The sequence below is a fragment of the Temnothorax nylanderi genome, unplaced genomic scaffold (genome assembly GCF_030848795.1).
Source record: "Temnothorax nylanderi isolate EJ_2023f unplaced genomic scaffold, tnyl_v1.0 TNYL_tig0282_pilon, whole genome shotgun sequence".
Taxonomy (NCBI): domain Eukaryota; kingdom Metazoa; phylum Arthropoda; class Insecta; order Hymenoptera; family Formicidae; genus Temnothorax; species Temnothorax nylanderi.
This window is the reverse complement of record NW_027249344.1, coordinates 1-246,556: the sequence shown is the minus strand read 5'-3', so window position 1 is coordinate 246,556 and position 246,556 is coordinate 1. Positions and strand designations below refer to the sequence as shown.

At 41.0% G+C, this 246,556-nt stretch overlaps 8 protein-coding genes, 4 long non-coding RNA genes and 1 pseudogene across 16 annotated transcripts; 7 read left to right on the top strand and 6 right to left on the bottom strand.

Annotated features, from left to right (window-relative positions):
• Positions 1 to 2,212: 2,212 nt before the first annotated feature.
• Positions 2,213 to 5,058, top strand: LOC139780516 (uncharacterized). Its single transcript, XM_071719176.1, has 7 exons — positions 2,213 to 2,563; positions 2,656 to 2,751; positions 3,115 to 3,286; positions 3,372 to 3,596; positions 3,676 to 3,935; positions 4,057 to 4,174; positions 4,253 to 5,058. Exons 3-7 carry the CDS (start codon positions 3,154 to 3,156, stop codon positions 4,399 to 4,401), a joined length of 885 nt encoding a protein of 294 aa, XP_071575277.1. The 5' UTR covers positions 2,213 to 2,563; positions 2,656 to 2,751; positions 3,115 to 3,153; the 3' UTR covers positions 4,402 to 5,058.
• A 261-nt stretch (positions 5,059 to 5,319) lies between these two features.
• On the bottom strand, positions 5,320 to 7,517 carry LOC139780515 (uncharacterized; the record flags this gene model as incomplete). The annotated part of the gene is made up of 6 exons (XM_071719175.1): positions 5,320 to 6,150; positions 6,294 to 6,453; positions 6,777 to 6,935; positions 7,030 to 7,073; positions 7,222 to 7,317; positions 7,410 to 7,517. Coding segments are annotated over 6 exons (1,095 nt in total), but the record flags the coding sequence as incomplete, so codon positions are not given.
• Positions 7,518 to 14,540: 7,023 nt separating this feature from the next.
• Positions 14,541 to 16,042, bottom strand: LOC139780513 (putative ATP-dependent RNA helicase rha-2). Of its 2 annotated transcripts, none has more exons than XM_071719173.1 (4): positions 15,872 to 16,042; positions 15,565 to 15,776; positions 15,226 to 15,326; positions 14,541 to 14,690 (listed from the first exon to the last, which is right to left on the bottom strand). In XM_071719173.1, exons 2-4 carry the CDS (start codon positions 15,714 to 15,716, stop codon positions 14,614 to 14,616), a joined length of 330 nt encoding a protein of 109 aa, XP_071575274.1. In that variant the 5' UTR covers positions 15,717 to 15,776; positions 15,872 to 16,042; the 3' UTR covers positions 14,541 to 14,613. The 2 variants fall into 2 exon arrangements, with proteins under 2 accessions (XP_071575274.1, XP_071575275.1); XM_071719174.1 differs by having other exon boundaries at positions 14,541 to 14,678.
• Positions 14,615 to 15,239, top strand: LOC139780514 (uncharacterized). The gene is made up of 2 exons (XR_011720265.1): positions 14,615 to 14,673; positions 14,735 to 15,239. It is a non-coding gene; the product is annotated as an uncharacterized lncRNA (long non-coding RNA).
• A 21,354-nt stretch (positions 16,043 to 37,396) lies between the features above and the next one.
• LOC139780508 (uncharacterized) lies at positions 37,397 to 38,771 on the top strand. The gene is made up of 2 exons (XR_011720263.1): positions 37,397 to 37,837; positions 38,189 to 38,771. It is a non-coding gene; the product is annotated as an uncharacterized lncRNA (long non-coding RNA).
• On the bottom strand, positions 38,687 to 43,096 carry LOC139780507 (uncharacterized). The gene is made up of 3 exons (XR_011720262.1): positions 41,893 to 43,096; positions 41,454 to 41,807; positions 38,687 to 41,368 (listed from the first exon to the last, which is right to left on the bottom strand). It is a non-coding gene; the product is annotated as an uncharacterized lncRNA (long non-coding RNA).
• An 8,023-nt stretch (positions 43,097 to 51,119) lies between these two features.
• On the bottom strand, positions 51,120 to 51,932 carry LOC139780512 (craniofacial development protein 2-like). Its single transcript, XM_071719171.1, has one exon. The coding sequence runs from the start codon at positions 51,930 to 51,932 to the stop codon at positions 51,120 to 51,122; it is 813 nt and encodes a 270-aa protein (XP_071575272.1).
• Positions 51,933 to 67,786: 15,854 nt separating this feature from the next.
• On the bottom strand, positions 67,787 to 69,598 carry LOC139780517 (uncharacterized). The gene is made up of 2 exons (XR_011720266.1): positions 68,601 to 69,598; positions 67,787 to 68,486 (listed from the first exon to the last, which is right to left on the bottom strand). It is a non-coding gene; the product is annotated as an uncharacterized lncRNA (long non-coding RNA).
• A 5,631-nt stretch (positions 69,599 to 75,229) lies between these two features.
• On the top strand, positions 75,230 to 79,483 carry LOC139780510 (uncharacterized). The gene is made up of 3 exons (XM_071719170.1): positions 75,230 to 75,701; positions 75,785 to 76,808; positions 76,894 to 79,483. Exons 1-3 carry the CDS (start codon positions 75,230 to 75,232, stop codon positions 79,481 to 79,483), a joined length of 4,086 nt encoding a protein of 1,361 aa, XP_071575271.1.
• Positions 79,484 to 84,375: 4,892 nt separating this feature from the next.
• On the top strand, positions 84,376 to 86,052 carry LOC139780509 (collagenase 3-like). The gene is made up of 2 exons (XM_071719169.1): positions 84,376 to 85,168; positions 85,475 to 86,052. The coding sequence occupies exons 1-2, from the start codon at positions 84,376 to 84,378 to the stop codon at positions 86,050 to 86,052; spliced, it is 1,371 nt and encodes a 456-aa protein (XP_071575270.1).
• A 25,484-nt stretch (positions 86,053 to 111,536) lies between these two features.
• LOC139780518 (neprilysin-1-like) lies at positions 111,537 to 239,228 on the bottom strand. Of its 4 annotated transcripts, XM_071719181.1 has the most exons (5): positions 238,679 to 239,228; positions 238,417 to 238,599; positions 184,608 to 184,770; positions 112,837 to 113,153; positions 111,537 to 112,640 (listed from the first exon to the last, which is right to left on the bottom strand). In XM_071719181.1, exons 1-5 carry the CDS (start codon positions 238,859 to 238,861, stop codon positions 112,368 to 112,370), a joined length of 1,119 nt encoding a protein of 372 aa, XP_071575282.1. In that variant the 5' UTR covers positions 238,862 to 239,228; the 3' UTR covers positions 111,537 to 112,367. The 4 variants fall into 4 exon arrangements, with proteins under 4 accessions (XP_071575282.1, XP_071575281.1, XP_071575280.1 ...); XM_071719180.1 differs by lacking the exons at positions 111,537 to 112,640; positions 112,837 to 113,153; positions 184,608 to 184,770; positions 238,679 to 239,228 and adding exons at positions 175,959 to 177,651; positions 177,735 to 177,960 and having other exon boundaries at positions 238,417 to 238,486; XM_071719179.1 differs by lacking the exons at positions 111,537 to 112,640; positions 112,837 to 113,153; positions 184,608 to 184,770; positions 238,679 to 239,228 and adding exons at positions 175,959 to 177,651; positions 177,744 to 177,960 and having other exon boundaries at positions 238,417 to 238,486.
• LOC139780519 (uncharacterized) lies at positions 118,463 to 119,719 on the top strand (annotated as a pseudogene).
• On the top strand, positions 214,105 to 216,797 carry LOC139780520 (uncharacterized). The gene has a single exon (XM_071719182.1). The coding sequence runs from the start codon at positions 215,896 to 215,898 to the stop codon at positions 216,523 to 216,525; it is 630 nt and encodes a 209-aa protein (XP_071575283.1). The 5' UTR covers positions 214,105 to 215,895; the 3' UTR covers positions 216,526 to 216,797.
• Positions 239,229 to 246,556: the final 7,328 nt, after the last annotated feature.

The window sequence follows — 246,556 nt, the reverse complement described above, 5'->3', positions numbered from 1 at the left end:
TGTGCTTGCGGCACAGTTGTTACTGTGCTTGTTTTTTTTTAATAAGAAATTAATGTTTTGTGTTTTCAAAATTTGAAAAAATACCGCCGGCATTAGCGTTACCCAAAGCGTACCACGAGGAGGTTGCCCGGTCGGATTTACGCTTCGTTATGCGCGCGTGCGCGCGCGTGTGTGTATGTGTGTTATTCAGCTGAGACCCCGCGACTCGTCACTTTCGCAGTATTTTATGACTCCAAACTCATTCATGACTGTGTGTGTGCGTGCGCGCGCGCGCGCGCGCGTGTGTGTGTGTGTGTGTGTGTGTGTGTGTGTGTGTGCGTGTGCGTGCGTTTGTGGGTGAGTGGATAGGTGGTCGTAGGTTGTAAAATAAATTTAATAATGCGTGTTCCCGCCTCTATTCAATATGACCTCTCGTAATCGGTTTCGCATATTGATACAACGCCGTATCGCTATTTGAGGGATTTGCTGCCAAGTTTCCCGAAGGGCTCTGGCAAGCGAAGCCAAATCGGGAATATTACGATAATTTTCGCGCAATCTTCGCTCTAACATGTCCCAAATATGCTCGATTGGATTCAAATCGGGACTCACTGGCGGATGCAATAGAGTCTCGATTTGAAGATCCCTCAGAAACTGCTGGGTATAAAAAACCATGTGCGGTCGTGCGTTGTCGTGTAATAGACGAAACCTCTGACCGATTCGATTTCTCATAGATAGAACGTAAGGTTGCAGTATCTCATGGACATATCGTTTAGAAGTCAATCCTGGTGAGGGATGATTATTAAAGGTGTCCGTGAAAATCGAGATATTCCTGCCCACACCATTACAGAACCACCATGAAAAGCTCGAATTGGCCTGCTACAATCATTCAAATAGCGCTCCCCTCGACGCCGCCAAACACGGATTCGTCTGTCATTTCCAAATAGGCAAAATCTAGACTCGTCCGTAAACAGTACAGAGTTCCATTGCCTTTGTCGTCTATTAATTAACGAATATGCATAATTTAATCGTAGGCGACGATGACGGCGGGTAAGGTACGGAACCTGCACTGGTCGACGAGCGTGAAATCCCGCTCTTCTTAAACGATTCCTTACTGTTGAAGTGGAAATCGGACGTTGTCGGCCTTGATTAATACGACTAGCATTTACACGTGCGGATGCAGAACGGTCCTGTAAAGCATGTCGGACGATCGCTCGATCTTCACGACTGCTTGTAGCATGAGGACGGCCCTGACCTGGTCGTCTTCGGTATGTGCCAGCCTGTCGAAACCGGGAATAAATCCGATTAATAACTGACGGGCTCACTTCGAAACAATTGGCGACGTACCTTTGACTGTAATTCTCCTCAAGGAGAGTCACAATGCAGGCACAATCCACCTCAGATAAATGACGACGAGGCATCTCAAAAAAGCAACCAAAAAGGATGTAAAAAGATTTGCTCTTATGTTCCGAACTGCTCTGACGGAGCAGTCAGTTCATATAGGGGGATTGAAAAGAGTCGTCCAAATTCTGATCGCAAATTTTCGTTGTCTGCAGTCGCTCTACGCGAGCAGTAAGATGCTTTTTGAATAGTGTAGGCGCAAGCGTTTTTGCGGGTAGTCAGGCGAGTGCACCGACGGAACGCGCAGATGTCGCTGCAGCGCCTCTGTGTGCGTTAGCCCCACCACTATGCGTTATCCCTGCCACTACTTGGGTTGTCGCGTTTCCGCTGCAGCGACATCTGCGCGTTTCGTCGGTGCACTCACCTGACTACCCGCAAAAACGCTTGCGTCTACACTATTCAAAGGGCATCTTACTGCTCGCGTAGAGCGACTGCAGACAACGAAAATTTGCGATCAGAATTTGGACGACTCTTTTCAATCCCCCTATAAGAACTGACTGCTCCGTCAGAGCAGTTCGGAACATAAGAGCAAATCTTTTTACATCCTTTTTGGTTGCTTTTTTGAGGTGCCTCGTCGTCATTTATCTGAGGTGGATTGTGCCCGCATTGTGACTCTCCTTGAGGAGAATCACAGTCAAAGGTACGTCGCCAATTGTTTCGAAGTGAGCCCGTCAGTTATTAATCGAATTTATTCCCGGTTTCGACAGACTGGCACATACCGAAGACGACCAGTAGTGCGTTCAAAAATAGGTTCGGCTGGTGTTGGGAAAAATAATAAAGTTGGCAGTATTGAGAATTCCCAACACTGCGTTCGTTTTCTCCCAACTGGGAAACATTGGAGATTGATAGAATGGGGGCAACTAGTGCAGATATTTATTTGTATCGGTCTCAACGCCTTTTGTGAAACATAACCTATTGCTAGTACTGAGGCCCGATTCTGAAACGCATACGAAAAATTTTCGTATACGAAAATAACGCTGTGTGAACATTGATTAGTGTATACTGCTTAGATCGTAAATTATATACCAATCAGTGGACCGTGCAACGTTATTTACATATACGAAAATTTTTCGTATGACTGAAAGAATCGAGTCCCTGGTCAGTATCGGTCTTTTTCTTGTCATATAATTTTGTACGTTGTTTGATTGCGTCTCCGGCTATCTCAACCACATCGATTAAATCTAAGGTAATCCTTCCTTTTCTTTCCTTATTTATAAAATAAAGTTTAACACATTACTTTTGTATATATTTTTAAATCACATTCTCTTTATTTTGCAGGATACAAAAGAGGTTCACCGTAACTTAAATTATTCTGCTGCTGCAGATAATTCACTGCACTCTGCGTATGTATTAACGCTGGTGGCAAAGCACAAAGTAAGTATTACGGTACTCATATTTATGTTTCTATTATTTATACCTAATTGAAATTGATTACAATAGAACACGTCTATTTTAATCTTTAATTTCTCTCTCTCTCTCTCTCTCTCTCTCTCTCTCTCTCTCTCTCTCTCTCTCTCTCTCTCTCTCTCTCTCTCTCTCTCTCTCTCTCTCTGGATTTTACATAGGATGAAAGAAAAATTGAATTTTATATCTGTTCCGTTGTAATACATGTATGGCGTTTATATACAAAATATAATAAATTATGTAAAATAAAAATTTGTCAATACAAGTCCATAAATTATTGCTATTATTTATTATATTGAACTATATTGAACTATAATATAAATGTATTTACAGAGTATCTTCTTTTGTATTATTACTTCATCAAATATAAAAATGAAGAAATTTGTGCAATCCAATGTTAACTGTAATCGTCAACAAATGTTAAAGTTGAAATTGCTTGATGAATCAACAAATATTATGTATGCAATAGAAGTAGGAAAAGAAGATTACAATCGTGCTCATAAAGGTACAAAAAAGAATTTTAGTATTAAATATTTAACTGCAATATGTGACAAAATATTTTCAAAATAATTTATGTGTTATTTTTATAGATAATGATTTTGCCAACGCGCTTCTGGAGAAAGCAAAAACATTACGTTCAAATAACGAAAACTCTACACCTAGCAACTGTAGTACCTCTCCAGTACCTTTAACAGTTGATAACAATAAGCCAAGTTGTTCGAAGAGTAGTGATGTTCAATACGACAATACTTCAGATATTGAAAACTATAATGAAGACAATTATAATCAAGCTGAACGAGACAAGCTAAATATAGGTGTGTTTAAATCGCAAGTACAAAAATAGAGAGTACAATAACATAAGTAAGAGTTAATAAATATTTGTTCTTTTTTTAGATTCAAATGAAGGGCGATGGACACACGAAGCCACGCTTTTGCTAATCTCATTGTATAAAGAAAACGCGTATATGCTAGGAAAACTTCCTCAAAAAAAAATGTGGACGCAAATTTGCCAACGTATGAAACATGAAAAAAAATATAACTTTACGGTTAATCAATGTTATAATAAAATGGATACTTTAAAAAGACGATACCGTCAGATTATTGATCATAACGCTCAAAGTGGAAATGACAGGAAAGAATGGATATATTTAGAGGTAATAAATAAATTATAACAAAATTAATATTGAATATTACGAATAATTTTAAATTTAGTTACCATTACATTTTATAATTTAGAAATAGGAATTTTTAAATATAATAATGAACATGTTTCAGCCATTAGATGAGATCTTTTGCGACAAACCTTGGATAAAACCATTATCTGTAGCAGGATCGCATACACGAGATCCTGAAAAATCTTTATTTGATGATAATGAACAGGAGCCATCAACTAGTAAGTAATCAATAAGTAACTAAAAATGTACAACATTTCTTGTTGTTATTTAAGTTTGTAATTCACAATATTTTTTAGAACAAAGGAAGATCTCATTAAATGAAGAAAAAGCTAATTATTTACGGGCATCACTCGAAGAAAAAAGAATAAAAAAAGAAGAAACTGCTAATTATAGAGCAGAAAAATTAAAAATATTAAAAGAATTTAAAGAAGTTTTTAAAAAATGAAGTAAACATTTATATTACACTAAAAGTACAAACTATGAATACATATATAGTTTTTAAGTATAAGTAGTAAATATTTTCATTGAGTATACATTTTTATTAAGTATGAATGAATTTCTTTTATTTTTATTTTTTTAAATATCGATTATTAAGTAGAATTATTAAGTATAAGTTTAAGTTTAAATTAAATATAAGTAAGAACTACGTAAAAAAAGAAGTGCATCAAATATTAACAATAATATTAATATATATAACATATTCATTAACGAAGTTAAAGTTTTAAAAAATGATATTAAGGCCCGATTCCACAACTTTAACCGAAGTTTAACTAATATCTAATATAATAATTCGTTTTATATAAAGCACTTCTATTGGATATTGTTAGCTAAAGTTCAGTTAAAGTAAGTTGTGTAATTGAGCCTAAGTGATAAAAAGTGATTTAATGAATATACAAAAAATAAAAGTGCAAAATATAAGTTCTATTAAATATAAGTTTTTACTGCGATTAAGACTATGCAAAAAAGAATGCTTTAAATATTAACAGTTTATTTACTAATGAATGTATAGTATGACATATACTTATGACTTATTAGCGATGTTAAAATGTTAATAAAGTTATGTAAACATTTGAGTATACAAAAATAAAAGTTCAAACTATAAGTTTTGATTAAGTATAAATTTTTATTAAGATATTTCTGCGAAATTACATAAAAAAAGAAATACTATAAATATTGACGGTTATTAATACATATATATATATATATATATATATATATATATATATATATGTATATATATATATATAGTTTAACATATTTAATTATTAAAGGTGATAAAGTTTTAGAAAAATATAAACATTTATGAGTATACAGGAAAAGTACAAAGTATACGAGTATACAGTAAACGTACAAAGTATGAATATACAGTAAAAGTATAAGTTCTTATTAAGTCTTAAGTTTCTGTAATTAACACTATAATATATAAGTACTAAATTAATATACTATGTTTTTAAATGAATATTATATCTATATGTATGAATATATCAAGAGACACGGTAGTGTCTCGCGCGAAGTATACGCGGAGCGAGACCGACCGTGACTCTTTTACGCGACGCGATTAATATTTACACACACATGCACACGCACACAGGTACGCATGCACGCACACACATACACGAACACACACGCACACACTTTCATGCATAAAAACAGATTAATTTTTTCTTTAAAAATTATTATTTGTAATTATTTCCATTAATCTGTTTCTTTTTAAATTTCCTTCCTCTTTTAATTCATTACTAACAGCAAGCGGTTCTATTTCGTGTAGCATATCAGGTATAATGACAGGGATTTCGATAGCATCATTGTTTAATAAACAAAAGTTGTGTAATACACAACAACTAACTATATAATATGGAATTAAATCCGTTCGTGTCATTGGCAATTTATCCAATAAATAACGCCATCGTCCCTTTAGTAATCCAATTGCCCTTTCTACAGTTATTCGAGCAGATGACAAATAGTTATTAAATTCTTTTTGTCTTCTGGTTAAATGACCATTATCATAAAATGGTACTATGACATTTTTTTGTATAGTATACGCTGCGTCACCTAATAAATGACTGTCTTCAGGGAAATATTCTGGAGTGCAATATCGTTGTACACCAGAATAAAGAAACACTCGCATGTCGTGAACACATCTTGGCATTCCAGCAAATACATGAATGAAGGACAAATCATCTTTACAGATAACCTAGAAAAATATATAAAAAGAAAATGTAATTATTTTTAACAGTTTGCTGTTTTTCTATTATTCATTCAACATATTAGAATTCATAGTAATTGCAATATCTTCAATTAAAATAATAAGGGAGTAAAAATGTTTTTATTCCTTACTTGTAACTGCATAGAGAATCTGCCCTTTCTGTTAATGTAACTATTAGCATCTTTCTTTGGTCGAGCAATGTTTATGTGCGTCCCATCAACAATACCTAAAACTTTTGGAAATCTTTGAATGTTTGTCCATGTTGTTTGAGCTTCTTCATTAGTAGGCCATCTAATAAATTGATTTCGAATGCTATATATTATTCGAACTACTCTCTTGACACATAACCATGCAGTTGATCTTGCAACATCAAATCTTTCACATATGGAACGATAAGAATTTGGTGTTGCCAAAACATAAATGGCTATTAATAACTGTTTCTCTGCAATAATTTTTTCTCTTCCTCTAAATGAAAGATTATGTAATTTTGGCCCAATAAAATATAATAAGAAGTGGAAAGTATTTCGCTCCATTTTGTAATAAATAATATCATAGTATTATTAAAATGAATAATTTATATTAATAACAGTATAATTACAATTAATATGACCAACCTGAAATGTGATTTAAATTCAATATTTGTATATCTTACAACAACATTTTCCAAGTAATTTTTTATTTTTGGTGTTACCCTTCTTTCATTTATATCATTATTTAATAATATATTTTGTAATTGCTCATCATCATCATCGCTATCACTAGAAGACAAACTACTAGAAGATTCAAACATAATATTTTCGACTACAAAATATTCTTCCATAATAATAATAATACTGATTAAATTTGTAAGCTATTCCTGGCACTGACTTTTTCGTTTTTTGTTTAGTAGCAATGATACAAAGGGAAGAAATCTGTAAATACATTTACATTATATATAGATAAATATAGTTTGATGTAATAAATAGTAGAAACAATTTATGGACTTGTATTGACAAATAATAATCAATTACAATTAGGTATAAATAACAGAAACATAAATATGAGTACCGTAATACTTACTCTGTGCTTTGCCACCAGCGTTAATACATACGCAGAGTGCAGTGAATTATCTGCAGCAGCAGAATAATTTAAGTTGCGGTAAACCTCTTTTGTATCCTGCAAAATAAAGAGAATGTGACTCAAAAATATATACAAAAGTAATGTGTTAAATTTTATTTTATAAATAAGGAAAGAAAAGGAAGGATTACCTTAGATTTAATCGATGTGGTTGAGATAGCCGAAGACGCAATAAAACAACGTACAAAATTATATGACAAGAAAAAGACCGATACTGACCAGGGACTCGATTCTTTCAGTCATATGAAAAATTTTCGTATATGTAAATAACGTTGCACGGTCCACTGATTGGTGTATAATTTACGATCTAAGCAGTATACACTAATCAATGTTCACACGGCGTTATTTTCGTATACGAAAATTTTTCGTATGCGTTTCAGAATCGGGTCTCAGTACTAGCAATAGGTTATGTTTCACAAAAGGCGTTGAGACCGATACAAATAAATATCTGCACTAGTTGCCCCCATTCTATCAATCTCCAACGTTTCCCAGTTGGGAGAAAACGAACGCAGTGTTGGGAATTCTCAATACTGCCAACTTTATTATTTTTCCCAACACCAGCCGAACCTATTTTCGAACGCACTACAGGTCAGGGCCGTCCTCATGCTACAAGCAGTCGTGAAGATCGAGCGATCGTCCGACATGCTTTACAGGACCGCTCTGCATCCGCACGTGTAAATGCTAGTCGTATTAATCAAGGCCGACAACGTCCGATTTCCACTTCAACAGTAAGGAATCGTTTAAGAAGAGCGGGATTTCACGCTCGTCGACCAGTGCAGGTTCCGTACCTTACCCGCCGTCATCGTCGCCTACGATTAAATTATGCATATTCGTTAATTAATAGACGACAAAGGCAATGGAACTCTGTACTGTTTACGGACGAGTCTAGATTTTGCCTATTTGGAAAAGACAGACGAATCCGTGTTTGGCGGCGTCGAGGGGAGCGCTATTTGAATGATTGTAGCAGGCCAATTCGAGCTTTTCATGGTGGTTCTGTAATGGTGTGGGCAGGAATATCTCGATTTTCACGGACACCTTTAATAACACAGGACCACAAAAATTTTTTTTTGAAAAGCAACTGAGATCAGAGTAGATGTTTCTTATAGATTTTGGGTCACTGAATCCGAATTCGTAAACCGTTTTGCTCCATCACGTCTAGATTTTTAGATAATCGAGAAAAATAGCGGAAAATCTGTGAAAATTGAAATAAACATTTAAAGAAAGAGCAAAAGTGTAACATCAAAGAAAGAGAAAAAGTATAACATCAAAATGCGGTCGCAGAACTGATTTAAATATATTTTGGTAAGTTAAATAAAGTGCAAAAAAGAAGGATGTTAAAAAAAGGACGAATTTCGCCCAAAAAGGTGTAAGTAAAAGAAATAGTGTTTTTTGTAGATCTTGATCTCCTGAATACGATAAAGCTAATAAAAAGTCCGTGGTGCTTGGGGAACACCTTGAAAATTGAGCATAAACGTGGTGTATTTACAGAAATTCGGATGATATATGCTATATCATAAAATGTACTGGTGAAAGATTTGTTGGGGAGAGAAAAAGGGGAAGAAAAAGTGTTGTGTGTGTGTGTTTGTTGTGCGCGTGCGTGCGCGCGCGCGCGGGTGCGGGTGTGCACGTGTGTGCGCGGGTGCGGGTGTATGTGTGCGCGTATGTGTGCGTGTGTGCGTGCGCGGGTGCGGGTGCGTGTGCGTGTGTGTGTGTATGTGCGCGGGTGCGGGTGCGGGTGCGGGTGTGCGCGTGCGCGTGCATGTGTGTGTGCGTGCGTGCGTGTGTGCGTGCGCGGGTGCAGGTGCGGGTGCGGGTGCGGGTGCGGGTGCGGGTGCGGGTGCGGGTGCGGGTGCGGGTGCGGGTGCGAGTGCGGGTGCGGGTGCGGGTGCGGGTGCGGGTGCGGGTGCGGGTGCGGGTGCGGGTGCGGGTGCGGGTGCGGGTGCGGGTGCGGGTGCGGGTGCGGGTGCGGGTGCGGGTGCGGGTGCGGGTGCGGGTGCGGGTGCGGGTGCGGGTGCGGGTGCGGGTGCGGGTGCGGGTGCGGGTGCGGGTGCGGATGCGGGTGAGGGTGCGTGTGCGGGTACGGGTGTGTGCGCGCGTGCGCGTGTGTGCGAGTGTGCACACACCCGCACACACCCGTACCCGCACACGCACCCGCACTCGCTCACGCACACATGCACACACACACGCACACAAAACACTCTTTCTTCCCCCTTTTCCCTCTCCCCAACAAATCTTTCACCAGTACATTTTATGATATAGCATATATCTCATCCGAATTTCTGTAAATACACCACGTTTATGCAATTTTCAAGGTGTTCCCCAAGCACCACGAACTTTTTATTAGCTTTATCGTATTTAGGAGATCAAGATCTACAAAAAACACTATTTTTTTTACTTACACCTTTTTGGGCGAAATTCGTCCCTTTTTTAACATCCTCCTTTTTTGCACTTTATTTAACTTACCAAAATATATTTAAATCAGGTCTGCGACCGCATTTTGATGTTATACTTTTTCTCTTTCTTTGATGTTATACTTTTGCTCTTTCTTTAAATGTTTATTTCAATTTTCACAGATTTTCCGCTATTTTTCTCGATTATCTAAAAATCTAGACGTGATGGAGCAAAACGGTTTACGAATTCGGATTCAGTGACCCAAAATCTATAAGAAACACCTACTCTGATCCCAGTTGCTTTTCAAAAAAAAATTTTTGTGGTCCTGTGTAATCATCCTCACCAGGATTGACTACTAGACGATATGTCCATGAGATACTGCAACCTTACGTTCTATCTATGAGAAATCGAATCGGTCAGAGGTTTCGTCTATTACACGACAACGCACGACCGCACACGGCTTTTTATACCCAGCAGTTTCTGAGGGATCATCAAATCGAGACTCTATTGCATCCGCCAGTGAGTCCCGATTTGAATCCAATCGAGCATATTTGGGACATGTTAGAGCGAAGATTGCGCGAAAATTATCGTAATATTCCCGATTTGGCTTCGCTTGCCAGAGCCCTTCGGGAAACTTGGCAGCAAATCCCTCAAATAGCGATACGGCGTTGTATCAATATGCGAAACCGATTACGAGAGGTCATATTGAATAGAGGCGGGAACACGCATTATTAAATTCATTTTACAACCTACGACCACCCATCCACTCACCCACAAACGCACGCACACGCACACACACATACACACACACACACACACACACACACACGCGCGCGCGCGCGCGCGCACGCACACACACAGTCATGAATGAATTTGGAGTCATAAAATACTGCGAAAGTGACGAGTCGCGGGGTCTCAGCTGAATGACACACATACACACACGCGCGCGCACGCGCGCATAACGGAGCGTAAATCCGACCGGGCAACCTCCTCGTGGTACGCTTTGGGTAACGCTAATGCCGGCGGTATTTTTTCAAATTTCGAAAACACAAAATATTAATTTCTTATAAAAAAAAGTCTTTCTAACTTATGCTGACACTTACTCATTTTCAATGTATTGTCAGCGTAATTGAAAACAGTTTTTTAACGTCCGCCAAACGTTATTTTTCATTTTTTTCCTTGATTTTCACTGAAATTAAGCAATTTTACAATTTTTTGTACGTTTTGCCCTGTAAAACCATAGTGGCCACCATGAAGAAAATCTCATAGCTATTCGGCAAATTTTTTTTAAATGTAGGGTACTTAAAAGTACAAAAAAGCGTAAAGAATAAATTTTTGTTGTTTTGCACAATTGTTTTTTGCATCTAAATAAGAAAGTAAAAAATTGCAAATTTTTACGATATTTTTACTCACTTGTAATGTATCCAAAAATCTTTATGAAAAAATTGGCGATTATACCACTTGATAGAGCAAAGTTTTAACTTTAAGAATTCATTTTGCGAATTGCGGGACGATGATTTTTAACGGAGTTATGAGCAATCAAAGTCAAAATGCTCATTTCTTATTCAATCCGCGATAACTCAGTAACAAAAAATCGTAGAAACATTTTCAAAAAAAGATTTTGTAGGGAAAACTTCGAGCTTTCACATTGGAAAGTCAAAAAATTTCACAGGATTTTTTTGGGCACGTGACAGGCCCACAAAGTGAGAAGAAAATTTCCCATTTTGTCCAGCTCGTGGTTTTCTATATGTAAAAATTACCAAACTCACAGAAACTAAAAGAAAATAATGATTTTCTGAAAGTAGAGATTTCAAGCTTTAAAACCCTTTTTTAAAACTTAAATTTCGTTCATTTTTAACGAAGATACAACTGCTCAAATTTTGCCTAGTTTTTAAAAAAATTTAAGTGTTCCTTTAATTCTTGTGAAGAGTTTATATCGTTCATATATACTATCGTTCGTCATATTTTAAATACTAGAAACAGATCCTAACGGATGCCATCTATCGGATCCGACATTTGCACATTCTTTAGAAACGTATGACAATTTCATATTGTCAACACTATGTTAGCAACGACTTACAATTAAAAAACTTCATAGCTTGAAGACATATACGCAATAACGGATAGAAATCATTATATATGTGTTGTTGCCATCATGTTTGCATCATGATGCTCAAGATGGAACGACAATGTATGAACATTGCTGTCATGTTGCAGACAAGTCATGTTGCAGTTTGCTCTCGAAATTGCGGCAACTGATTGCATGTATAAGCAGTCATGTACCTGTATTTGTAACGTGTTATATTTCGATGTCAGCAAATTTACAGCAAATATGTAATAACACATGCAATGCATTAGTTTGCTCAGTATGCTATATCACGCTTGACTATCTGGGCGTATTGCAGAAGACTAAACTTGGTTGGATTATTGGAGGTAGAATATACGATTGTGGTCGAGAAAATAATAGAACGATTTGTAATATAGCTACTGATAAGATTTCCTCGCAATTGTCTAAATTTTGGGAGTTAGAGGAAATGCCCGAAATAAAACATTTTTCGGATGAAGAGAGAGACTGCGAAGCGCACTTTAGAAGGTTTACTGTTAGAGACGAGAACGGTCGATATTGTGTTAGGCTACCGTTCAATAAAAACAAGGATAAGTTAGGCGACTTGTATCGTTTGGCTGAAAAAAGATTGTATTCGACAGAGCGACGGCTGAATTCGGATGAATCGCTGCGGGCGGAGTATTCGCATTTTCTTCAGTAGTATTTGAGATTGGGACATATGATTGAGATAACGAATTCTGATGATGCGAGGGAAGGTTATTTCATGCCGCATCATGCTGTAATTAAGGGCGAGAGTCACTACAAAGCTAAGAGTTGTATTTGATGCATCAGCTAAGACTGATACTGGCGTTTCATTAAATGATGCTCTCATGACAGGCCCAGTGTTACAGGATGATGTATTTTCTATAGTTACACGATTCCGTTCACATTCATACGTGGTGTCTGCAGATATTGAAAAGATGTTCAGACAGGTCCGAGTGCATCGTGAAGACACTAAGTATCAGAAGATATTGTGGCGTCGAAATCCGGGGGAATTGGTCAAAATATATAGCCTCCAAACTGTAACATACGGCACAGCAGCCGGGACCCATCTCGCGACTCGATCTCTGGAGGAGTTGGCTACTGATGAAAAACGTACCTTTCCAGTGGCATCAAGAATATTAAAAAAGGATTTTTTTTAATGATAATGTTCTCACCGGAGCCGATAATTATGAGGAGACCTACTAGCTTCGTAACGATTTAATCGAGCTTCTCCGCAGAGGTGGATTCCACTTACGACAATGGGCCTCGAACGACAGTAGGTTGATTGATGATCTTGCCGAACAATCTAATATGGAACATCTTTGTCTAGACGGCAAAGATACTGTAAGGACTTTAGGAATTCATTGGAGATGCAAGGACGATACCATCATTTATATTATAAATAAGTACGTGAGCGGAGAGAAGCGGCTTACCAAACAAACGCTGCTATCGCAGATTGCAACAATTTTTGATCCACTCGGTTTGTTAGGACCAATCATAGTGAAGACTAAGATCATCATGCAGCGTCTTTGGGAGCTCAGGCTTGAGTGGGATGTAACGGTTCCGATGGATATAGTCACGTTATGGAGTGAGTATAGAATGCAACTTAATGAAATGGGCTGTTTTAGCGTTCCGAGAAGGATAATCCTCGATAGGCATTGCAATCTGTAATTGCATGGATTTTGTGATGCAAGCGAGAAGGCCTTTGGCGCATGCATATATTTGCGCTCTATGGATGGGGCAGGTCATTGCATGGTGAGACTAGTATGCGCCAAATCACGAGTGGCTCCACTGAAGAAGGTGTCTCTAGCCAGGCTGGAGTTATGCGCGGCTCTGCTACTAGCAGATTTATATGTGGTCGTGGACACCCTTATGAAAATGTGCCCTTCATTGCCATTAAAAAATGCCATTGAATTCCCATTGTTCCAGACGCAATGGAAATAAAGGCATTTTTGCCAAAGATAAAAAATTCCACACAAAATCCCATTGGTATTGCCACTGGTTTTGCCGTTGGTATTGCCATTGGTATTGCCATTGGTATTGCCATTGGTATTGCCATTAGTATTGCCATTAGTATTAACACTGGCAATACCAATGAGATTTTGTGTGGAAATTTTTATCTTTGGCAAAAATGCCTTCATTTCCATTGCGTCTGGAACAATGGGAATTCAATGGCATTTTAATAAATGGTACTATTTGTCTTTAATATTACCATTACCGCCATTACCGCCTTTACCGCCTAACTGACTCGTCACCATAACCTCATCCTACCACGTTCTCTAAACACTTCTATACTACTTTTCTCTACTTGCATCCTACTATCTCCCTTCATTCTCATCGCATTCCCTACTTACACCCCTAAGAGCAAAAAGTCGACTTTAAGTCGACTTGAAGTCGACTTCTACCGAAACTGACTTGGCAGAGAAGTCGACTTTTTTAAGGACGAAAGTCGACTTGAAGTCGACTTGAAGTCGGCGAATGTCGCAAAAACCACCGACTTAAAGTCGACTTCCCGTCATGATGAAAAGTCGACTTCCCGTCATGACGAAAAGTCGACTTCCCGCCAACTTTTAAAGTCAATAAAATAAGCCGCCGCGTACGTCTGGAGGTCGGTTGTGTACCTTGAAACGAGGTGAAAATGACAAAAGTTAACAGATTTTATTAGATTTTGATAAATAAAATCGTAGTTACGCTAATGAATTTTTTCACTTTTGTAATTTTTACCTCATTATTTTAAGATACACAATCGACCCCTTGCTGGAGGGCTAAAACTGATGCATTTCGATTTTTTTTCATATATAAAATAATTTAATTATCTAAAAAACTATATAATTACAATCCTAATGTTTTATTTTTAATTACAAAGGCGGCCATATCTGTGCCACTTCTGCGTGCGCGGATTCCGGCAGCCACTTCTGGTAAGCTGACAACAGAACTAAAATTATAAATATATAATATCCACAGACTCTTTTATACTAGACCACTAACATCTATGGACGCACTGCCGAAAAGCTGATGCGAGTGCGAGGTGCAAGTGTTAGTGAAGGGTGCGGCCATATTGAATTAACAATAAGTCACTATCGGATGTTCAGTTGCTCATGATGTGCGTTTATCTGCATTCGTTATTACAGTACATAACGAAGCAGGCGAATGTTTTTGTGTTAAATATTGGTACATGTTATCAATAAGTTTGTAAGTCATGTCTTCGACGAGTAGCGTACTTGGATGCCGAAATCAAACCACTACTCCTGTAGTATTAAACCCTTTCTTTTGGACATTCTGTATATGCCAGACTATTGTATAGAAATCTTGTATAAAACCACTTGTATAGAATCTGTAGTACCTATAGCATATCTTGACTAAAATCAACATGGCGGCAAGCATCACGGCCGAGATGCCTGTCAGCGGTCTAGTATTGTATAGAAGTCTATGATAATATCTAAATATTATTTTATAAATTAAAATCTCACATTTTTTATCCGAACCCCAGATTTCTGGCAGTTTGTCTTTGGACACGACTCCCTGCGACTGCAGCGTTTGTACTACTATTGCTTGAGTGCGTGGTATCAACCTGAAAAAATCGTATTGAATTGATGTAATCTATTCGATGAATCAACGTGAAATCGAAGATAGAATAAAGGCTCAGTCACAATGAGTGGAATAAGGAATAAGATAAAGGAATAAGGAATAAGGCATGTTGCATCTCACTTTAATGTACGTGTACTGAGTGAGATGCGACATTCCCTTATTCCTTATTCCTTTATCTTATTCCTTATTTTTGTCATTGTGTCTGAGCCTTAACGATTTACCTGCCCCATGACTTGGTGATGCTCCCAGGTGTCGTCAGCAGCGACGGGACAAATCGTTTCAGCTTAGGGCACACTTGACCCTCCAAGAAGAAATACGCGAACCACTTGACACCGTCCACGGATGCTCTATATCCATCGATGGTAGTGCCCATCCGGCCTTTCCGAATGTACCAGACACGCGGCAAATAATCTTCCCGGTTCCTTGATTATATCTATAAATGAGAATAATATTCGATTATAATAAAGATTAATATCTTTATAAATAAGTAGGAAAAACATTATAAAGCAACAATTGTGATAAAAATACCTTGGCGGTGGATCAACCAATGGTTCACTAACAAGGGAACGGTCGGGGGTGTCCGAGACCGATTTGGATGCGCTTTGGATATGTTGTTGAGCATCAAAAAATATTAGACTCGTATTTTTTTTTTGCGGCTTATCTCGACGTTTATTGGTCGAAAAAACCCGATTTAGAACCTACCCGATTTGGATGCGCTTTGAATATGTTGTTGAGCATCAAAAAACATTACACACATGTTTTTTTTTGCGGCGTATCTCGACGTTTAGGGGTTGAAACAACCCCTCGAAAATAACGGATTTTATAGTTTTTAGCGAATATCTTCGAAAATATAAGGCGTATGAAAAAAAGTTTGGTACAAAAGGTTTATGGCTTTTTGTGCTCTTTACAATGGCGTAATCAGATTTTTCAAATTTGTCACATTTTTTAATTTAACCCCACCCCCACCTATTATTTTTGCCAAATATAACAATTTTTCCAACGCAAATTTAAGAGCGTCAAATGCCAAATACATCCATGTGTATTTTTATTATGATACCATTATTAGATTTTTGGCAAGACGAGATGATATGTGGTATAGGCGTCGCGCTGTAGGTAGGTGTTGCGTTATTTCTGTTCAAGTTGCGCCGTACGCTTAAAAATTTCCATTTCAACTCCGGGATGACCGAAAGCGCTGATGCGAAGGCCAGCGCAAGGCTATTTCGAGAGTCCTGGACTAGCAACGGAATGTAGACTCCGATATTATAAATACCACCGCCGAATTGTAAGATCGAGCGGGCAGTCGCAAATTTGAACGTGCGTCACATTAACCGCTACAATAATACACTATCCCAATTATAACTCCGGGACAACCGACCGATTCTACTACCACCTTCACTAATTTGGCTCTCCCATCGTGCTAGTTGTCGTATTGATGTAACTTTTTTGTACCTTCGTTTAACTCCTTCAAGCGATCTTCCCCTTGTTTTACCACTCCTCCAGTATTCCACAGCTTGCCTTTTATAATCACTTGATATTGTTGCCTCAACAGAGCTGCAAGTAACTTCTTCCGGAAGATATACTTTACCATCATCTTCCTCAAATAAATCAACTCTTTCCGGTTCTGGAATCTCATATATATCATAAAAACCTAAAGTTTCTTCCTCTTCTACGTCAAATTCTTGGTTTTGTATGTCAAGCAGTATACGTTCAATGTTTTCTTTTACTTCTTCTTCCTCCGAAGTTGTCGGACTTGGTGAATAGTTGAAAGCAGTGAAAGTTGCAGAAAGTAGCATTATTACATTGTATGGATTAAACTTCATTCTGAAAGATATTAAAATTAAATATTTGTCTCGAACTTTAATTATATAAATAAATACGCACTTTATAATTAATGGAGTGGTCTTTGTTAGGTTTGATACCGTCTCTTTCCAATTTGCGACTGCCCGCCCGATACAATTCGGCGGTATTTATAATGTCGGAGTCAACATTCCGTTGCTAGTCCAGGACTCTCGAAATAGCCTTGCGCTGGCCTTCGCATCAGCGCTTTCGGTCATCCCGGAGTTGAAATGGAAATTTTTAAGCGTACGGCGCAACTTGAACAGAAATAACGCAACACCTACCTACAGCGCGACGCCTATACCACATATCATCTCGTCTTGCCAAAAATCTAATAATGGTATCATAATAAAAATACACATGGATGTATTTGGCATTTGACGCTCTTAAATTTGCGTTGGAAAAATTGTTATATTTGGCAAAAATAATAGGTGGGGGTGGGGTTAAATTAAAAAATGTGACAAATTTGAAAAATCTGATTACGCCATTGTAAAGAGCACAAAAAGCCATAAACCTTTTGTACCAAACTTTTTTTCATACGCCTTATATTTTCGAAGATATTCGCTAAAAACTATAAAATCCGTTATTTTCGAGGGGTTGTTTCAACCCCTAAACGTCGAGATACGCCGCAAAAAAAAACACGTGTCTAATGTTTTTTGATGCTCAACAACATATTCAAAGCGCATCCAAATCGGGTAGGTTCTAAATCGGGTTTTTTCGACCAATAAACGTCGAGATAAGCCGCAAAAAAAAAAATACGAATCTAATATTTTTTGATGCTCAACAACATATCCAAAGCGCATCCAAATCGGTCTCGGACACCCCCGACCGTTCCCTTGTTAGTCTAAAAGAGAACAAATATTTCGAAATTTTATGTACTGTTCGAGACTGTAAAAGCAATATAATGAAGCACTCTAATGAGAGGACGGCTTGAGGTTAAAAAATATGTCAATCGACTTCATACTTGAAGTATACGACATTAGAGTATAATACGTATCCTTATATAGATTTTTAACCTGCCTACCGCTTAATGTGCTATCTGTAAATAATTAATATAAATACATAATACGATCACAGATTTTTTAACCTCGCGTAATGCTACAGTTTTTTAATTTATTATTGTTTTACAATCTCAAACATATATATATAAATTTTCGTATTTTATTTCCAAACGGGACCGTGTCCGATCGTTACCGTGTCCGATCGACACCGTGTGCAATCATTACCGTGTGCAATCGACACCGTGTCCGATCGACACCGTGTGCAATCGTTACCGTGTGCAATCGTTACCGTGTGCAATCGTTACCGTGTCCGATCGACACCGTGTGCAATCGTTACCGTGTGCAATCGTTACCGTGTGCAATCGTTACCGTGTCCGATCGACACCGTGTGCAATCGTTACCGTGTCCGATCGACACCGTGTGCAATCGTTACCGTGTGCAATCGACACCGTGTCCGATCGACACCGTGTGCAATCGTTACCGTGTGCAATCGACACCGTGTCCGATCGACACCGTGTGCAATCGTTACCGTGTGCAATCGTTACCGTGTGCAATCGTTACCGTGTCCGATCGACACCGTGTGCAATCGTTACCGTGTGCAATCGTTACCGTGTCCGATCGACACCGTGTGCAATCGTTACCGTGTGCAATCGACACCGTGTGCAATCGTTACCGTGTGCAATCGTTACCGTGTGCAATCGTTACCGTGTGCAATCGACACCGTGTCCGATCGACACCGTGTGCAATCGTTACCGTGTCCGATCGGCACCGTGTGCAATCGACACCGTGTGCAATCGACACCGTGTCCGATCGACACCGTGTGCAATCGTTACCGTGTGCAATCGGCACCGTGTGCAATCGTTACCGTGTCCGATCGGCACCGTGTGCAATCGACACCGTGTCCGAATGCAACTAAATGTGTCCGATCGGCACCGTGTCCGATCGGCACCGTGTCCGATCGGCACCGTGTCCGATCGTTACAGTGTCCGATCGGGAATGTGTCCAATCGGGAATGTGTCCAATCGGGAATGTGTCCGATCGGGAAATATTGTCGTGTCCGCTTTGTAATGTGCGCAATCGGGACAATCCCTTTTGAAATCCGCTTGGAGTCCGGCTGACCAGGCCGCGACTCTAGGTCCGGTTATTCGACGGCCCGGCTGGTCGGGCCGCGGCTCGGCGACCGGTGGCAACATTCCGGGGGTGGTTTTATCCCTCAACGGGGACCTTCTCCAGGGCGTCCCCTGTTCCTGATCCTCCGTGCTCGGGCTGTTATGCTGCGTTACGGGCTGAGCGTTCGCCTTGCGAGGCGCTTCGCTTTACCGGCTAAGGGCGTCAGCGTGACCCGGCTGCCGGCCGTCCTTCCGTAGCACGCCTCCACCTGCAACTCCCACGGTGCGACTCCAGTCGTTACAAATATCCGTGGCCGCCTGCTCAGCACCGCCACGCAATCTGTAAGTCTCGCAGAAAATGTATTAGACCTAACCTTAACGCTAACGCCTCGCCCCTCTCGGGTGGAGGCACCACCCTTGACGCCTCCCTCGGCCGAGCTACCATCCGGGCCGGGGACGCGACTTTGTCACGTCACAAAGGAAAGCGCTCTTCGACTTTAATGTCCTCTTACAAAAGTGTAAAGACCACCGTCAAGATGTATTTGCATGCTTCGTGGACTACGAGAAGGCATTCGATCGTGTGCATACCAGGCTCATTGAGCTTCTCCGTGAGGTCGGGGTGGACGATAAAGACGCTAGAATAATAAAGAACCTATTGTTAAGGACTCGTGTTGGTGGGTATGTCGAAAGGTAGACGTGAATACAGTTAAGCTATTTATTAGAACGTTACACAACTCAAAAACGGATATTTATTCACAGCTCGCCATATTGACTTGAACCTTGAACTGGTCACACGACCGACCTCCTCATAGACTATATAAAACCTAGAGAGTTGCAATAACTAAGAAGTTTACTATGTCCCTAGAGAAAAGATTCATGTGGCTCACTCTATCGAAAGAAAAAGTCAAATACAGAACAGGAAAATCCTCAACATCCTCCCACCTTGAGTTGACAACTTGGAGCAACTCAAAATACAAATAAAATTAATCGGAGTAAAACAAAAGGAACATTACACTCATTTTTATAAGTCCAGTCTGTTTGGCGCGTTTACTCGTCGTCCACTTCTGGTACGCGCTTCTAACTTTGCTTGACCTTTCTTTAATGACGTATCTTCCCCATCGGATTCATCGGTTTCTTGAATCTTCGAAGGAGAAGGATGATCTTCAGGAAGAGAATTCTCCTCTGACGATCCTTTAGTTTCGTTCGTTGGTTTACTCAATGCCTCTATTTCGTCTGGAGACAAAATCTCTAAAGGATATAATCGTTGAATAAGACGAACGAGTTCTCCATTTGCAGTTTTAACTCGCTACTCATACCTTGCCATCCCTACCTGGAATAATCTTGATGACCCGTCTCAAGGGCCAATCTAGACACTTCTGATTTTTGTTTCCTATAAGAACGACATCTCCTATTTTTATCTTGAGTTCATTGTTTTTAGAATAGCTCGACCGGAATCGACAGCGTAAGTCAGCTCGAAGCTTCTGACGATAGCGTAGTCTCACTTTCAAGTCGCTTTCTTCAACCTGATCCAGATCCGGCAATCCACTTTCTTGTACATCTTGAATAAACATCGAAGGAGTTAACGGAGCTAGCTGACCAGAATCTTCAGACAGGTAAGTGATAGAGCGCGAGTTTACATAAGCCTCGCAGTCACATAGCGTTGTGTACAGCTCTTCTGACGTAAGGCAGGCTCGCCCCAAAACCTTTCGCAGTATCTCCTTGACTGAGCGTACTAGTCTCTCCCACCATCCGCCCCACCATGCAGCGGAAGGTGGATTAAAATGCCATTCTATTTTCTTCACGGCGCTATATTCAGTGATCTTCTTCCAATTAATTCCACGTAACAGATTGCCTGTCCCCGTGAAGTTAGTGCCGTTATCGCTAAACATAATTGAAGGTCTTCCTCTGCGTGCGACAAATCGTCGAAAAGCCTCCAGAAACGCCTCCGTCGAGAGTGATGTGATCAGCTCGAGGTGGACCGCTCGATAAACCGCACACGTGAACAGACAGATCCACGCTTTCTGTCCGCCTTTTAAATACAATGGGCCAGCACAATCGACTCCCGACACTTCGAATGCAGCAGCGTCTCTTGTTCGCTCCTCTGGAAGGGTTGACGGTGATGTCTCAATTCTTTTGGCATTGTATCGCTTGCATATTATACACTTGGAGAGGACTTCACTAATTAATTGCTTAAACCACAGAGCAAGGTTGGCATTTTGTCCACTTTTTTCGGGGCACTGGAAGAAAATGGACAAAATGGACAAAATGGACGAAATGGACGAAATAAAGTCGGTAAAATAGAAATCGATGAATGAGACATATCGATCGACACCAATGTTGCAACTTCGTCCTTTTTCTAGCCACACGACAGTCACGACACATGTGCTGTATTTTAGGTTACATTTCTTATTTCTGTTTCTTCTTCTTCTTAAGTGCCATGCCCTCTTCGGACGTTGGCGATCATAAGGGCAACTCGTATCTTGTTGACAGCGGCTCGGAACAATTCCTCGGATGTGAGTCCGTACCACTGTCGCAGGTTCTTGAGCCAGGAGGTGCGTCTCCGACCCGGTCCCCTTCTTCCATTAAACCGGCCTTGCATTATTAAATGGAGAAGCTCGTACTTGTCGGGGCTGCGCATCACGTGGCCAAAATAAGCAAGCTTCCTTACTTTTACCGTCTCGACAACCTCAGCTCCCTTGCCCATGCGCCTGAGAACTTCTTCGTTTGTAATTCTTTGTGTCCAGCTAATCCGCAGCATGCGCCTGTATAGCCAGAACTCAAAGGCCTGCAGTCTTGACAGAGCCTCGGCCGTGAGCGTCCATGCCTCCATACCATACAGAAGCACAGAACACACATAGCACCGCAGCATTCTGATCCTGAGTTCAAGGCTGAGGTCACGGCTCCTCAACATTCGCTCCATCCTGGTGTATGTCGCCCTCGCTCTCTCAATCCGCACCCTGATCTCCCTAGTATGGTCCCAGTCCTCGTTCACCAGTGTTCCGAGGTAGGTGATCTGATTGACTCGCTGGAGAGGGCAGCCGCAGGCGGTAACCCCGATGTCCCGTACTCGATCCGGGTATCTCGTCACTACCATGTACTTGGTCTTGTTCACGTTCAGTCGCAGTCCATATCCCTAACAAGCGGTCGTCACACGGTCCATGAGGCGCTGCAATCCCTCGATACTGTCGGCCAGAATAAACGTATCGTCAGCGTAACGGATGTTGTTGACTAACACTCCGTTTATTCTCACTCCGTCCTCCGTGCCCTCCAGAGCTTCCCTGAAGATGTGTTCGGAGTACAGGTTGAACAAGATCGGCGAAAGAATGCAACCTTGGCGCACCCCGCGACGGATGTCCACCTCCTCATTCAGCTGTTACCCATTCTCACGCACGCTTTCTGCTTCCAATATAGGTTGGCAATGAATCGGCAGTCCCTCTCGTCAATTCCAGCCCTCTGCAACACTTCCACCATTCTCTCGTGTCGCACCCGATCGAAAACTTTCTCAAAATCTATGAAGCATAGATACACGTCTACCCCCATGTCGCGCGCTCTCTGACCCAACACCTGCAAACTGAACAGCGCCTCTCTGGTGCCAAGACCCTTGCGGAACCCGAATTGTGTGTTTCCGACTTGTTCTTCAAATTTACGGTAGACTCGACTGTGGATGACCCGAAGAAACACCTTGAGGACGTGGCTCATCAGGCTTATTGTGCGGTAATCACTGCACCCTTTCGGAGAGTGCTTCTTGGGGAGGGCAACAAAGACTGAACGCAGCCAGTCTTCTGGGATCTCCCCGCTATCGTATATTGCGTTGAAGAGCCTCGTCAGCGCGTCCACTCCTTTCTCTCCAAATAGTTTGAGTACTTCAGCATGTGTCCCATCCGGCCCTGGAGCCTTTCCATTCTTAGCGTTTTTGATAGCCTTCTCTACTTCATTTCTTGTGATGGGTGGGCCTATGCCTCCACCACGTGCCTGATGATTTGCAGGCCTGTCATCCGCAAATAGAGTTTCTACATAAATTTTCCATCTCTCCAGCTTCAGTTCCAGGTCAAGAATTACACCTCCGTTCTCGTCCACTAGTCTGCATTCCATGGCTGTATCCCTCCGAACTCCAGCAACTTCTTTGACCTTTTTATGTAAGTTGAAAAAGTCATGCCGTTTTTCCAATACCTCCATTTTTGCGCACTTCCCTGCATGCCATACCTCTTTCGCCCGCCGCACTTCTCTTCTTATTTCCATGTTCACCGCCTTATATTGCCTCTTATCCCGATTCTTCCAGTGTCTCCTTTGGTCCATAAGAGACAAGATTTCCGCCGTCATCCAAGGTTGTTTTGCTCCGGATTATTTTTGTTTACCAAGGTGAAAAGTATTATTTTACTTATTATTTTGTGCTTAAAATTATTTTAAAATGAAAAATGAGCCAGGGTTAGGCAATTCATCGTCTATTTCTTCTGTTTCTATGATTTCTGTTGATTCAAAAGTAAGTACATTCTTCGGAACCTTAAGAGCCTCTAGGATCAGGAGACAGGAGTTCAGGTTCAGGACCTGAACACCTCCAACACAGGTATTGCTGCAGCTGTAACGTAAGAATTGACCAATTAAAATCATATCTACTCGAAAATGCAGCGTTACGGTTCTTAATGTGATTGGTCAATTCTTACGTTACGTCTACGTATGGACGGTACGTACTACGTCTTATGTTACGGCTACGGCAATTCGTGTTTGGAGGCCTTTTTATTTTTGTTAGGGTCATTTTTATTTAAAGAAACTTTAATATCTTTGTTTTTAAACAGAAATCAAGAACTAGCGGCACCGGCTTCAGTAGAATTGGTAGAAAAAAAGATTCAATCAGAAAACATTTTTATGAAATAACTAAAGGAACAAAAAAAAATTTGAAGTACCAGGTGTGCGAAAATGAAGTAAGTAATAAGGCTTGCCGATTAAGGAAGCACTTTGAAAAATGTATGCCTATACATCTCTTAGCTGTGCCAAGATCTTTCATCTCGAAGTGCTTCTGTAAATTTTTCTTGATGTTCTCTCGTAATCCTTTCTGATTCGTGAATATCAACAGATCATCGACGTATACTGCTACTATTAATATCTGGCTTGCATTGTTCTTCAATGAATATATGCATGGGTCGCTTTTAGATTGTGTCAGTCCCAAAGCCGTCAGAACGTCATGGAGTTTTTCGTTCCAGCACCTTCCACTCTGTTTTAAACCATATATCGCTTTTTTCAAGCGCCATACTATTCCGGTGTCTTCTTTACTAGTCCAAGGAGGTTGTACATAGATTTCTTCATTTAGATCGCTTTGTAAGTATGCTGTGGTTACGTCCATGTGATCTATTCTCAGATTTTCTTTAGCCACTAATGAGAAAAAATACCTTAGCGATGCATACTTTACAACCGGAGAAAATGTTTCCTGATAATTGATGCCCTGCTTCTGACTACAACCTTTTATTACTAAACGGGCTTTGAACTTCTTCTTTCCCGCTTTGTTGTCTCTCTTCTCAGTAAGTACCCATTTGCCATTTGGTTTTTAGTACTTCTTTGCCCGGTGGTAACTTTACTACTTCGTAAGGCTTATTTTTTACTAGAGAATTTATTTCGCTTTTTATAGCCTCTCTCCAGTTTTGAGAATCGGGTCCTCGTAAAGCCTCTTCCACCGTTATTGGTTCTGTTCTTCCTTCAATGTTGGAAGCATAGTGAGTTACGTAGTCTGGCATTTTTACCGGTTCTCTCTCTCTCTCTCTCTCTCTCTCTCTCTCTCTCTCTCTCTCTCTCTCTCTCTCTCTCTCTCTCTCTCTCTCTCTCTCTCTCTCTCTCTCTTTCTCTCTCTCTCTTTCTCTCTCTCTCTTTCTCTCTCTCTTGGAACGTCTTGGCTCTTCTATTATTTCTTCTTTCTCTTCACTTATGCTTATGTAATTTTCTGAATCCTCACTTTCTTCGCCTCCATCTTCGCTTGCTACTTCCTCTGCTTTTTTTTCTTCTTCAGCTTCGCAATCTTCAATGGATGCTTCATCTGTTTTGCTTGCTACTTCCTCTGCTTCGCAATTTTCAATAGATGTGGCGTTTACTACCTCAGTTTCGCTTTTCGGACGATCTCTCTTCTTCTCAAGGAATTTTACATCTTGACTGAAAACAATCTTCTCATTTACTGGGTTAATCAATCTATATCCTTTTTTATTTTCGCAGTAACCCATAAATAATAACTTTTGCGATTTGGGGTCCCACTTCTTCCTTAATTCTTTTGGTATTTGCACCATGGCCTCACACCCAAATATACGTAGATGTGATAAATCCGGTTTATCATCTGTCCAAACTTCATATGGAGTTTTATTCCATAACCTCTTCGTTGGTGAACGGTTCAATAGATAGACGGAAGTTGATACAGCTTCTCCCCAATATTCTTTGCCTAATCTTGCGTCTGATAGTAGCGTACGAGCCTTTTCTACTATTGAGTGATTCACACGCTCCGCAAGACCATTTTGCTGCGGAGTATACCTCATCGTCTGTTGATGAACAATGCCACTGTCCTTCAGGATTGTCTTCAGCCTCTGATTTACGTATTCCTTTCCATTATCAGTCCTGAGAACCTTTATCTTCTCGCCAGTTTGCCTCTCTACTATGTCCTTAAATTCTTTGAACGTCTCTGGCACCTGATCTTTGTGTTCGAGTATATAAATATATAAATATCTACTATAATCGTCGATAAACGTTAGAAAATATCTGCTACCGCCAATTGATTTCTGCTTCATAGGGCCGCATAGGTCTGAATGGATTAGCTCTGAACGATGATTAGAATGTCTTTTACTCACGTTAAACGGGTCCCTCGCATGTTTACCCGTAATGCAATCCTCACAGGGAACATCGTTAGTCAAGTCTTCATCTAATCCGACAGACATATTTTTCAATAGCGACATGCTTTTTCTATTTAAATGGCCTAAACGCCTGTGCCATAATATGTCCGTTTTATCCTTAGCCAAATAAGACTGAATTGTAGTTTTTAACGGTTGATCAATTTTATAAATACCGTTTACCTCGGATGCAATAGCAATGATCTCATCATCTTCGTTCTTAATTTTTCCACTGTGCAAATCAAAGATAACGACATGTTTCTTTTTCATTATCTTGCTCACGGCTAGTAGGTTTGTGGCGGCCTCAGGTACGTATAGTGCTTCTTTTACCTTAACAGTCGATACCTCCTGCCCGTTTGTGACTTGTATCTCTGCGGTGCCTATTGATCTGGAAGCAAAGTTTATATTATTTGCTGCAGTGATTAAAACGTCAGTCTTTGGCGTCACATTTGTTAGATTATCATTGTTCTTTGTGATATGTGAAGATGATCCTGAGTCTAAAAACCATTCTTGAGCATGACTGTCTTCTTTTTTCATCTGTGCCATAAACGCTTTTCTTTCTTCTCTTCTTTCTTATTTTCTGTGTTACCATTGGACTTCTTCTCTTCGCACTTGTTCCTCTTGCAATTCTTTGCAAAATGGCCTGGCTTATTACACACGAAGCATCTGGGCGGCCCTCCGCCTTTCTTGTTCTTCTTTGCGTACATTGCTGTCTCGCTGCTGCTATTCTTCACTTTTTCATGTACCCGGACATCTTGTAGAAGTTTTACCTTGATTGCGTCTCCTGTGATTGGTACGCCCGAGCTCTCTAACTCCATTATCATGGGCCTATACTCATCTGGGAGCCTTGCAAGTAATAGGGTCCCCACCCACTCGTCGGCAACCTTAAAGCCAATCTCATTTAATTTATGTGCGGTACTAGTAATCTGGTCTACATACTCATCGACCGATGTGCAATTGCTTAATTGAGTGGTAACTAGTTTTCGAAGTAAACCTACTCGCCTTGTTAATTCAGAATCTTCAAAGGCAGCTTCTAGGGCGTTCCATGCTTCTCGCGCTGTTGTTGCGTTCTGCATATGGCAGTAATTTGTTGAGATTCCACTGTTAATATTATCTTCGAGAGTGTCTTTCTATCTTTCTTAGCATCTTCCTTGTCACCTGATACGATTTCCCATAGCTCATCGAGTTGAAGATACTCTTGCATTGCGAACTTCCAGGTCGTATAATTGTCGCGACCACGTAATTTGTCCATGATCGAAACTGCTGATGACGATACCATCCTCGTAAGATATGTACTGGATCGTAGATAATACCTCTTTACGCACATGTGTAATGTTTTTCGATTTTTTGCTTGGACGTTAGCCGAAATCTTGCGATCTCTTAACTCGCACGACAAGTTAGGTTAACCGCACGTAAAACAACGTCCAGACCGCTTACTGTCGTTTCTCTGCTATATATTATTGTCGAATAGGCTGTCTCATGGCCTGGGCCCATAACCTGTAGGTTTACGCAGGGATAACACCGTTATACTTGACAAAACTGTTTAATATACGCAGGAAAGAAATTATACACGTGTATGCTTAGCTTAGCGGATATCTCCAGTACGAACATAGCGCCGCGGTCGGTAACCACCATAGACCTTATAGAACAAAAAATAACATAGATTCACTCAATCAATGACGTAGTCATATTCACGATCTCCAACAGATACCAATAATCTTCTCGTTCTGTAACTGCCTTACAAGTGTTATTCATTGCGAGTTCGTGCTGAATAGATGCCTCGGACTTCTTTATCTTGATCGCGGACTTTTTAATCTCTCTATCGACTTCTGTGTCGTCTACGATATATTCAGCTGAGGGCCATTGATCTCGAGAGTTCCTGAGCCATTCCGGGCCCTCCCACCATCGGGACTCGAGGAGCTGCTTCGCACTAACTCCTCGGGAAGGTAGGTCGGCAGGATTCATCCTTCCGGGTACGTGATACCATTGCTCAGGTTCCGTGAGCTGACGAATTTCTCTTATTCTGTTTCATACAAAGGTGGCCCACTGTTTATCTTGTATAATCCAGGACAAAACCGTAGTGGAATCACTCCAATAATATTTCTCCGACTGCTCTCTTTCCAGAGCGTTCAAGGAGAAAGTCATTAGTCTGACACCAATTGTGGCTGCAAGAGGCCAGTCGATTTATAGTCAATTTTCCCAATAGAGCTACCCTCGCTTTAGCCTCGATGAGTTGCACTTTGACTTTTTCTGAAGTTTCGGTCCCGGAAAAGAGGACTGCTGCATAGGCATCTTGGCTGGCGTCGACGAAAACCTGGAAGGACGTCGAGTATCCTCTCTGTTCATCTCCAAAAATCCATCGAGGTATATGTAATTCTTTTAGGAGCTTTAATTGTTGGTGCCACTCTCAGAAAATGTCCTTGATCTCCTTATACACCTCCGTATCCCAATCCAAGTCCGTAGACCATAATTTCTGCAACATTAATTTTGGGCGCAGCAGTACCGGACACGCTAGAACGATCGGATCGAATATTTTTTGCGTGGCTGACAAAATACTTCTTTTCGTTACCTTTTCAGGCAGGGGTTTCTCCAACGCAGCCTTTGTCAGCGATAAGGTGTCCTGGCCTCTATTCCACGTAAGCCCGAGTACTGACGAGCTGTTCTGGATCAGCGTCGGATCGGAGTATTCCCAACCTCTCAGAAGAAAACCACCAGCAGACATTGCAACGGTAGCCCCCTCTATGAACAGCTGCAATTCCTCGTTGGAGTCGACGCTCGTCACACAATTGTCCACGTAGAACGATTTCTGTAGTTTTCTGATAATGGCACGCTGTTCATCTGTAGTCGCTTGTTGTAGTTCTCGCTCCAGAAGCAGTTCAATGGTAGCACCCAACAAAAAAGGACTGCTAGACACTCCGAAGAGTGGCCTGCACTTGAACACGGTACATTTGGACACCGTTCATTTGGACACGGTCATTTGGACACGATCAATTGGACACCGTTTATTTGGACACGGTGCATTTGGACACCGTTTATTTGGACACGGTGCATTTGGACACCGTTCATTTGGACACGATCAATTAGACACCGTTTATTTGGACACGGTTCATTTGGACACCGTAAAAAATACGGCCTATGCAGTTGGACCCCGTAAAAAATGCGGCCTGTACAGTTGGACACCAAAATGCGCAATCTGTGCAGATGGACACGAAAATGCGCGACTTGTGCAGTTGGACAACGAAATGCGCGACCTGTGCAGATGGACACGAAAACGATAGACAAATTAATCATAAATTATGTTAATATTATTGCATCCCTACTCGTCAATATATCCTATATAATATATCAAAGTACATGCGTGGGCGGGGGGGGGCTTTGCCCCCCTGCACCCCCCCATGGTCGGTGTGAGTGAACCTAGGAGTGTGGGCGGGGGGGCTTCGCCCCCCGCACCCCCTTACTGCACAGGCCGCGCATTCTGGTGTCCAACTGCACAGGCCACGCATTTTCGTGTCCATCTGCACAGGCCGCGCATTCTGGTGTCCAATTGCACAGGTCGCACTTTTCGGTGTCCAACTGCACAAGTACCGCATTTTCGTGTCCATCTGCACAGGTCGCGTATTTTCGTCTCCATCTGCACAGGCCGCGCATTTTCGTGTCCATCTGCACAGGTCGCGCATTTCGGTGTCCAACTGCACAAGTCGCGCATTTTCGTGTCCATCTGCACAGATCGCGCATTTTGGTGTCCAACTGCACAGGCCGTATTTTTTACGGTGTCCAGATGATCCGTGTCCAAATAAACCGTGTCCAAATACACGGTGTCCAAACGAACCGTGTCCAAATGAACGGTGTCCAAATGTACCGTGTCCAAGTGCACCTCTCCCGAAGAATACCAGGGTACTGAATAAGGGAGGAGTTGCAAAGGGAAAAGCTAAGAGGAAGGGCGGGGATGAGGGCTTGGAAGTTCGAGAAGAAGCTAGGAGAAGGAAAAGGAAGTGAGCTAGCGAGGTTATGTTGGAAGGAGATGAGGGGAAGAGAGAGGGAAGGGAGGGTAAAATCAAGTTGGGAACGGGAGAGGAAAAGGTTCTTCGAGGAAAGAGGGATAGGGTTAGAAGGGGTGGAAAGGCTGAGAGGAGAAGGTGAGGAGTGGTTTTACAGCCTTTTTCAAAGGGACAAGGAATTTCAAAGGAAAGAGAGATGGTAGAAGATTGAAAAGTCGGAGTACAACAAGTGGTACAAGTTAGTAAAAGAAGTAGGTATTCCAGGGTATCTAAAGATGGGGTGGGGCCTATATATTTAATTAAAATAAAATAAATAAATTTTTCTTGTAAAAAAACTTGGCGCTGCTTTTTTACTTCTGTCGCATTCTTCCCTAAATTATGTTTATTGTTTTTTTATTCAATCAAAAATCTTAGTACTAATGTTTAAATTTTAATGTTTAAATTTCGAAGTTTAGCAGCGCCAAGTTTTAAAAAATATATATATTTATTTCATTTTAATTAAATATTTTTATTTTGTACTATTACTTCTTAAATTCTTTGTGATTAAATTGATTCTTAGTAATATTATAATTTTGTTAAGGAAAATTAAGAAGCTATTACCACTTGGGTTGGACCCAGCGAGAAATGACCCATCGAATCGACGTCTAATTGACGTCGAAAACGTATATCGAAAAGTAATTGAAATATTCATCGATTTCGATTGATTTATGGCACAACTTTCGATGACTTTTCGACTCAGAATAAATCGATTTTGACTTGATATTGATTATTATTTCCTCACTGCAGATATGGGCCGATTCACCGCCTCCAATTAACATGATCTTCCGATTAAACTCTTCGGCTCTTTCTAAGGGGGGGAGATCCATAGGCTTGCAAGTTGCGAGGAGAAGACGGATGAATTGATGAGGGGGATTATTTAAAAATGGGAGAATATATATCTCTTAAAGATTGAGGAAAAGTTTCTGTAGAATACGCGACTTGAGAACACTGTATAATACGCGACTTGAGAACACGGCATAATACGCGACTTTGAGAACACGCCGATTCTAGTAACACCGCCTAGTAACGCGGGGCTGTTGTGAGCGCACAACGTATTCGCGATAAAGTATGGCACCTGGCAACACCGAGGGCCGGATTACTTGGTAATCCGACCCTAGCGACGAGGACCGATGACGCGAAAGCCAGCACGCGTCGCGGTAATGACCATATATGGTCATTCGGGATATCACCAGCCCGCTAGGACGTTGATCGCGAAGTCAAAATCGCTGACTGCTAAGTCAGCAATGCCGAGGCGATAAAAAGCCCGCCCTTCCAAGGAACGGCGGGCAGTCTAATAACCGAGCGCGTATCGCGAGACCACGTATCGTTACAGCGTGTATTAACCTTGAGCCCGCAAGCCAGGGCGTTAGAATAAGTGAACAAGTGTAACTGTGAATAAGCCTTTTAATTATACTCCACGCTACAACCAATCAAATCTGTGAGTGTTCTTTCATCCTCCCGCGGATCCTACGAACCCGGTGCCCTGAGACCAATATCAAGGTGCGGCACGACAAATTGGTGGCAGCGGTGGGATCTGCCACCCGGACGGAAGGACATCCTGCCAGAAGTTACGCCTGCAACAGGGAACGGGTCATAAGACGGCAGCAATACATCCCGGAGAGGAACTGCCAGCAGATCCCGAGTGAGCGAGTGAAACGACGGTAGCAGCCGCCGAGTGTTACATATCAGCGACACCGGAGAAGGCCCCGACCTACCGCACGGACTCGCCAGCCCGAGCAGTGGAGCAGCGAAGCAGCGTGGCACAAAGCACCGAGGCAGCAAAGCGGCCCAGCGGGACAGCCTAGCAGAGGAAAGCAGACTCAGCAGAAAGCGGACAACATGCGTAGCGCACCGATACTGTAAGTCCGAACCAAATTGTAAGCCGTTAACGGCACGCGCCGAGAATAGGAATTGTGAGCGCCCCCGCAACCGCGACCGCCGGAAAGAAACTTTGCGATTACAGGAAGTACAACCGCGACCGCCGAAAGAAACTTTGCGATTACAGGGAATACCAGCGTAAGCGCCGATAGATGTCGGACGACTTATCCCGGCACTCCCCTGTCAACAACGCGTCCTTCGTGCTGAGCGAGCGCGCTCAGAGAGCGATCGAAAATAGCGTCCGAAACCGCTTTCGCGCCGCACGACGTACGGACAACGAATCCTTAGACCGCGTGCGACGAGATTTGGACGCGCAACTTGCCAGCGAAGGTACGCCGGAGCTCGAGCTGCACCCCAACGTCATCGTAGAACGCGAATTCGAGTTTTTAGACGCTAGCCTTTGTGACGCGAACGAAAATCCGCGAGATAATATAGATAACCAAAGCGGTGACGAAAATAGCGACAATCACGACAGTGACGCACACAGATTGCCCCCGACCGACGGTGACGCACGATCGGACACCTCGGCCGATACGCAGAGCGAGAACGCAGGGAGAGGAGAATTCTCCCTGACCTCATACGACAGCGAATTATTTGACCCCGCGGAAGAGGATTATACCCCCCGGGCCAACACGATGAGCCAGCCACGAGCTGCCGCGACCATCGCACCGCGTGAGGACATATCACCCGCGCAGATTAACGCAGAAATAGAGCGGCTCAGACCCGCGACAAACGGGCGACCGTCCGGGTTTGATCAAAGTCGAGCCCCCGAGCCGACGCAGATAAGCCCAGGAGCGTTGGACTCTGTGCTCAGCGACATGCAACGCATTATGCGCGAGATGCAGGAACGCATGGAACGCACAGAGGCCGCAGAGTTTGAGCGCTCTGTAGAAGTCCTCCGCGCAATCCGCGAGATGCAGGGACGCGTGACTCGGCTAGAATCCACCACGTACGATTGCTCCGACGCACGAGAGCGATGCATACGCAGCCAGGGCCCGCTGGACGTCACCTACGGACGAACACGTAGCGACGTCCGTAGTCAGCCAGGGCACCACGTCGGATTCCTTAGCCTAAAGGAAGCCCGTAACATGATTCCCGAAATAAACGGAGAATCTAGAGAGCGCGTTCGCGAATTTATAATCGCAAGCACGTACGCAATGAAGAATATTCAGCCCGTAGATGAAGCGATGCTGTTAGAAGCAATATTATGCACCAAATTCAAGGGCAAAGCAATGACGGATTTCGACACGCGCGACATCCGCGATTTCGAACAGTTAAAACGCGAGCTAGAGTCAGAATACCTAGGCAAGCGCGGCATGACCCACCTGCAATTAGACTTTAACTCCCTAAGACAAAAACCGGGAGAAAGCGCGCAGGAATTCGGGAGACGCGTGGAAAAATTAGCACGCGAGCTATACGAGGCCATGGAAGAAGGCCAAGGGCACTCCCAAGAACAGCAGAAGGCAATTCTTGACAGCATCAAGATGCAAGCACTGCACAATTTCCAACTAGGACTGCACGACGACATAAAAATGATAGTCAGAGCGCAGCGATACCGAACTTTGCAGGAAGCAATAACCGGCGCCAGTGCGGAGGAAAAGGTAAAGGGCCCCTCCCCGCGGAACGGACAGACGACAAACAAAACTAACTGTAACGCGAAAAACGCGCGATATCCGGGGAATGAGGCAATACAGTGCCACAAATGTGGAGAAACAAGCCATTACGGGCGAGATTGCCGTACGAGCCGACATGCAAATAGATTCTCCTTGCCGAAAGCGGACAAGCCCGGCGGGATAAATACAATCGAGTGCACCTATTGCAGAAAGACCGGACATAAGCGAGAAGAGTGTTGGTCGCTGAACGGACGACCCAACACGGAACGATCAAGCCGATCGAAAACGGACGCCTCCAAAAAGGCGCCAGTAAATGGTTTAAAGGTAAGAAAAAAGAAATCGCGAGAAACGAGCGATGAATCTTCCTCCAGTAGCGGCAGCGAAGAAGACGAGAGACCAAAGAAGAATAAGGCACGAGCCGCCGAGGAGTATCAAGTGTCGCAGATAACGGGGAAATGTAACATACATACCTTAAACCTGATAACACTGCCTATTCAAGAGGCCAAGAAAGGCAAGACAAATTTCTTATTAGACTCTGGAGCGATCCTGACGCTAATCAAAATAGGAAATTTAAAAGGCGACACTATGGTGCGAGAAAAACGCCTGACTTTGACCGGAGTGACGGGACACAAGATCCACACTCTCGGAAAAATAAAAGCAACCGTAGACCTCGGAAGCCAGAAAATACGCCATACCATGTACGTGGTAGAGGATAATTTCCCGATCGATCATGAGGGAATACTGGGGAATGATTTCCTCACAAAGCGCAAAGCCGTTATCTCACACGCCACAAAGCAGGTACACATCAGAAGAGTTACATTTAAACTCCGACCATATAAGAAGGTGAACTCACCACCCCGCAGCAGAGTAGGTATCGTAAAAGGTAAAAAACCTACACCAAGAGTATTCATCGGACACTGTTTGATGGAGCCGACAGATTTCGAATGCCCGATAAGCATGTCCAACGGCGTGAAAAAATTAGTAGAGACACCCATACCGCGCGTAACTCTAAAAGAGAAGCCGGTAAGTGACACAACTAACGTACTCACGTTACACGCGACCGAAAAACGCGAATCCATTTCAGCGCAATTCAAAAAATTATACGCGCAATTGCAAACTGATCATTTAAATAGCAAAGAGCGAAAAGCATTAGGAAAAATTTGCAATGTATTTTATTTAAAAGAAGATAAGCTGAGCGCGGCGACGGACGCATCAGATTTCGCCACCGGAGCCGTGCGTTCTCAGGGGCCAGTAGGCCAAGTTCGACCGAACATCTACGCCAGCAGAAAATTAAGCAAGGCAAAACCACCATTCGACAAGAAGAGTAACAAGGACACGTTTAAAGTAGGCGACAAGGTACTATTACATGACGAGACAGTACGACGCGGACGATCGAAAAAACTCGAGTCCCAATGGATCGGACCGTACGTGATCCTCGAAAAGCATAGCGACGTGAACTATACTATTAAAACAAAACGAAAGACGTTACGCGTCCACGCCAACCGTTTAAAAGCAGTTATAAAGGAGTAAAAGCAAAATATAGATACATATTAATAAATAAAACAAGGAAAAAGCCTATTTTAAACGCGAATATTACAATATTAATAGGATAATCAGTAATAGCGAACGTCACGAGACGAGTACAACAACGAGTAGCAAAAATAGTACGCCGCGAAGAATTAGACGAACACCTTCTAGTAATAAGCGCAATAACAGCTAAATTAGTAAGCGACGTAGAAGACACGTTAGAATACCTGGCCTATGCGAAACACGGCATAATTCCCGTGCGACTATTGCCACTCGAAACCTTAGTATCGGAATTAAGAGAAGCGACGACCCACCTATACCGGGGCGCACACTTCCCTTTCAAGATACAAATAGAAAATTGGAACATCATCGAAAAGTTTGTAAAAATAAATGCCTATTATGACAACCCCAACGTCTACACAATCCTGACATTCCCAATTGTTACATACCCCAAGTATGAAATCGTGCGAGTAACACCCCTGCCAGTGTACGACAACAATAATATATTTATAATTCCTAAAACCACACACGCTGTGTTGGCGATAAATAAAGAAAACCGAAACTATATAACACTGAACGAAAACGATCTAGACAGATGTATGCAGGCCGACACGACGTTTATATGCGACATAAGCTACCCCGTATATTTCATAACAACGCACGCACCATGCGAGGTGCAAATCTATATACGAGCACAAAAAGATAGTTGCGAGCGACGTCACATCCTTTCGAATGTGACACTCTGGATAACGTTAGCAGAACCGCAGACATGGTTGTTTTCTACCCCGTATAAAAATCAAGTAATCATACAATGCAATGATCAGGCAGAAAACAAAATTGAAATAAATAGAACGGGAAAAATTAAGTTAAACGAAAACTGTAGACTGACGACGACAGACTTAACGATACGAACGAAAAAACAAGAGTACACCAAGTACATACAAAATCATCTATCACAATTTAACCTGACTTTCAGAACAATAACACAAAATTTCGAAAAAAAAAAAAAATCAGGAACAGAACTACGGCCAGAACCGGTGGTCAATGATCCCGCAGAACTAACTAAACTAAGCCTTAATCTCGAGGAAATAAACAAGGAGCTAGACAACAACCAAGTCAGCTTTCTATCTAATAAGAATGTAATATATCCCGTGGGCTCCGTGTCCATAGTTGTAATCATAATAGGAATAGGAATTACGATAACATGGATAATAAAAAAGAAAGCGAAGAAGAACACGCGACGCGACTTCCGCACACAACTGGAAAAATAGAATAATGTAACTTCCATGGAAAAAGAAAACAACACAAATATTAACGAAAAACCTCATATATCAGTTTTTCTTTTTCCGTGGGGGAAGGGATGTTGTGAGCGCACAACGTATTCGCGATAAAGTATGGCACCTGGCAACACCGAGGGCCGGATTATTTGGTAATCCGACCCTAGCGACGAGGACCGATGACGCGAAAGCCAGCACGCGTCGCGGTAATGACCATATATGGTCATTCGGGATATCACCAGCCCGCTAGGACGTTGATCGCGAAGTCAAAATCGCTGACTGCTAAGTCAGCAATGCCGAGGCGATAAAAAGCCCGCCCTTCCAAGGAACGGCGGGCAGTCTAATAACCGAGCGCGTATCGCGAGACCACGTATCGTTACAGCGTGTATTAACCTTGAGCCCGCAAGCCAGGGCGTTAGAATAAGTGAACAAGTGTAACTGTGAATAAGCCTTTTAATTATACTCCACGCTACAACCAATCAAATCTGTGAGTGTTCTTTCATCCTCCCGCGGATCCTACGAACCCGGTGCCGGCCCTAAGACCAATATCAAGGTGCGGCACGACAGGGCGCTGTAGTCTTCCGCTTCGGTCGACTTCCCGGCCGCACACAGTCTTCCGTTGTATATCGCCAACTAACGACGTGTTTACGAATAAAGAGTCGATCGTGATTAAACACGCGTGTAATTCCTTGTCTCCCGCAATCCCGATATTCCCAGGGTATTATCACAAATCCAACAGTGGTGTCAGAAGTGGGATTAGCGGGATTAAAGCAAGTGAAGTGATTAGCGGAAGCAAGTGTAAGCGCAGCAAGAGGAGATGGCTCAGCCGCCGACAAATATCTCGCCAGAACTGCTGCAGGCGATATCCGCTATGATGGCTAACGCGATCCAAGCATCGGTCGCGAATATGGGCGCCGAACCGTTTGGTAACGGACCCGCGGCGACGATCCAACAACGACCACCGTCGTTCGCGATATCTGAATACCGTTCGTCTCACGATGTAATAAAACAAGGTGTGTTCCTATCCTGGTCTATTTTTCGTCACAATCTGCGCAGGTCTCAACTTTCGGCCATATTTGATTTATATGTGTATGAGTAGTGTCTGTATATGTAGAGCGAAGTAGTGTGTGACGAGGTTAGGTCCCGGGTGTTTACATTAGTTTCAGTTTGTGATTCAGTGTTTAGAAGTAAAATTTTAAACAAATTTAGTGACAATGCCGCTGTGTGCCATGAAAGGGTGCACAAACCGTTCTGGAAAAGAGAACTACCGATTTTTTTCTTTTCCAAAAAAAAGGGAGCTCTGTGAAAAGTGGATAATGGCGTGTGGAAGGAGAATAGGGGAAATTAAGGAGAAAAATGGTATGTACACTAATGTTAATGCAATTTACTTACAAGATCATTTTATTGTTCTTAAGGTGGCTCATCCGTGTAGGGCCGGAAATTCATGTGTTTATATTTGTATATTTTTCGACATAAATTTACTTGAAATACATCTCAAACATAAGTAAAATTACTATCAGCAAAATTAAAAAAATTTTAACTACTGAAACATTAATTTAATAACAATAATATCGAGGCACTTTTTTATGATTCGTATAGTTGATCACTTTGGCGTTCAACAGCTCCTCAGAATTGTCGATAATGTCATGTTTTTAATGCACGTTTCGATTAATAATTAATAATAATTAATTATGGAATTTATTGATGCAGCTCGTGTGTGCTCAGCTCATTTTAATGAGTCATGCTACAGGAAGGTGTCCTTCGTAGACGAGTTAGCAGGAACACCAAGGAATTCTAGGCCCCTCAACCCAGATGCTGTACCCTTTGCATTTCCAGGGAATGATGGTAATATGTATTTTATTTAAGATATTCATAATCTGTAACAGCATGTCCATATATTTTATTTATTTATAGTTTTTGAAAGTCTGTACAGTAAACACCCATACAGCACAAGTAGATACTGAGAATGTTCGAAGGATATCTCAGCAGTAGATTGCGTATATTCTCACAACATTCGAGATACGTACCACGATTTTCTGAGAACATACTCAGAACATTCCTATTTCCGCCCCACCTAGTTTATTAGTATCTACTGAGAATATCCCGCAGTAAATACCAAGAATATCTCAGGTATCAATATAGAACCAAGGATAGAATATGCACGGTATATACTTATTACGTTCGATTAGGGTTAAATAATTGGTACTCTTTTATATTTTATAAATTTATATTTATTTATATGTGCATTGTAAATTATTGTCAATGTGTGTACATTATACACTACAAATATTAATACTGACAATTAATACCGCAATAACGCCGAGTTTAATGCTTATGTTACTTCGAGTGTCATACGTGATGAGAGAATTGCTATAGAATAATAGATTACTGCCTGTTTTATGTCACATACGATTTCCTTATAGAATATTGCAGTGCTGTCGAACTTTAAATCACATAGTGATTTGAGTACATATGAAGTACATATTTAAAACTAGCGAAAATAATTGTTTTCTTAAAAAGGATTGCACATAAGTAAACCAAAAGGAAATAGGAAAGTATGCATTTTTTACATGTGTCGTGTATCTAATGACGCTTATTTAGAACAAAAGGATAGGAAAATGTATTATAGTCACACAACTTGTTGGAAAGATTTAAAAATCTGAGTCCTCACTCGTAAGTTATCGTTTGTACAGAAAAATGTACTTACAAATTAAGCGTGATTTAAAATTCGAGAACACTGCAATCGTTCAAATATCTCGTGAATACATTTTCAATTGAATAATACATTAATCATTTACATAGTCGCGTAAGTAATTATTATTTAGTTTATCCTATACTAGAGATGGGCGATACAGCCTGAAAGTCGTGGATGAATAATAGATTACTGCCTGTTTTATGTGACATACGATTTCCTTATATTGCAGTGTTCTCGAACTTTAAATCACATAGTGATTTGAGTACATATAAAGTACATATTTAAAACTAGCGAAAATAATCGTTTTCTTAAAAAAAGGATTGCACATAAGTAAACCAAAAGGAAATAGGAAAGTATGCATTTTTTACATGTGTCGTGTATCTAATGACGCTTATTTAGAACAAAAGGATAGGAAAATGTATTATAGTCACACAACTTGTTGGAAAGATTTAAAAATCTGAGTCCTCACTCGTAAGTTATCGTTTGTACAGAAAAATGTACTTACAAATTAAGCGTGATTTAAAATTCGAGAACACTGCAATCGTTCAAATATCTCGTGAATACATTTTCAATTGAATAATACATTAATCATTTACATAGTCGCGTAAGTAATTATTATTTAGTTTATCCTATACTAGAGATGGGCGATACAGCCTGAAAGTCGTGGATGAATAATAGATTACTGCCTGTTTTATGTGACATACGATTTCCTTATATTGCAGTGTTCTCGAACTTTAAATCACATAGTGATTTGAGTACATATAAAGTACATATTTAAAACTAGCGAAAATAATCGTTTTCTTAAAAAAAGGATTGCACATAAGTAAACAAAAAAGAAATAGGAAAATATTTAAAGTTCGAGAACACTGCAATATCGTTCAAATATCTCGTGAATACATTTTCAATTGAATAATACATTAATCATTTACATAGTCGCGTAAGTAATTATTATTTTGTTTATCCTATACTAGAGATGGGCGATACAGCCTGAAAGTCGTGGATGAATAATAGATTACTGCCTGTTTTATGTGACATACGATTTCCTTATATTGCAGTGTTCTCGAACTTTAAATCACATAGTGATTTGAGTACATATGAAGAACATATTTAAAACTAGCGAAAATAATCGTTTTCTTAAAAAAAGGATTGCACATAAGTAAACAAAAAAGAAATAGGAAAATATTTAAAGTTCGAGAACACTGCAATCGTTCAATTATCTCATAAATACATTTTCAATTGAATAATACATTAAGACAAACAATTCTTACAGTGCGAACATTTATCTTGTAAGTTATGTCAGACGGTAATCTCGATATTTCGAATAGAAAATAATTAGAATGGACTTTATAACGTAATTGCAGCGCATTTACAGTAAGCGGCAAGTTATAATTGTACGAATGATACATATATATGGCAAGGGAAGGCATCATATTGTCCGTGGATGTTTTAATACGTGTTGTATTATGTTACAAAATTCTTTCCATATACGGACCATCCTTCAGTAACATAGATGTACACACACATATATACATAAGTATACATATATCATGTTACATACGTATGTGCACATGTCTGTACATAATATATTTTTTAAGAAAAAAAAACATATATTATGGGATATTCTGTATATATGGAGAACCAATAGAGACGTAATATCGGTGAGCATAGCATTGAAACATCCTCCTCTATAGACAATATGACACTTATTCGCACGACAGCGCATATTATATATAATCCTTTCCGCCGTCACTATTAAAAACCTGACTACATGTCATCCTCTAGACGAAACATACCTATTACAAAACGAGAAGACGAAGCAAAATTCGTTGAGCTGTTGGTATGTATTGCACAAATACACAATTGGTATCACAAATTGACTCCAACGTATGCGAGCCAAACACTTCGTCGTCGCACGCAATCTGTTTTATGGGAACGAGAACCAGCACGCGAAACAGGAGCGATAAATGGAATGCATCTCGCGTTTAGAAAAGTAAACAAATAAGCTGCTCCTCCAGACACAACGTTTTAAATGTTCCGATAATCTAAATGTGAATAATTCTAAATGTAAATATTTTCCGTTCTTTACGAATGTAGAAGTGAACGAAAGGCAAAAGCGAGAGGCTGACGCAACGTTTCAGTACGACACACGAGATACGTCCGTGTAAGATAAACGGAGGAAACACCGGTCGTCGAGTCTGAAAAATATAATAACAACAGTGACATTAATTTGTGCCGATTCTCGCTCGATTCACTATTTACGAATTATGATAATAAACTTACCAATATTTTCCGTTCTTTACGAATGTAGAAGTGAACGAAAGGCAAAAGCGAGAGGCTGACGCAACGTTTCAGCACGATACACGAGATACGTCCGTGTAAGATAAACAAAGGAAACACCGGTCGTCGAGTCTGAAAAATATAATAACAACAGTGACATTAATTTGTGCCGATTCTCGCTCGATTCACTATTTACGAATTATGATAATAAACTTATCAATATTTTCCGTTCTTTACGAATGTAGAAGTGAACGAAAGGCAAAAGCGAGAGGCTGACGCAACGTTTGAGCAACGTTTTAGGACGACACACGAGATACGTCCGTGTAAGATAAACGGAGGAAACACCGGTCGTCGAGTCTGAAAAATATAATAACAACAGTGACATTAATTTGTGCCGATTCTCATTCGATTCACTATTTACGAATTATGATAATAAACTTACCAATATTTTCCGTTCTTTACGAATGTAGAAGTGAACGAAAGGCAAAAGCGAGAGGCTGACGCAACGTTTGAGCAACGTTTTAAGACGACACACGAGACACGTATCCGTATACGTGCTGTCGTACGTTGCTGTCGAACGGAGACAGCCGTTTCTCGCACTCGCTGATCGTTTCCTCGCTCGCGTGCACATACGCGAATAATGACCGAATTAATAAAGACGGGGCCAAAGAAGCCGCGGAAGGTTATGTCGACGAGACCGTCGCGCACATGAACAGCCGTTTCTCGCACTCGCGGATCGTTTCCTCGCTCGCGTGCACATACGCGAATAATGACCGAATTAATAAAGACGGGGCCAAAGAAGCCGCGGAAGGTTATGTCGACGAGACCGTCGCGCACATGAACAGCCGTTTCTTGCACGCGCGGATCGTTTCCTCGTTCGCGTGCAGATACGCGAATAATGACCGAATTAATAAAGACGGGGCCAAAGAAGCCGCGGAAGGTTATGTCGACGAGACCGTCGCGCACATGGACACTATGGACAGCCGTTTCTCGCACTCACGGATCGTTTCTTGTCCTTGCGCGCTTCTTGCTTGCGTGCACGACACAACTTCGACAAGATGTCCGACCGCCGACGTCCGACTTCGTGTTCGTGGCTTCGTGCCCGATCGACTCTCATCGGGGCGACTTCGGCTCGCCTAGCGCGCGCATCAACACGCCGCCTTCGGACTTAGCCGATTCGGCGTCGTCGGTGAAAGCACCACACCGCGAGCGGACACTTTATCTTCTGATCCGTATTAATTTATATATTCTGAGTAGTATACGAGAATTTACGAAAAATAATGTACTACTGTGAGATATTACAAGTACATCCTGAGAATTTACGAAAAATAATGTACTACTTTGAGATATTACAAGTACATCCTGAGAATTTACGAAAAATAATGTACTATTAGAGATGTTATAGAAATGTTCCAGGTATATTATATACGGTACGTATATGTACAGTACGAGTACAGAACATTCGAAAGATATCATGTGCTGTATGGGCAAGGAAAATTTGTAATACAGATGTGTCGTATATTATGACTAATAGATTGAATCAGGACGTCTTGGAAAATCTATTTGGATATATTCGAGCGATGGGAGCCGCTCATGATAATCCGGCAGCTATAGATATGAGGTACAGGCTGCGGTGGTACATTTTGGGGAAGCATTCCTCAGATGTATTCACCGAAGGTAGCAATACCAAAATCCAAGACACTACTGATAAAACTTGCCTTACATCCATGGAATTACCTGTTGAGGAAATTGACAAATGTTTTGAAAATGACGATGTTGTGTCCTTGGGGTAGGACACTGTGCCGCGTGGGCGTAGTAGTAAAACACACTGGGTACAGTATAATAAAAGTGTTTATTCTCTCAAGTATGACCGCGTGCTAACTCGTACAAGGCTGAACCAGGAGTGTCCTCCTGGCATGAAGGTGGGCGCACGCAAGCGCCCGCGCAGTCACGTGGTCTCCTTTCGTAAGACCTATTCGCATGAGCCAATCAGAAGCTCCTCGCAAATGCATGTCCGAGGCTGGCATGCAGCGCAGTGGCGCGTTTATATGAAACGCCACACAACACTCCCCTCACTTAGAAATTCGAGGCTTACTAGTCTCATAATCTTGTAAGTACTTTGGAGCGCGAATTTGTCGTTGCGGACGTGACACTCCCTTTTTCGAGGGTGTTGTCTCTTTCGCTTCTGAGGTTCCAGAAAGGCTGGTGGGTGAAGACAGTTTAGAAGTAGAAGCACACCAGGATCCTTGAGGCGTAGAGAAAATTGAGGAATCGTTTTCAGGAGCTGTGAGAGTAGAGTAGGAAGGACCTGGCGATGTAGGAGTAGTGTTGCCGCTTGCATTGACTAACGTTTGACTAGAACTATTAGTAGAAGTAGACGCTTGGGACGGACTCGCATTTACAATTGTCCCTTCGCTCGCATTTCTGCTTATATTATTATTTGTACTACTAGTATTATTGTTCGCGTTATCACAATTATTCGGCGGATTAGTATCGTAAGAATCACAGAAATCTTTATCACTACTCCTTGGCGTGTCGTCGCCTATCGGACGCATTTGGTTGATGTGCCTTTTCCAGACACGACCGTCGTCTAAACGTATTTTAAAATGTAAGTCGCCTAACTGTTCAATTATCGTACCGAACAGCCATTTAATTTTATCAGTGTAATTGCGACAACTGACTCTCTTTCCCACCGTGAATTTAAAAGGACGTTCATACTGAATCGTGCGTTTTGTACTTGACGGACGTAGCAAATCAAATTTAGTACGTATTTTCCTTGAAAATAATAACTCTGCTGGGGCTATTCCCGTTGCTGTGTGAGGAGTATTCCGGTACTGAAAGAGTAATTTTTGTAAATTGATATACGCATTCGCATGTGTAGATTGCATCTTTTTCAAAGAATTTTTAAGAATCTGGACATAGCGCTCGGCTTGTCCATTTGTCGCAGGATGATGCGGTGCGGTGTATTTTGAAATAATACCGTGTGAATCTAAAAAGTTTCTAAATTCTTTCGACGTAAACGCAGTGCCGTTATCAGATACAATGTATTTCGGTAACCCGTACGTGTAAAATATTTGTCTGCATACATTAATGGTAGTTTTCGCTGTAATGTCCTTGACAATATGAATTTCCGGCCATTTTGTGTATGAATCAACCAGAATGAAAAAATTGTGTCCTAAAAATGGACCTGCAAAATCGACGTGTACCCTTTCAAAGGGTAATTGAGCTGGTTCCCACACGTGATTTGAAACTTTAGGTGGATTGTTCCTGTGCGAATTACATTCATGACAATTCTGCGTTAATTTCTCTATGTCATTGTCAATCTTGTTCCACCAGACGTACCCTCTCGCGAGATGCTTCATTTTGACTGTGCCAAAATGACCTAGATGTAACTCGTGAAGTATTTTTTTCTGTAACCCGACCGGAATGACAACTCTGTGCCCTCGAAAAATAACTCCGTGCAATAAGGAAAATTCCTCGTAAGGAACCGTGTAATATTTATTGCTTTTAGAATTCGCGTTAGAATTAGAGCCTGTTATTAAGGATTTTAGCAAGTTAGATAATTCTTTATCCTCTCTTGTAGCTGCAGCAACTTGTGCCGCTGTAATAGGCAGCGTATCGAAAGTAGCTTCTCGGAACTCGTCCACAGCTTCACATTCTATTTCGTCTGTATTTCGCGGTATCGGAAGTCTCGATAAGCAGTCTGCATTTGAGTGTAATTCCGATTTCCTATATTTAATCTTATAACGAAATCCTTGTAATATTAACGCGTAGTGCTGCATACGCATAGCAGTGTAAATTGGCAAACCTTTTGTCGGCGAAAAGATCTGTGTGAGCGGACGATGGTCCGTGATAAGAGTAAATTCTGTACCCTGTATGTACTGATGGAACTTCCTAACACCGAAGATTATTGCCAACGCTTCTTTATCGATTTGAGAATATGAACGTTGTGTTTTCGAAAGCGTTTGAGACGCGTATTGAATGGCTCTTTCCGAACCGTCTGGATAAATATGAGAGAGCACTGCTCCTATTCCGTAAGGACTCGCGTCAGTGGCTAAGGTTATAGGCAGTCTGGGATCAAAATGAGCTAAGCATTTCGGGCTTGTAAATGCTCGTTTTGCTGCCTGGAAACTTTTCTCACAGTTTTCCGACCAATAGAATTTAACGTTCTTTTGTAAAAGATTGTTCAGCGGTTGCAAAATGGCACTTAGATTTGGAACGAACCTATCGTAGTAACGTATCATGCCCAAGAAGCTTCTAAGTTCGGTTAGATTTGTAGGTTGGGGCATGTTGTAAATTGCATCTATTTTATCCGGAGCTTTATTGATACCATTTTTGTCTATTACGTAGCCGCAATACTGGATTTGATCCGTAAGAAATTCGCTTTTCTTTACATTAATTCGTATGTTGTATTTCTGTAATCGCGTAAAAACCTGGCGTAATTTACTTAAATGGTCTTGTACGTCTTTGCCTGAGACTCTAATATCGTCTAAAAATACGACGACTCCCGGGATATCTTTAAGGATATTTTCAATGATGCGTTGCCATATGGCTGGAGCGGACGCGACTCCGTACATCAAACGCGTTGGTCTGTAAAGACCCTTATGTGTATTCAAAGTAAGCAGTTCGCGATCCTGCTGTCTAATCTCGAGTTGCAAGTAGGCCTGTAAAAGGTCGATTTTGGAAAAGACTTTTCCCCCCGCCATCTGCGTGAGAAGCTCGTCTGGTGTTGGTAAAGGGTGCGAATCTATATTTAAATTGGGGTTAAGCGTGACACTGTAGTCCCCGCAAACGCGAATCGCTCCATTCTTTTTAATAACGGGAACGATGGGCGTGGCCCATTCGGAGAAGTCCACTTTCTCGAGAATCCCGTTTTGTGTAAGTGTCTCTAGCTCTTCTTCAATCTGGTTGCGTAAACGAAAAGGCACGGGCCGCGGCTTATGGAATACCGGATTTGTATTTCGCTTAACATTTAATCTCGCTTGTATATCTGTAATTTTCGCAATGGACGGACTTGTAATGCTATTAAATTCGTTTAACAGCGTTTGTAGTTGCGTTTTGTCATTTACGGTAACTTGTTTAATCGACTGGAGTCGGTCCGTAATATTTTTCAACTCCTCGATTTGATTAAGTTGTGATATCCACTCGCGACCTAATAGTGGTTCTTTTTCTATTTCTACAATATATAAATGTAATTTTCGAATACGATTACCGTTCTTGACTCGAACTTCTATGTAACCGCGTAATGGAATAGGCGTGCGTGTGTAGGACATGAGGTTCAAATCGGTTGTAAATACGCGTTCGCCTTTGAATAACCTTTTCGCGTCGGTTAACGACATTAAAGTGACGGCCGATCCACTATCGACCTCGAAGCGCACGTCTTTATTATTAACGTTTAATGTGGCAAAGAATTTTTTTCTGAAACGCGATTGTTCGATCGCGAGCACCTCAATATTCTTAGTATTGTTTTCACGAGACGATTTGCACACTTTTTTTAAATGTCCCGCCTTTCCACACGAAAGACACTTTATACTTCTATCGAGCGTGCATGCTGACGCATAATGGCTGCCACCGCAACGATAACACGTAACCGATTTCCCGCGCGCGCCATTTTTCGCAACACTATTTTTCGCATTCGCGTTCCCGCGCTTTTTAAACTTATCTGTAGATGCCGATGTCTTCCTCGTGCTGATGGCCAAGGTAGTTTCCCCCTCGCCTTGTAATTGTTGTGTCCCCTTCTCCGACAATTCTATTGTCGTGGCAACTTGTATCGCCTTCTCCAGCGTGAGGTCCGTTGTCTCCAGTAGACGATTGAGTGTTCGTTTATTTCTAAGCCCGAACACGAAGTAGTTCCTGAGCGTCTTTTCTGTATGCTCACCCAGTTTGCAGTTCGTCGATAGCTTCTTCAATGCTGTAGCGTATTCCAAAATGGACTCGCCCTCTTGCTGTTTCCGGCTCGCGAGTTTGAAATTCTCAGCGATTTCGAGAGGTTTCGGCTCGTAGAATTTTTCTAACGTTTCCGTTAGGTCTTTGTAAGTCATCTCGCTGGGTTTCTGAGGCATGACTTCGTTTTTAAGGACGCTGTAAGCACTGGCGCCCAAATGATGCAATAGATATGCCGTTTGTTTTTCGGCCGATACATTGTATATCTGTATCGCCGCTTCCAGTCTTTCCCGCCATTCGGTCCATGGACCGTTTTGAGGATTGAAGGCCTCGATATTGCTGGCGGTATTGGCCATTCGGAATTGAGTAATCTCGCCACTGACTGTGTGGCAAGAACCCGAAAGTTATGCAAAAGAAATCTGCTTACTTGCAGTTGAAACACGGTCACTACTTGTTGTGTTGTGGCGTAATGGCGGCCCCTTACACGCAACGTGCTTTTTTTAATTGCACGATACTTAACCGCCCTCCTCGGCGCGGAAATCTTGATCCTCGTCGCCAGTTTGTTGTGTCCTTGGGGTAGGACACTGTGCCGCGTGGGCGTAGTAGTAAAACACACTGGGTACAGTATAATAAAAGTGTTTATTCTCTCAAGTATGACCGCGTGCTAACTCGTACAAGGCTGAACCAGGAGTGTCCTCCTGGCATGAAGGTGGGCGCACGCAAGCGCCCGCGCAGTCACGTGGTCTCCTTTCGTAAGACCTATTCGCATGAGCCAATCAGAAGCTCCTCGCAAATGCATGTCCGAGGCTGGCATGCAGCGCAGTGGCGCGTTTATATGAAACGCCACACAACAGACGATATGGAATTCCCTTTAGGCAACGTTAATGATGTACGCAAAGGTTTGTTCCTTTAAATTTTGCATCGTATGAGTTTTTGAACATTTCAGACCTTCCAAAAAATATTTCATTTTGTTTTTTCAATGTTTACGTTTATTTTCTTTAGAATGTAACACTGTAAATTACAGTCCAAGTTCAGCTGAATTAGATCTCGGATTCGCGCGCTGGCCGTGAACGTGTTCGGACGTGTCGCGTGCATCTTAGCTATCGAAGCTTGCTTTTCTTGCTGGTTTTTCGCGGCGTGTGTGTGTTCCGCGAGTGACGGACGATTATCGCCGTCCTTTGGCGTGCGTTGCTGGCGTATTCGCTCGCCAGCGTCCCGTATAGTGTTAAATACGTGCGAATCTATATCGGAAGCCGGACATCGCGCACGTGTTCAACATGCAAGAGGCTAAAGCCTCTTGCGTATGCGAGCGGGGGGAGGAGGTGCTGGGATTAATTCCCCGCACCACCTCTCCGTACGGTCGCACCGCCGATCATACATTCCATCGTTCTCGTGACCGGCCGTCGTCGCGCGGTCGTTCGCGTTCGTTATCGAGCACGCGCTCGCGTTCGGGCTCGCGTTCGCGCTCGTGTTCGCGCTCGCGCGTCACCAGACTCTCGATCTTTTTTCCTTTCCATGAACACTTCGAAAAACTCACTAGCCAAAATCCTATTATCCCTCCTCCTCAATCCTTTTTGCCCTTGACAGGGCGTGGTGGCGCTTCATGGTGACGCTACAGTAATCACACTTTTAACTTGTCTCTCCAAGCCCCCCGATCCAGCGCCAAGTGAGTCGCCCCGTGAATAGAACTCCCCACCAGGGGCCGCAGCTGGTCTATCCATCTGTTCGGTGATCTTCTTCTTGGTCTCTTTCCATTAACTTTTCCCTCCACCACAAGCTTCTCCATTGTGTCTCCTCGTCTGGCGATGTGTCCAAAGTAGCGGAGGTAAGCCTGATTAATTCGCTTGAGAAGTCTTGTTCTGATGCCCAGTTCTTCTAGCACCGATATATTGGTCCGGTGTACAGTCCAAGGGATCCGGAGGATGCGCCGGAACACCCACATCTCAAACCCCTCTATCCTCCTCCTGTCCGCCTGCTTGATGGTCCATGTCTCGGCTGCATAGGTTGCGATGGGAAAGATGAGGGAGTGCACTAGTTGCAGTTTGGTATTCTTTGTGATGGTTCTATCTTTCCATATTTTACTCAGTTTTATGGTGGCTGCCCTGGCCATGGCCGTTCTCCTCCTGATCTCCTCTGAGCATCCTCCTTTGTTAGTTATCATGGAGCCCAAATAGACCATTTTCTCAACGACTTCAAATCCAGCCACTTCCTTCACATTGGGCTGGTTATTCATCTGTCTGTCGATGATCATGATCTTCGTCTTATCTCGGTTAATTTCTAGGCCATACTCCCTGCTGATCAACGCGAGTCTTTCCATGATAGCTTCCATCTCTTGCGCGGTCGTAGCCAGAATTGTCGTGTCGTCGGCATACCTCAGGTTGCTGACTCTCCTCCCCCCGACGGAAACTCCTCCTTTCCAATCCTCAAGCACCTGCCGCATTATGTACTCTGTGTAAATGTTGAAGAGTATGGGTGATAGAACACAGCCCTGCCTTGTGCCCGCCTTTGTTTGGAAGTTGCTGGATGTCGTTCGGTTGACCCGAACAGCCGCTGTGTTGTTCTCATAGAGGCTCCGCACAAGTGCCACCAGGTGCCGCGGTACTCCCATTTCCATCAGAATGGTCCAGAGGGGTGTCCATTTCACTGAGTCGAACGCCTTGGTGTAGTCGACAAAGCATATAAAGACCCTGACGTTGAATTCCCTGGCCTTTTCTACTATTTGGCGAACATTCAGAATTTGCTCCCTCGTGCCCTTCCCCGGAATGAAACCACACTGTTCTTCGGCAATTTCCGGAAGCAGGAAGCACTTTAGTCTGTTATGAAGGACATGGAGAAGGATCTTGCTCGCGTGGGGAATAAGAGCCACTGTTCTGTAATTGGAGCATTCAGTGGGGGAACCCTTCTTGTAGATCGGGATGAAGGTCGAGTGGCGCCAGTCGTCAGGCTATTTTCCGGTCCTCCAGATGACGTTACATAACTCCAGCATTGTGTCCATTCCCGCTTGGCCCATGGCTTTGATCACTTCTGCGGTTATGCCATCTGCCCCGGGTGACTTCCCCTTTTTCAGCTGCCCAATTGCTTTCTCTACCTCTGAGCGCAAGATGGGAGGTTCCAGATGCTCATAGGGCCCACATGGGGGGCCCACTTGACTATGTTCGTCCCTGTACAGGTTGGTGCAGTACTGTCGCCATGTTTCTGCAATGCCTTTTGGGTCCGTGATTTTCGTGCCCTGCTCATCCTTGATTACTTGGGTTTGAGGCTTGAATTTCTTGGTCAGGTACTTGACAGTTTTGAAAAGTTCATGGGACTCGTGTCGTTCGGCGTGTCGTTCAATGTCAGAGCATATGTTTTTTAGGAAGTTGTTTTTATCCTGATTACATGCTTGTTTGATCTGTTGGCTGATCCGGCGCAATCGGTCCGCGTTGTCTGCGTTGCCTGTGTTACCCAAACTGCCTCTGATGCGTCGCCTCTCTTCCACCAATTGCAGCGTTGCATCGGTCATCCAGTGCTTCTTCTTCCGGATTTCGATTGCTCCGCTCTCCCTGACTGCCCCTCCGATCCATTCCTTGATGTTTTCCCAGCATTTGTTTGGATCATCGCTCCTTCTCCAGTTAGCGTTATCCATGAGATTTTGTTGGAAGGCCTCCATGTTTCCAATTCGTGTCATCTCCTGTTTTTTTCCCTCTTCAGGAAGTGGAGTTTTATGCTGAAGGCTCCTAGTAGCAGTTTGTGATCAGAGTCACAGTCCGCTCAAGGCTTAGCCTTGACATTTTTTATCGATGTCCTCTATCTCTTTTTGATTATCATGTAGTCAATTTGATTTCGGTATTCCTTATTGGGACTGATCCAGGTCGACAGTCTTCGAGGATGGTGTTGAAACATGGTATTCATGATGGCCAGGTCGTTCTCCACCGCAAACTGGATGAAGCGTTCTCCTCTCTCGTTCCTCACACCCAGTCCAAATGCTCCTCCTGTGACTCTCAGGTGAGCCTCCTCGACCTTCCCCACCTTGGCATTGAAGTCCCCAATGATTACTACTGGTTCCTTTGAGGGTATATTTCTCAGGAGATCCTCCACCTCGCCATAGATTGACTCGATTTCTTCGTCAGGGGCGTCGCCTGTAGGCATATACACCTGTATCAGATGAAGGTTTCTCGGTCTAGCTGCAAGGGTGATCTTGATTATTCTGTCATTGATGGGTTCATACGAGTGCACCGTCTGTGCAATCCTCCTGCTAACCAAGAACGCGACTCCATTCCGTCCTCTGTTCGCACCTCCTGACATGTATATGTTATGGTGTTCCGTGTGGAAGTGTCCTTGATCCTTCCAGTGGGTTTCAGAGATGCCACATATGTCAACCTTCTCCCTCATCAGTTCTCGTTCAAGGAGATTTAGTTTTCCTGTGTGAAGTAGACCTCTGACATTCCATGTGCCAATGGATAAGTTGTTCCTCAGCTGTAGCTTGTTATTGGGTCCAGTCGTCCATTTTGCATGTGAGGCCCGTCCCTTCACCTCCACATGCCCAGTAGCCCATTTCACACTGCCTGACCCGGAATCAGTGCAGCGCCGGTCGCTAGCCGAATCGCTCGGCACAGCCATTTCCTTTGTATCGTACATTCATGAAGCGTTCTCTTGGGACAATAATCAGGTGGTTTCCCCTTGCCTGCCTGATCCTACGCCGTTGATTACCTTAAGTGATAGTTCATCCGTCTTCGGGGGCGATTTCTCACTCCCAGGACAAGAGGGTGCCCTGACCAGTTCCCTGGGTTGGTTGCTTATACCGGCAATCCACTCGGTGAATAGCGCCGATAACTCCTCTTTCCCCACCATACCCGTCATATCGGGGCAGGTGAGGGCGAGTCCCCCATTAGGAGGGAGAAATCGACTTGATGGCGTCCCCCGAAAATTCCGAAGAGGCGCGCATCCTGTAGCCCCCGCCGCCTTCTACTAGACCCACCACGAATCACCGGGAAAAAAACCCCACCAGGATTTTGTGTACCTGGCTGGGATCGAACCCGGATCTCCGGAGCGTGAATCCAGCGTCTAGCATAGGAGACCACTGACTCGCTACCTATTATCCTACCGGCCTATTATCCCTACCGGCGCGGAAACCGGGAAGTCGTCCTCAGAATCCTTAAATAATGCGGATTACGTTCCGCCCTCGCCCGAATCTGAGAAGAGGTCTAACGCTCGTAACCGCAACAACATTGTGCCCCCTACGCAGTCTCAAACGCCGATGGACATCACTTTTGATATAAAAAGGAAGCGTGCTGCAAGTGATGTTAATGAAGTTCCGGCTTCAAAAAATAGCAAAACCTCAGTACAAGGTAATCGCGTAGATAAAGTTCCTGACAGCGAACCGAAATCCAGTTCGACGGCATTGACATCTCTGCGTAAGCTTACTCACTCGAGGTACGTCCCATCCGACGGGAAACTCTTTATCGTGCATATTCGCGCAATAGATAGCGAACCGAGCACGACTTCCAACGCGCTTAGACCCGTAAATACCCACCCCCTGCTAATCGGTCGCATAGTAACGCGGATCGTCAAATCAGGGCTGCAAGAAGTAAAAAAAATTAGCAAAGGTCATGTACAGGCAGTCTTCACGAGCGCTACCGCGGCCAATAAACTAATAGACGATCAAACTTTAGCTTCTTACAATCTCAAAGCGTTTATACCGTCATATAAAGCGATGAGAACGGGCATAATCAAAGATATTCCTCAATCCCTGCCAATAGAAGATTTGTTAGAGGAAATAGAGTCTCTACCCAAGCCAATTGAAGTCCACAGACTCAACCGTCAAGGTTGGCGATACATATAAGTACGAGCCGTCGCGCACGGTCTGCGTTAAATTCGTCGGTCCGCAACTTCCGGGATCGGTATCCATATTCAAGGTTAGACATGCGGTATACCCTTTCGTGCAGAAGGTAAAAATTTGTTTTGCATGCTTCCGTGCGGGTCACATAAGCAAGACTTGCAAAAGTCAACCCAGATGCGTTTATTGCGGTAATAATAGGCATGATACTGACGCGGAATGCCCCGACAAGCCTCCGCAAAATAAGTGTATCAACTGTGGCGGACCGCACCTCGCCAAATCTTTCGACTGTCCTATAGTAGTTAATCTTAAAAAGGCGTATGCCATCGCAGCGGCGGAAAATCTCCCTCTCTTCGAAGCTAAAAAGAGGATCAATAACCCCTCTAATTCTTCTAATACTTCGGACACTAGATTTGATTATATTAACTTCCCCAACCTCCCTCTCTCCAGACGTAACGCGCAGCCACTTTTTCCTTTTTTCTCTTCTCGCTCGTCTCCACCAGACTCCTCATCCTACGAATCGCATAACAGCTTCTCGGCGCTGCAAAATCTGCGGGACAGCAACAGCTCTGGCTCATATTTCAACGCACTGCGGAAACCCTCCAATCCACTCCCTCAATCACGATTCTCCCCCCTGCCGATCCCTCGTGCCATCGCGTGAGCTCCTCCCCCAACCCCGCTAAAATAACAAAACCCCGTAGCAAACCCAGTTTTGCATTCCCCGCAGCCCATAGGAACGAATTATTCTATCCCAATGGTAGAACCGATGAAGAATCTCCTTACTCCCCCTCGATACAAGAAGCGAACAGCCTCCCTAATAACCCCTCTCTCGCTGACGAGGATTACTCTCAAGGATCCAATTTGTCTCCTTCTGAAATACACCCCCCGATCCATGATCAGCGAGAAATGTTTCTCCACCTTCATAGCGTTGTTAGTGAGCTTAGCTACGCGTTATCGCTTTTTAGTCCTTTTTACTCGAATTTCTCCTTTGGTGACCCTCACCCCCCAGGGTCTCTCCCCGCCCCAAATAATATTTTGACTTCCCCCAGCTACAATGTGAATTCGACTGGTAACCTTTGCAGGCAATAGGCGAGACCTTCACGCGGCGGGACCCACAAGTATCCTACAATGGAACTGTAGAGGAATGAACGGTAAACTCCCTGAAATTAGAGCAATTGCCCAGAATTACGACATCGTTTGCCTCCAAGAATCCCTTTTAACCTCTGACAAATACATAAACATCAAAGGTTTCAACAGCGTCCGCCTCGATGCGGACGTTGTTGGTTCCAGAGGCATCTGCACCCTCATTAGGAATTGTTACTTTTTTAAAATTTGCGATTTGTCAAGCTTTGACCACCCTTTTGTTGAACTAAATGCAATCACAGTTCCTTTTCTGGATGAGGAGTTGTTTGTCTGCAACCTATATCGACACACGGGTCAAGATACCCCGGAATCCTTCTTTAATAATCTGTTTGAGTTTGCTCGACGTTACAAATATGCCATACTTGTGGGTGATTTTAATGCCCATCACCCTGACTGGCACAATAGAAGGACTGACTCAACCGGGGAAACAATCGCCACAGCCATCGAAGACCACGACATGGTCATATTAAATGATGGAACCCCCACTTATTATAACATATATAATAATGGTGAGTCTCTGCTGATCTTGCCACTATATGCATCTACGACCACGATCGGGACGGCGACCTTAAAGGCAGTGACCACACTCCAATCGTCACTCGGATCAACAGTCCTCTGAACTCCACGCTCAGATTCTCGCATAAATTAAAATTCGATAAAGACTCGCTTTAAAAGTTCGTTTTTCTTCTTAACAAAGAAAAACAGAAGATTAAGGAAATAGACACCTCCAACGCTGTGGAAGCCTACTCCCAACTGATCTCTATTATTAAGGCCTGTATTGCAACTACTCTTTGCAAGAAAAGCTTGTCCCTCTCCAGCTTCACTGCCAAACCCAAAAGGTTCCCCGCTCCATGGTGGAATGAGACATGCGAGGCGGCCATCAATGATCGCAGAACCGCCGCAAAAAAAGTCAGAGAAAATTACACTTTGGAAAACCTAATTAATTATCAACGTTCTGTCGCTGTTGCAAGGCGCACCCTCAAAAGGGAGAAAACTCAAGGATGGAAGGATTTGTGCGCCACGTTTGATGCCAAGACACCCATACAGCAGGTCTGGAGATTTGTCAAATCGTTCAAGAACCAGAACCAGGCCACACGCTCCAATAATGATGCATCTGAGGATGAAAGGCTTGTCCAGGAAGCCGTGGGTAAGCTATGCCCTCCATCATGCTCCCCTGAGGACCCACCATTGGAAGCGCTGAGGGAAGGAGACCAAGGCAACGCTGCACACCTGGCGCAGTGGCTTGATAACCCGATCACCATGGAAAAAATCCATACGGCCCTGAAGTCGGCCAAGAAGAAATCAGCGCCCGGGTTAGACCAGCTAGACTACAATATCGTTGTCTCTCTCCCAGAGTTTGTCTGGGAAAAACTGCGGGACATCTTTAATGGACTATTGCGCGATGGAAGTTTCCCAGATGATTGGGGCACGTCACTCGTCATCTTTATTCCCAAGCCTGGTGGTAAAGGGGTCAGGCCTATTTCACTTATCTCCTGTGTCTTAAAGATTATGGAGAAATGTATGTACAATCGACTGAGATGGTACCTCAAGCATAACGACCTGCTTTCTGATTCCCAGCTCGGGTTTAGAAATGCTAAATCCTGTCTCGACAGCGTAGTTGCGCTGACCAACAATATTAAGGCTGGCTTTCTGAAGGGTGCCTACACCGTAGCTGCATTTTTGGACGTAAATGGTGCATTCGACAACGTCCTACCACACATCTTGGTCAACGATCTCGCTAACATTGGAGTCCCGGCTTTCTTCCGAAAATTTATCTACAATTTGATTGGCAATAGAACTATTTTTATATACAAAACGGGGTTAAATCCGGTCCCCTCTACGCCAGGAAAGGAACCCCTCAGGGGTCCATTCTCAGCCCAACTCTCTTCAATATCTACATTAAAGATATTATCCGTCTAATCAATGCCGACTGCAAAATTCTTTTGTATGCGGATGATATTGTAGTCTACTCTACCAATAAAGATCTTGACAAGGCAGTACAGTCTATCAACGAATCTATCAAGAGAATCACAAGCTTTCTCTCTGACAAAGGGCTGACACTTTCACCTATTAAGTCACAAGCGATGATTTTCTCGCGGAAAAGACACATGCCTCCCTTCATTCCAGACATCACTATCAACGATAATCCAATCCAATACCACGAAGTAGTCAAATTCTTGGGAATCTTCATTGACTGCGCGCTCAGCGGTAAACCTCATTTCACCTACGTCATCAGCAAATGCAGGAAAGCTCTCAACATCATGACCGCCCTGGCCGGGGTTTGGTGGGGTGCTCACCCCCAACAGTTGGTGATGATATATAGAAGCGTTATCCGTAGTAACATCGACCATGGATGTCAGATTTTCCAATTGCTTGGCAACCTTACCATTTTCGAAAAGCTTCAGCGCATACAATACAAAGCAATTAGAATTGCTTTCGGCTACCGACAATCCACGCCGATAAATGTGTTGCTTGACGAGGCCAAAGAACCTCCGCTGCAATTCAGATTCAAATATCTGACATCAAAACTGGTCCTTAAAAACATCGCGCAAGAGTTTAGCCCGGTTACTAACAGTCTGGATGAGCTAAACTCGATCACTAGATCTCCAAATAATTGTGAAAAGGCCTGTAAATATATTCCAGCATACAGATATTTCCGTTCCATTATTGGTGTAACTAGTAAGATTCATCAGACAGTCTCCTTACCGGTATTCAACCACAGTTACGAATCCACGGTCCACATCATCCATTATACGTCTCTCCAATTTGATCCTAATATCAGCAACATTAACTCTCTGTTTTTGGAAGAGACCCAAAGATTGAGAAAGGATGCAGTTACATTTTATACAGACGGCTCCAAAGATGACTCAGGATTCGTCGGAGCGGGTGTATTTTCGCCTGAACTGGCAATTCAAATCCGACACAAGCTGCCTACACAAACTATAATCTTTACGGCGGAAGCCTGGGCCATTCTACAAGCACTTATTACGGCAGGACAACGGAGCTCGAGAAAAATAGTAATCTTCTCGGACTCGAAGAGCGTTTTAGAGAATGTATGCTCCAATAAAGCAAATCAGCAAAATTATATTATTCTTTGGATAAAAGAAAAAGTATACCAGTTATCAAATAGAGGCGTAGACCTACAGCTAGTGTGGATTCCGGCCCACCGGGGGATTACCGGCAATGAGGTTGCAGACAAAACGGCCAAGATAGCATCAAGAAAAGGCTTTACTCCGGACTTTAGAATCCCCCATAGTGACTTCTATTCCGTTTCCAAAGAAACCATTCGCAGACAAATTAAAGAGTATTATCGATGTCGAGGTTCATTTAAGGGTATCTTTTTTACACTAATTACCACACAGGTAACGATCGTCCCTGGTTCCATAAAAAACCCTTCAGGCGTAAGGAAATAGTTCTAGTTAATAGACTGCGTAATGGGCACTATAATCTTAATTATAGTTTAGCTAGAAAAAATATCGTTGACTCCGGAGCTTGTCCTTGTGGCAACCCAAAGCAAGATATAAACCACATTATCTTCAATTGCGCGTTATACTCCGATAAAGCCGGTTATTTAATTAAGCATATCGAAGAGACTTCTCCTCTTTTACCTAAAAACGTTTTCCTGCTCCTCAATAATCCGTCACAACAATTCACACGCCTCCTTCTGGCCGCATGTAAATCAATGGATCTCCAACCATAAACCCCTCTCGAGAGTGGGGTCTACGAGTGCCGCGCTTCTGGGCGCGCCCGCGGGGCGGCGTGCGTGCGCGGGTCCGCGGCTTTCGCGCGTTTACCTATCTTGCGTCGACGCCATTCGTGGCTGACGATTTTGCTCCAACACGCCGATACGGCTACTTTGACAAGAGGTTCGCCCTGGCCATTTTAGAGCTGTATAGCTCACAGGCCAATAAAAAAAGAAGAAGAAGAAGAAGAAGAAGAATTAGATCTCGTCGACAAACTGGATAATTTTATAAAAGTTATAGACGTTATAGAAGAAGAGGGTCTGAAATACATTGCAGGATATGTGGCATTTAGGTTCCGCACCGAGTTTCCCACATTGGGAACATCGAGTGAGCTTTTAATCAATCCAAAACACGATTGGATTTACCAGATATCTAAAGGCAAACTTATACATCCTTCAGATGATCTAATGACTGTCGCTAGGGTCATAAATGCCGAATTTCAAAAGTATCATGGTTTATTTTTAAAAAATGGCCATGGATTTTTAGAAATTTAGCTACGATAGTTATAGCAAAAATCGAGAGTTCAATAATAATACCGGAAAAAGCATTATTATGCCTCATACGAACGCGAACGTATATTCATTTACGAAACATTAATAAATCCATCATGGCTAAAAACAACCGGAGAAAATTCAACAAAAAAATGTCAAAAATTATAAATAAAAAAATTACATAGAACGTAATTAATTGATTCCTTATTTACCATTCCATCATTCAGTATTATTAATATCCCAATCAGCACGGGTTTATAGTTGGACGGAATTATTCCGAACAGGACTTAATAATAGAAGTTCCAATCATTTTCAATATAAATTTTTTAGCGTAGATTACTACTTTATCGACTGACCACTTTAGAATCCTCTTAAAGACAAATAGTTAAATTCGATTAATTTTTTTAGTTTTAAATTCAACGCTCTACTGAATTATTGATATTATTGAATTTTTTACCATCATTAAAAACCGAAATGTAAGGAATCGATTGCAAACATTGTGTATTTCATGTGTTTCCATTATTATCGTTTATTTATTTACTTATTTATTATTACTTACAATTACTTATTTATTATTTATTACATTTTTATAATCATTTATTGTAGTAATGTAAACGTATAGTGTTTTCAATGTTTACTTATAACATATCTAAAATAAGAATAATAATTATACAATTACAAAAATTTAATAAACGTTATTATATAATAGCTATAATAATATTCAAAAATAATAATATTACATCACAGTAGCTAGCGAACGTCTATTTTCTATTTTTACGTCTGCTTTATATATGTTTAAACTTAGTCGTATTCAAAATTGGCGCGAGAAAATGGCGTAGAGTTGGGACCTCTGTTCATTGGCTGAAAAAAATGGCTGCGTAAGAACACATCTTGTTTTATTACATCATGGTTTGTCTGAAAACACGACAGTAGCCGACTACTTTAAAAGATTTCAATGGGCGCTCGAGCTCAGTAAAATTCCGGAAAATCAGCACGCCAATTACGCACGCGTCCACATGGGCGTAGAACTGAATAACGCGCTGAAATATTTAGTCAGTCCGCGAGTGCCGGAAGACCTCTCGTACGAGGAAGTGAAAACAACGCTGATCGCACATTTCGATAGAGCCAGGAACAAATACGCGGAGAGCATCAAATTCCGTCATATCGCTCAGCAAAGCGGGGAAACGATCGCCAGTTTCGCCCTACGCCTACGACAAGGGGCAGCACATTGTGAGTACGGGGAGTTTCTGGACAGGATGCTAACGGAGCAGCTACTCCATGGTCTGGAATCCCACGAAATGTGTGACAAAATCATCGCGAAGAAACCGGCGACATTTGCGGAGGTTTACGAGATCGCAGGCGAAACTACGCACAAGTTAGGGTATGGTCCGCCCAAGTTAAAGAGAGATAAGAAGCTACCGCGTCAGCGTTCGTTATCGCGTGGACGTAAGCAACAATACCACGATTCATCGAATCGGCAGGACTCGAAAGAACATAGTGGCGGTAGTGTATGTAACGGTTGTGGTGGTAAGCACGCGCGAAGCCAGTGCCGTTTTCGTGACGCCGTGTGTCACTCGTGCAGTAGAAAAGGACATCTCGCGAAGGTATGTAGATCGAAGGAACCGCGTACCGAGACGCGAATCGTAGCGGCGCTGCAGCCAGCCGAAAACATGGACACAATTCGAGTTATCGACAAAGTGAACGCAATGAACGCGCATAACAAACACCTGATCGACGTTATCATCGACGGTAAAAAGCTACAAATGGAACTAGATTCGGGTGCACCGTGCGGCATCGTGAGTGCAAATACGCTGCGTAAAATCAAACCGCGGTTCGCATTAGAAAAGACGACGAGACAGTTTGTTAGCTATACCGGTCACCAGATCCTGTGTATCGGTCGCATTCCCGTAAAGGTTACTATCGGACAAACCACTCGTAAACTTAACCTCTTTGTGGTGAAAGGTCCTTTCGACGCGCTATTCGGTAGAGAATAGATCTCGCATTTCGTACACGAAATAGACTTTAAAAAACTCTTCTCCGCGCCGGAAACAGTGCATACGATCAGTACCGCCGCGCCGAGTTTAACGCAAGGTCAGAAAGCGCAGTTAGATCAACTTTTGGCGAAATATAAAGATATTTTCAGCTCAACAGCAGGAACGCTTACTGGTCCACCCATATCGTTACACCTGAAGCCAGGTACAACACCAGTATTCGCAAAAGCTCGAGAGATACCAATCGCGCTCCGGAACGCGTACGCGAAAGAAATAGATGCAAAAATAGCATCAGATTTTTATAAAAGAGTAGAATAGTCTGAATGGGCTTCTACGACGCACGTAGTCGTCAAGAAGAATGGTCAGCTCCGCATCACAGGGAACTACAAGCCAACTGTTAACCCTCGCTTAATTATAGACGAGCACCCTGTCCCAAAAACCGAGCATATATTCAGTCAATTAAAAGGCGCGAAATTCTTCTGTCATCTCGACATCACGGATGCGTATTCTCATCTCGTCCTTAATGAAGAATCTAGTCATGTTTTAACGCTTAATACGCCGACGCATGGACTAATCCGCCCAGGCCGAGCGGTTTATGGAGCCGCCAGCATCCCTGCTATATGGCAACGCAAGATAGAAGCTGTCTTACAAGGTCTCGAAAACGTTAAGAATTTTTTTGACGATCTGGTTCTTTACGCAAAGCCTACTAAAAATTTTGGATATAGTTCTTCAAAGACTCAGAGAGCATGGTCTACATCTCAATCGAGATAAATGTGTATTCGCGACATCAGCGATCGAATTTTTAGGACACAAAGTAGACGCGCAAGGAATACACAAATCGGATAAGCACGTTCAAGCTATCAGAAACGCACCAAAGCCAAGCACACCAGAAGAATTGCAATTGTTCCTCGGGAAAGCAACCTATTACAGTTCTTTTATCCCAGATCTGTCAACAAGAGATCGTCCTCTTAGAAATATGCTTCTCGTCAAGCCATTTAAATGGGCTCCAACGGCTGAGAAAGCATTCGACAACATCAAAAACGTCTTAGTTTCTCCACAAGTGTTGATGCCATATGATCCAACACGACCACTATTACTCGCAACAGATGCCAGCAAGACAGGATTAGGCGCTGTTTTGTCTCATAGACTCGACAACGGTCAGGAACGACCAATCGCGTATGCAAGCAGAACGATGAGTGCTACGGAGCAACGTTACCCGCAAATAGATAAGGAAGCATTGGCAATAGTCTGGGCTGTTCAAAAATTCTTCTATTACCTGTATGCCCGACACTTCACGATCATAACGGATCATAAACCGTTGACGCAGATCCTGCATCCAGAAAAATCGTTGCCAACCCTTTGCATCAGTCGCATGGCAAACTACGCCGACTACTTATCGCATTTTGATTTCGATGTCATATTTAAACCAACGAAGGCAAATATCAACGCTGATTATTGCTCGAGAATACTGGTGTCCCCAACGAAGATCGCTACGCATCAAATTACACTAAAAGAGAGAGAAGAGATAGAGTACGATGGATTCGACCATTTTGTGCTACATCAGGTAAAGCAACTTCCGGTGGACGCTGAGAGCATCGCACGTGAAACGCGTAAAGACCCGCACTTGGGAAAGATTCTGCAGCAGTTGGAAGCAGGTCAAGATTTAGCTCGTTCCGGTTACAAAGCACCTGAGGCTAATTATAGACTAGGAAGCAACTGCTTAGTGTTAGAGCATCGAGTTGTCATTCCACCAGTGTTCAGAGAGACGATACTGAAGGAACTGCATACTGCGCACTTAGGGATCGTTAAAATGAAGGGTTTGGCAAGATCCTTTGTTTTTTGGCACGGCATCGACTCCGACATCGAGGGAGAAGCCAAAACGTGTTCTGAGTGTGCAAGAAACGCTCATGAACCGCCGAAGTACCGTAGTCATCATTGGGAGTACCCCAAGAGCCCTTGGGAAAGAATTCATATTGACTACGCTGGACCAGTAGCAGGAAAAATGCTACTTATTATCGTCGACGCCTATAGCAAGTGGCTCGAAGTAAAAGTGACCAGCTCTACAACTACATCAGCAACGATTGCGATCATGGAAAAATTGTTTGCTGCTTACGGAGCTCCAGTCACCATCGTATCAGACAATGGCCCGAAGTTTACGGCCATGGAGTTCAAATCATTTCTTCAAAGGAGCGGTGTTAAATTTCACAAGTTCATAGCACAGTATCACCCGGCTACGAATGGGCAGGCCGAGCGTTGTGTCCAGACAGTAAAAGACGCATTAAAGACTATGGCGACAACACCAGGATCGCTACAACACAATCTTAACGAATTCTTGTGCCAGTATAGGAAAGCACCTCATGCTACAACAGGCCAATCTTCAGCACAGCTGTTTCTAGGACGCACAATACGGACCAGATTGGATCTAATAAGGGCAGATGGAGTAGACGTGAAGGTCACGCAGAAGCGACAAGCTGTAGCTGATTCAACGTTTCGTGTATTTCATCCCACACAAAAAGTATATTTCCTATCAGGCAATCCTCGCATGGATAAGTGGATACCAGGTACAATTGTCACACGCCTGGGAGATCTCCACTATGAGATCGACTATCAAGGCAAACGATTTAAATGGCATGTAGACCAGATGAGACCGCGCTGGATTAGAGAAGATCACCAGCGAAGGGTCAATTCACAAGATCAAGGGGTTGATCGCACCAACCCCCGCAGAATTCGCTTCTATGGAGATTCCGAAGCGCAATCAATAACTTCTCCAACACCAACTTTACAAGATCGAGGTTACTGGTCAATCAGCAGTTCAGATTCGTCTTGTGTCACACTCTCGTCCGGATCAAACACTCCTCCAGCCAGCCCTCCACGGGAACGGAGAAGAGCGCCGCCACCGCCAGCGCCTCAAAGGTGAACCCGCGCAACACGCGTACCTCAAAGATTTGTACCAGGAAGGAATCGCCGTCGTGAAAGGAGGGAGGAAATGTAGGATACGCGACTTGAGAACACTGTATAATACGCGACTTGAGAACACGGCATAATACGCGACTTTGAGAACACGCCGATTCTAGTAACACCGCCTAGTAACACGGGGCGCTGTAGTCTTCCGCTCCGGTCGATTTCCCGGCCGCACACAGTCTTCCGTTGTATATCGCCAACTAACGACGTGTTTACGAATAAAGAGTCGATCGTGATTAAACACGCGTGTAATTCCTTGTCTCTCGCAATCCCGATATTCCTAGGGTATTATCGCAAATCCAACAGTTTCTTCAATGTATTTGACTAAATAAGAGGCTTTACTACAGTACAATCCGCAATTAAATATTACATGGTTAATATTTTGCATTGGGTTGCCGCAAGGGCAGCGTTCGGCTGATGACAAAGAACGAGACGTCTGTCGGAGCGTGGACATAAAGTAAAGCATACATAGAAAAACGTAAGACCCCAGATAGCAAAATGTGTTCGTTCTGAGTACATATTGTACTCACGTTTATTAAAAACATGATAGCAAGAATAGACACAGATGCGGGCTCATATGTTGCTCAGAATGCAGACATGTTATGAAATCTATAAAAGTTTACAAAATAGTGACATAATGAACACATAAATGTTCAATGAAATACTGCATATTGTGTGCATATAAAGCTCAAGAAATGATAACAATTTTAAATATTTCATGCTTAATAAAATTATTTAAAAACATGTAAATAAATAAGTAAGACGTATCCAACAATTTATCAAAAATTGCTTCGCAGACCTCTGCACTATGTGATACCAGAGGTATCACTTAAGCTGATCTGCAGCAAAGAATATTGTAATTAGGCTTCTCACAAGCTCGCCTCTTATACTAGCGCGTGATGATTTTTGATTACGAGAAAGTGACGCGTGTTATAGCCGCGTCGCGGCAGCGTGCGGTACTAGCGTTCGCGGTAATTGTTGTAAAATTATTTCCACCAGATTCAGCATGTGATTATCATGAGTTGGCTAAGTAACGTCAATATCTGAGCTCATATATTTCCTCATATACATGTTAACTTGTACTCATGATGTGTATCATCACAATATGATCACAAGACATACATCACATTTCGATCAATATCAGAAGATCATGACGTGATGAAATCTGATCATCAGGCATTGCTATCTGGGACGTAAAAGACTGTAAAATATATAGCCTTTCGCGATTTACGTTATTCTCTACCTTATTTTAATCTATTAACAGCCTTCCAAAGTTCCGATCACGGACTTATATCCAATTGCAGCACTGCTGTTTGGCGCCGTCGGTGCTCAACGAAATATTCAAGTCGTTGCTCGGTTGCCGGGTTGTTTGCGCACGCGCAGCAAATGGCGGCTCATACATATAACGCAAGTAATAAAAATCTGTGTTTAGCAGAGAAAACTAGTTTGCAATTGTTGTAAAATTTGTGAATGTGATTGGTGTATGCTTTTAATTTTGGCCGAAACTAAGAGTAATACACCAATCAAATTCACGAATTTTACAACTGCAGTTATTGCAAAGCAGCTTTCTGCCGAATACAATTATAATTAGTATAATGCCTGTATATAGATGCCTATATATAAAAACTTTTTTACTTTCTGTCTTTAATATTTATTTTTAATTATTTAATTTTTTTATTTAATTTAATTATGTTTAAAAAGTAATTGCAAACACGGCAGGTTTGTCTAGAATTCTTAGATAGGTGAGCGACAGAAAGAGAGTTTGTTTGAAGTCAATTTTGTCTTTATTATGTGTAGTTATCTTTACAAAGAAAGAAAATATGTTGACGTGAAAGAAATTGAGAGTAACTAAAAAGTTTTTACATAAGTTGAAATAAAAGCAAACCAAATCAATAATCTGTCCTGAAGATAAAATAGAAAATAAATGAACTGAAATAAAAAACCAGACCTTACAGGACGGAATTAAGATGTCTGGATTACTGATTAAAAATGTGAGTCCGAATGTTTACTGAAACGTAATACCGATTATGAAAAAAAAGAAGAAAGAAAAATGAAAAGAGAGGGGGGCCTCTGCATTAATGTCTATAAGATCGGTTCTTGGGCTAGAATTTCAAGCCAGAGCCATAAGAATGAAAGTAATTCTCAGATCTCAAGACGAATATAAACTCTAGCAGAGGTCTTTGTACTTTTTTGACTAATGTCTGTCTTCAAATATGGCGTCCCAATGAGAATCTCTTAAGGACCCTGCTCGCTGGACCGGACTCTTCACCTCGATCCTCCCTCTCGGACGCTAGCTGCCGCAGCTCTCCCTTTCCTGGCGGTGAACTCTCCCTGGTGATCCGACTCTCGCTCGGTTGGTCTCCAGAACACGCGCCGCAACGATCAATCCGTCAAGAAAGAGGTAACGGACTCGACACGTTCGAAGAAACGCAAGCAAGTGCGGCCATGACACCTAACGAGTGAGGAAGGAGGCGGGGGCTCTTTGAGAGTGGCGACTCGCGCGTCGCGCCGTCTAATGTGAAACGATTGGGCGTTGTAAAATGCGAAAACAATTCGAGCGCAATATCTGAACAAATTATTTAATTTTTAATAAGTCCAATTATTAATATATATTTTCATAATTAAACTTATTTTTTATTTTGATAAATGTAAATACAAATATCTTATTGTATTAATATTAAATATTAATAACACAGGACCACAAAAAATTTTTTTTGAAAAGCAACTGGGATCAGAGTAGGTGTTTCTTATAGATTTTGGGTCACTGAATTCGAATTCGTAAACCGTTTTGCTCCATCACGTCTAGATTTTTAGATAATCGAGAAAAATAGCGGAAAATCTGTGAAAATTGAAATAAACATTTAAAGAAAGAGAAAAAGTATAACATCAAAGAAAAAGAAAAAGTATAACATCAAAATGCGGTCACAGAACTGATTTAAATATATTTTGGTAAGTTAAATAAAGTGCAAAAAAGGAGGATGTTAAAAAAGTGACGAATTTCGCCCAAAAAGGTGTAAGTAAAAGAAATAGTGTTTTTTGTAGATCTTGATCTCCTGAATACGATAAAGCTAATAAAAAGTTCGTGGTGCTTGGGGAACACCTTGAAAATTGAGCATAAACGTGGTGTATTTACAGAAATTCGGATGAGATATATGTTATATCATAAAATGTACTGGTGAAAGATTTGATGGGGAGAGGGAAAAGGGAAAAGAAAGAGTGTTTTGTGTGCGTGTGTGTGTGCATGTGTGCGTGCGCGAGTGCGGGTGCGTGTGCGGGTGTGCGCGTGTGTGTGCGCGTGTGTGCGGGTGTGTGCACACTCGCACACACGCGCACGCGCGCACACACCCGTACCCGCACACGCACCCTCACCCGCACCCGCACCCGCACCCGCACCCGCACTCGCACCCGCACCCGCACCCGCACCCGCACCCGCACCCGCACCCGCACCCGCACCCGCACCCGCACCCGCACCCGCACCCGCACCCGCACCCGCACCCGCACCCGCACCGGCACCCGCGCACGCACACACGCACACACACACACACACACACACACACGTACACGCACCCGCACCCGCGCACGCACACACGCACACACACACACGCACGCACCCGCGCACATACACACACACACACGCACCCGCGCACACACGCGCACACCCGTACCCGCGCGCGCGCGCACGCACGCGCACACACACACACACACACACACACACACACAACACTCTTTCTTCCCCCTTTTCTCTCCCCAACAAATCTTTCACCAGTACATTTTATGATATAGCATATATCACCCGAATTTCTGTAAATACACCACGTTATGCTCAATTTTCAAGGTGTTCCCCAAGCACCACGAACTTTTTATTAGCTTTATCGTATTCAGGAGATCAAGATCTACAAAAAACACTATTTCTTTTACTTACACCTTTTTAGGCGAAATTCGTCCCTTTTTTAACATCCTCCTTTTTTGCACTTTATTTAACTTACCAAAATATATTTAAATCAGTTCTGCGACCGCATTTTGATGTTATACTTTTTCTCTTTCTTTGATGTTATACTTTTGCTCTTTCTTTAAATGTTTATTTCAATTTTCACAGATTTTCCGCTATTTTTCTCGATTATCTAAAAATCTAGACGTGATGGAGCAAAACGGTTTACGAATTCGGATTCAGTGACCCAAAATCTATAAGAAACACCTACTCTGATACCAGTTGCTTTTCAAAAAAAAATTTTTGTGGTCCTGTGTAATTTAATTAGTTGCTTAATTTAACTTCTTGTTTAATAAATAAGCGGATGTAGTACTGAAAATGTACCTATTATATAATATTTTAATTTTCAAAATTGTCAAATTACAAACAGGAATTTTGTTGTGATTTTTACAGTTATAAAGTAACTATTTAATGGAAATGAAAGCCTAAAAAAGTTAATATTGTAACGCAATTATTATAATGCTCAAATCATAAAATATTTACATTATCCATGTCTGCCAATACAATATAATTTTTTATTCATATTGCATTCTATATAATGGCGGTGGCGGACGAATCAGTGCGTTTCCCGCTGCCCCCCCACCGTCAGGTAAAACGTGCCGAGAGGGACAGCCGGGGGGTTTTTAGTGGGTTGGAGTCCCACATAACCGCCCTCCCCGCCCCGAGGGAGGGGGTATCCGTGCGGATTTTCCTCCCGTCAAAAAGAAAAAAAAATTCTATATAATGGCAATGTTATTATATATTTGACAGGCAAATCAAAATAGCTTCGAATCGATATCGAAATGATGAAATATCGATGTCTTAACAGAAAAAACATAATTTGCCTGTTTACAGTCTGGCGCGATAAATGTATGTCACAAATAATCTCTTTTTTTTTAAATGTCATATAGCACAAACATCGAAATAAGCTTCAAATTTCGAGCATTATTTCGATATGATAAGTGTGAAGTACGTGTTCCGTACCGTGGGATATTAGCTCTTACCTCTCTCCAAACGCGTTCTATATGCTGGGTGTGGGCTCCTAAAAATTAAAAAAACTGTCAATACATTTATGCAACATTTCTTTATTTTTTTATCTTAAATATATTATAGTTAAACCCAAACATTTGTAAAACTATTTAAAGTTTATACTTACCAGTATCTGGATCGACGAAATTCATGGAATGATTAACGGTCAGATGTTGGAAGCCTTCATTGTTTAAACAATTGTATGACCTCCAACAATCTGACATTATCGTCGTCCCAGGTAGAATCCACTCTTTTATAATTTCCAGCAAAGTTTTCTCTGTACGATCCGGAACCGCAACAAGAAATATTTTTCTTGAGTCGCGTTCGTATCCACCGAAGATCCATTTTCCTTCGATAATTCGGCCACAGTTGTATTTCCTTTTGCCGATTTTAGCCTCGTCTATTTCAACAATTTTGTTGGGGCCTCCAAGTTTGGTCAAATTTTTTTTGGCCCAGTATATGCAAACCTATATCATTTTTAAATAAATTTACTAAATATACATTTAACATATTTATATTTAATGTATTAAATGTATCAAATTATACTTACTTCTCGGCAAAAGGAAACCCAATCAATAACCGAAGGCTCGGAAAGTTGTAACTCCGTACACAAAAATTGTTGTCGCGGAGGCCGTAACATAATAAAGTATGCTGTTAATCGGCATACGGTTTCTAAACTTAATTTTGATTTGCTAAACCACGTATCACATTTTGCACTTGTTTGGAACATACATTGTTTTTTTAAATATTTTTTGCTGGAATTCTTCTCATAATATGTTTTTCGGCATCGAAATCTGAGCTTACTTGTATCAATTATTAATTTATTACCACATTTTGGACACTGTATTTCTTTAGCAATTAAATGATGCTCGATTAAATAACTAATTAATTTTTCTGTATTATGGGTTACAGCGAGAAACTCGTGCAGTCGCATTGTTGACAGTTAGACTCGTAAGATTAAAACAAAAGAGATATTTGATTAACATTTGAAATTGTGTTACTTACCAAGCAGACAGTTGTCACGTGACCTTCTTTTGCATGCGCGTGCGGCTACGGAGCATGCGCATGTGGCCGCAGGGCATGTTCGTGATCGCTATCAGTCGCTACACCGCGTCGGTATGACAGGTTTCATAACCTGATAGTCGTCAACTTTAACAGTTAATATCTCGCTTCGCGGGGCAGAGCGGGGCTTTTTTCTGCCAGATTCGTTCGTTTTGTGCAAAAACGCGTCGATTAAGCCGAAATTCAGCGAAATCGGTGAGGAGGGAGCTCTCCTTAAGTATTACCAAAGAATTGGCTTTAACCCATGTAATGAGTTCTCTATCATCCTGTTCATCTTCATATTGTTCAGAATCTTCAAATTGTTCGTCTTCTGACATCGCTAATAGATAGAAAACCTTCTTCTCTAGCACTAGTAGCACCCAAAAATAAGTACATACAATGTGATTCGAATAGAACAGCCAGTACTTAATAAATTTTATTTATTGGGTGTAGAAAATCGTAGTATAGGCGAATGAGACGCTTCTAATTTTATATAATTCACTCTGATTGGTTCAACGTAGGATGTAGAACGCAAGAAATGAAAATTTTTCATTTCACTATCCTAACCTTATTACGATACTTACAACCTACTTTATTAAAAACAAATTCTTATAATTGCGTCTTAAGTCTTACAAATCTACTGTTACGTCTGTCTAAAATAAATCCTCTTACTTACAACCTTGTTTACAACCCACTTTCATGGAAATATAACCTAATGATTACGTCTTACAACCTGTTACAACCTTTACGCCTTACTGTTACGGCCATTGTAGACGAGGCTTTACTATGTTTACGCGAGCGTTACTTCTATAGTAACTTACGATAATTCACTCGTTTACGCGGGATGAATTATCATAAGTTACTACAGAACTCCCGTTTACGTGGAGGAATTATCGTATAAGTTACTACAGAAGTAACGCTCGCGTAAACGTAGTACGTGACAAATAGTGTGTGTGTGTGTGTGTGTGTGTGTGTGCGCGCGCGTGTGTGCGTGTGTGCGTGTGTGCGTGTGTGCGTGTGTGTGTGCGCGCGCGTGTGTGCGTGCGTGCGTGCGTGCGTGCGTGCGTGTGTGTGTGTGTGTGTGTGTGTGCGCGCGTGTGTGCGTGTGTGCGTGTGTGCGTGTGTGCGTGTGTGTGTGCGTGTGTGTGTGCGCGCGCGTGTGTGCGTGCGTGCGTGCGTGCGTGCGTGCGTGTGTGTGTGTGTGTGTGTGTGTGTGTGTGTGTGTGTGTGTGTGTGTGTGTGTGTGTGTGTGTGTGATCGTCAATATATCATATAATATTATATATTAACCGGAGGGAGCTGATACCGAGGAGATCTTTAAGAAGGAAGGTGCATCCAAAATCACACACGTATGCATATGCTGTCTTGTAAATGTCTTGTAAATTGCTGTCTTGTAAAAGTTGAAGAGAACCAAAAAGTGATCTGTAGCGCAATTCGTATTGTAAGCAAGTTAAAATATTAATTGAATCGAGTCCATTATATTATGATAGACGTTGATTTTATATCTTGGTGTCTGGAAATATTAATTATAATTCACGAAAGCAATAACAACAAAATAAATTTTGGTAAATTTTATATTCGTATTCAGCAATCTGAGCATTTTAAAAAATAATTAAATTAAATATGTTCTTCTCACACACAATAAAGATTAGATAGTACAGTAAAATTAGCATCAAAAACACCGATCTACAAAACGGATAGACCAGCTAATTTTTTGAGGGTGAGTAGAACGTCATAGGAGATGCCTGAATTCACAAAGTTCCAACAAAATTTCCCTGTGCATCGGCGGCCATCTCGAAAATAGAAGTAAATTTGGATATCTCGGCTCTCATTGGTCGAATTTTTTTTCATTTTTTTTATTTTGTAGGAAAAAATATTTGCTACAACTTTTGTTTGAAAAAAATAGTAATTATTTTTCACTAATTATTAATTTTCAAATAAGTAATAATTTATTTTTGACAAACTATTAATTATTTTAATAATAAAGAATTTATTTCTACTAATTACCAATTTGCAAAAAAAAATGGTAATTTTACAGAATAAGCCTTTTCCAAATTTTAATATTTTCTTGCGGTTTTCTTGGTAAAAACCTTTGTTGTGACTCCGACAGTGATAATCAATCGGGGGAGCCCGAAAAATATGCACCCTACCTATTTTTTTACCTATTTTTACTTTATTTTTATCCTATTTTGGTAATTGTATAGATGGGGGGGACCATCTTGGATGACCTTGATATTTTAGTATGTTGTCAAGGTCACCCTCCTGAGTGACCTTCAGAAGGTTTCAGAATATCTTAAAAAATACATAGGTTAGATGACCTATGTATTTTTTAAGACAACTAACCTATGTAGGTTAGATGACACGCTTTAAACACTTAAATACTTTTAAAGCGCGTCACTAACCTACTTAGGTTAGTTGACGCGCTTTAAACACTTAAATACTTTTAAAGCGCGTCACTAACCTACATAGGTTAGTTGACGCGCTTTAAACACTTAAATACTTTTAAAGCGCGTCACTAACCTACATAGGTTAATTGACGCGCTTTAAACACTTAAATACTTTTAAAGCGCGTCACTAACCTACGTAGGTTAGTTGACGCGCTTTAAACACTTAAATACTTTTAAAGCGCGTCACTAATTAATCTATACGCCGAAGGCGTGTCCTAAAATCAGTGAGAAGGCCCTCCCCCGCCTATTTGTGTACTGTTTATACACATGTGTATAATACATGTGTATATATAATACATGTGTATAGTACATGTGTATAAACAGTACACACGTAAGCGAGGGAGGGGCTACCGCACCTCCCCCGAAAGCAGGGGGGTGGGGGTGAACCTAGGTTCGCGTGGAAAGTGTATGCGTGAACTATTTCGACATATTTATTAGTCATTTATACCTTTCAATATTCAAAATAGCTGTTATATTTTTCAAACTTTTTTTGTTAATAACTTTTTAACGAATAACGAGCGCGGGCTGAAACCTTCTGAAGGTCACTCAGGAGGGTGACCTTGACAACATACTAAAATATCAAGGTCATCCAAGGTGGTCCCCCCCATCTATACAATTACCAAAATAGGAAAAAAATAAGATAAAAATAGGTAAAAAAAAATAGGGAGGGTGCATATTTTTCGGGCTCCCCCGATTGATTATCACTATCGGAGTCACAACAAAGGTTTTTACCAAGAAAACCGCAAGAAAATATCAAAATTTGGAAAAAACCTTATTCTGTAGAATTACCAAAAAAATAATTTATTTTCACCTAAATACTAACTTTCACGATCTAGAAATTTTTCTCTGACAAATTACAAATTTTTTAAGTAATCTGTAATTCACTTTTACCTAAATATTGTTGCGCTCGCTGCACATTCGCTGCTTTCGCACAACACCCGCGCACTCACGCACTCGTTCGCGCCGCGCACTCCCGAACCGGGAATAAAAAGAGACTTTAGCTAAACTCCCAAGAACGCCTTTATTAGAAATCGCAACGGCGAGTACAAACGTCAGAACCGTAACAGATTCAGAACAGAACAACCACCACAACAACAACCGTTGCTAAGGAAAATATCTTCCGGGACGCGCTTCACACCGGCCGACACCACGGGAGATGCACGGGCGCAACAATATTATTAATTTTTATGCAATTAGTAATTTTTTGTGATTTGCTAATTCAATAAAAATTTAATTTATTGTTATTGCTAATTTTGTGAATAATTAAATAATAAAAAATAAAAATTCTTTTGCCGATCCCTGCTTAACAATACAAAATGCGTGATATCGGTACAAAATTATTTTTTTCAAAAAAGGTAAAAAAAGGCGCCAAGTACACGCAATGTATTTTGTAAATTCAAAAATCTAACCCAAGTGGTAGTTTAATTTCTCCTTAACAAAATTATTATATCACAAAATTATGTTACCTAACTTAACCCAAGTGTCATGTATTTCAAAAAAAGATGTGAAATCTTTAAATTGCGCCAATTGCAAAGAAAAAATATATATTGCTTTGAAAAATAATTGTTGTGCAACTACTTTTAAAAAATAAAATCCAACTGGTACATGTCTTTGTGTTCCCATTAAAGGATCTTCCTATTCCCCAGCGAGAAATGACCCATCGAATCGACGTCTAATTGACGTCGAACTCATCGATATTACATTAGTGGGATATTTAGCAGAATATCTCTTCAAACGCGTTCATGATTACGAAGACCGTTTGAACAGTTTTTTCTGTACCATTGCGGAACTGTATCCACCGAAAGTAGACCAATAACAGTACCTTCGGCTGCCGGGTACAACCGAGGGGAAGCGGGGGGGGACGCGCGCACGCGGGGGGAACGCCATAAGAGATGGGCGAGGGGGACGAGGGGGGGCATGGGGTGGGGATGGGCAAGGGGGGGGGGTGAAGGGCGGACAGATGCAAGGGGAAACAGGGTGGTGAGGGGGACAGGTGTGAGGGGAAATTTCCCCTGTAACCGGACAAACATTCCCCTGTAACTGGACAAAGGTGTATCGCTGTCCAATCAGATCGCGGTACGAAGACTCGAGGCTGTCCAATCAGATGCGAGGATTTTGTGGGAACACCTGTCCCTAGGCGGGTGATGGGGAATTTCGCACCGCAGTGTTGCCACCTTGCGGTAACCTGAAAGACGTAAATTCCCTAGGCGGGTGATGGGGAATTTCGCGCCGCAGGGTTGCCACCGGGGGTTGGGGGGATCGTCGTTCCCGGACGCTCCGAGAGGGCGCTCGGATCGGCGTTATCGACCGCGGTATCGGCCGCGAGCGGAAATCGCGACTTTTTTATCGCGCGCATTCGAACTCGTTCGAGGTCGCTCTTGTCAGTTCCTCCTTTTGTTTTTTTCGCAGGATGCGGCGAGCGGATGTCCCCTTCCCGGAAGGGTGTATCCTGTAGGTACATCCTCCGTTGAGATAACAGCGGATGTCCCCTTCCCGGAAGGGTGTATCCCGTAGGTACATCCACCGTTGAGATAACGAACGAGTATAAATTGAATTGGCGCGACGGCGTAAAGCGCAACGGAACGGGATAAGTTAATGTTGGTTTTTTTCTTCTAACGTGGTATGAGCGACGAGTACGTAGAACTTTGCAAACAGGTGCGCGTGAAAATCGGGAAACCGATCGCGAAAATCAACGACCCGTTCGCGAGGAAATGTTGCGGATCGGATTTGTGGAGAGTCAACGTAACGAGATATCTGATCGATCGCGAAATCGGAATTCCCGATCGTCGATCGAACCGGAGGTCTCTTCAATACCAAATAGTTTGGAGAAAAGTGGCGGAGAATGGAATCTGTTACTATTGACTGAGACGCGTTAGCGGCGCTATTGCAGCATTATCTAGAGAGAGTGGTGCGACGTAAAGCGCACCGGGAATGGGATAAGTTACAGTTGTTATTTTAAAAATGAGGTATGAGTGACGAGTACGTAGAACTTTGCAAACCGGTGTTCAATTCTAAAATCGGAAAACCGATCGTGAAAGTTAGCGAACCGTTCAGGAGGAATGGAGATCCGCGGCGCGTCGACGTAACGAGATATCTGATCCGTCGCGAAATCGGAATCGCCGATTGCCGATCTCACCGGCAGTTTCTTTATTATAATATACTTGAGGAAAGAATAAACATACGCGACGATGTCGGGGATGTAGTTGGTGTTAATTTCGATGTGTTAGTGGAGCTAATGTAGCATTATATTAGTGATGCGTACTCGCGAATGAACGATCGCCGTTATTACTCGTCCGAAGAATCGGACGGCGAACTGCGCTGTTACGAGTCCATGCCCAGGTTCTCGTCCGATTCGGACGACGAATCGGCGAGAGTCGACGTGTCGTTGCCGTCAAACGTATGCGAGTCGGTGGCAAAGGAGGACGCGCGATGGAATCTGGCGACTCATCATCTGCGAAGGGAGACCGGGGCGCGAACCGCGCGCGAGCGAGCGTGGATAGAGACGACAATGGCAAACTCCGTTAGGGCGAAGGATTATATGCGTTGCCTGCCGCTCGAGTATTATCTTTACTATCAGACGGTGGACGGAGGAGAGAAGATACGTAGGATTCACACCTACAAGTCTCGTCGTCTGTTCGATCGAGTGAAATTCAGTGTTCCCGAGGGTGGAAGACCCTTCTGGATAGGATGCAGGAACAGTGCGACGAGTTACTCGCCGCGAACGTCCGCGACGCGGACGGGTACCGCGCGTGGGGACGACGATGCGACGAGTGTCTCCGGCTCTTGTGGGAGAGTTGTCGAGTCAGACAATCTGGGGGGCGAGGAAACACGGGAGCCGTGAACGCTCTGGTGGCTCGAATAGCGCGATTGGAAGGTTCGAGGGAGGATCTGCGCCGACGATTCGAACGCGTCGTAGGTGCCGGTTTGGACGGTGGGGACGGCGGTAGCAGCAGCGGCGTTAGCGGAGGATTTTCGTGGGTCAAGATCGATACGGCGTTCCAAAGTCGCGTACTCACCGGCGCTGTGACGAACTCTACGTACATCGAACCAGCGCGATTTCTCGAAGATGCGAAGGGCACCGTGCTCGAAAAAGTGCAGGATAATTTGAACAGATACGTGTGTCTGAAGGTCAATGTCATATTCAATGGGGAATTCGTAGCGGACGTTAAGACCGATGTGAAGAGTATCGCTACGCGGAACAAACAGCTCCTCCAGGGGTCCGATCTGGGCGAGTGGTACGAAAAGAACGTGCGCGACGCGATTCTAGCGGCGTTGGACGAATTTCAGGAACGCGACAGCGGATGGGCGTTGTCGCGAATACTCAACCTAACGGTGAACCTGAACAAGTGTAATCTCATGCGCGTGGGATGTTGGATGAAGATACCGCTAGGTATAAGACTTAAACAGGCGGTGGTCAACGTGCTGTCGGAGAACGACACGTGTTTCGCGCGTGCGGTGGTCGCGGCTCTGTATCCCGCCAAGTGGCACGCGGAACGATGCGGCTCGTATCCCGATTACGCGACGGTACTGAATCTCGACGGGATCAAGTTTCCCATAGATCTGAAACAGATCGGAAAGTTCGAACGTCAAAACGACGTATCGATCAACGTATTTACAACTCGGGAAGGAATCGAAAAAAAAGTTAAGTTCGGACGGGGCGCCGACCGCAACGCGATCGTGCCTCTGCGGTTAACCGACGATAAGAGGGATAGACACGTAAATCTCCTGTATCTGCGCAATACGCTACGCGGCGTCAACAGAGGCCATTTCGCCTGGATAAAGAATCTGTCGCGATTGGTGAATTCGCAATTGACCGCGAAACGGTGCGCGAAGCACGTTTGCGATCGGTAAGTAAAAAAAACCTGAGGAATAAGGAAACGACGCGGTGTTAATTTATATACGCATAGTAATCGCACGCACGTTACTTCGCAGATGTTTACACTATTTCTATACGCGCGAAAAGTTGGCCGCTCACAGCGTCGACTGCGGCCGAATGAACGACTGCGCCATCGTTCTTCCGAACGAGGACGATAAGTGGCTGTCGTTCGACAATCACGACAGAAAGGAGCGACTCCCCTTCGTGGTGTACGCGGATCTGGAGTGTCTTCTCGAACAGCGGGAGAGGGAGAATGCCGAAGGAGGCGCGAGAACGAAAAGATACGCTTATCAGCGTCACGTACCGTTCAGCCTGGGCTACTATCTGTGCTGCACCTACGACGATACCGTGTCCACGTACAGATATCGTCGCGGCGACGACTGCGTTTCGTGGTTCGTGAACGAGCTTTGCGTTCTCGCACGTCACGCAAAGATTAAATTCTCCACCAATATATCGATGGTAGAACTTACGGAGGACGAGAAACTCGAATTTTGGCGCGCGACGCATTGTCACGTGTGTCGGAAAGCGTTCCAACCGGAGGACAAGCGCGTGCGAGATCACTGTCATCTAAACGGACGGTACAGAGGTCCGGCGCATTCTCGTTGCAATCTGAATTACAGAAACGTGTACGTGATTCCCGTGTTCTTCCACAATCTGTCGGGTTACGACGCGCACTTTATCATCGAGAAAATCGCGAACGATTTCGAGGGTGGGGTCGAACTCCTGCCGCTTACGAAGGAAAATTACATATCTTTCTCGAAGACCGTTAAGGAGACGCAAACGGACGGGATGTGGAATCGACTCGTGAAGCTTCGATTCGTAGACTCGTACAAATTTTTAGCCGCGAGTCTCGAAACCCTGGCGTCCTATCTGGACAAGGACAAGCTGAGAATAACGCGCTCGGAGAACGCGGATTTGAGCACGGAGGATCTCGATCTGCTCACTCGCAAGGGAGTATTTCCGTACGAGTACGTCGACAGCGAGGACAAACTGCGGGGGACCGAGTTTCCGCCGCGCGAGGTCTTTTACAGCTCCCTGACCGACGAGACCGCGAGCGAGAGCGATTACGAGCACGCGACGAGGGTCTGGCGACAGTTTCGCGTGCGGGATCTTGGCAAGTACAGCGATCTGTATCTCAAGACCGACGTGCTTCTTCTGGCGGATATCTTTGAAAATTTTCGGGACACGTGTTTAGCGAGTTACGGGCTGGATCCCGCGTATTATTATACGTTGCCGGGGTACACGTGGGACGCCATGTTGAGGTACACCGGCGTGCGTTTCGAGCTGCTCACCAACATCGACATGGCGATGTTCGTGGAACGCGGAATACGCGGCGGCCTCAGTCAATGTTCGCTCAGGTACGCGCGAGCCAACAACAGGCACGTACCGACGTACGACTCGTCCCAGCCCACTACGTATCTCATGTATTACGACGTGAACAATCTGTACGGCTGGGCTATGAGCGAATCGCTGCCGTACGCGAATTTCCAGTGGCTCGACGACCCCGAGAATTTCGACGTGACGACCGTGCCGACGGACAGCGAGGTCGGTTACATTCTGGAGGTGGATCTCGAGTATCCGCCGAAACTGCACGACGTCCACGCGGACCTGCCGCTGTGCCCGACGGGCGATAAACCGCCCGGTAGGCGGCAGAAGAAACTGCTCGCTACTCTCTACGACAAATCGCGCTACGTGACGCACTATCGAAACCTGCAGCAATGTCTGCGACTGGGTTTGCGTCTGACGCGCGTTCGTCGAGTGCTGCGATTCGCCCAGTCGCCGTGGCTTCGCGGCTACATCGAGCTGAACACGACATTTAGGACTCGCGCGAGCAACGAGTTCGAACGGAACATGTACAAACTGATGAACAATGCCGTCTTCGGCAAAACGATGGAGAACGTGCGCGCTCACGTGGACGTGCGTCTCGTGACGCGATGGGACGGGAGATACGGCGCGGAGGCGTTGATCGGCAGGCCGAACTTTCACAGCAGAAGCGTCTTCTCGGAGAATCTGGTCGCGATCGAGCTGCGGAAGCTCGAGGTAAAATTTAACAAGCCGGTCTACGTGGGTATGTGTATTCTCGAGATATCCAAGACGCGTCTCTACGAGTTTCACTACGACTACATGGCGCCGCTCTATCGCGACCGGTGTCGAATTCTGTACACTGATACCGATAGTCTGATCTATTCGCTGGAGTGCGAAGACGCGTACGAGCGTATGAGACGCGACATAGACAGGTTCGACACGAGCGATTACGCGGAGAATAACGCGCACAGTATGCCGCGCGTCAACAAGAAGGTGCCCGGTCTGATGAAGGACGAGAACAACGGTGCGATCATGACGGAGTTCGTAGGCCTCAGAGCGAAGATGTACACCTACAGGGTACTCGGACGCGACGACACCAAAAGAATAAAGGGTGTTAAAAGAAACGTAGTCGCGAAGAAGATCACGTTTGAGGATTACGTGGCGTGCTTGCGGGACGCGCGCGAGCTGAGGACGCGCCAGTCGTGCATACGCTCGACGTTGCACGAAGTTCACACCGTGTCGAAGCAAAAACTAGCTCTCAGTCCGCACGACGATAAGCGATACGTGACGTTGGACAGCGAGGAAACGCTTCCGTGGGGACATTACGGAATACCGTTGTAAAAAAGAAACAATATCATACGCTTTCTAAAATTGTTTTATCGTAGAAAAATCATTAGCACGTAAGAAACAAACCAATGCACAGTGGGCCAAGAGCTGGACAAAAATCCATTTTTGCACTTGTTGCTAAATTTATTTTGCAATATATTTTTGTTTTTCTTACTTCCTGAGATAATACTTTCCATAAGCATAAGGTCTTCAATGGTGTTCTTGTTCTCATTCAGTACTGACAATGTAAATAACAATTAAAATTGCGTACCTCTCATACAGAATATATATGTGTTTATTTTATAATTATATCGTTGAATGTAAGCCTTGGGGCTTATTTGGGAATATTTTTAATATAACTGTTTATTTTTAATGGGAAAAAAGTACAGCTTATACAATAATATTATGAAAAAACTTTGGTTTTTTGATGTAAAACGTAATGAAAAGAAAATTTGTCATTTTTCTTTAAATATATTTTGAGTGTTCCACAACGTTTCACTTGGAGACCACATGCATTTTGTTAGTTGATACTTAAACTTCAAAATCATGCCTGATTTTTGTGCGCTCACGTGCGCTTTCAAAAATGGCGTAATAGTTAATCCGTTCGTGCCTAGTGGAACATAATATCCTGATGGTCCTTCAAAAATTCATATCTTCCACAAAAATAAAGATAGCGACTTCTTTCTAGGCTCATTTTAAAGGTAAGCGTAAGGGGTATATAAAAAATATTGCTACTTAATTTCAAAATGGCGGATTTAATGTGGCGGACGAAAATGCTAAATGTTGTTGTATTCACATGTACGTCGGTATATATAAGTTTCTGAGATCGCTGATGACGATTTTGCAATAAAAATTCAAAAATTTAAAATTGCGGATTCAATATGGCAGACTAAAAAAACCCCCGCGCCGCGGGCGTTTTTCTAGTCTAAAGGCCTATCTACATAAGACGCAGAACGCGAGTCGCAAGACACACGCACAGTCTACATGTCAATCTAACCTCTCTGTGTATAGAGGTTAGATTTACATGTAGACTGTGCGTGTGCTTGCGACTCGCGTTCTGCGTCTTATGTAGATAGGCCTTAATCTAGTCGGGCGGCAGAGTATATAGAACGGGCGGCCCAGCAAACAGAATTATTAATTCTTTAGAGCAAATAAAGGATTTCTCTATTATTAGAAAACCTTGGTTTTTAATTTATTCGGACCTTCTTAAGAATCGATCTTCTTGAGACGAGTCTGGATTTCCCAAATCTTCTCGATTTTTGTCGTGCTTTTCAGCTCTTCGTCAACTTAGGCCAATCTTCGGATCAGCCTCGAGCAGCTTCCTATTTTTCTTGATCCACACACCAGAAGGCGTGCATCAATCTGATTCAATTATTCCATAGCATAGCATAAGATATTTAGGTACATTGCAGCATTGATTGCCGTGAAAGATAGCTCTAGATAAAATGGAGTTTAGTCCTACAAGAAAAGATTTATTTCTATTTTTGTATTCAAAAAGAGATCCGTCAACGTCATTTGATTTTAAGACAAAGCAGTTACAAGATTATGTGATTCAAAATCTAAAGTTAGATAATCGTCATAAAGAGGTAAGACAGAAGGTTTTGCGAGTTGTTACAAATTTTTGCAAGGATATTTCTAGAAAATTGTGTCAAGCCCGAAGACATTGGGATTTGGTTTTGAAGCAGAATGAATCTTGGTTAAATGAAAAAGTCAAGTTTCCTTCTATTGAAATTGATTCTCAAATTGAAGCGCCATTCTCTGTAAGTGCTCGTACTAAAAGGGGACGACCACAAAAATTATTTGACAACTCTTGTAATCGCACAAAGCTTAGAAAAACACTAGAATTACGAAGATCAAGTGGAACTGAATTAGCATATGCTGCATCAGTAAATCTTCATTTAGAGGGAAACAGTGCAGGTGCGAAAGCGGTAAGAAATGTAGCACTTTCAACTTCTAAAAATATTGATGGCAATCTAAAAAGAAATCTGATGTTTATACCTTACTCTGCTGATGAAGCATTAGCCATGATTGTGACCAATAAGTTGACCAAACATCAATATCTCAACATCAGATTAGGAGCAAAAGTAAGGGGGGTCGATTTATATCCATCTTACCATAAAATAAGAGAAGCCAAAACTAGATGTTATCCTGAAAATATTACGGTGACTGAGCAGAGAGCAGAAATAGAGTTACAATCACTTCTAAATCATCTAACAAAACGTCTAGTGATGGTCAGTGAATCTGTTCTGCGCACACTCTCTCCCGCATGTCTCTCAAATTTAATTTTGATCGTAAAATGGGGTTTTGATGGTAGTACAGGCCACTCATTGTATAAGCAACGATCTCTTTCAGATTTAGATGACCAAAGCCTTTTCATTACTTCACTCGTACCCTTAGAGCTGTATACATTTGTATCTAATTCACCAGAAAAAATAATTGTGTGGAGAAATAATCGCCCGGCATCTCCTCGAGGCTGTATACCAATAAGAATTCAGTTCGTAAAAGAAACTACTCAAGTATCTCAAGCTGAAAGAGATCACATTCAATGCCAAATAGATCATCTTTCTCCAAGTGTTATTAAACATGACGAATTAGGGGACATAAAAATTACACACTCTTTGGTGTTGACAATGGTAGACGGTAAAGTCTGCAATGCCCTTACTGAAACAGCTTCTTCACAAAAATGTTATGTTTGTGGGTCAAAGCCAAAGATGATGAATAACATTGACGAAGCTATCAAAAGAGAAACTGATCCGTCGACTTTTCAATTTGGCCTCTCCCCTTTACACGCCTGGATTAGGTTTTTCGAATGTTTGCTGCATATTTCCTACCGCTTAGAATTCAAAAAGTGGCAAGCTCGAAGTGTTGCTAAAAAAACAAGTTTGAAAAACAAGAAAGCAGCTGTTCAAACAGCGTTTAAGAGTAGGATGGGTTTGCTGGTTGACATTCCTAAGCAAGGAGGAAGCGGAACTACTAATGACGGGAACACAGCTCGTAGGTTTTTTGAAGATCCAATTACATCATCTAACATTACTGGAATTGACATGCGTTTAATAGAACAATTTGCTGTGATTTTAAAAACTCTGTCATCCGGCTTTGAAATCAATAGCGAAGCATTTGGGTTAAAAGCTCTCAGTGCAGCAAGGCTCTACGTAGAGCTGTATGATTGGTATTTTATGCCAGCTTCTGTACATAAAATTTTGATTCATGGTGCAGCGATCATAGAAAACGCTGTACTGCCAATTGGTCAACTCTCTGAGGAAGCACAGGAATCGCGAAATAAAGATATGAAAAAATACCGTGAAAATAATACGAGAAAGTGTTCAAGGCTGCATACTATGACTGATCTAATTCACGCATTGCTTATCTCATCCGATCCCGTAATTGGTTCCAAGATAACAGTTCCGTCTAAAAAGTTAAGACCACTTCCAAAAGAAGTTATCGCTCTTTTAAAACTGCCACAAGCACCTACACAAGAAAGAAGTTCTTTTTCAGAAAGTGTCGACAGTTCTTCTGAAGAATGTGATCAAAACAATTCTGATGGAGATTAACATTTTCAGGACAAGAGCTTCTTAATGAAATCAAAAATATAAGTACTAAGTAAAAACCAGTTTTTTACACACACACACACACACACACACACACACACACACACACACACACACACACACACACACACACACACACACACACACACACACGCGCGCACACACACACACACAAGCACACACACAGGGATCAAATTCTCGCCACGTCCACGTCGTTGATCCTGGGTAATGCCGAGAGCGGGGATCTAACAAACATTTTTGAGATTAAATTCGAATTCAGCGACCTCAAAAACCCTCTGTAAAAATGCATTTTTTCATTTACATGAGGTTTTGAATTTTGTCCAGCTTCTGATCTGTTTCGGCCCACTGTGCGATGTGATGAGGACCCTGCGCAAAAAAACAAATATCATTATTAATAAGAATATAAATGAGTATATAAGTGAGTATATAAATGAGAATAAAAATGAGTATGTAAATGAGTGTAAATAAATATATTACTGAATGTATAAATACTATTAATAATTTGCGATGTAGAATATATATATTTACATTTTTGTAAACTTACATTCGATTGAACATTCGTGCGTCCTCGTCGACGCGGATCGTCACTTGTAAGCAGGGCGGCGCTCTCTCCGCGATGGTCGTCAGACGATGCTGCAGCCGCAGCATCGCCTCGTTCAACTCGTCCCTAGCCATATCTAGGGACGCGATGTGCGTTTTCACGTCTTCGCACACCCTTATCAGTTCCTTTACTCCATCCATTTTTTTGCGCGTTTAAATAAATTTGCGACAAAAACTGCGAACGAACTACACCCGAGTCTAGCCTCGAGTCCTTATATATATCGAGGATGTGCAATCGAAGAAGGATGGGGAATCAAAGAAGGGATGTGCAATCATAAAAGATATTGCGTGTGTAATTAAAACTATGTAAAAAATTGACCTTTGCCCACAGGAAGATATGCATTTTTCTAATCAAACCGACTCATCCGCCAGAATCGTCGACGCATTTCTTCCACCCCGAGACCCCCGCCGCCACCTGTCCGCGCTATCGGTAGCGAGCATGCCCGTGTAAGTCGCTCGTATCGCGACGCATCGTCATCGTCCATAAAAGAAGCAGGATATTGTGCAATGAAAACTATTTTTAGAAACTTTGCACAGAGGAAAAAATGCATTTTTTTTATCAAACGGACTCATCCGCCGGAATGGACGCATTTTTTCCACCGCGAGACCCCGCCGCCACCTGTCCGCGCTATCGGCAACGAGCGTCACCGCGTGAACCGCGCGTCGCGATCGCGCTCATATCGCGAAACGCCGTTATCGTAGTTCCGCCGTTTCTCTCGCTCTCTCTCGCCGTCGACGATGTGGCTCTCGCGCGTAATCGCGTTAACCGCGTGTTTTATCGCCGCGAGGTGCGTCAATCCCACGGATGAGAATTACGCACATACGATCGATTACCTGCGGAAATACGGATATCTGACCGAAGATGTGGACGCGTTTCCGGCTCAGAGACGAAACGACGTTCTTAGTAACGCCATCGAGGAATTTCAACGATATTACGGTCTGCCCGGCGATGGAACGCTCGACGACGAAACGCTGCAATTGATGCGTAAACCGCGATGTGGTTTCCAAGATATCCTGAAGCACGGAACGGCGGCGAGTCTATCGAAATGGCCGAGGACTCACCTGACGTGGGATTTTTACGTAGCCGCCAAAGAGGAGCTGAATACCGCGCGGGCCGCGTTCGACCTGTGGTCGCAACATTCGGCGTTGACGTTCGAACGCTCCGAAACGAATCCTGACATTATAATATCTTGGCGAACCCGACGTCACGGTAACACGAATATCAACGTAAACGGCCAAAATTGCTCGGCCAAATTCGACGGTCCCGGTAACGTGCTGGCCCACGCGTATCTCCCGACAAACGAAGCGGGATTCGTCTCCGAGGTGCACGTCGACGGTGACGATCCGTGGCATATTCACGTCAGTAAAAATCCCCCGAATACGTTTTCCTTGCATTTCACGCTGACGCACAAGATCGGTCACTCTCTCGGATTGCCGCACAATGAGCGCAAGACCTCGGTGATGTTCGCGTACTCGCCCGACAAGCAGTATCCGGTTAGGCTCGACAGATTCGACATTCTCGACATTCAACGTTTGTACGGTGAAAAACGGACGAACGCGCCCTCACAGACGCCGCCGCCGCCGCCGCCGCCGCCGCCGCCGCCGCCGCCGCCGTCGCCGTCGCCGCCACCACCGCCACCGCGGTCACGGCCGCCGCAACCATCGCCGGACCTGTGCGCCCTTGGTCGCGTAAACGCGATATTGATTTTGGAAAATCGAATGTACATCTCGTACGGGCGTTACGTTTGGTCGATCGATCTGGACGGTAGGACGTACAATGGACCGTTAGCCCTGTCGAATCACATGAGCTTTCTTCACGACAATTACACGCGCATAGCTGCCGCCTATCAATCTTCGTCCGGTGATCTCATGGTGTTCGTAGATAATTTGGTATACATGGTTCAATATCCGGAATTTTCTCTTAGGCCAAATTGGCCGAAGACCTTGCGAGAACTCGGATTTCCCGCAGATGCGAAACTCAACGGAGCGGTAAACACCCATAGAGGCCGTTCCTTCGTGATGTACAACGGTAACTCGGTGGGTGAGATAGACGAATGTACGAAGAAAGTCGTCAGACGTACGCCTCTCGAGGCGACGTTTCCCGGAATACCGACCGGCGTGACGTCGATCTTCCGATACGTCGACGGCAATCTGTACTTCACCACTCGGACGCAGTTCTACAGATTCAACGAATTTACGAAAACCGTCACGGCCGCCGGTAAATTCGATCTACGGATGCTGAATATCGTCTGCCCTAAGACCGAACTGTTGCAGCAGTTGCGCGATCTTCTCGATCGAATCGTACGCGTCGGCGATTTAACGTCACCGGCGAGCGATTCGGACGACGACGACGACAACGACGACGACGGCGGCGGCGTTCAGCTTTACGATCGCCGTATCCGCCGAAAGAAGTAGAGGACTGCGCAAATCCCCACACCACACCGCACATCGCGCGATATAAGTGAGAACTTTTCTACTTATACCGATGTGTTCCCGCCAAAGCATCAGTATCAGAAACGAACGATACTGCAACGCGCGTGCGAAATGTTCTCGACGTTGGCCGATCGACCCGCGCTGAGGGATCTTTCCCCTCGCGAGACGGATTCGGAGGTGAACGACAACGGCAAAAGACGAAGGATCGAATCGACGGACGATCATCATCAGCATCATCATCATCGGGAGTCGCGTTCCAGCTCTCACCCCCCCAACGACGTTCGCAACCCCGTCGTCGCGCCTGCGGTGCGCATCCTGGCGACCCGTTATCCGCTGACGACGACTGGCTACAAATACTTAGCCATCGGTGTCACGGTTAAGTCACCGTGGTACGGTATACCCGCACCTTCGTACGTGGATATCGCCCTGGGAGATAAGCAAGGCAAGGAGATCTCTCTGACGCTCGATATGTGGAAAGAACTACTCGAACGCAAACACGACATATTGGCGTGTCTGCGATCCAACCTCGTCGATGGAACCCGCCCCCCCTCGCCGATATCGATCGGAGACCTGACGCTGCGATTCGGATTGATCAACAACCTGTCGATCTTGCGTATGGAACTACCCAACGCGGCTCGTCTGGCAATGTCGCTCGCCACCCTGCTCTCGCTGTACGATTTACAATTTTGCGTCGATCGCATCGTCTCGGCGCTGAGCGCGGTCACCGAGGAAGTCGACGCGAAGTATTCGCGCTATCAGGAGATAGCCGCCAACGCGATTAAGACGGGAACTTCGGCCAAGACTGCGATACTGAAAAGCGAGTTTTTCGATCCTAACAAGATCGTCGACTGTGAGATTACCGCGCTTTGTTTCAAATCCTGAACGTCACGACACACGTTTACAAATTTATATATATATAATATATTTATACACACAGAAACAATGTAAACGAGTATCGACGTATGTAAATACATATTTTATTTTTCAAAATAAAAAACTACCGCTCGTACGCGGATATCTCATATATGTGTTCTCTCTCTTTCTTTTCCGTATCTATCTCGATACGATCCCGCGCTCCCTAGGTCCCCCGACTCCGCTTACTCCACGATCGTCGCGATTGCGTCATTTACGATGCGTAGGGAAGGATCGAAACAACTTTCGCACCGAGGCGAACAAGAACGAAGAACGGTTATCGGGACCCGCGAAAAAGAACGGCCTTGAACACGTTCGAACGTGTTTTCGCGCGCTCACCAATCCCACCGCGCGGGGACGTCGAGAAGAGCGACCTTGAACAAGTTGGAACGAGTTTGGACGCGTTCGAACGCGCGCGATGAAAAAAAATTATTCGCGATGACGCGCGAATCGGGGCGGATTTCCGCTCGCGGCCGACAACGCGGTCGATAACGCCGATCCGAGCGCCCTCTCGGAGCGTCCGGGAACGACGATCCCCCCAACCCCCGGTGGCAACCCTGCGGCGCGAAATTCCCCATCACCCGCCTAGGGAATTTACGTCTTTCAGGTTACCGCAAGGTGGCAACACTGCGGTGCGAAATTCCCCATCACCCGTCTAGGGACAGGTGTTCCCACAAAATCCTCGCATCTGATTGGACAGCCTCGAGTCTTCGTACCGCGATCTGATTGGACAGCGATACACCTTTGTCCAGTTACAGGGGAATGTTTGTCCGGTTACAGGGGAAATTTTCCCTCACACCTGTCCCCCTCACCCCCCCTGTTTCCCCTTGCACCTGTCCGCCCTTCACCCCCCCCCCCCTCGCCCATCCCCACCCCATGCCCCCCTCGTCCCCCTCGCCCATCTCTTATGGCGTTCCCCCCGCGTGCGCGCGTCCCCCCCCGCTTCCCCTTGGTTGTACCCGGCAGCCGAGGGTACTGTTATTGGTCTACTACCGAAGATCCATGATGAAGCAGATATCTCAGAGCCGGAGGCTTCTACAAGTGCTACAACTTAAAATAAATATTTGCTAAACCACGTATCACATTTTGTACTTATTTGAAACATACATTGTTTTTTTACATATTTTTTGCTGGAATTCTTTTTATAATATGTTTTTCGGCATCGAAATCTGAGCTTACTTGTATCAATTATTAATTTATTACCACATTTTGGACACTGTATTTCTTTAGCAATTAAATGATGCTTGATTAAATAACTAATTAATTTTTCTGTATTTCTTTAGCAATTAAATAAGGCTCGATATATTCATTAATAATCATATTACTGTGTTTCATTAACCTCAACGCTTAATATCTGTAACAGAAATAATTTGTTAAAGCAGAGAATAGTTGATATATGAAAAGTACACATAAATATGTACTTTTCATATACCAACTATTCTCTGCTTTAACAAATTATTTATGTTTCGTTAACTTAAACGCTTAATATCTGTAACAGAAATAATTTGTTAAAGCAGAGAATAGTTGATATATGAAAAGTACATATTATGTGTACTTTTCATATATCAACTATTCTCTGCTTTAACAAATTATTTATGTTTCGTTAACTTCAACGCTTAATATCTGTAACAGAAATAATTTGTGTTCCAAAATATTCTCTGTTGTAATCAAAATCACAAATTTGAAAACAATATATTAAATTTTATTATTTATTAATTGGATTAAAGTTGAGATCTAACATTTCCTTAAAATAAACGTGATAACTGTATACACGGCTGCGTCGAATATGTCCGAATTCCTACAAAGTATAAAAAACATAATACTTATTTGATATATAGTTATCAATTGAAATTAAAACAATTACCTCGTGATTTAAATAGCTAAATCTATCCTTAATATTGCGCTTCCTTTCCGCTGTATACGCATTTTTCAACGTAAAAGTTAATATATCGTGCAATAAATCTTCGGATACTGCATTTAAATGTGAAAAATTGACAAGGATCATTCTATTGTGATCTTTTAGATTTTTATCCCAAAACATTTTTCGGATGCATTTGGGCCATGTTTTTGCATCGCCAACAACATCCTGAACCATTAGCCACGGATTACTATTTAATTGCTCTACTGAATATGGCATTATAAATATTTTGGAATTGCACAGAACAATATATGATATGTGATATGTCATTGAGGTTGAGCGCTCAATGTACGTCACTACACATGTGACCACGGAGCATGCGCATGTGGTCGCGGAGTATGTCCGTAGTCGCTACACCGCGTCGGTATGACAGGTTTCATAACCTGATAGTCGTTAACTTTAACAGTTAATATCTCGCTTCGCGGGGCAGAGCGGGACTTTTTTCTGCCAGATTCGTTCGTTTTGTGCAAAAACGCGTCGATTAAGCCTAAATTCAGCGAAATCGGTGAGGAGGGAGCTCTCCTTAAGTATTACCGTAATTTTAATCCACGTATAGTATAACTATAATGATGATGCGTATACTTTCTAGATTCGACAATCCTGCATTGGTTGCAACAACACCAACAAGACAGTGTACATAATCGTTCAAATATGCCTGTGTGCGTGTTAAAAATGGATTTACAGAAATTAAACCTTAGGTAAATCTGAAGAATAGTGGCCTCCTCACCGATTTCGTTGAACTTAGGCTTAATCGACGCGTTTTTGCACAAAACGACCGAATCTGGCAGAAAAAGTGTCGCTCTGCCCCGCGAAGCGAGATATTAACAGTTAAAGTTGACAGAAATCAGGTTATGATTCTTGTCATACCGACGAGCTGTAGCGACTACGAACATGCCCTGCAGCCATATGCGCATGCTCAGTGACCGCACGAGCATGCAGCAGATCACGTGACAACTGTTTGGTTGGTAAGTCAGAAGTGTAACATAATTCGAAATGATATTCTTTCGGCATATAGATTAGTGACGCGCTTTAAAAGTATTTAAGTGTTTAAAGCGCGTCAACTAACCTATGTAGGTTAGTAACGCGCTTTAAAAGTATTTAACTGTTTAATGATTTTTGTTAAAGCAGGGCACACATACACGTGTGTATTTCCTGCTTTATAGAAGTTGTGATTTTCGTTAAAACAGGGCACACACACACGTGTGTATGCCCTGCTTTATAGAAGTTGTGATTTTCGTTAAAGCAGGTCACACACACACGTGTGTATGTCCTGCTATATAGAAGTTGTGATTTTCGTTAAAGCAGGGCACACACACACACACACACACACACACACACACACACACACACACACACGTGTGTATGCCCTGCTTTATAGAAGTTGTGATTTTCATTAAAGCCGGGCACACACACGTGTGTATGCTCTGCTTTATAGAAGTTGTAATTTTCGTTAAAGCAGGGCACACACACGTGTGTATGCTCTGCTTTATAGAAGTTGTGATTTTCGTTAAAGCAGGGCACACACATGTGTGCCCTGCTTAGGTTAGTGACGCGCTTTAAACACTTAAATACTTTTAAAGCGCGTCTCTAACCTACATAGGTTAGTTGACGCGCTTTAAACACTTAAATACTTTTAAAGCGCGTCACTAATCTATACGCCGAAAGAATATCATTTCGAATTATGTTACACTTCTGACTTACCAACCAAACAGTTGTCACGTGACCTCTTGCATGCGCGTGCGGCCACTGAGCATGCGCATATGGCCACAGGGCATGTTCGTAGTCGCTACATCTCGTCGGTATGACAGGTCTCATAACCTGATAGTCGTCAACTTTAACTGTTAATATCTCGCTTCGCGGGGCAGAGCGACACTTTTTTCTGCCAGATTCGGTCGTTTTGTGCAAAAACGCGTCGATTAAGCCTAAGTTCAACGAAATCGGTGAGGAGGCCACTATTTTTCAGATTTACCAAAATTACATATAAATCTAATATATACAATCATACCTGATAAATATAGGTAACTTTGAGCCCATTATATGTAATCGTAGGATAAGCAGGCTAACTGTAACAAATGTGAGAGCAGTCAAACGTTTTGTGCACTCGCCTGACCATGCAGGTTAAATTTTATTGCCACCAAAAGCTGACTTTAGTGCTAAGAAAGTATCCCACGCCCTAACCTGAATAAAATTATAACCATTAGCATAATCTTATCATATAGAACACGTTCCACAGAATGAATGTAGTACCTACATCGAATGAATTTTACCTTCTGTACAATAAAATTTTCATACACCCTGTAGATCTTTTGCTTTTGCAACATTTAGTACATGTGATTAAAGCTGTTAGGTAAAATAAGGAGGACAAAGTTTCTGCCCTACCAACTACACCTGTGACACGTGCAGCCGTATTTACCAATGACAATCATTTGTGATAATAATTAAAAAGTTTCTATTCTTGTTACATACTGCTTTTGTGTGTATAGAATGCACAGCAAAAAATAAAGATGACACAAAACCCACAAAACTTGCTGCTTCTGGCAGAAACATCAAACAGATCCTGTGAGCACACTTTTGTGGCAGACTCCATATTCTCTTTCTTCATTGGTCCATCTTATGGTTATGTCTTACTGCCATTGTAGACAGTATGGTTTCAAGACTAAAATCTTTGTGACCTACGACTAAATATTATGCCCGATCTACAATAGCTGTAGTAAGCTGTAGTAAGCCTCAAGATGTAAGAAATTGACCAATCACAGTCGATTATTCTCCTCACATTCGCCTGTAATTGGTCAATTTCTTACATGTTGAGGCTTACTGCAGCTATTGTAAATCGGGCATTACAGCCTTACAACCTTACTGCTACGACCATTGTAGACGATGCTTAACGGTCACGACTGTCACTACATATCTCCGATCACCCGCTGATATTTCGCCTCTTGTGACACCCACATCCTAATTTCGTGGCACTTCAATCCTTGCGTGACGCGACCGAAATTCGGAATTAAACGATCGTAGTATTTAACGATGAGAGACCACGGTGTTACGCGCAAACGCGATATATATTTCTAGGTTATAACTGATGACTGACAGCGCGCTGTCCGCGTAAACGCACTGAGCGACGAGCGCACACGTACGCGTATATGCTGTCTTTCAGTGTAGCAACACTGTCATGGGGGGGACCCGGGGGGATGCTCGAGATGTTTTTAAACGCCATCTATCGAGGCAAAAGCAATCGTACGGCGACGACGACGACGACGACGACGACGTTTCTTAATTGTAAAATTTAACATTTCGGACTTTGCATCGTAATATCTCCGCTCGTAAGGCACGTAGCGAAAAAATAAAAACATTCTTATTATATAATTCAAACCCAAGCTATCGATCAAGCCTACTTAGAACTTGATCCGTTCACTCGTTATTGAGATCTCAAAATCTCGGGTACTCGCAACTCGTGCGTTCGCGTAAAAGAGTCACGGTGCGGTCTCGCTTCGCGTGTACTTGGCGCGAGACACTACCGTGTCTCTTGATTTGAAGGTTAACCATCATTTGAAGGTCCGAAACCACACTCAACTTTAAGGGTTTTTTTGGTGTTTTTTTTTACGGTTAACACCAACAGTTAAGTGTATTTTTCCATAAGGGTATTGCGTCATAATAATATGAATTCCTTTTATTTTAAATAATAAAGACTCATCACATAACAGATTTATAAGGATTTTTTAGATAATTTAAACAAATAAAATCGAAGAGAAAGGTGCATATAATATGTGAAAAATATCTATTTTTATATTCTTTGTTACTATTGCGATCAAAAGAATGAAAAAATTAGCTGTCAATCGTACATTATTTTTATTTCAATTCGTTTGTTACATAAAAAGCAGAATCAGTATTGTGCTATGCAAGAATGACAAAAGATCTTTTGAATCTTTGGACATAATACCTTTATAATCTTACGATTTTCGACTGCATATGCAGTCAGAATCTCATATTATTTATACAGGGTGTTCCATAAATAATGGGAAAAACTTTAGGAATGGATTCCTAATGCTTAGAGAAGAAAAAAAAGTTATATCAACATACATAGGTCCGGAAATGATTAGTTTCCGAGTTATTAAAGATTTTGTGACACAATTCTCGTTACATCGTCTTAAAAGTAATGTTCAATATGTCCACCTCCTGTCTCAATATAAGCCTAAGCTCGTCGTCTCTTTGAGCCCCGTACACGCTCCCAAATTCCTGGCGTGGCGCGTATCATCTGAAAAGCTTCCACAATTCGGTTGAGGAGTTTCTACATCATCTACTGCAGACGAATACACTAAACTTTGCATAACTCCCCATAGAAAGAAGTCAAATAGGTTTAAATCTGGTGGAGGCCAAGCAATTGGTCCACCTCTACTTATCCACTTACCAGAAAACATTTCAGCTGCACTTTATGCATGATGGCTCAATCAGACGACGAGCTGAGGCTTGTATTGAGACAGGAGGTGGACATATTGAATATTATCTTTAAGACGATGTGACGAGAATTGTGTCACAAAAATTTTAATAACTCGGGAATAACCCAGACAGCACATAAAACTAAAAGATGACGAAAAGACGTCTTTTTATTGGGATTGGCGGTCGTGACGTCACCAAGGCAAGATGGCCGGAGAGAGTAGGTCACTTGTCACTCTACAATACGACGTATGTGCGTATTTATAAGATTGAAGATTATTTCAGTAATTAAAATGAGACTGCCCATAAGTGAAATATGCAATTTTACCAATTCGACGCCTTCATGCCGCAATTTTGTTGAAGGTGAAAGAGTATTAAATGTAAATCATGTTATATTTTGCGGTAAAACAAGTGTTTATGTTGATTGTATTCGTTTCATTGCATTTTGCTTGCAAACTTCGAATTTAAAAAGTAATCCTCACGAGATTACTGGATCAATTTCTTCTGTTGGGAAAATCTTAGATATAAAATGTTCCTGCAAAGCCGGATTAAGTAAGAAATGCAAACATAGTGTGGCTGTTTTCCTACACCTGAATAGTTTATTATTACTGCTTTCTTTTCGATAGCCTTATTAATTAATTTATGATATAAATTATGCTTCTTTATTGTAAATTTAAAAAAATATTAAATTAATTTTAAGTTATATGTAAAAGATAAAAAGAATATTTTTGTTTACAGTATCTGTTTTAAAATTGAAGTAGCATGACAGTATTGACATTATTTAACCAATTCTTTGCAATTATTTTTGCCCATACCAAAATTTTTTTTTTTTTTAGAATGGATGTTAATGATTTGGATTTAGTATCTTGTACTGATACTAAATGGTTGTGAAAAATGCCACATGCAAAATCTATGGAAAAATATACGCCAAGCCCATTATATGAACACGAATGTTTAAATAAAAAATTTAAGAAAGAATACATTGCTACGTTAACGAAAGAACAAAGAAAAGAAATAAATGAACTTCTTATTACCAACAACCAGAACTCAGCTTTGTACAAGCATATGTATGGATAATTTTGATCAAATCTTTTTTAAAGTAACTTTTAATCAATCAAATTAAAACAAACGAGTTGATTGTGAGACTGGATTTTTGATAGATTTCATTGTATATACAGGCTCAGATACCGATTATGAAAAGTTTGGTTTGGGTATTTCTGGCGATATTGTAGCTCATTTCCTAAAGCCTTATTTCAACAAAGGTCATGTCATTTATGTGGATAATTGGTATTCATCTCCACAGCTGGCTGAATTTCTACACGACCACAATACAGGAATGTGTGGAACTGTGAGAAAAAATAGGAAATGTATGCCAAATCTAGGAAATAAATTGAATAGAGGTGAGATTCAGGTTGCACACAATAACGTCTGGTTAGTCATGAAATGGATGGATAAAAAAGAAGTGTACATGATTACAACAGTCCATGAAGTCGGATTTTGTCTTACTGGAAAAAAACATTGGAAAACTGGAGAAAATATCATGAAACCAGTTTGTGTCCATGAGTATAATCAAAATATGAGAGGAATCGATAATATAGATAGGCAGTTATCTCTGACAGAGACCATAAGAAAGTCAATGAAATGGTATAAAAAATTTTTTTTTCACTTAGTGGATTTGTCATTGACAAATGCCCATGTACTGTACAATCAAAGTACAGAAAAAAAACTTTCCTTTCCTGAATTTCGTTTAGCAGTGGTCAGAGAATTGCTCAAACTTGGAGTTGATGAACATTCATATTCAGTTGAGTCAAGTAATTTACGACTAACAGGACGTCATTTTCCTATTCAAATCCAGAACGAAGATTCGTCTAAATTTCTTCAGCGTCAGTGTAAACTCTGCGCAATGAGCAAAATAAAACGACGCTCTACATATAAATGCAATGTCTGTTGTGAAGCTCTATGTATTACACCATGTTTTGAGACTTATCATACAAAACCCAAACTACCATAGAACTCAGAAAAAATTCCTCAAAAGTGAATCCAAAGACGAATAGGAAGAAGTAAAAAAAATATATTAGAAAAAAAATAAAATTTTATAAATTATAAAAATTTTAAAAATAACAAAAAAAATAAAAATAACAAAAATAACAAAAAAAATAACAAAAAAAGAACAAATGGAGCCACACTGTCTCTCTACGTCCCCGCCGTTGGCTCTGGGTAATGCTGAAGGAGAGTCATATGATGACATGCTTGTAAGCCTCATCTCGGCGCATGGGTATGAGAATTGAATATTCTCAAAAACCGACCTAAGTATCGTATTCAGCGACCATGAAAACCTATAGAAACAGACTTTTGGGCGAAACTACGACTTTTGAATTTTTTCCTACCGTTAACTGCCGGAAAGACTAAATATAGTCTCTACGTGTGATCGGAACTTTGTATCGGTTATATGTAAGATATAAGCACAACAATTTGAGGACTTTCTAAGAGGATTAAAGCTCATCAAATGCCGGCGGTCTAAAGGTTAAGTGAAAATCAAGGAAAAAAATTAAAAATAACGTTTGGCGGACGTTAAAAACTGTTTTCAATTACGCTGACAATACATTGAAGATGAGTAAGTGTCAGCATAAGTTAGAAAGACTTTTTTTTATAAGAAATTAATGTTTTGTGTTTTCGAAATTTGAAAAAATACCGCCGGCATTAGCGTTACCCAAAGCGTACCACGAGGAGGTTGCCCGGTCGGATTTACGCTTTGTTATGCGCGCGTGCGCGCGCGTGTGTGTATGTGTGTCATTCAGCTGAGACCCCGCGACTCGTCACTTTCGCAGTATTTTATGACTCCAAACTCATTCATGACTGTGTGTGTGTGTGTGTGTGTGTGTGTGTGTGTGTGTGTGTGTGTGTGTGCGCGCGCGCGTGTGTGTGTGTATGTGTGTGTGCGTGTGCGTGCGTTTGTGGGTGAGTGGATGGGTAGTCGTAGGTTGTAAAATGAATTTAATAATGCGTGTTCCCGCCTCTATTCAATATGACCTCTCGTAATCGGTTTTGCATATTGATACAACGCCGTATCGCTATTTGAGGGATTTGCTGCCAAGTTTCCCGAAGGGCTCTGGCAAGCGAAGCCAAATCAAGAATATTACGATAATTTTCGCGCAATCTTCGCTCTAACATGTCCCAAATATGCTCGATTGGATTCAAATCGGGACTCACTGGCGGATGCAATAGAGTCTCAATTAGATGATCCCTCAGAAACTGCTGGGTATAAAAAGCCGTGTGCGGTCGTGCGTTGTCGTGTAATAGACGAAATCTCTGACCGATTCGATTTCTCATAGATAGAACGTAAAGTTGCAGTATCTCATGGACATATCGTCTAGAAGTCAATCCCTGGTGAGGGATGATTATTAAAGGTGTCCGTGAAAATCGAGATATTCCTGCCCACACCATTACAGAACCACCATGAAAAGCTCGAATTGGCCTGCTACAACCATTCAAATAGCGCTCCCCTCGACGCCGCCAAACACGGATTTGTCTGTCATTTCCAAATAGGCAAAATCTAGACTCGTCCGTAAACAGTACAGAGTTCCATTGCCTTTGTCGTCTATTAATTAACGAATATGCATAATTTAATCGTAGGCGACGATGACGGCGGGTAAGGTACGGAACTTGCACTGGTTGACGAGCGTGAAATCCCGCTCTTCTTAAACGATTCCTTACTGTTGAAGTGGAAATCGGACGTTGTCGGCCTTGATTAATACGACCAGCATTTACACATGCGGATGCAGAGCGGTCCTGTAAAGCATGTCGGACGATCGCTCGATCTTCACGACTGCTTGTAGCATGAGGACGGCCCTGACCTGGTCGTCTTCGGTATGTGCCAGTCTGTCAAAACCGGGAATAAATCCGATTAACAACTGACGGGCTCACTCCAAAACAATTGGCGACGTACTTTTGACTGTGATTCTCCTCAAGGAGAGTCACAATGCGGGCACAATCCAGCTCAGATAAATGACGACGCGGCATCTCAAAAAAGCAACCAAAAAGGATGTAAAAAGATTTGCTCTTATGTTCCGAACTGCTCTGACGGAGCAGTCAGTTCATATAGGGGGATTGAAAAGAGTCGTCCAAATTCTGATCGCAAATTTTCGTTGTCTGCAGTCGCTCTACGCGAGCAGTAAGATGCCCTTTGAATAGTGTAGACGCAAGCGTTTTTGCGGGTAGTCAGGTGAGTGCACCGACGAAACGCGCAGATGTCGCTGCAGCGGAAACGCGACAACCCAAATAGTGGCAGGGATAACGCATAGTGGTGGGGCTAACGCACACAGAGGCGCTGCAGCGACATCTGCGCGTTCCGTCGTTGCACTCGCCTGACTACCCGCAAAAACGCTTGCGCCTACACTATTCAAAGGGCATCTTACTGCTCGCGTAGAGCGACTGCAGACAACGAAAATTTGCGATCAAAATTTGGACGACTCTTTTCAATCCCCCTATATGAACTGACTGCTCCGTCAGAGCAGTTCGGAACATAAGAGCAAATCTTTTTACATCCTTTTTGGTTGCTTTTTTGAGATGCCGCGTCGTCATTTATCTGAGGTGGATTGTGCCCGCATTGTGACTCTCCTTGAGGAGAATCACAGTCAAAGGTACGTCGCCAATTGTTTCGAAGTGAGCCCGTCAGTTATTAATCGGATTTATTCTCGGTTTCGACAGACTGGCACATACCGAAGACGACCAGGTCAGGGCCGTCCTCATGCTACAAGCAGTCGTGAAGATCGAGCGATCGTCCGACATGCTTTACAGGACCGCTCTGCATCCGCATGTGTAAATGCTGGTCGTATTAATCAAGGCCGACAACGTCCGATTTCCACTTCAACAGTAAGGAATCGTTTAAGAAGAGCGGGATTTCACGCTCGTCGACCAGTGCAAGTTCCGTACCTTACCCGCCGTCATCGTCGCCTACGATTAAATTATGCATATTCGTTAATTAATAGACGACAAAGGCAATGGAACTCTGTACTGTTTACGGACGAGTCTAGATTTTGCCTATTTGGAAATGACAGACGAATCCGTGTTTGGCGGCGTCGAGGGGAGCGCTATTTGAATGATTGTAGCAGGCCAATTCGAGCTTTTCATGGTGGTTCTGTAATGGTGTGGGCAGAAATATCTCGATTTTCACGGACACCTTTAATAATCATCCCTCACCAGGATTGACTTCTAAACGATATGTCCATGAGATACTGCAACCTTAAGTTCTATCTATGAGAAATCGAATCGGTCAGAGGTTTCGTCTATTACACGACAACGCACGACCGCACATGGTTTTTTATACCCAGCAGTTTCTGAGGGATCTTCAAATCGAGACTCTATTGCATCCGCCAGTGAGTCCCGATTTGAATCCAATCGAGCATATTTGGGACATGTTAGAGCGAAGATTGCGCGAAAATTATCGTAATATTCCCGATTTGGCTTCGCTTGCCAGAGCCCTTCGGGAAACTTGGCAGCAAATCCCTCAAATAGCGATACGGCGTTGTATTAATATGCGAAACCGATTACGAGAGGTCATATTGAATAGAGGCGGGAACACGCATTATTAAATTCAGAGCCGGAATTTAGTTGCACATTTCGGGCCGATTCCCGAGGCGACGCCTCCCATACCCCCACTTTGTACCAATTTGTACATGTAATATGTATATATAATGTATGTGAGGTACAAGAGGGTGGCAGTGTGGTCTTGTGGTAAAGCGCCAGACTCGTAATCCCGAGGACCCGGGTTCGAGTCCACCTGACCACAGGAATTTTTATATTCCAAACTGCACCCCCCGCACGAGTGGGGCTCGTGCGGAGAAACTGGACTATCTTTCGGAGGAGAAATGGAGAAATTAAATTTGAATGTACTTCTTTGTATTTAGAAGTAAAAGAAATTTTATATAAAGGTCTTTCTCCATAGTGAGGAGAAATTAAATTTGAAATTGGTCGTCAAGCTTGGGGAGCTTGGGAGTTTTGGGTCAACACAATACCAGTGCCAATGCTCGCTCTTGACATTTTTGATAAAGTTCTAACGACTGCTTTAATCAAAAAATCAAATTTTCGAAAATTTGATTTTTTGATTAAAGCAGTCGTTAAAACTTTATCAAGAACACAAAGCTGATCGCGGATGTAGAAGAGATGATAAATAAAAAAACCACTAGACCTTTATATGAAATTTCTTTTACTTCTAAATACAAAGAGGTACATTCAAATTTAATTTCTCCATTTCTCCTCCGAAAGATAGCCCAGTTTCTCCGCACGAGCCCCACTCGTGCGGGGAATGCAGTTTGGAATATAAAAATTCCTGTGGTCAGGTGGACTCAAACCCGGGTCCTCGGGATTACGAGTCTGGCGCTTTACCACAAGACCACACTGCCACCCTCTTGTACCTCACATACATTATATATACATATTACATGTACAAATTGGTACAAAGTGGGGGTATAGGAGGCGTCGCCTCGGGAATCGGCCTAAAATGTGCAACTAAATTCCGGCTCTGATTAAATTCATTTTACAACCTACGACCACCCATCCACTCACCCACAAACGCACGCACACGCACACACACATACACACACACACACGCGCGCGCGCGCGCACGCACACACACAGTCATGAATGAGTTTGGAGTCATAAAATACTGCGAAAGTGACGAGTCGCGGGGTCTCAGCTGAATGACACACATACACACACGCGCGCGCACGCGCGCATAACGAAGCGTAATTCCGACCGGGCAACCTCCTCGTGGTACGCTTTGGGTAACGCTAATGCCGGCGGTATTTTTTCAAATTTCGAAAACACAAAATATTAATTTCTTATAAAAAAAAGTCTTTCTAACTTATGCTGACACTTACTCATCTTCAATGTATTGTCAGCGTAATTGAAAACAGTTTTTTAACGTCCGCCAAACATTATTTTTAATTTTTTTCCTTGATTTTCACTGAAATTAAGCAATTTTACAATTTTTTGTACGTTTTGCCCTGTAAAACCATAGTGGCCACCATGAAGAAAATCTTATAGCTATTCGGCAAATTTTTTTTAAATGTAGGGTACTTAAAAATACAAAAAAGCGTAAAGAATAAATTTTTGTTGTTGTTCTGCACAATTGTTTTTTGGATCTAAATAAGAAAGTAAAAAATTGCAAATTTTTACGATATTTTTACTCACTTGTAATGTATCCAAAAATCTTTATGAAAAAATTGGCGATTATACCACTTGATAGAGCAAAGTTTTAACTTTAAGAATCCATTTTGCGAATTGCGGTACAATGATTTTTAACGGAGTTATGAGCAATCAAAGTCAAAATGCTAATTTCTTATTCAATCCGCGATAACTCAGTAACAAAAAATCGTAGAAACATTTTCAAAAAAAGATTTTGTAGGGAAAACTTCGAGCTTTCACATTGGAAAGTCAAAAAATTTCGCAGGATTTTTTTGGGCACGTGACAGGCCCACAAAGTGAGAAGAAAATTTCCCATTTTGTCCAGCTCGTGGTTTTCTATATGTAAAAATTACCAAACTTACAGAAACTAAAAGAAAATAGTGATCTTCTGAAAGTAGAGATTTCAAGCTTTAAAACCCTTTTTTAAAACTTAAATTTCGTTCATTTTTAACGAAGATACAGCTGCTCAAATTTTGCCTAGTTTTTAAAAAAATTTAAGTGTTCCTTTAATTCTTGTGAGGAGTTTATATGTGACATCAATTAAGCGACTACGACAAAAATGTAAAACTGAACAAGGCACAAAGGGCAAAATTAATCGTTAACAGCTACAAGATCTACATACAAGGCGATACGCCAAACACGCCGTTTTTCGCCTAAAAGGCATATCTTTAAAATATGTCACACACACACACACACATATATGCGCGCGCGCGCGCGCGCACGGACGAAAGGTAACATTACCCACACAGCAAAATATATCTGAGATATAGGGCGGTATTCATAGTCGGATCTTATTTCAAGACCGTCTTAAGTAATGTCGTAAGCGTTCACACGACATTTAACGTCAGTAGTTATAATATCGATGTTATAATTTCGGCGTAAATCTGGCCATGTAAACGTAGTCTATGCCTACAATTTTAGGTCAAATCTGAGATATCTTATTTTCAGATATTCACAGAATATCTGCAGGACATCATTACTCGATATCACATTATATCTTTGAAAAATATATTTCTGCAACATTTGCATACGAATATATGGCTGATTCACACAGTCAGATCTTATTATATTTTATAAAAATCAACTCAAATTTATTCCTAGCCAATAAAACAATTCGTACAGCATCTTAAGATAAACTTCAGACGATCTGAAATATGTATAAGATCTGACTATGAATACCGGCCGGTTTATATAAATATACAAGGTGAATCATTTTAATCGACGCAAGCAAATATCTTGAAAGATATGGAAGATACGAAGAAACGTTTCAGACAAAAGTTACACTGTTTCAAGGGAGACATAAGATGGCAATGATTTGACCTGGATGGTCATTTGAAAGTCATGTGAACGTCACCTTCAATTTCTTAAAGGAACCCCTCATATTATAGTATATTGTAAGATACGAAGGACCGTAGGGCTGTGACATAGATAGGAAAGCAGGGAAATTAACGGGGGTAACGCCACCCTTGAGGCCCTAAAGTTATATCTAAGTTTGGGAATTTTTTGTGGGCAGATGAATAGCTTTATTTAAAAAAAACATAAACTACTTTATTGTACACATACTCAACTATAAAAAAAATTATTTATTAGTCACAATTGTTCAAAATGGCGGCGTACTGGCACACTTCCGCAATCGACTTTTTCCGAAGACGTGATTTTGTGTGCAAGATTTCTCTGATATATGGTTTACCCTAGAACAAAAATCCAAAAATTTCTATTTTCTATATTGATTGTAGTTACAAAGTACGTAGCCGTTTTAAAAAATATCCGTTTTTTTCAAAATGACAGCTATTTTTAGAAAAAGTGCATTTTTTGGTCAAACATTTGATTTAAAAAAATTGTGATTGCAAAAAGAGTTTTCAATATTTCGCAAAAATCCTACGTACTTTGTTGCGCGACATATAGAAGAGGATCATGTTAAAATTTCAGGTAAATGTCTGGATTAAGGGCGATCTCACCGATTTCAATGACCTTGATATATGTTGTCAAGGTCATGACCCCGAGTGACCTTCAGAAGGTTTTAGCCGTCGCTCGTTATTCGTTAAAAAGTTATTAACAAAAAAAAGTTTGGAAAATATAGCAGTTATTTTGAGTATTGGAAGGCATAAATAACTAATATATATGTCGAAATAGTTCACGTATACACTTTTTACGCGAAACGAGGTGCCACATGGGTTCGTGACGCGCAATACATTTAACTGTGAATCATAAAATGAATTTTGTAGATCCCGAGAGTGGTGCACACACGCAAAATATTAAACGTTGTTGGCGTGAAACACGTGCAAATATTTCACGGTATGGAACTCGAAAAGAACATTATGTAGGGTATTTAGCAGAATTTTTAATTCGCCGACGTTACAATCATTGTGAAAGAATAGAAGCTTTTTTCAATATTATTGCAACTATGTATCCAATATCTGAATAATAAAACGTATGTATACTTATAATGCATATCACTTACAATTAACTTTCAATGATGAACATACACGGAAAGACTCGCGCCCGACGAAACGCTTGGCTACGAAACAGGCAAAAGCACGTTGCTGCGGCGACCACCGGATGGCGCGTCTATACCATCGAACGTCAGTGTTATTTTGGTACAATGAAATCGCGTCTCTATTGCCAACTGTTTTTGTGGTCGAGACACGTGTTTTCGAAGTCACATTAGCACGGCGTTTTCCGCTGCAAATTGCCCGGTGTTTTCCGCGTCCCGCGATTTCAACTTCAATTTTGCAGTTTTTGATTGTGGAATTGTTGAAGAGTGTGTGTCAGTGCAGTGTTTTCTCTAATTGTGGTATAACCAATAACCACAATTCGAGAAAACACTGCACTGACACACACTCTTCAACAATTCCACAATCAAAAACTGCAAAATTGAAGTTGAAATCGCGGGACGCGGAAAACACCGGGCAATTTGCAGCGGAAAACGCCGTGCTAATGTGACTTCGAAAACACGTGTCTCGACCACGAAAACAGTTGGCAATAGAGACGCTATTTCATTGCACCAAAAAAACACTGACGTTCGATGGTATAGACGCGCCATCCGGTGGTCGCCGCAGCAACGTGCTTTTGCCTGCTTCGTAGCCGAGCGTTTCGTCGGGCGCGAGTCTTTCCGTGTATCTTATATAACATATCAAAGTACATGCGTAACTTACATAGATTAGATGACGCGCTTTAAACACTTAAATACTTTTAAAGCGCGTCACTAACCTACATAGGTTTGATGACGCGCTTTAAACACTTAAATACTTTTAAAGCGCGTCATCTAACCTATGTAGGTTAGTGACGCGCTTTAAACAGTTAAATACTTTTAAAGCGCGTCACTCTATATATAATGTTTCATTATGTATATATATATATATAAACGAGCTTGTAAAACGCGTCACGAACCCATGTGGCACCTCGTTTCGCGTGGAAAGTGTATGCGTGAACTATTTCGACATATATATTTGTCATTTATGCCTTCCAATACTCAAAATAACTGCTATATTTTCCAAACTTTCTTTTGTTAATAACTTTTTAACGAATAACGAGCGTCGGCTAAAACCTTCTGAAGGTCACTTGGGGTCATGACCTTGACAACATATATCAAGGTCATTGAAATCAGTGAGGTTGCCCTTAATCCAGACATTTACCAAATTTCAAATCAATCGGATAAAAATTGTAAGAATAGCGTTGCACGCAAATTTTAAAAAGTGCGTTTTGCGGAAGTGAGCCAGTACGCCGCCATTTTAAACAATTATGACTAATAAAATTTTTTTTTATTGTTAAGTATGTGTACAATAAAGTAGTTTATGTTTTTTTAAAAATAAAGCTATTCATTTGCCCACAAAAATTCCCAAATTTAGATATAACTTTAGGGCCTCAGGGGTGGCGTTACCCCTTAACGTAGAGGAGCAGTCGTGGGGTAGCAGCCTAAGTGCTAGGCGTGTGAACGAAGGATCCCGAGTTCGAGTCCCGGTTGGCTCCGTTAATTTTTCCCGTCGCTTACAATATCGTTTGAAAGGGCATAAAAAGAGAAAAATTTTTGCGCAAACCAAAGATCGATACGTTGACTCGTTCAGGAGTTATTTAGGGTCAAAAATTGGTTTTTTCGAACTTTGACCCTAAATAATTCCCGAACGGGTTAACGTATCGACCTCTGGTTTGCGCCAAAAATTTTTTATGCCCTTTCAAACGATATACTACAATATGTAGGGTTTCACTTAAAATTTTTTAGTACCTCAGGGGACACCGTCTCAAAAATTTTAAATGGCACCCCCTATATTGTAGTATATTTTGTTTAAAAAGGCATAAGAGAAAACAATTTCTGACGCAAACCAGAGGTCGATACATTGATCCGTTCGGGAGTTATTTAGGGTCAAAATTCGAAAAAGCCAATTTTTTACCCTAAATAATAACTATCTAAATAACGGGTCAACGTATCAACCTCTGGTTTGCGCCAAAAATTTTTTCTTTTTATGCCCTTTCAAATGATATACTACCTATAATATAAGGAGTCCCATTTAAGAAATTAAAGGTGATGTTCACGTGACCTTCAAACCACCATCCAAGGTCAAATTATTGCCATCATCTTATGTCCCTTTTGAAACAGTACAACTTTTGTCTGAAATGTTTTTCTGTATCTTCCATATTTTTCGAGATATTTGCCTGCGTCGATTAAAATGACCCTGTATATAAAGGGTGCTCGATTTAATCTGTCCAGGCTGATATCTCGGAAACTATCCAAGCTAGACGAAAAATCAAAAAAGGTCCTTTAGTGGCTTTACTTCGAGATGATTTTCTGGGCGATAGAATCAAACCCTTACGTACTGGATTTCGAGGGGGAAGAAGGGCTCAAATTTTCCAAATAAAAATTCCCTGCAGGAATAACACCAATCGATAGGACTTGAAAAGACGAATCCAACGACCTATATTTTTATATGCTTTATATATCGCGAAAAAGAATTCCCTTTTGACGTTTCAAAAATACTGTGAGCGCTAGTAACGTGCGCTACCGCGACGCGGCTACATACGTCAGTACCTTCTCGTAAGCAAAAATCCTCACATACTGGGATAAAAGGCGAGCCTGTGAGACACTTGGCTCTAATATTTTTCGTGATGCCCCCGAGATATCATATAGTGCAGAGATGGTAAAATCATAATGTAACCAGTATGTTCACTCAACCCTTTTTTGTAGTTTGCGCCGATCCGTACTGCGCATCGCCATTCGATCAATTAGAGGATTTTTGTATGTGTGGTAGTGCACAGTCGGTATGATGCCACAGATGCTTCAAGATTTTCGCACATTTGAGGTGAAGTATTGGAAAATCAGTGTGACACGCAGAGACGCTTGTATATTGGAGAAAATTTTGGATAATTTTGATAAGATTTTCCAAGCTAAATAAAAGCAGAAGTTATAACCCTGAAAACCAGGGCCCCTTTCAACCGTTGATACGCCGATGGTCCCCCCAGAAACATGTCGGAAAATCGGAAACCAATAGTTCAAAGGTGCCGACAGAGAGTAGATGAGACCGGGGCGAAGTCGTCATCATTTTTTCGGTGCCGATTTTTAACAACAAAACAAATAATTTTAGTAAAATGTGGTATACTGTTGTAAAGAGTGAACCCTTGGCTATAAAATTTATAACGACATTTTTCTACGTCGCTTTGTTCAACTGGTATAGAGTGAAAACGACAAAGGTGCAAAAATTGAAATGTCAAAATTGCCGGGGCGGAGTCGTCACTCAATTCTCGATTCTGAACTTTAAATGAAGATTCATATTTCCGATCATGAAAAATGATGGGATACATTTTATTAATTATTTTTTAATAAAAAAATGGAAACATTAATTAAAAACACGTGGCGTAAAATAATTACAAGAAAAGCGCACACACTTATGTGCCCTATGCTCGCACAAAATGCACTGTTTCTCGTCAGCTCTATTCTGTCATCTCTGAGCACACGCAACACATATTAGCCAAGTCCTCGCCGAAATTCGACCACTGCTGCTTCTTTGACTTTGATTTTCGCCCGAAGCCTCCATGATATAACTTGGTGACGACTTCGCCCCGGACACCGATTTTAAGTTTGATCGCTCATGAAATATTAGAAATCAACAAAAATAAAAAATTCACTGGATTCGTGTTCAGCATGCATTACTCTTCAGAATTAGGCCAGTCAAGTTACGGATTATTTAGGGCTTAAATCGAATTTGAATTCGAGCTCTTAATTTATATGCCATTCGATAGGAAATGGCACTGATAAAAACATATCAATTTTGTGGTTCGTCAACCCTGTTCGATTTTGCAAAAAAAACTAAAAACCATAAAAAATTGGCCCCTTTCGACCTCTTACTCGAAACGCTGCGAAAACCGTTTGAGATACAGCAAAATTGCACATAAACAATTTTGTAGAGAATTAAATTTCCTATAAAAAAGTTCAGGAAGGCATTTCTCTAAAATCAATAGCTTAGGCGTGAGTGGCGCCCGAAGTTGCGCGATCGAAAAGTGACTCTCGGCGAATTCGCAAGTTGCTCCGGTTAGTTGTAAAATTCAATATCGGTACTTCAGCATTGAATAAAAAATCTCCCAAAATTCAAGGCTTAACTAGCTATAATAGGAAAGCTATTTCTGGGATCAAACATTTTTTTATCGATAAATTCGAATTATGACAGCTATGTGACAAAACATTTTTTTTGTTCGATATTGTAACTTTGATCAGTCATATCTCGGAAAGTATTAATCGAATGATGATAAAAAAATTTCATTTTATAGGTAATTTTATTCTCTAAATATATTCAATCTCTTTATATTTCGCCGTAAGTGCAACCGTTGGCCTGCCAACTTTGAATCAAGACAACATTGTACCTTTGACAGAGATTTACGGTGTAAATAATTTGTTATTATTATTAATATTAGATATGCCTTGAATCGACTGTGCAAGTGGTAGGTCTCACGAATATTTCTAATTTTTTATGATTTTTCTTTTATTTTTAATTTATCAATTGTTATAAACAATTTTATCCGTATTTTGATAGTTGTTAAAAATGCTCTATATTTTTGCAAATTCAAACCTCTTCAGCAAAATAATTGAAAAAATTTCTAACCGTCCAAATTTACATTTTTTTTAGTTAATAAATGTTTAAACAATTATAAAAAAATTAATGGTCATTCTTTTTTATGGGTTTTTAAGCGCTACATTGTAGTATTATATTTAGAATTTTATTTTTAATTTCTCCCTGTTTTGTTAATTTATGTATTGTTATAAACAATTTCCGATAAACTTTGATATTTTATACCGATTTGTTTATTGTTTCCACATACAAAGAGGTTTGAATTTGCAAAAATATAGAGCATTTTTAACAACCATCAAAATATGGATAAAATTGTTTATAACAATTGATAAATTAAAAATATAAGAAAAGAAATTATAAAAAATTAGAAATATTCGTGAGACCTTCCATTTGCATAGTCGTTTCAAGGCATACCTAATAGGAAATTTAATTCTCTACAAAATTGTTTATGTGCAATTTTGCTGTATCTCAAACGGTTTTCGCAGCGTTTCGAGTAAGAGGTCGAACAGGGCCAATTTTTTATGGTTTTTAGTTTTTTTTTGCAAAAACGAGCAGGGTTGACGAATCACAAAATTGATATGTTTTTATCAGTGCCATTTACTATCAAATAGCATATAAATTAAGAGCCCGAATTCAAATTCGATTTAAAACCGTAACTTGATTGGCCTATCAGCAGAGAAAACAGCTCAGTGAGCGTTTAGTGATTATTGTTTTTGATTAGTACGTTCTCCTGGATCTATCAAAGGTCTAAAAGAATATTCCAAATCAGATAATCACTGCTTTCTTTGCTGAACATAACCTAGAATTTTTTAATGGAGAGGAGATTGCAAAGGAAATGGACGCTAAGCAATTTCTCTGACAATCTCGCTTTTAATCGCAACGTTATATCATGTGGAGGTGTTTATTGATTAGAGCTTATTGCATAAAATATATGTTATAACAATGTGGGTTGATGCACATGTGATGTGTTATTGTGCAATCTATATAAAAGTGACTATATTATAATAAAATGTTTTTTTGTTGCAATACAATTTTTTTGAAATTATAACTTTAAGTTTTATTAACATAAACCTTTCATTTATAAACCAAAATATAAAATATAAAGAACAAAAACATCCACAACATGATTTTAAAAGGCGACTAAAAGATGCCTAACGACAGATGTCTTTTAGTCATCTTATAAGTTTTGGCTATAAAACGACATTTAGTGCGGAACAAAAGGGACGCAAGTCATCTTTTAGTCGACTTTAAGCTCTAACAAAAAGACACTATATCAAAAATTTGTCATCTTTTAGTTCTCTTTTAGACATTTTTGTGTTCTCTGGGAACTAATTATTTCTGGACCTATGTTGATATAACTTTTTTTTTCTTCTCTAAGCACTAGGAATCCATTCCTCAAGTTTTGCCCACCATTTATGAAACACCCTGTATATTCTCTTCCTATCGCATTGCCTATTACATTATCTATTACATTACACGAGTTACCATTTTTCCTTTTGTGCTTTTTTTTATCACTTACATTTGCAACATATTCAATAATCCCACACAGCATACTTTATTCTGAGGATATCCCAAATTGTTCCAGATTTCTAATTGCGATCCCACGGATATCCCAGTATTAGTAGGTAGTGCCCGGGATATTCCAATAGGATATCAAGGCGGTGCATGACGGTAAAGCCAGCTCGTAAATAAATCTCAATTGAGGGCGAATATAAACAGGCTTCCGGCGAAGTAAAATCGCGACATCCGCGGGTCTTCGAACCTGGCAGAACGGCGCAAGGCTCAGCCTCACCCTTTTATGAAATTTACATCTAATTTATGCACGTAATTAAATAAATGGTCGCATTTAGCAAAATGTTTATTTTGCAACTTTTAAAAATTTTTTGAGCTGAGATTGGATTATTCTTTTAATTTGGAGGTAAATAATGTTAATAACAAAATTGAGAAGTTGAGTCGCCAACAAATAATTAACAATTAGCACAGGAGTTTTGTTCGACCAAACTGGCAATTTTATTATTCAAAAAACGCTACGTTTTAACCGCAAAATTCGGTCCTTTTCAAGCGTGTATAACTCACGAATATTAATTAGTTAGACATAGTTGCCAAAATACGCCGAATCTAAAAACTAAACATCGGATTTTGTAGAACGCGACAAACAGAATAAGTCAAGAAGCATTATATAAATCAAAAAACTTATATATTGGAGTGTTATTTCAAAAAATAAAAAACAGTTTCACTACATTTCCGTTGTCCGTAATTATATCAGAGGAACGAGTCCCTGTCGTGCGATGGTGAAATTGCGACTAACAAAAGAAAGGACGAAACAATAAACAGTGACTTCGAAATATAGCTGAAGTAGAGAGAGGGAAGCAGATGAGAAGGGGATATTACGTTTCCTTTATGATATGTTCATAGAGAGCATTGAAACCCTCCGTGTCCTTTTGCATATTAATGGTGTTGTCCGATTTTTTAATGAAGAACATCTCAGCTAATTCCCTCTTTCTAATCAGCCTTTCTTTGTGCATTATCTCTGGATTCCCCCAATCAAAGTCATGTCCCCGGGATATTCGATGTTCACTAACTACAGAGTGTTTGCCAGCTGGTTTTTTGATATCCTTCTGGTGTTCTTTCAGACGCGTGCAAAGATGCCTTTTTGTCTGCCCTATATATATGGCATTACAATCATTACAATTGATCTTATATACGATTTCCGTTTGTTTCAGATCATCGATTTTATCTTTACCACGTTTAATTAGGCAGTCCAATTTTTTGGGAATTGTGAATAGAGACATAATATGGCACTTACTCAGCGTGTGATTAATATTTTCGCTTAAACCCTTTATGTAAGGCAACGGCATGCACCTCTTTAAATCAAAATCTGTTTTGTCGTCCGTGGAGATGTTGTGTGGGGTATCACGTGTTTTTAAGAGATGTAACCTTTTTAAAATGTGTTTATTAATAATTTGTTTTGGAAAATTATTGTTATTTAAGATGTCTTTGACTATTTTGATATTATTGCTATGGAATCTTTTATCAGAAAGTAGTATCGCACGATCAACGAGACTAGTAATGGTATTCAACTTGTATTTTAAGGGGTGGTTCGAATAAAAATTTGTGTATCTTCCCGAGAACGTTTGTTTTCGATACCAATTCGTTAGCAGAGTATTGCCATTTCTTATGACAGTTGTGTCGAGGAAGTTAAAAGACCCGTTATTTTCAATTTCATATGTGAATTTAAGTCTAGGATGATAATCATTAAAAACTTTAAGTATCAAGTCCACATGTTTTCTCGGGACGACCGCGAAAATATCGTCCACATATCTGAAAAATACTGAGATGTTGAGATTTAAAAGATTCAAGCAATGTGTCTCTAGGTCGTCCATCACGATATCCGCAGTATCTGGAGATAACGGAGATCCCATTGGGCTACCGAAAATTTGTTCATATATTACCCCATTGAATACAAAACTCGTGGACGACAAAACCAGATCGATTGCATGTAAAAATTGTGGTAAAGTGAGATCAGTTTTTTTGGAAATGTGGAACCACCTCTTTTCGATACCCCTCAAAACCAAGTCCTTCGGTATGTTTGTAAATAAAGCTGTGACATCTAAAGGAAACGTAATATCCCCTTCTCATCTGCTTCCCTCTCTCTACTTCAGCTATATTTCGAAGTCACTGTTTATTGTTTCGTCCTTTCTTGTTAGTCGCAATTTCACCATCGCACGACAGGGACTCGTCCCTCTGATATAATTACGGACAACGGAAATGTAGTGAAACTGTTTTTTATTTTTTGAAATAACACTCCAATATGTAAGTTTTTTGATTTATATAATGCTTCTTGACTTATTCTGTTGGTCGCGTTCTACAAAATCCGATGTTTAGTTTTTAGATTCGGCGTATTTTGGCAACTATGTCTAACTAATTAATATTTGTGAGTTATACACGCTTGAAAAGGACCGAATTTTGCGGTTGAAACGTAGCGTCTTTTGAATAATAAAATTGCCAGTTTGGTCGAACAAAACTCCTGTGCTAATAATGTTAATGTCTAGGTGTAATGTCTATGCAATGTTCTTGCAACATTTCTGTGCTGTATGAAATAATTAATACATCTTGCGATATTTCTTGATCTGCCTGAAATATCCTCCGAACGTCGTCTAAGATGTCTGTAAGATAATATAACCGGACACTTGTGCATCTGCTGGATATCCACTGGACATCTGAGGCCATCTTGGGCCTCAGAGAAAAATGTCCTACGGTTATTGAGATATCCCAAAATGTCTGTAAGACGTCCCTCAGATGTGCTGCGTGGGATGTGATCACGTTTGAATAAAATAGTAGTTGAAAGACAAAAAGTATATATTGTGATATGGGAAAATGGATACTGACTGTATCTGTCGTATATTTAAGTAAAGGACTAGAAGAAACCTCTTCTTAAATATAAATCTAAATTTGCTCTCTTGATATTATAACGCGTGCCCATACAGCACACTTGTCCAAAAGCGGGACATAAGACGTCTAAAAGATGTTAAAAAGATGTCTTATGTCCCGATTTTGGACATGGTGCTATCTGGATGTATATTTACATCTCGTTCGATACGAATGTCATTAGATTTATATATGTACAACATAATGACTGAACATTTGACGTTGTTCAACGCTAAATGAATAGTCAAAGGACACAGGTTCTTAACTCCGGAATGGCTCGAAAACTTTTAGCTTCCGTAATTCTCTCTTCCCAATTTAAAATTGTGATTATATCAAGGTGATATATTTCATATATCATCAAACACGAACTACCAAACATTGCATTTTTTCTTGGGATTCATCGGCGAGTCTAACGGACAGTCGAAAGCCTTGGCAAAGTCTTCGCTGTTTGACAAAGGGCCCAGCACTCGTACCGATCCGGGCGAATGTACACTGCTACGGATCTTCGTAAGAGCGTCTTCCGGTCTCATAGAACCACACCAGATTTGTGCATAGTTGAGAAAGAACAACTGATCGTGCGTGAGGTTCACTCCCGGCAACAACGGTTCTTCGCCGTGAATAAAAACCCATTTCTTGTAAGCCTGTTTGATGAAGAGAAATTATTATTAACATTAAGCATGCTTTCAACACTAAAATTTAAAAATTTTATATCTTTAGATGTACTTTCAGTTAAAATTTTTCCAAAATGTACAATACGTAGAATATCTTGGTTCTCTTTGAAACTTTTGGTGTTTCTTAGGACATTGACTTGCAAATAGCGTATTTTTTTTTAATTACCCTGAAAGCCTGCTTGAGACCACCGTTATCGGCAATATTCTCTCCTTGAGTCATCCTACCGTTGATGTACAGATTCACTTCCTGCAATTTATACCTAGAGTACTGGTCCACGATGCACTGCGCTCTTTCACGAAACGCCTTAATAGTAGCATTGTTCCACCATTGCATTAGATTGCCGTCTTTGTCGAATTGACGACCCTTATCGTCGAAACCATGGGTGATTTCATGACCGATTACTACACCGATGCCGCCATAATTCAAGGATTTGGGAAAGTGTTGAGAGTAAAAAAGCGGTTGTAGAATGCCCGCAGGGAATACTGAAATGTCAAAACAATAATTACTACTATTACAAAATAATAATTACTGCTGTAAAGACTTTTTAATCGACACTACTGGTTATCATTATAATCGTCATGACAATACGACTATTGGTTTTGGTCAAATTAATCGTCAAGACTTTTCGACCATAGGTTTTAGTCCTTTTAAATTTTAATTTTGATGTTTATATGTATATCCTTATTTAAAATTTCTGTGTAAAGAATTCATTGCGAAAAATATTAACTCAAACGGAGTTCGAACCTGGAACTTCCGTCATTCCGCATGTCGTACCAATTTGATAAAGCATGTGGTAATATTTATCGCGATAAAACGTATTAAGGTGAATAGACAATAATAAGATTGAACAGTGATTATTTGGTCAATGGTGTATAATCAGTCTTTACTGTTTTGACGAAGTAAATGTTACTTTGTACTAGTAATGACTCATATATAAGCAAAAAAAAAAATTTGCCACAACTAATATAATGATTCGTATATGAGCATCATGAATAGTTCGCTAATTATGCATATTAAGACCCCACTCGCCAATGACCTTGACCTTGACATATGTTGTCAAGAAAGCTAAATAATATGTGCTGCGTATGCTTGGAGATAATAGAAAACAGAGCCGATGAAAAACAGTGCATTTCGTGCAGGCGTAAGGCACACAACGAGTGCGTGTGCTCGTCAGACTCTGTTTTTACATGCTTTAACTGTTTCAGTGACACTGATAGCGAAAAAAATAGATTTTCTTGAAATTATTTTCCGCTTTTCACTAAAAAACAATGAATAAAGTATCCTATTATTTTTTATGATCAAAATTATGTATTTTTATTTAAAATCCAGTCCGAGAATGAAGTGACAACTCCGCCCCGGGAATTTTGAAATTTCGATTTTTGCACCTTTGTCATCTTTACTCTATACCAGTTAAACAAAGCGACATAGACCAAAAATGCCTATATAAATTTTGTAGCCAAGGGTTCACTCTTTACTATTATATTTCACTAAAATGATTTATTTTGTTGTTAAAAATCGGCACCGAAAAAATAAGGCCGACACACACTTCGCCCCGGTCTCCCCTATATATATACATATATATAGATATATAAAGCATTCCATGTCAAATCACCGAGGATTTTCCTCGACCATTTTTTATTTGGCGGAAAATTTTTTGTTTTTATACTAAATGAAAGTAGCTTCCATGATTTTTTTTATATTTTTATCTCTACCCATACTTAAGTTATGGATAAAAAAATGCAGTTTAAAATTTCAAATGCCTGTAACTTTAAAAATAAAAAAGATATTGTAAAAAATGGGGTAAGGGAGACCGAGGCAAACTCGACACCGGGGCAAACTTGACACTAGGCTTTTTGCCAATTTAAATCTATCATAGAAACTTGCCTTTCCTACTGTAAATGCGTCTTTATGTGCCAGTATTATCAATAGAATTTGATGACATTCTGAGTTACGGTGTAATTTTTAGCGTGACATAAGCGTTTTTGATAGTGAAAAGTAATTTTTTATCGAGCTTTACTCTTGCGAACCTATATGTAAGTGGGCGAAACTTCCGAAAACGTCCATGCTCAGATTCAGGTCAAACTTTGTAAATAGGTTCCTTTTAGATAAAAAAGACATATAGGGGAGACCGGGGCCTAATCGTCAGTTTTTTTTCGGTGCCGATTTTTAACAAGAAAATAAATAATTTTAGTTAAATGTGGTATACCACTGTAAAGAGTGAACCTTTAACTACAAAATTTATATAGGAAATTTTTATCTACGTCGCTTTGTTTAACCGGTATAGAGCAAAAACGACAACGGTGGAAAAATTGAAATCTCAAAAATGCCAGGGTTTAACCGTCACCCCCCCGGGGTTTATCCGTCACACTGCATTTTCAATACATATACATACATCTAATCCTGAAAAATGATAGGATACATTTTAATAATTGTTTTTTAAGAGAAAAATATAAAAATTTATTAAAAAATAATTGTTTTACCTATTCCATAAAACATTTTAGGCACGTGAATACAGATCCTGACAAGCGCACGCATGTGTTGTGTGCCCTACGCTCGCACGCAATGCACTGTTTCCCATATGCTCTGTTTATTGTCAACTTCTTTGAGCACACGCAACACGTATTATCCAAGTCTTCGTCAGAATCCGACCGCTGCTGCTTCCTTGATTTTGATTTACGCCCACTGCTCGTCGAAGGCTGCGGTTCTGTTTGTGTGGCTTTTATTTATTTTATCTTTTCTCACCGCAAGAACTGCCTTCTTGAGTTGCTCCTTGTCGACGGGAATCGACGGAGTCCTCGCGCCGATTCCTCGACGCGCCGACGACGACACGTCGTCGGAATCGCTCCGTCAGGACCCAGGGATTCTGTGATTTACGTCGCTTTGTACGGAGCAACGACGACGACGACGACGACGACGACGACCACCACCACCACCACCACCACCACCACCACGACCACCACCACCACCACCACCACCGACACCACCACCACCGACACCACCACCACCACCACCACCACCGACACCACCACCACCACCACCACCACCACCACCACCGACACCACCACCACCACCACCGACACCACCACCACCACCACCACCACCACCACCACCACCACCACCACCACCACCACCGACACCACCACCACCACCACCACCACCACCACCACCACCACCACCACCACCACCGACCACCACCACCACCACCACCACCACCACCACCACCACCACCGACACCACCACCACCACCACCACCACCACCGACACCACCACCACCACCACCACCACCACCACCACCACCACCACCACCACCACCACCACCACCACCACCACCACCACCACCACCACCACCACCACCACCGACACCACCACCACCACCACCACCACCGACACCACCACCACCACCACCACCACCACCACCACCGACACCACCACCACCACCACCACCACCACCACCACCACCACCACCACCACTACCACCACCACCACCGACACCACCACCACCACCACCACCGCCACCACCACCGACACCACCACCACTACAACGGCGGCGACAATGACGCCGAGACGATGCGGCAAACGCTGGACGATGCTGTCGCACGCGCGACTGTCACTGACACAACGACCAACAACGACGATTTACCGCGGCCGGGAGTCGGAACGATCTACAGCGCGCGCGGCATGTCAACTCTCGCGCGGAAATCGCGGGATCTCAGAGCCGTGCCGTGCCTCGCCGTACCTCGCCGACGTGCCGTGAGCGTGAGCGATCTCGAAAACAACGGTCCGCCATCTTTTCGGTCGGCCAAAACACCCGTTTTGCGACGATACGTGCGTACCATTTCCCTCCTACACAAACTGACGCACGTGCAAGGGAAGACAGAATCACGCTCGAGGGAAACCTAACCTGAAATCGCCGTGAGCCGAAGTCGTGCGCCCGGCGCGCCACAGTGACGAGACTGACTTATAAACCCCGGGTGCTTACTGACGGATAAGTCCCAAGCACAAGTTTCAGGTTTGATCGCCCACGAAATATTAGACATCAACGATAATGAAAAAACTACACTGGATTCGTGTTCAGCATGCATTACTCTTTATAATCACGTACTTTGAGATTTGGAGAGCAAATATTATTGCAGATATTACAAAATTTCCACGCGCAGAAAATTTCATTTTTACCTTCCGAAAACACGTTTGCCCTCGTAAAAATCATAACACGAACAGATAACCTGCCGAAACTTCGTTGGTCACATGGGTACCATAAGCAGCGTTTACAATGTTAATAGCGAGTTCGCACAATATACAGGTTCCGAGATATTTGATTTGACGGTTCAACCCCGGCGACGGTTAGGCCCCGGTCTCCCCTACCAAAAAAATTTTTTGCGACTCCAAAGTTTAGCAACTTTTTAAATATTTTTTTACATCACTTTTTCTTATGTCCTATGTATTATTGTACAATCATTTTAAATGTTTATCCGAGAAACACGTTTGCATACAGCTCTTGTCGTGAGCGAACTAACTCCAGTATATTACAAACCAAAACAGTTCTCAAGTAATGTAAACAACCATAAAGTCATACCTGTCAAAGTCATAACATAAACATCATTGGCGAAACTTCAGAAAATCAGAAACGTTGTAAACCCATGTGACAACTTGTCTCGCGTGAAAAGTGTATGCGTGGAGGCAGTAAGTTTCGCCCCCCCTGGGGGGCTCCACTATTGTTAAACTAGACACATAGTGTGCCTTCAAAGTACATGTATGGGCTTTCCACGCGTGGAAAGTAGTAAACCCATGTAGCACCTCGTTTCGCGTGGAAAGTGTATGCGTGGAGGCAGTAGGTTCCGCCCCCTGCGGGGGGCTCCACTATCATTAAACTAGACACATAGTGTGCTTTCAAAATATATGCGTGGGCTTTCCACGCGTGGAAAGTTGTAAATCCATGTGGCACCTCGTTTCGCGTAGAAAGTGTATGCGCGGAGGCAGCAAGTTAAAAATGTTAAAAAAGTTGTGGCTTATGACAAATGTGTGCGCACGTCCGATCGCGAATTTACTTGCATAAATTGTTTTTCAGACATGAGTTTAGATGAAAATAATTAAAAATTCAACAATTTTTGTACTCATTATTTCCAATGAATGTTTTACTTAATTCCGAATTTTTATACTTTCTAAATACACGATAAACAATGTATTTTTAGTTTTAAACAATAAAAAACAAGTTCCAGATCAAATTGTATCGATCAGGCAAAGTGTCGAGTTTGCCCCGGCATTTTTCAATTTGAAAATTTGTCTTCACGTCACTTTTCCTTTCCTGGGGGCAAAACTAAGCGACGTACAAAATTTCCGTAAGTAAATTTGAACCTGAAGGAACAGTCATGGGTCTACTTTACACCGTTAAATCGGTTGGTACGCGCATCAAGTTTATGCGGACTAAACATTTGATACGTCCCTGTTTACACCGTTCCATCTCACAACAGGTTAGATTAGGTTTTTAATCCAGATAAAGTCCAATGTTTTCGGTAATGGAATGATGAGTAATTCTGTGTAAAGTGTCAGTCGATTTATAGTGAAAGTAACGAAAAGTAATGGAGAAAAACGCAGAACATTTATAGCGTCATTTACAGTGTTACTCGAAATTTTAAATATGCAGCAAAAAGCCAGGAAAAAACGTCTGAGGAATATGATGAAACGTATGAGGATGAGATTGAGAAAATTATGCCTTCAACAGAGGAATGAATTATTTGTACAATGGAGTCAAATGACCGATCCGATATCACCGACCCTTACTTTAGATGGTATTCAATACTGAAGAAGAATGTGGACCAAAAAGAGGAGTAATGATTTTTGGTAAAGAATCGTAGGAGAGCATTTCACTCTGTCAGAATAGCTGGCCACTTTTCGAATGTCGAAAGAAACTTTCACAATGCTTTGCGACATTATTCGAACTGTACTAGAACCCAAGCCACTTTTCCTGGTAGCCTTTATCCAGACAGCCTTTATCTGTCGAAAAGCAGGTCGCAATAGCTCTGTATAAATTAGCAAGTTGTGCCGAGTACAGAGTCGTTGGTGATGTGATGGGTGTTCACAAATCGACAGTTCGAAAGTGCTTATTTAGAGTGACCATGGCCATCAACAACGTCATGGTACAAGATAACATATTTATGCCTTCTGAAGATGAAGCCCAGTTCATATCGCTCCAATTTAAAAAAAGAAGCTTTATTCCACAATTGATTGGGTGTATTGACGGAACACACATCCCAATTACCGCACCACATGAAGGTTATCGAGACTTTGTGAATAGGAAAGGATGGACATCATATAATGTAATGGCTGTTGTCGACCACAATGGAAGGTAAGCGTGAAAAACTGAGCTTGGAAAATACCGAAATCTAAAATTATTAAATTATCTGTTATATTAGGTTCAGAAATGTTGTAATAAAACATCCTGGGAGTGTGCACGATGCTGTCGTATTAAAAAATAGTAGCATATACAAGAATGCACAGACCATTATTCCTCAGGTAAATGTTAAATTTTTTTGTTCGACGTAAGTTTGATGGTATTTTTATATGTAATACTAATATAATATATAAATTGTAGACATCTAAAAACATCGATGGTGTCGATATACCGTACATGATTGTAGGTGACCCGGCTTATCCTATGTTATCGTGGCTCATCAAAAGCTATTCAGGCACGTTATCAGCAGAAGAACAGTCTTTTAATGTGTATTTGAACTCTGCACGAGTTTCAGTGGAAATGACATTCGGTCGGTTAAAAGCTAGATGGAGAATTTTATGCAAAAAACTGGATTGTGCTTATACGTTTTGTCCACAAATCATTCTTGCTTGTTGCACGTTGCACAATTTTGTAGAAAGTCACAAGGAACGGTTTTTTACTGAATGGTTAGACGAAGTGTCCAACAGTGATCAGTTGTTTCCTCAATCAATAGCTGTACAAAATCGTAATAGAGATTGCGTACCTGGTATAGCAGTGAGAAACCACTTAAAACAGTATTTGGGAGCCAGTTATCCTCTGCGGAAAGCTCTCATCCGATAGTGGATATCAATATTATTTTCATGTGTATATTCGAATTAAATAATATAATTTTGACATTTTTTTATATCTTTTATTTCTTTAATTTGTACATCTTTTTGTATGCAACATTATTACAGCTTTTATATGTGTACAGTACACCACATATTTTATTATAAAATATTCGAAGTTTGTCTCATAAACCTACCACTAATTCACAGTTGTAGTAATTATCATAATTAATGATAATTATTCGCATTTATAATTGATCGCATTTTGAGATCAATGGAAAAATATTTATATTTCCCGCATACACAACAAACTATTTATTTAATTAATGATTTATATTATATCTATAAATAAAAACGACTTTAAGAACTTGTAAAGAACAAAGTAACTTTTTGGAAATTATATCACAAGTTAATAAACAACTTATAATTATTAATTCATCTTGTACCTATAAATTAATAAAAAAGTAAATTATAATGAAGCAACTTTTTGAAATTAACATTTTTAAACGAAAGTAACATAATAATAAAGGTACTTTTTAAACAAAATTAACATTTTGTGTAGGAACACGGCACCATAACTTCTAACTAGAAATAATCTCTAATATAGGGGAGACCGGGGCTAAACAGTCCGTTTTTTTTCGGTGCCGATTTTTAACAACAAAATAAATAATTGTAGTTAAATGTGGTATACCACTGTAAAGAGTAAACCTTTAGCTACAAAATTTATATAGGAAATTTTTGTCTATGCCGCTTTGTTTAACCGGTATAGAGCAAAAACGACAACGGTGGAAAAATTGAAATCTCAAAAATGCCGGGGTATAACAGTCTGCACTGCATTTTCGATACATATACGTACATCTAATCCTAAAAAATAATAGGATACATTTTAATAATTGTTTTTTAAGAGAAAAATATAAAAATTTATTTAAAATTTTTATGCGAAACATTATTAAAAAATAGTTACGAGGGTTCCTCTTTCCGCAGAAGTCACTCGCCCGACTTGTTTCACTCCTCGACGTCCGATGACTCTATTCGGTGTCTGAACGGTTGTAATTCCCGTCTCATCCATATTCCATATGCAGTGAGCCCGAAAATGTCTTGGAAATGCACCCGGACTGCTTACTGACCGATTAGCCCCAAACACAAGTTTCAGGTTTGATCGCCCACGAAATATTAGACATCAACGATAATGAAAAAACTACACTGGATTCGTGTTCAGCATGCATTACTCTTTATAATCACGTACCTCGAGATTTGGAGAGCAAATATTATTGCAGATATTACAAAATTTCCACGCGCAGAAAATGTAACTTTTACCTTCCGAAAACACGTTTGCCCTCGTAAAAATCATAACACGGCAGGTAACCTGCCGAAACTCCGTTGGTCACATGGGTACTATAAGCAGCGTTTACAATGTTAATAGCGAGTTCGCACAATATACAGGTTCCGAGATATTTGATTAGACGTATTTACCCCGTAGACGTTTTAGCCCCGGTCTCCCCTATCTTAAATATTTAAAACTGCAAAGTCTTCATATTATTCAAATTCGGTTATTGCGTTTCATAATAAAAGTTCTGTACTTTCGTATTTGGTTCCTTGCCTTCTTTCATAGGAGATTGAATGATTGTAGAGGTGGAAAGAGGTTCTGTATAATTCAATTGTAAAAAAGAAAATTTTTAATTTAATTTTTATTGACATCAAACTATATCATTAATTTTCATCCGGTGAAATCGAAACTCTCATTAAATAAGTATGCAGTGGCTTTTCTTTTTAATGACTTTTGAATAAGTTTACATATTTATACGATCTTTTCTTGAGTAATTCTTTTTATATAAAGAGCTTTTTATAAATACAATTATTGTAAGAACTACTACGTCAATATAGAGGGGTAAAAACCAGAGTGGTGTAAGTCAAATTTTTTTAAATATTTTCTCGTGTGCATAGATGCAATCTGTACAATATATAAATTGCATCTATGCACACGAAAAAATATTTAAAAAAATTTGACTTACACCACTCTGGTTTTTACCCCTCCATATGTAGTCCGACCTTTCGGAGATACATGTATACATGTATGTATGTATGTATGTGGTATACATGCGTGTATTTTTGCCAACAAATACACTTTGAGACTTTCGAGAGATCTTCGATACATTCGCGTATCAATTTAAAGTGCCTTTTTTTAGAAAGAATATTTTATTTTAAATGAATACATACATACTAAATAGTAAGTACTTAAATATTAGTAATTTATTTCAATTATAAATTATTTATTTACTAATATAATTAATAGATAACTATTTAATAATATAATAAATAAAATATTTGTAATCAAAATAAATCACTGTTTCACTTTTTCAGACCAACAAAATCAAATGTTTTATTAAATTTGCATACACTAGTTTTAATGTTGTGACACGATTAATTATTAGAAAAATTAACAAATGGATTTACCGGAATAAGTTTCAGCGGCTTCAAGGTGCTTTGTGGGGAACGAGCAGATATTTGAGGTCTGATACCCTGCATACTGTTAGTAAATGCAGCCAGAATCAAGCCTGTTTGCTGACTTTGAAATTTTCGCTCTTTTTCTAACTCCTCTTCTTCCCACTTTCTCTGCTCCATCATCTCGTCATGGACCATTTGTTTTTGGAGTTCCATCTTGTTTGTAATGCTGTTGAGTAATTTTTTTTGGTTTTCCAACCACTTGTCAGTATGACTCTGCAGCATTACTTCATAACTTTTTCTTCCTAAATATAAAATTTACGTACTATAATACGTATGTACATATGTAAATTAATAATTATATATCTTCTAGCCCTATATCATTGGTTGTACTCTTATAAATCTTCAAATATGGACTAATAGCGTAGAGCGTAGTTGCAAATTGTGATGTCATCTCTCAAATAGAAATACTTAATAAGGCTGTAATAATAAACATTTTATTTATACCAGAAGTTTTTGTTTGTTTCTGTTTTTGGCTGGTGGGACTTCATTTTCCTTATCTAACATTTCATCAGTCTCTTCAGCAGTTGTACAATTTATTGAATAATTCTCGTTATTAACTAAAATCAAATAAATAATAATATTAAGTCGAATAATTGATGGTACCAATTTGTATTTTCATACTTAACTATATATAATTGCATTAAATAAATATATATTACCTTCTTCCTCATTTATTTCAGCGGTGTCTATTCCTACTTGATCATCGCTGCTGCTAGCTAGGGCACTTGGCCTGCCTCCATATAATATATCTAACTCGTTGTAGAATGGACACGTTGAGGGAGCAGCACCACTGACATTATTATTTCTTTTACATTTGAAATATGCTGCTTTCAAATTTTTTAATTTTAATTTTATTTGCTCGGCTGTTTTTTCATAACCTTTTACCTGCATTTCGGGTACCAGTATTCGGAAAATCTCTACATGCCGATTGTCAGTGGACCGCTCGACGTTTTCGCGGTGCGCGCCGTGGAAAGTACAAAAATGAGTACACGAAATAACAGTCAGTCCTTTTTATTAAAGTGGGTTACACTGGACTTCGCACTCGCGATTTCGCACTCGCTACATTCCTCCGTTTTCTCGACGTCAATCATGTATCGCGTGCGAGTTATGATGGCTCACTGCCGTCCCGGACGGAGCAGGCGAGGGATCGCGGCCGGAGCTTCGCGTCGAGGAATTCGGTGACGTGAGAAACGCTCGTTGGCTCCAAATCGTCTATTGGTCGCGGTGCTTGCGATCACGCGAGAAACACCTGTGCCGTTTGCTCGAAAACACACAAAAAAAGGGGGGAGGAAACCGTCGCGATTTGGAGCTTTTCAAGCGTTCTCGAATAATGCTTGCTGTCTCGTCGAAGTTCGAGAATTTTCAGCTCGCATTTATTCAATTCTCAACATGCCGCCCGCCTCGCATTCGACGGAATGCGAAACGAACGGGGGTTGACAAGGTCGCATAGAGGAGCGTGGGAACGTCTTGGTTCAAAGCGTTATATACAATATATACATTTGAGAACTTAACCTATTTTTACAATGTCCTTAAATCTAATGAAAAACGAACGAGCTTAATTCTAACGGGATTTCGCGGTTCCCGGCGGACTGATAGACGCGGGCAACCGACAGATCTGGGTTATTGGTCGTTTTAGCTCGGAATTGGCGGTGCGTAATGTGACGACGCGAACGCGACCGTCAAGTCCGGGATGGACCTGCTGAATCCTTGCGAGTTCCCACTTTGAAGGAGGGAGTAGGTTACTCTTAAGTAAAACTAACTCGTCAACCTTCGGATTATCGTGAGATTCGGTCCATTTCACGCGCTGTTGCAATGAATGTAAATAGTCCGACGACCAAGAACGCCAGATCTGTTCGAGCATTAATTGTACGTGTTGCCATCGCGACAACCGATTCGCATTGATTTCGAGGACGGATTCCTCCGGTACGCTCGTGAGCGGTCGGCCGATAAGGAAATGACCAGGTGTCAAAGCGGTATAATCGGACGGATCGTCGCTAAGTGGAGAGATCGGTCGCGAGTTCAAGCAAGCCTCTATCTTACATAAAAGCGTAACGAATTCGGAGCGAGACAGAGTGCGAGCACCAGTCACTCGCCTGAGATGGTGCTTAAAGCTCTTCACTCCAGCCTCCCAAAGCCCGCCGAAATGTGGTGCCGCAGGGGGCACGAAATGCCACCGTACGCCGTCGTTAGCGAGAATTTCCTTAAGGGAGGGGTTGTTCACAAGCGCGCGGAAGCTGCGTTGGAGCTCGCGGTCAGCACCCACAAAATTCGTGCCATTATCGCTGTACATGTCCGATGGCAGTCCGCGGCGACTGACAAACCGTTGAAATGCCGCGAGGAATCCATCGGTGGAGTAATCCTCCACACTTTCGAGGTGGATCGCCTTAGTGGCGAGACAAACGAACACCGCGACGTAGTGTTTGCTCCCCTTTTGGCCGCGACCGACAACGGGGGTAATGTTCATAGGTCCGGCGTAATCTATGCCCGTGTGAGAGAACGGAGGAGCAGGATTTACTCGGGGACTCGGGAGATCACCCATTAATTGCGTCGGAGTTTTCGCGGAATGTCGAACGCATGTAACACATTTATGAATGTGAGATTTGATCATGCTTCGCGCGGAAATTAACCAATAATTTTGACGGAGACATCTAAGCGTGAGTTTAGTCCCTCCATGGAGAGAGCGTCGGTGTGCTTGATCGATCAAAAGTTCGGCAATATGATGTCTAGCAAGTATGACGGGGTGTCGCTCATTGTAACTCAGCGCGGAGTTTTCGAGCCGCCCGCCAAGCCGGATTAATTTATCTTTCCCGATAAAGGGGTGGAGAGAGCGTAAGGAACTTGATCGCGATACAGCGGCGTGAGCGTTCAAAGCCTTCAAGTCATCCGAAAAACAAGTCGCTTGTGCCGATCGAAGCCAAAAGACGGAGGCTTCCTGAATCTCCTCTGCGGTCAAGGGAGACTTGACGATCACCGAAGAGGCGACTTTATTTTTTAAGTTCCGAACGAAACGCCGAATGTACGCGGTAATACGAAGAAGTCGGATCCAGCTCGAGCAGGAGGTGGGCAGATCCCACTCAGGAGCTGAATCGACGAGATGAACGGTAGCTTTACGCGCTTCGGAAGATACCGTTTGTAAAATGTCCTTTTCAGTCGGAGTCGGGGGGATCGGCCACGAGGCCGTGGTCGAGCTAAGCCACCGGGGCCCCGACCACCATAATTCATGATTGACGAGATCGGCGGCAGTAAAGCCGCGCGACGCGCAGTCGGCAGGATTTTCCTGGGAGCGAACGTGTTGCCAACGTACGGTCGGAAGGCGCGTCTGCACCTCGGAGACGCGGTTCGCGACATAGGAATTCCAGCGGGATGGATGTTGTAGAAGCCAAGCTAATACGATTTGGGAATCAGTCCATCCAAATAAGAGAGCTCGCATCAAGCCCGTGGTGTTTCTTACCCATTCTATTAATCGAATTAATAGAACGACGGCGTTAAGTTCCAAGCGTGGAACGCTAACGGTTTTCAATGGCGCGACTTTCGTTTTGGCCGCGAGGAGGATGACTTGAATGTTAGAGGGAGAATGCACGATTCGGAGGAAAACTACAGCGGCGTAAGCGCGAGTGGAGGCGTCCGCGAAGCCGTGCAATTCAACATCGATTTTATCTTGACGCATCCCTGTCCATCGAGGAATGCGTATTTTGCTAATATTAGGCAAGTCTGAAACGTAATTGATCCACTGATGCAGAAGATCATCGGGGATGGGAGCATCCCAATCAATTTTACGGAGCCAGAGCTCCTGCATCAACATCTTGGCCGCGATGACTATCGGTGACGCCCAGCCGAGGGGGTCATACAGCTTTGCAATAAACGATAAAACGGAGCGCTTAGTATGAACTGTCACGGCGTATGGCGAAATTACGAAACGAAACGAGTCATCGCGCGGAGACCAAGACAGGCCGAGGACCTTGAGCGTGTCATCGTGGTTGATCGGATAGTCCGAGGATTCCCGTTGGTCCTCTGGAATATCCGTCAAAAGTTCGGCTGAATTCGCGGCCCATTTTCGCAGGGGGAAACATCCGCGATTCATTATGCCCACGAGTTGCTTGCGCTTCTCGAGCAGAGACAGAAGGTCGTCTGCTCCGAAAAGAACATCATCGACGTAGGTCGACTCTTCGATTATATTGACCGCGTCGGGGAAGTCTTTACCTTCGTCGCGAGCTAATTGGATAAGGGAGCGCTGTGCGAGAAAAGGCGAAGGTTTTTGCCCGTAGGTCACGGTGAGTAAGCAGTAAAGCCGAATCAACAGACTGTCGGGGGGGCGCCAAAGAATTCGTTGATAGTCCGCGTCATCCCGATGCACGAGTATTTGTCGGAACATTTTAGCAATGTCAGCCATGTACACGTACCGAAAGAGTCGCCAGCGCAGGATTATCGCGGCGATGTCTTGTTGAAGTTTAGGTCCCGCCATTAGAAAATCATTGAGCGAGGTTTTGTCGGTCGATTTGCTAGAGGCATTAAACACGACGCGTAACTGGGTCGTTGTACTCGATTCGCGTAAAACAAAATGATGCGGGATGTATATCGGGGGGTAAGGGGGGCGCTCGTCCGCCCGCACCGACTCCATGTGCCCCATCGATTCGTATTCTCTTAAAAAATCGTGATACTGCGCGGCGATTTCTGGTTTCCGCGCGAGTCGGCGCTCCATATTGGAGTACAGGAAGGAAGCCTTTCGGAATGTGTCGCCGACGCGAGGGGGGCCGTTTTTGAACGGCAAACGCACAATGTAGCGTCCTTGTGAATCGCGAGAATGAGTCGTCGCAAAATGCTTCTCGCAACGTTCGTCCTCTTCGGTGAGAGGAGTTCGAGAGGGGATACGTTCGTCCTCCCAAAAACTTTGAATTAAGGAATTCGTATCCTCGCAGGATACGCAACTCAGGACAGAAGCGGACTCTCCGGCCGGGCGCGCAGGGCCGGCGGGACCGGAGAGGATCCATCCGAAAATTGTAAGCTGGCCCGTCGGAGTGCCGACCGGGCCCTGACGTAGACCGTCGAGTAGCAGAGACCCGTATAAATCCGCGCCGATTAATACATGAATCGGGTGATTACATGAGGGATCAGGATCTGCTAAAGGTAAATCGCGTAGATGTGGCCACATTGCGGCCGGCTTCTGTTGAGAGGCTGTATAAGAAGTGATTCTTTGATATACGTAACCCGAGAAGGGAAATATCGGTCCCTGTTTGTCGCAGGGCGCGAGAGCAAGATTAACTTGTGACCGCGCGACTCCATTAAATTTTTCTCCAAAACAATGTATCTTCAACGCGGCACGATGACGCCTGGTTCGCATCGTCTGACAAAGAGATTCTGATATGAAACTGTATGTCGAGCCTTGATCTAGTAGTGCACGTACTTTAAATGTGCGGCCCTCGATTGTACTTAAACTAACATACGCAGTGGCGAGAAGTACATGAGGCGGTTGTTTCACAAAATCTCGAGTAGCATGCACGTTTTGAACGAACGCTGAGGGCGCGGCCGGTGACTCGGAGGCAGCGGCGACTGACACAGCTGACGGATCTGAGGACGGCGAATTAATCGCGGAAAGCGTACTTTTAGTACCAGTTTCCGTACCCTCGCGGTGAAGCAGCGAATGGTGAGCTTGGTGGCATTGATTGCACCGTCCTTTACTCGGACAATTGTTTGAAAAATGCTCGGTTCTCAAACAATTAAAGCAACATTTATGCTGTCGCGCGGCGAGTCGACGCTGCTCGACCGACAGACTTAGAAATTTATTACACTTTGCAAGACCGTGGTTTCCGGAACAACGGACGCATTTGACGGGCGAAACCGTATTCACCGAAGCACGAGCTCTATTACCGCGCGCACTATTTGACGCAGATTCGGATTGCGAAGGGTAATCCGCGAGACCGCGAATGCGAAGAGTCATGAAGTCATGAATCTCTTTATACGTAGGGTACGCATCCGTGTTGCCTCGTTTAAGATTCCATTCATTGCGCGTTCGCGGACTGAACTTTTGCGAGATAATATAAACTAGGAGGTCGTCCCACATATCGACCGGACGATCGAGATTCGTTAACGCGGCGAGAGATGCGGACACACTATCGCGAAGTTTTTTCAACTTGGTCACGTTCTCGTTTTTCATTTTCGGTAAGTCGGCGAACGAATGGATATGCGCGTGAATAATCGCGTTGCGGTTGTCGTATTCGTCGGTAAGAAGTAGCCACGCTGCCTCGTAGTTCGCGTCAGAAATTTGAATGTTATTAATCAACGACGCGGCCTCGCCGGAGAGGCTCGCTTTCAGATAATGTAACTTTTGCGTTCTTGTCAACGATTCACTGTTTGCTACGAGAGACTCGAAGATTCCGCGAAAATTCTCCCATTCAGCGAAAGCACCAGAAAAGTTCGGAAGCGAGATACGAGGCAGATGCAATGACACTCCGGAGTGCGCGTCGCGATAAGAAGACTCGTTACCTCGATACGGCGCGCTCGGGGCGTCGCTACTTAATTTACCGATGACCTCGTGGAGGTGGTCCGTCGCGTCGAGGTAGGCGTCCTCGGCGGCAAGAAATTCCTCGTCCTTGAAGTAGTGGGTCGACTTCTTCTCCTCCGCCGTAGCCGTCTGCAGCAGCTGGACATGGAGGGCTTGCACCTTTTCCCAGAGACCCTCCAAATTCGTCAGTCTCCCCTTCGTCTTAGGGAGAGTGACCTGAGCCTTGGGAAGCTTTTTGAAGTTAATCAGCGACCGTCGTAGCTGGTCAATCGCATTGCCTTGAGCAATGAGTAGATTTTCGAGATCCGAAGACATGTTGAGCAGATGTCTGGATCGTGTAGAAATCTTTCAGACACTTGCGTGTCAATCTTCTTGTCGAGCGAAGACGCTCGTGTGCGACTCCGCGGCGAGTAGCAGGGCGATACTCGCGGGAGGCAGGGACGTCTGGCACGTCTCGGTGCGACTCCGCGGCGAGTAGCAGGGCGATACTCGCGGGAGGCAAGGACGTCTGGCACGTCTCGGTGGTCGACTCCGCGGCGAGTAGCAGGGCGATACTCGCGGGAGGCAGGGACGTCTGGCACGTCTCGGTGCGACTCCGCGGCGAGTAGCAGGGCGATACTCGCGGGAGGCAGGGACGTCTGGCACGTCTCGGTGTGCGACTCCGCGGCGAGTAGCAGGTACTCGCGGGAGGCAGGGACGTATAGCACGTCGCAAAGCAGGGCGCCGTCGGGCGGCGGATGCGTATCGCAAGGAGCACGATACGTTTGCTGGAGGTCCCGCAGGAGCCTCCGAAGCACTTCACAAAATCACAAGGCACCTATCTTTAGGAGAGCGGGTGTGGTGCGCTCAATGTTCGGAGTGAGCCACGGAGTCGAGAACGCGTAGGCGGCGAACTCCGTTTTCGAGCGAGTCGAGCGGGCGCGCCGATTCGTCAATCTCGGCGTAGCACAACGCGAGCACTTTTGAGGCGGTCGAACTGTCTATGCCGGTCTTTTATGTCGATCCGGCTCGAAGGACCATTAAATGTCAGTGGACCGCTCGACGTTTTCGCGGTGCGCGCCGTGGAAAGTACAAAAATGAGTACACGAAATAACAGTCAGTCCTTTTTATTAAAGTGGGTTACACTGGACTTCGCACTCGCGATTTCGCACTCGCTACATTCCTCCGTTTTCTCGACGTCGATCATGTATCGCGTGCGAGTTATGATGGCTCACTGCCGTCCCGGACGGAGCAGGCGAGGGATCGCGGCCGGAGCTTCGCGTCGAGGAATTCGGTGACGTGAGAAACGCTCGTTGGCTCCAAATCGTCTATTGGTCGCGGTGCTTGCGATCACGCGAGAAACACCTGTGCCGTTTGCTCGAAAACACACAAAAAAAGGGGGGGAGGAAACCGTCGCGATTTGGAGCCTTTCAAGCGTTCTCGAATAATGCTTGCTGTCTCGTCGAAGTTCGAGAATTTTCAGCTCGCATTTATTCAATTCTCAACACCGATGTTTCTTTCCATCAATTATACTTAAAATACTTTTTTCCGTGACCAGTTCGAGAAACGTTCGTGTTCCATCTGTCCAATTTGCACCCTTTTTACATGACATTTTCACTGTTGATATAAAAACTTCTATTCTAACTTTCTAACTAAAAATTCTAACTTTAACCTCAATCTAACAACAGTCAGCAGCGGCGGTATACACTTGATCCAATTCGAATCGAATCAAGCGTTTACAGGGCGCTGACATCTTTTGATACGCGTATCAATAACTTGGTCTGATACTCGCGATTATTGAGGAGTATCAGACCAGAGCGCACTAAAGTAATCCGCGAGCGTTTATACCGAGCGTATCAAACGATTTGATACGGATATAGTACTTGATACGCGTACCAAGTGCTCGGTGTAAACTAGGTCATATAGATGTCGTCGTTTTCAAGAAATTTTAAAGGCGACTAATTTCTTAACTTGAACTTGATTTTTTCCTTGAAATAGAAGTTGTAGATCTCGTCGAGACGTTTTCAAAACACTATAATAAAGTTCTTTTTCTTCTCGTTAAGAATTTCTTGAGATATTTAAAATTTTGTCATAATATTTTTAATATATAAAATATGAATATAATAAAATATCTCGTAAAGTATTCACTTTTTGATGATTTTACCTTCATACTTTTATACGTAGAATAATGAAAGAAATCGATTGCTGTAAAAAAAAAACAGAAAAAATATTTTAAAAAATTTAATAGCATTTTATAGACGCATTTAATTATGTAAAATTGCAAATGTAATAATTAATATTATTATTCGCTTTCTTTTATTATTTTACGTATAAAAGTATAAAGGTAAAGTCATAGAAAAGTGAATACTTCACGAGGTATTTTATATTTTATATTAAAAATATTATAACAAAATTTTAAATATCTCATCAATTTTTAACGAAACAGGGCTTTATTATAGTGTTTTGAAAACGTCTCGACGAGATCTACAACTTTTATTTCAAAGAAAAAATCAAGTTCCATTTAAGAAATTAGTCGCCTTTAAAATTTCTTGAAAATTACGATATCTACGACATGACTCTTATCGGAATCATGTGTCACCCTTTAAACCATACAACTTTTGTCTGAAACATTTTCCCGTATTTTTCATATTTTTCGAGATATTTGCCTGCGTCGATTAAAATGACTCACCCTATAGAAATTCAATTTGACTCAATCTACCATCACGCTAATAACACGCGCTGCCGCCACGCGGCGTACTTTCTCGTAACTAAAAATCGGCACGCGTTCAATATAAGAGGCGAGCCTGCGAGATGCTGCAAAATGCTTAAACCTTGATATTGTTCGCTGCGGATAGCTAAGTCGCCTTAAGTGATCCTTATATCTCACGTAGCACAGTACAGAAGGCAACGAACATAATTTTATTAATTTAATCTAACATAATAAGTATTGTAGTAAATACGGTCGGCAAGAGAGGGCACGAGTGGAGAAGGCCCTGGATGGTAGGAAGAGAGGGGAGTCGTGTGTCAGAGCCCGTGGAGAAAGCACGTACGCGGTGAGCTCGGCGCGAAGATATTACGGAAAGATACTTACGATTACGAATAACGACTTACGATACATTTGCGAGTTGAGTGTAGAAGTGCGGAATATTTATTTCTGCCAAACAGCTTCTCTGAAGCTTGTAATCAAATATACTTTCATATACATTAGGCGAAAGAGAGATACTATTTTCCCTTCCCTATACATCAGGCACCCGCATAACGTTAGAGGGACAAGACGATTGTCCGTATGCTACATTTCCGAAGTGGGATTAGTGACCAAAGATCGCGAGCCTCGTGTGCCTGATTGTGCTACGTAGAAGAGACGGTTCCGGTCAAGATGGATGCCCGTGAATTTTCTATCGCGGCTCTTAGGGAGATGTGCAAGTGGAAGGGCCTGCCCTTGAAAGGAAATAAGGCGGATCTTATTAAAAAGCTCGACAGACATGACGCCAGCGGGTCTTGGAGGGAGGAAATCAAGCGTCTCGGGACCGACGTCGATGTAGGACCAGTAGGATCCGGCGAGCTAGCGAATTCATCATGGCGGGATAATGAGCGGGAAGACGACCGCCAAGCTGCGCAGGATGATGTGCGCGGTGAGATGGATCGGTCTATCCCACCCGTACGTTTGCAAGAGCCCCTGATCGGTATGGAGGATTCCGGCGGTGCCGACATTACCGACCAGCCACGTACCGAGAGAGAGCTGCCTCCGTCTCAGTGGAGAAGAGAGCAAGAGCTATTACGACGCGAGTTAGACATTACCCGGCGAGAGAGAGATATGGCAATGCAGTCATCGGCGACATCGAGAGTAAACAATAACTTATGGTCGAATTTCAGACAGCCGATTAGTGCCATAAGCGAGTTAGTAAGTGAGTTCGCAGGTGAGCGTGACGCTTTCGACCGATGGGTGAGGCAATTTAACCTTGTGCGGCAGACGTATTCGTTAGATGACAATGCTGCGCGAGTGCTGATTGGTTTAACCCTTAGGAAATTTTACTTAAAAAAACTTAAAATAAACTAGAAAGTTTACCAAAGAAATTACTATTGATAAACAATTGATAAACTATTGATAAACTAGAAGTGATTTCGAACCAAACTTTAAGTATTTCTATAATATACTTTAAAGGTTACTTTAAGTTAACTCATGCAATTACTATTAATCACCCCAAAAAAATATTCGGTCATTTAGTGGCTCCCGCTTGATTTTAGAGGATTTTCCTCTGAAATACGGTCTCAAGAAGATATTTTAAAATCTAGAGGAATATCCTCTAACCATGAGACACTAGACTTAAGATTGCAGTCCTCTTAATACTAGAGCACACTGATTTCCGATATTCACCCGGAATAAAAAAAAATTATTTATTTCGAAATTTTATTACTATTTTATAACTAAATTTGTTTCTTAAGATGCAGTCTATGATTATAAATATTTTCTCGTATTTGAAAAACACACTTACCTTGGTGGGATTCGAACTCGGGACCTCTGGATCGTGAGCTAACTGCCTTACGTGGTAGACTACTTCTTAATTTGATGTAAGTGTTATATATAGTCTACATATGTCATAACCAGCGCAAATATATAATTTTCCAAAAATTATCTTAAGAAACAAATTCAGTTTAAAAAGAGTAATAAAATTTTGAATTGGATATATGATATAATATTTCTTAATGTCTCGTGTGGTGCAAGTGTGGTGAAAAAGGGAACTTGTCTTTTTAAGTATACTGTTGAAACAACACGCATAAGTTAAAATCAGCTTTAAGTATTACCTTTATAAAAAGTAAAGTTAAAGTATATTTATAAGTATTACGTTTGTTAAAAGTAAATTTAAAGTATATTTGCGACTTGCTTATAAAGTTTTTATTGAGGTTAATAACTTAAAGAAAACTTTACGCTCGGCTGTCAGTATACTATTAGTCTACTATTATACTATTCTAGTATACTATTATTACGGCTAGTATACTTTATAATACTTTAAAATACTTTATGTAACTTTAAAAAACTTTAAGTAAATTTTCCTAAGGGAAAGGTTAAGGATCAAGCGCTGAAGTGGTTCCATTCCAGACCAGAGCATCTAGAGACTCCAATCGAAAATTTATTAGAACAGATGCGTAACTTATTCGATGTCCGGCCGGCTAAAGTTGAGTTGCGGCGACAGTTCGAGAAGAGAGAATGGAAGAGCGACGAAACATTCGGCACATACTTTTACGACAAAGTGATTCTGGCAGGACGAGTACCGGTGAATGAAGACGAGCTGGTAGATTATTTGATCGACGGGATTCCTGACAGATTTCTTCAAAATCAAGCCCGAATGCAGCGGTTCGTGAGGACAGATATGCTGTTGAGAGCGTTCGAGAATATTAAGTTGCGGCCCGAAAATAAAGGGAAGCACGGACGTGATAGCAATGTTGTTGCATCCGACAAATCAAAACAAGGAAAACCAGGAGTTCCACAGAAGAACGAGAATAAAACAGAGGGAACGCGGTGTTACAACTGCAACCAGACGGGTCATCGAATGAAGGAGTGTACCAAGCCAAAGAGAGATCGAGGTTCCTGTTACGAGTGTGGAGTTCAAGGGCACGGTATGCGAGACTGCCCGCAGAGACAGAAGAAGACGACCCCGACGACGGAGCCGGAGCCGAAGCAGAGTACGCCGCAAGTAACAAGTGTCACCGATCAGTTTGTCGCGGATAACGAATATCTAAAGTTTGTCGATTTCGAAAGAATTGGTGGCGCGACTAATTATCATTTCCGTTTAGATACCCAGTTAGATACCGCGAGTCCGATTAGCCTGATTAAAGAAAAGTTTGTTCCGCGTGATTGGGTAGAGAAAATAGCGTGTGAACGATATGAAGGAATTAACGGTTCGACGGTAGAAATCGTAGGCGTTGCTAAATTAAAATTGCATGCGAAGAAGCGACAGCCGAGGACGTAATTTTAAGAGTCGTTACAGATGGCACGATGAAACATAGCGCTCTCTTAGGTAGGGACGCTTTAAAGGTATTAGGGTTAGGTTTAGCGAAACTTCCGGACGGAAAGAAATCAGTGTTGGAAAATGAAATCCTGAATGTGGAGCCGAGCATATTTAGCGGCGGCGAAATAGACAAGTTAGATATTAATCCGGAGTTACCATCTGAAGTACGAGATAGGTTTAAGGAAACTGTCCGAACGACTTATTTGGAAGCGAAGCGACCCGAAGTTCCAAAGATTAAAACTAAGTTTAAGATTAAGGTTAAAACCGAGCAACCATTCCATTTTACTCCAAACAGATTATCTTATGATGAAAAGAATGTTGGAAAACGGAGTAATTCGTCCGTCAAATTCTGAATATGCTTCTAGGATTGTTTTAGTGAGAAAACGGGATGGCAGTTTGCGTTTATGTATTGATTATCGGTCTTTAAATAAAATTACAGAACGCGATAATTTTCCTTTGCCGGTTATTGAGGAGCAAATAGACGAGTTACAGGGTAAACGCTATTATACATTACTTGACTTAAAGGATGGGTTTCACCACGTTTATATGGATGAAGATAGTATTAAGTATACATCTTTTGTTACACCGTTTGGACAATACGAATGGGTTAACATGCCTTTTGGTCCGAAAAATGCTCCAGCCTGTTTCCAACGACATGTTAGCGCTACTTTGAAAGAGCCTCTTAAGTCAGGTGAAGTAGTTTCGTATTTCGATGATGTTGTTATAGCAACCGATACACTCGAAGAACACTTCGAAGTATTAACCAGAGTCCTCCAAATCTTCACGGAGAATTTATTAGAATTAAGATTAGATAAGTGTCACTTTGTTTATGAAGAGATTGAATTTTTAGGTTATGTTGTATCAGCTAAGGGCATACGTCCAACTGAATCGGGAATTCTGGCGGTAAGAAATTTCCCAACCCCACAATGTGTAAGAGACGTGCAAAGTTTTTTAGGTCTAAGCTCATACTTTCGGAAATTCATACAAGGGTTTTCATTGATTGCTGCTCCATTATACGCTTTATTAAAGAAAGGGGTAACTTTCGAGTTTGGGTTCGAGCAGATGGAGTCGTTTGAAAAGTTGAAGCAGGAATTAACGAAAGCACCTATTTTGGCCATTTATAATCCTAAGGATGAGACTGAGTTGCATTGTGATGCCAGTTCTCTAGGGTTTGGCGCGGTATTACTTCAAAGGAAGGAGGATAATAAATTCCATCCATTATTTTATTTTTCCAAAAAGACTACGAAAGCAGAAGCCCGTTATCACAGTTATGAGCTAGAGACTTTAGCTATCATTTATGCGTTAAAACGGTTTCGTGTATACCTGCAAGGCATTCCCTTTAAAATCGTGACAGATTGTAGTGCATTAGTTATGACCCTTAATAAAAAGGAGATAAATCCCCGAATTGCAAGGTGGGCGTTAGAGCTCCAAAATTATGATTACATGACCGAGCACAGGTCCGGTAAACGAATGCCGCATGTGGATGCACTCAGCCGAGTTTATCACATATTAGTATTGGAAGACAATACTTTCGAGTTTAATTTATCGATAAGTTAAGCGGACGATGCGAACATTAAAGAACTTAAGACGCGATTAGAGAAAGAACAAGATCCTTTTTATGAGATGCGTAACGGTATAATCTATAGAAAGAAGAAAGATAAGATATTGTTTTATGTACCATCCGCAATGGAGCAAGAAGTGCTACACAAGTATCATAATGATTTTGGCCATTTTGGTATAGATAAAACTTGTGCAATACTCCAAGAAAGTTTCTGGTTTCCGAACATGAAGGATAAAGTTAAGAGTCATATTAAGAATTGTATTAAGTGTATAGCATTTACGAAAAATACAAGTAAAACAGAAGGGTTACTTATAGTATTCCCAAGGGAGATTTGCCATTTATGACTGTTCATGTCGATCATTATGGTCCAGTAGATCGTGCTCACGCGACGAAGAGACATGTATTAGTAGTTATAGACGCGTTTACGAAATACGTGCGCTTATACGCTGTGAAATCTACAACCTCGCGAGAGTCAATCAAATGTTTGAGTGAATATTTCCAAACTTATAGTAGACCGAAAACATTAATTTCCGATCGAGGTACATGCTTTACTTCGAGAGAGTTTGAGGACTACATGAATGAAACAGGTATTACTCATGTTAAAATAGCGACGGGATCGCCCCAAGCGAATGGGCAAGTAGAACGCGTTAATCGAATATTAGGCCCCGCTTTAGGAAAACTATACGATGGCAAGGATTGGCATAAATCCTTAGGAGAAATTGAGTTTGCCATTAATAATACGCCAAATCGTTCAACAGGCGAGACACCCAGTCAATTGTTATTCGGTGTTAGACAACGCGGAAGTGTAATCGATGCGCTTAAAGATTATGTCGATGAGACTAGTGGAACGCAACTACGAGACTTAAAGGTATTACGTGCTAAAGCGAGCGATAGGGTACAGAGAGCCCAGAAGTATAACGAGGGTTATGTTAATAAGAAACGGAAATTAGCCCATCATTACGAGACAGATGATTTTGTTATGGTCAAGAATTTTGACACTGGCCCAGGGGAATTAGCCCCCGCGTATAAAGGTCCTTATAGAATCTTTAAGGCATTACGAAACGATAGGTATGTTATCGGTGATATCGAAGGATTTCAGATGTCACAAAAACCGTATACAGGCGTGTGGGAAGCCGCTAATTTAAAACCGTGGCGAGATAAAGTCGACGGAGATCACGAGACGGATTCAAGCGAAGAATCTGATATCGAGAATGCGAGTGAAAGCGAAAATGATAATGAGGATTCCAATTAAGCGACTAGTTATTAAGACTCAATTAGAGGAAAGCGTTAGAATAATTAATACTTAGTTTTGCGTTATTGAGATTGTTTAAGGTTAGCATTATTCCTGTATGTAGGGTATTATTTTTATGTAACTTATGTAATTTAAGTCTTATGGTATGTTTATGTAATTTGTGAACTTATGTAATTTAAGTCTTATGGTATACTTGTAAAACAAAATCAGAAAAGATTGTCAATTATCGTTAAGGGCGAGTACGGCCGAGGACGGCCTAACGTCAGGCTGGCCGAACTGTAGTAAATACGGTCGGCAAGAGAGGGCACGAGTGGAGAAGGCCCTGGATGGTAGGAAGAGAGGGGAGTCGTGTGTCAGAGCCCGTGGAGAAAGCACGTACGCGGTGAGCTCGGCGCGAAGATATTACGGAAAGATACTTACGATTACGAATAACGACTTACGATACATTTGCGAGTTGAGTGTAGAAGTGCGGAATATTTATTTCTGCCAAACAGCTTCTCTGAAGCTTGTAATCAAATATACTTTCATATACATTAGGCGAAAGAGAGATACTATTTTCCCTTCCCTATACATCAGGCACCCGCATAACGTTAGAGGGACAAGACGATTGTCCGTATGCTACAGTATATAGTATACCGTACACATTCTATCCTTGGTTCTATATTGGTACTTGTGATGTTCTTGGTATTTGCTGCGAAATATTCTCAGTATATACTACGAACTAGAAAAAGGCGGACATAGAAATCTTCTCAGTATGTCCGTAGTAAATCGCAGTACGTATCTCGAATGTTTTGAAAATATACGCAATATACTGCTGCGATATCCTTCGAACGTTCTCAGTATCTACATATGCTGTATGGGCATTCAAAATAAGATATACGTATTTCTTATACATGCTTTTTCGCACATTTAAGAGGAGATTGAAACAATTCTTGAAAATTAATTTGATCGATGATAAATGTCTAGAAAAAGGGCAACCTCACCTATGACCTTGACCTAGACATTTGTTGTCAAGGTCAATGTCCTGAGTAACCTTCGAAAGATTTAAGCCAGCGGTCGTTGTTTATTAAAAAGTTATTAACAAAAAAAGTTTAAAAAATATTATTTTGAGTATTGAAGGACATAAACGACTAATATGTATGTGGAAATAGTACATGTATAAACGAAGGAAAGTTATTCAAAGCAGTGAATTGTTAATATATTGAACAGTCTTTTCGTTAAAGCAGAGAATAGTTGGTGTAAAAAAGTATACATACAATTTTATGTTATAGAAAAATATAAATACAAAGTATTTTTGCTTTAACCACACATATGTGTAATCCACCCACACAACAATTGGGTTGGGTTAGGTTAGTTCTTTTGGAGGAGGAGTCCCCTCGCAGGGGAGGTAAAACCCACTGCAACCACGCATATAGAGTAGAGTGGGGCAAAAGTACACAGTTTTTGATCCTATATATCCTGTTGAGATATAGCTAGAATTTTGAAATTTGAACCTTAAAATCTTCAAACATTCTTTTTTAAAATTCTCTAGTGTTTATGTCTATATTTTGAATATATTCCACGTAATATAAACTTTTCTTGAAGTAATTGCAAAAAACACACTTTTGCGCCACTGGTGGGGCAAAAGCGTGCATGCAGTGGGGCAAAAGTGCGCAATGTAGGTATACTTGTTTTCGTGAAAGTTAGGTTTGTAACACTGAGTTAGTTTGTAAACTGTCATGACTGAGTGGCGCCATATGACAGTCGATTCGACTGAACAGCGTTGAAACTATTATCGTTTTCGATTTATTGACTCGATCCGACTCGGGTCAGATCAAAAGTTTGAAACTTGATGACTGTTTCGCCTTGCCGATCTGCGATCCAGCAGCGGCTTTCACTTTATTTCAGACACTGTTTTACAATGCAACTTGTTCACACAAAAAGAATGCGTATGCGGGGCTCGCGGTTGTGCGCGTTTTCTCGATACGAAAAGCTCCGAAGCGTACGCTCTAAAGTCTAGGTAGGGACTCCTTTCTTTCGCACTCACCTCTCGCCCGCGCCCCCTTCCCCGGACCAAGCTACTCGATCCACCCGATCCGGGGAGAGGACCGGAGCGAACACGTGAGTACCGCGTGTCGCATCACCTCAACAGACCGCGGACACGGAGACGGCACAACTCCGATTCGCAACAATGACTCTATACTATTATGGCAGAAAGCATTTCTTAACCTCCATCACATATTCTTAGCATTTTATTGTGGCATATTATCATATTTTATTATCATTTTTCCGAACTTTTAATCTGACTCGAGTCGAGTCGAGTCAACAAATCGAAAACGCTATATGAGGTAAGTTTCATTTTTCAGCTTTCTAATGTAATATTTTGATTTTTTCCAAACTGTATTTCATAAGTAGAAATAAACTTAAGTAAATCATCAACAAGACATTTTGATTAACTCGTTTCTGGCTTGTGTCATGCTATAGTAGATATTTCAAATTGCTATCCGTAGACTGCAGTAACGCTTACTGATAATTTAAAAAGTGTCTCGTGGGGCAAAAGTTGCGCATATCATGGTGAGGCAAAAGTTCGTTCAATCATGGCACCTTATAAATTAACTCAGTGTTACCAACTTAACTTATACAAAAACAAGTAATACCTGCACTGCGCACTTTTACCCGCCGCGCACTCTACTCTACTTTTCTACTCACACAACAATTCGCATCTGTCTTTGCTATACACTTAAATTGGCAATTTAGTTCCTGAAAATGTTTGAAATGCTACTCTAATAATGTAAATAAGGCCGTTACTGTTTGATTCCTCTATTTACGTTTTTGTTCAGGAATTTAAACTGATAGGAACAATGTAGTTTGGTTTCAACAGTTGAAGGAAACAGTCTTCAATTTAATCTTTTGTTTTTAAGGGGTAACACCACTCTATATAGAGGCTCGAAAAATAGAAGAATCTTTTGTGGTTAAAAAAAGTAAATAAAAAATCTATTTAAAGGACTTTATCGTACATGTCTTAAAGTGTATGAAACAATTTTTTATTTTTTAAATGGCGGCGCTGGATCTTCGTAAGCGTAAGCGTTTTTTTGCGGAAGGTGCTCCGGGGCTTGCAGCATAAGTGCCGCAAAGGAGTATACAAAAAGTAGACCCAAACTCATCGCAGCTCGTCGAAATTTAGCAGGACGTTCATATCGGGTTTAGAATGATGCCGGAGAAAGAATTTTTGTTGACACTAGTCTGGAATGGACGTGGTGAAACGCGCAAAAAAAAATCGCGACAAAGACGATAAGTGTGATTGTGAACAGCACCAGCGTGAAAAGGTAAAAAAATCAACTTTTCTGCTATTCGGTAACAATAATAAAGTGGGGGGCATTTGTCATATATACAGGGTGTCCCATTTTAAATGATCCAGGCAACTATCTCGAAAAATATGGAAGATATGGAAAAACGTTTTAGACAAAGTTGTAGGATATCAAGGAGAACAAATAATGATAAAACCATAAAAAAAAATACATGTGTAGTTGCATATTGGAAATTACATAATTTTTTTGCAAAGCAATAATGTGTTTTCTTTACACCGATTGATTCATCTTATTATTCTGTACATAAAAGTATTAAGGTACTGTTACCAAAAAATAAATAGTTTACGATATATTTTATACTTTATGTCAAAATATGCCAAAATAAAATATGAAATATCTCGTAAACTATTAATTTTTTTATAACACTACCTTCATACTTTTATATGTAGAATAATTAGAAAAATTATATTATATAAAAAAATCATACAATTCTATTTAAAAAATGACGATGACCTTTAGATGACCTGAAAAAATCAATTTTTTCGAAAATTGATTTTATCATTATTTGTACCCCTTGATATCCTACAACTTTTGTCTAAAACGGTTTTCCATATCTTCCATATTTTTCGAGATAGTTGCCTGGAGCATTTAAAACGGGACACCGTGTATACTGTATGGCGAATAGTAGAAAAGTTGATTTTTTTACCTTTTCACGCTGGTGCTGTTCACAATCACACTTATCGTCTTTGTCGCGGTTCTTTTTGCGCGTTTCACCACTTCCATTCCAGACGAGTGTCAACAAAAATTCTTTCTCCGGCATCATTCTGAAGTCGATATGAATGTTCCTGCTAAATTTCGTCGAGCGGCGATGAGTTTTCCATTTGGGTCTACTTTTTGTATACTCCTTTGACCTGGAACAAAAAACCAAAATTTTTCATAATCTGCATGATAATAGCTAGAGAAATACGTAGGGATTTTTTAAAATATTTTTTTTCATAGAAGTGGCAAGCATTTGAAAAAAAAATTAATTGAAACTTTCAAACAACTTTTTTTCAAATGCTTGCCATTTCTATAAAAAACGATATTTAAAAAATCCCCTACTAGCCCAGTCAATGGGTAGGTTCGAGATTGCATAAGATCAAGGATTGTTTATACTTGGCAATTTTGTTCATTTTGGGGTTCTAATGAAAACCCTAAGTTTACGACCTCGGCAAGCTGCCGCTCGCGCCGCCATTTTGAAAAAATGACGCCAAACTCCGGTTTTTCGCGAATATCTCGTTTCCACTGCAATTTAGGCCGGTATTCGTAGTCGGTTCTTATTTCAAGACCGTCTTAAGTAATGTCTTAAGATGCTAATACGGCTCTATAATGATAACGATCGTACTAAGCGAGCGAATGAGATAAAGAGACGGAGCGTTATAGAGAGTAATGGCGACAGCCAATGAGCGAGCAAAAGAGTAAGTCGAGATGGCGCTAGAGCGCGAGCGTTGGTGTGCGTATGTGAGAGAGAGACAGAGAGTTAGTGAGAATCAAGAAGATAGAAAGTAGAAGGAGCGAGAGAGGAAGAATAACGAGCGCGAAGCAGGAGCGTAGGGCAGCGGCCCATAACGAGTGTGATTCTTACAAAAGAGTGTATTCTGAGATATCATATTAAGACATTTATATTGAGACTCTAGTTTTCGTGTGTTAATTGAATACCGAATCGGGAATCCCTAAGAGCCACCGATGAACCATCCACGACAAAGTTTCGAGTAATACCGCTGTTACGTCCAACCCCAGGATTAGGATAAGAAAAACTGGGAAGCAAAGGAAAGGCTAACCAGAGGGGTCGGGGAAGGAAGGACGCAACTAGATACTTGCAAATGTCGCTCGCAGGTACACGCTCTGAGGCGCGTGGCGCGAGCCGAACGCACTTTTATGACTCGGGAAGGGTCAACGTCCGTAGGGACGCTAGGACGCCTTCCGTGAGCGGTGCGATCGTTGGTCCTCTTTTGAGTCAGGGAATTTAATCTCTTTAAGGCTCCTGGTCCCTGAGCCGAGAACTCCGAAGCGACGGTGGCGACGTACCGTCGCGGTAGAAATAAGAACTCTCTCCTCTCACTCTCTCCAATGGAGAATTCTGTCCTTTCAGTCCTTTGTGACATGTTGACAACCTATTTTGTTGTGCGTGCTATTTCTTTATTATTCGCTCTGTGCTTGTGCTCTAACGTTTAACGTATTTGTGAAAGTCGTAAAATTGGCCGAAAAGTAAGATTTGCACGCGGAAGGAACGTTTTCACCTCCTTTCGATAGTCGTTAAACGGCTGTTTTTCCCGTATGTTTAGGCTTCGTTTTATGGTTGTTTGTTTATTGTCGAGGGAAAAGGGTAGTTTTCGGCCAATTTCGGAAGTGTTCTGAAACAATCTATAGTGATGTTTTATTGAAATGTCTTTTTATTTGAAAATGGCACGCACAACAAAATTGGGTGTTTTCCTCGCCTCGATAGTAAGAATCCAATATGGCCGCGGTGACTACCCAGGAGCCTTAACTCGGGATCGGACCTCGTGCGACTTCGAGAGGGGAATGAGTAGGGTTAGAGGTCTTAAGTTATAAATGAATGCAGATTGAAATTAATATTTAACATAAGATAAACATTTATTACAATAATATAAGCTAGGTGAACAATATGTGGCAGCCGTCGTCAGCCACCAGGAAGTCACGGAGATCACGTTTCGCGGCGACAGGTTAGAAACATCGAGGCATCCTGTCAAAATTACAATTACTCCGATTTGTTTGACAGGACTTCGTGTCTCCTAGCAACCGAGTTTTTCGAAAAATCACCCATAGATGGATGTCGTAACTCGTAATTAAAATTCAATCACGAGTGAATATAAAGGCGACCGATTTCGAAGAAATTTGGCGATTAGGCGAATTGTCCTGGCGATAAATATACAGGATCAAAACGCCTCGTCGTCTTTTGAGTAACCCGATCTCTCCTCGTTCCCACGAGGAAGAGATCACCAAGAGGCGCAAGACTCGCCCGCTTCCTCTTGACCAAATCTTCGCGGTCAAGAGGAGGAAGGAAGCTCCTGCCGCAGCCTCCGGCGCTAGACGCCTCAAGGTAGGTGCTCAGACACCTTCCCTAGGCGCTAGCCGCCCATCAACCGGCGCAGGACGCCTGGCTCACGGCTCAAAGCCGACATCTGCCGGCGCAAGGCGCCTTGCTCCCGGCGCTAGTCGCTCCGTCGCTCCGCCGACTCCTAGCGCTAGTCGCTCCGTCGCTCCGCCGACTCCTAGCGCTAGTCGCTCCGTCGCTCCGCCGACTCCTAGCGCAAGTCGCTCAGTCGCTCCGCCGACTCCTAGCGCTAGTCGCTCAACCCCTGGCTTAACACCGACTTCCGGCGCCGGTCATTCACCAATCCTCGGCGCAAGTCGCTCAATCCTCGTTGAATCAACGACGCCAAAAAGGAAACGGCCTTTTGAAGTTGGGACGTCGACGCCGGAATCAGGAGGATCAACGCCGAAGAATCCGTGGGTCCTTCCTCCCCTGATCTCTCCACCTTCGCTGTCACCGATCAGGAGAACCACTGAGGGGACGCAGACTTTTCGTCAGGAGTTTCCAGACTCTTCAACGCAGACGGAACAGCAAGGAAAACGGGATTCCTCTACGCAGACAGAAACTTCAGGAGCAGAGAAGAAGGAAGCGGCGACGCAGACCAAACAACGAGGAGGACGAGAACGACGAGTAATTCGAGGACGACGAGGAAGAAAATAAAGTTGTAAAGCAAGAAAATATTCTAAAAATGTTGTAAATGTTCTATTAAAATGTTTAGATAAAAAAATAAAAATAAACAAAAACAAAAATATCTTAGCGATTATTCAATCGGACAACGTCTCGTCCAAAAATAAATGAAAATTAGGGAAAAATAAAATTGAATCATTTATAAGGGTGAATGTCGGATATATGTGTAACGTGTGTGTATTCCTCGCGGGTGTTACATTAGTGCGGGGGTAATCGGGCAGGATTTTTGAAGGGGAAACCTATTTGGAAATGGACATCTTGCCCGCTATTATTACAATCGAGATCGGTATGGAATTACATAATGGTTTAGCTAAATGTGGTGTATGTGTGTATTTGAAATTAAATTAAGTCGCAACTAAAAATAAAATATAAAGAGATGTTTGCGGGGTAAAAACAGAGAGACAAGAATTTATGCATGGAAAATAAGGATACCGCCATTGAAATAAGGTTAAGGTTATTTAAGGTCTTAAGACGTTTGATTTTACTGATTCCATAACCAGCTTGTTCCGTCGATTTCGTCGATTTAATTGACGTTTAATAGGACATTATTGGAAATATAATTCATTTAATTTTAAAATAACTATTATGTTGGATTTTACTGAGGCATGAGAAAACAGAGATTACTCCAAGTCCGCCGATAAATCAGCTTACCCAGAAGTAATAAAAAGGAGATTACTCCGAGTCCGCCGATAAATCAGCTAACTCAGAAGTAATAGAAAAGGAGATTACTCCGAGTCCGCCGATAAATCAGCTAATTCGGAAGTAATAGGGAAAGGAGATTACTCCGAGTCCGCCGATAAATCAGCTAATTCGGGAGTAATAGGGAAAAGAGATTACTCCGAGTCCGCCGATAAATCAGCTAATTCGGAAGTGATAGGGAAAGGAGATTACTCTGAGTCCGCCGATAAATCAGCTAATTCGGAAGTGATAGGGAAAGGAGATTACTCTGAGTCCGCCGATAAATCAGTTAATTCGGAAGTAATAGGGAAAAGAGATTACTCCGAGTCCGCCGATAAATCAGCTAATTCAGGAGTAATGAGAAATCAAAAGGGGCTAGAGGATTTGAAGGAACATGTACCCAAGAGACTTTCCGAACACAAGAAAATAAGGGTAATAAAAAGAAGTGTATATACGACTTACTACTTGGCGCTGATCAAATTGAAGTAGAATAGCTGGATCTCTTTGGGCATATACATACATGTATATACGTGTATATGTAGTCCAACAAATTCTTTATGACTTTCTTTGAAAAGCACGAACCCGGTAAAAATTTTTTTATATAAAAGCATATATAAATATGTATAATTATATATAATTATATAAAATTATGTATCAAATTTGTCCATACATGTTTTTATATTGTATATTTCTATATATTTTTAGATAATTCTGCATAATTCTATAGATTTATACATGCTTTTATAGAAAAAAATTGTAAGGGAAAAAAATTGCTTATTTATAATTATATTAAATTATATTTAATTATATATGATTATATATAAGCAATTCTCTCTTTTCCTTTAAAAATTTTTTCTATAAAAGCATATATAAATCTATAGAATTATACACAATTATATAAAAATATATAGAAATATACAATGTGTGTAAAAACATGTATGGACATATTTTATACATAACTTTATATAATTCTATAAATTTATTATATGAAAAATTTTTTAACGGAAAGCAGGTGGTTCGACATGTTCTATGGAGTCGCCAGCATCAGCTACAAGTTTGTTAGAATCCGAAGATGGATCAAGTACAATTGCGTCACAAGCTAAAGAGGAAGGCAAGTTAGATAAATCCGAGTATGATGACATGAAGAGCGAGGCTGTAAAAGAAAATGTGGACATGACGGGAAAGGAAAACGATGATGATAATGATTGTGACGTTGAGTTTATTGACGAGATTGAACCTGACGACACTAAAACTAGTAAACTGGATGGTACTGAAGAGCTTCGAACTGTCATACCAGAAATAATTGAACAGCATGATATTGGACTTCTGAAGTTCGATAAGGATACCGGAAAAGCAATTCTGCCTGATGCGTTGAGAACGGAAATAATAAAGTTGGGTTCGAAGTATTTCCAGAACAGTGAGGGACCTTTCCAACCAACAAATAACCGCTCAATGAATAAAACTTGGTTGAAGAGAAAATTGGGAAATGGTCGTGGCGAGGAAGTGACTCGTTCATGGCTGATCTATTCTCTTTCTAAAAAGTCTGCATTTTTTATTTGTTGTCTTCTATTTTCCCAGTCAGACCATCAATCTGGAAGGATCTGAAAGGATTAGTATTCATGAAAATGCCAAGAATCATCGTGAGTGCTTCACACAGTGGAAGGAAATGGAAAGAAATTTAGTTGCAAACAGTGGAGTTATTGACGTGGAACTTCGGTTACAGATTGAGAGGGAAAAGCAGAAATGGCGTGATATCTTAACAAGAATCCTTCATTGTATAAAATTCCTTACGACTCAGAACCTGGCTTTGCGAGGACACAGGGAGTCACTTCAGTTAGATGATGACTCCAATGTGGGTAATTTTTTTGGCTTACTGAAACTACTGGCCATTTTTGACCTTGTCATGAAAGAACACCTTACTCATGTGGAAAATCATCCTGGATCTACGACTTATCTTTCACCGAGTGTCCAGAACGAATTCATCCACTTAATGGCATCCACTGTTCGTCAGAGTTTGCTGAGAAGCATTCGTAAAGCCAAGTATTATGGTCTCATGTTCGATTCGACTCCTGATCAAGCACACCGTGGAAGTTGATTTTGAGAGGAAAACAGTCCGTATTAGAGAATCTTTCCTTGGTTTTATTCATATAAGTCGGAAGAATGCTGAGGGTTTGGTTGAAGACCTTTTGCAGCAGCTAGAGAAGGACGAAATGGAGTTACAAGATTGTCGATCACAGTGCTATGACAACGCTGCTGTGATGGCTGGACACAAAAGTGGTGTTCATCAAAGAATAAGTGAAAAAAACAACCTGGCAATATTTGTGAATTGCAACAATCACTCACTCAACTTGGTGGGTGTACATGCAGCAAAACAGGATACAATGATGGTCACGTTTTTCGGAGTTATCGAAGCTCTTTATGTGTTCTTCTCTCGTTCAACACAGCGTTGGGAAAAACTCAAAAATGCCGTACCTGTGGTTGTTAAGTCGGAGTCCAGGTGGAGTGCAAGGACAGAAGCAGTGAAGCCCGTCAACAAGTATTTTGAGGAGATACTTCAAGTTCTTTTGGATATAATAGACGACGTAAATGGGACCAGTGAAACAAGAAGTGACGCAAAGCAACTGTACAATCGTATGTTAAGTTATGATTTTCTGATTTTGCTAGGATTTTGGAATAAAGTATTAATTCGCATTGACCGTGTTCAAAAGAGACAACAGGATCCTAGCATGAACTTCCACGATGCTGCCCTAGATTTGAAAGCCCTCCGAGATCATTTTGATGATGAAAGAGAAGTGTTGGTTAGTGAGTCACTCAAAGAAGGATTCAGTCTCTGTCAAGAATAGAATGTTGAAGTTGAAAGACGTCAGAGACGAAAGAAACGAATGGCGGATGAGAACTCGAGAGATGCTGGATTAACAGCTAAAGAGGAAATGGAAAGAGTCATGAAGGGGACACTCGACCGTCTTCATAGAGAAATGGATGAAAGGTTCACTCGTTTGCACGACACTGACGCCAAGTTTGGGTTCCTTCTCAAGGTTAAGGGACTGTGTTACGATGCTGATAATAATGGCCTAAAGATAAAGTGCGAAAATTTGAGCAAATTCTACAACCGTGATGTTGATGGACAACAGCTATATGAAGAAATTTTGGATTGCAGAATGTTGCTATCAAGTCGGTCCAACATGAAAATATCAAGACCTCAAGAGCTTCTCGAATTTATTGTTCAGTATGGAGATGAGAGCGTCTTTCCCAATCTCCGAATTGCTATTCAGATAATGCTAACAATCGCAGTTTCCATCGCCAGTTGTGAGAGATCATTCAGCAAGTTGAAACTAATACTTTCGTATTTGAGAGCTTCCATGGGTCAAAGCAGATTGTGTGATCTTGCTCTGCTGAGCGTAGAGAGAGAAGAAACTGAGAAAACTGATTTTGAGCATATCATAGACCAATTTTCATCAGTAAAAGCAAGGAAGGTGCATTTATAATTTTCATATAGTATTATAATGTACGTGTTAAATAAAAGAACAAACTTGACGTATGTATTTTTGACCTAATTATGGTACTGTTAGTGGACCGCTCGACGTTTTCGCGCTGCGCGCCGTGGAAAGTACAAGAATAAGTACAAGAAAAAAGTCAGTCCCTTTATTAAAAGCGGGTTACACTGTATGCGCGTTTCTATTTCGCACTCGCTATTTCGCACTCGCTATGTTACTCCGTGTTCTCGACGTCGATAAATGTATCGCGTACGAGTTATGATGGCTCACTGCCCGTCCCGGCCGGAGCTTCGCGTTAGGCCGCGAGGAATTCGGTGACGTGAGAAACGCTGATTGGCTCCAAATCGTCTATTGGTCGCGGTGCTTGCGATCACGCGAGAAACACCTGGCCGTTGGCTCGAAAACAACAAAAAAAAGGGGGGAAGTAAACCGTCGCGGTTTGGAGCCATTCGAGCGATCTCGAAGAATGTTCGCACTCAGGAATATTCACTTCGCGAATATTCCTTTATTCGATTCGCAACAGGTACAATTATATTAAAAGATAGGTGTCAGATTTTCCGATAGGGGCGCGATTACAGTACTTGCCATAGGAGCTATTTTCTATAGATACGCCTCTGGTTTTCGTTTCAAGGATTTCTTATTGGCGGGATGTTTTTTATTTTTGTTTAAAGGATTTCTTATTGGGCGAGATGTTTCTCACCCAAGAGGTAGATTTTTAAGTTTTCGCCTATCCTGGAGAGCTAGAGACGGTTATCGATTTTTACGGCTGCTTATTGATAAGTCTTGTAAGGCCCCCACTGTCTTATTGGGGGTGCAACCCATCGCTTCTTCCAGTGACTCATTCTGTTTTTGACTATTGCCGATTTCTCTTTTATTAGGTCCCTTATTTATCTCGCGACCCTGTTTCTATGTTGACAGACGATGCATACCCTTCTAATCTTAATTGCAGTTTTATTGCAAACAGAAACCTCCGCCACGTGTCCTTACAAGATTTATGTTTGTCGGAACATTGCGCGGGCAATTTTGAGCTAGTCGCGCGATGCAATAAAGATCCTCATTAAACCCTGTCTGGAATTAAGGCCCCTTTAGCGCGTCGTGTCGCCGGGTTTATAGTTATGGGCCCGACAAGGCTGATGAAAATCTGGTCACGTATGCCCCGTCTGTCAGTAATTCGTCATCTGGAAGGTCGCTTTTAGTCGCTTAGGCAAATAGGTAGTTTAGTTATAAAAAAAAGGAATGTGCAGGGATCAAGGCTCACTCGCCGATCGATAACCGTCCGTGCTCAGTTTACTTATCCTAATCTTAAGGGCTATCTTAAGCGCATAGGAATTTCCGCGAAAAAGGGAAATCGTGGAGTCCGCAGGACGTAACACCGCGAGACTGAGTAAAGATACCGCGAGTGTTTATAGCAGTTAACATTCGTAATTTTGACTTTTTATTCGTAATTTGCGATCTCGAAAACCCCTATGTACCAACCCTTACGGAAAAAATTAGAAATTTGCACTTTGCTCCCTCAACAAATTTAGGTGTGCGATTTAGTACAGTCATTTGGTTGTAAAAGAAGAGGTTACCTGAAAAGTTTTCCGGGAGTTTTGAAAATTGGTAAATTTATATATTTCGATGTGCTCTTTCCGAATTTCAACTTTGCCACCTCGTATCTTTGCCGCTCACGCCGCCGTATTGGAAAAATGGCGCCTAAAAGCAGTTTTTTGACAATATCTCCTTTCCGACTCATTCCACGATAAAAGCATTTATATACAAAATAAAACTAGAGAAAATTTCCTACAATTTATATTATAACCTTTTTTTCGTAAAATTAATAGTTTTGGCGTACGAGCGCCGCAAAGTGTAGTTCAACACGCGTTTTGGCCTAAAAACTCATTTCCACACCACCTTGAGGTAGAGTAAGCGGCGCGTTTTTTTTACCGTGGTATCCCCAGTAGGCCTAGTCCACATGCAATTCACTATTCTAAAATTTAGCGCATTCTTCTTCGCTTCGCTGTTCTTGATGGACCAGGTGTTGCGAGTTCATCGTCATTAGTACTGATCGAAACGTCACAGACCGAAATTTCTTCCACATCATCCGCGATGGGATTATCAGTTTCATCGCAATCCTCTTCGTTCTCGATTTCATCATACGTTTGCTCGAAACTTCGTCGCTATCTTGTGATGAAACTTGCGAGTTATCACAGGTACCACTACAATTCGTGCATATAACGGAGCACTTTAACCCAGCTTTTCTGCATCCACAGGCTTTCTGACATCTTTTTTTGCATTTGCAAGAAATAAGTTTTAACAAGCTTTCCGGAGCTGGGGGCTCGAGTGTGGTGACAGGAATTATCCCGTTCCAAATCATTAACATGCTCGAGACGCTCAACAATCGCTCGACCCCAATCATCATTACGAGCTCGAGCAAGTTCTGAAATACTGTTTCTCATCGATAATCGCAAATGCAAAAAAAGATGTCAGAAAGCCTGTGGATGCAGAAAGGCTGGGTTAAAGTGCTCCGTTATATGCACGAATTGTAGTGGTACCTGTGATAACTCGCAAGTTTCATCACAAGATAGCGACGAAGTTTCGAGCAAACGTATGATGAAATCGAGAACGAAGAGGATTATGATGAAACTGATAATCCCATCGCGGATGATGTGGAAGAAATTTCGGTCTGTGACGTTTCGATCAGTACTAATGACGATGAACTCGCAACACCTGGTCCATCAAGAACAGCGAAGCGAAGAAGAATGCGCTAAATTTTAGAATAGTGAATTGCATGTGGACTAGGCCTACTGGGGATACCACGGTAAAAAAAACGCGCCGCTTACTCTACCTCAAGGTGGTGTGGAAATGAGTTTTTAGGCCAAAACGCGTGTTGAACTACACTTTGCGGCGCTCGTACGCCAAAACTATTAATTTTACGAAAAAAAGGTTATTACATAAATTGTAGGAAATTTTCTCTAGTTTTATTTTGTATATAAATGTTTTTATCGTGGAATGAGTCGGAAAGGAGATATTGTCAAAAAACTGCTTTTAGGCGCCATTTTTCCAATACGGCGGCGCGAGCGGCAAAGATACGAGGTGGCAAAGTTGAAATTCGGAAAGAGCACATCAAAATATATAAAATTATCCATTTTCAAAACTCCCGGAAAACTTTCCAGGTAAAACTACCAAATGACTGTACTAATTTGGAAATTTGCATATAGCAAAGTCAAAATTTTGAAGTGAGAGAGTAGGAAATTAGCAAATTGAATCCACAACGTATTGTTACGCGATCAAAGCTCCTCTATGAGGAACCTTGTATTTTTTTAGATGCATAATTTTTAGTTTGCCTTCCTCATAGAGGAAGCTTTTTGCGCGTAACAATATTCAATTTGCTAATTTCCCACTCCCTCACTTCAAAATTTTGATTTTGCTATGTGCAAATTTCCAAATCGCACACTTCAATTTGTTGAGGAAGCAAAATGCAAATTTCTAATTTGCACAATTTTTTTTCAAACTTTTTCATAAAGTTTACAGGCTGCATGGACCTTTGATCGCGTATAAAGCTGGATCTAATCAACCAAATCTTAAAGAATTGTACATGAAATAGGAGTAGAAAAGACTAAAGAATATAATAAAATTAGAAACAGCCCGATATCTTAAAATTTGAGGAAGTTAGAGCAACCACAAACATTTCTACAAAAATTCGAAATTTTCTTTAAAAAACCGCTTTACCGATCATCGCCAAAATCAATCCCAACCTTCCTTACATGATACTCTATCGATTTAAAAAAAATGCATCCCGATATCTCAAAAATTACGGAAGTTAGAGCATAAACGGACATTTCTACAAAAATTCTTGAATAATTTCCAAACCGGTTTCCAAAAAATCGGTAACGATAAATCCATAAAAAATTCATAAAAAATCCATTAAAAAAATTCAGCTTGATATCTCAAAGTTTGCGGAAATTGGAGCAATCACGTACATTTTTTTAAACAGAAATCGGAAACCCCTTTATTATTAACCATTTTTATAATTCTATTACATTCTTTGGTTTTTCCTTGTTTCCTTGTTGTTTAGGTGTTCCTTGTTTAAAAGCGTTGTCATTTACAACCGCATCGAATAACGTCAAGAAAAAATACCGATCTCCAGGCAATCCAAATCACTATAATTCTTTAAGATTCGGTCAATTAATTCCCGAAAAATTTGAAAAATTTCGGTACCGGCTTCCAAAAAATCGGTAACGAAAAATTATACACTTTATGGCAATCCCCGGAAAATTCTACTCCTGTTTCATATATAATTCTTTAAAATTCGGTCCATTAACAAATGAGTAGTTCGCGGTCAGACAGACAGACAGACAGACGTTATCTATACTATTATATAAAATTCTTACGGGTGGTGTATGTTTGAACGTTATTAATTTAAAAACTATTGGACCGAATTTTTACCAAAAGTATATAAAATAGGGGTAGAATTTTCCGGGAAGTGCTATAGAGTAAAAAAATTCAGCTTGATATCTCAAAATTTGCAGAAATTGGAGCAATCACGTACATTTTTTAAAACAGAAATCGGAAACCCCTTTATTATTAGCAATTTTTCTAATTCTATTACATTCTTTAGTTCTTTCTACCCCTATTTCATATATAATTCTTTAAGATTCGGTCAATTATTTCCCGAGAAATTTGAAAAATTTCTGAACCGGTTTCCAAAAAGATAGGTAACGAAAAATTATACACTTTATGGCACTCCCCGGAAAATTCTACCTCTGTTTCATATATAATTCTTTGAGATTCGGTCAATTATTTCCCGAAAAATTTGAAAAATTTCTGATACTGGTTTCCAAAAAGATCGATAACAAAAAATTATACACATCATGGCACTCCCCGGAAAATTCTATCGGATTCTACCCCTATTTCATATACTTTTGGTAAAAATTCGGTCCACTAACGAATGAGTAGTTCGCGGTCAGACAGACAGATATACATACATACATATATACAGACAGACGTCAGGTCAGGTACTTATATATATAGATTCATATGGATACCCTCTCACAAAGGAATTGAGGGCAATAAAATTGCAGATAACTTAGCAAAAGTTAGCAAAACCCTTGGGAGAAGTCAACTCCTAGAGGGCGCGTCCCCCGGGTGGCGAATGGGGAATGTTCACACCGGCTTCCGCGCCGGTTGCCAGGAGGATAGGTGCGAAATTAAATAGCACCCGAGGACCAAATGACTAACACATGGATGTGGATAAAGCTATACAAAAAAGTACTACGGTGCAGGAGGTCGGATCTCCAGTACCCGTCGGCAAGGGGAATGAGCGAACGGGCTTTCCCCGATGGTCAACAATCGACCGTTCAGCATCCTTGGTGGAGAGCCAGGCTGAAGAATGCAGCAATATTACTGGTGCTGAGATCACTGAATATTCGCCACAAACACAAAATGAAATGCTTTTGTGGAATGCTTGGAAAAGAGCAGAAGAAAAAATTAGCCAACTAGAAGATAAAATAAAAAGATTACAAAACAACGATTAAAAACAGCCGATCTACGAAACAGATGAAGAGGAGCTGGCAAAAGAAACTGAATGGAGAACGACAAAAACGGGGAGTAAAAGCAAAAAGCGAAAAGCAACCTTATCTCCGGAGGCATCACTAGCAACGTCATCTAAACAACAAGAAATAGATAAAAATAACAACGAAAAGAAGAATTTACCACCACCGATTTTCGTTAGTGGAGTCAAAAATTTTAACACATTTAAAGAAGCAATCCTAAATAGGTCCAACAACGATACAAGCTTCAAAATGCTAACAAACGGTGAAGTCAAAATTAACACAAAAACAAGTGAAGATTACCGCTCTGTTACAAGTTTATTAAAGGAAGCAAAATCGCAAATAAACAGTCACTTATACGACACAACTTATCATACATACCAATGTAAACAGTATAAACCCCATAAAATTGTAGTGAGAGGACTACATTCTACAACTGACGAAATCGACATAAAAGAAGAATTCAAGAAAAATAGCCACGAAGCGATTCGAGTCAGAAACATTATTATCAAAAAGAGAATTAATCAAACGCTAACTAAAGTAGCGCTTCCGATGTTTTATGTAGAACTAACACAAAGTCTGAACAACAAGAATGTATATGAAATAAGTCATATGCTACACTGCAAAGTAAAGATAGAGCCACCGCGCAAAAAGAAAGAAATGTAAAAAATGTCAAAGTTTCGGGCACACGCAAAAATACTGTAAAAGACAAGCAAAATGTGTAAAATGCGGAGAAAACCACCTCACAACAGAATGTAAAGAACCTAAAAAGGCAGCTTGTAAATGCGCTAATTGCGGGGGAGAACATACGGCAAACTGGAAAGGCTCCCCAGCTTACAAAGCTAAACTGGCAGACCAAGCAGCCAGTACAGTAACACAACGAATCCAGCAGAGAGTGTGGGCACCTGCAGAAAAAGTCACTTCAGCCAAATCGTATGCTGAGACAGCTAATAAAAAACCCATACAACTCGTAACAAACCAAACAACATTGCAAACCAACGATAAAGAACTGACTATGCAAGATATTTGGGAGTTACTCGAAAACATAAAAAAAAATCACAAACAATGAACGCACACTAGAACTTCTAGAAACAGAAATAAAACAGAAGTCACAAACCACCGTCAGTAAAAGAAGAAAAAATAACTGTCTTTTCACTTCAAACAATCATATGGAACGCCAATGGCTTGGCGTTGCGTAAACAAGAGCTAGAAATGTTTATCAAACATAATAACATAGACATAGCATTAATATCGGAAACACATTTTACCTACATTTCACAGGGTTTGTTGTCTATCATACCACACATCCAAATGGCACAGCGCATGCGGGTTCAGCATTATTGTCAAAAATAACGTAAAACATTACCTACAAGAAGAAATTAGAAAGGAGCATATCCAGGCTACGGTAATCGCAGTTTAACTAAAAAACTTCGAGATCAACGTAGCAGCCGCTGACTGCCCTCCTAGACATAACGTTAAAAAGGAACAGTTCGAAGAAATATTCAAGAAATTAGGATCAAAATTCATAATAGGCGGATATTTCAACGCAAAACATAAAGCCTGGGGTTCTCGTCTAATTACACCAAAAGGAAAGGAGTTATTAGAGGCAACCAATGCTTGTGCCAGTGGAGCTCATTCATCAAGTAAACCAACTTATTGGCCTAATGATAGTAACAGAATACCGGATCTTATCAAGAGACACGGTAGTGTCTCGCGCCAAGTACACGCGGAGCGAGACCGACCGTGACTCTTTTACGCGACGCGACGAGTTGCGAGTACTCGAGATGTTGAGATCTCGATAACGAGTGAACGGATCAAGTTCTAAGTAGGCTTGATCGATAGCTTGGGGTCGAATTAGGGGGGGGGTTTCTCTTATAATATTCCGCTACGTGCCCTACGAGCGGAGATATATTGCGACGCAAAGTCCAAATGTGAAAATTTTATATTAAGATACTTTGTAAGATACGTCGACCGCTCTCATCATGCCATGCCATCATTTCATTGGCTGGAGTCGCGTCCTTTTCACTTTTTCGACACCACGGCGGTGCTAGTATCGCCAGTTTCGATATGCACATATGTATACGTGTGTGTACTGCGCGAGTGCAGATAGTGCGTTTAGCGCGCTGTCACACATCAGTTAACCTATCTCGAGAGATACGGTAGTACGCGCGGAGCGAGACCGACCGTGACTCTTTACGCGACGCGACGATTAATTCAAGGTAATTGTTTTATGTAATTATCCTATAATTATCTTATTCTATATATTACTGTTACTTAGTTTACTGTTTACTTTACTACGTTTACGTGAGTGTTTACATACAGGTTAACCTATATATATTGACGGCAGGGAGCTGATACTGAGATCAAGGAGCCTGTTCACACGAGGCGTTTCTGCCGCGCGATTGCGGCCGCGCGTTAACGTTTGCACGAGCCGCACGCTGTCGCGAGGTAAGGTGCGACAACGCGCGCATACGCGCGTACGCGAAACGGCAGTAACACCGTAATCGTGCCGGCGATATACTGAATTTGAATTGCTTCGTGCTTATCTGGAGATTTCGTATCCCTACATCGTGTTACCACCGCTGCCGGAAAAGAAGGTTCTTTAAGTTGGCAGAAAGTGACGACTGACACGTTCGATCCCGACTTCGTTGATCGCAGAAGAGCTGGACTCGAGGTACGTTTCCGATTTGCAATTATAACAGTATCGTGCGATGAATGTCGTACTAACCTCAAAGTCGGAGCATCCTTGCTCACCGCTACGGGATCGACGTAAAGTTTTAGCGGATTTTAATCTTCCGAATTAGCGTCGCAACAATATTAGTCTTCCATTATCTATTGCCTCACAACTTTTCGATTTTAATATTCTGTAGCTGTATAGTTATTTGTACACAATAGTGATATTAATATACATCAGATTGTTCACGTTTTTGTGCTGTTACAGTTCTATGATTTAGAGGAACTGTTTCGTAACGGTGGCCCCGTGCCAGATACAAATTACATATTCCTGGGAGATTTTGTCGATCGGGGCTACTATAGCTTAGAAACGTTTACTCGTCTGCCCACACTTAAAGCTAAATGGTCCGACAGGATAACGTTACTACGTGGTAATCACGAATCTAGACAAATCATGCATGTTTATGGATTTTACGGTAAGTGCGCAACGATACTTTCTTTTCTGAGCTTTTTTTTACATTTGTGTATAATAAAGCTTTGATTTCATTGGTCTCTTCATTTTCTGTTCTAGATGAATGCCAAAACAAGTACGGCAATGCTAATGCGTGGAAGTACTGTTGTAGGGTATTTGACTTGCTCACAGTTGCTGCCGTGAGTATTTGTATAAAAGATTTTTTTAAATTGTAACTTCACTTTTGATTACGCTCGAATAAAATTCTGTTTTAGTTAATTGATGAACAGGTTCTTTGTGTACACGGTGGATTGTCTCCAGCTATTAGAACACTAGATCAAATTAGAACGATTGAAAGGAATCAAGAGCTTCCACACAAAGGTATTAATTGTATAAAGTGATATGTCATTGCAAAAGTTACATAATAATAAAAGTTACATGACTGGATATTTACTGTTATTGTACAATAATAATAAAATATCGTTGCTTAATTGCCATATTACAGGTGCTTTCTGTGATTTGGTCTGTCCGATCCAGAAGATGTAGAAACATGGGCAGTAAGTCCGCGTGGTGCAGGCTGGCTGTTTGGCAGCAAAGTGACTTACATGTTCATGGAAGTGAATGATCTTAAACTCATCTGTAGGGCGCACCAATTAGTTCAGGAAGGTATGTCTTTGCTCAAATATTTCTGTCGCAGATTTTTTTAATCTCGGAAGTATGTATTGATGACGCATATTTTTATCATGCAGGTTATAGGTACATGTTTAATGGCAAACTCGTCACACTGTGGTCGGCCCCAAATTATTGTTATCGATGTGGTAACATAGCTAGTATCATGCAGTTCACGACAGTGGATCAGAGATCACCCGTGCTGTTCCAGGCAGTGCCTGATTCCGAGAGAGTAATCCCACCTCTAACGCCCACTCCGTACTTTTTGTGATCTATCTTAGTGGCTCATCTGTACGGATGCGGAAGAGAAATGTCTGTGTCTAGACTCTACGGAATCACATGATTTGATTGGCCGGATCCAGGCTGGTACCATGACGGACCCACACATTCATGAGAATATATCACTGATTATACATATTACTCTAGAAAATTTTGATTCCCTTAAGGGGATCCTATAGCGGCAGTGCACTTTATGCACTAAGTGCACACTTTAACTCGTATTTTATTTATTATAAATGTTTAAGAGCAAAAATGCAAAATCGGGCTGTTTCGGGAACTACATATGAGCTTACTGATTAAAAATATCCTAAATGGAATAAGATTCATTCGATATTTTGGCTAAATGGTACTAATTCGTAATTTTTGTACGATTTACGTAATATGGACGATTATAATAAATAAAATACGAGTTAAAGTGTGCACTTAGTGCATAAAGTGCACTGCCGCTATAGGATCCCCTTAAAAGAAATTATTTGATGCGTTCTACGATCAAAGTACGATACTTAGAGAGGACTGAATTGTCGTGTGATTGATCTTATTCAGGAAATGTTCTTTAGATTTTTTAAGAACTTTATCAGGTTTTACATGTTGTGTGTGTGTGCGTGCGTGCGTGCGTGTGTGTGTGTGTGTGTGTGTGTGTGTGTGTGTGTGTGTGCGTGCGTGTGTGTGTGCGTGTGCGTGTGTGTGTGCGTGTGCGTGTGCGTGTGCGTGTGCGTGTGCGTGTGCGTGTGCGTGTGCGTGTGCGTGTGCGTGTGCGTGTGCGTGTGCGTGTGCGTGTGCGTGTGCGTGTGCGTGTGCGTGTGCGTGTGCGTGTGCGTGTGTGTGTGTGTGTGTGTGTGTGTGTGTGTGTGTGTGTGTGTGTGTGTGTGTGTGTGTGTGTGTGTAAAGCTAACTTTTATATATCTACATAGTATCTGCCATTGCATCAGCCTGATTTTTGTAGCTCGAGAAAAAAAAGAAAACGATATTTTGCATCAGAGCAAATGTGAACATTCTGTGGTCTAGACGCTTTTGCTGTCTACTATGTACATTCTGTAGAGCATTCATATCTCAGAGCAGCATTCTGGACTTTAATGTTCAAAAAACTAAGAGCTTTTAAATAATTTATGAGCGCGAATAACGCAAATAGTCCAGTGCTGTGTGTGAATATAAAAAGAAAAGAAAAGAAAAGAAATATCACGTTTAAACATTCCGGCAAAAAGTACACTCTCTGAGTACAGTGAATGCTTCTCTGACATTACAATCGTTGTGCGTAGAATTCAGATTTATTAAAGCGTGAGCATATATAGTACTGTTAAGGTCTTCCTGAACATATAAATTATCTGTTGCTGGTTTAGGTACTGTGTGTGCTGCGTACCGTTCTTTTTTCTTCTAAATGCGCAATCGGTGTTCTTAGCAAGAATCGTAAATTCGGCTCTTTTTCGCTGAAGTACAAATAGCGTGTAGCAGTAGCCAAAGTTTTCCTGCTTAGGTAAGGAAATCCGATAGCGGGATTGTTATAGCATCTGTAGAGAGTTGTCTTATTATTTTTATGCACATGACATTTTTTTACGCTTAATTTTAAGAAATTCCGAGCTCAAATATTGTCTTTAAACTACCTTGACACACATTGATGTTCTTTTCAAGAAAGATATCCACCGTTCGTTTGTCACACACACACACACTTCTCTCTTCTATATATATATATATATATATATATATATATATATGTGTACAAAGCAATATTTTCAAATACTATTGCATCCTCCGAATCTTTGTACAATTTCCAATATCGTATGCCAAATCGCTGTCGTATTGAATAATCGTAATTAGCTAATTGTCATAAGTTCATTAATGTAGGGAGCAACTAGAAAAGAAAAAAAACCGAGACCCTTAGCAATGTGCCTCTAAATTAATAAGCGTTTGTGTAATATAATGATACGATATTGATATGACATAATTAATGGAAATGCACCGGCCATTGCGTATCATAAGCCTGAATTCTGACCATCGATTTTTGCTAGCTCACGATAATTCCTAACCGATCACAGACCCGACAAATACGGCATTGGCATTGTGGCACAGGCTGTCAAGTTGAGACTACTCTATTTTGAATTTTGTGATATAGACCGAAGGAGGCGTGTGCAATGGTCATGTCGATGTTTATAACGACTCTCCTTGTCGCACCATTCGAAGAGGTGTTTTGCGAAGACCCGTTATTCCAAGAAATGTAATAAACTTTTGAACAGTGCCTTCAGAACTATAACACGACGGTCTACTAGAAGTATAAATGCTTTCTTACTGACAGATAATCGATAGACGAACTAACATAAGGACGAAGAATCATACAAATATCAGAGCTTAACGGAGAATGTGTATGAGGAAATTTTTTATCATCTTTTCTTTTTATTCTATTTCATAAGCCTTCCGCTATTGTTTTGGAACGAGCCTTTGCTTTTTCGCGAAACTTTTCTACGATATTTACGTTTTACGATTTTACTACCTTTTAGGTCTACTCTTACAATTTTACATCACACGCGCGCGGTATATTCTCTATTTGTACTACATTTATTATAACGTACAATTACAATTGCGCGATACTTTACGCGAGTAATGTATTACATTAGGTAGAGAAGAGTGCATCTAGAACGAATTGGGACACGGAGCTTGCGTTACAAACTCGACTCGCTACATTTGCAGCCTCCGAGTCGTGAAACGGTTTCGCAACGACGAGAACGCCCTACGTGCGGTACGGATATCATTAGAAATCCTTAAAAAAAAAAAAAAAAAGAAGTATTAGCCTCTGTATCTATTGGGGTGTTCGCGGCGTTTCGTTTACCGGAATGCCTCTGTCTGTGATCGCTTTAATCTTATCGAAGTGTCCAAGCGCTTGCGGCAACTCGATATTAATAATCGGTAAGCTCGCGAGAGAGAGAACAAATAAAGACAATTTGCAAGATAAAAATAAAATAACGAAGACTAATTTAGCTTAATGTGCTCCGTGCGGGAGCTTGAACACTGCGCATAATCCTTAAAGATCTCACAGGTAGACACCATTTTAAAACGATCATCATGTACCTTGAAAGTATAGACTTTGTTATGTTAATGTAATGAAGAACGTCTGTAATAAAAATGCGCAAAAAATCGCACTTAATCGCATTGTCAATAATACTCGAAAAAAAACAAAGTGGTAGTATTATACCTCGAAATAACACCCTGTACATACTGTTTATAAAATGCGTAATACTACAAAAAGGCGTGATATCCGTACAAAATTACCTTTTTTAAAATAGAGAAGAACACGATCGCATAGTGCAGACCAAACGCTTTGGACCAAACGCTATGGTACATGAGCATATTTACAGTTCGAAGACCAAGAGGCAGAGCCGCGGGGATACGACGACAAGAAAGATGTTGTCAGCTAACTACCATTGGGGTAGACGAGGCAGAAGACCGAGACAGTAACATAATTATTTTTAAGCCGTATTTTTAAGCAGTAACATATAACCCGTCAGTATTATATATTCGTACCTCTGACCATACACATATAAACACACACATACAAAGTGAATATGTGAATATGCTACGTTTCTTATACATACATGAAAACATAATTGCTAAATAAACATTTAATAAAACTATTATATTATTGTTATTTACTTCATATTTACCAAATCAAGTTTTATTTAATATGTATAATCTATTGTAACTGTAAATAAATATATTATTTACTGTATAATTAAATGCTGGTACATTCAAGAAATTTGTAATTCTGACCTGGATTTATATCCTGTCTAAACTACACATGTCAGTTTAAATTGATGTTTTACCTAGTTATTGCACCAATAATGTTTAAATAAATCGTAGCTTTAGTTTTTAACGCAGGAAAAGAAAATTTAACGTTTAAGCGCTAACCAATGTTGATGCAATTTTCTGAAGAAATACTTACATATTGATTTTGTTGCATATTCGAAATCTAAAATCCGAGCATGCTAGAAGCACTTTCATTATCTTCAATGTGTCAGGTATTTTAAAAGAACACTAAATTTATCTTTAAAAATAGGCAAAATTCAAGCAGCTGTAACTTTGTTAAAAATGAACAAAATTTAAATTTAAAAAAAGGATTTTAAAGCTTGAAATCTCTACTTTTGAAAGTTTTTATCGTGGATTGAATAAGAAATGAGCATTTTGACTTTGATTGCTCATAACTTCCTTAAAAATCATCGTATTGCAATTCGAAAAAACAGATTCTTAAAGCTGAAACTTTGCTTTATTGAACGGTATAATTGCCAAATTTTTTAAAATAACAAATAGACATGATACAAATGGATGAAAATAATGTAAATTATTTTTAAATGCAGAGTACTTAAAAGTACAAAAAAACATAAAGAATAAATTTGTTTTATTTGTATCATGTCTACATGTTATTTAAAAAAATCTATTTTCTTAGAAATAATAGTCTGTAACACCTTTAGCTTTACAATCTGTACATACTGTTTGTAAGATATACTCTTTATAAGACTAGTTAGAAGAGGATGCGTAATTACACTACAAAATGCATGATATCAGTACAAAATTACCTTTTTCAAAAAAGGTAAAAAAAAGGCGCCAAGTACACGCGTGGTTGTTACCTCGAAAAAAACCAAGTGGTAGTATCATTAATTTTAAATTAAAAAATAAATAAAATCTATTCTAACCTAGGTGGTAGTAGCTTTAATTTTTCTTAACAAAATTATTATATTACAAAATTGTTACTTTATTCAATCCAAGTGATATCTACCTCAAAAAACTTAAATAACAAGTGGTATCTATTAAAAAAAAATATGTGAAATCTTTTAATACTGCGCCAATTACAAAGAAAGAATATATATAGGTATATATATACATATATTATATATACCTTAACAAAATTATTATTATATCACAAAATTGCGTTACCAAACTTAATCCAAGTGATACGTACCAACCTAAATGGTAGTAGCCTTATTTCTCCTTAACAAAATTATATCACAAAATTGCGTTACCTAACTCAACCTAAGTGATATGTTATTTCAAAAAAATATATGAAATCTTTAAATTACGCCAACTACAAAGAGAATATATATATTGCTTTGAAAAATAATTGTAGTGCAACTACTCTTAAAAAATAAAACAAAATTGTGTTACCTAACTTAACCCAAGTGGTATGTATCTTTGTATTCCTAATAAGGGTCTTTCTATCAACCCAAGTGGTAGTAGTTTTAATTCTTCTTGATAAAATTATAATATTACAAAGAATCATTTTAATCACAAAAAATTAAAGAGGTAACATTATAAAATAAAAATATTTATTTAAAATAAAATAAATAAATTTTTCTTGTAAAAAACTTGGCGCTGCTTTTTTAAAGTAAATCCAGACAAATTTGCATAGCGCATAAACATAAGCGTAAGAAATTGATTGGTTCATATATATGTGCAAAAGGAAATAGACCAATCTATCTCTTTATGCATATGCTTATGCACCTATGCAAGTTTGTCTGGATACACCTTAAAAAAGCAGCGCCAAGTTTTTTACAAGAAAAATTTATTTATTTTATTTTAATTAAATATTTTTATTTTATAATGTTACCTCTTTAATTTTTTGTGATTAAAATGATTCTTTGTAATATTATAATTTTATCAAGAAGAATTAAAACTACTACCACTTGGGTTGATAGAAAGACCCTTATTAGGAATACAAAGATACATACCACTTGGGTTAAGTTAGGTAACACAATTTTGTTTTATTTTTTAAGAGTAGTTGCACTACAATTATTTTTCAAAGCAATATATATATTCTCTTTGTAGTTGGCGTAATTTAAAGATTTCATATATTTTTTTGAAATAACATATCACTTAGGTTGAGTTAGGTAACGCAATTTTGTGATATAATTTTGTTAAGGAGAAATAAGGCTACTACCATTTAGGTTGGTACGTATCACTTGGATTGAGTTTGGTAACGCAATTTTGTGATATAATAATAATTTTGTTAAGGTATATATGATATATGTATATATATACCTATATATATTCTTTCTTTGTAATTGGCGCAGTATTAAAAGATTTCACATATTTTTTTTTAATAGATACCACTTGTTATTTAAGTTTTTTGAGGTAGATATCACTTGGATTGAATAAAGTAACAATTTTGTAATATAATAATTTTGTTAAGAAAAATTAAAGCTACTACCACCTAGGTTAGAATAGATTTTATTTATTTTTTAATTTAAAATTAAAGATACTACCACTTGGTTTTTTTCGAGGTCGATTTCTACATCACAAAAGGTATATCAACCAATTGTATAGAAGTAAACAATATGGAGGATCTTACTTCAGACCATATACCAGTACTAATGACAATATGTAATTCAATAATACGAAAGAAAAAAAGAACTACACTCATTAATAAGTATACTAACTGGAACAAATTCCGAGAAAAATTAGACCAGCAAATTAACTTAAAGATAGGACTCAAAACTGTCAACGAGCTAAACATACAAGCTCAGAAATTTATAGAGGCAATACGTGGAGCTGCAATTAAAGCAACACCTATCTTACGAGAAACTCCAAAACAGGAAATAAGTTACCTGTGGAAATTAGAGAGATGATTAAAGAAAGAAGAAGAGCACGACGAATTTGACAGAATACAAGAAACCCAGAGAATAAAAGATTATTTAATCACATAAGTAATCAACTAAATCAATTGACTAAGGAAATTATTAATAAAGGTATAGAAGAATATCTGGAAAGTCTTTCTACAGAGGCAGACAATGATTATTCCCTGTGGAAAGCTACAAGAAGACTTAAAAGACCTGTGGTTAGGATCCCTCCAATTAGGGACGAGTTAGGTAAATGGTTACGTCGAGACGAAGAGAAAGCCGAAGCATTCGCTCGCTATTTATCCGGAGTATTTCAAACTCATAATATTTAATCTACAACTGTACATACAATAACATACAACAAAAATGAACAACTTAAATATGTTACACCTCTAGATCGCGCAAGAAATCGACAGTAACATCAATCCGAAAAAAGCACCAGGTATAGACGAAATCTCACCTAGAATACTTAAAGAAATGTCGCGTAAAGGAATAGTGCTTCTAACGTATATTTTCAATGCATGCTTTCGCTTAGAAAACATACCTGACTGTTTTAAGACAGCTCAGATTATAACGCTTAAAAAACCGGACAAAGCGGAAGAGGATATAACTTCATACAGACCAATATCATTACTTCTGGTAATATCTAAGCTATTCGAAAAACTATTCTACAAGCGACTTAAACCGCTAATAAGTATTCCAGACCACCAATTCGGTTTTCGTAATCAACACTCAACTGTGGAACAAATCCATAGAGTAACATCAATTATCGAAAAGGCATTTAAAGAAAAAAATATTGCTCTGCAGTATTTTTAGATGTCTCACAAGCCTTTGACAAGGTATGGCACAAGGGCCTTGTTTACAAACTAATTGTAAGTAAGTGTTTGCCAGGAAACTACTGTAGATTACTTGAGTCATACCTCTCTGACAGGAGATTCAAAGTAGCGAGTAAAGATTCTAAATTATCATACTTTCCGGCACAAGCAGGAGCACCGCAGGGGAGTGTTCTCGGACTGGTTTTATACCTGCTATATACGGCTGATATACCGATGGGTAATAATACCTCAATAGCTACGTATGTAGACGATACAGCAATAATGGCTGTAAGTGAATCACAGGATAAAGCAACAGAGATGCTCCAAAGAACTCTAGATAAAATATCCAGATGGATGCAAGATTGGAAAATTAAACTCAACGAGACTAAATTCATCCATATCACATTCGCATTACGACACATAAATACAGACTACTGTGTATATACTGTGATATAAATAAACAACAAATAACGCAGAAGGATTCAGCATAATATCTAGATATACACTTGGATACAAGGCTAACATGGAAACATCACATATGTAAAAAAATAAAACAAATCCGTCTAAAAACTCGCCAAATGTATTGGCTTATCGGACGAAAATCACAGTTAAACCTTTACAATAAAAGGTTACTTTATCTGACAATCATCATGCCGATTTGGACATACGGTAAATGGGGATGTACAAGAGACTCAAATCGCCTAAGGATACAGCGCTGCCAGAATAATATTGTACGAATAATCACTAACGCAAGATGGTACCAACGCAACGAGGATCTACACGCGGACCTGAGTCTTCCGTCAGTAGAAGAAATAATTAAAAAATTCGCGAAACAACATGAAAATAAACTACAACAACATGTGAATGTAGAAGCAACACGACTCCTAGATACTATGACAGACATAAGACGACTTAAAGACGTAAACCGCAGGACCTAGTCCAATAAAAGATATTATGTAAACATATAATAGTTGAGGCATGAATAATGATCCATGCTTCAACACATGTTCACTAACAGCTCTTGTTATAGATATTACTTATTTAAACAACAGTTTAAGATTGTAATACATAAAAAAAAACTTAGCAAAAAAGGCCATCCGCGAAGATGAATCCCCCTATTTTAAACTGCCTCACACAGACATGTTCATTAGCTGCAGAGAAAATCTCGCGACCAAAGTCCACAATTTCCTGTTTAATGAGGCTCGACACAAAGGATCACATTTCTTTCAGAAAATCTACATCAATGCTGCCAAGCCATGGTATTACAAACTGGAAATAAATCGTGAAACAATTGTTACGATCTCGAATCTCGGTTCAGGGCTAATCACTACAATCTTAACCACAGCCTGTTTAGGAAGAAAATAATTGACGATGGGTCATGCCCCTGTGGCAATCAGATCCAAGACTTTAATCATCTTATTTTTGAATGTCCTCTAACTTCCAGTCAAACTGCAAGATTTCGCCTTACCATACGTACTCTCAGAGGCTCTCAATGTAGAGACATCTTTGATGTTTTCAAAGAACCAACTAATAAAATGGAGTGAAGCCCAGTTGCGCACAGAATAAATCGGACACAGCAGGTTGAATCAATCGGACACAGTGACAATCGGACACAGTAGGAAACGGACACACAACGGTTACAATCGGACTCACAAGGGAACGGTCGGAAGTGTCCCTACCCGATTTGGATGCGCTTTGGATATGTTGTTGAGCATAAAAAAAAACAGACTCGTATTTTTTTTTGCGGCGTATCTCGACGTTTAGGGGTTGAAAAAACCCCTAAAAAATAACGACCGATTTGGATGCGCTTTGGATATGTTGTCGAGCATCAAAAAACATTAGACACGGGTTTTTTTTGCTGGTTATCTCGACGTTTAGGGGTTGAAACAACCCCTAAAAAATAACGGATTTTATAGTTTTTAGCGAATATCTTCGAAAATATAAGGCGTATGAAAAAAAGTTTGGTACAAAAGGTTTATGGCTTTTTGTGCTCTTTACAATGGCGTAATCAGATTTTTCAAATTTGTCACATTTTTTAATTTAACCCCACTTCCACCTATTATTTTTGCCAAATATAACAATTTTTCCAACGCAAATTTAAGAGCGTCAAATGCCAAATACATCCATGTGTATTTTTATTATGATACCATTATTAGATTTTTGGCAAGACGAGATGATATGTGGTATAGGCGTCGCGCTGTAGGTAGGTGTTGCGTTATTTCTGTTCAGTTGCGCCGTACGCTTAAAAATTTCCATTACTATATACTACGACAAAATATGCGATGAAAGTCCAAGCAGAGGAAAAGATATCACGTCATCCGAAGTTCAAATGGCGCGTGCGCAAAACAGTATTATAAATACGCGTCGAAGTAAATTGTTGTGAGCGCACAACGGTATAATTATTCATTAATGTAATACGACCCTAGCGATTAAAGTCATTTCTGAATTCCGCCAAAAGACCTGACGATTGCATCGGACGATCGATCAAACTGGGCGGAGAGGTTAACGCTATCTCGAGAGCGTTCGAGGGAGCGAGAGAGTCCCTGAGCTAGCAACGAAATGTAGACTCCGATATTATAAATACCACCGGTGTCTAATTGATTGTGTCCAAATGATTGTGTCCAAATGAACGGTGTCCAAATGCACCGTGTCCAAGTGCATCTCTCTCAAAAGATTATATAGTCACTGGCAAAACTGGCAAAGAATTGAGTAAGAGCTGAATAAAAAATTATATTAAATATTCAATATCAAAGAAAAAAGTAACAAGCGTAAGAAACCAATAAAAGTTAACAATAAAAATGCACTTACATGTTCACAAAACGACAGCGTACAACACAGTTTTTTACACTTTAGACTTATGATCTGAAATGCTTGCTTTTCGGAATTATGACACAAGCAAATGATATTCAAATGCGTGAATTTGGTTGTTGATTTTGTTGTGCCGTAACCGGGATAGTATATTATTGTAGCGGTTAATGTGACGCACGTGTTCGTTCAGATTATGATTTGCGATTGCCCGCCCGATCTTAAAATTCGGCGGTATTTATAATGTCGGAGTCGACATTCCGTTGCTAGTCTAGGACTCTCGAAATAGCGTTAACCTCTCGCTGTCAGTGCCTTGCGCTGGCCTTTGCATCAGCGCTTTCGGTCATCCCGAAGTTGAAATGGAAATTTTTAAGCGTACGGCGCAACTGAACAGAAATAACGCAACTCCTACCTACAGAGCGACGCCTATACCACATATCATCTCGTCTTGCCAAAAATCTAATAATGGTATCATAATAAAAATACACATGGATGTATTTGGCATTTGACGCTCTTAAATTTGCGTTGGAAAAATTGTTATATTTGGCAAAAATAATAGGTGGGAGTGGGGTTAAATTAAAAAATGTAACAAATTTGAAAAATCTGATTACGCCATTGTAAAGAGCACAAAAAGCCATAAACCTTTAGTACCAAACTTTTTTTCATACGCCTTATATTTTCGAAGATATTCGCTAAAAACTATAAAATCCGTTATTTTTTAGGGGTTGTTTCAACCCCTAAACGTCGAGATAACCAGCAAAAAAAAACCCGTGTCTAATGTTTTTTGATGCTCGACAACATATCCAAAGCGCATCCAAATCGGTCGTTATTTTTTAGGGGTTATTTCAACCCCTAAACGTCGAGATAAGCAGCAAAAAACACCCGTGTCTAATGTTTTTTGATGCTCGACAACATATCCAAAGCGCATCCAAATCGGTCGTTATTTTTAGGGGTTTTTTCAACCCCTAAACGTCGAGATACGCCGCAAAAAAAAATACGAGTCTGTTTTTTTTAATGCTCAACAACATATCCAAAGCGCATCCAAATCGGGTAGGGACACTTCCGACCGTTCTCTTGTCAGTGCTAATCGGACACAGTGATAATCGGACACGTAGGAAACGGACACACGGTGGTTGCAATCGGACAGTGCTAATGCATATTACTTACAATTAGCTTTCAATGATGAATATATCCTATATAATATATCAAAGTACATGCTTCGCCCCCCTGCACCCCCCCCCATGGTCGGTGTGGGTGAACCTCGAAGAGTGGGCAGGGGGGGGCTTTGCCCCCTCGCACTCCTTTCCCATGCACGGGTCGGTGTGCGTGAACGTTGAGGCGTGGGCGGGGGGGGGCTTCGCCCCTCTCGCACCCCCTCAAGGGCATGCTTTCTGCGTGCCCGGGTGTGAAGTGGACCTCGCTTTATAACTTATAATGCACATGCATGATAGGGGGTGCAGCAAAAGAGCAGTATGTTATTAGAAATGATTTTAAGGTTAGAAAAGCTGTCACGGAGCATGATATCACGAATACAACGTATAGAATATGGCTCTGTGATTGGTTTACAATATCTTAAGATTGTACTTAAAACAGTCTTAAATATAAGATCGAACTATATAAATACTGGGCTATGTGTCCGTTTCTTGTTGTGTCCGATTGCAACCATCGTGTGTCCATTTTCTACTGTGTCCGATTGGCACTGTGTCTGATTAGCACTGTATCCGATTGCAACCACCGTGTGTTCGTTTCCTACGTGTCCGATTGTCACTGTGTCCGTTTCCTACTGTGTCCAATTGCAACAATCGTGTGTCCGTTTCCAATTGTGTCCGATTGGCACTGTGTCCGATTATCACTGTGTCCGATTGTTACTGTGTCCGTTTCCTATTGTGTCCGATTGGCACTGTGTCCGTTTCTTATCGTGTCCGATTATCACTGTGTCCGATTGGCAATGTGTCCGATTGTTACTGTGTCCGTTTCCTACTGTGTCCGATTAGCACTGTGTCCGATTGCAACCATTGTGTGTTCGTTTCCTACTGTGTCCGATTGGCACTGTGTCCGTTTCTTATCGTGTCCGATTATCACTGTGTCCGATTGGCAATGTGTCCGATTGTTACTGTGTCCGTTTCCTACTGTGTCCGATTAGCACTGTGTCCGATTGCAACCATTGTGTGTTCGTTTCCTACTGTGTCCGATTGGCACTGTGTCCGTTTCTTACCGTGTCCGATTATCACTGTGTCCAATTGGCAATGTGTCCGATTATTGCTGTGTCCGTTTCCTACTGTGTCCGATTAGCACTGTGTCTGATTGTAACCGTTGTGTGTCCGTTTCCTACTGTGTCCGATTGTCACTGTGTCCGATTTATTCAACCTGCTGTGTCCGATTTATTCTGTGCGCAACTGGGATCTCCCCATAAAATGTGTCGCCTTATTATGGCTTTCTGTAAGGCCACGGAAATCGCTATTTAAACATGGCGCGCTTCGCGCGTCTCGCGCAGGCCTACGTATAGTCCCTCCCGATCCCCTTCTCCACCTATGCACTCAATGGCTTGCGCCAAACCGAAGCCAGCGCCATAGTTGATTACGCAAACTGCTACCAAGTTGACACTCAATATACATTATGTGATACTGGCCGTATTGCCTACTGTTTAGGTGGCAGGAGCCATTAAAATTAAGAAGAAAAAGAAGTGTTCTGTGCAGGAGCCATTAAAAGCGTAAGGTTTAGTGTGGTGCGCAACACTGAAAAGGATTAAGAACATATTGGATTGACATAGATAGAAGACTAATAAGTTTGAATTGTCTGTAATATTCCTTGCTTTTTTCATACTAATTTGGTAGTACATTGTGATTGAGGCTAAGTTAGGTTAACCAGTGTTTTCCACATGGTAAGTGGATAAATAATAGTAATGTATTCGTCCCCTGGTGGAAAAATTTTACTAAAATTTCACGGAAATTTCGCTGAAAGTGATATTTCAGCAAAATTGTTGAAAATACGCTAAAATTTTACTGCAATTCCTCTGAAAGTGATTTTTTCAGCAAAAGTACTGAAAGGTCGCTGAAATTAAACTAAAATATCTTCGTAAATTTGTTTGAAAATTTTTCTGAAAATTTGCTAAAATTTCTCTGAAAATAGGCTGCTCTGAAAGAGTGATGGCAAAAGACCTGTTTTTTCGCCCATTTTTTGGGCAAAAAACATTGAACCTCGAATTTCAAACTTTTTTTTATGCCAAATAGTACTATTAGATGAAACATTAATACCAGTAAAATTTCAAGATGAGCATAGGCACGGTTTCGGAGATACAAGGAGGTGAAAATACGGGATATCGAAAATTCGTATAAGAGTAACTTTGTCATTTTTAGAGATATTTTAAATCTGCAAGCGGGTGCTGTTTCTGAATCGTTTGTACCCGTTTGTACCACCGCCAGTTTTGTTTGTACCTTTAAGGGGGTGATTGTACCGAATTTTCAAAATTGGGGTAAGAGCTATCTTCGCCATTTTTAGAGATATTTTAAATCCACAAGCGAGTGCTATTTCGGAATCGGGTACAAACGATTCTAAAACAGCACTCGTTTGCAGATTTAAAATATCTCTAAAAATGACAAAGTCACCCTTATACAAATTTTCGATATTCCGTATTTTCACCCCCTTGTATCTTCGGAACCGTACCTATGCTCATCTTGAAATTTTACTGGGATTAATGTTTCATCTAATAGTACTATTTGCCATGAAAAAAAGTTTGAAGTTCGAGGTCCAAAAAATGGGCGTTGCCATCACTCTTTCGTTAAAAAATTATTTTTAGCCAAATTGCTGAAAATTGTTAAAAAATTAGCTACAATTTCTCTAAAAAGTTCTCTGAAAATTTACTGGTATTTCTCTACAATTTTTATAAAATTTCACTGAAAAAAGATTTTCGGCCAAATTGCTGAGTATTCGCTAAAAATTTTGTGAAATTAAATTGAAATTTCTCCGAAAATTTTTCTGAAAACTTGGTGATATTTATCTGAAAACGTGTTGAAATTTCTCTGACATTTCGCTTAAAGTGTTGCATAATTGCTAAAAATACGCGGAAAGTGATCTTTCAGAATTACTTTTTTATGAAAAAAAGGATTTAAACATGTATGAAGAATAATAAGATTATGTTTACATTTGTACATCACAATAATATTTAACATTTATTTTATAGCATTATTATATTGATAATATTTTTATAAAAAAGTGTTACAAAAATTATTGTAAGATATTAAAAAATAGAATTTTTAATATTCAAGATTTTTTTAAAGATAAAGAACTAGTGTCCCGCGCCAAGTACACGCGCAGCACGAGACCGCTGTGTATCTTTACACGAACGGACGAGTTGCAAGTACCCAAGATTTTGAGATCTCAATAACGAGTGAACGGATCAAGTTCTAAGTAAGCTTGATCGATAGCTAATTGGGTTTGAATTATGTAATAAAAGTGTTTTTATTTTTCCGTTATGTGCCCTATGAGCAGAGATATTGCGACGTAAAGTCTGAAATGTTAAATTTTACAATTAAAAAACGTCGTCATCGTCGCCGTACGTACGGTTGCTTTTGCATCAATAGATGACATTTGAGGCTATTGAAAAGAGACAGCATATACGTACGTGTGCGTCGTGTGCGTGTGCGCTCAGTGCGTTCAGCGCGCTGTCAGTCAGTTATAACCTAGAAATGTGTATTGTGCAACACCGTGGTCTCTCATCGTTAAATACGATCGTTTAATTCCGAATTTCGGTCGCGTCACGCAAGGATCGAAGTGTCACGATATTAGGATAAGCGTCACAAGAAGCGAAATATCAGTGGGTCGGATTTATCAGTATAGTGACAGTCGTGACCGTCGTGATAATGATCATCAATATATCAATATATATTGATCGCAGGGAGCTGATATCGAGGAGATCTTTAAGAAGGAAAGTGTATCCAAAATCGCACGCGTATGTACTGTCACGGCTTTTTCGGCCGGAGCAAAGGAACGCTAGGAGAGTCGGATGATAGGCCTCTCGGGATAATCCCTCGCGCGAGTCAGGCAGCTCTCAATTAAATCCGATGGGCGCCAGACGCGATGCCCTCGCGTCCACTAAATTCTCGATAACTTTAACGCGAAGTCGCGAGAACCAAAGCCTGTCGCACGAGGGGCCGGCCAGCTCGACCTAACGGCAGAGGGGCAGGGTAGAGGCAGGGCGGCGCAGTTTCGTCGAACGAACACAAAATAATTTCACACAAATCGCTAGATATTCGTAAACTATTATTTACTGTATATCCCCGTAGGGTTCACAGTCTAGTATCTTACGGCGTTTTTGCAGGGACGTACCCAACCCTATCCCACTCTCATCCATTTCCTTTGGGTTGGGTACGTCCCTGCAAAAACGCTGTAAGATACTAGACTGTGAACCCTACGGGGATATACAGTAAATAATAGTTTACGCTAGATATTCAATGAACAATAGGTTTTGTTTATTAAAATAAAAGTAAATAATCAGCGTAGTAAATTTTGAATAATGAAGAATAAGCAAGTCTGGTTATTCGGGCAAGCAGAGAATTCACGGAAAAGAATCTGAAATTGTCGTTGAATGATAGATCATACGGAAAAATAAACAGGTCGGAGGAAATCAAAACCAAATTACAAGTGAGTAATACGCCAAAAAAACAAACTTGAATTTAGGCGATGTCCAGAGCCGAAATGACGGCAATATAACGCTATGAAAGAGTGGCTGACGAACCGATTTATCGCGGAAACAACTTAAATCTAACTTATCACTAATGACGCAAAGTAACTAATTTGTATCGCGAGAAGGGAATCGACGAATATTCGCTGAATTTACGGGGCGGCGCCCTGCCGGGCGCGCCTGATCTCGCTCGCAAGAAATGCGACGCACTAAGGGCGTTGGTCGGTCGCTCGCGATGTTCGCAGGTAATCGTCGACGCGATTTCGAAATCCCTCGCGACACCCTTATCACGAATAACACAAAGACGAAGACAACAATTCTATATTTACGCGATGACCAATGATCGTTTCGCACAAATCGCGAATGACGACGCAGCGCTGGTCTCTACGCAGCACGCAGGCAGGTACCCCGCAAAGCCACTCTCCGGCGACGCGCGATAAAGGAACGCCGACGCGAACCCCGAGACCAGATTGCTGACGCTCGTTACCACGCGAAAGGTTCAAATACGCGAATTCTATCCACGACCGGATGTCGTGATATCTACGATCTCGCGACCCCGCGGTCACGATCCCCAGGAGGCCGATCCTAGCAGCGCACGGATATGTTGTCGCGAGGCTCCTCGTGTCCGCCACCGACCGCCAACACCAATACGTTTCCGCCGCGTCCGGCGTACGTCGCGTCCGACGATTTGCACCAATGCCAACCCGAAAACCGCTACGCGTACACTATATCCGAGAACGGCAGGTCGGGGCGGGAGAAACGCGGCACTCGCGGCTTTACCGTGGCTGTTTACACACCAATTACTGTGGAGGGCAACCTTACCGGTCCCGCTGATTCCCGGGTGAATCTGAAGCGTCGTCACAGGCGCCGGCGATGATCCATTAACTCTGAATCCGGATGCTCGATAATGAACTTTCTCGACCGAATTGTATTGCGAGACGTCTACTCGAGTCGGCGGGCGAACCAGGAGAGATCGAGCGGTGATCCGCTCGATGTGAAATCGAAAGCGATATGAATAAATAATACGCATTCTAGTTTCGGTAGGCCGCCTGGAGACTTCGCGGTCGCTCTCCTGGCTCGTCCGAGGGCGCGAACCCACGCCTTGTGACGGCAGCGGGACGCTGCCACGCGCGGCGAACCGTCACGTCACAGTACGTATATGCTGTCTTGTAAATTGTAAAAGTTGAAGAGAACGAGAAAGTGATCTGTAGCGCAATTTATATTAATTAATAATTTTTAAAATAAATAACTTACTTGAGACTAATTATTTATTATTAAAAAAATTAATAATTATTTTCCACTAGTTATTAATTTTTAAATAAGTAGTAATTTATTTTTGAAAAATATTAATTATTTTAATAATAAAGAATTTATTTCTATTAATTACCGATTTACAAGAGAAATTAATTCATTTTCACTTAAATAGGGGAGACCGAGGTGAAGTCGGCCGGATTTTTTCGGTGCCGATTTTTAACAACAAAATAAATCATTTTAGTGAAATATAGTATACCATTGTGTAAAGAGTGAACCCTTGGCTACAAAATTTATATAGGCATTTTTAGTCTACGTTGCTTTGTTCAACCGGTATAGAGTAAAAACGACAAAGGTGCAAAAATCGAAAAGTCAAAATTCCCGGGGCGGATTCGTTATACCCCCGGGGCGGATTCGTGTCTTCATTCTCGGACTGGATTTTAAATAAAGATACATAATTTTGATTATAAAAAATAATAGAATACACTTTATTCATTGTTTTTTAGTATAAAAATAGTAATTTCATGAAGAAAATCAATTTTCTTTTTCGCTATCAGTGTCACTGAAACAGTTAAAGCATTTAAAAACAGAGTCTGACGAGCGCACGCACTCGTTGTATGCCTTACGTCTGCATGAAATGCACTGTTTTTCATTGGCTCTGTCTATTATGTCCGAGCATACGCAGCACATATTATTTACCTTTCTTGATCTTTTTCGCCCACTGCTCGTCGAAGGCTGCGGTTCTAATTGCGTGGCATTTTTTTGGGGCCGGCCTCTCTTTCTCGGCGTAGTGGTCGATTTTGTCGTTGACTTCCTTGATTTCTCATCTTTCTTCCGCTTCGACTCCGCCTGCTCAGTCGCCAATTCCTTCATTTCAGGCGAGTCAGTAAGGACGGCGGTCGTCCTTCGTTTTCGTCCTTTACGAGTTGTCTGCCTCGGAGCGGCTTTAGGAAACGCTCGAATACTTTCAAGCGTCGCGCTTAAGTTCCGTGTATCATCACGACGGGACATGGAAGAATCCGTGAAATCGAATTCATTTTTATTCTGTTCGGCTGCGTCAGGTTCGGCTGATGTATCCGGATCGGCTGCGTTAAGATTGGCTTCTTCGAGACCAGCAGAAGTAGAAGGGTTCTCACTATCCGTAACGCTACTCGGCAAAAATTCGTATTCCTGGAAAATGTCCGGGTTGAATGGAGAAATTCCAGTGCATTCAAATCCGGACACAATATTTTGATGCGTTACGGCAAGTGGCAGTGCCTTAGTCACGATTCCAGGGATGTCATATATCGTCATGGTCCTACCAGGATTCCACGTCATCCAGTTATCGCATTGTGTGTGTATACATTTCTTTAACGGGCCATAGACGGTTCCATCCAGTGGTTGCAGCTTGTGCGAGCAATGCGGCGGTAATGATAGAACAATAATTCCATTCGTTTTACAATAGTCGAGACCAGCGATGGACAAATGTGATTCGTGATTGTCGAGTATCAGTAAAACTGGAGCGTCGACGGAAGCACGCACATGGGACTGGAAGAACTGTAAAAATTTGACAAAATGTTCCGCGTTCATCCAGCCACTTGGATTCGCTTCACCTCTACAGCCTGGCGGTCCGCCGTTAAGAAAATGCTCCTTGAAAGTTTTACGAGGAAAAATAAAAAAAGGAGGTAGAGAATACCCGGTCGCTAATACCGCCATCGCCAAAGTTACAAGAGTTCCTCGTTCTGCAGATGTCACTCGCCCGATTTGTTTCACTCCTCGACGCCCGACGACTTTGTTCGGTGTTTGAACGGTTGTTATTCCCGTCTCATTCATATTCCATATGCACTGAACCGGGAAATGATATTTATCCATTAGAGATTTTAACAGTGTAAAGAACCTTTCTACATTTGTTCGATTGAAACTGGTGGCACGTGCTAAACTCGTCGCTTCCGGTTTGTGTATGGATAATGTTCGATGTCGTTTGAGAAAGCCGGTTATTCAGTCTTCACCGGCCATGCGAGCGGCTTCCCACGATGCTGGTATCTTCAGATTCAATTTTTTGGCGAATTCAAAGGCTAAACCACGGGTTTCTTTCGCAGATAGGCCAAAGTACATGTCGTTGCAATGTACTAAGTATTCCACCAAAGTAGCTTCACTTTCAGAGTTCATAACCTGCAATTTAAAATTAAGACGTTGCATGAATATGAACTTGGCTGAGCAGAGTGCATGCTGCTAAACTCAAAAAATTATTTTACGTTATTCACCGTGAATCCTCCGCGATGTCGTACGGCCACTTCATCCAAATGTGCTATATCATTATCATTCTTTCTCAACCAGTCGGCCAACGTAGATCTCGGGACGCCAAATTCTTTTGCGGCTACTCTTACACTAATATTGTGTTTCTTTACCGCAAGAACTGCCTTCTTAAGCTGCTCCTTGTCGACGGCAGCCGTTTTGCGATGGTACGTGCGTACCATTTTCCTGCAATTGAGAAATACAATGACGCATTTGCAACGGAAAATAGAGTGAAACCACCAGACCGAGTCCGCCCCGGTGGCTCGTGACCGATTTCGTCCCGAACACAAGTTTTAGGTTTGGTCGCTTATAAAATAATAGAAATCAATGAAAATAAAAAAACTACACTGGATTCGTGTTCAGCATGTATTACTCTTTAGAATCACTTACTTTGAGATTTGGAGAGACAATAATACTGAAGGTATTACAAACTTTCGACGCGGAAGAAATTTTACTTTCGACCTGCGAAAACACGTTTGCTTCGATAACAATCACAACATGGCACGTAACCTCACTAAACTCCGTTGGTCACGTGGGCACCATAAGCCGCCTTTACACTATTAATGGCAAGTTCACACAACATACAGATTTCGAGATAACTGAAAATACGATTCCGCCCCGTGTCCGACTTCGCCCCGGTCTTCCCTACTAATTTCCACGTAACTAGACATTTTTCTCTAACAAATTACCAATTTTTTAAGTAATGCGTAAATTACTTTTACCTAAATATTATTAATTTTTAAGTACCTAATTAGTAATTTTTTGTCACTAATTACTAATTTCCCTCGGGAGAAGCCAACTCCTAGAGGGCGCGTCCCTCGGGTGGCGGATGAGGGAATGCCCACACCGACTATATGTCAGGAAAGTAGGCGTGAAATTAAATAGTGCTTGTGGATTAAATGGCATAATCATCAAATCTTGCATGAATTCAGCAAAACAATTACATTACGGTGTAGGGAGTCGGATCCCCAGTACCCGTCAGTGCAGGGATTGAGCGAGCGGGCTTCCCCCGACGGTCATCAATCGACCGCCCTGCGTCCTCGGTGGAAGACCAGGCTGAAAAATGCAGCAATGCCGCTGGTCCTGTACTAAACTACCTCGGAAAGACCCCACCTCAACACGCTCTCTGTAAAAGCTTTGACAGGCCAAGAGCCCACTCAATTAGTGGCCCCCCATGTAACATTCCCCTGGAAACCCTAGAGCCACATGACAAGCCTACCACTTCGGGAAAAAACAAGCAACATGGAGATAGCTTTACCTTAGTAAACAGAAAGAGACGCAGGAATAGTCCTGATTTGACATCGAGGTTCCTGAAGCAACCAAAGGTCAAGGACTGCTGGCTGAGCGCTCCGGTGCCAACGAGTAACCGCTTTGCAGGCCTCGATGACGAAAACGAACCGACCAAAAACTTGGACCTGTATCACCCGAAAAGACTTCCCCGACCTCCCCTAATCTTTATTGATAGCATAAGTAACATACAGCTACTTACCAAACTACTGAATGATGTAGCCAACTTGGACTATGAGAAAAATTCTAAATAACGATCAGGTAAAAGTCCAACCAAAAACACCTGAAGCCTATTCAGTCATCGTGAAAGAACTTAAAACTAAAGACACAGAGTTTCACACTTACAAGCCCAAGAATGAAAGAAACTATAAAGTTGTACTAAAAGGCATACATGGTTCCTCTAATGTTCTTGACCTGAGAAACGCAATTGAGGAACTAGGTCACTCAGTCACTAACATCTGGAACGTCAAATATAAGAAAACAAACAAACCTTCGTCAATTTTCTTCATAGAGTTAAAAACTGCTCCCAACAACAAGGAAATATACAATGTTAAGTCACTACTCCAATGTCGGATCTCATTTGAAGCCCTGCGCCCAAAGAGAGATATCCCCCAATGTTCAAACTGTCAACGCTATGGCCACACAAAAGCATTCTGCTTCCGCAGACCGAGATGCGTCAAGTGTGCCGGTGACCATGCCACCACAGACTGCCTGAGAAAAAGGCGTTCAGATATGGTAAGGTGTGTTTTGTGCGGTGGCAATTACCCAGCTAACTATAAAGGCTACTATAAAGATCTACAAAAGACAAAATTTCCCCCGCTCAGGGAAAAGAACAACTCAAGCACTAATCAACTGGCTATAATCACAAAAAGAACCAACCCTACGAAATCAACTTTATCTGCAGCGGCCTCCACCGATAATAGCAAAGCCACCCCTCAGACAGTAGTTACCTCTGATCGCTCCCAAAATGATCAGTGCACTCTGTTCAATAGCTACGAAGATCTCAGAAATCTACTACAAGAGACAATAAAGCAAATGTCGCTAATCACTGTCCTACTGAACGACCTCATGTCCAAACTCCCGCAGCCTTCACGTCACTAAAATTAGCGGCATGGAATGTCAACGGGCTCTCACAACATAGCCAAGAGCTAAAAATTTATCTAACCACACACGACATAGACATAATCTTAATCTCAGAAACGCACTTCACTAGCAAGAGCTTCTTGAAGATGCCCGGATATCATTTTTATCATACCACGCATCCTGATGGTACGGCACATGGCGGCACGGCAATCCTAATCAAGAATAAACTCAGACACCACGTAGACAGACCTTTCCGCAAGGCCCACATACAAGTCACATCTATCGTAGTAGAGGACTGGCTAGGTCCAATCACAATATCGGCCGTGTATTATCCACCTAAGCACAACATCAAGCTAGACCAATTTGCGGCCTTCTTCGGATCTCTTGAGCACCGGTTTATAGCAGGGGGAGATTACAATGCCAAGAATGAACACTGAGGCTCAAGACTAACATCGCCGAGAGGACGTGAACTGAAAAAAGCCATCGAGAATTTTGGACTGAGTTCACTATCCTACCTACTGGCCTACCGACAGGAACAAAATTCCAGACTTGATAGATTTCTTCATCACCAGAGGCATTCCTAACACATATATCAGGTGCGAGTCAAATCTAGAATTATCGTCTGATCACACTCCGGTACTTCTTACCCTGCAAAGCCAAGTAGCTACAAAAGAAAAAAAATGTGTTCTTCACAATAATAAAACAAACTGGTCCCTGTTTCGTGATATCATAAACTTAACACTAAACCCTAAAATAAGTCTTAAAACCAATAATGACATATTGTCAGCAGTAGAACACTTTAAGGATGTATATCGCTGCCTGGGAGTCAACACCATTAGCCCGTGAAGTAGATCCAGCACTCATTTTCCCCGCGCACATAGGCGAATTGGTCACTGAAAAGAGAAAACTTCGCAAGAGATGGCAAGAGACAAGGTGTCCGAAGCTAAAAACTCAATTAAATAATTTAACCAAAAACCTCGAATTAAAACTTACTAAGGTAAAAAATGAGGGCATTCAGGTCTACCTGCAAACTCTAGATGCAACAGCAACAACTGATTATTCTCTCTGGAAAGTCACCAGACGTCTTAACCATCCACAAGCTTTATCCCCTCCGCTGCGCCGCCAGGCCGGAGCATAGGCACGTAGCGACATGGAGAAAGCTACAACTTTTGCTGAACACTTGACGCAGGTCTTCACTCCCCACCCACATGAGATACCGCTGGTAGCTGACGTTGAACCGTTAGACATTACCTCATCTGTTGTTCCCGAAGAATCCTTTGAGGCAATCACCAAAAAAGAAGTCCTATCCATTATTAAAAGTGTAAATCCAAAAAAGGCGCCCGGTTACGACCTAATAACGGGTCGACTTTTAAAAGAGTTACAGTGGAAAGTTGCCCAAGTCGTAATGATCCCAAAACCAGGTAAACCCCCAGAAGACCCAAAATTCTAGACCAATCAGTCTCCTGCCAGCATTATCTAAGATCATGGAGCGCCTTTTCCTCTTAAGGCTAATACTAATAATTGAGAGGGACAAACTTCTGCCAAATCACTAGTTTGGTTTCAGGTGTAGGCATTCTACTATTGACCAAGTCCACAAAATCGTAAACAAAATAAATAGCTTATTTGAAGCAAAGGAATGCTGCTCTGCCATCTTCTTGGACATCTCACAAGCGTTTGACAAAGTCTGGCACAAAGGTCTTCTTGTCAAAATCAAAGCAATTCTACCCTACAACTACTATAAATACCTTAAATCCTACCTAAAGGATCGCGTATTCCTGGTGAAAAGCGGCGAAGCGATAACCGGTCTCTATGACATCAATGCGAGCGTACCCCAGGGCAGTGTACTTGGGCCTATTCTTTATCTTCTACATACAGCGGACCTTTCTGTCCTACCACGAACAATGACAGGAACCTTTGCTGATGATACCGCGGTTCTTGTCTCACACCCGATCCAAAAATCGTTAGCAACATCCTACAAACTAGCCTTGATAAAATCTCGCTAAAAAAGTGATGAATAAAACCAAATGAAGCAAAATCTGTCCACATTACCATTATTACTAAACAAGGCATGTGTCCCCCAGTCTCACTCAACGGTGTTCAAATCCCGCAGGCGGAGAGTGTCAGGTATCTTGGCATGCACTTAGATAGGCGTCTTAACTGGCGTAGCCACATCTTCACCAAGCGCAAACAACTTAGCCTCCAGCTGCGCAAGTTGTACTGAATGATAGACAGAGGCTCCAAACTTTCATTGGAAAACAAGCTACTGATCTATAAATGTATCATGAAATCAACCTAAACCTACGGGATTCAAATGTGGGGAACTGCTGCCATCTCAAACTTAGCAATACTGCAAAGATTTCAATCGAAAATGACGTACCAGGGAGCGTCAGAATTATTACTGACGCTCCCTGGTACGTCACCAACAAATCCCTTCACCACGACCTTGACATCCCAACGATCAAAGAGGAAGTCATCAATGTATTTAAAAAATACAAAAACAGATTTGAGGAACACCCAAATAAACTGGCCAAAGTCCTCATGAAGCAAGCAACTCCAATCAGAAGATTAAAGCGCAGAATGCCGCAAGACCTCCTCCTCCCTTAGAGTGATAATCAATGGAGTATGCGTCGTGGACCCATACCGCTCATGACTGTTTAGATCGACTCACATTCTGCTAAATGTGACAGATTGCAGAAAAGTAACTGAATTTAAAAAAAATTACTAATTTGCTAATTCAATAAAAATTTAATTTGTTTCCCTGCTTAATGCACTACAAAATGCGTGATATCAGTACAAAATTACCTTTTTCAAAAAAGGTAAAAAAGGCGCCAAGTTCACGCAATGTATTTTGTAAATCCAAAAATTCAACCTAAGTGATAGTAGCTTTAATTTCTCCATAACAAAATTATTATATCACAAAATTGCGTTATTTAATTCAACCCAAGTTGTTCGGGCGCGCACTGAATTGCTGCCGAACGAACTACCGGATCCGTCCAGAGAAGACGCGAGATATCACGTGCGGCTCCGCTTTGTTTTTCCCACGGAGGTCACACTTTAAACTCGGCGACCGATATTGCTGACGAGCACGACTGACGAACACAGCAACGGACAAAGATTGTCGATCCGTTATATACCGCAAAATAAAAAGTACAGCGTTTATAATTTAACAAACTTTATTCTGTTATTAATTGTCCGGAATTGAGTTGAGAAAGGCCGAGACACTCGGGGCGGAGGCACCACCGGCCTCGCAGTTATCCTGCCCACGAATAGCGAGAAGTCGTCTTTCTCTTCAACGCTTCGGTTGCGAATTGCGCTGATTTTCTCGGTTCGATGGGAATTGTACGCACGGCGCCAGACGCCGAAGATGCGTTCGCGTAGAGATGCGCGCCCAGCGCGAGAGAACGGAACGGCTTAGCGCACAGAGATCGAACCGTTGAAACTCGGACTTGACTTCGCTCGAATCGCTTGTAATGGTTGATGAGTACATTTGCGAGGTGTCCGGACGACTGTCGCGTCGGTGTCTTTTCGGAAACGGTTTTCTGGCGGGGATTAACGCTGTACAACGCTCTAATTGGCGATTGTCGAATACGGGCGCGTGTCATTGGTTCCGGGCCTCTCGGCGTTTCTTAACTTATGTATATTATTGTGACAAACACGTTTATTTCGCGTGATGAACAAGAATTGTTTCCAAAGGAACTTATATAAATACATGTAACGGAAAAATACAAATTTAACGCTAATAAGTCGCTGGAATCCCCAACACAAGTGATATGTATTTGTATTAATTAATTATTTTTATTTAGAATATTTTTAGCGTCCTCTAAATGAATTCGCCATTCACACAAATATATTTTTCGAAACTTCGAAGCTTCGAATATCAAAACTTTCGAAGCTAATCACCAGCCCTAGTGTGAATGGCGAATTTATTTAGAGACACCACAGACGCGCGCTTAGCGCGCGCTATTTAGCTTTAACATTATGCTATTACTATTACACAATTAACTTCTTGATACACACAACTGTCAAAATATACGATGACAGCTGCAAATGAAGTAAGCGCAGCGAGAGAACCAATTGGCATCGCGGAAAAGCGGCAACAATAAACTTCGAGATATGCGAGTATCGACTTAACATGCCTTTTTTTTAGAAAGGATCGAAACCACGCATTTTCCTTATTTTTAACACTTTGTCTCAATCTTCACTCTTATTTCAATAGTGTATGCGCAAAATGAAGATGTTTTGATTATATACAATAATGTTATATTATACATAATAACATTTTAATTCTACATAATCGAGTAATAAATAGTAGCAAGCAACATTGAGAAAAAAATATTAAGAATACGGAAGTTAAGAGGATTTAACGATAGAAATTAAGGAAAAATAAAAAGATTCAACTATATTGACAGATACAGATGAAGAACATCAATGATGACTAATCGTTTTAATGTGATAATACTCACCGATATCATTTCTGTTAGGATTGTAGAAGGCATTCACCACAGCCGGCTCAGTCGACCACTTGTTCTTGTCAACTGGCTCTCGCAACTTTTGTAAATTATGATAAGCATCGTACTTGAGCACAGCAAAGATATTGTCCAAAAAGCGATTTTCTGTTATATTTAACTGAAATAAAATAATTTTTCGTACAAGCGAATTTCGATTATCTACATATTTAAAAAGAAAGAAGATAAAAAAGAATGAATTGTGTGTGTGCGCGCGTACATGCGTGCACATGCATGTGTATGGTGGTGTCACCAACAAGGAAGCACATGGAAATAATTCCTTCCTTTTAAAGATTTTATATTACAGAATTGGATAAATATACCGAATAAAAGACTCACTTCTTATGACCTTAACCTTGACATATATTATAGAGGTCACACTCTTGAGTAACTTTCAGAAGGTTTTAGCCGTCGCCCGTTCTTTATTAAAAAGTTTATTAAAAAGTTATTAACAAAATAATCTTAATGCATATAACGTGATTATATTAGATATTACGATACCATGTATGTACATTTAAGAAGGAATTTACATTTTACCGAGGCTTATAGTTTTCTCTTCTTATCCTGCACCCCTAACTCATACAGCACACAAACGTTGAATCAACATCTCAAAAACATTGCATTGCAACATTTGCAATTTTGCATCAACGTTGCGAATTGTAGATTCAAAGTTGTAATTCAACATTCAGAAAATATTACTCGACGATTGAACGGGCTAGTGATAATCCTCTGACTCTGACGCTTCCTTATATTTCTTGCTTATACTTGTATATAATACATCTTTATAGTGTTCAAAAACCTTGTAGTGATACATAATTGAAAAATATTAAAAACAATGCAACAACAATTAAATTATTAAATATTGATTAACATTGGCCACACATTTAGCAGAACCTGTTTTTTTTACAACTGTTGGAAGAGTTTTCTGAGTTCTGATTGGATTATTCCTCTAGATCTAAAAGAAGCGCCGGGTCCGAAGACTCACGGATATCGCGATTTTGTCACGCCTGGGACCTGCTTATATATATTCGTCTCTAACTATTTATTTACGAGTCTTACCGTTATGCGTCGCCTATAGTAGCTAGTTGCGAACTAGCGCGAAAAGATTAATAATTTGTTCAAAGTTGTATCAACATAAAGAAACAATGTAGAGGTATCAACATAGATTTAACGTTAGTAAGATATTTATACTTCAACATTCAACATTACAACGTCTCAGCAACGTTCTTTTAACATTTTGTGTTGTACGCCCATACAGCACACTAACGTTGAATTAACATCTTAAAAACATTGAATTCCAACATTTACAATATTGTATCAACGTTGCAAAATGTAGATTTAACTTAGATTGAATGTTGAAAGACATTGCACAAACGTCTAATGTCCGCTGAATTGCAATGTCTTCTAAACGTCTTGCAATTTCAACATTTAAAAAACGTTCCCATATAGCAGTAAAAGTAATGCTAATGCCTTGCCATAGACATGCCATGTATCAGATACATCAGATTTTAACGAATAAATATTGCAGGTACATATATGCCGTGTGTGTACAGCCGCGAGCCCGAAAAAATCCACTCTCCAACCGGTCACTCAACCAAGTAGTAACCCGCACTTACGTTGCTTGACTTTGATTATCAAACGGGCTAGTGGTGATCGATCCTCTGACTCTAATTCCTCTGACGCTTCCTTCTTGCTTATCCTTGTATGTACATATCTTTAGAGTGTTAAAAAAGTCTTGTAATGATATATTAACTGGCAAATATTAAAAACAATGCAACAACAATTAAATTGTTAAATACCAATTAACATTAGTTGCGTTTAGCAGAACGTGTCTTTTTTAGAATTGTTGGAAATTTTCGGAGCTCAGATTGGATTATTCCTCTAGATCTAAAAGAATAAAATCCAATCTCAGTTCAGAAAATTTCCAACAGTTACAAAATAGACGTTCTGCTAAACGCGGCCATTTATTCAATTTACGTGCGATGTAGATTTCATAAAACATTAAAAAAGATATTTTTTATTTAAAATAACTATTAACATATATATATGTTATCTGCATATAAAATTATATACATATAAAGGAGGATCGAGGGTCAATAAGGCCTGTTTTCGGCCCCTTCCAAAATTGGACCAAAATGGGTGGAATCACTTCCTTAGACCCTTGGAAGTAATATTTAGTCGATTCCAACCAAAACGAGGAGAGAGAAAGAGGAAAGATAAACGGTGCAGAAGCTAAAAACAGATCACATACTACATACTGATCTTTTATATTACTTTCTCTGCTTTTCTCTGATTTTATATATATATATATATATTGTGACGTTGCAGTTCCGCTGCATCGTGGCAGCGTCCCCGCCGCCGTCACAAGGCGCGGGTTTCGCGCCCGAGAACGGTCCAGGGAGGCGATTGCGAAATCTCCAGGGGCCTAATGCGTCGGAATGCGGAGGATCCGGGAATTTGGCGTAATCGGAAAGGACCAGGGGCGAGGAATCGGCCGACGGAGGCGATTGTTAGCGGAGCTCGCGAGCAGCCGAACGAGAAGGGGTGCAGGAAAACACACGCGCGGCGCGTGGTGCGGCAGCGAACGGAGCTTGAAACAGCAGGGCCCCGGCGCCGGGAGAGAACGAGTTTCCCCGGCTAACCTCCACTGCCGTAACCGGGCTCCGGTGATGGCTGGCCAGCACCCCCGGGTCACAAGGGAGCATTATGGAGGAATCAGCGTGTCCAGACCGCTGCTTAAGGATTCCGAGAGGCCGCTGCAAAATCGAGGGGTCATAGAACGACCCCGCAGGATCTACTGCTGACAGCACTGCGCGAGGATCTGTCGCAAACCCGCGAGCCCGCCCCTAATTGGCCCGTGCTATCGCGCCGAAGGGCCGCGCACGCCCCGGGTGGGGCGCCGTTATCGAGCGAATTTTCGCGATCACTTCCTGGTCGTTCTCCGGCGAGTACGTAAATTATCGCGCCGTTATCTATCGCTGGCTGCCGAAACCTGAGCCCGGACGGATACGAGTTGTAAAGAAGGAGCAGACCTTCGGTGAGGTTGGCTCAGGTATTTCGCGTATGTAAAGCCACGACACCGCCCTCCGGGTCGCGCTTTCGCCCAGGTGCCGACGCGTGAATAATTAGTGTTAGCTGCCGAAAAGGCTACTTCTATTAATCTCTTATTATGTTCCTGTAGGCTTGCTCCATATACAATTATGTCGTCTAAATATACTAGACATTGTAATCCTACCAATCCTGCTAATACGGCTATTATTGCTCTTTGAAATGTTGATGGTGCATTTTTTAATCCAAAGGGCATTCGGTTGTGTTCGTAATGCCCGTACTGTGTAAAAAAAGCAGTTTTTTCTTTGTCTTCTTCTTCGGTCTTCCATCGGAATTTGGTGGTATCCCGAGGCGAGATCTAGCGTGGTGAAATATTTCGCATTTCCTAATTGATCCAAAATATCGGTTATGTTGGGCAGTGGGAAAGAATCTCCCATCGTTAAATCATTCACATACCGAAAGTCTATCACCACTCTTAATTTTTGTTTTCCGGATGCATCTTTTTTCTTCGGCACAACTAGCAACGGCGCATTCTACGGGCTCGTGCTAGGCCTAATAATCTTATTTTTCAACATCTCCTTTACTTGCCTATTTACTTCTTCCTTATGTTTTTCTGGCAATCGGTACGGTCGGATGTTGACCGGTACGCTGCCCGCCTTTGTTGGAATCTTATGCGCGACGATATCAGTGCATGTCAGTGGTTCTCCTTCCAGATGCAATACGTCGCTGAAATCTCGGCAAATTTCCATAATGGTTTTCTTCTCCTCTTCGTTTAAATGTTGTGTGCGTATCAATTTTGCGATTCTTTCGCTACGCGGCATCGTTTCTTTTTCATCATTTATTTGATTTACTTGCATCTCTTCTGTTTCCTTTTGACTGATCTCCTCTAATGTCACTTGAGGCATTAGTATTTCGACCGTCTTCTCAGTCGTATTTAGTATGCTTGCTGGACCTAGAAAATTTTCTGGCATCACTAGGCAGTTTCCTATGAACACTCCTGGCATTGTTTCTTCAGCTTGTATTATGCCTAATGAATTCTTATCGGTCGCGACTTGTATTATTGTTTCGCTTCGTGGTTTCAAAGTCATTTCCTATATGGATACAATTTTAGTGTACTATGACCTATTCGTATCGAGTTCGATTCGTAGCTGTATGACGCTTGGTGCTTCTTTATGAAATCTATTCCTAGTATCCCGTCATATTCAATCGGGAAATCATTCTTGACTACATAAATCGTGTGCTTGATTTTTCTATCTTTTAAATCAATAGTAGCTCTGAATTTTCCAATGGTATGAGCCTTATGTCCTGTTACTCCTGTAAAGGCTATTTCATCTTCTTCTATTAATGTTTCGCCTTTCAAATGCTTTACTTTAATTATTGATACGGCCGCTCCGGTCGAACAGCAAATTCATTTTTTCGCGCTTCGCTTCTCGCATGGGCAGAGTGATTATGTCCAGCCCTGCATGCTTTCGCGGCTTATTCGTCATGTGTGACACTTGACACTCTATAGCAGGTCGGCGCTGCTTTGTTTCCTCCTTGTCTTCTTCATTGCTATTCGATGCAGAATTACTATTTTTTTTCTCGGACCATTCGTTTTCGGATAACTTTTATTTTGTCCTCGAGAATTATTAGACTTATCGTGATTTGATCTTTCTTTATTGGGTCGTCCGTTTAATAGCCAACATTCCTCGCGTATGTGTCCTGTTTTCTTACAATATTTGCAGAATTTATCTATCACATTTACGCGGGGTGTTCTATCTGGTTTCGGCAAAGAAAAACGGTTCGCGTATCTGCTGGTACGACATTCTCTTCCGTGATGTCCGTATTTTCCGCATTTTTGACATTGTATTATCGGTCGGTTGTCACGCGGTTGCGGCGAGTACGCATAATTATTTTTGGAACGCGGCGGATTGCCACTCGGTCCGTTTACCTTTTCTTCTGCGCTCGCTCCGGCAATCGCTTCTTGCAAGGTTGCAAAATGCTGAGCTCGGACGAGTAACTTGATCTCGTCTTTCAATCCTAATAGGAAATTCTGTAATGCCTGTTGTTGAATCGTTTCTAATATCGTTCGCTTGCTTTCTATGGTGTGATTTCTTCCTTCTATCATGGAATCGTATAAGTCCATAGCTAATTTATCTGCTCTTAATCAGAATGCTCTTGCGCTTTCTCCGGATTTTTGCTTGAGTGTATTAAACTCTAATTGCAAGTGTGTGGTACTATTTCGGTTCAAATAACAAACTTCTAACTCTTTCTTTAATTGTGCGAAATCTCGTATCTCTCGCGTTTGGAAATCTATCATTGCTCTTCCTTTTAATTTTGTACATACCACTGCTTCTAATAATGTTCCTTCTTCTATCGAATTTGTTTTTTATTGCGTATGACGCGGCGCTCAGAAATTCTTGCAATTTACTCGATGTTCCGTCGAACTCGGATATCATGTCTCGTGCCTCTTTTAAACGTAGATATCCGATAACGCGTTCCGCTTGATTCCGGATATCATACGACGTTCGTCCGTACGTAACTTCGAACGGGAGGTTACTTGGCTCGCGTCTCGCGTGAAATTCCAACTGAATTACGCGTTCTTGTAAGTTGCGATTTTCCCGCGTGAGGTTGCGGATTTCCTGTAATATCTCATTAAGAACGGGATCTCTATCGTCCGGCTGTAATCCGGCCTGATCGGGCATTCGGTTACGATTATTCGCCGGGGTTCTCCTTTGAGATAACACTCTATTAAGACGGTTTATTTCTTCGTCTATTTCATATGGGGTTACCGGCGCATTTTCATTGTTCGCGTCGCGGTTGTTCATTGCTGCTTCCGCCATCTCGATTACGTTTACGTTTCTTGATGCTGAGTAATATTCTTGCGGGTTGAATACGCTGGTATCATACGAAGTCAATGAGAACTCTCGTCTTTGTGATAGTCTACTGGTCGTACTGTCCGCGTCTTCGGATTGTGCGTACGCGTGTGAGGGGTGGAGTCTATTTTCCTCGGGGCAGTATTTTGTCCTATTAAGCTCGCGTCTAAATCGTCGAATTGAAATTTGCGTTCGACTACGATGTTAGGATGTAATTCCGGTTCTGATTAGCTTTCGCTTGAGTAGTACGCGTCTAAGTTTCTACGCACGGTTTCGCGATTGTCGCTTACGACTTCTTCGGTCGTTTGAACGGGACTTAACGGGCTATTTCTACGCGCTCGTCGTGACGTCTCGCTATGGAGCCACGATTGGTTTAGTTCCGCAGGTGGATTATCGCTTTCCGACATCTACGGTAATTGCGCTTTACATAAATTGCTTAATCAACTTACATTACGGTCGCTAGTCGTATGCTGCTGGTTGTGCCGCTTTATCAGTCGGTGAGCCTTCGTTGAGGTAGGTCGGTGCCGTCTCGGGTTACGCTGAACGTTGGTCCCTCGTCGGCCGCTACCGTGTGTTCCGCTGTTGTCGAATCTGGCTGCCGTGTCTCCGTTGAGGATGTTGCACCGCCTTAACGATTCACTTTTTCTGTTTCAGCTGCCGTTCCTGTCTTCCTGCCAGTGGATCCCTCACGCTGCCACCAGTTGTTGTGCTCCCTTTTTGCGGAGGGGCACTTGGATTCTTTTTGGTCCACGGAGGATACGGGGTCAATAGAATTAACTAGCACTTTTGAATAAAGGATAACTTTTAATAATCACTCTGCGTACATTCGTTATTCGCGTTTGACTCCCGTCACTGCCCCAGTCCCCGACTCTCATTGCCCTCCCGTCTGCTTCTCTCGTTCCGTTTTGTTCGCTCGTCTGTCCTTCGGTTTCGCTGAGTTGCCCGATCAGATGTAGGCCGATCGCGCAACTCATTGTTTTGACTTCTCTTTGTTTCGTGGTGTCGATTTCTTTTCACGGTCTCGTTTATAATAAGATCTTTACAATACCTATCTTTAAATAACAATGTTTCTTAATCCTATTTTGTAATATTAATTTGGGGCCGCAACATATCTATGTACACATATATATGCTGGTAGAGCTCCAAATACTTCCGTTTTGGTTGGAATTGACTAAATATTACTTCCAAGGGTCTTAGGAAGTGATTCCACCCATTTTGGTCCAGTTTTGGAGGGGGCCGAAAAGCCTTATTGACCCTCCTCCTTTCTTTTCAATAGTTTTATTTGAATTTTGAAAGATTAACAATTTGTTCAATGTTGTTTCAATATTGTAGCAACGTAAAGAATCAATGTAGAAGAATCAACATAGATTTAACGTTAGAAAGATATTTATACTTCAACATTCAACATTGCAACGTCTCAGCAACGTTTTTTCAACTTTTTGTGCTGTATGGGATGGTAATCGTTTTAATGATAATACATAACTCAATATCATTTCAGAAATGCGTATTTTCTATTTAGCACACGTATTATTAACATAAAAAATGAAAAATAAAGAATATTTTCAAGATGATTTGCGCACGGATTACCACGCTCGGCTCATAATCAGCCCGTTTCTTCTAATGTTCATTACTGGAGCCTCTACATCGACTTAACATAAAATGGTTTCACATGGGTTTCCAACTTTTTACGCAAAGTTACCCCACACCGTTCAGTAGGTACTCAGTAAGCAAGAAACATCAAGAAACATTTTAACTACATTACAGCAACGTTTTAACATTAATGCAATGTAGTTGAAATGTTTCTTGACTTTTCTTGCTTACTGGGTACTTACTGTTGAAACAAACTATTTAGATCTTACTTGTGCTCTTTATGCACTCTGTGCTCTTTATATACATGCACCCTATCGCGCACCATCTATGTACTCTCTATGAATAAAGATCTCACTTTCCCGTTGGACTATCAAACTGTGTGGTCGTTCTCTTCGCTCTGCTCAACAGGTTATGGGCCCAGAGCCGAAAGATCAAGCCCGAGGGAAAAGTCAAGTTTAGTTCTCTTTTTAGATTTGTTGCATTAACCTTTCGCGAGTGACATTTTCTTTGCATTAGTTGTAAATTAAAGTCTAACCGGCAAATGAAGATACGTGGTTTCAGTGCACGGAAAAACGGCGTCGGGCGGAGAATTATGGGGAACTATCGAGAAACTCAAAGGCAGTGAAAATTATCACACGTGGGCGTTTGCAATGAAGAATGTGCTCGAGTTAAACGGGCTCGAAAAGTGCATTATTGTCGGTGAGGGCGCCGAAGCTGATGTTGAAAAATTGCGAAAAGCAAAAGCAAGATTGGCCCTGTGCATCGATACGTTGATTTATGTGCATATCCAAAATTCGGAAAGTGCTGTTGAGATGTGGAAGACATTAAAGACTTTGTACGAGGACAAGGGTCTTACGCAAAAAATCGGTCTTCTGCAAAAATTGATAACGACACAATTGGAAAGCTGTGAATCAATGGCGGACTATGTGAACCAAATCATTGGAACGGCGAATAAGTTGATAGGAATCGGTTTCCAAATCAGCGACGAATGGATCGGTGCAATCATATTGGCTGGACTTCCGGATTAGTTCAAACCAATGATTATGGGTCTCGAGAGTAGCGATACTAAGGCCACGTTCCGTAACGCGCATATGCGCGCATTTTCTATAGTAAACGTTACGTATACTATAGATAAATGCGCGCATATGCGCGTTACGGAACGCAGGGTGGATTACCAGCAATGTAATCAAATCAAAGCTCATGGATTCGGCGTATCAGCAACGACCGGAAAGTGCGTTCCTAGGAAAGAGTGGCAGTAGTGGCACTAAAAATGAAAAGTACAAAAGCAAACCAAAGTGCTACACTTGCGGTAAAAAGGGACATATTTCAACTGAGTGTCGAAATAAACCAAAGGACAAGGATGAAAAATTCAATAAATCAGCGCCGGGCAATGAAAATAAAAGTGCATTATGTGCAATGTTTACTTCCGACACATCAACGAAGAATACCGATACCGACGGATGGTATGTTGACAGCGGAGCCTCACAACATATGACACCATCGGAAAATTGGTTATGTCAAAAGAAGCAGACATCGATTGCGAGGGTCGTGACAGCTAATGACTCAAAAATGACAGTTTCCAGTGTCGGGAATGTGACAATTAAATTAGACAATACCGAAGTTAACAACGTTTATTAGACGTTAACAATGTGTTACATGTACCTGAACTATCTACAAACTTGTTGTCAGTTTCACAAACTGTAAAGTTAGGCAATACGGTAGTGTTTGATCAAAGCGGATGTTCGATCTACAATAAAGATAATGCCCGCATTTTGAATGTCAAGCCTGTTGGTGGTGTATATAAATTTTAGGCTGAAAACATTAAATGTTTTTCCTCACATGTATCAAACGATGACGCGATGATGTGGCATCGTCGTTTTGGACACATTAATTATATAGATTTGTGCAGGATGCGAGATGGTGTTGTCGACGGGATAAAAAAAACGCCGACAAGATCAAGGACTGCGTTGTATGCTTGGAAGAGAAGCAAACCAGGCTTCGATTTCCTCAAAGCGAAAATCGGTCGGTCAACATATTGGATCAAGTTCATTCGGATCTAGGTGGACCCATGGAATCCGAGTCAATTGGCGGAGCGAGGTATTTCATGACTTTCGTTGACGACCACTCTCGAAAGGTATTTGTGTACTTTTTAAGATCAAAATCTGAAGCACTAATAAAATTCAAAGAATTTAAGCAGTTCGTTGAAATGCAAACTAAAAGGAAAATCAAATCGCTTAGAACTGATAATGGTAAGGAGTAGGGGAGACCGGGGCCTAACCGTCGCCGGGGTTGAACCGTCAAATCAAATATCTCGGAACCTGTATATTGTGCGAACTCGCTATTAACATTGTAAACGCTGCTTATGGTACCAATGTGACCAACGGAGTTTCGGCAGGTTACCTGCCGTGTTATGATTTTTACGAGGGCAAACGTGTTTTCGAAAGGTGAAAGTTACATTTTCTGCGCGTGGAAATTTTGTAATATCTGCAATAATATTTGCTCTCCAAATCTCGAGGTATGTGATTATAAAGAGTAATGCATGCTGAACACGAATCCAGTGTAGTTTTTTCATTATCGTTGATGTCTAATATTTCGTGGGCGATCAAACCTGAAACTTGTGTTTGGGGTTAATCCGTCAGTAAGCAGTCCGGGTGCATTTCCGGGCATTTCCAGGCTCACTGCATATGGAATATGGATGAGACGGGAATTACAACCGTTCAGACACCGAATAGAGTCATCGGACGTCGAGGAGTGAAACAAGTCGGGCGAGTGACTTCTGCGGAAAGAGGAACCCTCATAACTATTTTTTAATAATGTTTCGCATAAAAATTTTAAATAAATTTTTATATTTTTCTCTTAAAAACAATTATTAAGATGTATCCTATCATTTTTCAGGATTAGATGTACGTATATGTATTGAAAATGCAGTGTGACGGTTAAACCCCGGCATTTTTGAGATTTCAATTTTTCCACCGTTGTCGTTTTTGCTCTATACCGGTTAAACAAAGCGACGTAGATAAAAATTTCCTATATAAATTTTGTAGCTAAAGGTTCACTCTTTACAGTGGTATACCACATTTAACTAAAATTATTTATTTTCTTGTTAAAAATCGGCACCGAAAAAAAACTGACGGTTAGGCCCCGGTCTCCCCTACTGCGACGAAGAGTTTTGGGGCATTCCTCCGAACGCATGGTATTGAGCATCAGAAGATCGTTCCTTATACCCCTGAGCAAAACGGAATAGCGGAGAGAATGAATCGTACGCTGGTAGAAAAGGCCAGGTGTATCTTTGATGGCAAACTCGAAAAATTCTATTGGGCTGAGGCCATCAATACTGCTGCATATGTTGCTAATTGTTCTGTAAGTCCTATTTTGCAGAAAAAGACTCTTGAAGAGGTATGGTCAAACAAAAAGGTAGATGCCAGTCATCTGAAGATCTTTGGTTTATCATGGTGCATATACCGAAACAAAAGCGCTGCAAATGGGATCCTAAATCTTAAAAATTGAGATTTATTGGCTATAGTGAAACCACAAAAGAATACAGATGTATAAATCCAAACTCAAAGAAAATTACAATTAGTCGAGATGTGTTCTTCTTGGAAAATAATGAGTCGAGCACGAAGGTCAACATCGAAGAAGATACAAATTCAGTGAGGGATTTTTTTCCAGTCAAGATAAATAATCCCGCATCTGAAGAAGAAGCCGAAGGTAGTGAAGAAGTCGAAGGTGGTGAAGAAGAGGCCGAAGGTGGTGAAGAAGAGGCCGAAGATGGTGAAGAAGAGGATTCGTTCCAGTCAATCGAAGACGAAGAAGAACATGTAGACGAACCAACAGTGATTCATAATATAGATGTCCCACCATTGAATGAGCTGCGACGATCATCACGGAAGCCTAAACCTAAAAACTTCGATAATTATATATGTCACTCGGCCAAGATCGAAGAAGATGAGGTTGATCCGGTTACTACTAAGGAAGTCATGGAAAAAACTGACTACGAAAAATGGAAAGCAGCAATGAGTGAGGAGATACAATTCATTTACTAAAAATGCAACATAGGAATTGGTTCATCTTCCACCCAATAAGAAAGTCATTAAATCGAAGTGGATCTTTAAAACCAAGCAAGATGCAGAAGGAAACGTTATACGTTACAAACCGCGCTTAGTCGCGAAAGGATGTTCTCAACAGTACGGTATTGACTACGATGAAACGTACTCACCAGTGGTTAGACATACTTCTATACGTTTTTAATTGCACTTGCTGTTAAATACGGTCTTAAAATAGATCAAATGGACGCTGTAACAGCATTCTTACAAGGTGAGCTGTCAGAAGAAATTTATATGTCTCAACCAGAAGAATTCAATGACGGCAGTGGAAGAATATGCAAGCTAAGAAAAGCTATCTACGGGTTAAAGCAGAGTGGCAAAACGTGGAACAAGAAACTGAAGAAGACTCTAAAATTGTTTGAACTCAAGCAATCTTCCGCTGACTTATCATTAATTTTAGCTATTTACGTAGACAATATTCTCATATTCTAGAAAGACGAAGCAATAAAAAACAAGTTGAAGAAATCTTTAAGTACTGTTTTTAAAATAAAGGATATGGGAGCAACTACAGACTGTGTTGGGTTACACATAACATATGAAGATAACGCAATCTGTCTGGACCAAACAATGTGTATTAACGACATCTTGAAACGGATTAATATGGTCGAGTGCAAACCTGCAAAAACTCCAAGCGACATCAATCAGAAGTTATTGATCAGCATGTGTCCCAAGGATGAGCAAGAAAAACAACAACTTGCAAATATACCCTATCAAGAGGCGGTGGGTAGTCTTCTGTATCTAATGCAAGGAACTAGACCGGATCTGACTTTTGCGGTGAACGATGTAAGTAGGTTCAACCAAAATTTCGGCAAGGCTCATTGGACAGCCGTGAAGAGAATCCTACGCTACGTTAAAGGAACAGCTGATTACAAACTACAATATACTAAATCGGCCGAATGTCATCTGAATGGTTATTCGGATTCCGATTGGGCATCAGATATCGACAAATGTCGATCATGCACAGGATATGTATTTAAACTCTCAAATGGCGCTATTTCATGGGCTAGCAAGCGACAACCTACTGTGGCCTTGTGGCTCCGCAGTCCAAGAGGCAATCTGGCTCAAAAACTTCGGCAAGGACCTGAATCCGGATATAAAGCAAAGAACGGTTAAAATCGGTTGCGATAACCAAAGTGCACTGATTTTGGCAAAAACGGATGGATTCAGGGCTAGATCCAAACACATCGACGTACGACATCATCACATCCGTGAGAAGATCGAAGACGAAACTATAGAGGTCGTATATGTATCTACAGAAGAGATGGCAGCTGACAGTTTAACTAAAGCTGTAACTGGGCAAAAGGGCATTTTTTGTGCAGAAGCAATGGGTTTAAAAAGCATTAAAAATTAAAATTATTCTCTATTTAGATATTGATTCGATATATATTATGTTAAAGAATAATTAGTTTATTTTTTGTTTCATTATTTGATAAATTCAAAACCTTATTTCTTTCCATTTTGCTAACTGTAATTCAAACTGTTTTAATGTTTTAATGAGTGAGGGTGTTGAAACAAACTATTTAGATCTTGTGCTCTTTATGCACTCTGTGCTCTTTATATACATGCACCCTATCGCGCACCATCTATGTACTCTCTATGAATAAAGATCTCACTTTCCCGTTGGACTATCGAACTGTGTGGTCATTCTCTTCGCTCTGCTCAACACTTACAATGCAAAACAAAGACCTATCCTCATGGGGAAGGGCAAGGAGGGGCATATGTTCCTCTGGATTTTAATTTTTTCAATTTAGAATAATTTTATAATTGACAACTAGATAATTTTTTGTTTGAAATTTATCCACACATACTATCTCAGAAAAAAGAATCAGAAAGAATTTAATAATCAATGACTTTTATCACATAGAAAACTTTAATGAAAAATCTGAAATATATATGGTACAGTTATTGAAATAATAATAATCGTTACAACAGATGAGACATCAGTACTCGACTTATTGCAACACTGCCAATTTTTGAAAGCAATAACACAAGCAATGGCGATTTTAATTTGTCTTCCACCTACTATCTGCACAATTGAAAGATTATTTAGTTCTTAGAGACGGATAAAAACTTGACTCGGGTCTATAATGAGTGAAGACCATTTGGATGATTTATGCATGTTAAGCATCCATCGCGTATTTGTTTTTAGTAATAAGGAAAGCTTTCTAGCGAGTGTGTTAGGCATTTTCTTGCATTTTTAAAAAATTCAAAAAAATTTAAATTTGTCTTTTCTGAATAATTATCTTTTATTGTTTTATTTATACCAAATAAAGTATCTTATTTCTTAACCCCCGGTTCTTCACAACCTGGACAAAAATAGTACCTCTAACAATAAATATATTTACACTCTGTCCTTTCTTGAAAAAAGTGTAAGGGCCATGCTTATCATTGTACAGTTTCACATGGGTTTTCATGCTAAGCGAGGTTTACTCTACACCACCCGGTGCTCATAGTGCGAAACGAGGTCTATTACTGTACGGTTCCATAAGGGTTTTCAACTTTCCAAACGCAAACCGTACAATGATAGACCATTTCGCACTGTAAGCATCGGACGGGTGTGGGTTAAACCTCGCTTTTTGATTGGAAATTGCAAAGCTATATAAAAATTATATTCTTTTTATGAAACTTTTTTGGTAAATATTTCCCTTTACACAGCCACCCCCGATGACCTTGACCTTGACGTATGTTGTCAAGGACATAACCCTGAGTAACTTTTCCTTATAACTTAATCGTCGCTCGTTGTTCATTAAAAAGTTATTAATAAAAGAAGTTTGGAAACTGTAACATATATATCTGACACTGTGTATATAATTTTTTTATATATGTGTATAGATAGTACACATGCAGGCGGGGGCGGGTGAGGGTAAACCTCGCTTCGCGTGGAAAGTTGAAAACCCGAACTATACAATGAATACAATGTGTTGTAATCTAAAATTACAACAAGTAATGATTAAATTAATTATAATAAAATTATAGAATAGTCTTTCGAAAGACTTCGAGGAAATTGCCTTTCGAAAGACTTCTCAATTTACGCCGACGCGGACGTGGAAGTCCATCAAGCTTCCGCGTCAATCGAACTATTGCGATATGCATAGGAATGTGCGACAACGCATTTCGGCAATCGCGGAACCACAGCGAGATTGCGAATGCGCTCGGTCACTGACCGACCGCATTCGGGGGGCCGTCGAACCCGGCGGAAAAGCGCTGACAGGGCATAAGTCAAAATAATATAAGGGACCGCCGAAGAAGTCGGGACGGAGAGTAGTACAACCGACACTCTGCCCGTGCCCGTTCCCGTAAGCCGTGTCGCGTAGCCAAAGTATACATTATAACGAAGTACGGACGAGTAGTAGTAAGTGCAGAAGGCAAAGCCAAGTGTAAACTAGTAAATGTAAGGAGACGCTGAAATAAAGCTCCAACGTAAGGTAAAACGAAGTGAAGTTAATTTAACGACGCCTACACCCCGTTCCACCTACGAACCCGAACCCTTCCTAGTCTGCCCGCCTGTGCTTGTCGAGTTCCAACTCGTAAGGTCAAGAAATCCCAGAAATAATAAACGTTTTGCCGTAAGCTGTCACCAACCGGCGACGCGGCACAACAAATGATAGACCTTGTTTTGCCCTATATGCAGGCTGGGATGGAGTGGGGTGATTTTTGCTTTGATCTACCCCATCCTACCTCTGCTTACAGGGCGAAATAAGGTCTGTCATTGTACGGTTCGGGTTTTCAACTTTCCACGCGAACCGAGGTCCACCCCCACCTACTCTTGCCTGCGGGGGAGGGGCTACCGCCTCTAAACCGCTTACGTGTGTACAGTCTATATGTTGAGAAACCGCAGGTGATCGGGAGATGCAGTGTGAACGTATCTTCTTTGCAAACAAAATCTTTATTTTAACACGCTCGACAATGGTTGTGTGCTTTGTGTCGCTTACAGTGTGTATCTGGCGATCGAGAGCGCGCCGCTTGGTAGCCGGAAAAGGCACGCCGCCTGGTGTCGGCTAGTGACTTGTTGTGTATGCGCCACACGTGGAAGTGAAACGTCGGAACGCTAGTTACAATTTACCGCACGCAACTTAAACTTAGTATTAGAAATAGAAAACGCGAGAAACTAAAGATAATCTGTATTTATAGAAGGAAAGATGCATTATCCCATACACACATCAGCAAATTACTTCCTTTAGTATTAACACAAATTCGAATATTTTTCAAACTTTTTTTCATAACTTTTAAATAAGCAATGAGCGACGATTAAGTTATAAGGAAAAGTTACTTAGGGTCATGTCCCTGACAACATATGTCAAGGTCAAGGTCATCGGGACTGGCTGTGTAAACGGAAATATTTATCACTTTTTTAATTAATAACTTTTTAATATAAAAAAAAGAGCGACGACTAAAATCTTTTGAAGGTTACTCAGGAGAGTGACCTCTATAATATATAACAAAATCAAGGTCATAGGAGGTGGGTCCCTATTTATGGATATATTTATCCAGAATTGTTAAAAATAAAAAAACATTAAAATGTATAATATTTTCTAAAAATATAAATACAAATAGTTATTAAATGTCATTAAAATTTTTTTACAACAGTTTTCTATATATTTTTTTAGTTTTCATAATACTTTCTCAAAATCATATTGAGTTAACTTGGAGAGGTAATTCTTTGAAGCATATAAGAAAGTAACTGTAAATAGATATGCACGTTTATCATTTTTAATATTCTATAATATATCGAAAATCCAAAATGAAATTAAAGATTTTTTCTTAGACGAATATTTCCATACGTTTCCTTGTAAATTATTTATATATAATATTATTATTACATTATTTATATATAATACTTATAATAAATTACGAGGGTGGTTTGATAAGTTTGGTAAATTTGTATGAGATAGCGTTACAATCCATTTGGTGACGTGATGCCTGGAAAGTTCACTCTTCAAACTTCCCTCCCCAGATCAAATTTCAACCAGAAGTGACGCGTTGTTCACGTTCGGTAGTTGTTTGAAACGAGCGGTTTAGCAGTTGCCACAAAAATAAAAAAAACTTTTTTTTTCAAAAATGTGTTTTACTTGCTTTTTTACCAAACTTATCAAACAACCCTCGATAATATACAATAATACTTTCGTATATTAATCAATTTTATTCTTATGTTGCAAAATATTAAAATATCTTTTTTTAATTTTTATTTGTTACGTCCAAACCCCAGGATTCGGGTAAGAAAAACTGGGAAGCGAAGGAAAGGCTAACCAGAGGGGCAGGGGTACGGAAGGACGCAAGCAGATATTTACTCTGTCTCTCGCAAGTACACGCACTGAGGCGCGTGGCGCGAGCCGAACACACTTTCAATTTTCAATGGCTCAGGATGGGTCAACGTCTGTAAGGACGCTAGGAGAGTAGGACACCTTTCATGAGCGGTGCGATCGTCGGTCCTGTTTTGAGTCAGAGAATTTAGTTTCTTTAACTTAGGATCAGACCTTGTGCGACTTCGAAAGCGGAATGAGTTGTTGTTGAGGTTTTAAATTATAAAAGTATGAATGTAGATGGAAATTTATATTTTACATAAATAAAACATTTATTAACAATATAAGCTAGGTGAACAATAAATGAAAATCAGGCAAAATAAAACGTGGAATTAAATTTATTTATGATAGGTGTGAGTGTCGGATGCATGTGTAATGTGTGTGGATTCTTCGTGGATGTTACACTAGTTCGGAAGTGATCGGGCAGAATTTTTGTGGGGAAAATTATTCTGATTAGCTTCTTGCCCGCTATTATTACAATTGTGATTATAAATGGATTTTACATAATTTTTAGCTAGATATGTGTGTGGTGTGTATGTGTGTGTATGTGTGTGTGTTATACAAAACTAAATTACATTACAATTAAAAAATAAAATATAAATCGAACGTCCTAGTGGGGATTCTGACTCTAACACTTTCTTCTTGCTTATACTTGTATATAACACATCTTTATAGTGTCCAGAAATCTTGTAATGATATATTAACTGGTAAATATTAAAAACAATGTAACAAAAATTTTGATATAATAAATATTAATAATATTAATAATAATGTGGTAAATGGGTCAACTGTACGAGCTAAATATAAAGATGTTATTTTAATAAATTAATTTATTCACACAACATAACTAAAAAGATAAAAAAATAATCAAAAGTAAACGTTTTGGCTTTACTTAGTCTTTTTCAGTACATAGGTATACAAAATAATTCAACTAATCATATCAAGAAAATTAAAATTAAAAAAATTAAAAATATTATTGTCGATCGTATGTGAATATTCGCCGTTTTGCAATGTTGCAACGTTTCTGCAATGTGAATGGAAGCATCTGTGCTCTATATAGGAATTCTTACTCACAATCAGTAAGAAGTGACTCGTCAAATCGACATCAAATCGACATCAAATCGATGTCGAATCGATGAGTCATTTCAACATCGGATTAAAAGTATCATATTGATATCATTTCGATCTCGAATCAGGATTTTACATATAAACGGATGTGCACAGAATTATAACAGTAAAATTAAACAAAACAGTAACAGGAGTGACTGTCTATCATTTTATGTCAGTTCATTTAAGATTATTCGAAAATATGTTGAAATTCAAACAAACGTTGAGTTTTTTTAACCCTTGCCAGCGTTATCGAGCTTATTTCGACGTTTAAGCTAATTTGGACGTCGTTTCGACATCACAGTGGTCCTAAATCTCAAAAACCTGGCCAAAAGCCAAATTTTCAAATATTTAATAGAGTATTCAAATATGAAATTATATTATATCAAATATTTAGTGAACTAATTTATGCAATAATTATTTTATGAATATGCATTGCAACTTTGAAATACTTCCTTAAAGTCAGACAATCTTATGCACGCTTTTTATACTATTTTACAACTATGATATTGTGCTGTCTCCCACAATATGTATGTATGTATGTATGTATGTATGTATGTATGTATGTAATGATTTATTGCTTTCCCCGTAGGGTTTACAATCTAATACACTGTGGCCTTTTTTAGGGACGTACCCAACCCTTTACAAATACAGATTCTCCTCCATCCTTTTCGGTCCTCTTCGAACTCCTGCTTTCCTCCTCTCTCCTTTCTTTTCTCCTTTCTTTCTCCTCTCTTTCTCTTTACCCTCGTCTCCACCGATTTATCCTCGTCCATTTTCACCCTTAATCTGCTCCCTTCCTTTCTCCTTACCTCCAATACCTTCCACTTATCCTCCTCATTCCCCATCTTTACTAATATCGTCACCCAGTCCCCTCTCTGTCCTATCACGCTTACCTCTTTTACCTCCACCTTCACCTTTAATCCTTCCGCAAACAATCCCTTCACCTTCTCCCAACCCTGATAACCGCCAACGATAGAAAACGATAAAAAATTTCTTATCGTTTTTAATATGGTTAGTGAATCGTTTATTTACGATACTCTATCAGAAATTCACGTTACAAAATACTTGGGATCCTATTGTAAATGTCTTATCAGCTGCACATAAGTTTCTATAGTTTTTAATATGGTTAGTGAATCGTTTATTTACGATACTCCATCAGAAACTCACGTTACAAAATACTTGGGATTCTATCGTAAATGTCTTATCAACTGCACATCAGTTTCTATCGTTTTTAATATGGTTAATGAATCGTTTGAATCGGTTTTAGTCAATCCATTTCAATCGTTACGAATCGTGAATTAAGGAAACAGATTCATACCGATTCATTTCTTTCAATCGGTTTTTATCGTTTTGAAGAATGCCGGGAACGGGGCAACTAGCGCCAGGAGTCGGAGGCCGCTGGGCTCGGTGTTCGGTGTCCGAGACGGCTACCGCCAGGAGGTCCTTATAGGAAGAGATCCCTCCAGTTACGATACTGGATTTCTCTGCTTTTCGCCTCGCAGGGGGTCTGCTTATATATTATGACTGGATGTATTTTAAATACGAGAAGCGCTTTCCATCATGCGCGGCCTAGCGGCATTGTCGCGAACTAATCGCTGATTTGGTTGATGCGGATTCAATTTATATCATTGATATACGATAGAAAACGAACCGATTTGCTGCCGTAAAGAAGATGATAAGTTGTATGTCAGAAAATCCTGATAAGAAACGATAGATGTGTTGGTTCAGTTAAGTCATATAAATATCGATGAGATGTCTATCATTTTATTTTTATATATCCGTATTAATGCATACGGTAAAATTATTACCATAAATAACGATATATACTATATCGTGTATATACGATTGATTCAGACGGGCAATAATTGTACATATAGAAAACGATTCATAACTATAAAATTTGTATAGTTATTTCCTTATTCGGATCTAAAACGATAGAAACCGATTCGATTCGATTAATGTTTTATCTGTCTTCTAAATATGCAACGATAGAACCGATAAGATACGATTAAAAACAATACAGATATAGCCGTTTTCAATCGTTTTCTATCGGAGATGGTTACCAGGGAACCCTTCTCCTCTCACTTAACCCTTTGGACCAACGGCTTAACGTCTCTTTCCGAAAGACGGAGCCCAGTTTGCTCCGCACAAGAGCCTATCTTGCACGGAGGGCGCAGCTTTCGGAAAATAAATTCCATGTTTACATGCTCTAGTGGACTCGAACCTGGTTCTTCAGATTACGAGTCTGGCGCTCTACCACTAGACCACACTGCCGCTCTTAGTCTCCCACAATAATAATATTCTATAAATTTTTTTAAATTCCTTTGAATGACAACTTAATAAGGTCTTATTCTAACATATATTGTAATAGAAAATGCAATATACTGTTTTTATTAACATTTATAATATATTTTTGGTAATTATGTAGTAATACGGACCACCCTCCGATGACCTTGACCTTGACATATGTTGTCAAGGTCACCCTCCTGAGTGACCTTCGGAAGGTTTTAGCCGTTGCTCGTTATTCGTTAAAAAGTTATTAACAAAAAAAGTTTCAAAAATATAGCAGTTATTTTAAGTATTGAGAGGCATAAATAACTAATATTACGTCTTTTTCTTTTTTAAGTAGAGAATATCTCGTTTCGCGTGAAAGTTGCTGCTTTACCAAAACACAACATTTAAAGCAGTAAATTGTTGATAAATTGAAGTCTTTTTGTTAAAGCAGAGAATACTTTATTTCGCGAGAAAGTCGCTGCTTTACCAAAACAAGTAAATTTTTTTCTGAAGTAGAGAATACTTTATTCACTGCTTTAAATGTTGTGTTTTGGTAACGTAGCGACTTTCACACGAAACGAGGTATTCTCTGCTTTAAAAAAAAGATGTAATATTGATCGTTTATGTCTCTCAATATTTAAAACTTTTTAGACACAAAAAATAGTTATTTTTTAAGTATATGCGTGGAGGCAGTAGGTTCCGCCCTTCTGTGGTCACATGGGTTCGTGGCGTGTTTTACGAGCTCGTTTATTGTATATTGCCACAAATATTCACACAGATGATCGACTAACTTATCTTGTTTAATACCACCTCTACTTAAACGAGCTCGTAAAGCACGCCACGAACCCATGTGACAACTCGTTTCGCGTGGAAAGTATATGCGTGGAGGCAGTAGGTTCCGCCCTTCTGTGGTCACATGGGTTTGTGGCGTGCTTTACGAGCTCGTTTATTGTATATTGCCGCAAATATTCACACAGATGATCGACTAACTTATCTTGTTTAATATCACCTCTACTTAAACGAGCTCGTAAAGCACGCCACGAACCCATGTGACAACTCGTTTCGCGTGGAAAGTGTATGCGTGAACTATTTCGACTTTTTCATTAGTCATTTATGCCTTCCAATACTCAAATTAGCTGCTATATTTTCCAAAATTTTTTTGTTAATAACTTTTTAACGAATAACGAGCGACGGCTAAAACCTTTCGAAGGTCACTCAGGAGGGTTACCTTGACAACATATGTCAATATCAAGGTCATCGGAGGGTGGTCCGTATTACTACATAATTACCATATTTTTTAAACAGTAAAAATTTTACGAACGGATATGAATAAAATTGTCAATAGGGTAGAAGTACCGGTTTTGGCCACTTTAAGCATATTACCATCTTGAAACGCTTCAGATTCGAATAATTATTACTACAGCGGCCTTTCACATATATATTGTCCAATTTAGAGGAATATATTTTCGTTTTTTTTATCGTAAAAATGTTAAAATGACTCTAAGACAATAAAAAACGAGGGAAAAGAAGTTAAGTGCATTTTCACTAGTTTTGGCCATGCTTGTACTGGTTGTGGCTTCCTACTGCCCCACTTATGGCCATGCACTTGAATCAATGTTTCGATACACATACAGTGCTATAAGGGCCCGTGTGTCCCAATGTTTCTGGCACAGAGCTTTCAATATTCCGTCTCAATGTTGTACGTGGAACATCAAACATTTTACTTGCTAGTGAAACAGGAGTCCCACTGTGTATAGCATCCAAAGCATTTTGCACTTGCTGCAGAGAGTATGTAAAAAATTTTCTTTTCTTCACTGGCTCTTTTTTTTTTGTGTTGATTTTTTTCGTGGCGGCATTGTAGCCTAGAACCGCAAATAAATTTCAATTACCACCAGGAATCATTAAATAAAGTAAAAACATTAAATATTATGCTACGATAGGTCTGTTCTTTATAGCTGAACTAGCTGCATTAGTTTAGAGAGTTTATTTTTCTCCCTCTACATTGTGTGGAAGGAAAAAGAAACTCTGAACTAATGCAGCCAGTTCAGTTATAAAAAACAGATCTTGTATAATATCTAATTTTGACAAGTAAGCACCAGTTTTAATAGGATGGCCAAAACTGGGGCAAAGGGATAATTTAATGTACCGATTATGGCCATCGTTATTAATACGAATATTTTTAGTATTTTCGCTTTTGAACACTTTGAACCTCTTAGAGAAATGTTGCACTACCGATATGTAAACTTGGGATTCGCGCGCTGGCCACGGTCGTAAACGGACGTGTGCGGTTTCTCAGCTCGGCTGTAATTTCGTCGTAGTGAATCTTTTATCGCGGTGTGAGTGTCTCCCGCGTGTGACGGACGATTTCTCGCCGTCCCTTATCGTGCACTGCTGACGAATATTCGTCAGCACTCTCTATTAATCTTACACGCGTGAATCTAAGGAATCGAATTATCGTGCACGGTAACAACATCCAAGAGGCCACGGCCTCTTGCGTTAACGAGGGGGGAGGGAATCCGCTGCTACCTCCCCGTACTTCCTCGCCTTACGATCGTGATTCTTCCAATAATTATCACCGTTCTCGCGATCATCCAACTTCGTGTAATCGCTCACGTTCTGCGTCGGATCCGTCGCGCTCGCAGTCGAGATCGCGCTCGGGTTCGCGCACGCGTTCGCACACCGCCATTAATGCCTCTATCCCCTTTCCTGTCCATGAGAATTTCGAAGCGACTATTAATAATTTCGTAATAATCGATGGCATGGATGTCGATATCTCACTCTCGGATTCACCCAATAGTCTAGACTTCGTCCCGCCGACGATTTCGTCAGATATGAATCTCGCTGCCCGAGATTGTAACGATAGCATAACCTTTGTGTCTACTGCGCAGTCCTCTTCCGGTCAAATACCGAATGATTCTTCCGTCGATGTGAAAAGGAAGCGAGCGGCAAACGACACTCACGATTCCCGTGCAAGTAAGAACAGCAGATCCTTATCAAAAGGTAACAGCGAAAACAGTGCTTCAGACAATAAATCGAATTCAAGTTCGGCCTCGCCCACGGCGGCCCGTAAGTCAATTAACTCTCGCTATACGTCAGTCGACCTAAAACCATACATCGTTCACATACGCGCAATTGATAATGATCCGGATTCGGAATCCGATACCCCCAAGCCTATGAATACGCATCCTCTCTTAATCGGTCGCATCGTGATGCAAATTGTCAAAACCGGATTACTAGAGATTAAGAAAGTCAGTAAAGGCCACGTTCAGGCCACTTTCACGAATGCCGAGGCTGCCAATAGGCTCATCGACGATCTATCGTTGGTTAAATATAACCTCAAAGCGTTTATCCCCTCATATAGAAACGTCCGAACCGGTATCATAAGGGATATTCCCCAATCAATCTCGATCGAAGACTTGCTCGGCGAAATTGAATCTAATCCTAAAGCCATTGAAGCTCATAGACTTAACCGCCGTGTCAAAGACGGCAATTCTTTCGAATATGAACCCTCGCGCACGGTCTGCGTCAAGTTTGCCGGTCATATCCTCCCGGGATCGGTTGCTATATTTAAGGTAAGACATTCGGTCTCTCCATTCGTTCCCAAGGTAAAAATTTGCTTCACCTGCTACCGGGCAGGTCATATTGGTAAGTCCTGCAAGAGCAAGCCTAGATGCATCTTTTGTGGAAAAGATAAACACGATTCTGACATAGAATGTCCCGATAAACCTGCACAAAATAAATGCATAAATTGCGGCGGGCCTCACCTTGCCAAATCATTTGAATGCCCCATAATTGTCCAACTCCAAAAGGCATATGCTCTTGCTGCCACTAAAAACTTGCCTCTGTTTGAAGCAAAAAAAAAGATTAACGATGCTTCCAAATTTTCCGATAACGGTTCAGATTCAAGATTTGACTTTGTTAACTTTCCTAACCTCCCTTCTCCCAAACGCAACTCAAACCCCTCCCCTTCCTTCCCATATTCCCCCCCCTGTCCCCCTCCTTCTCCTCTTACAACAGTTTCGCAGCGCTGCAAAACCTCCAAGACTGCAACAGTCCCGCCTCCTATTCTAGTGCGTTATCAAAACCCCGCAGCTCGACTCCCCATACGAGTTCCTCCTCCTCGCGACGCGTTAATTTCTCGCCCAATCTTCCTAGTATCTCCAAAAACCGCAACAGATCAAGCTTTTCTTTCCCTTTTGTACACCGGAACGAGCTGATCTTTCCGAACGGCAGATCCAATGAAGAAAATCCTAACTCACCCCCAGTTCCGGATAAGGAACTTATTGCTCCCGAAACACCCTCCGATAACGCTATTCACACCTCTAACCCAGACACGTCTTCCTCAGAAACTCTCCCTTCTTCGTACAACCAACAGGAAATGTTCTGTCATTTATCTAACATCATAAATGAACTCAGTTATGCGCTGACTTACCTTAGTCCCTTTTTTATGAATCTCCCTACAGGAGGATCTTACGGCTTGTCCTCTTCCTCCCCCCTTGATTCCGCTCCCTCTCCCCCTATTGATGTGAGTTCTACCAATTATCTTCGCAGGTAGTAAGATTACTTCCAATCAGTCTCTTGCAGGTCCTACCAACATATTGTAATGGAATTGCAGAGGCATACGTAATAAGTTACCCGAGATTAGGGCCATAGCCCACAAATACGACATAATTTGTCTTCAGGAATCTCTATTAGTTACTGACAAACCCTTTGATCTTAAGGGTTTTAATGCGATTAGGCTTGATGCGGACGCGGCTGGCTCTAGAGGAGTCTGCACCTTCCTTAGAAACTGTTATGCATATTCTCTTTGCGATCTGACGGATCTCGCTGATCCCTCAGTAGAATTGGTTGCGTTCACTGTGCCCTTCTTAAATCAGGAACTATTTGTCTGTAATATGTACCGACATACTGGACAGGATACCCCGGTTTCCTTTTTCAATAACCTCTTCAATCACGCCCAACAATACAAATTTGCCATCTTTATGGGTGACTTTAATGCCCACCACCCGGACTGGCTGGATAAGAGAACGGACACAATCGGCGAAACTATTGCGACCGCCATCGCTGATTACAACCTGACTATTCTTAACGACGGAACCCCCACTTATTATAACTTATCTAATAACATCAACTCGGTTATCGATCTGTCGATCGTTTCCGCCAACCTGGCTGCCGTCTGTATTTACGATCACGAGCATAATAGATATTTGGGAGGCAGCGACCACCTTCCCATTATCATCCGTATAAACAGTCCGCGCGATCACTCCTAAACTTAAATTTTCCCATAAACTCAAGTTTAACAAGGATTCACTTGCGGATCTAACCTTGCTTCTGAATAAGGAAAGACAGAGTGTAGAGGATGTTGATGTTAGCAATGCACCAAACGCATACTCTCAACTGATATCCATTATCAAAACTTGCATTGCGTCCGCTCTCCAAAAGAAGAACACTTCTCCCTCCAGCTTCTCAGCTAAACGTAAGAAATTCCCGGCTCCATGGTGGAATGACGCGTGCGAGACGGCAGTTAACGATCGCAAAATCGCCGCCAAAAATTTTAAGAAGCAGACTCACTAGAAAATCTGTTGAAATATCAACGTTCTGTTGCTGTTGCAAGACGCACACTTAAACGGGAAAAAACCCGCGGATGGAAAGACCTCTGCGCCACATTCAATGCCAAAACCCCCATCCAACAAGTATGGAGATTCGTCAAGTCTTTCAAAAACCAGAACCAAGCTACTCGTCCCAACTGTGATATTGTCGAGGAGGAGAGATTGACTCAAGCTGCAATGACAAAGCTATGTCCCCCCTCATGTTCGCTCAGGGATCTTTCGCTGGAGGAAATGCTGGAGGAAGATTCCCGCAACGCAGAACGAACCGCCGCCTGGCTGGACGAGCCGATCACAAGTGAGGAAATCCATACAGGTCTAAAATCTGCAAAAAAGAAGTCAGCACCTGGTCTAGATCAACTGGACTACAATGTCCTTGCATCATTCCCTGAGTTCCTTTGGGAAAAGTTTCGTGTCGTCTTCAACGGCCTTTTGTGCAGTGGATCCTTTCCGGAAGACTGGTACACGTCGCTCTTAATATTTATACCTAAGCCTGGCGGCAAGGGAGTAAGGCCAATCTCGCTCATTTCCTGTGTCCTTAAAATTCTGGAAAAGTGCCTCTATAACCGATTAAGGTGGCATTTTGAGCACAACGACCTGCTCTCCGATGCTCAGCTTGGATTCAGGAATGCTAGATCATGTTTGGATAGTGTCATAGCCTTAACTAATGACATCAAGGCGGGCTTCCTCAAGGGAGCTTACACGGCGTCCGCTTTCCTGGACATCGACGGCGCTTTCGACAATGTTCTTCCTCACATACTAATCCGGGATCTCTATAATGAAGGAGTTCCAGCTCGCTTCCGCAAGTTCACTCTCAACCTAACTGGGAATAGGACAATCTTTTACGTCCAGAACGGCGTCAAGTCTGGTCCTTTTCACGCAAGAAAGGAAACACCCCAGGGATCGATTCTGAGCCCGACGCTCTTTAACATCTACTTCAGAGATATCGTTCGGTTGATCAACCCTAACTGCAAAATATTATTATATGCCGATGACATTGTTATCTACTCAACTGATAAAAATCTCGACAAGGCCATACAGGCCATTAACGAGTCAATACAGAAAATCTCAGCCTTCCTCTCGAGCAAAGGACTTTCGCTCTCGACGGTCAAATCTCAAGCAATAATATTCTCACGTAAAAGGACCTTGCCTCTCTTCATCCCTGACATTGTTATCAACGGCGACTCAATCAACTATAGTGAAGTAGTAAAATTTCTGGGCATATTCATCGACTCCAAATTAAGCGGCAAACCGCATTTCACTCATGTCATAACCAAATGCAGAAAAGCTCTCAACATTATGTCTGCTCTGGCCGGGGTTTGGTGGGGAGCCCATCCCCAACATCTTATGATGGTATACAAAGGCATCATTAGGAGCAATATAGATTACGGTTGTCAAGTCTTTCAATTGTCTAGTAACCTGACCATATTTGAAAAACTCCAAAGGATACAATACAAGGCTATTCGCACTGCTTACGGTTATCGGCAATCCACGCCGATAAATGTCTTATTAGATGAGGCCAAGGAGCCTCCACTGCACTACAGATTTAATTACTTGACTGCTAAACTGGTCCTCAAGAATATTGCGCAAGAGTTTAGCCCGGTTACCATCGGTTTGGACGAGCTGATCCCGCTCACCAGATCTCCTCGCAACCGTGAGAAGGCTTGCAAGATCATCCCCTCGTTCAGGTACTTCCATGCCATCATCGGAAAGACGAGTAAAATTCATCAAACCGTATCTCTGCCGGTATTCAGCCACAGTTTCCCATCACTGATCCACAATATTCAGTATACGCCTTTGTTTTTTCATCCGGACATACAAAATGTGAATTCTCTCTTCCTAGAGTGTACGAAAGATTTAAGGAGGGACGCCATCACGTTTTACACGGACGGCTCTAAGGATGATTCGGGATTTGTCGGCGCAGGTATATATTCGCCTGAATTAAAGATTCAGGTCATGCACAAACTGCCAATGGAGACCACCATTTTCTCCGCTGAGGCTTGGGCCATCCTCCAGGCGCTCATCATCATCTGGCAGCAAGACTTTGAAAAAGTTGTAATTTTTTCAGACTCCAAAAGCGTGTTGGAGAACGTTTGCTCGAACGCGGCAAACCAGCAAAATTACATTGTCCCTTGGATTAAGGAAAAGGCATATCAACTTTTGACCAAAGGCACCAACCTTCGTCTAATTTGGATCCCAGCCCACCGGGGTATCTCTGGTAACAAAATCGCAGACAAAACTGCTAAAACTGCCTCGAGAAGAGGCTATGTTCCTGATTTTAGAATTCCGCACTCTGATTTCTATTCAGTTGCTAGGGAAACCCTCCGTAAACGGGTTAGCGAGTACTTACGCTGTTGCGGTTCTTTCAAGGGCATATATTTTTATAACAATTTTCATACAGGTAAAGACCGTCCTTGGTTTCATAAAAAACCATTCAAGCGTAAAGAAATAGTCTTAATTAATAGACTGCGCAGTGGACACTACAACCTAAACCACAGCCTAGCTAGAAAAAATATAATAGATTCCGGTGTATGCCCTTGCGGCAATCTCAAACAAGATATGAATCACGTCATTTTTAATTGCTCTCTGTACTCCGATAAAGCCTCGCGCTTAGTTAGATACATGGAGGAATTTATTCCTCACTCTAGTGACATTCTTCCTTTCTTATGTAATCCTACTCATCGATTCATTCGCCTCCTTCTTGCTGTTTGTAAATCTATGGACCTTCAGCCTTAACCTCCTTCACGCGCAGGGAGTGGGGGCCGTAACGCTACGTTCGTGCCGGACTTGCGTGTCGTCGCGCGCGGTGACCACCGTCCGGTTTACCTTCTTGAAGCTGTGCCATCCGTGGCCTACGACATTGACTGGACAAACCGCCCGCGGTTTCTACGACGAGTGGTTCGCCCTGGCCATCTTTGGAGCTGTACAGCTCGAAGGCCATAAAAGAAGAAGAAGAAGAAGAAGATATGTAAACTTCCCGGGCGCTATTATACAATTACGTAACCTAAAAATGTTGCACATCTTACCTCGACGTCTTCTCGGCTGACGTAACGATTGGAATATTCGTATCCTTCTTGTCACAACGTACACTATTTTATTAAGTATAATAAAAAAAACAATTACAAATGCACGTTGTTTCCACCTTGAATGCTGCTTAAATATATAACGTCTCGAAAAATGACAGCTTTGAACAGTCACTGACTATGTGTAGACACGAAAAATCCTCGAAAGTGTTCGTGGTGGCCATAACCGGTGCAGTGGCCAAAACCGGTACTTCTACCCTATAAAAAGTGCGACGCAGAGTGACGCATTCTTTCTTATCTCATAACAAAGATTACAAAGCATAGAAAATAATAAAAAAAAAGTATTAGTTGCTCGAATCATAGCTGCTCCTTGCAAAATAAACCACACAATGTGGTAGCGCCTAGTGGTAGAATCCAGAGACGCGGTAGTGTCTCGCGCCAAGTATACGCAAAGAGACACCGCATATATTACTAGTTCATGAGATTAGTAATGACAATAGATGATAGCTTTGTCTTCTTTTGTTTATTTATCGCAGTATGTCAATTGTATATGTATGGTTTGTCAACAGCTCAATAATGCCTTACAGTTAGTTCTTTGTTTTACAAGGGAACGGTCGGAAGTGTCCCTACCCGATTTGGATGCGCTTTGGATATGTTGTTGAGCATCAAAAAATATTAGACTCGTATTTTTTTTTGCTGCTTATCTCGACGTTTATTGGTTGAAAAAACCCGATTTGGAACCTACCCGATTTGGATGCGCTTTGAATATGTTGTTGAGCATCAAAAAACATTAGACACGTGTTTTTTTTTTGCGGCGTATCTCGACGTTTAGGGGTTGAAACAACCCCTCGAAAATAACGGATTTTATAGTTTTTTGCGAATATCTTCGAAAATATAAGGCGTAACGACAAAAAATTTGTACGAAATGTTTATGGCTTTTTGTGCTCTTTAAATGGCGTAATCAGATTTTTCAAATTGGTCACATTTTTTAATTTAACCCCACCCCCACCTATTATTTTTGCCAAATATAACAATTTTTCCAACGCAAATTTAAGAGCGTCAAATGCCAAATACATCCATGTGTATTTTTATTATGAGACCATTATTAGATTTTTGGCAAGACGAGATGATATGTGGTATAGGCGTCGCGCTGTAGGTAGGTGTTGCGTTATTTCTGTTCAGTTGCGCCGTACGCTTAAAAATTTCCATTTCAACTCCGGGATGACCGAAAGCGCTGATGCAAAGGCCAGCGCAAGGCACTGACAGCGAGAGGTTAACGCTATTTCGAGAGTCCTAGACTAGCAACGGAATGTCGACTCCGACATTATAAATACCGCCGAATTGTAAGATCGGGCGGGCAGTCGCAAATCATAATCTGAACGAACACGTGCGTCACATTAACCGCTACAATAATATACTATCCCGGTTACGGCACAACAAAATCAACAACCAAATTCACGCATTTGAATATCATTTGCTTGTGTCATAATTCCGAAAAGCAAGCATTTCAGATCATAAGTCTGAAGTGTAAAGAACTGTGTTGTACGCTGTCGTTTTGTGAACATGTAAGTGCATTTTTATTGTTAATTTTTATTGGTTTCTTACGCTTGTTACTTTTTTCTTTGATATTGAATATAACTTTTTATTCAGCTCTTACTCAATCTTTGCCAGTCTTGCCAGTGACTATATAATCTTTTTTGTTCATAAAATGTCACGTTGTAAGCACCTACTATAGTATATTGTGCACCGAGAGAAAGCAGCGTTTTTCAGACGAGTGTGAAGTTTGCCACCCGAGCCAAAGGCGAGAGCGGCAAATCACACGAGTCTGAAAAAGCTTTTGATCCGAGGTGCACACGATATTTTTCACAACACTAATGAAAAGTTCGACTTTCATGCCTAGAGAGGGGCGAAAGTGACCAATTTCACGCTAGGGCGGCATAGCGGGCGGAAAGTAACCACTTTCCTTCCTAGGGAGGAAAGTCCAAGCATGGAAAGTCGAACTTTCCGTGGAGGTGTTGTGAAAAAATTATTTTTAGTTAATAAAGTTAATTTTTTTTGTTTGCTTCAAATTTCAGATTACCTCCTTGTCAGAGTATCAGAATATTTCAATATTTTTTATTGCTGTCTCTCTATTGTCATTACACACGCAAAACGCAGAATTATTATTCAGTTTTGATTAATTACATTTTGATTCACATACCTTTTGTAATCAAGAAATAAAGAAGAGAAAGAGACGGTATCAAACCTAACATAAAAACCACTCCATTAATTATAAAGTGCGTATTTATTTATATAATTAAAGTTCGAGACAAATATTTAATTTTAATATCTTTCAGAATGAAGTTTAATCCACACAATGTAATAATGCTACTTTCTGCAACTTTCACTGCTTTCAACTATTCACCAAGTCCGATAACTTCGGAGGAAGAAAAAGTAAAAGAAAACATTGAACGTATGCTGCTTGAAATACAAAACGAAGAATTTTACGTAGAAGAGGAAGAAACTTTAGGTTTTTATGATACATATGAGATTCCAGAACCGGAAAGAGTTGATTCATTTGAAGAAGATGATGGTAAAGTATATCTTCCGGAAGAAGTTATTTGCAGCTCTGTTGAGGCAACAATATCAAATGACTATAAAAGGCAAGCTGTGGAATACTGGAGGAGTGGTAAAACAAGGGGAAAATCGTTTGAAGGAGTTAAAAGAAGGTTCAGAAAAGTTACATCAATACGACAACTACGACGATGGGAGATCCAAATTAGTGAAGGTGGTAGTAGGTTGGAAAAATTAGAAAAAATTTCTGCATATACATTAAATTGTTTTAATAAAGCTCTTGAAAGAGGAATTATTATTCATGATATTGACATCGCACGATGGGCTTCTCGAGCACAAGAAGAGGAAAATGCGGCAGGATTCAAAGCTTCAGAAACGTGGGTGAAAAGATTTAAAATTACATGGCAAAAATAATAGGTGGGGGTGGAGTTAAATTAAAAAATGTGACAAATTTGAAAAATCTGATTACGCCATTGTAAAGAGCACAAAAAGCCATAAACATTTCGTACAAATTTTTTGTCGTTACGCCTTACATGTTCGAAGATATTCGCAAAAAACTATAAAATCCGTTATTTTCGAGAGGTTGTTTCAACCCCTAAACGTCGAGATACGCCGCAAAAAAAAACACGTGTCTAATGTTTTTTTATGCTCAACAACATATTCAAAGCGCATCCAAATCGGGTAGGTTCCAAATCGGGTTTTTTCAACCAATAAACGTTGAGATAAGCAGCAAAAAAAAATACGAGTCTAATATTTTTTGATGCTCAACAACATATCCAAAGCGCATCCAAATCGGGTAGGGACACTTCCGACCGTTCCCTTGTTAGTTCAACCTGAATAGAAGCACAATAATGTATTCGGGAAATATAAGTCGCTGCGAAATTCACACAATTATTTTAGAAAATATAGGTAAATCAGATTTAATTTAAGTGAAGACGAAAATGAAAAAAAGAACTAGCAATGTATATGAGAAACCATTTTTTTCATATATTATACTTTAATAAATGGAGGAGTAGCATGCGTATTAATAAACATTTTTTATGTAAAAATGTATAATATAGAGGTAAGTTCCCTATTATGAGACAGGATCTGTAGTAAGTATAGGTGACGCTACTCAGAGATTGGTAGGACGATGCGACATCATCATGTAGATGTAGAGACAGAGAGAGTTGCGAGGAGTGTCTTAAGAAGACTAGTATATTAATTGAGATATTCTGAATAAATAAACATATTGAAATACAACAAGTCTACAGTAATTATCAACAATAGTACATAGCGCAGTCGTGGAAGAACATTGGATAACACCTAAAGTAAGCCTGCAGGTTATCTGAGAAGATAAGAAACAGAAAGATAACCTGCAAAGCGCAACGTGGCAATAAACGATGGAGAGTGCTGGAAGGTTACCGGAATCGATGAGATTTGATGGAAATCTCAGTGATAATTTCAAGAGATTTTATCAGAATTTTGAGTTATACTTAATTGCAACTGAAAAAAATAAGAAAGCAGACCCAATTAAAATTGCCATCTTGCTGAACACTATAGGCAGTGAGGGGATAGAAATATATGTAATACATTCAGGCTTACAGAAGAGCAGAAGAAAAAATATGATGATGTAGTAGCCGAGTTTAAAAGGTACTGTGCCCCAAGAAAAAACTATGAAAGATTTGTGTTCAACAATCGCAATCAAGGAGTAGACGAGCCATTTGATCAATTTTTGGGTGATCTCAAGAAATTAATACAGTTATGTGAATATGCGGACCAGGAAGATACGATATTAGTGGACAGAATAATATTGGGCACGAATGATTTGAAGGTGCAAGAAAAATTGCTCAACATACAAAATATCACGTTGAAAAATGCGGTAGAAATATGCAGAAATTCTGAGGCCACTAAGAAGCAGTTGCGGAGTGTAAGAAACAAAGAAGAGGCTACAATTGATTTTATCAGGAAGAAGAAGCAATATGATAAAAGTAATGAGAAGAATGAAGAATTGAATAACGACGAAGGAAGTAAAAAGCAATTTAAGTGTAGCAAATGTGGAAGAACCCATGGATATAGAGAGTCCAACTTATGGGAAAACGTGTCATAAGTGTGGAAGAATGAATCATTTTAGCAGCGTGTGCAAGGCGAAAATAAAGGATGTAAAGGACATATTAAAAGACAAGGACAGTAAGTCAGAAGATGAAACTCTTTATGTAAATAGTATAGTCAAGGTAGGAGAAGTAATGAAGAAAGCCAAGTCAGTCTGGACTGAAACTGTGGAAGTCAATGGAAAAGCAGTAAGTTCAAGATAGATACGGGATCTGAGGTTAATATAATATCACTCAAGGAGTATAAATCGATAACTGAGGGTCAACAAATACAGAGGACACGTACGCTACTACAAGCATATGGAAGAACGAAGATTACACCAATGGGAAAGGTCAATCTAAGATGTAAAAACGAGGTTAAAAATAAAATGTTAGAATTTTTTGTAGTTGATATGAATGTAAAGTCTATACTTGAGTTACCTAGCATTCGAAAATTAGGTTATATTAAATGTACTAATAGTGTTAAGATGATTGATGATAAGGAAAAATTTATACAGTCAAATATTGATGTGTTTAAAGGTTTGGGTACATTTAAAGATGTTTGTAAAATAAAATTAAAGAAAAATAGTGTTCCTGTTGCTATACCATGTAGGCGTGTACCGTTAAGTATAAAAAAGAGATTAAAAGCAAAATTGGATAATTTGGAAAAACAAGGAGTTATTGCTAAAGTTGATGGTGCTAGTGAATGGGTGAACTCTTTAGTTATAATAGAAAAACCAAATAAAACTTTGTGATTATGTTTAGATCCACAAGAATTAAATAAATGTATTGAGAGATAATTTTTTAAAATTCCTACTTTTAAGGACACTTTACGATGATAGATTTTAAAGATGGCTTCTTTCAGATCAAGTTAGATAATGAATCGAGTAAATACACGACATTTTCCACTCCGTTTGGCTGTTATAAATTCAAAAGATTACCGTTTGGTATTAAGGATGTATATCGCTTAAGTCAAAATAGAGGGATGAAGGTGAAATTTACAGAGATTGTGCACTTATATATCCCAAAAACCTGTGTTAAATTTGCGATTAATTGTCTGACCCGTTTAAAAGTTATTAACTTTTTAATTTCGTATGAATTCTTATGGAGATTGACAGATTATCAAATATATGCATTCAGAATATAAAGAAAAAATAGAGAACAATTCTTGACAAAATTACGGTGTACAGAGAATACATTGGCACAGATTCTCAATAAATTTCACGATAATTCACTGACTAGTTTCTGAGAAATGAAATAAAAACTGCAGCACTCTCACAGATCTTGACGTTCGACCCTAAAAACACGGCAACGTCGCACTGCGAGCTCGGTAACTATACATGTTTTTCACATTTTTGCTGCCGGTTTCCGATATTTTCAGCCAATGTTTATATACGGCCTCTGATGTTTCATTTGCCTTTATACCTTAAAAATGGGTTTTTATTACATTTCAACATTTTTTAACCTCACTACTAACCTCCCTTTTCTCAGCATGTCAATGATATAAAGGGTACTACCGGTAGGGCGTTCAGAGCAGCCAACAGTTAAAAGTAATATCAACAGTAAGGTGTTGCCACGTCTTCTTGTGTTGTTCGCTCGATATTTTTCTTTTTATTTTTGTATTCAGCGTATTTATTTACTTTTTATAATAATATTTTATACTATTGCGTGATATTTTTGATCATATTTAACCGTTACTTTTTGTCTTTATCCAGATTATATATGTATGATTATATATATATGTATGATTTTTGTTTCTAGCAGTTGGATTCAGGCAAGATTCCCAGCCAAAAGTTTTGAACCTCTATTAAGAATATTTACAAATACGCTGCCAGTAATTATAAAAAATGGTTAAAATCACTTAAATCAGTAATATTAATGTCCTTGTTATGATATGCAATAGTAGTCAACCGTTAAAGTATGCATACAACCGATATATATTAGATTTTTCAGATTACTATGCTTTTTGCTGGGAAGGTCCTATACGTGATACATCCTTAAGATAGCACCAGAAACTTTTCAAGAAACAAATGAAAAAAATTTTAGAGATGTAAAAGGTGTAAAAATTTATTTTGATGATTTAATAGTATACGCTGATAGTAAAGAAGAACATGATGAAATATTACAAAAAGTTATAGATAGAGCTAGAGAAAAAGGTGTTAAATTTAATAAAGATAAATTACAGTATAGACAAGTTGAAGTAAAGTACATGGGATACATATTTAGTAAAGAAGAAATGCGCATTGATAGTGATAAATTAAAAGCAATAGATGATTTAAAGGCACTAAAAAATAAAAAAGATTTACAGAAACTGTTAGGATTAGTTAATTATGTAAGAAAGTTTATACCAAAACTAGGTGAAATTGCTAGTCCTATGTGTAATCTGTTAAAAAAAGATGTAGAGTTTCAGTGGTTGAAGGTACATGACAAGGCGTTAAACATTATTAAAAGTGAAATAAATAAAAATATTACATTGATGAATTTTGACCCTAAGAAAGAAATTACAATACAAACAGATACCTCTCAAAATGGCATTGGTTGTTGTCTGATGCAAGAAGGGAGGCGTATGCCTCTAGAGGACTTAACAGAAAAGAAATATACTATAATTGAAAAAGAATTGCTAAGTATTGATCATGCAACTCGACGATTTTACAACTATATATATGGAAGGCCAATAAAAATAGTAACTGATCACAAGCCAAAGTGTAAGTGTATTAAATAAACGGATTTGTCAAGTACATTCACCAAGATTACAAAGGTTGAGACTGAGGTTGTTAAAATAAATATGATATTAAAAGTAGAGTACTTGCCTGGAAAATATTTATATATTGCTGATTATTTGTCTCGAAACTATAGTAGTGAAGTAGGAGAAATTAATAAAGATATGAACGAAATGGTTCATTCCGTTGAAAAATATCTAAGAATGAGTGAAAAAAGAAAGGAAGAGTTTAAATTATATACTAAAAAGGATGTAATTTTAAGTAAAGTGCGTGAGAATTGTATGAATGGATGGAAATGTAAAAAATATGAAGGAGAACTGAATGTGTATTACCAAATTAAAAGTGATCTTCATGTACATAATAATATCATATTTTATAATGACAGGGTTATAGTACCGAAGGCATTGCGAGAGAAAATGTTAGAAGTGTTACATAAAGGACATTTCGGAATAAGCCGCACCTGTGATAGAGCTCGTGGAGTACTGTTTTGGCCTGGTATGTCTACAGATATAAAAAGTATGATACAAAAATGTAAAGTGTGTGAACGATATAGATATGCTAATGTAAAGGAACCCTTGATAACACATGAAATACCAAAGCTGCCATTTCAAAAAATAGCTTCAGATATATTAGAGTATAAAGGAAAATCGTAGTAATAGTTGATTACTTAATCAAATGGTTAAAAATAATACAACTTAAAAGTAAACAAAGCCATGATATCATAGAAATGTTCAAGAAAGTATTTGCAGCTCTTGGCATTCCAGACGTTGTGATAGCAGACAATATGCCGTATTCGTCTTATGAGTGTCAATGCTTTGCAAGGGAATATGATTTTGAATTTCAGACAAGTAGTCCGAAGTATCCGAAGTCAAATGGACTTGCTGAAAGATTTGTGCAAACAGCTAAGAATATGTTGAAGAAGTCTGAGGATTTAAACGTAGCGCTTATGGAGTATCGTAATACGCCTATACAGGTCTTAAAAGATCTCCAGCAGAGTTGATGTATTCGAGAAAATTAAAAATCAAATTACCGGTTATGGAAAAAGTAGATTTAAAAATAGATAAATTTAGAGATAGGTTAAAAGATAAAAATAAAATAACAAAGAACTATTATGATCGGCACGCGAAACCGAGAAAGGAATTTGAAAAAGGAGATACTGTAGTTTATAGGCATAAGAAGCAATGGCAACCAGCTGTGATCTTAGATAAGCATAAGTCTCCCCGGTCATACTTGATTGATACTGGAGCGAATATATTAAGAAGGAATAGTAGTCATCTTAGAAAGTCAGCTATCAAACACGAAATAGTTGATGTAGCGTCAGATAACGAGTTACCTGAAACCAGTATCAATCAAACCGTAAATAATAATATTTGTGATACTGCTAATGAGCCTAATAGTGAGAGTATGGATACACGTGCTAATAGTATTGCTAATAATGAGTCAGTTAAAGAAAATATAAGATCAAGCAGATAAAAAACCATGCCCTCCAAATTCAATGATTATATATTGTACAAATTGTTCAAATATGAGACCGGCGTTATTCTTTTACCACTTAATACTCGACGAATAATGCCGACACCTGGCGCGGCCTGGGTCAAGGGCTGCCAGGGCTCTAAAATTATCAATACTTTCCAATAATTGGGCGCCAGTTAGTTTTGCGAGAACTAACAAACTCACGTTTTATCCACAATTGATATGAGACACTCAAGGGGAGTTCCGTCGGGACCCAAGGAATTTTGCCGAAGCCAAAAGAAAGTCAGGGAGATAACAAGCGATATATGAGTGTATTGAGGTTAACTTACATGTTCGTCGTCCGCCACAAACGGCCCGCACACTCGTTAACAATTATGTTCGCCGCTTCGCTTGACAAATTACACGCGATTACAACCTTTTCGTCGAAGTCGCTCGAAAACCGGCAGACAGCTGACGCGAAGACGCGGGACTGATCTCGCCGAAGACCGACGGGAGAGTCCTCGAGATCTCTCGGTCGTTCCGCTACCACGCGCCCACCCCCTTCGATCCTCGCAATCGTTGCGGGTCGATATCGCATATCGCTACCCTATTGGCTCGCCGTCTCGACGGCTCACAGGGCTCGGCGCTCGACCCGCAGGGCAGCGCGGGAAGCCGAAAATTCTGTCGGATAGACTTTTATATCGAGCGTCGATGTCGAGGGAAGGATCTTAAACATTAAATGTCAATGTCGAGGAAGAGGGTTTTCATTTTCCTGTCACACTCCCCTCCGTCGGACCTTGACATCGTAAGCGAAATGTTCGGAGGATCTCGCGCGGCCGTGCGTGCTCGTTTGCTGCTCGACCCATAGTCACCTGAAAATCTCCCTTTTACCAACAGTTATGACATTTCTCATTGGCTTCGACATTTGAGGGAGGGATGTTGGTTAGTGCGGTTGGAAATAACACATCTATTACCTTGGTGACAAATATATTTAAAGTCGTAGGTAACTTAGGTTTTATAATTTTATGGCGAGAACTACTTATTCATTAAATAAGGCAAGTTACGTAGCAAAACTTAAACGAAAATTATTCATTAGACAAGACAAGTTACGTAACAAAACATAAACGAAAAGCTTACAACTATTGCTTATTTAATTCGACGACCTTTACTTGAGTTTAACTTAATAATAATTTCAAACAAAATCAAGACAAAACAACCAAACGTTTAATTTGAATCGTCGAAATTGTCGTGGGGAGGGCAGCCTACATTCCCTTCTTGTATTTAGTAGGCACCACAACGCGAATTTCTTCTCCATCACGCATCTCCGGTCTCTCCCGCATAATCTCGTCCAGACTTTTCTCGTTCCGTGGTGAGCATATTGCTTGGATCGCGAGGAGATTCCTCTCCACCGACAATTCCCTTGCTGTTGGTTCGGTACGGTTGGCGACGAATGGTGCGGAAAGAAGTGCATTCTCCCGGATCAGGAATGCGCGCACGCGGTTTGGGTGGTCTGTAGGGTCGTCAAATTTCGCCTTGACCTTCCTCTTCAGAACTTCCGCGCCCTCGTTAATTAGGTGCCGATGGTCTTTGGGCACCAGTGCTGTAGGCCAGGTTGCGTAGTTTAGTCTTAGCCAATCGACAATGTCTCCGTACCTCACATTGCAGTCCGGACATTCTGGACAATAAAGGGACAGATCTGTGGTGCAACCCGGGCATCGATGAAGGGCAAGCTCGTGCTCTATTCCGTGGGGGTAAATGCAGTCATCCGTGTCGAATCCGTCGGCACCACAAATCCGACAAAATCCGGGACGATAAGGCAAGTTGCAGTTCTTAAAGTGATGTTCTCTTGAACGGCAGTTAACGCAGCCGGCGACGTACTTTTTCCCCACGGATGTGACAAATGTTTGGGTGCCACGATCTACTTTTGTCGACTGTATACGCTCGACAAGGAGTTTGGCCCGTTTGATTACGAGATCCTTAAGCATGCCCTCACTAATTATTCGGCAGTCGGTGAAGTACAATGGCGTTTTCTCGCTTGCGGCGCCGAGAAGTTCCGGAACGCCGAGTTCCTTTAATACCTCGTCAAAGGATGGCATCTTTGTTAACGGTAATGGCGCTATGGTTACCGAGGGGGCGACCAATGCCTTCGGGTCGTCAGTGGTCCTCGACGTCCTCTTCCAAGTTGACGACATCTGCAAGGGGTGATCTCTGTTAGGGATACGGTTGCGCTTTGCGTTCTCCGCATGGACTTCAGCGGCAGAAATTTTAGTGGGTTTCGTCAGTTTAAGGCGGGGGGGAGGAAGAGTCCGGATTTCCTCGATTAATCGGAGAGCTTCAAGGCTCGTTGCTGACGTGGCTTTCCCGCCTTCTTCCCTTGAGGTTGACTCGTTATGACTGCTTGTCGTGGGAGTTCCTGGCGCGTTACACCAGTACGTGGATTGTCGCGCAACTCCTGAACGATTCTCGGGTTCGTCGCCCCGTTTGGTCGAAGCCTCCTGCAACGACGACCTGTCCCGCTGAGACTCGCGTCTGATTAGGAGGGTCTTAACCTGCTCCTCGATCTCCAGTTTTTGTTGGAGCAGCTCTTCTAACATGCTCCTGTCGTCTCCGTCGTCCATGATGCCTTTGTCGAGATGGGTTTTGTCAAACTGTCTGTAAGAAATTAGGGTTTACGTAAACTCCGACGAGGAACCTTCAGATCCGTTACATAGTATTTGCCGATGGTTTTATCAGCTTTGTCTGCCAGTTCGACGATCATTGGCCCGATTATTCGTTTTACAATTGCTGGGCCGAGATACCGGTGGCCCAGTTTAGCTGAGTACCCTCCGGCTTTATTGCTTAATTTTTTATTCGGGTAATAAACTTCCGCGCCGATATTTAAGTCAAACCGTTTTGTTCGGTCACAATTAGCCTTGGCAAGACGTTTGTCGGAGTGTGATTTCAACTGATTTTCGACCTGATGTCGTAATTCGTCGAATTTACTCAATTGTTTAACCCAGTGTTTGACCAGGTCATCCGTTATCTCCTCATTACCATCGACGAAACATCTCCGCTGGCTTATGTTTGCCTCTCGCGCGTAATTTAAGTAAAACGGCGTGACTCTACTACCGGAATGTGGTACCGTATTGTAAGCAAGTTGAAGTTTTGACAAATCTTTATCCCATTCGTTTTGACTATCTTTTATGAACGCGGCTATCATTGGTTTTATTGTCCTATTGACGCGTTCTACCGGATTTGCTTGAGGGTGTGCTAATGGGGTAGTGATGTGATTTATTTTCTTAGCTGTAAGGAATGCTTTGACGTCTTTGTTTACGTATTCGGTACCGTTATCTGTAATAATTGACTCGGGGATAATTCCCCATTTATCGAATACCGTCTCCAAAATTCTAACGACATTTTTACCGGTTTGCCTACGTACTGGGAACAGTTCGACAAATTTCGTATAGAGATCCTGCACGACAATTATGTATACATTGCCTTTCTTCGAACGAGTAAACGGCCCTACCGTATCGATTGACAATTGCGCCCACGGTGTGAGTAGGGGTCTTGTCATCAAAGGTCCTTTCAGTGGCCTTTGATTAAACTTGACCTTCATACACACGTCACAGTCCTCGACGAAGGATTTTACGTCCTGTGACATGCCTGGCCAGTAGTGGTTCTGTCGAATTCGATCGTATGTGCTATCTCTACCTAGGTGTCCTGCCTGTGGGGTTTCGTGATTTTCGCGTAAAATCTCGAGAACTTCCGCTGGTCTAACTACTCTTTTCCACGGGTGTTCGTCATCGATCAGCATTTTCGCGTAGTCTGGTCTATGATAATATAACTCGTCATTTTCGATCTTCCATTCCGCGAATCTATCGGGTTGTTTGCTTACGAGTTCGCGTTTTACATCGTACCAATCTTTGTCACAAATCGTTGTTAACCTAGTTTGACTTTTAATTGTTTCCTCGACCGTTTTCTCCCACCCGAGGGGATCAACGTCAACGTCGTGCATGCGCGAAAGGGCATCCGGCGCCTCGTTTGTTGTTCCGCGCCTATACTCGACTGTCATTTTATGCTGTAGGAGATAGATGGCCCACCTCGCGAGGCGGCCTACAGGATTTTTTAATCCGTAGAGCCACTGTAAAGCCTGATGATCCGTGACGACCTTAAACGGCATGGCCTCTAAGTAACAGCGCAATTTATCGACCGCCCAAACCACCGCCAGACACTCTTTCTCGGTAGTAGTATAGTGCAGTTCCGCGCCTCTCAACGGTCGACTCAATACCTCGATTAGATTCTCCTTATCGCCGTCGTGATCTTTCTGTACTAGTATCGCGCCTAGCCCGAAATCACTGGCATCTGTATACAGAATGAAAGGTTGTCCCGGTATCGGCGTGTACAGTCGCGGCGCGTTGGCTAGTGCTGATTTAATCTCGTCAAACGATCCTTGTTCGACTTCCGTCCATATCCACGGAACTTTCGGACTGGTTAGTTTATTTAATGGTCCCTGAACTCGGGCGATACTTTTCAGGTGACGATGGTACCAATTTACGAGACCGTTAAATTGTCGCAACTGCGTTCGATCTTTGGGAACCGGGAAGTCAAGAATTGGTTGGATTTTTTCTGGGTTTGGCCTCATACCAAACTCGTCGACTATATAACCCAAGAATTTCACTTCTTTACAGGCAAAACTACTTTTCTCACGATTGATCACGAGTTTTGCTTCGCGTAGAACCTCGAACAAAATTGATAATATTGCAAGATGTTCCTCAAGATTTTGACTAACTATAATCCAGTCATCTAAATACGCGAATACCTGATCCGCCCACTTATTCGGGAGATGTCTTTCGGCGATTTTTTCTTTAATTTTACGCTTTAATTGGTCCATCAGACTCTGGAAAGTAGACGGCGCGCCTGTTAACCCGTATGGCATTCTCAACCATTCCAACAATCCTTTACCCTCGACAACAAACGCAGTATATTTCCTACTTTCCTCGTCCATTGGAATTTGATGAAAAGCCTCACTCATGTCAAGGGTCGAGATTATTTTTGCTTGATGTAGCTGAGACAAAATTGACTTCATGTGTTGGAGTGGGTAAGCAGGTTTTGCCGTTTGACGATTCACTGGGCGGTAGTCTATACAAAACCTCAGACCTCCGTTTGCTTTGGGAGCCACGACCGGTGAGCACGCCCAGTCGCTATTGCTCCAAGTTATGAATCCCTTTTCTAACAACCTGTCGACTTCTTTGTTAATGAATTCGCGGATTGCTTCGATGCGTCGATACGGTTTCTGCCTATGTGGGGTCGGATCTGTCAATTCGATTACGTGCTTTGTTAGATTTGTAACACCGGTGGATTCCCGATCAAACTTCGCGAATTCGGCGTCAAGGAAAGTTTTCAGTCTATTGGCATGTTCGTCTGTCAAAGCCGTTAAGTTTGTCGGTGTGACGAATCTGTGTAATATGGGGTAGGAGTATTTACTCCCCTCCAAAGTCCATTTTTTCGTCGTTGGATCAGTTTTGACCTTAAAGGACATCCAAAAGTCCATACCGAGAATCAAATCACTCGACAAATTTGGGAGGACACTAAACCATTGAGGGCCGTAAACGTCGCCTACGTCAATTATAAAAGACGTGCCCCCTTTAGTTTTAACAACTGTTCTATCACCGAGTCGTACTCCCTTTTCCGATGTCGAGTCCGAAGAAAGTTCCTTAACTTGAAAATTTTTGACTCGGTCGTAAGTTGCCTGATTTAAGTACGATCTTTCGCTACCACTATCTATTATCCCGCGAATTTTCTCACCGAAAATCGAGATCTCCACCGGTATTCTTACGACTTTAGTCGGTTCCGCAAGACCGTTGCCCGTACAAAAAATTCGACGCTGCGTTAAGCGATGGACAAGGTGCGGTGGTAATCCGATCGGTCGCCATTCTTTTAAATTGTCTAAATCTGGCGAGCTACTTTGTTTTGCGCTCTTAACGTCTGATGTCTCGTCAGTCGTCAACGTGGACAATTGAATAATTTCCGCGGGTTGTTCGTTCGAATTGACTGATTCCAGGTCGATTTCGTCCTCAGACCATTCCGAATCGCTTGAGAGCGTTTCTAATAAATCTAATGATACTGTCTCGCGATTAACGTCAGTCACGGTAACTGGAGATTGATTTGATGTAGGCACATCGGCGCGCGTTTCTAATCGATCCAGTGATTTTATCTGTTCTATATTAAATTTTGTTTTCTCTCCCTCGATTGGGCCTTCTGTGGCGGTAGCCTGAGGGGGGATTACTGCCGGCCCTGCTCGTTTCCCGACCGCGTTGGGCAATCCCTATTCACGTGGCCTTTATTTAGACAAATATGACACAAAACTTGCCGCTCCGCGGTACAAAAACGCGCCGTGTGTCCCATCTCGCCACAGTTATAGCAGAGTATTTTAGTAAAGTCTCGGGCAGGCTTTGCTTGAGGAGCCGGTGGTTGTTCGTTTGGGGTGTCGGTTGACGATTTCGCGGCTTTCTTGAAGGTCGCTATATTTTTTTCAAGCCTCTGCTTTACTAATGTCTTTGTATTGTTTGCCGAATTATTTTCCTTTTTAACATTACGCGGTTTTGTTTGTATCGCCCTTAGCTCGGTTGCACTTTCCTCGTCGCTACTCCCGCCCTCGACGGACTGAATGTCGGACTCGTCGGTGTCATCTTGCAAACACTTCAAATCCGACTTAGGGGATCTTCCGCGCGCTCCCTTTTGAGCTTCGACTGAACGATTATATAGATAATTTCGCTCATTTATGTAGTGTAAGAATTCGTCGTAGTCACGGATAGGTAAATTTAAGACTTCAAAGGTTAATCTTGGATTAAATTTGACGAGAATTTGCTTCAACTGTTCGCGAAATGACGGTGGACTCTGCATTCTTTCGAAAATGAGACGTGCTCGACAAGTAAACTCCACTAGAGTTTCCCCTTTTTCGAATTTTAAGTTACAGACTTCCAGAAAGAGTGCTCCATCGTCCTTCTTCACCGCCCATTGAAAACGAAAAGCGCGTGTAAAATCTTTCCACGTTTGCCAACGTTGTTTATTTAATAAATACCAAGCTCTATACGGTCCCTCAAAGACGCTCGACAGGCAAGGGACAAACAAATCCTTCTTTATTCCGCTCACGCTCAGCTGATCTTTCAAAATTAATAAAAATTGTTCCGGATCTTTTTCTGTTTTGGGAAACGTGAGATTCCAGTCTCTGACAATACGGCCGATTTTCATGGCCGATTCAAGTTCGCGGTCGTGCGCGGACGAATTATTTTCCCTACCACCGTACCGATTTGTTGACGAGGCGTTCCTTTGAACTCGCGCATGTTGATAACCGTCGGTTCCTCGAGTATCAACGTCGCTATCGTCCGATTCGCTGCTACGCCACGATAGAACTCCCCTCCTGATCGATGGCGATCGTTGTTCGCGCCAGGATCTGAAGTCAGGCGCACGGGTCTCGCCATGTTCTGTTTCAGATCTATTTCGCATTTGACGATATTCCTCGTCAGTTACATTTTCTTGATTTACTAGTTCGCCTTCGGAGGTTATCTCCGCGACTATGAATCTATTAGCTCGTTGATTGCCCCGTTCCGTATTCATATTTCGGTGACTGCCATTTATTAGGTTTCCTGTCCGAAAATTTACACGGCGAGGGTATGATGCAGCTTGCGGGTTATTAATTAACATGCGATTGTTATTACCAAATAGCTCGGTTCCGTACACCATTTCTCGCATATTTTGATTTGCCCGTTGTGTCTCTTTGTCAATATTCCGTGAGCCGTTCGACGATTCTACGCGTACTGGTTTTCTCTGTCCGCTCTCCCGGCGATACGGTACGAAAGCTCCCGGGGGGCTCGCCGGTCTTTCTCGCGGTGGCCCACGTACGTTTTGATATAACAGCTGTATCTTTTTATTTATGTCGATTAGGTTACTTTGTTGCCTATTTCCGGCCGTTTTTGACAACCCGGTATTGATCTGGCTAACCTCTACTTCGTTGTCTTCTTCGTCGCTAGTGTACGCGGGATCGATTGTCTCGTTATTCGCTGTTATACCGCGCGTCGCGCTTTCCCCTCTAGACGCTAAGTTGGGCGGCGCTTCATCACCCAACATATTTAATTTTCGCAAAAGCAGGTCTATTTTATCTTCGAGAGTCTCGACGCGTGCATATTTTGTATCAAGATGGTCTAGTCTCGTCGTCACGGTCCCGAGCGTCATTTCTAATGAATGCCAACGCGGATTCTCGTTAAGTGTCGGGGTCGGTCCTCGCGAACCTCTCCCTCTACCCACTGGCGTGCCCCCCCGAATGATTTTGGGAATGGCACCAGTGGCTCGCTGTGTCGAAGCGGCCATGTTCGAGTCTCGAGCGGCGAGCGAGCTCTCCACCCCCACGTCCTCAATGGTTTGTGACGGGATGGGCCCGATCTGTAAGTCTCCGTTCGACGCGTCCCCCCTTGGAAACGTTTCGTTGAGCGGCATTTGTGAACTCTGGTCATTTGACGGTTTTTTATTACTCGTTTCTATTAATTTCGTTCCGGCTCTGGTCGTTCGTTTAGGTGGCGAAATAAACATAGACGTCATGACGTTAAACTGCGTTAGTCTTGCTGGGGCCTTATCCGACAGTAATTGTGTGTTTCGGTTTAATTACTCGGTAATTATGCCAATGCTTAGTTTGACAATTTAGTGTCTTAATTTTGGCGTAACCAACTACTCCTTTAACAAGATTCCACTAGAAATCAATAGCTTAATCTATTTACAGTTGTTCGGTGAGTCGACCAAAACTCGAGCTATGTCGTCGACTTTCGACAACAACATGTAATACTTATTATCAGTCAGTGACTGAGACAGACTCAAGCCACCGGAATGTCGTCGACTTTCAATAACAACGCATAAGTATGTGCCCCCTCAACAATTCATAGCGGTATAAATCCGTTGACAGAACGCGTACAGAGTAAATTACCGAATCCCGACATCGTTATTGGCACATGTAATTATCGTGTTTACAGTTTTCCGGACTTACTCCTCAACGATTTGTCTTGCCAAGACGTTATCAATATTTCGAGTTTATGTTTATAATCGGGCCAAGATTCACAATTAAATTAAATTAAATAAGCGGGTAGGTAATAACGCAAAATTACAATAAATAAATAAGCACATATTTAAATAACAATTAAATAATTCAGGTGACAGGTAAATAATCAATCAATTAATAGATAATAAATAACACACAAGCAATAAGCAACAAGCAAAATAAATTACTGTTATAAAAGAAACTTTGAAAGCGTTGCGAAAACAATTAATCAAATAACGCAGAAGCGATAAGCAATAGGCGAAACATGTTATTGCCACAGAAAATTTTAAAGCGCTGTAGAATATTATTCATGCGTTAAGCGAAAGAGAGCCGAACATGGCGAGATAGCTGTGTTGTCAAAATTGCCATCGAAGGTCTCTCAGTGTTTATGTTTTCTGATTCGATCGCTCACGCGAATTCCACGTGCTATTGTTCTCTGAACTATTACAATCCGAACAGTTTCTCGTCATGCTCGACTTTACAAATAAATTCCTTCGGATCTCAGTCTCCTGAGTTGCTCACAAAATTTTATAATTATTAAAATTCCACAATTAACAAAATTTACGATTATCAAGGTTCTTACAAGTATTTTACCATTGCCAGTATGTTACAATGGCCAGTATAATTCTAATTTGCAATTAAATTTGCCGACGTGGCCCCACGTTGGGCGCCAAATGAGACCGGCGTTATTCTTTTACCACTTAATACTCGACGAATAATGCCGACACCTGGCGCGGCCTGGGTCAAGGGCTGCCAGGGCTCTAAAATTATCAATACTTTCCAATAATTGGGCGCCAGTTAGTTTTGCGAGAACTAACAAACTCACGTTTTATCCACAATTGATATGAGACACTCAAGGGGAGTTCCGTCGGGACCCAAGGAATTTTGCCGAAGCCAAAAGAAAGTCAGGGAGATAACAAGCGATATATGAGTGTATTGAGGTTAACTTACATGTTCGTCGTCCGCCACAAACGGCCCGCACACTCGTTAACAATTATGTTCGCCGCTTCGCTTGACAAATTACACGCGATTACAACCTTTTCGTCGAAGTCGCTCGAAAACCGGCAGACAGCTGACGCGAAGACGCGGGACTGATCTCGCCGAAGACCGACGGGAGAGTCCTCGAGATCTCTCGGTCGTTCCGCTACCACGCGCCCACCCCCTTCGATCCTCGCAATCGTTGCGGGTCGATATTGCATATCGCTACCCTATTGGCTCGCCGTCTCGACGGCTCACAGGGCTCGGCGCTCGACCCGCAGGGCAGCGCGGGAAGCCGAAAATTCTGTCGGATAGACTTTTATATCGAGCGTCGATGTCGAGGGAAGGATCTTAAACATTAAATGTCAATGTCGAGGAAGAGGGTTTTCATTTTCCTGTCACAAATATATATAACAGTTATAAGGGGAAGGTGTAGTAAGTATAGGTGGCGCTACTCAGAGATTGGTAGGACGATGCGACATCATGTAGATGTAGAGACAGAGAGAGTTACGAGGAGTGTCTTAAGAAGACTAGTATATTAATTGAGATATTCTGAATAAATAAACATATTGAAATACAAGTCTACAGTAATTATCAACAATAGTACAGGATCCTAATATAAGATATGTTAAGCTAATAGGCCCCATCTGTTGATCCCACCATGAAAAAACCCCGCCATCTCATATTAGGATCCCTATCTCATAACAGGGGACTTTCCTCTATATGTCCGCTATTAAATCCGATATTAAATCCGTCATTTTGTTTTTCGTAATTTTGACTTTTTATTCGTAATCCGCGAACTCGAAAATATACCAAGTTTCGACTAAATCTGATATTTTTTAAATATATATGTCCGCCATATTGAATCCGTCATTTTGTTTTTCGTAATTTTGACTTTTGATTCGTAATCAGCGATCTCGAAAACCTTAGTATACCAATTTTCATTTAAATTGAAAAACGCCTTCATATTTTGGCCAGGTTTTTGGGATTTGGGACCACTGTGCATTGTTTCGATATTAGCTTTCTCACTGGGGACAGCGCCAACGACCGCCGCGAACCCAATGTCTACGCCGATCGACCAAAACTCGCGATGGTGAAAACGAGAAAATAATATGAGTCCGCCAACGTTAATCAGTTGACCCGAAAGTAATAGAAAGAAGATACTACGAGTCCGCCAACGTTAAGGGGGAAGTACCTTTCGAGGATAAAAAAATCGATTTGTTTTTTTTGCATTTTCTAGAAGTACATAGAGGAAACCGGGGCGAAGTCGTCACCGGGGCGGAGTCGTCATTGCAATTATCTCGAAATCTGTATGTTGTGTGAACTCGCCATTAATACTGTAAACGCGGCTTATGGTGCCCACGTGACCAACGGAGTTTAGTGAGGTTATATGCCATGTTGTGATTTTTATCGAGGCAAACGTGTTTTCGGAGGTCGAAAGTAAAATTTTTTGCGCGTCGAAATTTTGTAATATCTTAAATATTATTGTGTCTCCGAATCTCAAAGTAAGTGATTCTAAAGAGCAATGCATGCTGAATACGAATCCAGTGAAGTTTTTTTATTTTCATTGATTTCTAATATTTTATGAACGACCAAACTTGAAACTTGTGTCCGGGGCGAAGTCGTCACCAAGCCATATCATGGAGGCTTCTGGCGAAAATCAAAGTCAAAGAAGCAGCAGTGGTCAGATTCCGGCGAGGACTTGGATAATATGTGCTGCGTGTGTTTAGAGATGACGGAATAGACCTGACGAGAAACGTGCGAGCGTAGGGCACATAAGTGTGTGCGCTTTTCTTGTAATTATTTTCCGCCATCGTGTTTTAAATTAATGTTTCCATTTTTCCATTGAAAAATAATTAATAAAATGTATCCTATCATTTTTCATAATCGGAATTATGAATTTTCATTTAAAATTCAGTCCGAGAATGGAGTGACGACTCCGCTCCGGCAATTTTGACATTTCAATTTTTGCACTTTTGTCGTTTTTACTGTATACCAGTTGAACAAAGCGACGTAGACCAAAAATGTCCGTATAAATTTTGTAGCCAAGGGTTCATTCTTTACAACGGTATACCACATTTTACTAATATTATTTGTTTTGTTGTTAAAAAACGGCATCGAAAAAATAGTGACGACTTCGCCCCGGTCTCCCCTACTTTAAAGAATTTATCCCCAAAAGTTGTATAATAAATTCGAAAAATTACAGAAGTTACAGCCTATTATTCGAAGCGGCGCGCAGGTCAAAATCAGATTGCTTAATGGGCTTTTCAAAGTTTCGTCATACAATGACTGTAATATAGTCCTGCGAACGTTAGGCAAGTATAAAAGGCTCAGGAAAAGTTTTCAATATTGAAAAAAAAGAAAAATTTAAGAGGAAAGCGCTAAAACAATGATTTTAATTAATATACTTTTATATTATGGACTAGCAGTTAGAAAACATTGTGGACAGTGTGGAAGTTAAAAAACATTGTGACAGTGTGGAAAGCATGAAAAATACCATAAATGTATATAATATAAATACACTTAAGCATTTATGGTCAACTGATGAGGACCCGCAGCCCGATTTATACCTCGCCGGCGCCGAAAGTTGGGGCAAATATCGACGCTGCAGGATTATTAGATTTTGTTCATAACCGCATAGGTTAAAGAAGACTTTCTATTTTGGCCTGGAATCGTATATAAGGCTAAAACTTACGTGAGTACCAGAAAAATATAACTAAGTTGTACTCAAAACTTTAAACGCGTTTTTCTCGAAACGACATTTTTCAAACTGGTTTCCACGATTTCAGACAAACTAATGAGCCAATCGGGAGGGGCTACCGCCTCTCCACCGCAAGCAGGGGTTGGTGGGGGTGGACCTCGTTTCGCCTGGAAAGTTGAAAACCCGAACCGTATAATGATAGACCTCGTTTCGCCCTATAAGCAGAGGTGGGGTGGGATGGAGTGGACCTCGCTTTGCGTGGAAAGTATAATGCTGTCCAGAAAATCATTCACGCGAAGCGAGGTCCACTTCACCCCATCCTACCTCTGCTTATAGGGCGAAACGAGGTCTATCATTATACGTTTCGGGTTCTCAACTTTCCACGCGAACCGAAGTCTACCCTCACCCACCCCTGCCTGCGGGAGAGGGGATACCGCCCCTCTCCCGCCTACATGTGTACTGTCTATACCCTAGAACATATGTAACTGGAAGGGGAATTGTCTCATTTTCATGACAATGGTAATTGTGCAGTATAGGGACCACTCTCCGATGACCTTGACCTTGACATATGTTGTCAAGGTTACCCTTCTAAGTGACCTTCAGAAGGTTTTAGCTTTCAGTCATTGTTTGTTAAAAAATTATTAACGAAAAAATGGGTTTGTGGCGTGCTTTACGAACTCGTTTAAGTAGAGGTGGTATTAAACAAGATAAGTTAGTCGATCATCTGTGTGAATATTTGTGGCAATATACAATAAAAAGAATTGGAGGAGACCCATTTTATGTATTACTAGATGACATAAAATATGTGTATTCAGGAAATTAATAGAGAATATATAATGTTTCATTATGTACATATATAAACGAGCTCGTAAAGCACGCCACGAACCCATGTGACAACTCGTCTCGCGTGATATTACTTTTTTACGAATCATATTTTTTGTGCACAAATAGTCTATTAACTCGTCGTATCTTGTCGTTAAAGCGAGAAATTCATAGAATTTCATTTTCCGATAGTTCAACAGGATGTTATCTGTACGAAAACCTATCGTATACCGGCTTATTTTCAAAGAGTACAGTTTCAAATTCGCAAGAAATATCAACAACAGTAGGAAAGGTAATCAAGGACAACTTATGCTTAGTGAAGATTGTAATATGAAAGCATATAGTCTATATACGGTGTCAGAAAATTACATTTTATTTATTAAATTTTTTTGTTGATAACTTTTTAACAAACAATGACCGAGGGCTAAAACCTTCTGAAGGTCACTCAGAAGGGTGACCTTGACAACATATGTCAAGGTCAAAGTCATCAGAGGGTGGTCCCCTATACTGCATAATTACCAAAAAAATTTTACATGCTTTAAAAAAATTGAAGAAATAGTTCGATTTTAATAATTCTAGTTCCAACGATAACTGAATATGTGTAGATTAAGAATCTGTTTTATTTTTTAATTTCAGATTACTGAGTGTCCAGATTTTAGAACCGTGGGACCTTGCGCGTTCGAACACATCGCGCAAATATTTGTATAACTTCCGTAACTCTGATTATTTCTACTTGTAAAAATTCTGAAAACTACATAAAATGTGTGTTGATATGTGTGTAAAACGTAGAATAAATCGACCGCATAGTTTCCGAAAAAAAATCGAGAAAAATAGCCTCGTTTTTAGCCCTCGAAAGGGTACTCCCCTCCTTAATCAGCTAATCCGAAAGTAACAGAAAGAGATACTACGTGTCCGCCAACGTTAATCAGCTAACCTGAGAAACAAGGGGGAAGATGTAATGGAAGGAGTTAGATGGTTGGATTGAAGAATTGAAGTATTGATAGTCTGATGGCTTATTTAAAAAAAAAAGGAAAATAATAATAAGATTTACTACTTGTTGATGTGTTACGTTCAATCTGGATCTCTTTAGGTCCTGTAGATAGAGGCTCTCGTCGATACTTGGTGAGTTTAAGTTCGCGCACAGAATTAAACTTGAAACTCGGGATCGGATTTGATGTTCGTAAAACGGAAGAGAAGGGAAGTGAATTGAACTGAAGAAATAAATCGGAGGGAAGAGAATTTGATCTAAGAGATAAACCGGGAGTAAAGAGGTGAACTGTCTAAAGAGGGCGAATCCTACGATGTCGCGGTTTATATAGAAAAGTTCAAGAGATGGAAGGGGTGGATTTTTTTTTCGTTGTGGGATATGTCAGGTTTTTGTTTCGAGGATTTTGGTTGGTAGGATATTTCCACCCGGTTTTCGCCTATCTATTGGCGAGCTAGGTATAATTATCTTGTTGGGACGGGTGCGACGTGCCCCTTGTATTCGAATGTGTATGCACGCCGGTCGTCCCTGTAGTGGCAAAACTTTTACGTTCTGGACCACTTATTTTTCGTACGTTAATGGTATAGGTAGAGGCAGCCAAAAAGACGTTTCTGATTATGTTAACACCGCTCTGTAGTTTATTACGATTGTCACGAGGAATGTGTATGTGGCGTGTGCGGCCATGGTACAACGACTACACTCTACGAATGTACAAAGACTACTACTCGGTCGAGTTCGCTCCGATTCGAGTCGGGATTGTCGGGAAGATAGCGGGGGGGGGGGGGGCTGGCGCAGGGCCGTACAAATCCCAACATATCTATTTTTACGGCTGTCCATTGGCGAGTCTTGTCATAAGGCCCTCGCCGTCTTATTTGGAGATTTAAGTTATCGGTTTTTCCAGTGACTTATCCATTTTTTAATTATCGCCGGTCTCTCTTTTATTAGGGCTCTGGGTCCTTGGTTTATCTCACAACCCTGTTTTTGTATTAACAGACAACGCATAGTCTTATATCTTTATTTCCGTTACATGCTTATAACAGTTACAGGATTTTTAGAAACGCACGTCCCAGACTCTGTTTTTATTTGTTGAGACAGCTCGTTTAATATAATAAAATTTTCTGTTAAACTTTTCTTGAATTTAAGGGTTTCTTGGCGCGCCATGTCGCCAGGTTTATAGTTATAGATCAGACAAAGTTGATAAAAACGTAGTCGTATATGCCTTGTCTGTTTGGATTTCATTACCTGGAAGTTTCCTCTCGATTTCTCGATCTCGTTTAAAATAGGAAGTATCGATAGGAAAATTGGAAATGTCGAGATCATAGCTTACTTGCCGATGGATAACCGTAAGTGCTCGGTTACTCACTTTAATCTTAAAGGCTATTCTGGATTTTAGGAAATTTCCGCGAAAAAGAGAAATCGTGGAGTCCACAGGACATGACAAATTCTTTTATATATTTGATATTAGAATATTAAAATATAATATTTTGTAGAAATGATAATATCGAAGTCATTACCATTTTATATTCCTCAGAGAGCTCATGTGGATTTTTCAAAAATTCGGGATATCCAATTCGCTCGTTCATTGAATCAGCCTTTTTCTTTGCCACTGCCCGAGTCTCGTCATCCATCCAATGATTTTCGACCAACAGTTCGTTAAAAGCTTCGCGAATTGTCCGAATCATTTCTAAAGCAGTCTCCTGAAAACCAGACTACATTTCGACCCACAGAGCAAAAAGAATTCGTTGTAGCTATATTTCTGAAATGGAAAATACTCACCTTACTTTCGTGATTAAAATTTTCGCGTATAAAAAGAGCTCCTACCGCCATCCCGAGTTTCTTATTAGTCCACTCAACGCATTGCGACCATCTATTCCTTTCACTAAGAATACCCAAAAGGATCTTGCGAAATTCGATTCGTTTCTGCTGATATTCATCGATCATATGAGGCATAACCGACATGACGAATCGCCACAGAATATAGTTATGTAAAGTTCTGTGAAATTAATTTTACATAAAAATTCAAGGATTCGTGATATTTGAGAATCTCAAATTCAATCGAATCTTATCTTTAGGAAGACATTTATAAACTTATGATTTTTTAATGAATAGAAATTTCAAGGATTAGGGAAATATTAGATATGTCTGACACGCGTGACGAACAAAAAATATAGCGGAGCGAACGAGCAAAGTTTCTTTTCACAACAGAATGATAGAAAAAACGTTTGCAACATTATTTATTATTTTACAACAGTATCATAAAAAATGTTTATAGCATTATTATTATTTTACAACAATATAATAGGGGAGACCGGGGCTAAAAGGTCATTTTTTTCGGTGCCGATTTTTAACAAGAAAATAAATAATATTAGTTAAATGTGGTATACCACTGTAAAGAGTAAACCTTTAGCTACAAAATTTATATAGGAAATTTTTATCTACGTCGCTTTGTTTAACCGGTATAGAGCAAAAACGACAACGGTGAAAAAATTGAAATCTCAAAAATGCCGGGGTTTAAGCGTCACCTCCCCGAGGCTAATCAGTCACACTGCATTTTCACTACATATACGTACATCTAATCCGGAAAAATTATAGGATACATTTTAATAATTGTTTTTTAATAGAAAATATAAAAATATAAAAATTTATTTAAAATTTTTATGTAAAACATTATTAAAAAATAATTGTTTTACCTATTCCATAAAACAATTTAGGCACGTGAATACAGAGGTTAACCAAATCGTAAACTCCCCAACGGCACGTCATATTGTCAACGCGGGCAACCACGGGGAACACGCGTGACGGCGTTCCGGTGCCATAGGATCAGCGCGGACCCTCGAGCAACCTAACCAAACCGCGTTTCTCGCGGGGGAGCGATAAATAGCGACAGGGGGGTTAGAAAAGCTCGCGGTGGAGCGCGACCATTTTACCGACTCGACGACGACGACGACGACGACGACGACGACGACGACGACGACGACGACAATGACGCCGAGACGATGCGGCGAACGCTGGACGATGCGGTCGCACGCGCGACTGTCACTGACACAACGACCAACAACGACGATCTACCGCGCGCGCGGCATGTCAACTCTCGCGCGGAAATCGCGGGATCTCAGAGCCGTGCCGTGCCTCGCCGTACCTCGCCGACGTGCCGTGAGCGCGAGCGATCTCAAAAACAACGGTCCGCCATCTTTTCGGTCGGCCAAAACACCCGTTTTGCGACAATACGTGCGTACCTTTTCCCTCCTATACAAACTGACGCACGTGCAAGGGAAGACAGAATCACGCTCGAGGGAAACCTAACCTGAAATCGCCGTGAGCTGAAGTCGTGCGCCCGGCGCGCCACAGTGACTGACCAGCCCCGGGTGCTTACTGACTGATTAGCCCCAAACACAAGTTTCAGGTTTGATCGCCCACGAAATATTAGACATCAACGATAATGAAAAAACTACACTGGATTCGTGTTCAGCATGCATTACTCTTTATAATCACGTACCTCGAGATTTGGAGAGCAAATATTATTGCAGATATTACAAAATTTCCACGCGCAGAAAATTTCACTTTTACCTTCCGAAAACACGTTTGCCCTCGTAAAAATCATAACACGGCAGGTAACCTGCCGAAACTCCGTTGGTCACATGGGTACCATAAGCAGCGTTTACAATGTTGATAGCGAGTTCGCACAATATACAGGTTCCGAGATATTTGATTTGATGCTTCAACCCCGTTGACCTTTTAGCCCCGGTCTCCCCTATAGAATTATAAATTCTTTAGTCTTTCAATTTCCCTATGCCTCAAATCCATTATTCTCAAATGATTCACAGCTTGCAAGCGTGTAAATACAAAAGATGGGTCAATAGTGGACCTTCTAATGATTTAACACGCGAAAGACTAACATATCCAAGACCAAGTGCGTATTTTGTTGAATACGATGTCAACAACAGCTTTGTCTATCATTTATCCTTCCGATTGACGAATGCTGACCGTATAAGCTACAGTGAGAAAAAACTGGCGTCGAGAGCAGCTGACATTATTCTTTTTGAAAGACACGGTATATGGGACAATTGGTGTCGCATCTTTGGCAAATGTTGAGCTACCGTCAAACTTAACCATTATAATATAAATACCGGCATACATTCACTGTATTCTTCGATTTCTACATTCGGCTTATAAACGATGTCAATGATCATTCCAAACGTTCCATTGCAGAAACCTTTCGACACATTCAAATTTTTTTGTAAAATTATCCGAGTTTCAATAGATAAAATCAATTTTGCTGTCATGCCTTGAGCGTCATTGACAGAAGCAAAACGTGCTGTTTGGTTATTGCGAATTGCATTGATGACAGTCACTGGAGTTCCAGTTTCGCGTAATTTACGATCATTGTAGTCTAATATAGCATTATTACGTGACATTATTCTTAGTGTATTTTTGAAACTACTGTGATTACAAAAACTAATGAATCGAGTACGTAAAAGTTTATAATCATTTAGGGTGACTCTACTCGTGATGTTTTGCAAAACACATCTAAACATTAATTGCTTTTTCCCTTGTTGGCGCATGACTATTGTAAAAAAAATACTTTATTAAATTGTAAATAAATTGCTTTTCCTTCCATTGCCTTCAGATTGGTTGATTTTAGCATCTGATATAATGCGATTTCAGATACTGGTGGCAATTAGTTATAATCTCCACAAAGATACACCGTATATCCCCGTTATATCTTCAAATAAATACTCACTGTATTCTGGGTTTAGCCTGGCGAAGTCGTTGATCAATTTGCCTCAATGTATTCAGACCTAACATTGACATTACAAATTTATGTCTGAAAACTCTTTTTGTCACTTCATCAAATCCTTTCCTTTAAGTTCTTCATTATTTCTCTGTCTTATTGATAAATAATTGGAGTGCTGAATGAATCGTAGCACCATTAATATTATTTGCTGCCACACCAGTTGGAGCCATTAAACTTACATTTCCCTCATCATATTGCTTCCTCATAGAGGAAGCTTTGTTTTCGTAAATTTCGTATATGAACCTTTGATTGCGTATAAAGTTGGGTTTAATCAACCAAATTTAATGAATTATATAGAAATAGGGTAGAAGAAACCAAAGAAAAGATTGTTTTTTGAGTTTTTGATGCTAATATGTTCAGAGTGTTCTAAAACGTCGAAATATTGCATTAAAAAAATATCGTATGTGTGTGTGTATGTACGGATTTGATGTCCGTGGTTGCTCTACTTCCGCAAATATTGAGATATCAGGCTGTTTTTTTTTTAATCGATAGAGTATCATTCAAGGAAGATTGGTATTGAATTTGGCGATAATCAGTAAAGGGGTTCTTTTTTTCAAAATTTTGAATTTTTTAAGAAATGTCCGTGGTTGCTCTAACTTTTGTAAATTTTGAAATATTGGGCTATTTCTAATTTTATTATATTTTTCAGTCTTTTCTACCTCTATTTCATATATAATTCTTTAAGATTTGCCGAAGGTCGATGAAGGAGTTACCGATTTCTGCTAAAAAAGTTACATGTATAAGTTGTACATGTAATTTTATATAGAGTATTATTAAAGAAAAGTTGTTTTAAATTTGCGAGAATCGGTTACCGATTTCTGCTTAAAAAATGTGTAACGATTTTTGCTTAAAAAATGTGTAAGTTATTGATGGATAAAATATCATTTAAGGAAGGTATTGAATTTGGCGAGGATCGGTGGAGTTACCAATTTTTGCTTAAAAAGTTACATGTATAAGTTATACATGTAATTTTATATAGAGTATCATTAAAAGAAGGTTGGTATTGAATTCGGTGATAATCGGTAAAAAGATTCTTTCTTTATACAAAATTTTGAATTTTTGAAAAATGTCTGTGGTAGCTTTAACTTCCGCAAATTTTGAGATATTGGGTTATTTCTAATTCTATTATATTCTTCAGTCTTTTCTACCCCTATTTCATATATAATTCTTTAAGATTTGGTTGATTAGACGCAGCTTTATACGCGATCAAAGGTCTATAATATTTGGTGAAATGTCTGTGGTTGCTTAACTTTTGAGATATCGTGTTATTTCTAATTCTGTTATATTCTTCAGTTTTTTCTTGAATTTGGTGAGGATCGGTGAAGGAATTACCGATTTCTGCTTAAAAAGTGTATAAGATGTACATGTAATTTTATATAGATTATATTATCATTAAAGGAAGGTTGTTTTGAATTTTGCGAAGATCGGTGAAGGAAGTTACCGATTTCTGCTTAAAAAGTTACATGTATAAGTTATACATGTAATTTTATATAGAGTATCATTAGAAGAAGGTTGGTATTGAACAAAATAGAAATAGATATATCCGCAATTAGTAGGGATCATTTTAGTAAAAACATTAATTATTTAATTGATTTTTGTAAGAGTATAACAGATATTAGTATAACAGATATTAGTTGCAATAAAGCTTTATTACAATAAAAAAAGTGTGCAAGTAGAAACTTGCACATTGCTTCCTCATAGTTTTAAGTGTGCAAGTAGAAACCTGCACATTGCTTCCTCTATGAGGAAGCCAAATTAATAAATATATACTAATAATTATGCATAAAAAAAAACAGGCTTTCTCATAGAGGAAGCAATGTGCAAGTTTCTACTTGTTTTGGTTTAATTTTTCGAACTATTTCATGTATTACGCAACTTTTGCCAGTTTCAGCGCTACTTTGAATAATAACCAATTTTGACCGAGTGCGTCTATTAATCTGATTGTCCAGGTGATCTAAAACAAGTTGTTGCTTGAGATTTAACCGAACTGGCATTGTGTCATCTCCCCGAACTGCGACGTCGTCAGTAGTTGCTCATTTTTACAAACTGAAGGGCTGCTTCATAATTATAATTCAGAATATAACACCTCAATCATGTGTGAAGTCAATTTCTCGATTTCCTAAATCAACATCTGCTGAAAATTATTTGGTGCAATGCGCATTAATTCCATCCACTCACATTGATAAATCTCTACATTTTTGTTGCTTTCATTTGCGCTTTCGTCGGGCTTACTAAGTTCATATCAAGTTGCCAATGATCATGAAGCTGATTAAAAGCATTTTTCCAACTTTTATCCTCATTCCGAAGTTCATCTTTAGCTTCACTCGTATTGAATTTAGCTTTCGGACATACATGCACTATACGATGTTGTTTCGCGATATACGACCGCCTGGCCCTCTGTAATCTATCTATCTACGGCTCTCCGGACCTAAGGAGGTCCTTGGCCTACATAGAGAATTCGCCTCCAGCTCTCACGGTCCCTGGATTTAGTCTTCCAGTTCTCTATATTCAGCTTTTTTAAATCGTCCAGTACTGATCTCCACCATCGGTTTCTCGGGCCCAGTTTCACAAGTGTCGGTTAACTTTGAACTTTAGATTAACTCACTCTTCGTCTCTTTCTAAGGGGGACGTTAGAAGTGGGCCTCGGTCTGCCTCTCGGTCTCGTGCCACGAATGTCATTGTGCAGTATTCTCCTGCAAGGGTCAGATTCTTCCATTCTGTTCACGTGTCCCAGCCATCTCACAATCAGTCTTCCTATTCTAATGTGCGTCTCTATATCAGAGTCGTTGTAAAGTTAATACAACTCTTTGTTAGTTTTCCTCTTATGTTCGTTCTCGTTGATCTTGTTTGCACCAAAAATCTTCCTCAAAATTCTTCTCTCGAATACCCCCAGGTTTATTGCATCTGACGGAACGGTCGGAAGTGTACCTACCCGATTTGGATGCGCTTTGGATAGTTGTTGAGCATCAAAAAACATTAGACACGTATTTTTTTTTGCGGCGTATCTCGACGTTAGGGGTTAAAACAACCCCTCGAAAATAACGGATTTTATATTTTTTTTGCGAATATCTTCGAAAATAAGGCGTAACGACAAAAAATTTGTACGAAATGTTTATGGCTTTTTGTGCTCTTTACAATGGCGTAATCAGATTTTTCAAATTGTCACATTTTTTAATTTAACCCCACCCCCACCTATTATTTTTTGCCAAATATACAATTTTTTCAACGCAAATTAAGAGCGTCAAATGCCAATACATCCATGTGTATTTTTTATTATGAGACCATTATTAGATTTTGGCAGACGAGATGATATGTGGTATAGGCGTCGCGCTGTAGGTAGGTGTTGCGTTATTTCTGTTCAGTTGCGCCGTACGCTTAAAAATTTCCATTTCAACTCCGGGATGACCGAAAGCGCTGATGCAAAGGCCAGCGCAAGGCACTGACAGCGAGAGGTTAACGCTATTTCGAGAGTCCTAGACTAGCAACGGAATGTCGACTCCGACATTATAAATACCGCCGAATTGTAAGATCGGGCGGGCAGTCGCAAATCATAATCTGAACGAACACGTGCGTCACATTAACCGCTACAATAATATACTATCCCGGTTACGGCACAACAAAATCAACAACCAAATTCACGCATTGAATATCATTTGCTTGTGTCATAATTCCGAAAAGCAAGCATTTCAGATCATAAGTCTGAAGTGTAAAGAACTGTGTTGTACGCTGTCGTTTTGTGAACATGTAAGTGCATTTTATTGTTAACTTTTATTGGTTTCTTACGTTTGTTACTTTTTCTTTGATATTGAATATGAATATAATTTTTTATTCAGCTCTTACTCAATTCTTTGCCAGTCTTGCCAGTGACTATATAATCTTTTTTGTTCATAAAATGTCACGTTGTAACCACCTACTATAGTATATTGTGCACCAAGGAGAGAAAGCAGCGTTTTTCAGACGAGTGTGATTTGCCGCTCTCGCCTTTGGCTCGGGTGGCAAACTTCACACGAGTCTGGTCTAGCCGTGGAGGTTCGGCGCCGGTTCGTACCATATCCGCAGCAGGTCTCCAAGGTAAAGAGCCTCTAGTCGATAGACTAATGTAGGTAAGGGAAGTCGGCAAATTGGATCCGTAACTTCGGAATAAGGATTGGCCTCTGAGGAGCGGGGCGTGTCGGGCTTGGGTCGGAAGCGGTTTGGCTGACGTGCCGGGCCTGGGCGAGGTGAAACCATCGGCGTTCTCGCGCCGGTCCCGGGGATCCAAGCTCGGTCCCGTGCCTTGGCCTCCGCGACTTCCTTGCTGCGAGGCTTCCGTGGCGGCGCGAGCCGTCGTGGTCGTCCTCTTCGGCCGCCATTCAACGCTCAGCTCAGAACTGGCACGGGATAGCCCACAGCCATCGCTGAGCTGGCCTTAGGACACCTGCGTTATTCTTTGACAGATGTACCGCCCAGTCAAATCCCCCCAACCCCCGCCTGGCAGTGTCCTCGAATCGGATCACGCGGGAGTATTAACGGCGATCGGCCGCGAGGCCTCACGCCACTCTGACACGCTTGGTTCTAGAACCCCGTGACCGCCGGGGCACGAACCCTCGGGGCACCGCTCCGCCTACCGAGTAAGTAAGGAAACGATGAAAGTAGTGGTATTTCACCGGCGATGTTGCCATCTCCCACTTATGCTACACCTCTCATGTCTCTTACAGTGCCAGACTAGAGTCAGATCAACAGGGTCTTTTTTCCCCGCTATTTTTCCAAGCCGTTCCCTTGCAGTGGTTTCGCTAGATAGTAATGGGGACAGTGGAATCTCGTTAGCCATTCATGCGCGTCCACTAATTAGTGACAGGCATTTGGCTATTTGTTTCGTT

Bases quoted from the DNA above. Each gene is read 5' to 3' on its own strand.
- LOC139780516 (XM_071719176.1), top strand. From the start codon at position 3,154: ATGAAGAAATTTGTGCAATCCAATGTTAACTGTAATCGTCAACAAATG. The intron at 3,287-3,371 runs GTACAAAAAAGA...TTATTTTTATAG, and splicing joins TTACAATCGTGCTCATAAAG to ATAATGATTTTGCCAACGCG. The intron at 3,936-4,056 runs GTAATAAATAAA...AACATGTTTCAG, and splicing joins AAGAATGGATATATTTAGAG to CCATTAGATGAGATCTTTTG.
- LOC139780510 (XM_071719170.1), top strand. From the start codon at position 75,230: ATGAACGATCGCCGTTATTACTCGTCCGAAGAATCGGACGGCGAACTG. The intron at 75,702-75,784 runs GTACCGCGCGTG...CTGGGGGGCGAG, and splicing joins AACGTCCGCGACGCGGACGG to GAAACACGGGAGCCGTGAAC. The intron at 76,809-76,893 runs GTAAGTAAAAAA...GTTACTTCGCAG, and splicing joins GCGAAGCACGTTTGCGATCG to ATGTTTACACTATTTCTATA.
- LOC139780513 (XM_071719173.1), bottom strand. From the start codon at position 15,716: ATGGGCACTACCATCGATGGATATAGAGCATCCGTGGACGGTGTCAAG. The intron at 15,327-15,564 runs GTAAATCGTTAA...CGATTTTTTCAG, and splicing joins ATCACCAAGTCATGGGGCAG to GTTGATACCACGCACTCAAG. The intron at 14,691-15,225 runs GTGAGATTTTAA...TTATAATTTTAG, and splicing joins CTGGGGTTCGGATAAAAAAT to TTCTGTTGTCAGCTTACCAG.
- LOC139780509 (XM_071719169.1), top strand. From the start codon at position 84,376: ATGTGGCTCTCGCGCGTAATCGCGTTAACCGCGTGTTTTATCGCCGCG. The intron at 85,169-85,474 runs GTTTGTACGGTG...ACACGCGCATAG, and splicing joins CGACATTCTCGACATTCAAC to CTGCCGCCTATCAATCTTCG.
- LOC139780518 (XM_071719178.1), bottom strand. From the start codon at position 224,970: ATGGACGACGGAGACGACAGGAGCATGTTAGAAGAGCTGCTCCAACAA.
- LOC139780512 (XM_071719171.1), bottom strand. From the start codon at position 51,932: ATGGCTGTGCCGAGCGATTCGGCTAGCGACCGGCGCTGCACTGATTCC.
- LOC139780520 (XM_071719182.1), top strand. From the start codon at position 215,896: ATGAAGTTTAATCCACACAATGTAATAATGCTACTTTCTGCAACTTTC.